The following is a 288,358-nucleotide window of genomic DNA, read 5'->3' as shown; positions in this document are numbered from 1 at the left end:
AACCTCTGCCAAAAGCCCCATAGGCTCCAATACAAATCTGCCGACATATTTCTCACAAAAATCCACAAGGTACACGTTTTGTAAACGGCCATAGGAGCCGTATTTATTACCGGACAGACATAAAACACACATCCACGCGTTCGGTAGAGTCTTGGGTCTCATACAAACGCCGTATTTTTTAGATAGCTGTTATAGTTTTGCGCTGGTTCTCATTTGTGTGAGGTGTGGATTCTGTGTAACTTGCTGCCATGTCTCTGCATTTTGCAGCCGTTAATGAGCACAGGTGCGGCGTTGTCGTGGTTACGAGCACTCACACGCTGCAGGATCTGTCTGTGACTCACAGCTGCTCGCTCCTATGACCTGATTAGTGGAGTCACATGACGCAGCTATGCTTTCTGTCAACAGACCAATATGATAAAGACACTAGCCCCCCCTCCCCCCTCCCCCCTCCACCCTGACCTCTACTTACTGTTAATCACTCTCAGTCAGTCAGTCAGTCTAATTCTCCTCCCCTCTCCCTCTCTTCCTCACCACCATTCCCTTCCTCACCCTCTCACCCTCCCTCCCTCTATCTACACCCCCCCACCCCACCCAATCCAATAATTTCAAAATAAAAGCCCCATGGAGGGAATTTTTACTGTAATGTTTGTGATGAGGCCTATTAATTAAAAACTTCTTAGTTTGAATAACAAACATTCTGTCTCCCAACCCCCCCTCACCCAATTCCATCATTACAAACTAAAAGCCTCAATGATTATCTGTACCTTAACCATGAAGTGGTTTCGTTGAAATACGCATTGCTCTTTCAAATACTACTATAACCACTACGAATATTACTAGTACTTCTAGTAGAACTACAACTGATACTTCTACTACCATACTACTAGTATTTCTACTGCTATTAATACAACTACTACTAATGTTATTAAAAATACTACTATGGCTAATAGTATCAGTATTCCAGCTGTTTCTACTGCTATTGATACTAAACCGACTTCTACTGCTAGTACTAATACCCAAATTACAACTAACATTACTACAAACAATTTTAAACCTCTTTTTATTCATCTCAGCTTTTGTTATTTCTGTACTTTTTAAAATTCATTTAAGCTCCTGCAACTTCTGTTTTGCAATATTTCACATTTATTTCAGCTGTTTTCATTTCTGCTTTTTCAGCAAATCTATTGAAATTCCTTTCAGCTTCTCCCATTTCTGTATTTTCAACTATTTCAAATTAATTTCAGCTTTTCTAATATCTTTTATTTCAGCAAATGTATTCAAATTCCCTTCAACTTTCTGTATTTTCAGCTATTTTTAAATATTCAGCAAATGTACTCAAATTCCCTTCAACTTTCTGTATTTTCAGCTATTTTTAAATATTCATCAAATGTATTCAAATTCCCTTCAACTTTCTGTATTTTCAGCTATTTTTAAATATTCAGTGCAGCTTTCAGCTTTTTGCATTCCAACGCATTTTCAGCAGGAAATGCTTTTTCTAGTTCTCTATGGTAGTGCTAAACCACTACGGGTGTAATATATCTTTGGCCACCGGTGGCGCTGCTGTGCGGACCGAGCGTTTGCCCGGATGTAAAGCGTTTCTCCGGACATTCTCCGTCAGTCTACCCGGGAAAGAGCACCGAAGCGACGGTGCACCTTCGTCGGACCTCGCGCTACGAGGAAGTCACTACACAGTAAGTCAATGACATATAATGTGTAATAATTATTCAGATAAATATGCAGCATGTCTATAAATGTAATTTATGTTGGTGTCACGCCACATGTTAGTTTATAGTTGTGTTCACGTGTGTTTGACTGCATTAATTACTAGTTGCACATCACAGATGTTACTCAACTAATAAATGAGGATCTTGTAATAGATTAAACCACCAGAATTGTTTAAAGTCAGTCAAATGTAAACACATTAATGCCTCAATGATTAGGATACTATATGAAATATTTGGCATCACGACTAGTTTTAATCTTACTTTAAAAAAAGTTAATTTAACTTAAAGTTAATTTAAGTCCCTGAAGCCCATGTACTGGGGACTGGCACAGCGCTGCAGCGCTGCAGGCATAGAAAAGGCACAATAACAGTGGGTAGACAGGTAAATTATATCAATATTTTTGACCATCATTGGTGACACAAACAGCTCATAGTCACAACTTAGATTACTTTTCATTGTTTTCAGTTTCATTAAAGAAAAGCCCTTTGCATTCAATTTTATTTTGATGACCATATCCACTGGAGCACACATGGTGGTCTATATGACTGCTGTCACATTGATGGCTTTCCTTTCCTTTTTTCTTTCAGGGATTGCTGTGTTGCACTGAAGGTGGCAGAGCCGTCTGCAGGAGAACATCTGAAATGGGATTCTTGGAGAACAACAGATTGCCAATGTCACGTCTGGCAACCATCACATTTTAATGCAAACATTAATATCAAGCTGGACTTGTTTCACTGCATGAGGCGGTTCCTCCGTGAGTGTGTGTCGGTGGCATCCCGCCCAGTACGGTTCCTTTGCTCAGTTCCTCTGGACTGGGACAAGCACAACAGCAAGACAGATCACACCCAGACCCCGAATCCACCTCCTCAAAGTGATCCACTCGCTACCCAGTCGGAGGTTCAGGGTTGTTCCATACATGTTGTCTCCATACATTTGTGTCACTTATCCATTTTTTTACAAGATGTGAAAATATATTTAGGGTGTTATTAAGTAAACATTCACATACAAATACCAGTCTTTCATGAGCTTTTAATGAAAGTTTATATTTATTATACAAGTATTTGATTCTATAGGTCAGAATGACTTATAATACTCTGTCTTTTGTTCCTGTAGAAACTCTACGTCCGCCGTCGCTGGCAGTTATCGACCTGCTGCTCAACAAACACCGTGAGCAGAAGGACATGCTGAAGCTTGTGGACCAGGACTACGCTGCTCTAGTTCACAACTCCTGCACAGACCCCAACAGCATGCTCCACCCGACAACAAAACTACATGTTCTACAATATGTAAAGCACCTCAGCAAATTGTTGAACACCAGTTCCTCTTTAAACGTCAGTCCAGAAAAACTGCAAGAGAGGCAGAAACTCTGTCACTCTCTGACAGAGGCGAGTGAGACTACTAGTGTGCAGGTTGTTACGATGTCTGTTGCATTTGTTCACCCACCTCCACCTGTTCAGATGCTGACACAAGCTTCTATTTAGAAGATTGTACCCAACATCATGGAAAAGCAGCAGCAACATAAACAGGAACAACAACAACAACCGGGGCAAAAGAAGGGCTGCACGAAAGACAAAGTTCTTTCAGCTAGAACTGGATGCCACACAGAAAAGTTCCATCTAGCATTTTAAGTCCAATTATTTGTAATATTCATGTTGTAATTAGTTTATATATTGGTTTCTTGCATTTGTGACTTTGTACATTGAAATATTATCATTTTATTCTTTATATTTGGTTTTAATATTCATTAGTTTAATTATTTAGATGTCTTTATTTCTGTAACATTTTTGTTTGTATAGGACTATACAAATCGGTTGATGTGTCTGTGTTCAACATTTACTGTCCAAGTTAATACATATATTTCAATTACTAATGTCTACATGTGTCATCAATAAGTGAATCACTGTAGTGAACAGTAAAATAAGTTGGTCTGTAAGTACAATCTAGTGATAACCAGTAGACAGCAGATTGGGGTAAACATTTCCTTTATTTGTTATTTGAGATGGATAAGGTAGGATGGAGTGGGAGGTGAAGGAAGGTGTTCTTCCACGTGTCCAGTCTCAGGCACAATATTTACTTAAATGTACATGAAATAAAAATAAGGCAGAAATGAGGTAAGGGGAAATGTGCAAAACTGAGCAGATTGTAAAAATGAAAAGATGAAATGAAATGTGTGCAATATAAATTAACAGTACAGTTAATTAAAGCCGACCAATTAAAAAAAAAAAAAAAACATTTAAATAAATGTACATGAAATAAAAATAAGGCAGAAATGAGGTAAGGGGAAATGTGCAAAACTGAGCAGATTGTAAAAATGAAAAGATGAAATGAAATGTGTGCAATATAAATTAACAGTACAGTTAATTAAAGCCGACCAATTAAAAAAAAAAAAAAAACATTTAAATAAATGTACATGAAATAAAAATAAGGCAGAAATGAGGTAAGGGGAAATGTGCAAAACTGAGCAGATTGTAAAAATGAAAAGATGAAATGAAATGTGTGCAATATAAATTAACAGTACAATTAATTAAAGCCGACCAATTAAAAAAAAAAAAAACATATTTAAATAAATGTACATGAAATAAAAATAAGGCAGAAATGACTTAAGGGAAATGTGCAAAACTGAGAAGGTTGTAAAAAAATTAAATGAAATCTGTAATATAAATCAACAGTACAGTACAAGTGAAATCCTGACAAGCGAGTTAGGTTTTAAAGCAGCCAGAGTATCCCTGTTTTTTTTGTTTTGTTTTTTAGATCTTTTTTTTTTCAGAATATTTTTTTCAGGGTAGATGGATGAGGTAGGATGGAGTGGGAGGTGAAGGAAGGTGTTCTTACAGATGTCTAGTCTCAGGCACGTTGATGTTGACGTCCTGGATAGTCTCCTTTTTCTTCTCTTCTCTCTCCTATGTCTTTGTCTCCTTGTCCTGGAGCTTGTGCCTCATTTCGTCCATCTCCGTTTTTTTTTTTTTCAGAATATTTTTTTCAGGGTAGATGGATGAGGTAGGATGGAGTGGGAGGTGAAGGAAGGTGTTCTTACAGGTGTCTAGTCTCAGGCACGTTGATGTTGACGTCCTGGATAGTCTCCTTTTTCTTCTCTTCTCTCTCCTATGTCTTTGTCTCCTTGTCCTGGAGCTTGTGCCTCATTTCGTCCATCTCCGTCTGCCGGTCCTTTTTTTTTTTTTTTTCAGAATATTTTTTTCAGGGTAGATGGATGAGGTAGGATGGAGTGGGAGGTGAAGGAAGGTGTTCTTACAGGTGTCTAGTCTCAGGCACGTTGATGTTGACGTCCTGGATAGTCTCCTTTTTCTTCTCTTCTCTCTCCTATGTCTTTGTCTCCTTGTCCTGGAGCTTGTGCCTCATTTCGTCCATCTCCGTCTGCCGGTCTTTTTTTTTTTTTTTTTTTTCAGAATATTTTTTTCAGGGTAGATGGATGAGGTAGGATGGAGTGGGAGGTGAAGGAAGGTGTTCTTACAGGTGTCTAGTCTCAGGCACGTTGATGTTGACGTCCTGGATAGTCTCCTTTTTCTTCTCTTCTCTCTCCTATGTCTTTGTCTCCTTGTCCTGGAGCTTGTGCCTCATTTCGTCCATCTCCGTCTGCCGGTCCTTTTTTTTTTTTTTTTCAGAATATTTTTTTCAGGGTAGATGGATGAGGTAGGATGGAGTGGGAGGTGAAGGAAGGTGTTCTTACAGGTGTCTAGTCTCAGGCACGTTGATGTTGACGTCCTGGATAGTCTCCTTTTTCTTCTCTTCTCTCTCCTATGTCTTTGTCTCCTTGTCCTGGAGCTTGTGCCTCATTTCGTCCATCTCCGTCTGCCGGTCTTTTTTTTTTTTTTTTCAGAATTTCTTTTTTTTCAGGGTAGATGGATGAGGTAGGATGGAGTGGGAGGTGAAGGAAGGTGTTCTTACAGGTGTCTAGTCTCAGGCACGTTGATGTTGACGTCCTGGATTATCTCCTTTTTCTTCTCTCTCCTATTTCTTTGTCTCCTTGTCCTGCATCTTGCGCCTCATTTCGTCCATCTCTGTCTGCCGGTCTTTTTTTTTTTTTTTTTTTAAGTACAGGCAGATGTTTTCAAGGACTGTTTTGTTGTCCTCTAATTCTGGGATCCTGGTGATACGGATCTAATGTTCTTTGGGGATGGTATCCTCTGTTTGTTGGATCTTAGAGATCAGGCACAATACAGTGAACCCACTGCTTGTGACCATCTCGTTGTGGATATCCTCTTGGCTCTTTTTCAAATTCAAAGATTTTATTGTCAAATATACCCCCCTTGTGTATTGAAATTCTTATGCTTGCCTTTTCTGGACAGCCGACCAATTTTAAAATAAAAAAAAAAATAAAAAATGATTTACATAAATGTACATGAAATAAAAATGAGGCAAAAATGAGGTAAGGGGAAATGTGCAAAACTGAGCAAGTTGTAAAAAAAAAATGAAAATGAAATGAGTGCAATATAAATTAACAGTACAGTTAATTAAAGCCCACCAATAAAAATAAAAAATATATATATATGTTTAAATAAATGTACATGAAATAAAAATAAGGCAGAAAAGAGGTAAGTGAAAATGTGCAAAACTGAGCAGGTTGTAAAAAAAAATGAAATGAAATGGGTGAAATATAAATTAACAGTACAGTTAATTAAAGCCGAGCAATTAAAAAAAAAAAAGATTTTTTTTTTTTAAATAAATGTACTTGAAATAAAAATAAGGCAGAAATGACGTAAGGGAAATGTGCAAAACTGAGCAGTTTGTAAAAAAATGAAATGAAATGTGAAATATAAATCAACAGTACAGTAAAAGTGAAATAACAAGCTGAAGTTCAGACCAGTTGTGAGTTAGGTTCTGAAGCAGCCAGAGAATCCCTCTGTCATTTTTTTTTTTTTTTTAGATCGTTCTTATTTAGATCTTTTTTTTTTTTTTTTAGATCTGTCTTACTTGGATCTTTTTTTTTTTTTTTTGATCTTTCTTATTTAGATCTTTTTTTTTTTTTTCTGTCTTACTTGGATCTTTTTTTTTTTTTTGATCTTTCTTATTTAGATCTTTTTTTCAGATCTTTTTTTTTTTAAGTACAGGCAGATGTTTTCAAGGACTGTTTTGTTGTCCTCTAATTCTGGGATCCTGGTGATAAGGATCTAATGTTCTTTGGGGATGGTATCCTCTGTTTGTTGGATCTTAGAGATCAGGCACAATACAGTGAACCCACTGCTTGTGACCATCTCGTTGTGGATATCCTCTTGGCTCTTTTTCAAATTCAAAGATTTTATTGTCAAATATACCCCCCTTGTGTATTGAAATTCTTATGCTTGCCTTTTCTGGACAGCCGACCAATTTTAAAATAAAATAAAAATAAAATAAAATGATTTACATAAATGTACATGAAATAAAAATGAGGCAAAAATGAGGTAAGGGAAAATGTGCAAAACTGAGCAGGTTGTAAAAAAAAAATGAAATGAAATGAGTGCAATATAAATTAACAGTACAGTTAATTAAAGCCCACCAATAAAAAAAATATATATATATATGTTTAAATAAATGTACAAGAAATAAAAATAAGGCAGAAAAGAGGTAAGTGAAAATCTGCAAAACTGAGCAGGTTGTAAAAAAAAATGAAATGAAATGTGTGCAATATAAATTAACAGTACAGTTAATTAAAGCCAACCAATTAAAAAAAAAAAGATTTTTTTTTTTTAAACAAATGTACTTGAAATAAAAATAAGGCAGAAATGACGTAAGGGAAATGTGCAAAACTGAGCAGTTTGTAAAAAAATGAAATGAAATGTGTAATATAAATCAACAGTACAGTAAAAGTGAAATAACAAGCTGAAGTTCAGACCAATTGTGAGTTAGGTTCTGAAGCAGCCAGAGAATCCCTCTGTCATTTTTTTTTTTTTTTTAGATCGTTCTTATTTAGATCTTTTTTTTTTTATTTTAGATCTGTCTTACTTGGATCTTTTTTTTTTTTTTTTAGATCCTTCTTATTTAGATCTTTTTTTTTTTTTTTTTTTAGATCTGTCTTACTTGGATCTTTTTTTCAGATCTTTTTTTTTTTTTAAGTACAGGCAGATGTTTTCAAGGACTGTTTTGTTGTCCTCTAATTCTGGGATCCTGGTGATAAGGATCTAATGTTCTTTGGGGATGGTATCCTCTGTTTGTTGGATCTTAGAGATCAGGCACAATACAGTGAACCCACTGCTAGTGACCATCTCTTGGTGGATATCCTCTTGGCTCTTTTTCAAATTCAAAGATTTTATTGTCAAATATACCCCCCTTGTGTATTGAAATTCTTATGCTTGCCTTTTCTGGACAGCCGACCAATTTTAAAATAAAATAAATAAATAAAATGATTTACATAAATGTACATGAAATAAAAATGAGGCAAAAATGAGGTAAGGGGAAATGTGCAAAACTGAGCAGGTTGTAAAAAAAAAATGAAATAAAATGAGTGCAATATAAATTAACAGTACAGTTAATTAAAGCCCACCAATAAAAAAAAAATATATATATATATATATATGTTTAAATAAATGTACATGAAATAAAAATAAGGCAGAAAAGAGGTAAGTGAAAATGTGCAAAACTGAGCAGGTTGTAAAAAAAATGAAATGAAATGGGTGAAATATAAATTAACAGTACAGTTAATTAAAGCCGACCAATTAAAAAAAAAATATATATATATATATGTTTAAATAAATGTACTTGAAATAAAAATAAGGCAGAAATGACGTAAGGGAAATGTGCAAAACTGAGCAGTTTGTAAAAAAAAGAAATGAAATGTGTAATATAAATCAACAGTACAGTAAAAGTGAAATAACAAGCTGAAGTTCAGACCAGTTGTGAGTTAGGTTCTGAAGCAGCCAGAGAATCCCTCTGTAATTTTTTTTTTTTTTTAGTTCTTCTTATTTAGATCTTTTTTTTTTTTTTTTTAGATCTGTCTTACTTGGATCTTTTTTTTTTTTTTTTTAGATCTTTCTTATTTAGATCTTTTTTTCAGATCTTTTTTTTTTTTAGATCTTTTTTTAGTTTTTTACAGAATTTTTTTTTTCAGGGTAGATGGATGAGGTAGGATGGAGTGGGAGGTGAAGGAAGGTGTTCTTACAGGTGTCTAGTCTCAGGCACGTTGATGTTGATGTCCTGGATGGTCTCCTATTTCTTCTCTTCTCTCTCCTATTTCTTTGTCTCCTTGTCCGCAATCTTGTGCCTCATCTTGTCCATCTCCGTCTGCCGTTTTTTTCTTTTTCAGAATATTTTTTTTTCAGGGTAGATGGATGAGGTAGGATGGAGTGGGAGGTGAAGGAAGGTGTTCTTACAGGTGTCTAGTCTCAGGCACGATGATGTTGACGTCCTGGATTATCTCCTTTTCTTCTCTCTCCTATTTCTTTGTCTCCTTGTCCTGCATCTTGCGCCTCATTTCGTCCATCTCCGTCTGCCGGTCTTTTTTTTTTTTTTTTTAAGTATAGGCAGATGTTTTCAAGGACTGTTTTGTTGTCCTCTAATTCTGGGATCCTGGTGATAAGGATCTAATGTTCTTTGGGGATGGTATCCTCTGTTTTTTGGATCTTAGAGATCAGGCACAATACAGTGAACCCACTGCTTGTGACCATCTCGTTGTGGATATCCTCTTAGCTCTTTTTCAAATTCAAAGATTTTATTGTCAAATATACCCCCCTTGTGTATTGAAATTCTTATGCTTGCCTTTTCTGGAAAGCCAACCAATTTTAAAATAACAAAACAATAAATGAAAAAAAAAAATGAAATAAAATGTGAAAAACTCAGTGAAACCACTGTTTGTGACCATCTCATGGTGGGTATCCTCTTGGCTCTTTTTTAAGCGGCCAGAGAAATCCCCCTATGTCTTCAGCAGTTTGTGTTGTTTCCAACTGCTGCCAGTTTTTTGTTTTTTTTGATAGGGGGGGCGATTTGCTCTTTTTTTTAATGGGGGGAAAATGCCCACCCCCGCCCCCGCATCCCCCCACCCCCGTAACTTTTTGCCATTTGAGGACCAGACGCGCGCCGTTTGCGGGGAGGGGCGATTTGCGTTTTTCAATGGGGGGGCAATTGTCTTTATATAACGCCCCCCCCCCCCCCCCCCCCCCCCCCACCCATTTGAGGACCACACTCCTCATTCAATGGGTATTTTTTATTCCCTGTGCTGTGTTCTTTTCCAACTTCATTGACTGGAAGGTAGCACAGCGGCTGAGGAATGAGGAATCTTTTACATCTCATCCATTTCTTTCTTTGGCGAATGCAAGACCGCAAATGAAGATGAGGGGATTTCTGTATCTGCGCACATACCCTGAACCCGGCCATCTGTCCGATGTTCGGATAACCTCACACAGCCGGTTTGACAAATCAATAGTAACAACTTGTGAAGGTAGTCCAACAGTTTCATTCGGTCGTCATTGGAAACTGGGTTCTCGGTTCAATTTCTCAAGTTATACATTATGCAAGGTAGACACACATGACCCCTCTATACTTTGTATTAAAGGCATGGCTAGCGGTAAAATTAGCATCTGTTAAATTCTATTTATGATATTGTAATAACATATTACGTCATATATTGAAATATAATGCTATATTTACGATATTAGTTCTATATTATGTTAAATGGTATTAGAAATATGGAATACGATGCTATTTTATGATATTATTTCTATGATATTAAGTTAAATTATATTAGAAATATGGAATACGATGCTATTTTATGATATTAGTTCTACGGTATTAAGTTAGTTATATTAGACATATGGAATACGAGGCTATTTTATTTTAGTTCTACGATATGAAGTTAAATTGTATTAGAAATAAGGAATACGATGCTATTTTATGATATTAGTTCTACGGTATTAAGTTAGTTATATTAGACATATGGAATACGAGGCTATTTTATTTTAGTTCTACGATATGAAGTTAAATTGTATTAGAAATAAGGAATACGATGCTATTTTATGATATTAGTTCTACGGTATTAAGTTAGTTATATTAGACATATGGAATACGAGGCTATTTTATTTTAGTTCTACGATATTAAGTTAAATTGTATTAGAAATAAGAAATACGATGCTATTTTATGATATTAGTTCTACGGTATTAAGTTAGTTATATTAGACATATGGAAAACGAGGCTATTTTATTTTAGTTCTACGATATTAAGTTAAATTATATTAGAAATAAGGAATACGATGCTATTTTATGATATTCGTTCTACGATATTATGTTCTAAGTAAGTATAAAGCCATGTCTCCTATATTAGTTCTACTATATTATGTTATATCAGTGTTTCCCCTATGTTCCCAACTATGGGGGCGGACGTATCGGAGGGGGGCGTGGGTGTTGGGGCGCGCTGGGGGATACAATGGTAGGGAAAACACTGTATATGAAATTATGTTATATAATATTAGAAATAAAGGTGTAATGCCATGTCTCCTATATTGGTTCTACTATATTATGTCATATCAGTGTTTCCCCTATGTTCCCAACTATGGGGGCGGACGTATCGGAGGGGGGCGTGGGTGTTGGGGCGCGCTGGGGGATACAATGGTAGGGAAAACACTGTATATGAAATTATGTTATATAATATTAGAAATAAAGGTGTAATGCCATGTCTCCTATATTGGTTCTACTATATTATGTCATATCAGTGTTTCCCCTATGTTCCCAACTATGGGGCGGACGTATCGGAGGGGGGCGTGGGTGTTGGGGCGCGCTGGGGGATACAATGGTAGGGAAAACACTGTATATGATTTTAAGTTAAATAATATTAGAAATATTAAGTATGATGACATGTTTGTTATATTACTCCTACATAATGCTATATGATATTAGTCCTATATTATTTTGTTATTATCTATGATATTACAAATACGAAGTAACATAATATGTTATGTATATTGCCATGGCATTACTGCAATATTGGCATGGCATCATTGAAACTATAAAGGAGGACATGTGTGTCTACCTTTCCTAATGCATAACTTGAAAAATCAAACCGAGATCCCAATTTCCAACGACGGACGAATGAAACTATTGGTCTACCGTCACAAGTTGTCACTGTTGATTCTGTCAACCCAGCCGTGGGAGTTCATCTAAACACCAGCCTAATGGCCAGGTCCAGGGCATGTGCACAGATACAGAAATCCCGTCATCTTCATCTGCAGCCTTGCATTAGCCAAAGAAGGAAATGGATGAGATGAAAAAGATCCCTCATTCCTCAGAGGCCCTGCCGTGCTACTGTCCAGTCCATGAAGTTGGAAAAAAACACTTCCTAGAGCACAGGGAATGTTACTCACCAATGAATGAGGAGCCGGTCCATGCCTGTTGGGGGGTATTTAGTGCTGTGTTGGGGGCGGCGCCGTTGGCGGGGCTATGTTGGGGGGGCGATTTGCGTTTTTTTTTCAATGGGGGGGGGGGCGATTGTTTTTTTTCAATGGGGGAAAATGGTCCCCCCCCCCACCCCCCCATTTGAAGACCACACTCCTCATTCAATGGGTATTTTTTATTCCCTGTGCTGTGTTCTTTTCCAACTTCATTGACTGGAAGGTAGCACAGCGGCTGAGGAATGAGGAATCTTTTACATCTCATCCATTTCTTTCTTTGGCGAATGCAAGACCGCAAATGAAGATGAGGGGATTTCTGTATCTGCGCACATACCCTGAACCCGGCCATCTGTCCGATGTTCGGATAACCTCACACAGCCGGTTTGACAAATCAATAGTAACAACTTGTGAAGGTAGTCCAACAGTTTCATTCGGTCGTCATTGGAAACTGGGTTCTCGGTTCAATTTCTCAAGTTATACATTATGCAAGGTAGACACACATGACCCCTCTATACTTTGTATTAAAGTCATGGCTAGCGGTAAAATTAGCATCTGTTAAATTCTATTTATGATATTGTAATAACATATTACGTCATATATTGAAATATAATGCTATATTTACGATATTAGTTCTATATTATGTTAAATGGTATTAGAAATATGGAATACGATGCTATTTTATGATATTATTTCTATGATATTAAGTTAAATTATATTAGAAATATGGAATACGATGCTATTTTATGATATTAGTTCTACGGTATTAAGTTAGTTGTATTAGACATATGGAATACGAGGCTATTTTATTTTAGTTCTACGATATGAAGTTAAATTGTATTAGAAATAAGGAATATGATGCTATTTTATGATATTAGTTCTACGGTATTAAGTTAGTTATATTAGACATATGGAATACGAGGCTATTTTATTTTAGTTCTACGATATCAAGTTAAACTATATTAGAAATAAGGAATATGATGCTATTTTATGATATTCGTTCTACGATATTATGTTCTAAGTAAGTATAAAGCCATGTCTCCTATATTGGTTCTACTATATTATGTCATATCAGTGTTTCCCCTATGTTCCCAACTATGGGGGCGGACGTATCGGAGGGGGGCGTGGGTGTTGGGGCGCGCTGGGGGATACAATGGTAGGGAAAACACTGTATATGATATTAAGTTATATAATATTAGAAATAAAGGTGTAATGCCATGTCTCCTATATTGGTTCCACTATATTATGTCACATCAGTGTTTCCCCTATGTTCCCAACTATGGGGGCGGACGTATCGGAGGGGGGCGTGGGTGTTGGGGCGCGCTGGGGGATACAATGGTAGGGAAAACACTGTATGTGAAATTATGTTATATAATATTAGAAATAAAGGTGTAATGCCATGTCTCCTATATTGGTTCTACTATATTATGTCATATCAGTGTTTCCCCTATGTTCCCAACTATGGGGGCGGACGTATCGGAGGGGGGCGTGGGTGTTGGGGCGCGCTGGGGGATACAATGGTAGGGAAAACACTGTATATGATATTAAGTTAAATAATATTAGAAATATTAAGTATGATGACATGTTTGTTATATTACTCCTACATAATGCTATATGATATTAGTCCTATGTTATTTTGTTATTATCTATGATATTACAAATACGAAGTAACATAATATGTTATGTATATTGGCATGGCATTACTGCAATATTGGCATGGCATCATTGAAACTATAAAGGAGGACATGTGTGTCTACCTTTCCTAATGCATAACTTGAAAAATCAAACCGAGATCCCAATTTCCAACGACGGACGAATGAAACTATTGGTCTACCGTCACAAGTTGTCACTGTTGATTCGTCAACCCAGCCGTGGGAGTTCATCTAAACACCAGCCTAATGGCCAGGTCCAGGGCATGTGCACAGATACAGAAATCCCGTCATCTTCATCTGCAGCCTTGCATTAGCCAAAGAAGGAAATGGATGAGATGAAAAAGATCCCTCATTCCTCAGAGGCCCTGCCGTGCTACTGTCCAGTCCATGAAGTTGGAAAAAAACACTTCCTAGAGCACAGGGAATGTTACTCACCAATGAATGAGGAGCCGGTCCATGCCTGTTGGGGGGTATTTAGCGCTGTGTTGGGGGGGGGCGATTTGTGGGGGGTTTTTTCAATGGGGGGGGGGGGGGGCGATTGTTTTTTTTCAATGGGGGAAAATGGTCCCCCCCCCCCTCCCCTGTCCCCCCGCTCCCCCTCCCCCCATTATATAGCCCCCCACATATTTAGAGCTGGTGGAAGGGGCAGGGCGGGGGCAGGGGGGTATTTAGCTGTGATGGGGGCCCTGGCGGTGGGGGCGCGGGGGTTCTTGAGCGCTGTGAAGCGCGGGTGGAAGGGGAGCGGGGGTAGATGGATGAGGTAGGATGGAGTGGGAGGCGAAGGAAGGTGTTCTTACTTGTGTCCAGTCTCAGGCACGTTGATGTTGACGTCCTGGATGGTCTCCTTTTTCTTCTTTTCTCTCTCCTATTTCTTTGTCTCCTTGTCCTGCATCTTGCACCTCATTTTGTCCATCTCCGTCTGCCGGTCCGTTTCTTTAAGTCGAGGCAGATGTTTTCAAGGACTGTTTTGTCCTCCTCTAATTCTTGGATCCTGGTGATAAGGATCTGATATTCTTTGGGAATGGTATCCTCCGTTTGTTGGATCTTAGAGATCAGACACAACTCAGTGAAACCACAAAACCACTGCTTGTGACCATCTCGTGGTGGGTCTCCTCATGGTGGTGGCTCTTTTTTAAAGCAGCCAGAGAATCCCTCTGGGTCTTCAGCAGTTTGTTTTCTGCTTCCAACTGCTGCCAGGTCTCGTTGTTGACCCTGAGATCAGCACTTATGACAGAAAGTTTTTTTTTGGTCTCGGTGAGCTTCAGAGATAAACCCTCGTTCTCCCTGATAGTCTCATCCAGAGCCTCTGTCTTGATCTTTAGCAGTTTGTGTTCTTCTACCAACTGGTGGTTGTTGGCCTGCTCCTTGTGCAGCTCTTCTTGAAGAGAAATGTTGGTGGAGAGTAACCCTGTTACTTACTCCAAGGACTGTTGTTGGTAATCCAGTTCCTTAAATCTGTTTTCCTCCAACTTCTGCTGCCAGGTCTCTTTGTTGACCGTGAGTTCAGCACTTTTGACGAAGAGTTGTCGGCCGTACTCAAAGAGCTTCAGAAGCAAACTCTAGTTTTCCCCGATAACCTCAGCCAGAGCCTCTGTCTTGCTCTTCAGCAGTTTGTGTTCTGCTTTCAACCGTTGGTTGTTGGCCTGCTCCTGGACCGTGGGTTCAGCATTTTTGACAACGAGTTGTTCGGTGGTCTCTGTGGAGCTTCAGAGAAAACCCTTGTTCTCCCTGATGAGGTCTGAAAACTTATTTCTGTTCTTGTCTGCTCATAGGCAAGATCTTTGCCTTTTAACAGGTTGGTCAAACTGCACCTCCCAGTTTCAGTGTGAGCAGTGAGTTCGCTCACCTTCCCTTTCAGGTAGTGCACTTCATCCCGGGCACGAGAAAGTGCCATGTTCACCTTGTATCCGTTGGGAGGAGTCCCGAGACGTGAAGCGCCAAAATAGGCTGGAAGCCTTGAAAAAGGCTGTTTGTTTGCTTGCCGGATAACGACTCCATGTGGTCTTTGAAGAATGGTGATATATCCATCGAAAGGCTCCTTAATTAAGTCTCGTTAAGGACAAACGTCGCTGATTAATTCTCTCACAAAACAATATGCAGTGCTCTGTCCTGTGGCCAGACTCGCAATGAACAGATGAATCTACTTTGTCCTGGAACTTGGCCTTGAAGATTCCATTCCATTTCATTTCATTCCATTCCATTTCATTCCATTCCATTCCGTTCCATTCCATTCCATTCCATTGCGTGTCATAGAGTGGACTCCAAGACAACGGAATAGAAAATACAACAAAACCCACTTTGTGTGGTTTTATATATACACAATATATATATGTATATATATATATATATATATATATATATATATATATATATATATATATATATACTGACGTTCACATCCCATTTGTAATGTTTGTTGATTTTTCGTTTCAATCTTTATTTATTATGTTAAATAAAGAACATTGTCTCTTGAAACAGCCCAGTGAGCACAAGACGTAATTCAACGTTGAAATATGGTTGAAATCGGGTTGAAATGAGGTCTGAACGTCTAAGACCTCATTTCAACGTCTTTTCAACCGGCTAAAAATGGGATGAAACATCAACGTGCCAGAAAACGTCAATTTGTTGACAAATGTGTCATGATGTAACGTAAGGTTGAAAGATAGACGATATTAACGTTAAGATTTTCAGAATAATTAATGAACTGGTCGGCGAAATTTCGTCTACGCGAAGACGTAATTTCAACGTATTTAATATTTCACTTAAAACGTCATAATTATGAAACTACGGACTGCATGCTGTTAATAAGATGCGTTTAAGACATAATAATGCGGGCAGGTTCAAACATTACTTGTAAACACGTGACTCCGCTCACATCTGTAACGCGCATGCACGACTACCGGCTCCAATGCTCTGTAAGTACGGGAGTGTTTGGATGAAGCACACATGGAACTATAACCGGGTGTTTTACTTGTGCTGCCCACCCGATACGGGAAAGACGGCCCTTTTTGTTAAGCTAGTTAGCGTTAGCGCAGGTAGTTTGCTAGTTAGCATGCTAGCTTGGAGCATGCTAGCGTTCAGCATGATGACCTGGCCCAGTGAGCATTTTTTGGTTGAAAAGACGTTTAAAAGACGTCTATGCCCGACGTTGAAAAGACGTTGCAAAATGGTTTAAAAGTGAAAGTTGTTTCAACGTCTATTCGTAGACGTTGAAAAGACGTCTATGTTTAGACCACATTTCAACGTGATTTTTTAATACGGTAATATTTCGTCTTCTCTTGTATGCTATATCATTATTTTAGAGGTTTAAAAAGAAACTACGTCCACATTTGTAAGTTTACCACCGATATTATAAATCACGTTGAAAACGGGTCTATACGCGAACGTCTTTTCAACGTCTACGAATAGACGTTGAAACAACTTTCACTTTTAAACCATTTTGCAACGTCTTTTCAACGTCGGGGCACAGACGTCTTTTAAGCGTCTTTTCAACGTTGAAATGCTCGCTGGTTGAAATGTGGTCTAAACGTAAACGTCTTTTCAACGTCTATGAATAGACATTGAAACAACTTTCACTTTTGAACCAATTTGCAACGTCTTTTCAACGTCGGGCCATAGACGTCTTTTCAACGTTGTTTCAACGGATAAATTGCTCGCTGGAAACGTACAAGTTACATACTTAGTCACAGTTGTCATGTTAACAGCCCTTAACAAGGACAAACACATTATTTTATTGATTTGCATTTATTATAAATATAACACTATACATATAACACTTTTCCTAATTAAAAACAATACAAAAATAAAATATATATTTCAGGGAAATAAACAATGGATTTAAAAGTGCAGAAACAACATTTCTGTGTTCAACAACAACAATTCTGTGTTTGTAGACCATTTTTCTGAATCATTTGAACTTCATTTTTAGATTCTGTAACAAGATGTGGCTGTGAGTGACTTGAGTTGGGATAGTATACCTGAAATCAGCTGCATCTCCCTCATCCTCACTTGATGATTCTTTGTGTAAAGGGAGTCAGAGTGCAGAGAACAGCCCTCAATTGCAGATTTCTCTGGTCAACGTGTTTATTCAATTCAAATGATTTTATTTTGTTCAGCTTTGCAATCTGTAAACATGCAACATCCTGTCCCAAAACCCCCAAAATGTAAAAAACCTTCAACCGGGAGAAACCTGAGGAGAAAACAGCAAGGCAGTAGGTGTGTAGAGTATGAACAATTTAAAGATGTACAGTACATCCAATTCCTACGACAGAAATGATTCTAATATTGTGGATTACTAAGCCAGGGGTAAGGCAGGACCAGTGCAGGGACAACCATCATCAGACGTAACCTCCATCAGATGCAACCACCACCCGCAGAAACCTGTGAGGTGGGAAAGCACAAAGGCAAAGTTGGTCATTTGGGTTTATGATGACAGTAGGAAACTAGTAATAATAACAGCAGCAGGTGTGTTAGAACCCTAATTTATAGATTGTTTACTTATTACATTATCAACAAGATAACAATTAATCTGCAACTTATGGTATTTCTGGAGTAACATGTCCAGGTATATTACACAGTATCATGCTTTAATGCAGCAGTAACTTACAATGTGTTGGCCCTCTTGTTTACAGAGCACAACTTGTTGAATTCAGCCCTTCACCCTTGCAATCTGTATTTAGCCCCCATTGCTTTAAAAACGTATTTTCAATGTGAAATGCAATAACATTTATGGGTACAGCAACAACCTAACGCATTAGCAACAACAAAGACACGAAAAATATTCTGGGATGTTTACTTTTGGTCCAGGTCATCATGCTGCACGCTAGCATGCCGCAAGCTAGCATGCTAACTAGCAAACTACCTGCGCTAACGCTAACTAGCTTAACAAAAAGGGCCGTCTTTCCTGTATCGAGTCGGCAGCACAAGTAAAACACCCGGTTATAGTTCCAGGTGTTCTTCATTCAAACACTCGCGTACTTACAGAGCAGTGGAGCCGGTACTCGTGGTTCTATCAGCCCGTTCATGTCGCTCTGCTGCCGTAACTTCGCTTCGTGCTGCGTCCGCTCGGAGCTCTGCAGGCGTCTAAGAACTCGCGCATGCGCGTTACAGATGTGAGCGGAGTTACGTGTTTACAAGTAATGTTTGAACCTGCCCGCATTATTATGTCTTAAACGCATCTTATTAACAGCATGCAGTCCGTAGTTTCATATTTATGACGTTTTAAGCGAAATAGTAAATACGTTGAAATTACGTCTTCGCGTAGACCAAATTTCGCCGACCAGTTCATTAATTATTCTGAAAATCTTAACGTTAATATCGTCTATCTTTCAACCTTACGTTACATCATGACACATTGATCAACAAATTGACGTTTTCTGGCACGTTGATGTTTCATCCCATTTTTAGCCGGTTGAAAAGACGTTGAAATGAGGTCTTAGACGTTCAGACCTCATTTCAACGCGATTTCAACCATATTTCAACGTTGAAATTACGTCTTGTGCTCACTGGGGGACCAAAAGTAAACATCCCAGAATATTTTTCGTGTGTTTGGTGTTACTAATGCGTTAGGTTGTTGCTGTACCCATAAATGTTATTGCATTTCACATTGAAAATACGTTTTTAAAGCAATGGGGGCTAAATACAGATTGCAAGGGTGAAGGGCTGAATTCAACAAGTTGTGCTCTGTAAACAAGAGGGCCAACACATTGTAAGTTACTGCTGCTTAAAGCACGATACTGTGTAATATACCTGGAAATGTTACTCCAGAAATACCATAAGTTGCAGATGAATTGTTATCTTGTTGATAATGTAATAAGTAAACCATCTATAAATTAGGGTTCTAACACACCTGCTGCTGTTATTATTATTATTAGTTTATTACTGTCATCATAAACCCAAATGACCAACTTTGCCTTTGTGCTTTCCCTCCTCACAGGTTTCTGCGGGTGGTGGTTGCATCTGATGGAGGTTACGTCTGATGATGGTTGTCCCTGCACTGGTCCTGCCTTACCCCTGGCTTAGTAATCCACAATATTAGAATCATTTCTGTCGTAGGAATTGGATGTACTGTACATCTTTAAATTGTTCATACTCTACACACCTTCGGCCTTGCTGTTTTCTCCTCAGGTTTCTCCCGGTTGAAGGTTTTTTACATTTTGGGGGTTTTGGGGTTTAGGATGTTGCATGTTTACAGATTGCAAAGATGAACAAAATAAAATGATTTGAATTGAATAAACACGTTGACCAGAGAAATCTGCAATTCAGGGCTGTTCTCTGCACTCTGACTCCCTTTACACAAAGAATCATCAAGTGAGGATGAGGGAGATGCAGCTGATTTCAGGTATACTATCCCAACTCAAGTGACTCAGATCCACATCTTGTTACAGAATCTAAAAATGAAGTTCAAATGATTCAGAAAAATGGTCTACAAACACAGAATTGTTGTTGTTGAACACAGAAATGTTGTTTCTGCACTTTTAAATCCATAGTTAATTTCCCTGAAATATATATTTTATTTTTGTATTGTTTTTAATTAGGAAAAGTGTTATATGTATAGTGTTATATTTATAATAAATGCAAATGAACAAAATAATGTGTTTGTCCTTGTTAAGGGCTGTTAACATGACAACTGTGACTAAGTATGTAACTTGTAAGTTTCCAGCGAGCAATTTATCCGTTGAAACAACGTTTAAAAGACGTCTATGGCCCGACGTTGAAAAGAGGTTGCAAATTGGTTCAAAAGTGAAAGTTGTTTCAACGTCTATTCGTAGACGTTGAAAAGACGTTCGCGTATAGACCCGTTTTCAACGTGATATATAATATCGGTGGTAAACTTACAAATGTGGACGTAGTTTCTTTTTAAACCTCTAAAATAATGATATAGCACACAAGAGAGGACGAAATATTACCGTATTAAAAAATCACGTTGAAATGTGGTCTAAACATAGACGTCTTTTCAACGTCTACGAATAGACGTTGAAACAACTTTCACTTTTAAACCATTTTGCAACGTGTTTTCAACGTCGGGCATAGAGGTCTTTTAAACGTCTTTTCAACCAAAAAATGCTCACTGGGGTGTATGACGCAGACACAATTTTAAACAGTTTATTAATTTGGAATTTTCGGATAACCTGCGGCTGGCTACCGCGAGTCCCTGTTTCAAAGCCCCTTCAGCTGACGGCGACGCCACCTTTTTTTAACTCTTGTTCGTAGTAGAAAACAAGACGCCGACTGTTACAGGAAGAACCGCTAAAAGACGGAGGACCAATTCAGCCAATGGGACAGCCGACATCGCACGCTAAACCCGCCTTCACGCAAAACCGACCAATCGCCGCCAGGTACGGGAACTTCCGCCACGGAGACGGAGCCTGTCCATTGTACGAGCCGTTCTGAAAGAGTGCCGCGATTGTTGAGTCGCAGTCTGATAAATCTGTGGTTTCTACCGAAGTTTTTTTCCCGTTTGACGTAACCGGTTGCCGTGTTCGAGTTCGTGACTGCATGCGATCGTTGTGGTATGTGAATTTTAGCGGGTCGTTTACAAGGGGGGGGGGACACCGGTGACGGTCTCACCATAGGAATTTGTCGGGTAACAGCCACCTTGCGGTCTTGCTAGCACTCGGGCTAGCCGAGGCTAAACACCGTTGTGCGAATCCGACGGGGGATCCGGGGATCTTCGGGGGTAGCATGTATCTAACCAGAGGGCATCACCTTTAAAAATTAACTCACCGGTGCCCAAATTAGCACGGGGACTATTAGCTCGTGAACTAGCCACTTAGCACAGTCAGCTAGCTAACGCTATCGGATTGTCTTTCACAAAAGGGCAACCCGTCAACAACAGATTTGTTAGCCATACTAAAGCTGTTTTATTTAGTTTTTTTTAGTCCTTTTTCATTTATTTTTCTCCCGCACGAAGATAACGGCAATAGAACAGAATGAATGGATTTAGCACCGAAGAAGACAGCCACGATGGACCGCAGCCTCTGCCGTTTTACGGCCAGAGCTGCTGCCTGATCGAGGACGGGGAGCGTTGCGGCCGGTCAGCTGGAAACGCCTCCTTCAGCAAGAGGATCCAGAAGAGCATCTCACAGAAGAAGCTCAAGCTCGACATCGACAAAAGCGTGAGTGGAATTGTGTGACCGCGTCATTCTGTTCACCAACTTAACGTGAATTTGTCTGTTTGTGTGTGTGTGTGGGTACCAGACGATAGCTCAAAGTTAGCTAGCTGTCAGCTGTCAGCTAATTAACCGGCGAGCGCCCGTTGACGAAAAAAAAGGAAAAAAAAACCAAAGAAACGATGTTTATTGTTTACTCGGTGATGTGGTTTGGGTTCCGTGACTCACACCGAGGCGCTGTTTACCGTGACTGCGTCGGGCTAGCGTTAGCTTTGCTAGCTACCGGGGACTACGTGCAGGACGGCGGCGTCCTTCCCACATCAACTTGCTGCTCATTGTAACCGCTTCCTCAGAACACGCCTCTCTCCTGCCTCCATAAAATGGCTGTCAGGGGGAAGCCGGCTCTGTCCTTCAGCCGCAATCCGGTTAAAGTAAACCCGGCCTCATTCAAAAATAATAAAACTGGAAGGGGGGGACCTCCGGCAGTCCAATGCCGGTTGAGACCCCGCGACACGCGCACACTGTAGCTCCAACTTCCACCGGCACCGCGACACAACGTCGTGTGTCGCTTTTGCTTCAGTTGTCTGTTTGTTTGTGAAGAACATTTTTTACGGCCTTCCAGTCGACGACGAGTGTTTCATCGGCCGCAGCACGGGGAGAGAACCTTGTGGAGCGAAAGACTCATCCAGCAGGCCGCACATCCTGCGGTGGGGGGGTCGTTTATACCGGTGCGTAGGCCGAACTCTAAATGTCCGCGTACGTCCAAAGAAGCACGTGGGCCAGAAGAAACGGCGCTTTCTACTCAAGTCGCCTCCGCCCGGCGGCCCGCGAGCTCCTCCCGCGGCGGGCTGAGCCTCTTTACCCGCAAAGCGCTCTGTGGGTATCGATGCACGGAAGAGAAGCTGCTGATCGGGGTTTTAATTTGGACTGCTAGTGATGATATGGAGTGGGAGCGCTCACTGGCTCCATTTGGAACACTTTGCTAATTTACACAATCCTTATGTGCAGGTGGAGACGATTTGCCAGGTGAGATGACTGGAGAAGGTGTGTGACTGTCACCACGGTGACTCCTCTGCTCCAATGAGCTCTGATACTCGCACCCGGATAGCCATTTACAGTTTGTCAGAGTACAGTATGCTGCATCTGTCACATGGATGGAAACCGTGAATTAATAGTGTCATTTTCACCGCAGCGATGCTACTCACAAAAACCTGAAAATTGAGATTGTAATTGGTGATATTAGACGATCATTGCTGTTCTGCCTTTGTTTAACACTTTGAGATTATTTCACATCAGCTGCTCCAGTGTTGGTTGCCCCCCTCCGCAATCTGGTTGCAGACGTCGCCGATAAATTATTAAGCAAAATTTATGTTGGTTTGTATCTTTTCTAATTTGAAATGTATCAATGGCACAAATAACACTGCCTATTTGACTGTTGGTGACAAAAAAGAACGAGTAAGTACAAATTAGCGTGTGCTAAGCAGTGAAATTGGATGTCATTTTTGCATTGACCCCTTCCGCATGTAATCCCTCAAATCTGGACCTCAATTCACCACCTCGCCGGTTGCGTCGCCAGTTCCCCTGCGTCTCAAACTGTTGCCACCTATCGATCAATACTCCCGTCGAGTTTGTTTCCGTAGACCACGTTTGCGTTCGCCGCTGCGGTGTCACGTTGACCCTGTTGTTTGTTTCTTTGTTTAAACTCAACGCTGATCTTGATCAACAGGAGAATACCATAAGAACAAAACAATGGCTCCGCCAACGCCGCGACCAAGCCGGTGCCTGGATGTAGCTTTCATATACTCATGTACCCGTCTTCCAGCTGGTACTAACACTGTTTCAGATGAGTAAGTAAAGCGAATGTGTGTTCCTTCCCTTTTCCGCCTGCTTTTGAGCTTCGTAGAAAATGACTCGGGGCTCAAGCAGCGCAACCAGAGGGGAAAAAGCTCCGGGTGCCTTTTGCGAACGCGGCGGGATTTCATGTCACAAATCGCACGTTGTGGCCCAGACGAATCGGACCGACGGGCCTCATCCGCTGAGGCGGCGCACGGCGCATCAAAGAAAGCTCCTCTCCCTCGGTTATCGACGTTGCCACCAAGCTGCAGGTGGAGCTGGGCGTCGAACCGAAATGCGTCTGTCGAGTCAAGCGACATCGCACGACTAGATACTTTTAAGCTTTGGTCCAAGATAATACCGCCAAGGAGACGATGAATGGGTCTTGGCTCACGGAGGGAGGCATCGTTGGGATGTCATGAAACACGGGTGTGTTTATCGGGGCTGGTAGTGTTCTGGTCGCGCTGATGCCGCGCGGCTGCCTCTTCCCAAGCGGCTCAGCGCGTGGCAGACTGCCCCTCTTTACTACTCGTTGATGTCGTTGTAGGTGAGACACCTCTATATCTGCGACTTCCACAAGAACTTCATCCAGAGCGTCCGCAACAAGAGGAAGCGGAAGACCAGCGACGACGGAGGAGATTCCCCGGATCATGACGTGGAGGTGCCCGAGGTAACGAGTACATTATTATCACCCTGTACCCGGAGGTTGTAGTGTTGGTGACCTGTTCTTCATGGAGATCAGTAAAGATTCATCTCCTTTTTGAAAAGCTGAACAGGAGGCCCGAAACCTCGACGGGAATCATCCCAAAATGTGACGTTGCCGCGACTACCAAGTCCCCGCTCTCTGTTGTGTTTCCCAGGTTGACCTCTTCCAGCTGCAGGTGAACACGTTGAGACGCTACAAGCGACACTACAAGCTGCAGACCAGACCCGGACTCAACAAGGCCCAGCTGGCAGAGGTAAACCCGGCACCAGAACCTCCGCGTGCTCCGCCCCCTTTACGGCCTCAATGGCGTTAATCGCTGATCCGGCCCGGCGATCGTTTTCCTGTGGTCGTTGCTGGGAGCAAATTGTCCAAAAGTAACAATTTCGTAATCGGACACTTGGCGCAGTGCGGCTTAAAGCGCGTACAGATGACTCCTCATGCGCAACGGTTAATGCTCAATCTCATCTAAGAAAATGTAGTTTTTGGGCCACACGTAAACTAGTCAAATTTCCTCCTCTGACTATTTCATATTGCCTCGAAAAACATCTCCCACACTGACTTTATTCAACTTTCTAGCAACCTGTAATGAATGAAGGCGGCCTGCAGGCTCAATGTTTCCCCACACTTTTAATATTTCATTGAATTAACGAAGCAGCAGTTACAGCTGCTCAGGGACGCCGGCAACAGGACATTTGTTTTCTGCTCAATGAATCCAGACAACCGGTAGGAAGTCTGCATCACGTGTCTCCCTCTGGAAGCATCGTGACCGATTCCAGCGGCTCTCAAACAGACGTTCAGCCTGCGATGTTTTAAAGGTTAACTGTAAGCTGTGATTTCTCTATGAGATGTTCCCTCTGCAGTGTGAATATTTGATTTGACCTGGAGGCAGGTGAGGCTGAGGGATATCTTTTTGATATGGTTCTATGCAAATAGAGTACCGATGCCCCCAAAAAGGTTGTGCTTCATCTTGTACAGCGTTTGCAGCCGTACAGTACGTGTGTGTGCATTTATACATACTTACAAATGCACTGTAAAACACGCTAACCTTCGTCCGTCCGTCCCCCCCTCTCGTCTCCGCAGACTGTGAGTCGTCACTTTAGGAACATCCCGGTGAACGAGAAGGAGACGCTGACCTACTTTATTTACATGGTGAAGAGCAGCAAGAGCCGCTTGGACCAGAAAGGCGACGGCGGCAAACCGCTGGACTGAACTCCTCAGCAGCCGCAACCAACACCCCCCCCCCCATGAAAAGCCTGTGGAGGACCAGGACTCACTCCGTGATGTAAACTGTCGATATATACAAAGAGAACAGCGTCGGATAACTTTCGTAAGTTGGTTGAATGCGATGTACGATAAAGCTGCCTTAAAAGCGAAAAGAAACTTGGTAATTTGGAGTAATTATTCTTTGCATTTTTTTTTTTTTTTTTCTTCCGTCAAAGGAATGCTTGTGCCAAACAAGTGTGGAGTTGAATGATGAGAGTGGGATTGTCTTTTGTCGTTGGTTATTCTGAATGTTTGAGTTGTTGGAAAGGGGCGTGGCCTTTTCGCCAAAGTTGCGTTCTGAATATCGGAGCTCCAAGTCGCTTCAAATGCCACCCAACTCTCGTAAAAACCTCCATTTTCACTAATCGAATAAAGGCAGACCTCGGTCCTGATATTTAACCCTTTTCCACTGGACGCGGTGCGTTGGAGGACCCATGGGGGGGGACCCATGGGTCCTCCAACGGGGGGGGAAAACATTGCATTTTGCTTTGAGTCCCCTCTTCTGTATGTTTGAACACACTTTCATTTCATTTATTCTCCCCCCACCTTCACTTTATAGTTTGGAAATTGATTTTAAATTCATTTTCTGAAGGGGAGCTTCTGTGTCTGATCAGGCTGTGAGATTATTAGCATCATTTTAACATTTACGAGCTGTGTTTATAATGGACAACGTCTTGATTTAATTTTCACACCTGGATTGTGTTTTTTCTGTTTGTAGCTTTTGAATCATTTAAATTTTAGACAATTATGAATATCTGCCTGCAGAAATCTCAATGTCATCACCAAGAAGATGGCGGAGTTGTTAAAAACAAGTGTTTACCTGCTGTTGAGATAATCGGCTCCCTCCTTCTGACACACCTGCATGTTGACCTTGAAGCGCTCTGACTGCACTTTGGCAATTGTCTTAAAGAATGTGTCCAAGCAACCGATGGAATTAGTGAGTGAAATGAATGAGAACTGAATGGGGGAGGAAATGGGTCTTATGTTTCCACGATTTAAGCCCTGATGGGGAAAGTAGCACTTTGGCCTTTTGGATAGAGTAAAGCATTGATGATGATGATGATGATGATACCAACGCCGCTGAAATCCTACATGTTTATTTCACCTCTTTAAGCACTGCTGGAACATCCAGGCAATGAACAACTTACGGCTCTTCAACGCGTATTGAATTGTTAGTTTTTGTTTTCCTTCATTGTGGTGACTACCCAGTCTATCCTCTTGTCACGTCTTATTTAAGTTTGCCCACCATTCGATGCTCTCTACTTTCAGCAGGGAACTCTCCTTTTTTAGTTTTGTTTTTTTTAAGTGTATGATGTATTTTCAGTTTTGCTTGTAGGTTTTATTTTTAGCGTCCTGTAGATAACACCCATCTTTAACATATAGGCCACACCACCTTAACGTAATTGTATTAGAAGAAGAAAAACTATTTAAATATGGCTGCTTATTGCTCCTGATGATGTTCATAATAAATGTATTGTACAGAAAGAAGCAAAGTGTCGTTTCTGTTTTTTCACAGCTCAAACTGTCACGAGCGGTTTTCAACTGTTACAAATATTAAAACAATCTGAAAATGAGGATGAATAAAAACAAGAATTGTCTTGCCAGGTTGGGTGTAGTTTCAGGAACCGCCGTCGGCCGCCAGGTGTCGCTGTAGCTCCTTTGATATGAGGGCGCGCTTTGCGGAGGCGGGTTTAAACACCTGGACTCTTTTAGAGGAATATGAAACCAACAAACATGAGCAGCATGTATTTTCAGCATGAAGGACTCTCCCTTTTTCATAACGGGCTGAAATATAGTTTAGAACCGAGTTTCTCTTTTCCTTTCGGATGAATAAAACCTCATTGTGAACTCGTGTAAAAGGCCTAAAAAAGTGTGAGGAGTTGGTCACTAACGGAACAGTGCTGCAGCCTCAGGTCAGTTCTACAACGCGGTGGATTTTTCCAATTTATACACATGATTATAGAATGAAATCATTTGTATTTTTGACTGTTTGGAACATGTTTTATTCTGCCTTCGGTGAACCGCATCGGAAAATGGCCCTAAAACCGTCCGAGGGCAATTTCATATTTTACTTCAGTAACGGAAATGTGTATAGAAAATTAGGAAGGTATAAATTCCGAACCGTAATCCTGTGTAAATTCTTAAAAGGTAATCTGGTTTCTGACTGGGGTCTTATAAATGAGGAAGAGGAAATAACTTCACACCTGACTTGACATAAAATAATTCATTTATTTACGGAACTAAATATAACTTCACATCCAATGTACATTTCCTTCACCATTTGGCACACACAAAAAAACAAACTTAATTCCTTTAAATTGTTTATTACGTCGGAGTGAAATCTTGGCCTTTATGGAAATGGGTCTCAGAACGGACACTGACGTTCATTTCGAGGTAGATTCAGTAAATTCAATCATTTCCTACACAGAAACTTCAACAGCAGCCGCTATATAATTAACAGGCAGGACTAGATTTGACTTAACTTTTTTTTAAAATTTTCTTTTACATATCTCAGCGGGAGTACTGGATTAATAATAATTAAATATTAAACGGTGACAAAAAAGTTTCCCCTGAAAAAAGCGTTTCATGGGAGATGAGCTTTCCAATGAGGACAGGCATTATTTCTAGGTTAGTTTGTTATTTCTTATTTCACTTAATTTCCATTTTTATTATGTCCACACATGACAAAGTATTTTTAATTGATTTAATTCACAAATATTTAAGAATTAATATATCTCTTTCAAACATTTTATTCTGTCTCATATGACGTCTGGTTTGTAATACTTTTGCACCCAAATCTTAAAACGGTAAACGGTGATACTTGCAAATTATAAATATCAATTCATGCAAAAACCACATGATTTAATTTCCATGGGGCGCTAAACCAACTTATAACACGCGTTATACTACATTTGAGTGTCGATCATTAATTGGCTCCTGTAATATTTGGGGAACTCACTATAATAAAAATCCATTTCGCATTGTGCGGCTCGTCAACTGTGATTTGTAATAAATTACAGCCCCCAGAAGAAAAACTAAAATATAAAATAAAAAGAACCATACTTGCAGTCCTGCAACATTTACACCACGGGGCATTTGTTATAATGTATTTATTTTCTGATCCAGCCCCATCAGACGTTGAAAACACCACCGCACGACGAAAAGCCATTTTTATGGAGGGGGGGGGGGGGGGGGGGGGCAGATGTTGCTTTACTTTTTTCTTTTTTTGACACCGTGGCCACATCTGGTCTACAGCACTGGAAGGGTGGAAACATCAAAAAGCAGAAATACCACAAATATCATACAGTCACGTGCGTGTGCGCGTGTTGATTTAGAAGCTGCACAAGGAGAGAAGAAGACCAACAGTTGGTCCATCGTGTCACCTTGATGTATCTCTCGTTGTCCTTTAATTCTCTCTCTCTTTGTCGCGCGCGTCATTGCGCGCGCACAGCAGTGTGTTTGGGTTCAGTTACTCAGTGGTTGGTGTTTGTTTTTCTTCTCCTTTTCTTTTTCCATTTCAATCCAGAGTCCGAGGAGTTTTGCTTCTCCCGAAAGGTGGAGGACGAGGAAGAGGAGGTGTGGGGAGGGTGGGGGAGGAGGACGGGAGGGGGGGGGGTCACTGGTTGAGCTCCAGAGCCCAGACCTGCTGCGGCCACCCGGTCCGGCCCTTCGCCTTCTTCTCGGCTCCTAAAGACTCCTGCAGGCCGTCGGTCTGTGACACCGGGAAACACCACATGGTCAGCGGGGAGGGAAGTAGGGGGGGGGGGGGTCTGGAGCCTGTGATCTGGAAAGGCTCTACACGGCCACATGCTGCTTTTCGTCACAATGTAACGAACTCGGTGATTTGGGGGCCTTTAGTGACGCAATCGGGGTCGTGACATCACATGCGGGCTTTCATGTGAACCCTCGATCAAGACTAAACCCAAAATGATTTATCACGTACGTCAAATTAAGATGAATATGTATACTATAATATTAAAATTAATTCAAATGATATAATATTCAGAAAGTATGCATATTTTTAAATGAATAGGGCTGATATAATACTGTAAAAACACCTAGTGTTCCTTTATTATAATAAACACAGACGGTAACAATATACACACATTGTAAAGAAATGCTTTTTGAATGTTGGCTCTAAATTTAACTTTATGAGGATATAAGAGTTCGGCCGTAGTGATCAGCAATACAAATACATTTCGTGATGTACCTGTAATATATTTACCTCATTGCATCATTACAGTATGCATGTGTGTATTAAAGGGTCCAAACGGACTTTAATGAGGTGAAGTGTTGATTGTTTGAGGCGAAACCCAAATTGTGAGTAGCCTCCATTAGCCTCGCCTTGTTATTATGGATCACATATCAGGCTATTAAAGAAATACCATTACATTAAAAGGTTTCGTTTCATACCACAGTCTTAAGGATATTTTTTTTTACAACTCTGATAATAACCCGACTGAGGATAAAACTATAAAAAAAAATAAAAGTCAGATTAAACTTTGGGCCTCGCTTTAATTCCACCTTCAAATATAAGGTTTCCCTTTTGGAACCGAACTAACAGCTGAACTCTTTTGGTTTGCGTTTATTTGTGATCAAGCAGGCTTCTACTCACCGGCTCCCGTTTTCTTTTCATATCCCGGTTTTCGAATTTCTTAATTTCGGCCTTGAAGCCCTCCGTCTCCCCGGTGTCCTTGGCCAGGACGTCCATCAGGTAGGCGATGTAACTGGTCGCCAGGCGCAACGTTTTGATTTTAGACAGTTTCGTGTCCGCCGGCACGTTGGGGATACACTCCCTGAGCTCGGCGAAGGCCGTGTTGATGCTCTCCGTCCGCCGGCGCTCCTTCTTCGGCCCCGACGTCCTCCTCTTCCCCATCCCCGCCTGGAGCCCCTCCAGCCGGCCGTCGTGCGCCGCCCCGGGCGCCCCGTGCTCCGCGGCCGGGTACGGCGCCTGGATCTGGAAGTCCGGAGGCACCTCGCCGTGGTTCACCACCCAGCTCTGGAAGTACGGCGCATCCTGGTGACACCGCTGGACGAACGGGAAGGGCTCGTGCATCAGGTGGTGGTGATGCTGGTAGCCCCCGATGAGGTTCATGGCGAGCGGGAGGAGAACTGTGCTCGGCGGCGTCTCGTCCGTCGCCCTCGGTCTCTCTCCGGTGCTGCTCCAAGACGTGCGCTGCGCGCGGGGTTCGGCTCATTCAGTGCTTCGACGCGTATTCCTTCGGATGCATTAACGAGTCAGACCGAACGCAGCCGCCGACTCGCGCATCTTCGTCATCCCGGAAGCGACCGAAACGAAAGAGCCCGGGGAAGAAAAAAAAAAAAATGCCAAAACAACTTTATAATTCCAGACGGACGAGAGCGGCACGACGTGCCGTGCCGGCCGGGATCCGCTCGGGCTTTTCTTTTCCTCGGCGACGGTTCCCTCCCCCCGAAGAGGCTGCTGCTCTGATTTGCCCGAAGAAATGTGACCCTGAGGAAGGTGTGAGGCCCCCAGGTTTATATGATTTGGAGGTCAGCGCGGAGAGGAAGGCAGCCAATGGAGGAAAGCGCCCCGGATGGGAGGAGAGTCGAGAGACGTTTGCAACAACAACAACAACAACACGCACCGCGGGGCCGCAATCTCACGGCAACACACAAGCAGCAAGTCTATCCGCGCGTTGTTGGGAGTTGGTTTTCTGGCTACGCAGATGTGCACGCATGAGGGGGGGGGGGGGGGGGGGGGGGCTGTCTTCAAGTATGTTGGGGGGGAAAAAGGCGTTTGTTGTCAGCTCGAGTGGTTGGAGAGGTTTTACGCGCATAATTTACGCGGCCTATGTTTGGCTAAGCATGTTTATTGGGTGTGATTTCGGTCATTCAGTGGTGAAAATAATTCCTTTGTGTACTTTTATTTGTCAACTGGTGGTCAATCGCGCAGGCGGGGGAATTAAACACGGCGGTGGCTCCGAGTTTACCTCTGATTTGTGGTCGCGCACATACAAGTAAATAAAAAAAAAGAAGCCTCTGCTTTGTCTGACAGTGGGAATAATTTTAATCCGCATTCAACTTTTTGATGAACAGATTGTTACATTTATAATATAAATTGCATTTCAAATATTTAATTAACACAGAATGAAAGCACTTCCCTTAAATAATATTTTTGTATCGAACAACATCTCCGTCGCCTTCCACTTCGATATGTTAAATTAACTCTGAAATATTTGGTTGTTTGTGTATTTGCGTTCCATGGTCATTCACCGTCTTCCAATAAAAACACAATTCTCCATATTTTTTTTAATTCGTCATTTTTATTTTGCGCGTTGTTAGTGAATTATCTCCTTTGCAGCAATAACACGATTTAATAGTTCCTTGTCAGAACTTTCTGGGAAGTGTAAAAGAAACAGTTTGATTAATAATTTGATGTCTTTTCTGCAGGGACAACAGCGCCGGGCTGTTGTCATCATACCTCAGCAATAGCGGCTTTATCTCCGCATTAATCCCCCCCAGCTCCTTACGCACTAAACACATCATTCTGTCTCCATCGCCTGAAAAACATTATCCCATTACATTACATGACCTTGGCGCTATTTGGAAACCATTTACTGGCCGCGTCTTATCTAAATACAGCCATAAATCAGGAGGTGCCACCGTGCAGCGGGGTTACATGTATTCCATAAAAGCTCTCATGGCCTGCTCACTGTTTACATGTTGGTCTGCAGCGTGTTGGTCTGCAGCATGTTGGTCTGCAGCGTGTTGGTCTGTAGCGTGTTGGTCTGCAGCATGTTGGTCTGCAGCGTGTTGGTCTGCAGCGTGTTGGTCTGCAGCGTGTTGGTCTGCAGCGTGTTGGTCTGCAGCATGTTGGTCTGCAGCATGTTGGTCTGCAGCGTGTTGGTCTGCAGCATGTTGGTCTGCAGCGTGTCGGTCTGCAGCGTGTCGGTCTGCAGCGTGTTGGTCTGCAGCATGTTGGTCTGCAGCAGGTTCCACGGCGCACCGCTGCAGCCACGTCGTGTCGCGCGTTGCGCGCACGCACGCACGCACAACACCGCACGGAAACATTCACATGGTATTTTTTACGAAATGAGAAACATTCGAAATCTTACGTTGTTGCAGTTTTCCTGTTGAATTCTCTTGTATTCTTAGAGCATGTTCACAATGTTCCCAAATACATCTCAACTACTAAAAAATTAAAATAAAACATGTGTCATCTCCTGCACAATAGCACATACTTTCTCTGATATTATTATAAATTAAGCTCGGATTTGTTCAATATTTTTTAGACCGTGGAATGCAGGTTATTAAATATTGTGCAGCTTTACATTTTCTTGAATACTGACTGCGTGGATTTATGAGCATTTTTTGGCTGTCAAAACATGTGACGAACTCATAAAGTGCATGTAGTAAAATGCTGCACTCACTTTAATGCATCATTAATTTAACACCCCGGAGGAAGCCATTCCCAAGAAACACTTGTGTACAGTGCTTGACTTTTACTTAGTATTTTATTACATTCTAATCCTTTAATAAATCACCTTTATTTGTCAATTCACTTTCAGTATACAGTAGAGGAGCAGACAAATCAACAGAAATTATTTGTTAACAAAAAGACCGACAAATTAATAAGGATTTAAAAAAAAAACAATCTGTATTAACACATTTATTTCAACTTTTCCTCAAATTATTGAAAAAATCCAATTCTGAAAAATAAATATCTGAGGATTTGAAATGAACTGTATTTCTACCATAAAAGCACGTGTGGTGTCCCACAGGTGCTTTATTACCTTTTATAGTTTATTTCTGTGTCTGACCTGGAAACTAAAACCTCACCACAGAAGCATTTAATGCTTTAATGCTGATATAATCCAAAAAGCAACTTCCAAACTTTTGTTTCATTTAGTAACAGAGTACATGCATCGTTATTATTATTATTATTATTATTATTATCATTTTCCTCGATGCGGGCTGCTTCTGCTCCGGTGCAGAATGAAGGCACATCCTCCTCTCCGTCCAGTCGGCCTCTCCGCTGTCACGCTGAAGAACACCATGCGGCCTCCTGAAAGAAAACCTGACAGTGTTGATTAAGACGTCCACTACGCAGAGATGAAATACAACCCTGGTCATACTCCCATCCCCCTCTCCGCGCTTTCTCTGCATCACTTTCTCCTCCGCGTCTCCCTCCGCTCTGCCTCTCAGGGCCTCACAATTTAACCAGAACCGTCCCTCTTCTTCCATCTCCTCCTTCTCCTCTTTTCTGCCTTTACTTGCTATCGCTGGAGGTGCTGAAAGACCTGCAATAGTCTCTTCATATTTTGCTTTCAACCCAGTCATCTCTCTCTCTCTCCCCCCCTGTCTCCCCCCACCCCCACCCCTCTGGCTGCTTCGCCATGAGGGAAACATCCAAAATAGGTCACGGGGAGACATCTTGGCCGTGTTACGGGTTCTCCTCATAATTGTTTGTGTCATCATGTAGATTTTTCAATAGACACTGCTTCCCTTCCTCTTCAGAGTGCTTATACCCTCAACTCTACACGTCCAAACAAATATTCGCCCTGATTCAAAGCCCAGCACGGAAACCGCAGCGGAGCGCGCTGCGGCCCCTGAGTGTTTATCACACGGGGGCCCGTACAGTACATAAGTATATGTATATATATATATATGTATATGTGTACATGTCCACCTCTGGCGCGCGCACCGGACGCCGACACGCAAAGAAAGTGAAGGCCACCGGGTACAATTAGACAGGGCAGGGCAATGCATTCTGGGGGGAACTGGGTCACGCCACGGGCGGTCTGGGCGTCCCTCAGGGGCCCGGTGCCTGCTGGGAGAAGAAACGCAGCTTCCACCTCACGTAGCACAAGGTGCTAAAATGTCTCGTAGGTTTTTCATCGGATTAATACGCGTCCTGCTGCCTTCTGGTCAAGGTCGTTCTGAGGTCAGATCTCCTCTCATCAAGCCAACAGAACATGGTTTTGAAAATCAAATCAAAAATTGGGATAACAAGATTAAATCCTCCGAAAAGCAACAGCTGCTTATTGTCACTGGATTCGGCTTTCAAGATGTTCTTGGAGGTACACATCCCACATGTTCTGTGGACCCTTCTTTTTAGAAATTATTTTTACATTTAGAAATGTCAAATCCCAGTTAAAGCGCTGTTCTTTTGCATTTGATTTGCATAAACAAACTCAAATTATTATAAAAACTCTTTTTTGTTACTTGTATTTAACAAATTAAATAATAATAATTCATTCATTTTTTAAGTGATGCTTTTCTTGTTATCTTCATATATTTGCAAACCTTTAGAAATTGCATTCTTCTCATTTTCTATTGTGTTTTTCTGCAGGTAAACACGAGCTCACACGGGCCTGAGTGAACTGCTCCTCCATCGATCCGATCATTAATAACAAACTATTGTGTCCGCTCTTTCACATGCGTGTTTTGGTCAAATCTGAGCCCACATCCAATCAGCAGCTTATTTGACAATGTTGCACGTCTGAGCCAGCGCGGCACACTCAACCTGATTCCACCCGTCAGGCGAAGCCTTTTGTCACTACACAGATAAATGCTATCTGAGATACTGAGAGCTGGATTCATCCTTAATGTCCCGAGTACCGACAGAGCAACGGCCTTTATTTGTGTAAACGTTCTGTGAGCGGACTCCTCTCGACTCGAGTAGAGACTTTTAAGACGAGGCGGTTTATTGTTTGTCATTTGGGGAGCTTTAACAGACCGTTTACTTTTACTACGAGCTATTTCCCCCCCCCAGTTATTCTCTCACTTTCCACTCTCATTATCTGAAAGTTCTCCACCCTATCAGGGGCGTCTTTCTTCTGTCCCTCGCGTATATTTCATCCTCTCCTGTCATGTGGCCATTGATAAGTGGTCGTCGTCTCTGGTCTCCGTGGACATCTGTGTCTCGAAAGCTGCAGAAACGGTCCCTCTAACTGCTGTAATTCTGCCCGTCCTCAGCCAATAAAGATAAGAGCGGGACGGCTGGAATGTGCAGCCGAGAGGTGACAGTGACGGGATGAAGGGACGTAAACGGACATAAACTCCGGCGTTTTCTGTAGCAGCCCTTTTAACTTTTTTTTTTTTTGCTGTTTTTTTGTTATCTGGACTCTGTATTCGACAGTGACGATCGGGGGACGTTTTGGGATAAATGAGTGTCGGTGGTGCAAACTCAACCTGTGAGCAGTTTGTGATGGTCTTTGACAAACCTTAGGAAGTAAGCATCACTCGCCCAAATGCACAGAGTGTTTTATTTTTCAGCAGCTTTGCCAATTATTTAGAACTAAAGACGAGAATCAGAAGCCCAAAAGTCATCGGCAGATAATCTGAAAGGAAAAGAGAAAACATTTAATGCACAATTTAATGAAAAAACAAGTCAACATGAACTAAATATTTTCACTATCAATGACTGATGATAGATTCATGATGGGTGTCTTCACATTGGAGAGACTAGGACCAGAAAAGGTTTGGTGTTTTTGCCTTAATATAAAAAAATGCTGTGTCAATTTTTTTAATGGTATTTTTTTTCTGAATTCAATTATAGAAAAATACTTTTCTTGAGAATACACAAGACACGGTAATAAATATGAAATATGATTTTATTTATTTTTTACAAATATCGGAAATCTAGATATCATCATTTGGATAAATAGCAAGTTTGTGCATTTATATTTTAATTAATTGCATTTTGTTTTGTGTCAACACAAGCTTTTACTTGAATATTGCACAAGCCCTTACTCATAAGAAAATATTCTCATAGAGGCATTCAGCTTGTTAACCCGGTACCGAAAAGCCCAGTTATCTGTTAGCGAGACTTAGAGTCAGTGGATCTCCGCAAATGTGGTGACACAACAGATTATTGGTCAAAGCTCATAGACAGTCATCATCAACTTCCACTCATTCTGTCTCACGTGTGAGGATTGCCTCGCTTGTTTTCCGTTTTGTTTCAAAGTTTAAAATCTTAAGAAAGTTTGAAATTGAGGAAACACATTCACATCTACTTCCAGCTAACGAAGAAAACACACACACACACACACACACACACACACACACACAGAGGCGCGGTGCCGAGTCGCGGGCTCTGGGCTCTGGACCACCGGCAGGTCGGGGCTCTAATGATTTCACAGCAGCAGATTTAACAGAGGGTGGCTGCTCTGTGTCAGACGACCCAGGAGGGTTTAGAGAGGCTGACAGTCAAAACATGGACATAAAGGTTTGACCCTGAGAAATCTGGAGGTGCAGACGGTTCAGGGACCGACTTCTCTAAAAGCATTTTAACACCACAGAGAATGCAGCGCTGCGTCCAATGTTTTACACTGTGAGCTACGCTGGTTTCAAAGGGAGCGACGTGGGCCAGCAAACGCAGCCAGATGATCTCATACAGGCTTTTTATTTATAGGCCGTGTTTGTTGTTACAAATGAACACGTTTTTACCCGTAAAGTTCCATTTATCATTCGTGACCTCACTGGTGTTTTAGTCTTGCTCCATTTTTGTGTTCCAGGTTTTAATTCTCCTTTTTCAGTTACGTTGTTCCCTAACAAACTCCTTTTAATCAATTTCCCCAGAGCAATCTTTTAAATAAATGATCATTTTAAATTGTGTTTTTTCTCTGTTAAAAGGAGATAAACAAAAGCGGAACGTGCCGACCGCACACAAAAAGTCACACAAAACAAATATAAAATCAACAAATGTAGAAAAAAAGGTAAAGTAAACAACACAGTGAGCATCCGTCTCTTAAATAAACTACAAAATCTACATTACATCACATTCAACTGACGCTTTTATCCAAATGGACTCAAAATAAGTGCATTTCACCCAGAATATATAGATACACACACACAGGGAGATAAGAATGTACCATTATTATATTACATTATAATAAGAATTCTGCACTTGGTTTATTCCTATTTTATAAAATCAGGTCTGAACTGTCACACGTGTTGAAGATGATTTTACCGAGTCGGTTCAAAGCGTTGCGCTTTATTAACATTAATAAAGTCCTCATTGTAAATGTGACTCCATTGTGTATGAGTTGTAAAGTAACAACACCCTGAAATAGTGTCCAAGCTCTGCTGGCTGCAGGTTCAATATTTTATCATCAAATACATTTTCATCCCAACAAACTTCCTCGTGGACACTGGAAACTTTCCCAAAAGTTGAGAGGCCGGACGGCCCGAGATGACGTGACGGCGACATCTTCTAACATCTTGAATCATCTCATTCAATCATCAGTATTCGATAACGGAAGGACGAAGCATGTTTACGTGAATTGAAAAGTTCTCTGGGTAAACATGCCCACGTTTTAAATGACTTCACATTAAATGTGTTATTAACCCTTATTAGCTGTTGCTACAGCGACATTAAATCAATAGCGCTGCTCCGTTTGCATCTGTGGCTTATGTGTCAAACGTGTTGACTGGTTAAATCATTGTCATTAACATCAGACTATTCTTTTATAACTCTTCATCCATTTTTTGGTGTTCTCTCAAAATCAATTAAAAAGGAGCCTCACGAGGTCATCATTCTTGCAGACGTTGATTCAATCCCACGTCCATCTCTGCTCGTGTGAAATCATGCACAAAGAAGTGCGTCAGATGCATCTGTGTGGAAGCTGTTGTGTACAGCAACACTTTGAAATGGTGTTGAGGTCATTGTGTTGGCTAACATAATTGCCCTACAGGCTCTTAATGGCGGAGGCAGCTAGTTAAAGTCCCCGCTTGTCCATTCATACTCGGCTCTCTCTCCACCTCTCTGTCCCGCTCATTAAAAAACAAACAGTGAATGGGCCACAGATGTGGAGCCGGCCATTAGTTCTACCTGCGAGGAGCTCTGGGAGAGGTGAGGCTAGGAAGCAAAGTCAAACACCCGGGTGAGGGGGCTGTCGCTCCCCCCCCCTCCCCCCCGCCGTCGGTGGGGCCACCCAGGCTAAAAAGGGTGTTCACCCACGGTGCCGCGGGGAGACGCGTCCGGTCCTCCCGACAGATGTTACCTGCCGCAGGTCGGCGAGCTGCAGACGTCCTGAGCGAGGAGGGCTTTGGCGAAGTCTCGCATCAATCTTTGTCCGACAAGCAGATCCTCTACTCCTGGATCTGCTTACAGGATCAATCGTCTCCGGCGCATCGTCTCGACTCCTAATCGCCAGCTGAGGTCATTCGGGGTTTTCACTTGGGTTTCTTGTTTTTGGGGAAGAAGAAGCGCACATGATTGCAGGCGTTAATTGTCGGATGGCGGTGAAGGCGTTTGAGCCCCGGGCTTCACGCTACAACGCGCAATGATACCGCGTGGCGGTAGAGCAGCGTTGTTCCAGGTTTGTTGTGAGGGAGAACTTCACCTCACGGGGCCGGACTCTTGGTCAGTGGCCCACGGCGCTCCACGCGGCGGCTAAGGAGACCTGCAGTCATCGGACACGACCATGACTCCAAATGAGTGCCAATGTGATGCCGTCATCGACCGGTTTCAGCGCCAAATAACACTAAAATTGAGTTTCTCTGATGCAAAAGTAGCACTTTCCACTTTCTCAAAAGTGCACATCTCCAGAAATGAGTCTAAAAATAACCCACGATGAAGTAAGGAGGGAGGTGACTATTGATTTTTGACCAATGACTGTATCTATAGAATTAGAATTTGATAACTTGTTAAAGTGTAAGAAAGTAACTGTGCAAAAAGCGACACGGAATTGGTTTACGGAGGAAACAGATCTGGCGGTCGAAGCCAATTAGCCCCTTGCTAACATTTAAGGGAGCACGAGTTTTAACACGTGATGAAAACACATTTTGCGTTCGCGTCACCTCCCGTGCGTTACCACAGTCGCAGTGTGGAGAAATGCCACCGCTTTGCACGGGTTACAAGCCTGGAACGGGTCACCAACCAACCGGGCCAGAAAGTCCACGAGTGTCCCGCTCACACGTCTGGAGTGCCGCGGCGGCTTGTCTCAGCTGCGTCGAAATTCCCTCCTATCGGCAGGGGGACCTCAAAATAGCCTCGCGGCTCCGCGTCCCGGCCCGACATCGGGCCCCGTGATAGCGTCGGATCAGCTTGAGGAATGCAGCGACGAGCTCTCAGGCTCAGATTGGATGCTTATCATGAGCGTATCCTGTTGCCAGCCGATGGAGTGACCTTTGCGGTATCAGCGCGGGATGCCATCGCGGGGCGAGGCGGCAGCGGCAGCGGCAGCGGCTGGACCCTCCCCGCAGGCTCTTTTCACACCTCTTGGCTCCTTCTTCAAACCGTGGTGCCAAAATAGCACTTTACAGCCGCGGCGTGTCAGGGAGGCTGATGAAGGAAGTTAAACTTCAAAAAAACAAACAGGATTCAAAATGCGGATGTGGTCTTACGTCATCTTGGATTAGTGAATAAATCATGAGCTTGCGTGGACGTTTTACAGTGTCAAGGAGAAAGTGTCTTTTCGCAATTTTACATCCAGGCTCCTGCATGGGAACGCTAGCGATTTACAGGTGTATAAATTATAGATATTAGGTATAGATTTCCTGATCGTGGTCACAGCAAAATGAAGTGCGAGTGTTGCTTTGCACTGAGAATAACCATCTGTGTGATGGTCGTTGGAGCTGTTTGAGATCTATTGCGTGGAAACATTTGTGACTTACAATCAAACTGCATCCCAAGAACCCCGACCCGTGAAGGCCAAAAGGTCTGATGTAAAACAACAACACAAGCATGATATATAACCAGCAGATGATGTCGTCGTTGTATTAGATAGCCGGCTGCGGTAACTGCAAATGCCCCCGAAAGAAATGGAGGTCTCGCTGCTGAAAGAGCGATCGTGTGTGAAGGAACATCTGTTGGCTGCGGTTAGCTAAGTTTTTTTTTAATCTTCCGCCGGGAGCATTTGAAGTTAGAAATTGAATCTGAGAGATTTCTGACCTCCGAGTTCTTTGGAAAAGCGGCGTTAATCTGTGACATAACTTCTCACAGGAAACAGGAAATTAATGAAATATTAAACTGCAGCGGAATGAAGCAGAATAAAACCTTTTTCTCTTACTAAATAAGATATCTTTCCAGCTAATAGCCAGCTCCTTCTGTTCCACACCCTTCACTATGTCACCAGGCACACCAGGGAGGTGTGGAGTCGCTCTTTTGTTATCACTCTTTGGGCCGAATTCTGATCATTTCTAACAAACCCGTCTGGCGCGGAGAGGAACATCCAAGCCGAATGTTTTACGCCGTTGATTTAAACGTTGAAAGATAATGACGACTACTTTGAGTTACACCTCGGACCCGGTGTCACCTCGCTGCAGAAGCGTAGGGTTTAATTCTGAGGCCCGGGACATAAATCTGATCATGAGTGCTTTGTGGCTACCCAGGTCAGTCCTCCTGTGGGAAAAGAGAGATGAGAGGCTCGGGGTCAATCTAGGCTAAGCCCTGCTGGTGCCAGTGGACCCTTTGGTTCCCCCGACAGACCTTGAGACGGTGTTGACATCAGACCCAGGTCAAATACTCTCAAAGTGAGGTGATGGTCTAACAGAAGAGGGAAGGGATTCAGGTGAGTTCTCAAATCACTGGAAACTCCAACCAATTATCCGTCGGGTAGTTCTTGAAATTGGAAAATAAATCTTTACTCTAAAGAGCTCATTTCACTCAGCAGAAAAAAAAAACTTCTTCTTTATAGTTTTTCTTTTTAATGACACAAAAATTAAAAACGCACAAAAACAATATATCAATGAAGAATGTTCCACTTCACTCAAAAACATGCTGTTGATTCATCTTATAAAACAGAGTAAAAGCGACCTGTCACATGATTGATGTTTGATTTCTTTTTTTCTGTAACAAAAGGGAATGTAACAACTAACCAATGTTTCAGAGATCTAAAATGTCAAATTTAAACCCCTCTGAAAGAAAAATGTCATTTTCAAGCCTCCATTTTCAAGCCATTACAAAAAGCACTATTTTAATACCGCGATTGAAATATTTCTCAGAATTTTTCAGAAGAGTTTCCAACAATGATTGTGGTATTATTGAATGAAGGAAATGATAGCTGCAGCCCTGCGTCATTACGTGCACCTACAGGAACTGGAAATAGAGAAGTCGCCATGGGGGCTTTATTGCTCCAGTCTGGGAGTTTCCTACATTTCCTCCAGCGACCTTTGATCCGTTCAATCTCGCAGTTTGCTTCAGCAGACAATTCAACAAAGTTGCATTTAGTCGCAACACATCACTTAATCTCAATCAAAGTTAATTGACTTTAGATTAGTTGCATGTTTACTTTCTTTAGGACCACGGCCGGCTTCGTGTGACGACCACTATTGAGTGCTCATGCTCTTTTTATGAAATTACTCTTTGCCCCCCCAAAAAAAAAAAAAAAACTTGTTACGTGGATAGAAACTTAACTTTACGGCGGTGAGTCTAGTAAAACCGGGTTCCGGGTTTGGGAGCTCGGCTCAGGCGCGATCACGCCATCGTCTGCACCATTTTCCCATTCCCCGGCTTTTCCACGTCCGCTTCGCTCTGCAGCTTCGTTCCTGAGAAAAAACAGACGCCTCCTCTGCTGCCGCCCTCCCCCCTCCTCCGCCCAGCCGGCTCCTCCAACCCCCCCCCCCACCCCGCCCACCCAATGCCCCTTGGGCTTTTTTATGGCGGGGCCTTCTAACAGATGACCTCTGCCATGCATTAGATGGCATGTCCACGTCCGTAGACAACAGAATGAAAGAAGATGTGAATTTGTGTTTGAGTTTCTGGGCATCCACATTGAAACTTTCTGTGCGGCGGGTTGAGCTCCTCCGAAATCCTCCGCTCTGCAAAAATCACCACTTTGATTTACGCCCCCGCAGAGCACAATTGCGCCGTAATCCAATCACGCAGCAGCCTCTGAGAGTTAGAAATCACATTGAGCCCAAAGTGGAGATTTTCAGCCGCTCTCTCTCCTCGTTCCTCTCGTGCCGCCTCGTCCGTCCGATGGCTCCTGCGAAGCGTCCGGCCCGTCGGCGCTATGGAGGACGACAAGCTGTAATTTGATGTACACACTTACCTCATTTGCATGAGAAGCATCTGTGCCGCCGAGCTGAACGAATTACGCCGGCGGTTATTCTCAGTCTAAATAGCGGGGGCCAAATTATGGGCCATGCTGGGAAGTGAGGGAGTCGCTCGTTACAACAGAGCAGCTTTTTGTTAAGTCGTGGCCGCCGCCGTCTTTCTCCCCGTGACCTGCAGATGAGTGACGTCAACGTTCTGTTGATGCTGCAATTTTGGACATCTGAACTATTCCGTCATGGAGACCCGAGAACCCAAGACGAGCAACTCTGAGGGAGGAGAAGTTTCACGCCACCGATTGAAGCCCCGAGACGTGGGAATACTCAGACTTCCAATTGGGATGAGAAGGTTACATGTGTCATCACACCAACACAAAGTCGATACATTTGCAGATAATCTTTGACTTATTTGGATGTTTATATTTTTTATTTTGCATGACGTCATTCTATTGTTTTGCTGTTCGTGCATGTGTTGCCTGCTTGGCAATGACCTGATTCTGATTCAGGTCATAAAATGACTACAATGAAAGAGCAGCAAAGCAGCGACATGCAGTAGATTTAACTAAAAAGGTTTAAGATCTCGTCCAAAAGTAAGATTCTGTTGAGTTTATGACGTGTTGCTTCTACGTTCCACCTCCCTTGTAGTCGAGACAGAAGTCTGGCAAGACCTCTGTTTGAAAAGGAAGGGAAACGATTCTTCTCGTTCGCTTTTTGTTGGATGCAAACAACCTTCCTGAGGCATCATTTTATTGTTTGAACTTCTGTAACAACGGCCGGCAGTGTCTCCGGCTCATTTCTAACCAACTTTTACACTTGAATTTCTCCAGACCTCCTCCAGCCTGACAAGACGGAGGACTGCACGCAACATTACATCTCCAAATGAAACCCTTCCTCCGTGCGGTCCCTGCATGTGACAGGTAGCTTATTTGGCACCCACTTAGTACAGTGTGTTTTCAATGAAATATCGGCTTCTGCCATCCAGGAAAATACACAATTGTGTTGTTTGGTCTCAAAAGGGAAAATAGAAACACAATCTGCACAGTTCTTTTGGGGAATCAGCCCTTCATCGGGGTCCAAACCCCCGATACCTCCCATGGCAAAGGTGAAGATCTGGTTGTAAAATGTGGATTATATTTGATGGATGCTCAAGTCTTGACATTTTTGAGCCAAAAACATGCGTGTGCCTGTGCACTTTAAAATCCAAACTCAACTTTGCCCCCTGTCAGTTTGGTCTACCATTTGTTTTTCACTGCCAGTCTCTCTGGGCTGTAATAGGCAAAAGCTGTTTGGGGAATATTTGCACATTTTTTCTTTGCTGTTTGTAAGTTATTAGTAATTCTAAGAGCTTTGACTTAAAACAAATCTAGAAAAAACGGCATGTGTGTTTTGCTGCTGAGGACACAGAGGTCATGTTCTCTTGTCACTTAATATTTGTAGGTTTGCGGGGCTTTAATGAAGAGTTTACATTCCATGAACAAACTTTTTCAGGGTTCAATCTCACGTATTGGGAGTCAGTATTATAAAATTGGAACGCTTTCACGCAAAAGAAAAACTAATATATAAAACAAGTGTTTCCTCCATCAGGGCTCCATACCTGGCAGTGGAGAAAATACTTTTGAAACCATATTTAGACAATAAAGCTTTGTTTATACCAGCGCCAGGCACCGCGGCGTGAGCCTCCGCAGATGGCGAGCGTGCACAAAGGTGCTTGTGCTCAACCCGCTTCTCCACACACAAAACGTGGTGTGAAGGAGCCATCAGGAGTAGCCCGATGAAACGCCGTTAAACCACCTACACAACGCCGAGGACGGGTTATAATTAACGTGAATTATTATTAACGCCTTTCCTTCCCTTAAAGGACAGAAGTCAAGTAAATGCAAATCATAGGTAAACAATTTGAGTGAAAAGCACGCGGCGTGATTCAGGTGTTCGGGTGGTGGCGTGTGACCCAAACCTTCCTACCGCGTGGTGGTTTGTCGTTACGTTAGTCGCTCAGTCTGCTCCAAACGCCGTCTTTACATTTGACGCCGGTCTCGTCTACCTTTTTTGCAAACCTCTTGTTGGGGCCTTTGAATGAGATTGACTGTGATTGCAGAATGCTGATGGATGTGAAAGCGGTAAAGCTGGGCTGCTTCCTCGCATCACGCCGTTAATATTTCTCCCCCCTGCGTTCACAAGGGCCTTATTTCACTCTGGATTATGATTCGCTCCCTCGGCTAACAGGTGGTGGGTTTTTTTTTTTCCACTTACTCAGATTTAGTGCAGAGCCCCCCCCACCTCCCCACCTCCCTTCTGCACTTGCGTGTACGTGCCTGCTTGCGTGTGCAGACGTGAAAGCGAGCGTGTGTTTACCTGCCTGCATGTGAAAGTGTCTCCTCCCTGACGAGAGTCGTACGTTATGTATGGTTTATTTTTTAGGAGGATTACGGCATTCTGGAGCCCGTAATCCATCCTCAGCTTTAAACACGCCTCCTCGTCCTCCTCCTCCTTCAAATCTATGGCCCGTCGCCAAATCCCCAACGCTGAACCTGCGGGCTTCCCTTAGCTTGTGAGAACCGACCAACAATCCGACCCCTTCCCCAAAAAACAGCTCGACGCGCCCCCGCCAGGCCGCGGCGGAGACGGGGGGGGTGGTGGGCGCGTCGTCGTCGTTTTTTTTTTTACGGCGCGATCTGTCTTGTACGTCTCGGGCCAAATCCTATTTTTACAGCTTGCTTATACATTCCTGCTGCAAATGGTTTACATACCGAGGCAGGGAGCCGTCCTAAATCAGCTGGCAGCTCCACGCAGCTGGAACAAGGTGGAAACCTTGTCATCGGCCCGCTTCGCCGGGCGATTAATGAACCTCAAATTAAGATAATAACATCTCAGTCTGACCCGGGCCAGCGGATTACATCACTTCCACGGAAATTCAATTTTGACTCTTGTCGCTTTCGGTCGACCACTGGGACCGGCGGTGTTCACCCACCTTGTTTTCTTCTTCCCTCCCATTTGTTTTGAGAGAGGGGTAGGGGTGGGGGGTTGGGGGGGGGTCCCGGTGCCCATTCATGAAATTGGTGGCGTGGTCCCTCATTCCCGTATGGGTCCTTCAGGCGCTGCTCAACAACGAGGCCGCGCGGCGAGCGGAGGAGTTAGAGGGTGACGACTCCGCCATTCAGAGCCCGAGCACAATCTGCGGCAGTGTTCCCGTCCCGGAGGCCCTCGAGCGCGGCTCACACAAATCCTCTGTTACCTACTCCGTTCTAAAACCTTGTTTCATTCATGTTAGCAGCTCATAAATGGCCGCCCACCGCCTCGGCGAAAAAACAAGCAGAGGCCCTTCGGGTTTTATAGGATGCGATCTGCCGCGGGGCCCCGAACCGGCGCTCTGGACGTTCTTTTTTTTTTTTTAATAGTGGAGGGCTTTGATTTGATAAAGGGGAGACCGAGGGCGATGTTTATCCATCCAACGTGCGAGTGGAACGCGGCCAATGGTCGTTGTTGTAGCTTCCTGTCAGTCACCTTGCCTCTCGTTTTAGACGCCGCCCTCTGCGGTTGCAAGCCCCGCCCTCATTGTTTCCACCTGTGTCTCTTATTGTTCATGAGCGTACCAGCGATGTGCTTAAAACATCTATTTATTGTTGTCCTGCTCATCGAAATAATGGAAGAAACGTTATCACCCAGCGTGTTGTCGGGTAGCATGATTTTCTTTCCTTCCTCTACATTTGATTCGTTATCGTTTTCAACACATTTGTCTATTTTGTCTGCATGGAGTTGAAAATATACCGATTCAGAATTTTCCCACAAACTGCAGAGATGGAATCTGCAAATCATTCATGTACGCCCATAAGATGTAGTGGATCCTATTGAGCTGTTCGTGTTGCATTTTAAAGTATTACACAGTTTTCACGTCCTCCCACTCACTCCCCTTCGGCAGCTGCTGTTTTCTACGACGTAAGAACAAACAGTCAAATTTCACATTTTCTCCCCCCTGCGTCCTCAACCTGCGTCCAGACGAATGACTTTTTCTTGCACGTGGGAGAAAAAACAACAACAAAAAACCCCCCCCAAAGTTCTGAAAAGTCTTATGAGAGAAAAGGATGTTACCTCATTAAAGAAGAGGCCATAAATCTGTCTGCCTCCTCAGCAGCACGGCTCCACATCTGGCCGTTTGCTCCGGCTCCACTCACTGCTGCTCCTTCTCCATGAGCCCCGGGTGGGATTTATGGCCCATTCTGCTCGTGTCCCATGTTGCCCCTCCTGGTACCGTCCCGTCGGGGGACTCTCCTGTATCCAGGTAGTCCAGGCGACTTCTGAAATGGGCTGACGGTGTTAACTGCGGCTGTCTTGGATGCTTCTACAGCTCTCAGCTTTGTACATTCTGTAAACCCTGGATGCATCTAATCTAGTCATCTATGGACCAGAAATATATTAATATCAACGTTTCTACATTCGTGGACAGATCTTTTGATGTAGATTGTGGTTCCCGATCACAAAGCAGGTATATTCTTTTAGGGCGAAGCCACTTTGCTACCGACAGGTGCCTCCATTCACTGTGGGTTTTATTATATAAATGTGGTAAACTTGCTAAACGCTTGCTAAAAAAACAAGATGGCCACGACCAAAAAACCAAGAGGCGCGTGTTTGAAAAGCGGCAGCGCACGAACCAATAGGAGGCGTCCTCTCCTCTAAATGACCCAGCGAGGTGCAGACAAATAACGTGCCTTCCAGTTAGAAAAAGCTTGCACGTGTTATTCTGGAGAGAAATAACCAACATATTTGCTGCTTTATCAGGCACAGTAATAAAATAATCCACCTTTCAGTCAATATTCATTCCATCAAATCCTCTCGCACGTTGTTTGTCACACAAATAGGAACACTTCTACACAAACGCCGGCAGAAGCGTTTTCTTCTCCTCGACTCCGGAATCGACCCAATTTTGTCTCTCTCTCTCTCCCTCCTTCATATGAAATGTGGATGAGGCTTGTGGGCAGGCCGGCCTTCTCCCACGGTCTCTCACAGCCAATAGATCAGTGTACATGTGACGTGTGGGTCGTGATATACTGTGACTTGACTTTAAGTGTGTGTACAGGTCGGAATCTCTCTGTACGTGTAGACAGAAGCACTGAGGTCGTAGGCCGACACACAACGCCAGACGCTTCCAATTACAGCTGTGTATCTGTCGGGGGGCCTCCGAGCTTTGCCCTTTGTGAAAACAACGAGCGGCACGGGATCACGCGAGGCCGCCGCCGCCATCGCGGTTGCGGTCGGGGCGGCGCTGGTCCGCTCGGCCATCTTTTTTTCTCCCTTTTTGAGAAAAACATACGGAATTATTACGAAGCAGGAATGAATGTGTGATTCAGGTCCGACTGGAGGAGGGTATCTGTTTTTTCCGAGGGCGAGTTTGCTTCAGTCGGTGCTCACATAATTAACACATTAACTCAACAACCGCTGAAAAGATTGTGTCAGTCTCTTGGTATTTGGGGCTTTTAATGACCCAAGGAGGTACTTTAGGCCTCAATCTAAACCAATAAGTGTAAATAAAGTGATTGTTTGTCTACATAGTGTTTTCTGCATTGCTATGAAGAGGGCTTTAGGCAGGGAAATGCATCTTTAAAAGGTATAAAACAGCTAAATGATTGAAATATGGAAGACGTTCGTTGACCCTTCGGCCTCCTTTGAGATGAACAATAATCAGACACACATTTGTTGATTAGGTCGCACAGCTGATTAGGGGGATTAGGATCAGGAGGCTTTTGGTGAATACGACAATCGACGAAATGACCATAGCCACTCTTATTTCAATTCTACTTTTACTTTACTTACTGTTTTTAATCGTTTTTTAAAATTAATTTTGTATTCAAAATATTCAAAATACAGATAGATATTTTACGTGTTTCTGAAAAGCTTTTATGTTTCTGCAGAAAACAGGCACCAATTTGGCCAAATGAATGTTCATGTTTCTTCAGATTCAAATTGTCCTCTAATCTAGTTGAGCATTCAGTTTGATTCAATGCATTTAAATCCAGGCAGAAGATAATTACATTTTATAACCCCAGCGAATCTATTTCTCTTTCACGAGCAGACTTTAAGAAGCAGGTGTTTTTTTTGTCTGAACACTGTACACAGATGCATTCTGGTCACTTTATTAACAAAGTAATTACAGATTTCATCTGGTCTACATGACTTTTGCTTTTAATATTTTGATCCAGATTTAAATACATCCTTCCACATTGGCGCGACGTTCTGCACAGACGCGCTATATTTGGTCCCCATAACAGTTTCTGCCTGACCTCCACTCAGATGCTGACAGGAATACCTCGGTTTTACTTTGTTACCATGGTAACTGGCGCGCTCCTGTGTCCGCGGGATGTGAGGCGCCGACCGCGAGCCCAAAGCTCCTCGCTTCGAGCCCAGAATATTGCTACGTGTTTGATGCCAATCTCTCTCCCACAATGTGAAACGTAAAATAGAAGCATATAATCCCCCCGAATGATGCAAACTGAATTAATAAATAAATACGCCAACCGCTAAAGCTAAAATGCTTAATGCTCGGCAACATAGTGAGGATGCTACTTGCAAGTTAGCATGCTAGCATGAAAATAAATCAGGATACTGTAACAAGCCCGTTTTTATTTATTCACTTGCAAGGGGCAAAGATTGAACATGAGCAAAGTTCTCAAGTTATTCCGGCAATTGTTTTCACTGAGTAAAATACATGCACAACCTTTAACCCCTATCGGAGATGCAGCTGTAACGGCGTCACGTGGCGAGCGGCGCCTGCGGTTGAAGCGGCTCTCGACGTCAGCCGGGGCCTCGGGCCAAGCGAACTTCAAAGCCGCGCCGCGCGTCTGCCTCACGCCAAACCCAGTTACGGTGGTGGAGAGCAGATCGCCGTCACACAAAAGGAAGCTTTGCCTTAATGTTATCAGGGGAGCTGATCCGCGTCTGCAGCGGGGCTGCGTTTCCCTGCCGGCCATGACGGTGGCCTCATGGCTTTTATAAACGGGCCCTAATACGACTGCACACCATTAGAGAGCCACTTTTATTACGTTTCCAGCCCCGGAGAAGACCATTCATCTCCGGAGAGATGGATGAGGTTATGTTTCCCTCTGTCATTGGAAGGTGGGGTATGGAGGGAGGGGGGGCTCTATCTCATAGCAGAATAAAAACAGTGTGCATTTGATCTGTTTAAAAAAAAAACGCAATTATGCTTAATTTTTATCGTCTTTTGTTTCTGGTCAAATCCGATCCTGGAGTTTCTTTATGGCAGACACACACTGCGGCCTCCTGGGAGAACGTTTCTGTTCCACCCATGCGAGTGAACCCCCCCGACCCCACACAGGCTTTCACCCGCTCATTGAAACTCATTTATGATGAAGGAAATGCAATCCTTGATGTTTTATGGCGACGACGTATTTGGGATCCGGAGCTGCTGGGTCCCGCTCTGCTGCTTAAAGAGGGTGAAGCGTGTGCGCATGAAACGGGTGCTGCATTAAAATACAGAGAATCAAACTAAAATATCAGCACACGGCAGTAAAAACACTGTTCACCATTCCAATGCTACGGAAGTTTGTCAAACAAATATGATTACATCAAATGGAGATATTGTACTGTATTTAGGATTCAACTTGACATGTGCTACCTCTGCATTTTATGCTGCGTTAAGCCATAATAATATAGCCATAAGCCAACAAGATCAAAACCAGATGTAACAAACACACAGTTGCGCCCTGATTAGACACATAAGCTGAAATTATGCAGCCATTAAAAACTATATTAGATCCTGACGATACTTTAATTAGACTAGGAGATCATGATAAAAAAATAAGATAATTGTAAATCCAGTAGAATTCCATATCTGATCCAATATATGATTGTTATATAATAATACAAGTTACGCTGCCATTAGCCTTCACAGAACAACCAAATTCCTTATATTCTTCATAAAGACGTGCAGTCCCCGTCTTTGCTTCGCGCCTCGATGGGGAAAGTGTTTCCGGTGCGCGTCCCGCTGCCTCACGCTGACAGCTGTGGCATCGGCCTCTTTATCCGCGGCCATAAAGCCTTTTTATCAGGAGCCGCCATGGACGTCTCTGGGTTTCCGTCTCTGGGTTTCCGTCTCTGCGTGTTGTTTATTTGAAAAAGAGTTGTAAAAGATGTTCCTAAAACCGCTCTGGTGCGGGGTCAGACTGCTGCCGGGGCTTTGATGAACCACTGTAGCTGCAGAGCACCCGGGCAACCCCCCCACCCCACCCCGTCGGGGCAGCCCCTCAAATCTAAATGGGGGGCTTTGATGTGGCTGGACGGTGCCTGTTGTTATTATTTGCATCAGGGCTTATCACTGCCGACCCCCCCCCCCCCCTCCACCGTACCCCCATCCCGACTCCCGACCACCACCACACACACACGCAGCATCATAACTTGTAAAGGTAAAGGTCGGGGGGGTCACTTCATGTTCTGTGCTCATTGAGCTTATTTCATCTACAATAACTACCTTTGCTTTTAATTCCAAAGCGGCTCTTTTCGTTCCGTTTTCTTCTCCTCACTCGGCTCGGTTCAGCCAGACTCTCCCTGATAAGGGTGATGGATGGGGCAGAACTCTGGCTCCAGCCGAGCCCGGCAGCTTCCTGGGAGCTGAGAGATACTGAGGGGGCGGCGGTGTGTGTTGGGGTGGTGGGGGGGGGGGTTATTGGTGGGGGGGGGGTGGGGTCCGTAGCCCTGCCAAATAAAATAATACTAAACAGGCCGCGTCGCTCCACTTGCTCCACATCAGAGGTACAAAGCCACCAGGAGGAGTTGCCTAATTTCCAGTTTTTGATCCAGAGGGTTTCTGTGAGCCGGCGGGTGGCAGGATGCTCTCAACCAACGGGGGGGGGGCTTTTTTTTGTTTTTTTGAGAATCTCCAGGCATTAAAAAAAAAAAAAAAGCCAGATGGCTTCACACAACAAATTTGATGCTCTCTACATAAATCGTACGTATGTAAACAGTGTCAGATAAAGGGTTTTATACAGCTTAAAACAACTGGTTTTATTTTCCTTGAACTTTGTGACCGTCGACTCTCCTCTCGGTGCTGCTGGTAAATCACTTTCAAATCCACCATCAAATCCATTTTCCTTAATTCTCTCTTCATACCTGCAAATATAAGATCACATATCTGGTTATATAGCATGAATTCAAATGAAGTTTATTCTAATCTAAAAATGTGCTCATTGGTGATCTTTTTTGCTGATGTTTTGTTAAATAGTAACCCGGAAAGGTTCTTCTGGGGGGACGTTAAGTGCTTCTTTTGGCCCTTTTACCCAGTTTGAATAAATTGCTCAAAGCCGTTTTTTCTTATTTAGTCAAATCAAATATCCACACCTGTGGACACACACGGAATGTTTTTTAATAAGCTCTTTTCAAATGCAGCATTTAGCTGCCCCATCAGTCGTGATGGTGGGCTTCAACGTGTGTGCAATTTAATTAGTTGTGTCTTCCCTAAATGTCCATCTAAAAAAAAATAATGATGTTTTTTTTTGAGTGACCTGCCGAGGCTCCGCTTGTTTGTGCAAACTGCGGCGGCGCGCCGTCTCTTACTGTAACCCGCGGCGCGTGACCTCTCGGCCAAATAGACGCCGCGATTACATTAATGATTTGTTTGTGCTTCAGGAAGACGGAGGGGTAAAAAGCCGAGCAAGTATACGGTTACACGAAAGGCCTAATCCGTGTTTACATGGCGAGCAAAGACAGGCGTTTGGTGTCATTATGAATCCCACACGCCAACGTTTCCCCACAGGGCTTGAACAGAAAGACAATTAGGCCAATTCAAAGCGTGCAACGTCCCCGGGGACGAAAGACGCTGGCGCGTCCCGGCACCGGCAGATACGTCGATGGGGCTGGCGGGCCGGAAGCTGGCAACTGTAACCGTCAAAGAAAATGATGCCTTAATACCGGGACTTCAACCCCCCCCCCCACCGTATACACCTCAGCTCTGTCACACTTGTGATCCACCCAGAGATCCAGCCAGGGGACAAGTTTCATTCCCCAGAACCCGTCCATTCCCCCATAAGGTGTGCGCTCGGAGCCCCGCGGCGGTGATTTAGGGCTGTTTATCCCTCGCTCGCTTAAACATTTACTTTTGAGCAGGTGAAGCTGAGGAGAAAAATGTCTTCAGAGGCTCAACCTCTGGAGGATTTAACGCCGTCTCTTCCCCCCCCCCCCCCCGATACACCTCCACACTGCTGACATTTACAAGACGAGCAACTCGGGATGACATCCAAAGAAACACGGGGTGCGTAGCGGGGTGCGTAGCGGCGCCCGTGGCGGCGTGCCTGTGTACTTTGGAAGGTCACTCCCGGGAAGTAGGCCGCGCCCCCCCCCCCCCCCGTTTCGAAGGCATCGGAGGCATCTGCGTTTCTCATCGCAACACGTTGTTTTGAGCCGGTTCCTCTTTTTAATGGCCCGTAATCCTTTACTGTAACGGGGCTGGAAGGAGATCCAAAGGGCCGAGCCGGGTGACTTATGGTCAGTTTACGCTCGGGGGCGGAGAGTAAATAAATGAACATGAACCTTCACCTTTTGAGGTTCTCCTTCGGAGATTCTTCACTCCTTCTTGGCCGTTTTATTGCTTGTTTTGCCCCTATTTCAAATTGTTTTGTTTAACTGACCCTGGCCAAACCCCCCCCCCCCCCCCCCCCGTCTCTGTCTACCTCTCGTTTTGTTCTGCTCTTATGCTTTGATAACATGCAACATGACTTTTTAAGAGCTGCAGATTCAGAGGAACGACGGAGTCGAGGACACGGGGGTCGCTGGGGGGGGGGCTAGGGTCTTGGAAGTTAAAAGTACGGTTTGAGGCTTTTTTCACTCACAGAAGTAAGCTTGAGTTGTTGTTCGTGTTACGGGTGTGTGTGTGTGTGTGTGTGTGTGTGTGTAGCGGGGGCCCCACTAATGGGGAGGGGGTTGTTGAGATACATTAAGACATGCGGAGGAAAAAGGTTGATTGGTGAGCCCTTTAATGGTTATAGTCTGTGTGTGTGTGTGTGTGTGTGTGTGTGTGTGTGTGTGTGTGTGTGCGCCCTGGGGGAATACCTGGACAATAACTTGTGTGCATCTAAATGACCAGCCACAAACTTACTATCTTAATAGTAATTGTCAGGACTTTATTTAAAAAGCACCTCATGCTACTGTTGCCACGGCTGTTAAGTAAAGGTTTATTTCTGGGTCGTCTGACTTATGTTTCATTCAAAGAAAAAGACATTTTAAGACGAAGTGGTGCCGATTCCAAGGACGGTTGTCTCCAATGGAGAGACTATTTCTGAGGTTTACCATTAGTCGGGTTAAAGAAAGAGAAAAGCCAGGGATGAGGATGATATCAGAAACACAAATGATCAATGATTTTCAGTGACATTTGTAACCATGAACTTTTCCCAACCGCATTGGAATATTCTTCACCTTTTAGGTGGATGTTCAATCAACTGCATCAACGCTGACAAAGTAACATTTAACGAAAAAGGCCTTTTGTGTGCCTTAATTGGTCTTCCCTCAAAGTGCATTTGGCAAATAAGTCCTATGAAATCACCCTTTCTCAACTTCTCGTGTATCTACTATCAAGTAAAACCCTGGGAGAGGCCGTGCTCTCGCTGCCCCCTCGTTGGATGAACCGGACTTTCACATTTACGGTTTGCAGCTGATACGGTTAAGAGTGGTTCAGACAATCCGACTGCAGTCCTTTCTAAGTGCATCTTGAGGGCAAATCCAGCCAGACCGCAAATATATATATCGAATTACGCTCCAATCACGAGGACAATAGTGGATCCATAATTGATGAACTGACTCCAGCCTTCAACTGGCAGGGCCATGTTTTCTCTGTGTGTGTGTGTGTGTGTGTGTGTGTGTGTGTGTGTGTGTGTCTCAGCAGTGACAGACGTGGCGTCCGCTGACAGCCCGACTCGGTCTTATCTGCACCGCAGGAGTGACGTTAGGGAACCGTGGGGGGACGAGGGGGGCAGGTAGAGGTAGAGCAGTGTGTGTGTGTGTGTGTTTCTCTTTTAAACACACTTGTTTCAGAGTCGCTCACCTCCCCCCCCCCCCCCGCCGTTGCCTTCTGTCGACACACAACCTTCTATTCAAGGCAGGAAACTTAACGCTCGACGCCGTACGTTCGAAAATCATCCAACCAAGTTCCTCCTGCAAAGCGGGTCAAAGCGAAGACGACGGCGCAGACGGTGAACGCCATGCGGGTTAGAGGAGGTGATTGGAGACGGAGGGATGACAGCTCGGAGGAGGAGGAGGAGGAGGAGGAGATGTGGGAAGAGAGTCGTGGGAAAGAGATGAGAGGCAGCGAGAGAGGCCGAGTGCTGAAACAGGGAGAGGAACTTTACCGGTCTGTACATCTGTGACCTCCGCGAGCCTCTGCAGGTGAACCAGGAGGAAGCACAGCGACAACATCTCATGCCTCTTTTCCCTTCTGCAGGTGCTCCTGGGTGACGCTAGATGAACGACTGGTTCTTCACGGGTCGCATCGTCGTGGTGACCTTCCTTTTCCCGTGGCGGCTTACAGATGTGCATTTCAGTTTGCTCTTTTTTGACCAAATACCTGGAAAAAAACTGGTGCTAATTGGTGCTAAATAGCTGTTAGCTGGCTGGCGAACCTGGCGGAAGTTTGTTTCTGTTAAACATCATTTCCTTCCTCTGTTTCCTCTCGCCATCATCTTTGATGCACGATGATAGCGCGTGTTTGTTTTAGAGGAGACGATTGGAAATAAAGCAAACCGTTGTGAAAGAATAAGAAATACAGCCAAGTCAAGAAAGAGATAGATAAAAAAAAAAACTCGGTAGATAAAACAACCGCTGGAAAATGGCTCTGAGCCATGACAGCAAAGTCAATGGTCAGATGAGTGGAAAAAAAAAACACCCCAAACCGCTTTTTCTTGGGAAGCAAAAACATGAATTGGGAAATCCGCAAAACCGAGATAACCGCAAAGGGAGAATGTGAAATAAACTTCCGATTCTATCACGGCGAGTTAATCCGAGCTCATATCTTCATGCCGAGCGGAGCTCACGAAAAGAGGGGGAGAGCGTTCGCAGAGCCCAACCCGAGCGCAGAGCCACTTGTTTCTGTTTATTTCACATTCGCGCTGTTTGTCCGATGGGACGGACATCAAAGACGAGACGGACATCAGAGACAGATTGTTCTTCGTTTTTCTTTCATTTTTCATTTTTCTTTTGGGGGGGGGGGGACATGGAAGCCGCGTGACCCCGGATGATTTATCAGGATTTCTCTCTCTCTCTCTCTCTCTCTCTCTCTCTCTCTCTCTCCTCTTAAAGTAAATGACTGGTATGCAGAGAGAGAGTCCCCCCCCCCCCCCTCTTGCAAGCTATTAGGCCTCCCTCCGCCTCCCCCTGTGGAGAGAGGGAGATAAGGGAAAATTGAAAATGAAGAGGAGAGAGAGAGAGAGACTGCATCCCCATGTTCTCCTCCACTATCTCTCTTTTCTCCCTCCTTTGAGCTTGATTAGCCGCCAAGCTTAAGAGGCTTGTTATCAACCTTGGAGACGATGGAAGTTCATCGGCTACAGGACTTGACTGATGGAGATGTGGATGGAGGCCTTTTTTTGCTTAGCGTTGTGTGTGTGTGTGTGTGTGTGTGTGTGCGTGCGTGTGGAGGAAGCAGCGTATATCTGTTTGACTGATGTGGAGTCCCGGTAGAATTCGTATCCGGGGGACTCCGCCATGTCTGCCGGCTGCTTCTCATTCGGGGCCCCGCGACGCCAACCCATTCTTTCGCCGTGACACACAATGAGTCAGCTTCACTTCTGCTTCACAGGCCCCTGAAACACCGCCGCCGGCCTCGCCTCAAAATGTGTTATTCGCTCGGTCAAAGGCCACTGGTGGTTCCTCCCTCGCTGCTCTCAAACGGGCCCCCCGGTCCACGGAGGCCTCTAGGAATAACTCTAGTGCTGCTCTGCGGGTACGGAAGAAAGCTTGCGGACTTTTTATCGCGTGGGTCGGTGTGTTTGGCTAATGGCTAACGGCTAACGGAATCACCGGCATACAAATATACGACTTTGGGCCAATGGGTTGCATTCGTCTCAAAGCCCTTTGTGGCCCATTGTGAATTTATGATTTCAAATACGATTTTTTTTTTCTTTCCTTTTGTCGTTAAGACAATTGGGAGCGGTTGCTCGTCGTCCCTTATCAGACGCGGTATGACTTGATGAACACAGCCTCCCCAGTGTTGCTCTGCTCTCTCCGGAGGAGGCCTCAGAGGGCGACAGGACCGTGTAAACATTCCCAGCCCTCAGAATCCGTCTGTCGGCCGGGAGTGATGCATCTGTCCGGCCCGTGTGTTTACCGGCCGAAGAATGTTAAGAATATATGCTTCAGTCTGTGTGTGTGTGTGTGTGTGTGTGTGTGTGTGTGTGACCGTCCATGTGACCGCGTGCACTTAAAATAGAGAGTGTGAGGAGGCCGGGGGGACGAATGGGCGGGGTCACGACTTTTGTTGCCTCTTTGTATCGACTTAATGTTTGTAATGATCCAATGGGATGTGGATCTGGTGAATATTGCCCGTTGTTTAGTCTACCAATCACCACGGTGACAACGAGTCTAGGTTTGGGGGGGCTGGAGGAGGAGGAGGGGGGGGGTCAGAGTAGTTAGTGGTGTTGTGGTTCAGGGAGAAAAAAAATACACCCAATAAGCTGCAACAGGGACAAGCTCTCTTTGTAGCGCTGTAGCTTTTGCCTCGTTAGCTTTGGCGTCTCCGCCCACAGGAAGTGACGCAATTAAAGAAAAATAGAGACGTATGATATAAACTTTATTAATCCTGAAGGATTGACCAGAGAATACAACGGAGGATTAAGAAGAAACTACAATTTGAATTATGATTATGAAGGTAGAAGAATACCACAAATCAAAAGGCGTTTGACAATGACACAAACCCGAGTATGACATCATTTACTCGTATGACAGATTCGACGCGGAATCTCTTTGCGATGTTTAAAACTCTCTGTGCTGTCGTCGGTTTGAGTCCACTGACGACACCTTTTTTGCATCGTATTGTTAGTTTGACATCTTGAGCATCAGAAACGTGCGACAAATAACAGCAGCTGGGATTTAAAAAATAAGCGAACGAACCCTTTAAGTGGTCGTTTTAGGCCACTTCACGTCCGTGAGGTCGCCGTCGGGTCCGACGACATCCACTCAAGAGTTATAGATCTTATTCACCCTTTCAATGAACCTTGAGATGCACTCAGGGGTTGGTTTCCAGCGGCCGTATATCACGCCTAACAACGTGGAGATCCTCTTCACAGGAAGCCTGGCGTGAGCTTCAGTCCCAGTGCTGCCCACCGGTGGACGAGGAGGTCAGTGAAACCAGGCCAGAGGCCAACGGCAACGTTGCACATTTACACTTATTACAGTGGTGTTTAGCAATAATATATATATATTATATATAAAGTATATATATATGAAGATATTTGACAGTGTTAATTCATTTATAAAACAGCAGAAAATTGCACAACAATCTTCATGAGTTTTAATTTATTAATATTAACTTGGGTCTAATGAGACTGAAGCATGTGACGTGGCGGCGGGACGGCCCGCGGGGGGGTGGATGTGGGGACGCCGTCGTTGCCGCACGCCGAGCGCCCCAGCCTTCTGCTATCTGAATGACAAGGTTCAGCAATCAAAGAATTTGTTGACCCTGCCTCCCCCTTGCTCACCTCTCCTCCGCTGCCACCCTCCCCCCCCTCACCCCCTCCATCCCTCTTGTTAAGGTTTCGGAAGCTCTCGAGGGAGGACTCAATCCTCTGTTCTCGTCCCGGCCGGAAACGAGGACACGAATGAGTCAATTCGTTTAAATTCAAAAATCAAAAGTTATTTAATAACTGAACAACGTAATAGGGATTACAATTACAAAGTGAAATACTAAGCGAACAGTGGAATATTTCGCGAAATAGAGAATCCTCTGAGCAAGTCTGAAGTGACTTATCAACGCGGCTGCAGGAGAAGTTCTAACAGTCTTTTCCCCGCCATGGTCCTTTGAAAACTCTTGAGGTGTGTCTTCTTTGGTGCATTTGAATGTCATTGGCCTCTTCTCCAAAGGGTCACCTCCTCCATTGTCCCTTCCACGTCGAGGTGTGAAGCTGCAGCTGTAACCTGAAACCTCACTGTACTAGCTGTCCCTCACATTCCAATGCACTCAATGTAGATACAGTGGCTTTATGCCCCAATGAGTGAATTTAACAAAGCATACATCGTTTAAGTCTTCATCTTATAAATAGTACACTTTCATTACAACAACCCATCATTAATGATCACCGTTCATCACACTTCATCATAAGATCTAAAACAGTTCATGTGGTTCAATTCTCAAGACATTTGCCTCAGTCGGCTGCCTTGAAATAAGTTGTTCATTTATTACCTGACAGGAGAAAAAACTCCCAAAAAACCCTTTTTGGGGATAAAATTGGGAGAAATCCATAAAGAACGGCAATTGGCATCCGTCCCCAGGTTTTAACATCACATTATGACAGAATGTTAATGTGTACAGTGGTTATATGATTTAAATGACTATGAATTGTGTTTGATTGTAATTGCATTCACTTCATCTAACATGTTAATGTAATAACTAATATCTAACATCACACAAACTATAATTCTAACACTAAACATTATTACACGTACTATAATTCCCTGACTAGGGGTGCACTTCTGGCTTAAATCCCTAACACTCTCCTCTCTCATCTGTCTGTGTGTGTCACGGCACAAACCGCTACGCACACGTTTGTGTCGTTTCGTGCATCTTCGCTTGCAGTGTCACATACAAATGATGGGAATTTGCCATCATGTTTCCTCACTCGTCCTTCACCACCTGAGCAGTGATTCGACTCTCTGTTACTGTCATAAACTCCTGGATGAATCTACAATAATGGATGGATGTGACAAAATGTCTCCGTCCTCCACAGGGACCTTTCAGAGCACAAAAAGTCTCCACTGACTGAAACCAGGGATGAAATCATTTTAGGTCCCACATCTCTTAAAAGACACAAACTAAAGTAAACTACTACTCCCCTACATACACATGCACACACACACACGCACACACAACACGGGAGGGATCAGATAATTCTTGCCCCGCATGCCCTTTTGCCCCGGCCCTCTGCCTCCCCTGCACACACACACACACACGTGCGCGGGCGCTGCAACATCAGCGACCTCCACCTATCCGTCTCCCGCTATCAGCTGCTCCCTGCTGCCGTTGTTTTGAGAGGTCGGAGCTGTTTGTTTGCTCGGAGGCCTCGGGGCGTCTGATAGCGCGCGTCGGACTACGCCTTCCCGCCTCATCTCGACCCGAGGCTTTATCAGCCCGCTCCCCGGGCAGCTCCGGGCCGTGTCCTTCTAAAAGGAACACTTCCCCCTGGAAATTATGGACAGATAGACGGCGTCTCCATCCGTCATTGGGGCGGAGACCTCGGGACAGACGGGGTGACAGGCTGATTGCACGTACGCCAGGTTCAAATCCATCGCGTGACCCCTGAAGTGCATCTCAGGAGTCACTCGCTGAGATAATCAAGGTTCATCCTTTTTCACTTTTCGACAATCTCACGTGGATTATTTCTGAAAGGTGCAGGTTTAAGATGATTTACTTGAGATACAATCGATGCATTTTCCCCAATAAATTCCAGAAGTCCTTTCAAAATTAACCATCCGTCTTCACAGGACGCAATTTTGTTTACCAAGGTTGTGGCTTGGGTTGATTATAACTATGAAAGTGATCTACTAGACATTGGTTTACCCCCCCGGACCCCATCCAGACAGAGCTCCCCGTCCCGGGACGGTGGAAGTCGTCATCAACTTTGGAACTGAAGATGCTGCTATACGTTAGCAGTCAGGCAAGACTACTGAAATCCAACAGTAAGCCTTGATGAATTGATTAATCAGACGTGTGTACGACATGTGGATACCAAAACAATAGAAATGGCTTTCTTCTGTGTCCAAACAATAAATAAAACCACACTAATCCCATTTGGGCTGTCAAAGAAAGTCCCTGAGCACCGAGTCATCTGGCTGCACGTGTAAAAACAAAAAGAACCTGATAAAATTACTCCCCCAACACTGGATCAAGCCCAGCGGGGGGTGTCAACCACCTGATTAAGCAACACGGAGGTAATGAGAGAAGCAAAGGGGTCCATTTTCCTCAGGAGAGGGAAGGGTAACCTGGGAAAGAATGGGGAGGGGGGGGTGTTCAGGGTGTATAAGTAAGGTACATATGTGTGCGTGGGGGATGTCGCAGGGTTAAAGTCACAGATTTTAAATCAGTTCTTTGGCCTTTAACGGGCGCAACAGAAGCCCACTATGAGCGAGCAGAACAAAGAAGGGCAGCAGCGGCCTCGACCAATTAACATTCCTGCAGGCTTTATGAGCCGCCTGGCCCCGCCCCCTCACTCACACCTCGTTAAAGTCACAAACATCAATTCTTGCAAACTATAACTGTCATTATAATCCTATTTAAAACAACCCACTGAGCAATTTACAGTGAACACCGGGCCGAGTGTGCCAGCAGAGGGGAGGGATCGCCCCCGCCGGAACGCAAGCCGCACTAATGGGAAAGTTTATTGGGAGTAATTTGACAAAATATGACATGATAGTGACTCCAGCAGGTTTTTTTTACGGCAACTTGCTAACTTTGTCGATATTTCTATTTGGTGGCTGAAGTTCTCATGCTAATTTTAAAACCAAACCAAATAGGCAAAAAAAAAAAAAAAAAAGAGTTGGAAAATGATCATGTGATTGCAAATTCGAATATTAGCATTAGCAGTTATGGCGACGCTGGCAGTGTGATGCCGGGAAGGAAAAGAACATTAGATAAAAACGTCTTATAGAAATTATGAGAAAAAAATAAGTAAATCAATATTTTTAAATACTCTTTTAAAAAAGTATATTAAATTCAAAATATTGATTTAGAAAGTAGTATTTTTAAAATTAACTTTGTCCCGGCGTGTTCTTCTTGCATCAAGTCTAGCATTTAGCCATCATACACACGGTGGACAAATGAACAGAAACACCTAATGAATCTAATTCAACAGCCCCGCAGAGAAGTATCCTGTTGTTTTTGGTTAAGACGCGGTTCAACTCTTTCCTCGACACTCAGCTAATGATTGACAGGTTGGACGAAATAATTATGGCATCAAAACAATCAAAATGTGTGAAAAGGGAATTAACTGGCACAGATTTGTTTACAGGAAATAAGTAATAACGCAATCTCATGTGTCATCAATTGTAGATAAAACTGTGTCATTCACTCATGAATGAGTCATTCACTGGAAATCTATTTTTCTCTGTGGAAATTGCATCGTTCCTTCCAGGAAACCGCGTCAGCACTAAATCATAACCCGCACGCAGCCGCTGAGTGCCACTTAGGAGGGAGTGTCACCTCGAATGGAAGCGAGGGTCCCTCACCGCCGCGAGGGGACCTTTCGAAGACCCCAAACGCACCGCGTGCAGAAAAGCGCCCCTAGCTGAAAGGTGTTGTGTGTTGTGTTGTCCTCCTGCCTGGTTGACAGGGACCAGAGAGGTGGGACACGTCGCTCAAGATGCTGCGCATCAGGGGCCCGGATGCGCTGCGACCGCACACGGCCTCATCGGGGAGGTGTGGCGCCCTCTGCGGGCTGAGTGAGGCATTACATCGGTGCGAGAAGTGATCGGATAAATGGATTTATTTTCATTTCATACATTTCGGTTAATAATTGTACCCCAATAACTAGCTGAGTACAAAACAGTTACTATTTAACATGCTTTTCCTGATTTTTATTCTCAGTTGGAAGGACGTAATAACAGAGGCTGGGAGGTAATTAGGACGTCATCAGAGAGTAACACATTTGCGCACATACTGTTCAGTCTCTTTTAGCTTTTGTTGACCATTATTCTCCCCCAAAGGTCTTCAGTCCAGAGGTATGAAGAGCTACAGTCAAAGCAGGTGGCAGTGTATTCATTTAAGCGGCAGCCTCGGTTGCGATTAGGAGACAGGAGACAGCTCATGTGGTCTTTGAGCTGATCAGCACGATGGGGATTTTTCTTCTCCTCATCTCTCTGGACATCTGACACCAGCTGCAGGGAACACAGAAGGTGGAGTACACACAGTCTCTGCAGATGGTATCCTGCAGGAAGAATGCGAAAGGCAGACAGTTAGTCAAATTCTATGATATTTTTATTCCAGTGAAGCGTTCTTTCCTTTGTAACCCTTTAAGGTGGGTCGGGGCCCCTGGAAACACTCCGTTATTGGACCCCATGTATTCAATATGCATTTCAAACATTTATGGGGTCACATTTCCCGACCTTGATGCCGTAGCGCTCCCGCATGGAGACCCTCATGGACATGGTGACCGGAGAGATGAGGCCGCTGAAGACGTCCAGCAGGGGGAGACAGAGGCACTGCCCGTATTTCTTGCTGGTTGAACAGGCGAAGCAGGGAAGGCACCAGAAAGCAAAACAACCTGAGGATGAATGGAACTCAGGTGAATGAGGAAGCCAATGGATCAGCTGATGTCAGCGGTGAGTCAGAGAGTGACGGAGTGACTTTTGTTGTTACAGGTTACAGATTGAATCCGCTTGATGCGATATGTTCACGAAGACAAGATCCTATCTAGGGATGTTCTTGAGTTTGATCAAAGATATGAGCAGAAGAAAAACAATAGAATAACAACAACTATATAAGCAACAAGTATGGTAATTAATTAACCTAAAATAGGAAAAAACTATTACTCATACATTATAAGAGTAAAAAAGTGTATTAGAAGTGATACTATCAGTGCATAATAGAGAAAAAAATCAAAAGGCTTTATGAGATCACCATCCAGCATCTGTGTGATCATGAAACTTACACTCTGACATGTCTTGAGTGCAGTCGCATATCCCGGATCCCCACTCATCAGAGTCCTGGGTGACCATCACAGGCTGAGGCTGCCGGATCACCATCTTGGAAGCCATCGCTGCTACTAAAAAGGGGCAAACCAGCATGTAGTTTACTGACGTCGAATGTATAAGCAACAAGCAAAGTGGCAATTCATGCCGTCACCGAAACCGACAGAAGAGGAATTTAATATTTTGACCTTGTTTTGGTTTTTACAGATTTAGGAGGTTCTTCTAGGAGGAAGTCCAATGACAACTAATTCTTGGAGAAATTAGGAGGATAACTCTTGAAATCAAATGCTAAACTCTGGACACAATATTAAGTATCAAGTAAACATCAGACACTGGTACGGACCGGTAGTTGTCTAGTGTGATGAAGGTGCGGTCATAGAAAGCTGAGTTAACACCTCACCTGTTTCGTTAGAAAGCTCCGAGTCCGACGTCCTGTCACGGCTGAGACGTTCACTGTGGTGCCGTCTTCCCTCCGCCGGCTCTCAAATACCTGCAGACAACAGAAACCGGGAGAACAAACCGGACGGACCGGTCCGTCCTGCGCTGCCTCAACTTCTCTATTATTTATTTAAACAAGCAGAGCGGGTGTGGCGCTGACATCAGCTTGCTGTGATTACAGGAGGTCAGCCTGCCAATCAAAGGACAACAAGCTATTAAAATATAATTAGACAGCGCTCACTGAAGTCAGGCAGGAGAGCAATCCCCACCTGGCAGGTTCTCTCTGTATTTCCTGCTCATAATTGGGGTCAGGAGGCGTTCTTTTGCCTCTGCTGATGATGCGGAGGCATTAGCCAAATGAGATGAATAGCTATGTAGCTATGTAGATGTGAACCTAGCAGATGATGAGTCACATTGTTCGCCGCTTCAGTTTTAATTTGACCTGATTTTCGGCATCGGTGGAGTCGCCATCTTGGTCTTGGGGTGTTTGCGTGATCCCGGAGTTACCGCTGACATTGTGGCGTTCCTCACTTGCGACGACGTGCCTGTTCGCGTCCAAAACAAAAAAGGTGTGAAGAAGAGATTGATTCTTGTGTTTTCTTTTTGGTTTAGTTTAATCGACCCAGACATTTCCCGGTTAAGGTCTCGGGATTCAAATTCACCCCAGGCCCCCGTCCTAGATATCATACGACAAACTACTTTTGTATTTTGTGTCTAAGCATAAAGATTCATGAACTTGGAGTCGGGGAGCAACTATTTGTCTTTTATTCCACCGTCATGTGAGTAATGTCGCAGGTGAAAGTCACAACCTGGGGTTTTTGGCCCGGATGATTTCCTGTTTGTTCTCCTCTATGAGGAGCGTGCGGGAATAAACAAAAATAAAAATAACCTCCCATGTCTGAACAGTTACCGTGAAAAAAAAAAAAAAAACTTCTTAAAGAGGCTGAACAGCAGACGTCATGGAAAGGACGTCATGTGGAGCCAAGTGAGATCTGTGAGATTGTTGCCTCATTCCTTCCCCCGGAAAATGAAACGTGACAAAGAAAAAAAAAGACCATGAAGTCATGAAGCAAAAACTCTGAGAACGCACGCCACACCCTGCGTTCTTGTTCCGATGAGAAAGAGCGCCGGCGGCCTCGGTGTAAGTCAAAGGTCACCTGGAACCACAGAATACAATGTCATTCGCCGCAGCGCGGTGACCATTGACCTACGGGAGGTGTGGAAACCGAAACAGGGGTGGCGAGGGACAACTTTGTCCAGTGACCAGTGCAGCATTGAGGCACCACTAGCCAGGTGACACTCGCTCCTTCTCGTCTCGGTGTGCGTGCTGCCGAGGCGCGGCGGCGTCACCCGCTGGTCACTGGACTTCCCTTTTAACCCTCAGACCTCGGCATCCAGACAGATGCCATCTTGTCTTTGGAATGTTTTCATAGTCGTCTGAAGCTTTTCACCTTTTGTTTGCGGTTTCCGATGTGCATCCATTAGGACGCGTGTCACTGATCCCCGGACCGGGTTCAGGTGGAGTCCAGCGGGGGCCACCGCGGCGAGCGGGACAACGTGGTCGGATCGCCAGACGGCCTCTGTGCACACGCGCTTCAAAGAGGGGCTCCGGTGCGGATATCGAACGACGCGGGAGGCGACGACTTGAACCAGCCAGCTGATAGAGTGTTACACTGTTTTGGTGATAAGAGTTTGCATTCAGCAGCTTCCCCTCCACCTTTGATCCAGATCGATGGCCCCCGAGGAGGCAGCGTGAGGCCGAGTGAACGGCCCCCGACTTTAACGCGATTCCCTCCACGTGCCCCTGCACACGTTTTATTCAGGAAGCTCTATTGATGGAGCAGCTTGTCAACACGTGAACAGAAGCTTTTGGAAGCTGAGGATCACGCGTTTTAACAGAATGATACAACAGTTAATGGGAGACGGAACACTTTTTTAATATTATAAGGACTATCGTTATTTAATACACCTTCAAACAAGGGCTTAGACCAAAAGACTATAACTGGAAAAACAGTAAGAACAACAGGTGTGTAGCAGTGATATTAAACGTAATAATAACAGTGATAGGTCAAATTAAATTCTATATATATATATTTAACAGCCCTATTTATTATAACTTCAAATAAGGTTTTTTGTAAACCGCAGCGATGCTGCAGAGGCCGAAATCCTGCATTTGTCATGTTAGCAGACTAAGCTTAGCACAGTTTGCAGGGTCAGATGTTAACGGATCCAGAACAAGTGGAAAACTTTACCGGTGTCATAAACGCACCATCGGGGAGCAAAATGATTAATAAGGGAGACTTTTGAGATCTTCTTTCGTCACTGAGGGAAACTTTTAGTTACAAGAATATAAATCGTGACAAGTTGGTGACATGATGCCCAGTGCATATATATATTGGACCACACATACAGGCGAGGATCTCTGGCTGTTGAACACGTGGCCACAGCACAGAGCGATCCTGCTTTGTCCACAGCACATGAACCAGCTGAACTCAGGAGGTGACGACCAAAGAGCGAAATGTCCGATCAGAGCAAACAGACAGCAGAGCAGCAGCCACGAAGACACAGGTCACAGTCCATCCACGGTCAATATCATCTTAATCTTTTGTCCAAAAAAAACACAACAGGTTTTTTTTTTCCCCCCCCGGGGTCGGACGAGTTCAGCAAAAAGCCGGATGAGTGCAGATGAAACAGGAACGCTGCGCGGGTCATTTCATGGAGCGATGCGAGCGGCCGCTGCAGCAACCCTGCTGCAAATGTGCAGCTTATTAACTGCGACAAATTATTAAAGCACCGCTGCTTTTTTCTTTTTTTTTCAAAACACGAGGGACCGTTTTCACTGGCAACTAATTATGCTTCTGCTTAAACTAAATTTGAATTTTTTTTGTTCCTCTAGAAGAAGCTCAAAGCTAAAAAGGTCTTCACTGAAAACATTTAGATGGTCAGTATTCCATTTGCACAATGACAGGACATTGTAAAGGCGGAAATGTTGGCTAAATGTGCCACTTTCTTCACCACGTAGTCTAAATGTGTGCGTCCGTGCTGGCCGGTGGATCAGTGTGAAATGCATAAAAAGAAGAGGTTTCCACTGTTACATAACCCGTTTCTCTTCATTTCATTTCATTACCGACCTCCACCGAAAAGGTCGACACTAACAACTACTGAACTTTGCCCCAGTAAGTGTCCTCTTAAATGGAGAGAGAGAGGGGGGAGAGAGACACAGAGCAGTGGTGAGTCAGAGAGGACAGAAGAAGACCACTGGAACAAGGATCTCCCACTCAAATCCGGTACGGCTTGAATTTGCAGTTAGATGATATTTGTGTGAATAATGAAATGTAGATATGCAGATAGAACGAGGCTATTTGCCTGTTTGATGTGTGCATTTAGAGAAATCTTTGCATGTACACGGACGGACGAGTTAAACATGATGGGTAGCATCATCTCTGACTGCAATGTCCTGTTTCACTTGCTTGGCTGAGCTTATAATCGGGACTTGATGGTGAGACTCCGTTTCAAGGAGTTACTAAAAGCTTTAATCAGTTAAAGGTCAGAAATATTTCCTCCACTGTCTGAAAATACTGCATAGAAAATATTGTGAATATATGATTTTATCTCCGAGGGAATAATTCAAACACGATTATTTTTCTTTTTTTTCCTCCCTTAAATCGCAGGCGAATAAGTGTAGGTTTTGGAAATGACGGCACGCTACAGAATTTGAATAATCTTCTTTCAGCTCCTCTGCAGAAGGCACCTGAAGTTCGTCTCCACAACTGAAGGATTCTTGTCTACATTTCGAGCCCAGGCCCGTTTGGCCCCGGTTGGTTCATTTAGTCCAAACGCAGATTTAAAAAGGAGGAAAAAGCCCTTTCCCGGCATTGGTGCTTAAATGCTGAACGTTTTGGTTTGTTTTGAAGGATTCTTTAACGGGACCTCGGTCTCCCCCTACTGGAGAACTGATGAAACCACAGGGACCGTCCCGGCTGCAGCGTTCACGTCCCACAGAATGAACCGGGACGGACTCCGACACTCTCCTGATCTCCTTTAACCTTCTCTAATGTAATGCGTTGACTTGCAGGTGCCTTAGTGCCACCAGGCGTCGCGGGGACTCGGGACATCGAGGGGGGGGGGGGGGGGGGGGGATGGAAGGCAGCGGCGGGTCAGAGCCTGCGCCTCCCGGCCCCGGGGGGACATCGGCCGCGCCGGGGCATCTGCTCTCCTCGGGCCCCCTGGACAAGTGGCACCACCAGGCGGACTCCGTCCTCACGGCGGCCCGGCTCGCTCGCAGAGGATGGACGGAGGAGGGGACGAAGATGGCATGGGGGCCGGACCCCTCGCGTCGACCCCCCGCCTCCGGGTCAGATGGGAATCGGGCCTCGGAACGTGGCGCCGTTGGCCCGAAGGAACCCGGGGGCGGACGGGTTCGGGACGCGGAGACGGAAGCCTCGTTCTCGGCGGACAGACGGGCCGAGGGACAGACGGGCCTCCGCGTCGTGGTGTCCGTCCGCCGCGCCGCATGCAGACAGCCGAGGAGGTTCAAGGCGCCGAGACTACCGGTCATCGCTGAGATGTAGACCGACGCCGCCGTCTCCTCCAGAGGGGACACAAATGTCTTCCTTATGATAAGAGTACTAGAATCTGTAGAACTTATTTAAACTGACTTTTATGTAAAGCGACCTCACAAATATAACCGCATGCTTGTGTGTTCCTGTGAAAACTAAAACATGTGTATTTACTAGTTAAATGTTCAGGCAGTAAGTGTTGCCATTCTTCATGTCAGGTAAATAAATATTACATTTGGTCTCAACTGTTCTCAAAGTTAATGAGTAACTCCTTTGAGGCTGTATTTTCCGACTGGTCTTAGTGGATCCACGTATCAAGTCCATGTTGACCCGCTGCTGGCAGAGATCACAGAAGTCAAAAACGAGTCAACTCCAGCTCTTCCTCGCTGAGCCGTCCATCTCGCGCCGGCGTTCCCCACAAATATGTTTCAGAATCAGGAATCCTGTTCCCCCCTCTCCCCCCTGTGGAAGGCGAACGTACACCGTGTTGTGATTTTAACCCGTGACACGCCTCTGATCTTCCTTTCAGCTCCATCCCTTTTTAATGTGGAGCAATTAGTCTCAAGGGGATGTGAGGTGGCACAGTGGAAGGAGCCGGGCCTGGTTACCCAATCCCATCACTCCCATCACTCCCATTACTCCCATTACTACCATCACTGCATCGCAAGCCAGACATAGAGAGTTTCCTCAGGGTCTTTAAAATAAATTGGAAAGGAAGAGCCTGAAGGGACTGGCTTTCCATGGGAGCTTTCGTCTCCAGAGAAAATAGAAAGTTTCACGTTTTAAAAAGGGGATTTCAGGGCGAACTGCAGACTTCTTTCAGTAGACAGTTTTTCCAAAAATGTGAAGTACGGTATGATTTTGTTAACGTGCATGTCTCCCTTTGATGTCAAAGGACGGACAGCCAAATTAACCGTTTGATTTGTTACATTTTTGGTTGCTTTCTTATCCAACAGCAGGAAGGACACGGGGTCTTTCATGTCCTCGTCCAATTCTTTTCCCATTCTCTTTTAAATTTCACGTCATGATTGTATGTTAGGTTGCTGATAAATTGAATATAGAAGCAAAGAAAACATCGTTGGAAGAACAAAGTGGGGATGAGGTACAAGGAAATGCAATTTTGGCGAATTTGTATCATCTAAAAGGTCACGCGCTATGTGTGTGTGTGTGTGTGTGTGTTGTCGAGGCCCAGAGCTTTGGTCTCTGCTGTTCCTAATTGGCCTTTAGTTTCCTGGTGGGGATGTGAGGGATTCAGCTCGTCCCCCCCAAAGCTCTTTGGACTTTACTTTGAGTGTATTTTCAAATAAAATGTCATTCTAGCAGACAGGTGCCCCCAATCTCCAGCCGGAGGCCGACTGGGTCCGTCAGCACAAAGCAGCCTGGTCTTCTGAACAAGAGAAGAGGGTTTCATCTTCTTCCCGTTTCCCTTTTTCCTACCAGACCACCTGTCGCTCTTTACTGCAAATATTCCTCCGCCTCTCTGATACAAACAAACACACCAACACAACAAATCCTGCCAGTGTTGGAAGAACAGAAGGGAAAAGAATTTAAAATAAAAACAGCATTTACTCATTTGACTTAAAGACTGTACATTTTGAATCTTTTACAGGTTCTTATATTTCCCAGGTTGTGTTTTGTCTGAATATGAATGTCATGGTTTATTTAACCTTTTGCAGACCAGCTTCTTTTTTGGCCTCTTCTCTGAAAACGGCATAACAAGTGTAATAACACTGTAACTACTACCAATTTCTGATTTTTGTGGGGGGGGAGGGGGCTGTAAGTGCTGTAATGTGTGACAATCAGTTTATATGTTACTACTGAAAAATATGTAAATATTATGGCACTGGTTCTAACCTGGTTCTGGCTTGTTTGTTCCCCATTTAGGATCTGCTAGTCACCAAAGCGAAACATGTGTAAACTTTACAGGGTTTACTGGTCATGGGATTAGTCGATGAAGCAGGACATACATTTATATATATCACAACACGACGACGTACTCATGTTAAATGATCTTTCTTAATGAATAGACGTGTGTGTCACACCCCCCTCTCTCTCTCTCTTTCCTGCTCGCCAATTCAAACTCATCCTTCATTGCATCACGACCACGTAAGAACCAACGGGTCGCACGGAATCCAAACATCTGGTCAGGAGTCACGCGTCTGGTGAGCCGTCAACTTTCCTCATTGTGGCTTTTCGGGGGGGGGGGAGTAAGATTAATTATTGATGGAGAAATGAGAAAGTAAGCTCCCGTCCGCTGAGGTTGCCCTTGACTACCCCTCCGGCGGGAAGGCGGGAGAGAGCGCCAAGTGAATTATGCATCGCCTCATTGCCAGCGACGTCCCATCAGGCAACGGGACAAGGAGACGTGTTTACAGAGCTGGGAATCAACTGCAGGGAGGATTCAACAAGTCGAGGCGGTGTTATTCATGACGGGTGAAATGGTGCTCTGATAACACACACACACACACACAGACGAATGTCGTGATGTTTCCTGCCATTTGTTTTTAATGTCAGTTGTCGGTCAATGTGCCGGCACGGCTCAGATGGAGAAACGAGTAGAAATCAAAAAAAGCCAGTTGTGCGCAGAGCGCCTCGGGCGTTATTCATTTCCTTTTAACTTTCCCATTGTTTTTTTCTCTCCTACCTTCCCCCGTCGCTCTCCGGCGGCGGCATAATGGTGTTCGCTCCCAAATGAAATCTTAGGCACCGGCACCACAGAGCTGGCAGCGGCCCGACGCTTTGCCCTTGAGAAACAAATGCAGACACAAAACACTTTGTTAGCTCTCTGGACAGCTTCCAATAAAGCCGCATCCACCTCTATTTCCCCCGGAAATAAAGCCCGCAGTCTTTACCACTGACAGAGACGCATCTGTTTTTAAAAGAAACGAACGGGGAGAAAGTAGCAGAAGCAAAAGAACTTGAGCGCTCGGCGTTATTTTGTTGCAGGTCCATATTTCATTGGATTTGTTTTTGTGAGGGTCTTTTTCTTCCCTCATTTCACACGGTTCCACACGCGTTCAGAGCTCCCGGCCTGTGACTGTAAAACAGATCCCCTGTTGTTTAAATGGAGTGTGCTCACCTTCACAGTGTCGGCTACAACGTGTTCCCAGCAGCTTTCACTGCAGCACCTCCCTCTCCGCCCGCCATCAATCCAGCCGTTTTCTGACATTTTTCATGGTTTTGCAAGTTGGCAAAAAGGATTAAATACCCGTCGTGCGCGACCAACAGACCAACGACCAACAGGCCCGAAAAGCCTTCTTTCGGGGAATGGAGCGAAACATAACGAATCGCGGGCAGCCTTGTCCGGCTCCCTGCTGGGGAAATTGAACCTGGCTCATTCTTTTCACACATAAGCTCCAGCGTCTCAATATATACAAACCGCTTCAAACGATACTCTTCTTCTCCTTATTAGTAAAACAAAAGATAACGCCGTTTCCCTTAAACCGGGTGCCTTCTAACCCTCAGGCCTCCGTGGCCGTGCTTTGAGATGAGCCGCCTCAGCGACGCAAAGCGCGGGGGAGCATTATGCATTTCAGCTGCACCGGGTGTCGCTGTTGCACCGCATGTGAACACACATCTGTCTGTGGACAAGTCTGCAGACTCCCCCCCCCCCAACGCATCACACCCCACACGAAGCAGCGTGGCACCACCCGGCAGGGGCCGCGTGCGACTTCAATCTAAAGGCCTGATTGCAGCTGTGCAATAGGTAACCCGACGCACGGGCGCACAGCCCTGACTGACGAGCATCGTCATAGAAGCTCTCCACGCACTTCCAGCTACAACTGAATTAAAGTAAAAGGTGTTACAACACAACAAAACGCAGTTCGTTCCCCAGTAAGCTGAAGGCCGAAGGCGGCGTGCTCGCTCAGCGTTCACTACATGGGGAATTCTTGGGCTACACAGCGTGGCAGATGGCGAAATAGTGGCGTGCTACTTGTCTTTTATGCTCGTGCGTTCGTGATTAGCGTTCGCGATTAGTTTTATATTGCAGGTTGCAATTATTTGAATCCACTAGATAAAAAAGGACAATTGGATCACATCCAGTTGGATGTCTTTTACCTCCTTTTTATTAGTTTTAGTTATTCTGTGAAGGAGCAGAGTATGAAACTAAATCAACTTTAGTAATTGTGTAGAAGTGACAGCTGGGATTTGAAAGGTACAATCTGCAAAAAAAAAGAACAAGTAACTTTTAATCACAAGCTGATGAGTCACATGGTTTGTTAAAAATGACGGCCCTGATTTATGAATGTTGGGGGGAAATTTCTTGTGATTTCTCACAAGGATTTAATCCACACATTTTCACCACAATGAACAGTGTGAATATTTAACACAGATCAGCCAATCAGTCAATCAGAGTTAAATATTCATCACAAGTCATAGTTTTAAAATCTGCCACTTTCCTAGATTCTAATCCTCTCTTGAAATATGATCCCTGAGTTCCACCTGTGAGATGATTCTACCTTGAACTTCACTCATATTGTTTATTTACGCCCTCGCTGTAACGTTACTTCTCGCTGTTGTCGCCGGCAAAGTCACCTGAAGCCCATCGATGCTGGAGATATCCGGCCCATAGACACATAAAAACCAAGGCAGCGCCAGGCATTCCTGTGTGTGTGTGTGTGTGTTTGTTTAGAGAACACACTGAATGTTTGTCGGCGCATGTGAAGGCCAGGTGGAATATAATTGCCCCCCCCACCTTAAATCCTCCGCCTGAAATTCACAAAAGCTAAACGTTAACTCCGCTGTGAGCCAAACCTCCTTTATTAACAAAGAACATTGCACCTCTATCCAGTTAATGAAATATTGATTTGGAAATTGTATTGTAAGCCGAAGGAAGGGTTTTTAAAGTACGTTGTGCCTTTCTCACAGCCAACTTCATCAATTATTATTTTTTTGAAAATGCTCCTTAAGAAGAGAGCTTTGTTTCCCCGAGCTCGACATGCGCTGTGTCCACGATCAACGTCACGCTTCTGCGCCGAGGGACCTCGTGGCCACGATCGGCCGCATGTATTTTTAATGAAAGACGTTGGCATCAAACTGGGTTTGATAGGAACGCCCGACAGTGGGATATGAGCCGATTTAATGATGTGTTTGTTCCTATTTCAGTCGAGCTGTTAAAAAGCGGGGAAAAAAAACAACAAAAAGAAGGAGGGGAATTAGTCACATTTCCAAATGTAGTTCGCAATCTGCGATTCGGTATAATGGGATTCTGCGTCTCTGGTGTCCGAGCCAGGCCAATTTCGACAGCCTCATAAATAAAATAAAAAAAAGTGCAAAAATCGCGTGTCAGCGCTGTTGTATCCGTCTGTACAGTACAGATAAGAAACTAATCCAAACCATAATAGAAACCACTCGATCCGTGAATTTGGTTACTTTAGTATCAGCGTTCAACAGCAGACTTCGGAGGACCTCGTGACAAAGACTGTTAGATAAAACCACCCATCGCGTCTGCGGATAAAAAGCTCAAATTTGCAGCAAACATAAAAAGGACAACAACGGCATGCAGTGGTTCAGTGCTGCACAAAACAACAACCCCTGTCCATTCTAGTCCCGCCACACCGTCCCCTCGATGGACTCTCCCGCTCTGCTTAACATCCGTGAAGGCTGGTTCACATCGGCGTGACCTCAAAGATGACCAATCGTTGGGAGTGAAACTGAAAACATGGCCATCCAAACGCATCATGTACACCTGTAATCACTCGTTTCCTTTCGTTTTCAGTCATCGGCACCTTTTTGGTAAGATGTAGCTGCGCCCTGCGCTCGATGTGCCCGGCGCCCAAGTCACGGGCTGTCATTTGGGCCGCAGCGTGTGGATTAGCGAGGGGGGGTCATCATGGTTTATTACGCACAGTCCATCCAGAGCCGTTTCCTATTCTGCTGAGCCGTGACACGCGCCCCGGACTAATCAGCACCGCGGACAGCGCATCTCGCACTTCACTCAGCTCGAGCGCCGCTTCTCCAGATTAGGATGCGCGGCGCCGTTCACGGCCCGGTGCACTTAGTCCGGGCCTTTGTTTTCCCTTCATGCCCCGGCAGCCACCATTTATTTGCTCTTACGATGCAAGCTGCTCTCGAGTCGTGTGTACACGGAGCAATTGTATGACGTGCAGGAACAAACAACACGCTAAAGGCTGAAAACGTACAAAATTGCTCCAGTGTTCATCTTTAAAACACCCTGCACTCGTGTGGGTCGCCGAACTTTCCACTTGACATACGATCCCTCACATGAACCTTGCACATTGTTATGCAGACCAACGTGCATGGATTGATTCACTGCAGGATTCATGCGATTACGTATCGCAATAACAGCTAGTTTGAATAGTTTCTGCTGTGCTTCAGTGTCTAAGAACATAATGTGCGTTAGCAAAGCATTAGCCTGTATTATGAGCCACTTTGTACCCATCATGTCTCCGCTAGACGCAACCTTGTTTTAATTATGTCTGCATGCTTTTAATTCTAACTATTGGCATGTGTTAATTATCCGTTTGTCTGAGCTGTGGATTGATTGAGGTGTTTGTTATTGCAGATGAGCTTTTATTAGTTGGCTGTCTAGTGGTGGCAGATTTGTTCTCCGAGGACTTTAAACTAGTGATGTCGAGATGAAGCTTGGTGAAGCGTTGAGGTTTTCCATCCAAACGGTTCACGCGTGAAGCTTCTTCGGCCTTCATTCGCTCTACTGGGCCATCTAGTGGCCTATAAATGTGAAACAGGCAGAGTGATGGATTCTTTAGTTGTGTCTGGCACACACACACACACACACACACACACACACACACACATACAACCTCGCTGTAGGACATTTTGGTTCTATCCATGGGAAATGAAACACGCACAAAAGGACTCTCCACTCCAATTTCTCCTCCCATCCCGACAACTTCCTCCATCACCGCGGGGATGCGTGCGCTCACCTACGGGACCCCGCTGAGCCACCGGATGCACGTGAGGAACCGGCGCACCACCAGATGTTGTTGTTGTTGTTGTTGTTGTCGTTGTCGTTGTCGTGTTGCGTCGCCCACGTTTCCATGAATCATTATCTCAACCCCTCTCCTCCGCTCCTCTCCAACGAGAGGAACATATGGGCCGCCTCGGCTGCCACCGCGCCCGCGGGCAAAACGCAGCTTCCCGGCCCGAGGTTCATCGAGGTCCCGCGTGACGGAGCAGCTCCAGTCGCTGATCTCCCTCTAATTTAATGATAACTATCACCTGTTCTTCGGGCGGCGGCGCCGCGCTCTGGGTGGCGTGTGAGTAATTGGCCTGTGCCTTTTGCGTGATTAATTTGATTGCTGCATTTTTCACTGTCCCCTCTCTGGTGATTGCTCTGGCGCTACAGGTGCTGGGTTTCATTAATTATGTCCCTAATTGGTTTGGAAATGTTGCAGGCAAGTTGGTTTTGGGGGAAGGTTGAGGTTTGTTTGGAGCGGAAAAACACCTCTGCGTGTTTTCACCACTTAAAAAGACAAATGAACCTCATCTCTTGGCAGATTGTGGCGAGGATTACAGGAGGCCTCGGAACTCAAGGACGAGGAGTCTGGAAACGAATATACTTTATTGTGCTGTGTGCTGCGTTTGACGTCTGAATCATGATGTCTGAAGACCACAGACGTTAACTATCCCAGTGAGGACGCGTTAATGGTGATCGATTGCAACGCAGATGGAAAGTCTAAAAAGGTCAAAGCGCGGAGCGCGAAATCGTTCCTTTGCACACGTTGAGGATGCTCGTCTGCTTTCTCTCGCGTTTTGAAGTAGCAGCGGTGAAACAAAACACTTCATGTTTGATTCTCAGATTCTAGTTGGACCAGACGGACACGTGCTTTGAGGGAGATTCTGGAGCGCTATCTGGTTTCAAGCATGTTCGTATAGAAGGAAATGATTTCTCAAACGATGCCGATTCTTCCTGGTGGACGTTCCAGTTTTGAATGGAAACATGGATGTAGAATGCTGTGGTCCAGGCATCCTTAATAAGAAATGAGAGGATCTTTCAGCCCCAAGACTAAGCCAATTAGTCGTCTGATGTAAGAGATAAGCAGCATCACAGCGGTAAACACATTCTGCAGCTGGCGGTTCAGTTTTGCTTCCTTTTACTCAAAAGCTTCAGTGACAGAGAAATCCGTAGCTTTCTTGCATCGTGACAATGATGCATATTTATAATAAAGGCAATTCAGGAGGAGGAAAATGAAACTAAAAAAAGTCTGCCTCCTCAGGGGTTTTGATTTAATGTTTAGTGTTGCGCTTTGGAACCTTAGCGCTGAAAATAACTTAGCATCCTCTCTGTGCTGCTGTTTGGTTCCTGTGAGGGAGCCCTGGCGAGGTTCAGTGTTCATACTGTTCACCACCGTCCTCTGGGCTGAACGTGAAGAAACGTCCAAAAGTAAAAAGGCCTCACAAACGTTTCTTGTTTTCTCTAACAATGAGGACATTTATTTGCCCTTTAGCATCATGTTCTGACTCCGATGCAGCTGTGGAGATTAACCGTCCAGAAAAGCGCTGCTGCAGCTGAGCATCCATCGATTTCTGCTGGTTTTGTCCGTCCTTCTGCAACGCGGCTCCCGCCGCACTCCGTCTAAGCGGCGGCGGCGGCGGCACCTTCAGTCCCCTGCAGGAGCGTCGGTGGAGCCCGCCGGCCTGCAGCCTGTCAGCAGCTGTTTGAGGAGGCGGCGGACGACGCCGGCCTTTAATCAGCTTCGGGGGTCTCCACCGTGCCGCCGACACACTGATACAGACAATCCAATCACCCACAATGCCCGTCAAGTCCGGTGCCGCCGCTTTTCTGGTCATTCTCTTTTAACATCCCCCCCCCCCCCGGGAATAAAGCAATGAATGTAAAGAAAACGGAACGGTGTGCTGTATGTCATACATCGTTTGCCTGGAAGCTACAATTATTAGTAATCCTAATTAATGAGGATTAAAAGCACCATGGTTCTGCCATTTAGATTGCAGAGTTCAGCCTATTGTGGCTCATTCGATTGTGATGGACCGTAATTTGCTCAGCACGTCGGAGAACATGCACACATATTCCCAAAATAAAAGAAAACCCTTTTTTTAAACACATGACAATCAAAGGATGTTGAAGGTAACAAGTGTCCATGTTCCAATAGTCAGCTTGAGCTTCAGTTTCAGTTTCAAACGATATTTTAAAGGTTGAGTTTGTTTTTTTTCCCCGCTTGACTATTGAGACATTGCAAAGCAGTGATACTTACACCAAAGAAGTTAAAGCCCCAAACAAAATGAAATAAACCGTATTGCATCTCCACAAGGTTCCAATGGAGAGCGGGAGGGGGATCCAAGCAGGGCCCTGCTCATAGTTCTGTGTCGTTAAGGAAAGACCAAACCAAAGGACCACTTCTACTTTGACGTCCGCTGCCTGAACAAGCATGATATTATTTATTTTCACCAGAGAAGCCTTTTTTTCCTCCGAATGAAAGAAAAGTCTGACAGGATAATTTATTGGTTGCTTTAATACAGATATTAACCTTAAACGTGTCAGGCACACTCAGTTGGACTCGGTGAAGATGGCTCAACTCTCTTATACATACTTGTTTGGGCAATAAAAATACAAATAATGGAGTGTTCGTCGCAGAGAGAGAGTGAGTCAGAAAGATTAAAAGCAAAGATGGACTTAAATCAGAAGGAACGAGAGAAAGAAATAAAGGAATGAAAAAAGAGGAGGAGGAAGACAAGTAGCTGACTATCAAATCCTCCATTATTTCATGCAGCTAATCCTCTGATTGAAATAATACATTTGGAGAGTCAGTATCACCGCCCTAAGTGCTGCTGGAGGAGTGGGGAGAATTAATTGCCTCCCTCACTCGATCTCAGCCAATCACATTACCCAGTGATTTATGAAACAACGCCACCGCGACCTTGAGACCAGGAGGTTGTGACTGAAACTGGATATCTGGGAAATTCCCATACGAACAAAAAATGTTGATGAAATGACTTTTCGTCCGGGACGAAACCTCCTGTGTTTGTCTTTAAGGATCGTGTTTGAAATTCTGACACTTACGGTTCGCTTGTCATCGCCTCTCAACGACACGGAACATGAAATGACACAGACGGACGGAACGATGCTGACTGCCACACCGCGTCGCTTTCTGCTTCATCAACCTGTGCTAATCCTTCACAGGATGTTTCACCTACTTGAAATCACTGTTTCAGTCTTGGATTAAAAGAAATGTATGTCAAGTAAGCGGCGCTTTTTTAGAAACCTGCACAGGTGGAGGAGGAGGAGACGACAGATGTTTAATAAAAATAAAAATGAATTAGAATTAATGAGACTCGGTCTGGGTTTGTTCCTCGCCTTTCCAGATGTTGGCTGTGTTTTGTTGTTTCGTCTAAAAAGAGGACGTTAGAGGAATTAGGCGGAATCCTACAATTCTGTGTTTTTTTTTTAGAATAATACCGAAAACACCATCATTTTATAAAGTATATAAAACAGGCAAAGTGACTTCATGTTTACATTTACTGGGGTGTCCTTGTGCATATTTGACCAAATTGTACTCAACCGCCCCCCTGAGTGGATTTCTTTACTCCTTCCTTCTAATGTATTTGGTCCTTCAAGTATTCAGTGATTTCTAAACCAGGATTCTTGTTTACTGCATTTACTCGGCTCCTTGTGAGAGGATAGATCATCAAATCATTTCCATCTCCATGAATCAATAAATGACATTTTGTGAATATTTCATGAATGTTTGTCTCATGCAGAAAGCACCGGAGGCCCCAGAGACGTATTCATGCACAATATAATATCCATATTTAATTGATCGCACAGCCTGCTGTAAACATAGTTAGAGGTAGTTAGGATAAAGTAAATAAAATCCTCACAATCTCTCTCTTCCTCCCTTCTTCCTCTTACTTGCTCTCTCGCTCCCCCTCTGCAAATTGTGGTTCCCCATGGCTCTCCGCTTGAATTAAGCAATTCAACTGATTGCAATTACACACTGTCAAGGGCTCTTATATCACTTTGATGGAATAACACTTTTAATTCAATACCACCCCTCAACAAATTCCATCCGTTTTATACAATATGGCGGGAGTCAATTGCAATTTTCCTCACCAATTTAGTTATTATCCTACTTATCATTTTAGTTATTCTTCCCCCCGTTGACACCAAGCTTCTTTATTTTTTTCTCCCGGCAGGAAGTCGAGTCAACAGGAGGATTGCTTTTGCCAGAGTTTTGCCAGGGCCGGTAATAATAAAGCTTAGCTATTATTCATCGTGAAAGGGCAACGTTCCCACGCGGGACACACTATTATCTGAGTGACATTTGCGCCCTCATGCTCCCAGTTTGCTTCCAGGTTCCAGCCCTCATTCACAATTATCGTTATGGTCATCCATTTGGAGAAGTCTTCAGGGGTAGGAAATTGAATTTGGCTCCCGGTTCTTGCTTTCTGTTGCTTACAGCCGGACCAGTCAGATGCCCCTTTTCAGACGTTACATTTACTTTACATTACACTTTCCTATTCAAGAGTCACAAAAGCAAAAATACAAAACAGATTATCACGAAACCACCCGGAGTGTAGTTACTTTTAACTCGTCCCTGTCACGATGCGAAGAAAAGAAGAATTACAACCATGAACCGTCTGACCTTTGTTAGAATAACGGCCCTGTTAAATCGCGCTGGGCTGCCTAGATTTTGTCCCACGTGTCACGGGTGGAGCAGCACAACCGAGACGCTCAGAAAGAGGCACGAACTCTTCCTCCTTCTGTCACCGACAAACGGGTTAAGAGTCCAGGTGGGACCACACTGACCTTTTCCCCTGGAGGCTCATCCAGTGCAGCTCTCCCACCATCGCCGCTGATATTCAAACAGATAAGACAGGCAGAGTTATTCAGCCCACACGGTACAACAGTGTTGGATGGACGGAAAAACTGATCATTCTTTGTGTTGTTTTAGTTCGGTGTTGATATTAAAAAGAAAACAACGTCCTGCAAACAACTCATTTTTAAATAAAGCTGTAGCCTGATGCTGGTTTCCGATGGAAAAGAGCTTTTATTTCGTCCACCTCCACGTAGCGGACGACTGGAACGTGCTCAAAACGACAAGGACGTCGCCTCAGTCACGAGCCGAGTGAGACACTTTCATACCTGCAGACGTTGTGCGCGAGAGGCGGCGTGACCTCGGCGTCTTCCAGAGTCCACCGTCTTCATCGGCAGTCAGGTAAATGCGCCACCGTGGCCCAAGGCAGCTGCTCACTTCCACAGCACGGCACGGGGAACGGGTTACAGCCAAAGCAACTGGGTTTTTTTTGGTATTTTGTGTTTGTTTTTGTCAGCTGGGGGTCCTGAAGGATTTCATTGTGTTTGCACTCCGGTGGTCTTCTGTCCGACTTCTCCTTCACTTTAATGTTGCTTTCTCATTCTCTTGTATTTAATCAAGTGCTTCTTCTCTCACTACATGGAGGAAGGTCTGATTATGTTATCCTGCCAATAAATAGCAATAAATAGCCAATGGTGTTCGTTTATAGGATAGTTTGTATTTGGCCCTTTGGAACAGTCGCCATTTGTTTTGGCTTTTAACGAGCAGGCGGACGAATGGAGCGGGACGTGTGACATGTTTTCGACCATGAATAACGGGATAGGACAGTCATTTTTAAAAAGCCACTGCAAACCCTGGAGCCACGGGCCTACTGCATATCCCACAATGCACCAGCCCGGCCAATGTGCTCCTCGGATCTCTTCGACCTCAACATAATTGGCTCGACTCTCCTGACTGTCACACGACTATCAGCGACCTTTGTGCCCCTTGATGACATACCAATCCGGAACGACAGGAAAATGGACATTTTCCATTTTTGCGGCGGGAAGTCGTGAATTTCATTCAGTGGCGGGTTTGGACCTCTGCTCTCCTGTTCGAGTCTCACACACGAGAAAATAATGGGGAATAGGTGCACGTCTAAGGGTCTCACTGGTTCCCGGATGGTATTAAGACACACGTATTTGTACACCTCTACCTCCGTACTCTCTGCCGTCCCGTCACACTCGTATTGGTAAAAGAAGCTTCAGATGCGACGTTTCTTTCAATCAATCCACAGGTGATTATTTGACTTCCCCGCGCGAATAATCAACCTTTTATTTTTCTCCTTTCTGCTCAGGCGCCGTGTGTTGTGTGTTGTTGTGTGTGTGTGTGTGTGTGTGTGTGTTTAGGAGGACTAAAGATTGAGCAGGTTTTCTGGTGTCCTTGGTGTGAACTTTACACCGGCCTCATGAATCAATCTCCACTCCAGGGTTATCTGCCAGTGGGGACGGCAGCCGTTTGCATGTGTGTGTCTGTGTGTGTCTGTGTGTGTGTCAGGTTGAGAGCGGTTTTAACCTCTGATTGATTCATTTGGCTCTAATCCACCTAACATCTAAAAGGTGTGGCCCGCCCTCCTCCCCAAACATCATTTAGTGGATATTTTCACACACCTCATCGATGGATGGAACTTTGCTCCAAAATGCAGCTGTAGCTTATTTTTTCCTTTCATGAGTCCAGTTTGAGTCCTAAATATCAAACTCTTTAACTCCAGTCACGGTTCCTGAAACAAATACGACCCACCTGCGGTAAAGAGGCTGTTCTTAGACGTAGTGATTCATTTATTCAATGATATAAAATATTTGACAAAGTAGTTCTACTTGTTTGATTGGTGCTCCTAAGCTTAAATAACTAACTTTGGGTATTTGACCGAGCACCAAGTGAGACGTGCCGACATGAAGCAGATGAGAGAATTTGAGAGGCGAATAAATGGAAGTAAACAAAGTGTTTTGCCAGAGTCAGGCAATTCACACCGATGGAACGGAAAATGCAGGTTGCACTTTTGTCATCTTGACTTACTGAAAGCGATTAACAAGAGAGTTGGAGAGAAAAAGACAACCTGAATTGAGATTAATTAGGTGCTGTTTAACTGTGTGTGTGTTTGATATCTGCTAGATTTAATTGGAGCAGTTGCCTCCACCAGTCACTCTGGTGATGTGTGTGTGCACGTTAAGTCTCACCAGTAAGGTTGAACATCCATACATCCTCCCCGTCACCCAGAACAGAGAAAGTCGATCACTATTTTTCAATAAATACATCAAGCGGAAAACCTTCCTTCAGTTTTGATGTAGAAATGTGGCAGCATTTCCTATTTTCAAGGTCTTCAATCAGTGTTTTTGTCCTCTAAACGCTCTGAACATTTGATTTACTGAGCGAAAAAGCAACAAATTGTCATATTTGATAATTTCTCCAGAGACATTTGAAGTCATTGTTCCTTAGCAGAAGACAGAGCACAGATTTTTATATATTTATTGCGTCAGTCTTCCTTTAGTTTAACCTTCAACCATCCGAACCCCCCCCCTCGTACCAACACCACCCTTCCCGCCTTTGAGCAGTCGCCTCCAAAGTTCCGTAGCATGAGACACATTTACGCGCACCATCGAGCACTTTCTGGAAGGTCATGAGAAGCATTAATAATCCATTTATACACATACTTTCATCATCTCCTGCGTGAACAAGAGAATCAACACTACAAATTTAATTTGTTGATTTGAAGCAGCCACATGCAGTCGGGATCAAATCTAATAAAGCGGTATTTCCCTTTGGATTTGAGTGATTGATAATTTAACCCGGCGATAATAAGAGGCGGGGTAGCCGCGCTGGGGCACAGCGTCGCTGTAAAAACCCTCCCGTCCCTTGATCCTCGTGGGTAACGCGAGGCGAAATGGATCGGGCTCAAAAGCGGCTAACTGCGGCAGCTCGAGCGCCACGTTGGAAGGTTTCCGCATTTTGTCGAGCCGGCAGGACGAAAGGAGACGGGCGAGAGGACGGGCGAGAGGACGGGCGAGAGGACGGGAGGAGGTCTGGCAGAGTCGGCGCCGAAGAGCAAATCTGGCTCAAGGCCTCGGCGCCGGGTAATGGAATTATCATACTTTACCCCGACGGCCGTGACGTCAACCGCTCGGCCTCAAGCGGGCTGCAAACGCAGCACCCGGGTGCCCCCCCTCCCTCGCTGGGGACTTTAATCAGGCCCGTCCTTCCCTCTGCCCTCGGTGCGTTGCACCACAGACACACACATGCAAAACTGAAAGATATTCTTTCATTTCTTCATAAATGTGGCGCACAAATTTAATGCAATTTATTAATATCAATGATCTGTGTCACCCACTTTGTGTTTTAATCACCATTTGTTTTGTCCAGAGTCCTTAGTGTGGCGCAGAAAGCTTCAGCCTTATCGCTTTAATTGTTGACGTTTTTCACGTTTCTATCACGGCTGCAGTCGAGATGTTTAATTTGCTGCAAACTGCAACCAGCTGTGCAAAAAAGTCGGGGATGCACCAATGTGTGTGTGTGTGTGTGTCTGTGCGTGTGCGAATGCGTGTGCGTCCGTTCACATGGACAGATGATTATAACTCAATCCCATTTGAATGTGCAGCTCGAGTCGGCTGAGGGAAAAGACGATGCAGAGCATCCGGCTGAGAGGCAGGAAAGGTGGAGGTGGGAGAAGAGGGGGTAATAAAGTTTCCCACTGACAACTTCATCTCCGTGGAGGGAGGGAGGGGAGGGAGGGAGAAAGAGTGATGTTAATGAACAGAGTGAGCGGGGGAGTCTCGCAGAGAGAGCCGGGCGTGATTTGTTTGACTGACAGGTGTGGACCCGGATGGCGTGCGGTCCAGAGGAAGGCTGTGGCACGGACGACCTCCAAAAGTAATGAGAGGATGACTCCATAAAAAGGGTGAGAGGGGGTGAGAAACAGGCGGGAGCAGAACACGGCTGCAGAAGGACCTTAGTGGGGACGGACCTGTTCCTAAATACGAGGAATAACACATTTTTATACATTGTCTGCAGAAGTCTCCCTGAGGGTGTGTATGAAATGGACGTAGTCCCCTGTAATTTTGAAGCCCTGAGTTTGGCATTTTGCTTTGTTACAGCCAGAAGTGACATGCAACGATGTCGCTAAGTAGGCAGAACTCATTAAACTCAAACATTTTTTTGGTCACCAAAAGGTTGAACAGAAAATATTATCCTCTCAATGGGACCATGATTTCTAAATTAACGTCATGCTGTGTTGAAGAATGTATAAAACTAGTGAGTGAGACTGTAAACTCATCTTTGCAAAACTTAACTGAGGTGATAAATCATTAAAGAAGTAGCTTTAGTAGAATTAGGGTCCTTTTCTCAAATATTTTACCTTTTTCCCCCCTTAAGTCCTCTTAAGTTAGGCCCCCCACTTTAATATTTGACCTCTACCTTCAGTTTGTACACAGTATTTTAAATTCAAACATTACCATATTTTAACAGATGACACTTACTAATTGGTAAACAGTTTGCAACATTCCCAAGATTAATGAGGGCTAATCACTCTGAAAGGCTACAATTCGTTACATTCATAAATTTCTGGTTTTCCACAGGATTAGTTTCATTTGCATGTAGCATATATCTTCTCCTTCAATGGTCACCCAATTAATTTCCTCCGTTCCCGTAATTTGAATGAAATGGGATCTTCTCTCATTTTTTTCCCGACAAAAGTCAGTAATTATTCATTAACTTCCCGATAAGTGTTTCTGAATGTGCGTCATTAACATTTCCCCAGTTATTTTCCAGCTTGACTGGAGGTATTACATCAAAAATACCCCAGTTGCTCCTCTCCAGGATGCGAGGCAATTAAAGAACAGTACGTCTCCCTCTCATGAAGTAGGTCGCGGCTAATTACGTTCGACAATAACGAGCGGGTACACGCTGCTGCGGAAATGACTTGTCACCACATCTGCATTAACAAACTCAAAGACAAGAAAAAGCTTGTGGAGTTTGTCTTTGGATTCCTTTTGAAATGCACATCAGCATATGTGGCTTTTAAAGTAAAGCAAAAAGGACTCATCGGTTTGCAGCCTTTATTTGCACCTCCTATTAACTCCTTGGTTTCTCTAAAACATTTGGCAGATTTTGTCTTAAGATGTTACGGTTCGTTCTGTGTCTCACTGATGTAAAACTCTTTTACAGTCTGTTTAATAGGTCGCAACAAAGACGGCTGTCGGCTCACGTTTTTAACGAGGCAGAAAGTGAGAGTGGGAGGGCCGAGATCAACACAACGGTCCTGTAATGTTTTCCATCCTCACATCAAACATTGTACATGCAGCCACACAAACATGCATCTGCAGGCTCCGCCTTCTCTGCACGCACACACACACATGCTCACGTTAATTATAGGTGCGAACGACGTCACCCTGATTACCTGTGAAACATGATTGAGTTGCAGACGTCTTCCAGGCGGGGCGTCAGGGTGCCCACTCCATCCCCCACGTCTCTCCTTTGCAATTTAATTTGACAAAAGCGTTTTCCTTCCCGTAGCATCCGTCTTGTTTTCTGTATTCTTTTTTTCAATTATTCATTTTTTTGTCCTGTGCTGTGACCTGCAAGCGTGGCTCGAATAACTCGTGCACATGCGTGTGTCGGCTTTTATTTTGTGCGAGCGGCCCGGCGCGTGCTTGCAGATGTGATGTCACAGCCAGAGGCGCAGGTGGAGGGTTAGAGGTCAGATGCAGCTGGCTTTTTCCAGCCAGAGGAACAACAAGGACCTCCAACAACCCCCCCCCCCGCCTGGCAGGCGTTTCCACCTCAAGCCTCCTGTCCTGGCAGCGCCGAGCGCTCAGGGATCGCCGGGCTTCCGCCAAGACACACACGTGAACAACACACACATACGCGTCTCCTCGAGCAGCAGCTCAGGGAAGCACCAGGACAACACAAACACCTTGAACCGGAGAGAAGGGGAATTCGTGGGTGGAGAGAATCTACACCTCCAGCTGCCACATTTGAGGTCTTGAGCTCTTGAGGAATCACAGCGTGAAGACAGGATATGATCTATGGTTTGCATATTTCTCTAATGGGTGCAGGGTGAGCGATAATTCAATGTTATAAAGGTATTTTATTACCGATAATCTCTTTTATTTTGCATTCAGTCTCTGTTGACCGATCGCCAGTATGAGATTAGATTTATTATCTTTAAAATGAACTACAGCAACAGGGAGAGTTTCCATGCAGGCAAGTATAAGACGTTCATAGATAAGTGTGTAAATAATCTTCACCGGTGTACAAACACAGTGGTCCACTCTGGAGGGAGTAAGTGTCCGTGCCTGCAGAGAACAACCCACACATCATGGGTATGACGTGCTCCATCACGATGCAACCTGGCTGAGTGGAGACAGCCACCAGAGGCCTCCTCCCAGGCCTCCTCCTGCGTCCTGTTCCACGTGTTCCTCTTCGTGGAATGTCATTTCTGCTCCAGTTGCTACACTGTGCGTGCACACAGGATTTTAGGAATGTTCAAAAGCAGCTTGCAGCTCCTGGGGTCCCATCGGGGGTCCCATCTAGTCCACCACAATTAGAGATGCAGATATGAAGAAGGTGGCAAGTGTTATTTTACACATAGAGGAAATTGTTCTCTGCAGTGGTAAAGGCGCCCGGGGAGCAGTTAGGGGTTAGATGTCTTGCTCGGGGACACTTTGACATGGGACCTGTTTACTCCGTGCGCCACGGTGGCCCTGAACCTCCGTCTCCAGCCAGGAGCCCATTTTGCATGATGACACACAGACTCACACGGGGGAAATTAGGCCGGCGCCGCTAAGCTGGTGACGAGAAATCACGGAGATTACATCCGTCCTGCCCACATTCAGACATCATCATCTCTGGACTGCCTCTATTTTAAAAGCACACCTTTAACTTCGGTTATGATTTGGTTCCATATAATTAGATCTAAATTTGACGGAGAAGCGAGTGAGCGACGCAGCAAAGGAAACAACAAGAAATGTGGAAGAAGTGCGCAGCTGAAAGATACCACGGGGGAGAAAAATAGATTCAAATCCCTGCACACATTCTCTCTCTCCCTCCCCCTCCCCCTCCTCTCAGCTCATTGCGGGGAGCTGACACCCTGCTCCACCCCCCTGGGATCAGCTGGCGGGCATTTCTAACAACCTAACCAGCAGAGAATTGAGAGCAGAGGACTGTTGCATGCTGGCAATGACAGCAGGGTCTTTACCCTCCGGCCGCAGAGCCACTCAGCCTCGCCGGTCGGGGAAGTCACTTAGAAAACCATAAATAAAGAAGATATGGTGGAGCGAGTTAAAAATAGCGTTAGCAACACAAATATACTCCGTGCAGTCAGACTCCGGGTTTTACTGCATGATAGTTGTGCTGCTGCACACAGTTACTTCATTCTCCAAAGATGCACAGAGCAGTTGGTGTTAATAAGCTTTTGTGGTAAAAGTATCATCTACTACATCTAAAAAAAACCAAAAAAACAAACATACTACTCTATTTTGGCATCCTGCAATCAAACATTTACACTCTGAGGCATTTAGAGATGATCTGAGCCGGAACGGACGCAAACAGGTTCAGGTCAGTAAGACCGTCTTCAGTGGGACCTCAACTCAACAGCCTTAAAAGACAACAGCACAACAGCAGGACCTGCACACAGCATTACATAGTGCCGGTGTAATTCATGTCTGTCGGGGGAGGGGGGGGGGGGGGGGCAGCAGACCCCGGTGGGGAGATGTTGGAGGTAGAGTCAGAGCCGAGGTGGAAGATGAAGACTTTTCAGCCTGAAATGGAAAATGAGATCATCTCACCGCTGCAGTGTCGGGGAGGAGGAGGCGCATCATGAGCAGTGAAAGGAAGAGACGGTTAAACTTCTGCAACCTTTCCTGCTTGTTTGAACGTTAGAACTACAATAAAATTGTCTTTCTTCATGCCGTCGTCCTACGTTTCGCTTCCTCGCAGTCTGCACTTTTTGTTAAACATAAAGTTCTTTCTTCTCATCTAAATAGTCACTAGAATTCTCAACCCCAGAACAATGTGTGTGTGTAACACACTTTGACGCTTAAGTATCGATGAAATAAATAACATTAACGTCGTAGAAATGTTTTAGAAAAGTGTATTTATTCACTCGTGGAACAAGTCAGCGAGACGTGTGAAGCCCCTGCAGCCAGAGTGTGTGGAGACATTCACTTTACCAGATAAAAGAAAAGTGATGTTGGACATAGAAATGAAAAAAGGGAGAGAAAGGGAGAGAAAGGGAGAGAGAGAGAGAGAGAGAGAGAGAGAGAGAGAGAGAGAGATCACACTGTGACAGCGCAGAGGAACGACAAGTCGTCCGGGAAGACAAACGATCGTGACAGAGGTAGAAAGAGAGAGAAAGAGACGGGACAGGGGGAGGCGAGTGGAGACAAATGTGAGCAGATAAACTACAGGGAGAATAGAATGAAGGGACGGGTAAAAAACTGCACAGAGAGGAAACCTAATAATAGGAAGAGGAGGAGGTGATGGGAACTGAAAGGGAGGATGAAAAAGCCGAACGAGCGGGGAAGCGAAATTGAGTTTGAATTTATTTTTGAAACTTTTCCATTGTTTTGTAAAAAACTATTAAAGCAACAGAAAAGAGGACGTGAGTGTGTGTGTGTGTTGATGCATTGGGCCGACGAGCAGCAGCTCAGATATTACATGGGGCCATCAAAAGACCCTCTGAACAAAATGTCTCTGCAGCAGCTGCAAATAGGAGCCCAACACGTGGATTAAACCCACCAGCTGGCTGTGGTGCTCGCATGAGCCACAGGGGGCTTAATTAACCAACGTTCCTCCAACCGTCTTTTATATCGCGCTTGTACTTTGTTCCCTTCAAACACCCGTCCACAGTGCGAACACAGCGTGCACGGCACACGGCCCCCTTATTGTCCACAGACCAGCGAATGGACAGCTGCCTTCCACAAGGCCTCGGCCTCACTTGATCAGTGCCGGCCTCGTCCTTTACTGACTCTTTAATAACTTTAAATTACAGAGTGTGTTTGCCCAAAAGAAGTAAATCAACTTTAGCAACTATATAATGTTCATCTACTTTAACTGGTGCATTTAGACACAATAATTAAGAATATAAAAAGAGAGTGATGTTTCATGGGAACAGTGCTAGTTGAACTGTTAGGAAGGGGTGCAGCATTTGATGCAACTTCTTCACACGTTGGGTAGATAAATCCATCAAATGCATCATATTCTGTGAGGTTTTCAGTGTCTTAAAAGGTCTGTCTGCTGTTAGTCAGTTGCATTAATGTTCTGAAATATCACGTATAGTAAAATATAAATAAAGTGACCCAGAATTCCATAATTACAGAGCTGCAGTACTTTTCTTGTCTCAAGGCCACGTTTAAATTGAGGAGTCTGTTCTGAGTTCATGTCCCAATGGTACCGTCTCGCTCTGCAGCCGGCCACGAGAGAGGGAGGGAAGGAGACGCTCCACTGGTCCGACGTTGGCTTTAACAGCCTTTTAGGGCAACGCCGCATTGATCCGTCGGCAGGGCAAACACTTAGAAAGACAATTGTTTGCTTTCTCATCTTGCACAGATCTCCGTCGGAGGCGAGGAGGATCTCAAACGGCCACCGATTCTTGTCATTTATGCTTTTTTCAAACACGTGTTCAAAACCTTCCCGACGTGTCGGTTCCAATCGCAGCGTTCCACTTTCTATACTTCCCACCGAGTCCGAAGGCCTCCCTCGTCGTGAGGCCTGAAGGCGGCGAGAGGAGGGTTCGCAGACGGACCTTGTCCGCTCCGCTGCGCAGGGTGGAGGTTAGCGAAGGGCCACCGACTGGAAAGAGGGCCGACACCGAGCACCTTTTTTATAGAGAGCAGACATCGATCCGGGCGAGCGGCTCAGCTGAAGCGCGTCTGTGCTGCGACACACACACACACACGCTAGTCTCGTTCATTCATCAGGATTCATTCATGCAGCGCGTTCTTCTCCGTGACACAGGTTCAGATGGAGGCATTGGATGAGTCCAACGCACTGCGGGACCCTTCCTGTGAAACCATCAGTTTTTTTTAATGGTTTAACCTTTGAGTGGTGTTCTCGCAGAAGCAACTGCCAATTATAAATGCTGTGGCATAAAAGAAATCAATGGGAGCCTGCGAGTCTTACGTTTGCTGCAGGTGGGGTGAAGTCAGGCGAAGACACGTCTGCACGAGTTGAAAATGCATCAACAGCAAAAAAAAATAAAAATGAATGCGCTTATCCCAGGGCTCTATTAATATAATTCCATCAACCGCTCACGCTCCGTTTTAAAACACGTCGAGATAAAATCGATAACACACAGCCATAAATGTTTAAAGACAGCAGCTACAAAAGAAGGAAACACTATTTATTGGGACTGTTTCAACTTCAATGAACAGATGCCAATTACAAACTGTAAAAAATGTGATTTACTTTAGTAACGATGATTAATGGCTGTTTGCATTGACTTTCGTGGCGTTCTGTGGCTTCCTCGCTCAGACACTCGACCCCTCAATCCTTCGCTCGCCAAACCTCCGTAAGTGAAGCTCCTGAGACAAGCCAAGCAGCGATGTAACCATGCTTGTTCCTCCTATATGTCCTCCGTCCCCCCCCCAGCGACTGACTCGATGCAGCGTTAAAGCCGCTTTGATCTGCAGCGCGCCACACAAAAATGTCAGCGTTTCATCAGCTGCATCGCTCGCGTCAGAGCCGCTCCCCTGCTCTCATCCCAAGGACGCGTCCCAAAAAAAACACATCAACAAAGGGCGACGGGGAAATTGTCAAAGTGTTGCAACAGGATTGCAGCAAACGTTTCCCCCGAGGAGACTTTTCCTTCCCCCGGATGAATCCAGTGACCAACTATTGATGAGAGTGGATTAAGCTTAACGCGTAGCGGCCTTTGCACGCCTGAGAGAAGTTGACCTTTAGATACTGGAGGTTTATGAGATAAAGCTCCTATAGAGCTGCCCGTCAGGGTTCTCCAGTCTATGCCGCTGTGTGTCGTGTATGAGGTGATTTAAGGTAGAAGAAGAGTAATTGCCACGCAGAGACGTGTAGCATTGTAATTCATTTTTTTCCTCATGAAAAACTATTTGAAAAAGGGAAATCGGGAGCTTGTGAGAGCAGCATTTCTGAATTTGCTGAATACCTCTGTTAAAAAAAGGAATTCCTTCATTCATATTTCAACATAACCAACAGTAGGACATTTATTTGCTTTGGATTACTTCCTGGTTCGGAAATTAAATGAAAACCTAATCCAGCGAGACTTCTCACCAAGGGCAATATTTAAAAAAACAGATGGCAGTCTTATTCAATCTGTTAAGTGATAAGGAAAAAAGTCTTAATCGATTCTCTGCTCTACACCTTTTACTTGACTCTGCTACTGAACTGCAGAGCTGCTGCTGGCCACTGAACTCTCCTCCTCTTCCTCCTCTTCCTCTCCTTCCTTCCTTCCTTCCTTCCTTCCTTCCTCGCGATGCGTTCCTTCACTGAAAAGTCACCAGTTTTGACATTGGTTATGCAAGTGTTCGCTTGACCCAATGAAGGCACGATGTGCAGAATAACGTGCATCCCGTACGTGCATTAACTCGGCGCAGGCCGATCCGTGTGGGCGAACCGGCCCCTTTCTTCCTTTTAATGGCCGCAACAAGGAGCGTTGCGGATTATCCGCGGAGGCACCGGTGCTGCCGCGGTGACTCGGCCTCACGCTCGTCACCCCTGATATCTCCTCAGCTGAGCGCGGAGTCACAACATAACAAGCCCTGTGCATAAAATAGTGGAGTAATTCCTTTGCCACCAGGAGAGGATTACGTTGAGACACTGACGTCGGCTTGGAGCAGAGACGTCGTGGGAGTTTGGGATTACCGGTTTCATTTCCAACCACAGGGGAAAAATGATATATAAATGCTCCACTGCCACTATGTTTAAGATTGGTTGGGTCTGGATTAAAAAAAAGGATTCCAACTCTGTTGTTAGCATTTATATGCACCTGAGCCTGAATGCTGCGCCGAAGCTCAAATAAATGCGTGTGGTCGTCGTTTAAACAGTAAGTACAATCATCAAGAGAATGTGAAGAGGGGACGGGGTTGACATCGGGCTGTTGTTCTGCAGCGGTGCCTCCCGGCATGAGCGAGGTTACCAGTGAGGACGAACCACGCTGTTGAACCTGCGGAGGAACAGTCCCTGAAAGGCTGCAGCTGCAGCACTCCGATAGAGACCGCGACTTCCAGGGTTGAATTTCTGGCATTTTGAGGTTACCCGTAAACACGAACGAGTGTGGCAGTTTAATATTACTGCATCCCTCCCCCCAAAAAAAGGGTTGTTGTGAAGTTTGAACTGGATGGATTTAGACACATTTATTGAAAATGTGACTGTAACGTTGGACTGGATTACGGCAGCCGAGCAGACTTTAATAACTCGGAAGGGACGCTGGGACTCTGGCGGTAATTACAGCAGGTTGGAATGTAGATGGAGAGAAAAAGAGGGAATGATAAAACGAACGGGTAATGACGGAGGAAGGGCGACAAACGGAGGGGCCGACATGGCGCGCGCTTACACGGCTTTCAGAGGCCTCGGCGGTCACGCTCCATTTATCCGACGCGGCTCGAGCTTTCCTCTCAATTTCGTTCTCTTGTCTCTCTCCTCCCCCTGCCATTACGTTGTGGGCATGCGATTCCCCCCCCGGAGCTGCGTGTCGCAAATTGCGAGGCGGAAACCACGAATTTTGAGGTTAAGCAGAGAAGAGCTGGAGGACCAACTCGGGTGTCCTCCACAGACGAAGCTCTTCGGAGGCGGAGAGGAGGCCGAACCGGGCGAGAAGCGCCGATGTCGAGACGCGCGAATGGAAAAAGGAGGACGAGGAGACAGGACATCAAACAGCAAACAGCGGTCACGCTTCCCTCGAGGAGACTGGGACCCGCCAAAGTGAGGATGACGAGCAAGCGGAATCCAAAAGCCGTTTAAATCACAGCCGCAGGTGTCGTCGCGTATCAGTGGCATTCGTCATCTCCCTCCGTGTTCTTTTGCAGATAAACGCAACAATACAGCGAGTCATTACGCAGGTGTCGAGATAAATCTCCCAACAGATTCCCGTTGCTCCCTCATAAGCCCGACGCCGCCGCAGTCATTTAGATTGAGCACGATCTCGCTGGTAGGGATTTCTGGAGTTGTGAGGGATTGGTGTTTAAAGAACACTGTGGATTCTGAGGAGAAACAGGACGCGCCCCCACACCCACCACCACCGACAACCCCCCCGGGCACAAACAGAGGGGAAAAGTTGCGCCGGGTGATTGTGAGGAAATAAAGACCCCAAAAAGTTGCGGCGTGTTTGCATCCCTTTCTCTTCCGTTCTCCTTGCTATCGCTCGGGGAGGTAAATGGCCTCGCTTTGAAAAGGTTGGAGTCGAGGCTGTTTGACCTTGATAGCGAACCTGCAGTCCTAAATAAATATTCAGCAGCTCGGGAGCGATATGGCCTTTTCTCCCCGCCAGATAACCGGCTATGTGTGAGGCAGATGCCTTGGTTTTTGGACCCGGCCAGCACCGCCGGAGGTCCACAGGAGGGAGCTTTTTCAGGAAGCAGCGACGTTGCAGCGACTCACAACAGCCCTTTTCCACTGAAGACATTTGGACTTGGCACAGAAGGAAAGGCACCGGGTGTAAAATATGAGTGATTTCCATTCAGCCGTGTAGAAATAGGAGAACAACACATGAAGCATGACGACAGGCTCGATGGCTGGAGCGAGATCAGAGAGCGTGGGGAGGGAGGGGGGTGATTGATTGGTTTCACCGAGGAGTCCTCAGGGAGGAGCTTATTTTATGTGTGGACTTCTAAATGGGAGGAGTCACAAACCGATCAATCGACAAATCGTGACAAATCGGAGGGGCCGAATCAAAGCTTCTCTACTCAGAAGCTCAGCCCAGCCGTTATTTGTCATGTGTTAAAACATCGGGGGAGTTGGGGGGGGGGTCTCACTGATAAAGGTATCGGAAACAGCTGTGACTGATGGCGGGGCCCCTGAGAGACGAGGAGCCTATCGGGAACCTAATTAACGGCGGCTCCACACCTCCCAGGTGAACGATTAAGACTGAGACGACGTATAAACCCTCCCGGTCATTTGTCGCCTGCAATAACAGAGTATTGCGTATCTGCGGGAAGTAAACCGTTTGCCGATCAATACTTTTGACTCAACCATTAACTCAGCGGAGAGTTGGAACTTTAGGAACCTGGTTTTGCTGCTTGGAGGGAGGTTCTTGCCGACGTTGAATCCCGGGTTGTGTGAAGGAGTCTCTGGGTAAAGGATAAAAGACACGACGTCATCGCTCCCCACATGTGAGGCCACGAGAAAACCCATCGACCCTCCTTCCCAGTGCGGATCCGCTGACACGCCGTTGGGGTCCCGGGCCCCTTTGCAGACGCACCAGTCGCCGCGGCCATGTTGCCACCGGCTGGAGCGACATCTCAGGACCACGCTTTCGGTCAGTCTCCGTCGATGCAAATGTCCCGCTTCTATTTCCCAGTTCATTATACATCCAATACGCCTCGTCGCGGCCGCATCCCGATGAAACACCTCCAGGTTTCCCATCAGACGGTGCTTCCCGCGTGCAGCCGACCCCATCAAACACAACGTCAGAGCCACAATCACACGGAGGCGAGAAGTGCCCGCCGACCGGCGGGAGGTGTTGAATGAAGCGAGTGAAAAAGCCAAAAACACAACGAGACGAAAGAGCAGGAGGCGTCACACCGTCGGCCCGCGTTGTGCCACCTGCAACCAAACACAAGCACACCTCGGAATGTGTAAACTCTTATTTCCAATAACGGAGGTCAGGGGGGAGGACAGGTGAGAGGGATTGGACATTCCCTGAGGAAATTTGTCACCGGCGCATCCAGCCGGTGAATTAGTATGAACGCAGAGGCCTTTTATTGCTCAGCGGCGCAAGTTCGTCACCGCGATAACTTCACTCAGAGGGAAATGTTTGGTTTTCTCGAAGCAGCCAGGATACAAAAGAAATAATCATAAAACCAGGAAACAAAACAACAGTTATCATCACTTTGAGTCAGGTCTCCTCCAGTGTTAAACTCCAGTACACGTTAATCACAGGTGACTCCTAGTAGGGACATTAACGGAAGTTGAGTTGTTTTTCACTGTCGGGACTCTTAAGTTCAGTTCCTGCTCTCACCAAGTAATTAAAGATTTGGCGCCGCAATCAATAAAAGAAAGGATCAGTAGGTCCATTTGTCCCCTCTGTGGACACCTGACTGTACGTTTAGCTGTCCATTCTCTCCCTCCACACACGCACACACACAGCCGTTCTGCATGGATCCTCCACCCGGCATCCTGACCCACTGCTGACCTTGTGTGTTTTATATGCAGGCGACACACAAGTGGACTCGGTGGTCAGTGAGCGCAATCGTCTCCTCAGCTCGAGGTTAAAGCGGTTAGGAAACACGCGGCGAGGCCGGTTTACTGGTTTCATTAACGATGTAGAACATGAGATTCATCTCTTTATCGGCGCCGTTTGGTGAGATGAAATAAGACATTGTTTTTTAGATACGGATGATGCAACAAAAGAAAAGAAACAGCTCTTCACCGTGATAATCGCTAGATTATGGATTTATTATGACTCAGCTCTTTGGGATTTTCTTTTCTTTTTCTTCACACACTTTGAAATATGCAAGAATGGAATCAGTGTGTAAAATAGCCGTATTATTATCCGACCTGGGATTGTTCGGCAGGGCATAAAAAAAGAAGATATAATCAATTCATCACCTTTCAACAACAGAGCAACGCAGAGGGATTTACATAAAATATACGCACGCAGAGACACTCAATCTCCATTACAACCCGCCGTTCAAGAAATGTCCTCTTTGTCCTTCACGGGTGACGTCTGAGTCGTGCAGGTTCACCCTCTTCTTGAATACTATCATTATAACACACACACACACACACCTTGTGCCTGGAGTTGAAGTTTTTCCTTGAAGTGTTTCACTGGGAACCTTTGAGTAAGCTCTTCATTTCTATCTGTGGTCCTGCCTCCGACCATCTGGGTCCCGTTTCTTCTAAAGTTGTGTTTTCTTGGTGAGAGAGGCCTCAGCTCAAGTTGCTGTTCTATTTAAACTTTCAGTAAGGATGCACCACTTTTTTTGAATATGAAAAGAGCATCAAATTAGTTTGAAAAGGTTTCATATTCACCATTGAGAGGAGGAGCAATAGTAACTATCTGTGTATGTGTTTTATGTTCACCCTGGTTATTAGCGCAATTAATGACTCGTGAAGAAGAACTGAAGACTTCAAAATGTCCCCTGAGCGCGGCGATTACATTTGAGCTAATGAAGCAGATGCTGCACCCGCAGCTAACTATGTTTGTTTTATGTGTGTCCTGATAACAATACAGCTAAAACATATTAATTCACTTCCATCGCAAGGATCTGCGGTTAATTACGTACTAAACTCTTATTCAAAAATGAAGAGAGTTTCTTTAGATTTAAATGTTTTCCTTTAAAATATAGAAACAGTCAATGAATTGTTTTATGAAAAGTTAAATAATGATGAGTTATCCTCCTCACAAAGTGCATGTGAATATTGTAAAATCCTGAACCTAAATTGGTAAACTGTAATTTTGAGAAATTAAATTATTTTTTAAATGTTAATCATGAAAAAGAACAAATATTTTCTGTATTGCATCATACATTTATTTCAGAGTTCAAAGTACAATCCTGCAGTTGTACATCGGAAATGATGTTAAAAGCTCTTATAAAATAAAACGTTGCTCCGGTTGCTCTGCCCTCATCGAGTTAATAACAGTGCTCATAATAAAAAGGAGCGGATCCGTCACACTGTAATTCATCCAATCAGCACATCACAATGATAAATCAAAGGCCAATCAGGTACAATCAGGGTGGGATGTGCAGTAAGTGAAGAGACTGTCATTAACACTGGAACAACCAGAAGGGTTAATCACTCACGAATCGTGGCAGTGATGAAGCAAAGTCGATACCGCGGCCCCTCACTCGCCCGATGGTGGCGACGCCGACCCCAAACTGGGGCTTTGGGGGATGTCGATGATGATGATGAATTAGTGATTTCAATGGAATTTCAGTGGAAATACCTAATTTCACCCGAATATTTTTCTATTATGGTTTCAACTGCAAAAGAATAACTTTTGCAAAAGAATAACCTGTGTTTACATTAAAAAAAAACATGCATCTTTAACTCGCTGAGCTGTACATCAGCAGACGGGTGTATTTATGGATAAACTGTGTTTTCTTGCACAGCGTTTTTCTCTTTTGCCGTTAATGTAAGTGAAGGATCACAGCAGGGCTTCCTTCTGGGCCTCGCAGCGCGTTGACGTGTGTGTGTGTGGGGGGGGCCGGAGGTCTCGCAGACGACACTAATCACCAGCCTCTTACATTCCAACTGGCACAGGTGAACGATGAATCAACGCCTTTATGCATCATTTCCTCCAGCCGATACCCGCCAAAGAGTGTCGGGAGTTTCGGTTGGAGCTTTTCTCCAGGTTTTGTGTCTGGCTCACACTCTGGGTCTGTTTTCCCTTTTTCTCCTCAGCAACAATCTACCTGCTCGAGGGGGATTGTGGCTGTTGTTGTGGCTGTTTGCAGTTGAAACCATAATAGAAAAATATTCGGGTGAAATTAGGTATTTCCACTGAAACAAAATGCTGAGTGATTCAGTTTGACAGGAACTTCAATAAAAGCACAAAGTGTTTGTTCTACATTTGATATTCTCTTTTATGAATTTCAGACAAACCCTCGTTGTGCACGCCTCCACCTCCACCTCCACAAATCTCCCTCTTCATCATCACGAACTCAACTCACTGTGTTTGTTAAAAAATGGATTTGACCTTCTGTTGGAGCAATTAACCTCATCACCTCCCATTCGACCTGCATCGACCGTTTAAAAAACAAACGTAGCCGCCGCCTCCCGTCATCTGCGGAGCTGTGTCTCTTTTCTCGGTATCTTTTCGTGCATTGATTCGCTACAGGCTCCCAGTGACAACCAGAGCTGAATTCAAAAGGTTGATTAATACGACAGGGTTTTGGAACATGCGAGTATGTAATGATGCATGAAAGGCTGACTGCGTCGCACCCCCCCTCGCACCCCCGCCCTCCATCACGCTGAATCCTACGCTCGTACCCAGAAGTGCTGATTCCTTTTTCCGCTCAAGAGGAAACACGTTGCCCCAATTAGATGCACAATTTAATCTCATGTGAGGTGAGAACGTCGGCACTTCCTGCAGAGATTGAACACTTTATCTTTTGCGGAGCGCCACCTCTCTCTACTGAGGCAGAGAAACGGGACACGCAGAACATTATACGCCACCTCGGTTTAATTTCAGCATACAGCATTTAGGCTGTGTAAGTGTGATTGCTGCTGTCAATCACCCCTGAGCCGGTTGCAATTTTCAAATTGTGAAACAACCACATCCAATCGTGTATTGGTTTTTCTCTGTGCACATATTGCTACGCAGGGCGTTGGACTTTATCCCAGAAAGCACTGTGCAAAAAGCCGTGAAATGTTAACGCCATATTAACTTACTAACTCCCACCTCGTGTCTCTGACTGACCAGCAAATATAAGAGATAAAACACTACAACAGCAATAACAACCTACTGACGGGATCATGGAAAATATGCATTACTGAGACTCTTGATGACTTAATATGCTTTTTTGGAATCATTCACACTGACTGGAGGAAAACATTGTTGTTTTTCATACTTTCTATATTTTAAATCAAACCCAGAACTAAGATTCTCACTCATTGGTGCACTGTGATGCCGATGGAAGCCACAGAACTCCGTTCCGCTGTCGCTTTCCCTTTGCATTTATGTGCGAGTCGGAGGACATGAAAGTGCGGGATGGAAAGAAGATTCACACAGAAGAGAAGCAGAATAAAAGAGGCGGTGCTAAAATCCATCACTTGAAAGGAAGAACTACGTCGCATCTTTTGCTCTGAGAGAAGGAGACACTCGACTCACATTGGGAACAAATGTAAGAATAAAATAAATAAGCGCTTTAAATTAACAGATGCAACAAATTAACTTTACAATATTACATTATTACAGTTACACCCCCAAATGTTCTGCAGTGTTCTGATACCACGACGTACATAGTTTTTATTCATTACATTTATGAACAGGCCTGCTGTTTAATAGATTGATGACATGTCTCTGCTTATGTATATTTAAATGATGTGTCTTTAATATATTACAGCCCTTCAGTCCAATGTCTGCATGCAAGAATGAACTGGGAGCCTCAGACGAGTGGCTGGAAGATACAGGTGGCGTTTACAGGGTTTGTTTTACGTTACCGGGGCATCGTTTGCGGTCGGATTGGCCAAACCCTCCCCTGCCAGACTCCCTACATGGGAGTATTTGGGGAAGAAACAGCAGGGAGGAAGATCCTCAGTGGCGTCTGGCCTCCGACGGCGCCGGTGGCCCCTCGCCGCGGCGCTAACGGGTAAACAGACGTGACAGCTCTGTGCGAAACGCGGCCGTAGTCGCAGATCTTAATCTCCCCCGGGCGAGCTGCGGGCCGCCGGGGTTCACGCTCGCTGTACTTGCTCCGCCAAGAGCCGCGTTGGCTCGACGTGACCCCAAAGGAAAGCTTGATATAATTCCTCCATTTTGAAAGGTTCCATCCTTTTTGAATCTCTGCTAAGAGGTCGAGGAGGACGAGGTGCTAGCGGGGACGGAGACACACGCAGGAGAAGAGACGGCAGGAAGCAGCTCACTTGATGTTCTCACTGTCGTTAACCTCGGAACCGAAGGTCAGCTTGTCGAGGAGGTTCGGGCGAGTTCGTCTTTGGGGCTCGTTTAAAATCTGCCATGATGTCGAGCTGCAGGCAAGTTTCAGGTGAAAGACAAGATATATATGAGCTGCATGTTCCTTTCCAGTACTTGATGAAAGACATCATACTGATTGTCCTTGTCGGTAGAGTTGAGAACCATTAAAAGGATTAAAGAACAAGTTAAGCTGGACTTTTACAGTTATCAGACTCAGATCAGATTCAATGAGGAAGTGTTTCCAAACCTTTGACTGGTGCCGTATGTTTTCTTTTGGGAGCTGTAACGTTTCCTCTTTAGCTCATTAGAGGAAACATATTTGAACCGAATCAGTGAAGTTGTTGCACTTCGGTTTCAGTTTAATATTCATGAAGCGTCGGAGTTTTCCCAGTTGACAGAAGTAAATGTGCTCATCTTTGATGTCGCGTCAACTTGCAGCTTATTTAAAACCCTTTTTTTCCCCTTTAAAATATGAGCAAGCAGACGACGTGATCATGTCGGAGTCAATAAAACATTTCCAATCAGCTCGGAGGAATGTTTGATTACAGTTTATATGTTAAGCAGTATTAGAGGATGTTGCATAGAACGTGGTAAGGTTCAAGTTTACTCAACACCTGAATTGAGATGTACAGTAAGAATTACCAAAGCTAAATGTAATTTATTATTAAAATAATAAACAGTCATCAAACAGCCGCTCGCTTAAAGGCTCCTGAGGAACGATGTAGGTTTTGTTCCTTTGGTTCCGTGTGGTGATGATGCTTAGGATGCAGCTCTCCTCCGTCGGTGGGACACGCCGGGTATTTAGGTTCAAATAGTTGGTGCCAAAATCACAGAAAGACCCAAAGAGCCCCGAAGCTGGAAAACAAAACCACACGAAACATCATCACAGTTTACGTTTATTAGTCAGACGCTTCCTAAAGATCAACAGAGGGAGTTTAATTAATCTTAGTTTTTGTTGCCTTCTATCCGGGTATCTGGTGGAAAGGCGTTGCAGATAAATGAAGAAAAACTAATTAGAAGCTGGAAGCTGGAGGCAAAGCTTAATGTTGTAAAAATGTAAACTGTTTCTGTTTCTCCATTTAACACAATAAATCATACAAGACAAAAACCCTACATGTCCGCTTTATAACCTTTAAATAAAGAATCCAAATGTCTTTTATTCCCCTGTATCATTAATTCTAAGGTAGAAGTCCTGTCAACAAAGGAGACTGAAGTGTTCCCCGCTGCAGTTTACTTTAAATGTTGCATCCACTGGGTCTCAGCGCCTGTTATGAAGGAAGTGTTTTTATCGTGTGGGTCAAACGAAATTCCTATTCCCAGTATAGACCACACTGCTGATTTGGAATGACTGACGACTATAACGTGTGTCCCTCGTCCCTCCATCACAGAGAACATGTTCCGAGAAGTAAACCCGGAACACAACAGCAAACGGGAAGGAAAAGTCAACGTTAAAATTTGAATAATAGATATATTTTTCAAATGACTTTGTGATACGGAACTCGTGGGAAAACTATAAAAGTGCAAAAAGGAAACCAAAAGCCTGAAGGATGAATCATTATTTATAAAATGGCTCCGTGTCTTATGTGCATTAGTGTCGAATACAAAGTGCGGCGCTCTCTTTGTCCTCGGGCGCAGGGGCTGAATATAAATGTCGGCATTTCACTCAAAAAGGAGAATCCAGACACCAACAGCACACGCGTAGCAGGCTACATACACGTCCGTGTAGTGCACATCTGCACATGTGTACATGTGTATCACGCACAAACAACACACAATGCAAACAAAAGAAACACGACGAGCACAGTACACGTGTGTGTGTGTGTGCGTGTGCGTGTGTGAAAACCATGTGCAGGACTACTGATAAGGATTATCCTGAGCTGCCATTGGTCATCCCAGCGTGTGTGTGTGTGTGTGTGTGTGTGTGTGTGTGTGTGTGTGTGTGTGTGTGTGTGCGCTATCCGGTGCCACAGTCTTCACTCAAACAAAAGGTGAAGGAATGACCTTCGGAGGCCGACGCTGGTGACGACATCGTCCCTGTTCGGTCCTTCTTGTTTTGGTCTTCTGAGTTCCTTCTGCCCGTCTCAGTCAACACGTTCTCATCAAACACCGGCCGGGTCGCTGGTTTATGTAACAAAACCTCGATGACAGATTTACCAAAAAGAAGAAAAAAAGTCCTAAAATGAGTGACTGTAAATTCACATTGCTTTTCTGCTGACTTGAATTTGTTTTAATTATTCATCTCTACCTGTGTGTTCATCTATATTCACATCACTCTCCGGTATGATTCAACATATATTTTGAATGTAGAATAAATCGACTCCTTTTTCTTGCTTTCTTTCTCTCATCTGAGTCTTTCTCTCTGGCTCGCTCGCCCTCTTTCTCTCCCAGGACAGTTGCTCAGACAGAAGAGTCACAGACCACATTAACCTTTAAGAGCTAAAAATCAATGTCCTGTTGTTAATTTGTGCTAATTTGCTTCCACTTAGTTTTTGGAGCAGTTCTTCTGTTTTTTTTCCTCAATAAAGTATTTCAAAATGTCTCCTTGCACCACATGAGAACATCTGGTGGGTCTTTTGCTTCCAGATGATTAACAGTTTAGCAGCTTAGCAACAGGAAGAAAAAAAAACATCAGAGGTAAAATTAAGATCTTTCTTAAATGGGTGACGATGTTAAATCCAAAAGAATCAGCCAGTAGAACTCGAAAATAAAATATTTCACCACGAGTGAGTTCAACCAAGAGTCCACAGCGGTTTGTACAACGAATCGGTCCAACAGAGAGAACGAGAATGCTTTAAATAACAGCATTAACAGACGGACAACAATACATTTTTTGAAATGAATTGTTGAATTGTACAACAAATCGCACAAACAAGTGAGAGTCTGATGTTGGATGTTTGTTTCTATGCTGGAGCACCGTGTCCGTCTGGCGTCGCCTGCTGACCTCAGCGATACGTGGCCCCCCATAAACAAGTCAGGCAACCCCGTCTGAGGGCAAATTGCATGTGTGGCCGCATGATTATCATCTCTCACACCTATTGGTCAGCCGTGCCGGCACAGTGTGTGCGTGTGTGTGTGTGTATTTGTGCCTACTTGACATTCCGCTGCAGTTTGTGCTCCCGCTGTAGCGTCTCGCTGTGTTCACAGTCCTGGACCCAAAATCCATAATTGCTCTGAAGTGCAGAGGTTTCTGGGACTGCGTGCGTGTCAATGGACTATCTTTAAGTCCTCGCTTCGTTTAAGTGAGAAATGCAATGCGGGAGGCATCGGGCCTCTGGCTGTTTAGATCCACACCCTGGTTCACAGGGTGTAAGAGAAGAACGGGTGGTGGAACGGGTGAAGAGATGGACGGATGCGTAAGAGGGGTGCGGATCAAATTCTCCCAATGATTTGGAGTAAACAGGAGAGTCGACATGTGATGAGTATAACAATGTATTTAACCGTTAGTTTAACTATACGCCTCGTAGTTGTGGCTGCAAACTGGGAACTCTTGCATCACCCTGTAGTCAGGTCAGGTAGTATGGGGGAGTAAAAAATGATGCTATTATTATCACAATATTCCAATTCCAGCGACGTGGTAAAACCACTGAAACAACTGTTTGCGGGAGATCAGAATGGAGGGATTGAGTCTCCATCGAGTGGCAGATCTGTTCCACAGTGAAGCCGCTACTTTTGTAGAATTTAAATTGATCTCTAACTTCATTTTAATGGTTTTATATTTCCCCTTTACATTTTTTCCACTGGCTGAACACATGAATCCGTTCACTTGGTAACTGTGACAACCGTTGTAGGAACCTTTTGCACCTTTTCCTTCCTTCAACTTGCTCTGATCCTATCCTGACGTGTCGGTAGGGAATGGAGCGTGGACAGAAGTCTCCCGTGTCACAGTTTGTCCCGACACATGACCTCTTTGACCCGTCAGCGTGACATTTTTCATCATCTTTTTTTCTCAATTTCTTTCTGATTATTGTATTTTTTTTCCCTCTCATTTCTTTCTTCCCCTTCACCCGTCCGGCGTCCCTGTTTCCCAATAAGCTTTCTGTCTCCTCTCGGCTAATAGTGGAGTGTCTGCCTGCGACGCTGATGAGGCCCATTAGCGAGAGAGAGAGAGAGAGAGAGCCGGCAACAAAAGGAGGATCACAGCTCTGCAGTGTAATGTGATGAGCTTCCTCCCTCTTATCAATTCCCGGGAACATTAAAGAAGTACGGGAGGAAAACTCTCATTTCATACACCCATAATTAAATGACACCGACGGGTTGATGGTCCCTGGACCATTGTGAATCCAAATTACGCCAAGTAATGACAGAAAGCCATTTGGAGCTGCAGGTAGAAAGCCAGAGAAGCGTCGAAAGCATCTCTGTGGCTCTGCCGCATGTTTTTACCTGAAAAAAAAAAAAAATGAAGAACCCGCCCTGTTTTGTTTTCAATTATTAACCTGTTTTGATTTTTTTTTTTTACAAATCCATATCATGTAATTCCACAGCCTTGCAGAGGGCCTGGAGTGTGACGCATAAGTGAGACTAAAACGTGAAATTACTACCCTGCCAAAAGTGTCGTATCACAAATTCATACAATGCAAATTAGCCGCCGTTGCAGCATTTTTCTGCACAGCCGGAGAACAACTACGGGGACGTGATGCCCAGAGCATCAGTCTGCCTCCGAGAACTTACAGTAAATTATTGTAAGCTATTTCATTGAGTTTCTTTGAGCTAAATGCTCCGAGGGAATTTGCCCCTGGTAAACAGTTCAGCAGTATATACGTCTAGAGTCAATATTTATTATGTTATCTGCACCGTCCCGCTTCCCAGGGTGAGATGAATGTAAGCTTCACAATGCCTCTCGCTTTTGAACATTGAGTTTTTATTGGCGATGTCTAATCTGTGCAGAGGGCAGTTTCAATCTGGGGCTCTGATGGCAAAACGCAGAGGACAATTTGCTCACTTTCTCTGCAGTGTAAACTAAATCATGAATTGCAAATAGCAGCATTGCTGGGTAAGTGGAATTCCAAAAACTCAATTAAATTGACCAAATGAGTGTATTTTCTCTCTTTGCATGAGGCGAGCCAAGACTGTGAGTGCCAGTATTCGTATGAACGATACTATGATAGATGGTAAGCACGTTGGTGTCGTGTTAAAAGAGAACAAGACTAAAGCCGGCTTCAGTTCTGTAACAGATGAACAGAGAAGCCCGACGCTCCCTCGGTGCAAACGCATATCCAGGCGCCAAATCCAACCTCATTAGTTTCCCATGATGAGTTTAAGGAAGACCTTGTTGGGATGGTTTTCATCGGCCCGCGGGCCTTCGGCATCACGAGAGGCCCTCCGGCAGAAACGGCCGGCGGAGCGACGCCCGCCATCAAAGCGAGAAGAGACGACGAGGGAGACGCAGAAACCCGGACAGAGAGCGGAAGGAGAAAAACGAGGAGGAGCGACGGCAGATGGAGTTGAGAGAGGGTCCCCCAGTGGACGGGGGGGACATCTCATGATTAGCGAAGCCACATCCATCATCCTGCAGAAAACGGGAGGAACAGAAAGGAGGACAGGAGAAAAAACGCATTGAATCTCACTTTTGTAGCAGTGCAGAGAATGAGATGAAACTCCTCGCAACCAGCGATGAACACGCGCTCGCCAAATGACACACGCATCCAAACATTTGCTCAAACAGACCATTTAACGTGTACTTTTAGAACCCAGCCTTCCGATGGGAAATGGGAATATATACAACATATGCTGCATTATTGCTTGCTCAAACAATAATGACATACGTATATTTCAGAGCATTGACGTGCTCGAGGACTCCAGGACACTTTGGCACTAGAACAGAACAAGTAAGTCAGTGTTTTCAGGATGAAGGCCTCTATTTATGTTATAACAAGTTGACCAAAGAGTAAAACACTGTTCATCATGCATCTCCTTTTCCAAAAGGCAAATCCTCTCTCAGGAACATACGCATATTCCGCTGTGTCTCTGTTAAACCTTATTGTATGCAGCCCTAACCGACGCACCTCTATGTTTTAGTATTTAAATTGCCTTAAACCATCCCTTGTTGTTCCCTGCTCATAAAGTAATTAAGTATGTGCAGATTCAAGTTTCAATTTAAGAAAGTGCTTGAGATAATTGTGTTTCCACCCTTTAAATTAAGCTATAAAACAGGAGTTGCCACCACCACTTTCTCCAATCTCGCGGGCTGCTTGTGCCTGATAGAGTGAACACACACAAACCATTACAGCCCTGGTGAATCGGCTGGAATTAACAGAGATGTTTGTCCTCATGCATGAAATCAAGCATTTGCTTAGTCGAGTTTACCAGAAGCAACTTTGCCTGTGGCAGAGAACACAAGTAGGATACAAAATAAGGAAATGAATAAATAAATGAAGCAGATGACACACTGATGAAGAAGAGATGAGGAGGGAAGATGTGTGTCAGACCTGCGTGCATATTGTGCCAGCTCAGAAACAAACCTGCAGGTTGGGGGAGGTTATGCAAATGCCCCGAGCGGCCTGTCAAGAAATCCAACTTCCGCCGAAGCTTCCCCTTCTGTGGAGTCCTAACACACTTTATTATTCATTTCCAGGCGTCCCGCGTGGCTCTCAGCCATATTTGCAGAGACGGCGGAGCACCCTTGAGAAGCGGCGGGCAGCGAGAGACAGGCAGCAGCGTTTTGCTCTTGAGCTCACTCCAAAAAAGGCGGCCGGCGGTCCCTGCTGACGAGTGGATGGGACGCAAAAGAGCACATGGCCGCGCGCCATCGATGTAATCGCGGCTACCTGTGAACGAGCGCCTTCCGCACACTGAATCCACCTCGTGCTGCTTATCGCTCAGCACGAGCAGGAGGACTCTCGTGTGCTCAGCGATCAGGCCTCAAGCCGCTACACAGAGGAATATTAGATTACAGGTCATTCAGCTGATGCTTTTATCCAAGGCGACTTACGTTGTATTATCACATTTTTGCCCGGGGAGCCGTTGGGGGTTAGGTGTCTTGCTCAGGGACACCTCGACATGGGGCAGCCGGGGCTCGAATAACAGCAGGGACGGCAAAACAAAGTCACATTGCTGCATTTTGTACACAGATGCAAACTAATCTCACTCAAATGTTGCATAATGCAAAATTTGAATTGAGTAAATTCTTTCTCTAATTTCTGTGTTTTTACTGGGTGGTTTGAGGGCGATTACAATAACGCATTAGAAAAACAATGGCAATATACTTAAAATGCCCCCAAACTTGGTGCCAAATTGTCAAATGTGGATGTTGCTTTGTTCTTCATTGAACACCTGAAACCGTAACATATACGTGTTAACTGTCATGTGTCTGAATAAGCCCGTATCGTATTCATCTTCTATAATCATTATGTCATGAAGTATCCATGATATAATACCTGAAAAAATTTAGAAGGAACACCAAAACAAGAGCGAGTACCAAAATGACTGGAGGCACCCAAATGGTGACCTCCACGCTCGTGTTTCCAGTCTCTGATTTAAATATCATTTAATTTGTTTAATAGTAGCACCCATATTTCGGAGAATCAGCACGTTCAGCAAGTCAACAGGAGCCAACGTGTTAAAACTGGCGGTTTCCTGGAGAATCAAGGTCTGTCAAAAGAAAGAACAGTGGCGTATGACAACAAGTCCACGTGCGCGGTGCGTCTCAGGGTGTGTGGCCGTGTTGGTCCGTCCCGGAAGACGCCTGGTTGTGTCCCGCCAAAAAGGTGCGACGCTTCTGTGCATTTCTAGTGTGCATTTATGTTCACGTGAGTGTTTATCATGCGCTGATCATTAAGTGTGTCGACCACCTCGCGCTGATGCCTCTTACAGTTCCGAAGTGGACGAAGTTGACGGGTCCATGGGCGTTTATTAGGAACATCTAATGGTAATGACCGTTGACATCCGCTGTCATATATGGTCTGCATCTACACCGCTGGCAATAACCGGAGCAAATGACATTAAAGTGTGACATTGAAGTACAAACTGAGGCTGTAAAACCACCGACTAAATGTCAGCACAACTGTATTTATTTGGGATTAAGTAACCCCAGTTATTACGGCTTTACAGACATTTTGTCTTCATATTAGCAGCTCTTTCCATCCAAGCTCAGCTGTCTGAATCCAACAAGTTTTTTCTTCATTACAATCTTATTATTGTATTATTTCACGCTACACCATCCTTGGAGGACTATCATACGTTTTCTAACTCTACACAAGAGTACATGAATAATTGGTTCGCTTTTTTGCTCAAATAAACAGCTGAATTTGAATTGTTTTGCTGTTCACCATCAAAGATTTCAGAAAAGTTAAATAATAATAAAAAAAAATCAAATAAACTCACGGTTAATCAAATTTAGCGTCAAAATTAAGATAAGCCGTTTGCAATCATTCTTTCCTCTTATTAGTCTCATGTGATCTGGCCTCCCACATGTCAAGCTTATTTGTGTTTATTTTTAGCTTTCAGTGTGCAATCCTGTGTCAGGAGGCCTGCAGGCAAGACCTCCACCGGAAACCATGATACAAATTAAACAGAGCTTTTCAGAAGTCCCCTGCTTGGATGCTGATGGCTGCCCGAGGGCTCCGGTGCCAAACTGAGACATGATCAAGTGAACTGGAGGTTCCTTCCTGGAGAAACACTTCATATGTCACAGAATGCAAAACAAAAAGTTAAAAAGCAAAAACATCTGCAACAAAGACTACTTGAAAATCCCTTAAAACTTTCTAGATTCGGGTTGCAAATTAACTGTGAAGCTGCTTCGACGGCTGAGAGTCTGGGAGGAAAAAGACCCAGCAAGCTGTGATTCTGTTTCATGCACCGTGAACCCACCGTTGTGTGAGTGTGTTTTGCGCGTGTCCCTACGTGTCAGTTCTCCTTTGACAAAACTTGTTGATTTTTGACTCCCACTCTGCCCTATAATTAATAATTCACGGCGAGCTTCTGCTCGTTTGCAGCGACGGAGTCAAGAGTCAAGAATGGAAATCAAAAATAACAGGGGAGGTTTGAGCAGGAAATATATGATCGGAAAGCTCACACGGAATAGAGAGAGAAAAGACAGGAAAACAGTCTGGTAAAGCCCTTCATGACGATGCACACATTCATTATTTAGAGCACAGAATGCACTAATTGACAAGGACTACGACTACTTCTTGTCTGTGCTCTTTGCTTTAATTTGCTTTCTCTATCCAGCATGTAGCAGATGGGGAAGACGTGGGAAAGTATCTGGACGTGTGCATCAGTCCAGTCTGCATCACTTTGGTTTGTTCATTAGGAGCTGTTGGCAGTCAGATGTCAGCGTCTGTCTCCTTTTACTGGCAAATCCTTGTGTTTTGACATTGCTTCCTCATTATATGCTCCCTGTTGACAAACCCCACCAGAGGAGGACTAAGACCTCACTTTTCAGGAGTATTTACAAGCTTTTCCCCTTACGTGGGTTTGACCCCCCGCTGAGAAATCACTGACGTGACGCAGCCACATCGGAGTCCCTTCTGAGACAAACGGCTCGGATGGTGTAGAAAAGACAGCAGGTCGTTGGTTTCATATCAGTTGCTGGAAGATTGTGAAGGGCCACGAAGGTCCTTCACATTGAGATTTCACCCACAAACCCGATTCCATGAAAGGCTCAGCGTTTTTGGATTTCACACAACATAATTTATGTAATGAGACGGTAGGAAACGCCAAAAAAAGAACACCGGGAGAGCTCAGCGAACAAATAGAGCGCAGCCGTTCGATCACAAAAAGTACAATGTGCAAAGTCTGCGTTCGTTAGACAGATGGGGAAATTCAATGAGGGGGGTTTGGGACGACAGGGAGACCCACAACGATTAACTGTGTACTATATTTAATATTATAAATAATATTATTATATATAACTGCGAACGGGACAATTGACTTGTTGTAGACATTTTTGGTGCCGCGCATCCTTCCTGAGGAAAGCGATTAAGATTACCGGAACGCTGGATGGGACGGATCGCTTGTTATGTCAAGAGCTTTCCTTCTGCACGCCGCTTGATCGCATTTGTGGTTTCCTCATAAATTTACTGTGCTTGTCAATCAAGTCCTGACGTGTCCATACTAGGAGACCACGTTAAAGGGGAACATGCTGTGCACCAGACTTTAGAACTACAGGTAGACTTCCTGATTAAAATGGATATGACCATTTCAAATGGTTTTATTAATGGTTGTCTCAGTAGTAAAAGCTATATATTAATATCAGAGCTGTCAATAGATTAAAAGAAATTAAGAAAAATAGGAGCTAGTTAAGATTAGCAGTGTGTAAAGTGGTTCAGCCCCCTTCTGTTTGAGGCATGATGGAATTCCTCTGCAGTTCTCCGCTGTATGTTGCACCAAAAACTGCGTTTTCCTTTTGTTTTTCTTAACAAACGCCCGCATTATCCAAATCAAGCAGAGACTGTGAACAAAATGGACTAAAGTGTTAGTGGCTCTTTCTATTTTAAATGCCAACATATTTTACAATGAAAACGAAAACCTTTCGGTGTTTTAACAGATCAGATTAGGACTCTCACTTCCTCTCACCAACCCTTAACAATAAAAGCCCCATGGAGCAGCAGTATCAGTAGCAAGATTTTCAAAATAAAAGCCGCCCCAACTCTCACTTAAAACCGAGGCCCGACCTTTGTTATTTAAAAAAATAGAGGCCCAAGAAAATCCCTTGCTCAGTAGGCCACTTGTTATGTGCATTAAATAAGCAGCATTTCTTCCAATCGTCTTGTTTTCAAACTATGCAGTTCACTAGATGGCTGTTTTGTAACTACTCTTGAACTCTAAGCGGGTTTCCACTAATTTATTCTGCCTCGTTTCATGCAGCATTTTTATACAGACCGTCTTTGATCTCCAAGGCCTTGAGTTGGCCATCAGTAGATGCGTCCCTCACTGCAAATGATTTAAAAATGTACCCGTTCAAGCTGCGTCCCCTCTTTGAGCTGGGCTTCATTTACTGAAAACACGTTAGCCAATACCAGCGCACCTGAGTGTTTACCACTTTCTTCCAGGTCCACCACAGGTGTCCAGATCAATGTGAGACGTTTAATTGTCGTTGTGACAAATGGCAGAGGCGTTGAGAAGGGTTTGCCGAGTAAATGATCTCGGTGACGGCAGCATGGGAGTGTGCCGCGATTCTCAATGACAAGCCATGAATTATTAGGTCGCCAGAGCTGCCCGATGCCCCGAAGCCACGTTTCTCTGTGAAGACAGAAGCCCAGCGGGGGACAAACAAAAGGGGACACAAAGCTGAGGATTTCAGGCCGGTGTTGAATCTGTCAGTCAGATCAGGAACTGAGCATCTGCACATTTCACCGTCGTAGTTCAGAGAAGTACTGCTAGTTGAATAATACGGGAAGTCACATTTACATTTCAGAGAACAGAGCTGTTTAACTAAATGAATCCACTCAGATATAAATGCAAACACTGTATCTCTGTTGTGATTATTATTGGCCGAGGTTTATTTTGCCATGCTGGAATTGCGTAAACAGCTGCATCATGGACAGTAGCAGCTGTGTTTTCACCCCACAAGAAATCACTCGCAACATGTGAAAAAATATATATATACAGTATATACATATACTCGTCATATATCTATGATTTGCTGTATCATAGATATATATTAAAAAAATAAAACTCTGATCCCTTAAAAGCAATTTACGCAGTAAACCATGCTAATTGTATGGAGTAAATCCAAAACCTGGTGCTAATGAGCACTAAATAGGCTACTAAGAGAAAAGCCACAGTTAATGACTCAACCATTGCTAATATATGACAAGCAATAACCAGCAAATAGGATTTTCTTAATTGAAAGTGTTGTGTGTCGTCGATGTCGTTTTAAAAAGCAGAGATAGCTGCTGAAGAAGCCACGAGCAGTGACGCATTTACCATCCAGCGCCAACCTTTATTTGGTGTAAGAGGCATTTTGCACCAGAAAGTCATGACACAGGATGAGCTCCTTCTCATTTCCTTGACACGCGCTGCCAATTACAAGTCACGGGGGGGATGTGTAGGGGGGGGGGGGTTCACCTGACAGGGACGCTTGGGGCTGTGACTCCCCGGCGGCACGCAACTGCCTCCTCCTGACCCAATTACCGCAAATAATTGCTCGTGATACTGCACCACCAGGACGGCACAGAGAAACACTCAGAAATAGCATCCTCAGCAGTCCCGAAACAACATGTTCCGAGCTCACGGTTGCAAAGATCGTCTTCATTGAAAGAAAAATGAAGGAGACTTTGGGAAAGCTTTGTCAACCAGGTAGATCCAGCTGAAGAAGCTGTGTGACAGATTGCACCAGCATTTCTGGGAGCTCGGCCCACTGGTCACTTTTCCCAATATGCGACAGGGGTATTGGCACTAATGTCATCTGTGTGTTCCGTGCGGTGAGCGTCCCACCCATCTGGCGCTTTAGGTAGGCCAATGCAGATTGAAATACGAGCATTTGGACCCCTGCGGGTTTGGTTATTACGATCAGAATCTATGGGATTTGGTGCCGAATAAGAAAGTTTAGTTTGAAATGACTTTTGGGACGACTTTTCACCCAGTTGTTACTCTGCGCTTGACTCATGACAGCAACACACACACACTGATTGGGTTAAATTGACTTTTCTTTAGCTGCAGATATACCCGTGTTTATTATCGGCCCCCGTGAACGCCTCTGCATGGGCGACCGCCGCCACAACGCCGTTCAGAACACACACACACACACACACGCAGAACCGACAGATTGTTAGTTAGTTAAACAGTCCATTTATTTCCATTATCCAGAGGGAACATGTAGCACACGCGTCCACACTGATGTTAACTACCATGTAATTCCATCACGCAGACAAATGTTCCCACACGCAGACGCGCTGATGAGACGCCACGAATGGCCGCTTCGTTCCGAGGCAGAAGAAGATTCCACACCCGTCACGCTGTCACGCTGGGTTTGCAGCCGGACTCGACCTGCGCTTATTAGCCGACAGTTACGGCAGGAGTGAGTGGATGGAGCGCTGCTCATTTGACCTCACGTTACACGGGAGAATACCACGGCGTTTATTCTGATTCCCTCGCAGTCATCGGTGTTTGTACGTAGACACAGAGGAAGATGCAACTAGCCAGAGAAAATACAAAAGCAGTGGAAGTCAGAAGGTTTTAATTATGGGTACAGTTCACTGAAGCAGTCAAGGAATCCCTGTTTTTGCTTTGGGATTTTGATGTCGGCGCTACAAATTGACCTCCTCATCCAAAATGTCCAAACATCACTGTCCAATTAGAAGACTAGCAAGATGTCCATGAACGTGGAACAGTTTTGCTGCGTATTATTACAACTTTAAAGCTGGCGAATAGAAGATTGGACGTGTTTGGTTGCTTCTCAGCAGCTCTCGACGCGGTGACGCCTGAGACTCATTAGGATATTAATTGTTTCAATAAATCAATCCACTCAGTTTATTTGGTTCATTAGATGAAGCGTCTGCTTTCTGTGTAGCATCAAGGCCTTCTTTGAGATTAGATTAATTATACCTAGAAAGCTCACACTTGGCCCGAGTCCCCCAGAGAGGGAAGCATGTGTGTTCTTTACTGAATCACACTAAAGTACGACGGGTTTTCCCTGTGTACTTTATTCATCTACCCGTGGAGAGTTCAACACCTCCTACCGAGGCTCTCGAGCAAAAACGACAGACCTGTTCTTCTAAACTCAAGCCGAGTGAGAAACACGCGGCGAGACTCATTTTCCTTTCAGCTGTTTCAGAGTGCCGACTGCTGCACGGAGAAAGGAGATGAGATGCGCCATCAAAGCCGACCCTCGCCTTCATTCCTGCGTGAACCTAGCGATGTTAAACCAAACGAGGCCCCGCAGGGGGCCCCCTCGCCCCCCCCCCGGCGGGAGACACCAATCGAGAGGAACCTCCATCCACGCACAGAGCGAAGGTCGGCGTTCCAGCCGAGCGGTTAATTCAATATGAAAATCAGAACGGGGAGCCCACCTCGGCCCGCCGTTTGATTCCTAACACTTGGAAGTGTGGTTCTGAAATTGATGTGAATTGAAAGCTGGGGGCATGAATGATGAATGCCGATTTGTCAAAAGCATGAAGATTATCTGGATGGAGAGATTACTGCAGGTGTTTTCAGTCCTCTTCTGTAAAATCAGTCCACAAGCTCCTTGTCTGTTTATTTTACCATCACTACTTTTGTTCTGCTGGTGTTTCCAACTCAAATACATACATTTATTTTGGTACAATATAGAACTTTTAATGCATATATTGTAACTTTGAGCCGTCAGGTTAATCATTCTGAAGCCACTCTCCATCTCCTCCCCTAAAGTAAACGGCTGATTCCAGCTTTGTTTCTCTTTCCTGTCATTTTGTCAAATGAGGACACTTCCTGCCAGATTGAAAACCCCCACTGACGAGAAACACACATCGTTTGTGTTCCTGTTGCTCCAAAGTCTTGCAGATGGAGCTTCTCTCAAGGAAAAAACATCTTCAATGTCCTTTTTATAAATATATATATATATATATATATATAGAGAGAGAGAGAGAGAGGTCATGCAAAGAGCACCTCTCAGCACAATGCGCTACGTTTAAAAAAAGTAGCGTAGAACAAACCCTCCAATTCACAAAATCACCTTTATCTATAATCAAACTATATTAGATTTTTCTCATTGTTAAATCGGGAATTCTCACCCTAATTAAGTTCTGACGTGTTTTAATATCATTTGTAAAAGCTGAGACTTACTCATGTTTGCTTGTAAGTGTCAAGGTTGAGGGTGGAAGGCAGGACTCAAAAGCAGACTTTTCCAAAACAAAAAGACTTTAATAGTCAAAAGGTCCAAAATCCAAAAGGCCAAGGGGCAAAAACACACAGGCATGAACCTACGGAGGCGAAAGACAAGAACAGGACATGCGTGGCAAAAGACAATGACGCGACAAGTGACACAAGAGACACACGGCTTAAATACACAAGGGAGGTGCAGGTGATTGGACACAGGTGGAAACTATTAGACGAACACAGGGGATGACGAGACAAGGCAGGAAGTGAAGTTACCCGGGGACACGAGTGGCAGAAAACTACAAAATAAGACAGGAAGTGAACCACACCGTGACAGTAAGCCGGCGTTTTTGAGTCTCCCTTTCTCACCGAGCAAAAACTTTTAACGTCACCGCATATAAAGACCTTCCGCCGCGTACGATGCTGAGTGATGAGGCTTGGGTAATAAGCGCGGTCCGAAATGGATTCACAGCGTGGTGCTAAATATTAATCTTCATGTGCTCCATGGCAGTCGTCCTCATGCTTCAGCTGTAATACATTTTACAGTTTGAAATTAATTTGGGGTTTTGGAATTACTTACAGACAACATATTTCCTCATAATAGTGACTGACATGAAGGAAATTTTGCAGCATTAATGACTTGGATTTTTAATCTGCAGTTACATTTTGATTGATCTGAGGCAGCTGCTCACAGGCCACGCACACACACACACACACACACACACGTAGAAATGAGAACTACACTACACACATCATGTGGCGGAAACCGCACATCACGTCCGCTAATGATGTGAGTCTGAGGACCAGGAGGAGGCCCACATACTGATGGCACCGTGGTGCTGATGGAAGCAGGAGCACACGTGAGCTGTCTCCTAATGAAAAGAGAGCAGAGGACTCTGAACTTGTTAAGTGGACTTTTATGACCAGAGCGGAGATGATAAGGAAGGAAACTCTTACGGAGGAGCTGCCGAGATGAAGACCTCTTCACAGAGGGAGATGCATGACTCAGTGTGACATTAACATGCGCGGCGGACCCTGCAGGGGCGAAACACTGGTGGGTCTTCTTATATGCGTCTCTGCAGTTTTGTAAAGTCAGAGGATTTGTGGCCACACATTAAAGTCTACTTCTGAACAACCCGTCACTCCAAAAGAGGCCTTAAATAAAACCTACTTCATGTGAACATGAATACGACCTGGGGTGGCGGTGAATTTGAATTCATGCAAATGTTCCCGCGCTGAATTCTCGCGTCTTGATGGGATCTCGCGAGGAGTCCGTTTCATCTGCTTTTCTGGGACACCGCTCCAGGAAAACTCTGTTGATTGGTTTTTATTCATGGGAACACGGGGAGTCGGGGTGAGGAGACGGGACGTTAAGGGCAACACGGAGCGATAATTAAAAAAGGAGTCTCGTGATGATGACGGGGGGGGGGGGGGGGGGGAAACATGTCTGCCAGTGGACGAGAAGAAGACTGAGGATGGAGCTGTGGAGCTTTAAACTAAAACCAAAGCCACTTCAGAAACAGGTTCCATTATTCGAGATTCGAACACCATCGCTGAATGTTCCTGGTTATCGGCGCTTTCCAAAACAAACACACATTTTCTAAAAGCATCGTCCCGAAGGCGAATCCCTCATGGAGACCCCGTGCGGGACGCGTGGCAGCAGCTGTGGAAAACACACGACCAAATCCTCGTTTTCCTCTCACGGGATTGATCGGACAGGGTCATTGATCGGCGAGAGAGCGGCGCGCTGTGATTGGACGTGAACGCACGCGCCTGCTGCGACGCCTCCTGCATTGATTGTTTGTCCCGTCTCATCGGCAATCCTTTGCGGGAGGTGTGTTTTTGTCTTTAATCCGTCTCTCTGATATGTGATAGCTCCTGCTGTCTCTTCGCTCGCAGTAATCACTTTCCCGTGACAAACTGAATATCTTTAAATGGTTTCCTCTGCACATGGGGGGTGATGGGGCTCAGTGTGGCTTTACTGCAAACCACAGTGGTTCTGTGCTGAGGAGCTGGTGTCCGTGAAGCTTGTGTCTGTGGATGTGAGGGCGAATCCACGGGCAGGTGGAGCAGGTTTGAGCTACTTCGAGCCGGGTTCTTTGAACACAGTTAAATAAATCTCACTTTAGTAAAAAAAAAAAAGGTGAACCTTTGAGCCTATTTCTACCAAATCAGAAACATTTTGCAGTGCTGGTGCTACATTTTCTCCAACGTCATCAATGACTTTGCACTCTGCCACACTGTGGATGCTGATTGATTCATTTGGTCTCACATCACAGTGTCCAGATTGAGAAACAGAGATCATAAAACAATGATCCTAGATATGTTCTAAATGATGTATGCAGTCCAGTCAGACATGATGAATGCCAGCGCAATGAAGCACTGACACTTATTACAACAACGTGCGTCTTTGCTGGCAGCCATGATGAATGCCACCACATGGTAACGCTCATGCACAGTAGCTTGTGCATCAACTTGAGTGCAGGTTCGTTATTGTAAAAAAAACAACAATGCCAACAATTATTGTCTGATGCGGGAGATTTAAATTCATGGTGCAAATATGTCGGGGGGGGAGGTTTCATTTCCAGTCAAAAGGTCCAAATCAACCTGAATTCACTTACGTTGATTCATTAGTTTTTTAACATAAATGATCAATAATAATAACTATTTACTTGATCTGCTGGGCTAATTGCATGACCGTCCGGTCGTAGCTTCATATTTGATGTGCTGACACGAGAGAATCGACCTCATCGGACTCTCAGCAAGAGATTGATCATGTTTGGAGATCATTTGAAAATGAAACCTGAAGCCCACCGAGCAGCACGGAGTTAAACACGGGAAACATTACAAACGACTCGTCACCACCGGTGAATACCGAGCAGGCCGACGCGCTCCTGCTGTCCGCTTGGCAGCGAAAACAAAGGGCAGGGCGGCGGCGGGATGTTCGTGGTTCGATACGAACAGCAGACAAAGCCGGGCCTCTTTGATCAAGGCCAGAAGGTCAACAGCAACAGCTGGTGTGATCCACCGACAGGACGCAAAGCTCTTCTTCTCCGCCCCCCCCCCCCCCCCGGGGGAACGCACACCTCCACCCGCCGGGCAGCAGCTCCCCGTCAGGGTGGATTGTGGGATTTTCTCATGGGGAGGAACGAAATGAGAAGAACACATACACCCTAAAGGCTGTGTAGATTCCCAAACTGCGGATTTTCCTGTACGAGCCAAGTGTTGGTTTTTTTTGCTGTCGTATTCAAACAATTCATTCTTTCTTTTGGAAAAACACGCCCTGCTCCTCAGGAACAAAAGAGCTCCTCAGTGGTCAAACGTGATGGAGGAGGAAGAGAGGCTTCGTATTCACCTTTTCTAAGATCAAAAGGATTCTTCGGGGCCTCTTTTCTATCTCTTCGTCCCTTTGAAGCTTTAGCAACATGCAGCAGTTATAAGGCTTCTAGATTGAGGTGTACCACATTTTTAGTGAAAACCCTACCGGCTTTAGACAAGGGCACACACTGCCTGAATGTCTGATACAAGCACGTCTTTTCACCACAACATTGTAAAGACTTTAAAGGACGTGTTGTGTGTTGGTTCAGAAGGCAAAATCAGTACAAGCACATTTTATTTGCCCTGTCTTCCATTTTTTTGTTAAAGTAAATCTTTTCATTCAATGTATTTCACTTAAAAAAAAACTCTTGATATTTGATCTTTGCTGTGAATGGAAGAGTGGATTCTGCTTTTAAGCCACACGGCCTCCTGCTACCTTTCCACTGCAAATCTCAACCAATCAGGTAACAAAGAGTTGACATTTCAAGGAATGTTTAGCATGTCGAAGGGATTAATCAGAGAATTCGCAGTGCATCTGAACACATGGAGAGGGCTGACCTCCAGCTGTGTGACCGATAAGAAGTGAGGGGAACCTCCATGGAAGTACATGTCATGTCTTTGAATTCCTGGACGTTTTTCATTTAAATAGTTGCTTTTACATAACTAATCGGTTCCCCTGGGGCATAACACTGAATGAATATTCATCAAAGCAAAACCTTTATTTATTATTATTTAACAGTTTTGATTCCATGTCAAATTTGAATCTCTGTATCTATTGTGTGCTGTAAAGATCATTTTCAGTATTATTTCACTAAGGTTGCCCGGTGAATAGAATGAAGCGAATAATTTAATTTATTCTGGTAAATGTTTGTGACGATACATTCACACCCAGTGGAACAAGAATAATTCCCTCAGACCCCGAGGGCGCGTGTATTATATTTCTACATTTTCATATATTTGCGCTTATTTAAAGAATTTATTTTTTTTGCTTCTAACTCCACGTAGTTTGTCAATAAAGGATTTATTAGCTTCAGGCCTCTTTGCTTGTTTGATCATCGAACACACCGAAAAGGTGTTTACCTTCAATGGAGGAGGCACAAATTGTCATTTTTTAAATATTTACCTCACAATATGGTGACGCAAGCTGTTGGCAGGCTGTATTAATGTATGCTCTGAAAAATTGATGATATGTCTGATTTGCTGCCATAGACGGGGACCTTTTTCCATGAGGGGAATAAAAAGGAGCAAGCAAAGCTAAAAAAAAAAAGGTAGAAAGCCGGTATCCAGGAGGAAACAGGGACGTCTGTGACTGAAATTAGGACACGCAGGTACATACATTACATACAAACGCCAGTGTGTTTATTTCTGCTGTAGAGTTGGATCTTTAGTCCCTCGGCGATTCAACGTCGGCTTCATTTTTTTCTGCATCCAGCGGCAAAATCCGTCCTCTGGCAAACGTACAGACGCGTTACTTAGAAAGGCAAAAAGTACAACTACAAAGTACTCTACACTGCTCGTGTGGAGGTTCCCACTGCAGCGGGCCTGGTGAATAGCCGTGAATATGTCCGTTCATGCACACAACGTTTTACAGCAGAAACGTGACAGATTTTACATTCAGGCCGTTCATAAGTTAATAAAGAATGACTCAATAAAAAGGTGAGAGTCATTTTTCCCAATGTACCTGTGCAGTGCATAGTTTTCTTCTTCGCTTTTTACTAGTAAGATAGACCATTACGAATCGCTGAAGCAGGTAATTAACCTAAAACTAATTAGCTGACGAGTCAAGGTCGGCTAGAAATGCATAAACAATGGAGGGTGGGGGTACTTCTTGTCACGAGAGACAACAGCAGGAAAAGCAATTAGATGGAAAATGCATGGCAACCTGGCACGTAAACAACTGAAGGGAGCAGTTTGGGAGGAGATCAGATCTTGAACATAAGACTCCATAATTGCTCAAAAACCTCTCGTGGTTGCGTCAAACTGTACCTGTACATCGACCCGCTGGTGTCCCGACGGAGGGTCGGCCAGTTGTGGGTTGTACTCACACAAAAACTGCTCTCCTCTGAGGGCACCTTTCTAGTTTTCTTATCTTTTCATTGCTCTTATTGCATTTTCTTTATCGTCAGTAGCCCCCAATTACAGCCTGGCGTTATTACTGAAGAGGACCATATCAGACTATTGTACTCATCTTTTATGGACACACACACACACTTCCAAAAAATACAATGCCTTTAATTAACATTCCCCTTCCATTTACCTGCACTCTTAAGCCTCATCATGGGGAACTCTCCATTATGTTTTTCAGTTTATTTTCATCAAGGAATCCTTCGTCCAATAGGAATTTAGTTGTTTAACTGAGACCTTTTCAGTAAAGTGAACTGATTTTCCTACTCGTCTGATGGGAGTCACACTGTCCTCATGAAGCCTTACGCTCTTATATATTCCATTACGTAATACGTTTTAAATATTTATCAAGCATTTCTTGACCAAAAGTATTACATATTTTTTAACTGAATCCTTGACATTTTTCAACCTACACTTTTTTTTTTAATTGACTTTTTTTCCATTTTTTTTTGACCAAATATCTTTTGCCTTAAAAAAAACAAATTGAGCTAAATAATTTGACGTAAATTAAATCATTTTTTGACGTAATTATTTTTCATTGATGACATTTATTTACTCACATATTTTTTTCAAAACCTTTTTTGACCTAATATTTTTTATTGAAACCTCTATTATTTTTTTTTCTTTTTTAAAGTTATAATTATGCCAATATTATATTGAGGTGTTGTTACTTATGTTTATGTATATAAACATCTCGGCCACTTAACATCAACCTGTGACCTTGTGACGAGTTTGACACTCATGCTTCATACAATCTAATCAAACTTAATCTAATCATGATCAATAAGCTGTTGAATATTGTTCAATGTTGTATGGGTAATGAGAGTGACAAATCTCAAAGGCGGATGGAGGTGTCACTCTTCTCTTTTCCCTCGACGGGCCCCGTTTCTGTGTCGCTGTGTTTCTGATGTACGACGCCACGTCACATTTAGTTACGGGGGTCCGCCGGCATCCTCGCGGCCCCGTCAGTTTTCTGAACCTGCCACTTTCGTGTCAACATGCATTCTTTGAGACTTTAGCCGCAACATTAAGCTTCCGGGGCCTGACCGGAGTGACAGACCTACGCCCCGCCCACCCGGATCCTGCCCACCCGGTCAGCCACCCGGCGGCTAGTCGAGTGAATACAGATGATGTCACGCCCGGCTGGTTTGTATTCAGCCACAAATCTGAACGTATATCACAAGCGGCAGGATCTCTCTGAAGCTGTTGTTTCACTCGGCGAGCAGACAGATGTTAAATCCAGTGGGAGGGGAGCTGGTAAAAGATGGATGGGGTGTGGAAGGCTGAAGAGGGGCCGCAAGAGACGTGAGAAGCGGGGATCTCCTCATATTTATTCAGTGTGCCACAACTACATTCTACCATCCAGCCGTATTTTTGTTCATTCTTCTCGAGCTCTTAAGCGACTTCTCCCCTTCTGTCTCGTGTGCACCTCTCCCTCATTTCATCCGTTTGCCCTTAAATCCCGCCAACCCTGCATCATGACACCTCCCCTGCATCGCGCAGTCCCTCCACCATCTGTCTGTTCCTAGCGTTCCTCCTCCTCTTTCCATCCCCTCCACCCCTCCATCCATCCATCCACCCCTCCATCCATCCATCCATCTCTCATCGCTGCATTCCTTCAGCTGACAGTTCTCTGTGTAAATCTCTCGCTCTTTCTCGGTGTATTTATCACCTCACTCTTCCAAACCTCCCCTGTGACAGCAGGACTTCAGCCCGTCCTGTCATCCAATGCCGAGGTCCCTCTGCTCTCCCCTTCTACCCTGTCACTGCTTGTGATGTGTTGATTTTGTGTGTGTGTGTGTGAGATAGAACAGGGTGAGTGGTGATACAGTGGCTCACACGCTCATTATTTTATCATAAAAACATCCGTCTTTCTTTTTTCACGGTCAACAACACACCTTTTTTTTTTCCTCGCGTCTGACTTTGCTTCAGGGCGTCACCTTCACGGAGGTTAGAACGCGCACGTGCACTGCAAGGAGGGCGTGCAGGCGCCCGTGGCGGGCATCTGTGCTGCAGCTCCCCCCTTTTTGCAGGCTGTAATTGCGAAGCGAGGGCTTTATGACACACTGGTTGTGGCAGCGGAGCTGCGGAGGCGAGAGTGAAGACATTTTACAAGTTCCCCAGCAGCTGCGGTGCATTGTGGGTAAACGTTCACTCCGTTAATGACCTACGTGCAGCCATCGTCGTATTAGTGGTCTCAGGAAACCTTGGATTGTTTTTTTCAAATCAGGTGTGGCTGACCTGTGGATTTGTTCAAAACCGGCGTGATTGTCGAATTAAAAAGATACATTTGACAAGCACATGGAACAAGTTTTTCCAAAAATGTGTTGTTATGTGACGTTATGTGACGGTCAACAAAAAGCTTCATAAGTGTTTACCTCAGTAAACCCTGTAAACACGTGTTTATGTGCTTCGTCTGCTTTGGGGCGGTGCTTCTGTGACTGACAGGTCGTTACAACGGCATTGTTGTGTCTGTATTTTAACCCCTTTCCGTTTCCCCTTGTGTTTTGGCAACTCAGTCTCAAAGCAAAACGTGCAATAGCTACGTTGCAAACCAACGTGGTATTCTCACGCTATTGGGGAGAAAGCGTGAGAATACGTTTCGTTTGCAACGAGGGTCACGTGACTATCAACTTTCCCTCAGCTCAAAAAAGAAAATGGCGGACTGTCGCTCTATTATCTGTCAAAAACACAATATTTTAAGAAAGCATCAGCATTTGTATAAGTGACGTAGTTGCAAGGCAATGTAAATGAATGGGCCAAAATAAAAAAAAACGTAGTATTGTCACGATTTAGGGGAGAAAGCGTGAGAACGCCACGTTGCACAACGCAGCTATCACACGTTTTGCGGTGAGACTGGGTTGTTTTTTGGTTGAAACTGTTGAAGTTGCAATGACAACTTCCATTACTTTAGGGATCACATCAGATGCACATATCAGCTACATGCTTGTGCTGCAGGGACGAGTTTTATATGCACGATTACTGTATGCCAGCATAATTACCCAAAGCCGTGCCGGGTATCCGTGCTGGGCACAAAGGAACATCACTACGAAGTTGTTTTTTAATTTGGCAGGCAGAATGAAGTTAGGGGCTCTTTTAGTGGCTTTTAGGTGGGCACAGGGGGTATTGATTACGCTGCAAGGTGTTGTTCAGGCGTGCCGTGTGGAATATCGATGATAATATTTGCATGTCAGCCCAGATGTTGGAGGGAGTTATGAGATTTACGGGCAATAAGAGGATGGCAGTATCACTTCTTCAGCAGTTTAGTCCGTGCGGGGCGCTCGTGGTCGACCGCAGGAAGCAGCTGCAGCAGCATCGTCTCACGTATGGAGTCGAACTTCGGGGATGCAACAGAATGCCGTAAATTGCAAATGGACCGTAAATGTCCACTGAAAGAAACAACCTGCAAAATCCCACTTTTATTTATTTTTTGTTCAGGAAACACGAGCAGTTAATCTCTGACTGTGCTGCATTGAAAAGCACGCTGATAGATGTCAGTTACGATACAACGAACTAAAGTTAAAGGAAACCACAATCGGTTATTTTTTTACATTTAACTAAGGTCTCTATACTTAATTTCCTTCAAAAAAATGTTTAAAATCAACCCGATGTCTCCATAGGGTCACAAGTGAGAGTTATAAGTGAATAAAAAAAAATGAATTTGATATTCATCTATTGTTGCTTCACATTGTATTTATATTTGCTTCATGGTTCAATAAGTGGCCATTCATTGGGCTCAATGTCTTTATTGTCTGTGAATCTGCATGATTCATATTATTTCTGAAGCAGTGCCATTCTTCGACTTCATGATAGTCAATTTATCTGCGATATTCATCAGTGATCGAGACTCATCGAGATGCATCGGGAAATTATTATTTGTTTTGTGTGTATTTGTTGGCTGATCACACTGTCACACACGTCCAGTTAATGAGAAGCACTAGAAGTTTAACTTTACTGCTTTCAAGCTTGTAAAAGCTCATCTGGTCCCTCGTCAACACGCATCCAGTCACAAAGAGTCTGATTTAAAATGCACTCATGTGCTCGGCTCATTGCTATATGGTATTCATTAACTTAAACAAGACACCGGTAGCCGCGCTGCTTGTCTTAACCCCTTCTCATCTCCTATCTCCTATGTCCTATCACCTTGCTTGCTGAAAATGCAGCTTAGCTGCATAATTTAAAGCATTTAAAACACCTCGCACCACAGAGCAGAAACGGTCCAATGCAGTAGAAGAGAAGGTATAGCAGTCAAAAGGAGGACTGAGCGATGGAGAAAAATCTACATTTTAAATAAAATGAAAACTAACCTCGAGCTGGTTGCCTATCTTGGCTCATCCACTGGCTCCTTTTCGCTGTAATTTATGCACTAGCTGCTGAGGCACTGTTTCTGAGGACACACTGCAGACTCCTGGCTGTGGGAATAAATAGTGCTGACATAATGTTATGCACATTACACCAGTAAAAGTAATCTTCAAGCAGTCTGCCTGGCAGCTGGCTTCCAAGGCAAAAACATGCATTGTGTCTGAGGTTGGTCTTTTTTTTTTATTCCTTCTTCTTTGTGATTCATCCTTGGTGAAAGGAAAGAAACTCCTTGGAGGGCTTTGGTTTCCTTATTTCATAATTTTATTCCTCTCAGTTCAAGTTTACAAGCAAATGTGGACTCGAAACAATGTAGACACGGATGCTGCATGAAGCGAGAGACAACGTGGAACGCCGCTCGTCTGCGTCTGCGCACGTTCGTCTCTCACCTTTTGATTCTCTGATCGTTTGGTTTTCATATTCAAGTCAAGCACGACCGGTGTTTATCATCAAATGCATGTCAAAAAACGCTGTATGAATAGTGAGGCACGTGCGTACAGCAGAAGAAAGACCTGTTGAGTAGAAGGAAAATAGACTCAGTTCAGTAGAAAAACCCTGCTGGTTGATATTCAATAGCGGCATCTAGTCTGTCAACAGGAGCCGAGGGCGACAGTATTTTGAAGGAGGCGATTTTGGCATTGAGCAGAGAGAGATTAATGAGCCAGATACCAACCACAGCTTGCTTCCCTGCAGATGGAGACGAGCGAGCGCCACATTCAGAATATGGACGGTGGGCCGGACAGTGGGGGGGTGAGGAAAGGGAGGGTTCACGTCGGGAGCAGCGAGTGAAGCGACGAGGAGAGGAAATGAAAAGAAAGGAGCGCTCAGGTTGCTCAGATGAGGAGGAGCGATGGGAGACGGGGGAGGAAATTGGAGAAGAGGCGATAAGGAGAGAACATGAGCTCCGTTGTGACGGGTGAATTACTCAGTCATGTGCAACATGCATTGCTTTCACTCACACACACACACACACACACACACACACACACACACACACACACACACACACACCACATTGTACATACAGCCAATGTAAAGATGCCGGGAACGGTTTGAACAGGGTGACTGAAGTGGAAGAAGAAGGCCCGACTATCCCTGGTTTTGACAGGCGTCATAGGTCAGCCATCCTCAAGGCCCAGTGATCCATTACAGCCCCGCCTCCGATATGATCGATCCACCGGGAGACGGGGGGGCCGTGGGGGCCGGGGCCGGGGGGGCTGTGGTTGGAGGGCACACTGGGTTTAGACCTCACATGGCATTAGAATGCAGTCCAGTTTTATATTTATGATGCTATCAGCTCACCTTCAATGTTTAGACTGAGAATGAAATGTATTTCGGCCTTTTAGTCACATTGACCCCCGGAGTATTTATCGATTGGTCAGCTCAACAATCACTGGCTGCAGAGTAACGATACCGACGCGTAAATCCGCTGGCGTCTGTTTGAGGTGCTTTGGAGTTTTTGCAATGACAGACCATCCGCGTCAGGGTGGGACAATCGGCAAAGAAGCTTTTATTAGTAATGCACAGATTTCGACTTACATTAATGAATACATTTCCCCAGTATGTCTTCCCTTTGCATGGAACAGAGAACGTTTAGATCGTTAAAAGACTTGAAACGCCAAACAGTGGATTAATTAAATCCAAACTGTTATTTGTTGTAACAAACTCACTGTTTGTGTGCAGCTCAAGCGTCGCAACACACCTCAAAAGCTCCGCGATCCTTCTCACCTCCGTGTTCTTCGGTCTCCCTCGATGTGATCGGTATCGGGTGTCATGGAAGAAGAACAGCTCCGCAACAATAATTTGCGAGGTCTTTTTCATCACCAAACAGATACTTCTGGCTGGGACTCAGATTTAATTGGATGCCCTGCCAGTCTGATGCATCACATCTGAACAGTGTGCGGTGGGAGAAGAGATATCTGAGAAGACGAACATTTCCATCCTCGTCTCCAGACAATCCTCCAGCTGCTCCTTGTTCTTGGGTGTTTTTTTTACTTCTCGGGCCCCCCTCCAACCCCATTTAAGACATTAGAGGTCCTTCAGGGAGGCTTCTGGTGTATTAAGCATCACATTGGGGCTCTCTCTTTTAAGTGGGTGTTGTTTATCTGCTGTCTTTGTAGTCTCAGCACTGCCTGGACTTAATACCGGAGTCTAAATTACGGAATTCATGTCCTGTAGTCTGGAGTTTTGAGGGCTGAAACCCCCGTGGTGGTTTTCATTCTGTCATACGTCTTGAGTGTGTGTGTGTGTCACGTGAACGCCTCGGCTGATGCGGTTCTCGTTTGATTTAAACAGCCCTGACGCCCCCACAGGGGCCACAGTGGGGTCACACATTCTGCTGATTTACCACCATGAAAACAAATCGTCACACGGTTATTTATTTTCATAGACAATCCAATTTCAGGGCCACTGGTCTGTGTGCAATGTGTATAAATGGTGATGTTAAAGATAGTGCATGTAAAGAGCCTCGTAAATGAAAGGATTCGTCTCAGCTCCTTTGACCTATTTAAGGGAAGCGGGAATGAGATGCCGACTCGAGGAGATGAAGAAAAACTGTTTCTAAACGAAGGAAAGCGGTGTGCTTGGAGTCCGCACAGATATCAGCGAGTTATCAATTAGGACTTTTGCCATTTTCTTCTGCTGAGTTTGTAGTTTTTTTTTATTTAACTGGAGTTCACTCTGCTCTTTATGTGCTTCATCATTTCTGTAGTTAAAAACAGAGACAGAATGTAACCATATTTCTGCTGAAATGTCAAATTATTATTAGTCACCAAAATGACCAGGTACCAAAATTCAGTCTTTATGTGTCTAACTACATTTCAATCAGGTCAAACATTACACGCATAAAACTGAAATGTGCAGAATCTTTGGCGATTGGACTCCATCCTAAACCGGGATAATCAGGGGGCCGTGAAGCAGAGTTCTGCTTGACAGAATCCCCCCCTGGAGCCCAGACACTGGTGGTGGTGGTGGTGGAGACGAGTTGATGAAAACCAAGGCCAAGTGAGCTACGCCCGATGGCTGCTGGAGGTGCCTGATGGGCGGAGGAGGGTCGCATTCGGTTTTGCACTGAAATGACACCTGACAGCGACACAGCGAGAACCCCTTAAAAAAGGTTTGACAGCAACCATGTGATTGGTTTAGAGCCACAGCGCCGCCTCTGTTGGTGGCGTACACCTGGGCGCAGCCAATCTCCGCTGATTGGATAATTCTGACCAGAGACCAGCTGAAGAGCATCTACATTACGTGCGACATGACGGGAGTCTTCCTTCTAGAACCACCGCTTAAGCTCCATTGCTCTTCTCCTGATTGTAGGCCGTGTTCCCCAAGAACAGGTAATCATCGCTAAATCCTGGCTTAAGATGCATGAGGAGCGGTTAGTGTTAAACTACATTACAGTGAATGCAGCACTCATTAGTACGCATGTGGGCCCACAGCTTTAACATCTTACTGATGTCCACAGTGTAATCTTATGTTAAGTCTCCATGTGCGCCGTTTACTGGTGCTAAGCAACAGCATCTGGGGTTTATTTGGGGTTTTCCAACAAGGTTTGTGTAAGTGTGCAGAAGGAGCGTTCGATTTGTTCACTGACGTTCTCCAAAAACCTTCCTCTTCGATTCATCATGTTTGCGGCTGTGCGGGTCAGTGTCCCACGGAGCGCATCAGTTCAGACACGAATGGGATAAAACAACCACTTTTTTTGCAGGCTTTTCACATTCAAAGCCCCCGTGTCTAATGGTTAGTTTGATGTTTGCATTGAAAATGATCAAACGTCTCGTAAAAAGCACACTCAGCACCTGAATCACAGACCTTGTTAGCGTAACCGTTGAGCGTCTCCAACACACGTCGGGGTGAATCTAAACGTGATGAAGCGGCAGCCTCGCTATCTCCACACCTTCCTCCACCCTGTTTGCACGGAGGAGCGCATAAAGGGTTTAAATCAACAAAAAGTTTTCCACTCTTAACTTTTCCACTATTGACTTGACAACTTCCCGATCCGACGGGCGCAACGAGTCAGTAGCGGTTCAGCCAAAGACACGTTTGTTTGTCCTGAAGCTCGCTGACACTTTGCCCTCTGAACCCGGAGGGGCATTTTTGGCTCTTGTCACATTTTACGCTCTGTGGCACTTTAACCCCCCCGGGGAACCCCAGAAGCGGCGTCGTGGCTCTTCCTTGCCCGTGTCACATTTGACTTTCTACGTCTGTGTCTTAAGGGGTTTTGGGCGTTTTATCGCTTGTCATTTTATTCTCCGGAGCCTCGTTTTTTAGTGCAAAACATATAATTCCTGCAACTTTCTGTAAAGAGCACAGAGGTCCTTGAAGTTCGGGGCAGTTCTAATGCCTTCCTCCAAAAATAAGTTCCCTTTTCTATATATTAATATTAGGGTTACAGAGGCTGGCCTAAGTGAGCTATCTGTTCTTCAGTGGCAATTCACAGTCAACGATAACTCACAAGATGAAAAGCTGTGGTTAAAAACCCAAAAAGGAGTGCAAGCGGACCCCCTCGGCTCTTTCCTACGCCAGCGAAGCCTGGATGACGTCCAAAAAGAGGCTCCCAGATTAATCATATCTCCTTTCAGAAGGAGGCCCGGTGCTGGGGGAGATACCCGATGCAATCGTGTGTGCGTGTGTGCGTGTGTGTGTGTGTGTGTGTGTGTGTGTGTGTGCGAGTCCACTTTGAAACTCAACGGAGAACTGGCAGAAGCGTAAGGTTTGGAAAGGTGAAATGTTTATCATATCACACACACACACACGCGCTGTCGCACAATGTTACTAACACATTTCCCCTGACAGTCGCGATGAGCCGAGCCGATTCGTGCAGAAAATTGTTCGCCCGCTCCGAGTTTTACTTCAGTTACATCCTCTTCCCACCCCTAACATTTGCCTGCCTCGCTTTCCTCCGGGTCTCCATCCCTTCGGTCCCCCCCCCCGTCCCCCGTCCCCCCGTCCCTCTCTTACCAGAGTAACTGACCGTGCAGTGATGGAGTCGTATCATGGCCAGAGTGCTCTCCAAAAAAGAAAATTGAAAAAATCCCGACAATATCCGTGTCGCTGTGTTTATTTTCAGTTTTTCCTCCATTAAACCACCAAAGCTACAAAGTTGCTAACAATGACGAGTCGCCGTGGTTACCGGAGCCTGAAGGGTTGGAGCTTGTTCCCTCAGAAGATGCTTCACTGTGCTTCGCTGTGTTCAGGGGACCTCGGTTTGCCAGCGTACCGCTCAACGTGTGACCCTTTTACTACGTCATGCTCGCCTCTAAAACTGCACCACAAAAAGAACTTTTTAACAGTTTCTTCACATTTTACGCTGTTTTTATGATTTTGTCACGGTTTGGGTTAATGTCTGGTTTTATTTTGTAGTTTCTTGCCTCCGTTCTCCCTGGGTCACGTCACTTCCTGCCTTGTCCTGTCTTCCCCTGTGATTGTCTGTTATGTGATGATTGTTTCCACCTGTGTCCAATCACCTGCACCTCCCTAGTGTATTTAAGCCATGTGTGTCAGTTGTCGCGTCATTGTTGATTGTCAGAAGCCCATGTGCCCCCTCGCGCTCGCTTCCTGTCCATGTTCCCTGACCTTGTTTGTGCCTTTTTTTGGAGTTTTGAGTTTCTTTTTGTTTTCCAAGAAACTTTGCGATTGAGTCCTGCCTTTTTTCCCCACGCAACTTCCGTGACAGATTTGCTCTCATGGGGGAATATATGTGCGTATTTGTAGAAGCATTTTCTGGTGCCCGGTCTTTAATGTTAGGTCTTTATCGGTGTGTTCTGCTGAGATAAAGCAGCCCTCAGGAATACGGGACGCTCTCTTTCTTCGCTTTGTTTTGCTCCGCTAAGCAGCCGCCATCCATTGCAGAGTTTTCTAGGGCTCTGGATAATTGCTGTTATTCATCATCATTGCTAAGAGAACAACGTTAAAGAAGTCAGCGAGCGGACGGGGAAGCAGGCTGATGTCTGATGGCACTGTTTACTTTCCATATAAAGGAAACAATGCTGAAAGTTCACTTAAATATCACGTCTGTGGTGTCATGTATCGATCAAACTTTCAGGTTTGACTCTGAAGCTTTGGGTGAAAGCTTACAAAGGTCGTGTTGGTGCTGGAAAGTATTTCCACTTGTCACGAAATCCCTGTACACCTTTTTCCCCGCTTGCATGTTCATAGAGGAAAGAGCACCGCAACTGCTGATAACTAGTAAGAGGTCTCAGTAAGTCATGACGTGTGACAGGAAAAAAGGCCAAACCGCTTTGGGTTTGACTTTCTCGTTTCCAACAGCGCTAAAATAAAACTAGACTGAAACTTAGATTAGTTTTACATCCTCTTCTCATTCTTCCTGTCATTTCCGTCTCCTTTTTTGTGGTTCACCTTCCAATAAGATTAAAGGGTTTGAATGAAATCCCTCCTCCTGATGGGCGTTTCCGTTCCGTGTGTCGCAGCCGGACGAGTTCCAGCTTCCAAAGTCATGAACTTTTCAAATCAGACGGCGCCTTTTTTCAGTCATTTATAGGTGTCAAATGTCCACTATCCGTACAATAATAAGTGCAATTATTTTCACTCTGCAAAAGGACAAAGCCGGGAACTGAGGGCATTGGACACAGTTGCGCACCTGTGTCTGATTCCTCGGAGTGCCCCCCGATCCAGAAGGCATGTGACCCCCGCTCGCAGCCAGCGCGAAACAAGGGGGAGTAACAACATAAAATGATGGCGTCCGTTTCTTTCTTGATATTCGTCTGTAATAGAATGAGGGGTCCAATATAATTAAAAAACAGCAGCATGACACCATCAGCATTGAGGCGTCCCGACTTTCACGTTGGGGCAAATGAATCCTGCAAGATGAACAGTTCTATTAGTTCACTCATAAATACATTAAAACAACGCAGAAAAAAAGCTCCAGTCGACCAAACAGCATTTTGAGAAAACACTGACAAATAGGACACTATAAATGTGTGAGATGTGTTCTGATCTCACGAGGCATGTCTGAATGTTCACTAACACTCACGGTTATACATGCATTCAACGTTGGAGTTGAAGAACAAATAGAGTCTGCAGAGTTCACCATTGAAGCACATGAACAGGGACGAATCCCGTGTGCATTGCAGAGGTGGTTGTGGGGTGTGATTGCCTCATCTCCAGCAAATTACATTCATATGCACCTCATTTGCAGCCGTGCATTAAGTTCAAGGGTAATGTTTTCTTTCAGAGCAGTTTGTTATGTGAATGTATTCATACACTGCAGCCAAACAAAGTGCTGTAGGTCAAGGTGAGTGGCTGGGTTAATACAGAGAAATGAGTTAGGCTTCGTGCACCATTTTGTGTTCAAAGTCAGCTTCAACTTTCTCAATTCTTATGGGGCATTTGGTTAAATCAATGGCAGGTATAAAACACTTTGCCTGTAGATCAAAAACTATGACAACATTTGTCTTTTATTCCAAATAGGGTGTGATTTATATTGCTAAAAAGTAAAAACACAAAGTGTGCTATCTGTGCACGACTCCTCCTCCTGGACCCAATTCTGTGACTTTGATGTTTAATTTACCATTTTTATTGGTTGGACTGGATTGGTTTAAAATGATGATGCTCCACAGTAGGGACGAATAAAAAGTACGTGAAGGAAAATTTCTGCTTCTGCCTGTCAATAAGTACACATCATGAGGTCGTAATAGAGATGCAAGGCATTCCCAGTGTTAATATTCCATTTTCCATAAATTAATGATGCAGCAATGACACATTGTACTGGATGTTTCATCTCGTTTTACACCAACATGCACATTCATGTATATAAACACAACCGGTAGTACATGTGGAGTCATTTCCAGGAAGCGTGCAACCACCCAGACGCTGTCTCAGTATTTCAGGGCAGCCGATGGCTCCGTCGACTTTTGGCTCGAAGGAATCTACCAGGAAGATTAGACAAATGAATGACCACACACAGACATGCGCATCATGTAAACACCACAAATGAGACGTCGTCAGAGAGGAAACGCAGCTCGTTTAAGGATCTGTTTTTTACGAAGGCAGCCGGCTTGAGTTATGCAGCAATCTCAGCGAAATGCGAGAGCCGCTTAGAGCTACTGTTGCCCCTCTTAAAAGAATGTAATGTGAGTACACACATCATTTACAGTAACGCTCTCATAGACACACAGGTTCAAATGTGCACTCCACACCGTGCTGTGGGGGAACCGGCGGCATGGCTTTCCTCTGAGCAAATATCAAGCAAAGCTTCTGGGCAAAAGTGATCAAAAGTCATTTAAACTTCATCCATGGGACGATTGTGTCGGCCAATGCAACGTCTAACAATGCAAATACCAGCGATTAGTGAGGCTTACGAAGGAGGTTTACTCAAGACATGAGAGGGTTTAAGCCATAATTGAAAATAAATTGGGTGAAAATGTGCTATTTCCCTTTTTACACCTCCAAAATTGAGAATGAAATACTGTGATGGAGTTTACCTCGCTGACTGCAAATCTGTGGCTGTTATCTGAGCTTCAGCATCCTGCACCCAACCCGGGCCGTCTCAAGCCAATCGGGTTTCATGACGCTGCTGCTGAATATAGCGTGTGTTTGTCTCTGAAGTTTGCTCAGTTCACACACACACACACACACAGATTAGCTCACTGTGCTGTATTATGCAGTACATCCGTGCGCCCTTATCACCATATGGCCATCGTCGTCCCCGGCGACAGCTCTTGTTTTATACGTAACCAGCAGGATATAATCTAATTACTCTCGGACGGAGAGCAGTCAATTCCACAGTTAGCGAGACGCTTCTACTGCATAAAAATTTGGGCCACCCAAATTTGATGTATGAGGCAAAAGTCTGTAATGTAATGAAATCACCTTCAGACCGAGACCCCTTTCATTGAAATAATAAAGAATTATAACAAGTTTAATAGTGTTTGGGTTCGACACGCTGAGGCTCTTTCAATGTCTCTACCCCCCCTCCCCCCCTCCACTCTGTCTTCCTTTCCCTCCCTCCCTTCTGCTTAAAATGGATCTTTTATTTGTTCGATATTGAGGTGACTTTAAAGTCCATGGAGAGCCCTGTCCAATAGGCAGCTTTAAATGAGACATATGCACAGGGTGAAGTGTCAAATACCCCACAAGACTCGTCGTTCAAATTCACTTCAATATCAAACTTGTGAAATAGTGACGTCATCTTTAAGTGATGCGTTCAGGAGCTTTACGTCCAGGCAAACTGCCATCATCACTGACATCTGACTGCATGCGCATCTCCGTTAAATCGCAACGCTTCAAGAACTACGATTTTTTTTTGTCTGGTGCGTTTAGGCTTATTAAGGTTTATAATCTGACGTCATCAATTTTGTTGAAATAATTCCTGTTTCATTAAACTAATGGTTTTATCTGCACAAAATCCGCCTTTTTTTGTTAGCGTTTGAGTGTGAAAATTCTTATTATCTTAAATGGTTTTGGTACCTAATAAAGGAAGAAACTGAAGTGTTTTCAGTGGATGCAGTTTGCAAACCTGATTGTCGTCATCATCCCTCTCATTGTGTGGTTGACAGCATCTTCACTGCTTTGTTGCCTTTTTAAATTAAACTCTGTTTATGCCAAATAGTTCCATAAGAGCCAGACTCCCTTCCCCCTGTGTAATATGGAAAGTTATTAGTTATTTTCAAGCCAAACCAAGATATTGTTTTTACTAAAAACCCCATCATGTGCTATTTGCCTAATCCTAATCTTTACTCATCATTATTAAATGATTGTGGCCGCAGCGCGTAATGTTCTCATGAGATGCTGATCACGGCACGTCGGCCTTTCGAACACGAAGGCGCCGAGCAGGGAAACGGGAATGCAATGACGAAGCAGCATTCAGGTCATGCGGTTTCTAACCCGGCTATGGGGGGGGAACCGATAAGAAGAGCAATTAACAAAAAAACTAATCAAACTGAGCTGCAAAAAGAAAGTACTCTAAAAGGCTTTACACTCTTGGGGATTTATGCATTACACCAGATAATCGCTGAAATTAAACATGAGATGAATTTGCAATCCGCATCCCTCTAGAATAAAAAGAAAAAAAATAACAACTGGCCATTGTTCCAAAAGCCCACAAAGAAACTTCCAAATGTTTTGAACACACTTCCCTTCCATGTAAAGCCTGTTTCACGATGTGCTGACCAAAAGCCAAAGGTCAAGCGCGCTGCTAAAAAGTGAATTGGTCGAACCCAAACCAAAAACAAGACCCGAACCGGTCGGTTTCACTGCCAAATACACGAGCAATAGGATTGCATCATTATTCCCAAAGCCCAAAATAATAAGATAACTGAAAATCTCTCGAGGAAATGAGTCCAGTTCGGACCGAGTGCAGAATTCCTGTGATACTGAAGTGAACAAGGCAATTGAGATTCACCACAGAGGTGGATGGTACAGCAGAGGCAAACGTCCCGTGGAAAATACGTGGAAAATTCTCCCCTACAGTCAGGAGGCCGTCAACCAACCAATGGAATCATGGCGTCTGAAACCGTCTTCCTCAAAAAAAAAAGGAGCAGCGGGGGGCGAATCACCCGCATTAGAACCCAGGCAGGACACACGGACTCCCACAGCCGCTCACACGGAACCCTGCTGAATGCCACTCTGCCGTGACAGTTTAATTCCAACTCATAAGTCAGCACATTCGTGGGTTTGGTGGGTAATTAGTCGGCACCTTCACTGGTACGCGGGGGCCGAGCTGTGATCGTCAACAGAACATTACTCACTTTCCTCGTTGTTTCAATCCAGCGAGGCCCGACTAATATTTATGTATCAAAGCTGTCGACAAAATACTGACAGAAATATGACGACAGTATGACTCCTTTCCAGTAAATATACCACTGATTGCTTAGAAATACAAAATCTAATGTCTCTGTGGTTAATAATGTTGCATGCAGGTTTTATTCTGTGGTAATACACAGTCCTAGCCAATCATATCAGCTGTGCATATGCATATATATTGTTATTTCAATATACGGTTCTGTAGAGGTTCAGGACAGAAATAAGTATAAATATTAAAAGTTGGTCAGAGTAAATTATAAGGGATATTCAGCGGTTACGGTACTCAGTTCTGATGTATCCGTCAGGGTTTAAAGCTAAAAGAGTACGCAGAGACACACGGGGGAATAGAGAGGTGAACTTAAATAATTAATAGAATGTTCTAAACCAAGGTGGCACAGGGAAGGGAGGAGGGAGGGAGGGGGTCAAAGCAGGTAGCAGACAGACAGACACTGGGACGGGAAGTGAAGTAAAGGCAGGACACAAGAGGTGGGGAAATTGTACATGGTAGAATTATTCCAAACACACCGACCAAAGAGACGGAGTAACAAAAAGGGAGAGACGCATGGAACTAAGGAGAAAAACGTTCCCGCAGCGGTGAAGCATCCCTGAACATCGCAGCAAACCCCGCAGAGCTCAGCCGAGGCGCCATTTCTTTTAGTTTAGTTTCAAGAGGTCTCATGATCTCAAGGGACATTCAGTTCTTTCAATGGATGCAAGTGGTGGTCGCCATGACATTCAGCATAAAGTATGGAAATCAGAATGGCTTCAGGGGAAAATTGAGCAGGATATAAATAACCAACTGGCAGCGGTCTATGTGTTTATGGCATTTGATAAATAGAGTTTATCTTCGGAATATAAAAATAAAGTCTTACTTTTTGTAGTTCCTATAAAGCCGAGTGAGGCCGTGGTTATGCTTCTTTATTGGGCATTGACTAAATTATTAGACACATTGAAGGACAAGGGGATCGTCGACTTACTATAGTTTATTCTGAGGGAGCCATAAAATGTATTTATCACGTTTTCTATTCAATCTATTCAATACTTTTTGACTAAATTCAGTCCCTTATTAGTCCTGATGTCTGCCGGCAACAGCATTGGCGTTTCTACACTGCATGAAGTCACCCATCCTGTGCCTGACTTTAATATTTGAATATAATGTAATATAGATGCTGTTTTATAAAGCTTCAACCAAAGTGCAGTCGCCATGAACTTGGATACTAGCTGAAATAATATCATTATCACATTTGTCATAATAATGATTTCACGCCTTTTTGATCAGATCTCCTTAATGAGATTCCAATCACAATGAAATTAAAAATGGGGAAATAAAAAAGGAGAAATGGCATCCATGAGAAGCACCAGCCAATGGCTTATCAGATTAATTCTAAACAAATATGCTATAATACCCCTTTCCCTTCTGACAAAACTCATTATTATAACTCACTTATATTATTAAGTTTGATATGTTCGGCCATAATGATAATTACTGTGAATACTGTCATTGCCTGAAAGCTGAAGCCCAGTTTGCAAACACTGCAGCGTCCATTAATGTTGTAAAAACATGAGCCCGTAATCTGAGAACACAGAGCTGATGCAAACATTCATGAAATAAGATATCTCGTTATTTTCATGTCGCAATTAGATAATAAGAGTTATAATAGGCTGCACGTTATTAACTTTTGAGTCACACCATGATGTAACATTCGTTGGGCACATTTTGGCATCAATTTTCCTTTTCCGATCTGTTCAAACTGCGGAAGAAAACACTCAATCTCAAAGTAATCGTAGCCAAAATGCAGCAAACACTGAGTAAAAAAGTATTTTTTTAAACAATAAAACAACCTCACCGTTTGGTGAATTAAAGTTTTTAAAATATGCATGAATTCAGTATTTTCTTCAGAATAAATTACTGCTGGTTGTTTATTTCTGACAGAATAGTCCAAAACTTTTAGAGTTTAAAAAGTACAAAAATAAATTGCTTTAACCCTACAAACACATACAGCCAAACCGGCTTGACAAGAAAAGTTATATTGTTTGTGATGGAAGCAAGTTGAGAGAGAGAGAATCATGAAAACACAACGTAAATTGGAGGGAAAAGTGAATCCGTTGTGGGCGAAGTGAGCGACTCGCCGGCCACGGAGACGATGATGAAGGATGGGACGGATCAGCTGTTGCCGGCTATGTTCTCTCTGCTCTTCATCTCATCTGCTGTCACTTCCCAATGCTACCCTGTCACTGGGCGGTGTGTGCGATTGTGTACTTGACAGAACTCTAATGGTTGTGTTGGCTTCTGCCAGCACAGGGATGCATTTGATGTCACTTTGGAACATTTCTAAATCAAAAATCTGTCTCATGAAAACGTTTTATAAGACCTTTGTGTGTGTCACACAACGCACAATGCTGTGTGGTCAACGTTATGACACTTCTGTTTTTTTCCCAGCGGGGGAAATTATCCTGATTCACTTTCCGTTGGCTTTGTATGCACGTCCAAATACACAACAACAATAGATTGCATTCCGTTGACTCCTGCAGGTCCTGCCGTCAACACCAGGCTGGAAGGTGAAGGTGGGTTTGGATTCATGCAGCCGTGTTTCCTGATTGTCTGATTAAGTTGCATCAGCAGTCACATCGAGTCTTTCAGATGAGTGAATAATTAAACCAGCAGTGAACATGACACTGAAACTGTTCATTGTTCGTTCCTCTGGTACGGATGCATTATTAATGAAAACCCTCCCGTTTGTAGCCGGGGGGAAAGCAGCAGCAGCGGCCGCATGCAGCAGCACCCCGTCACCTGCTTTCCTTTTTGAATTCAATTACCCTCCTTAAAAAAGTAGAATGTATTTGTTTCCATTGAAAGGGGCGTGGGGGGGGGGGAGGTAATGAAAGGGAGGGAGCCCTCACAAGCACCACCTTCATCATCATCAGCTTCATTACAGTTTCTGATTAGCTGCTAATGGGTTCACACGCCATTATGTTCAATCACCATGGGAGTCGCCATTCGGCTGAGGAGGGCGAAAAGACGAGACAAAACCAAAACCAAGAGCTCAGAGCAGGCTGACACACTTCTATTGTGCCACGGCTGCAATGATGAACTTTGCCAAATGGGGATCAGATTTAAAAGAGAGAAATATGCTGTTATGTTGTACAGAAAGAGCAGGTGAGTGAAAACGGAGTAATCCTACAAAGTGAATCCATTGGATTTCATTCCTGGACTCCCTGACTATTATTCATTAACTACATTTACAATTTGTAATACTTAAATAAAGATTGAACACAGAATATTTTGTATTCAGAATCAGCTGAATGGAGCCGCTTCCCACAATTTCTTTCACAAAAATAATTTGCACCTGAATTAAACCGAAATCATCTCTCTTTGGTTTCCTGCACATTTATTTTATTTTGAAAATACACCACGCCTGTCATTAGTGGAAACGGAGGCGGCGGAGTGGTACCTTGTGTCATCGCATCATGAAGCGTGTGTTGCCCTCCTACAAAAGCCCCCGGGGGCACAAACAATGCTTTGTTGAGACGCTAATGCCTCCGTGTGCACTGAGCAGTTGGCTGCAGCCGAGTGTGTACAGTAGAACCCCCGAAGTGCAGCTGTGGACGCCAGTCAGTGGTTGGTAATGGATGGTAATGCATGAGACTATTCCCGTCACGTGGATGAATGAAAGGAAACAAAATGCAAATGAAAGTCAAACCCGCACATTTTCTTTTTCGTCATTTTGGTTGAGCGGATGAGATGAATTATCCTCAAACTACAGACCAGTGCTCTAATTCGAGTCTACAACAAACCATGATGTAAAAGGTCTAAATGCAGGTACACCGTCTCTACTCACACTACTTGTCTCATCGGCGTTTCCGGCTGAACTGAGCGGTCCCACGTGAGGACAGGACACGTCCCCTCAGACGGAGGACTTTAACTGCTCACACGCCTCTGTGCCTCTGAGCGTCTTCATCTGACTGGGAACCGTGGAAGCCTCCTATGAAGTGCTACAGCGACGCCGCACTTCACATCTCTATTTCCAAGATTTGTGAGCCAGAAAGAGAAGGGGGCGTGATGTATGAATAGAAAGAGCGAGAGACGAGCATACGCAAAGCAGTTTTTAAGAAAACTGCGTGTGTGGCTTGGTAGACAAAGGTGTTGAGAATATGACAGATATCATTTTTAAAGTGATGGCGACACAGTTTATGGTCTGTTGGTCCATCCTCAAAAAAAATCCTCAATCCCCAATGACTTTTTCTGCTATAATAAGCACGCTTAGATGGTCGCTTGTTGTGTGTCCAGGACGTCCTCCTGTGTGGTTTTGTGTCTCTCTCCGTGGTGCTGAAACATGCACAGCTCCCGGGTCTCTCTCTGCAATGAAACATTTAAATCCAGCTACATTTCATTATCTCTTCCCAAACACTGAGCTCAAGGTGTAAGAGAGAAATATGGACGACTGAAGAAAGACAACTGGATTCTTTTTTTCTTTTTGTCCATTAGGCAAATTTATTTCTAAAGCATAGAATATTTGGACTGTGACGAACCGACACTGTTCACTGTTCACGGATTCCCGTCTGAACCAGAACTCCACTTCCTCAGAAGGACGTTCTCAGTCATCCATAGTGACCAATAACAGCGATGGAGGAATTGCGGGACGGCGTCATCTCCTTTTCCCTTTTTGAAGGATGTTCCAGTGTAAGCTCATGGTTTGGTTGTCTCATTGCTTTTGTTGACACACAAACAGTTGTTAGAGGGTAGGCGTAAATTATGATGGATGTCTAAAGATCCCCCCGATCCATCTCTTCTATCTTCCTGTATGATCTTTTCCTAATGATAAAAGCATATTCTGTAGCCATGTATATCTGCATTAAAATAAAGGAATACATAAAATAGCACCTGTTACTCAAATTGGACCTCACTGTCCATTTTTCCTTGTCTCATCAGAGGCAACATGGCCACTGATTCAGCCCATTATGTGGTGGTAATGAGGGCTTTTTGTTTGTTGGTCTCAATGCTCTCTGCCAGCGGCTCTGTGAAGCTCCGTCCACGTGGTTCCCCTCGTAGAAATGACCAACTTCCGTCCTCCGGGTGCAAAACGTACAACACGAATCCGTGCGGGAAGGTTACGAACAACCGTCACAGTGACAATACTGACGCATCTGTATCCTGCTCGCCATCTTGGTTTAGTATGTAGCATTTGCCAATTAACTAAAAAATAAATAAACCAAGACATAGGAATAGAATATAGGGTCTGTTTTGTACTGTGTGTGTGTGTGTGTGTGTGTGTGTGTGTGTGTGTGTGTGTGTGTGTGTGTGTGTGTGTGTGTGTGCCAGGGCTCGTAAGTGTCCGTGTGTTTTCTTTTGGTGCGTGAGCGCGTGCGTCTTTAAATATTCTAATCGATGTTTACGACCCCCGGCAGGAGGGGGGCTGTCACTGTGCCAGCATCACTGCAGCTGGAGACTCTGAGCCCCCAACACACACACACACGCACAGACACACACCACTAATTCCCTTCTCTCTCCCCTTCGGCTGCTGCCACTCCTCCTACAGGTTCCTCTAAACATCATGACTCCATCCTCTTTCTCGCTCTCTTTTTGGGTTTCAAACCATGATCCCTCTCCGCCGCTGCAAGGAAAACTCCACCTACTCAACGCTGTTAATGTAGTCACTGACAGAGCAAGCCGCTCTCGCTCTCTTTCACTGTATCCTTTCCTCTCTCTCTCTCTCTTCCTCTCTTGGGCATCCCCCACCCCCCCAACCTTGATTCTCCTCCTCCTCCCCTCCGAGCTCCCTCCTCTCCTCTCACATCGCTCCCCGTCTCCACTTGCGTTCACAGCCTCCTGCCCGCTCGCTGCTCTCCTCTCTCCGCCTGCCTCTATTGCGCACACACACACACACACACACACACACATGCATGCATGCATGCATACCTTCTCGCCGTCTCCCGCCGCTCAGCCGCACTTTGTCCAGTGAAGACTCGAGGAGACCCAGAGAGGAGATGATGATGCTGCTGCTGAATCTGTTGGAGCTCAAGTGGTGATTGTTTTTTCTTTTGTCTTTGCTCTTTATTAAAAAAAGAAAAGCATCCTGGACACAGAACAATGTTGATGCAACAGAAGCTCTTCCCTCTGCGCCGTGTTGATCTGCCTGACTGCTGCCTAGAATCAGCCCGTTTTGGGGGGATTTGAGCAACAGAGATTGTTCTGCGCCGGGCTGCGCGCTCTGCTGTACTGGTGCGCTGCATCTTCCTCTTCTCCTCCTCCTCCTCCTCCTCTTTATCTCCCCACTGAAGGATGCTCAGTTCTCTCCTCAATCAGGAATATTACTCCCGCAACTACAAATACTCTCGCTGCTGCCGCCGTCCACTTCTCTGCCCCAACCAGATCGCAGTCTGAGGCGCCCCGAAGGGAGCAAGAAGCATGTCAGAGGCGCCCGTGTTGCACATGCAAACGAGCCGTCTGGAGCTGGTTCTGCTGGACTCCGGCCGCTAAGCCGGACTTGAGATTATCCACACATCACAGAAAAGGCACTGATGAAATAGGGGATCCTGAGAGTTGCTTTCTGACCGGCAAAGTATTCCTGTGCCGCTGTGTGTCGACGGGCTCCAGCTGCTTAAACAGCTGTATGGTTTTCTGACTGGTCCAAGCCTGTGATTTTGGCATCTGACTAAGGAGGTAAGGCTGCTTTTACTTTGACTTTGCTGTGTTGCATCTTTGTGGCATCCTCACACATGGCTCAGTCTGTAGGAACACCGATGCTGTACTTTGAAGAGGAATGGCTCATAATATGTGATTTGGCAGATTCTGCTTTGCTGTATTATTCTCTCGGTCTGCGAGAGAGAGAGAGAGAGAAAAAAATAAACTGTGTCCACTGTGGAGCTTGTACCGCATCCCCGAAGCTCTGCCTGATTAGTCATGACTGGCAGTGCGCTTTGCCGTGCATCCTTCAGTGTGCGGAAGGGTGTCCCTCTGCTCTGCAGACGGTCCGAGATGAACGGCACTGCAGCTTAGAAGCCGGAGGTGTTTCAGTGTTGAGTCGATCGTCAGAAGCACGGAGCATCGTTGTGACCGGTGTGCACGGGGCTCCGCGCTGCACCCGTTCATGGAGAACGCAGTTTACGGTCCAGAAGACTCTTTCTCCGTTTAAGTTTGCAGCAGCAAAGGTTTTTCATCTTCTCACACATTCGTCGTTCTTCTGCTCGTTGTCTGCCACAGATCTTCTGTGGTTCACCACAGCATGTCAACGTCTGCTTCGTATCCACACTGTTCATCACGTCTGTTCTACTGTATTTCAGCTGCTGCCTGGGTTGCTCCCCGATATGGATGTGGGGTAATTGCATTCAGGGTTTCCCTGTAGGGTCAGTTCGGTGTCAGAGTCTGTGCCAACAGGCAACTGCCTCTGAATCGAGCGGCGCACACCACTGGGGAGGGATGTCACATCCTGCGTCCGGAGCTACTCGCCCTCCCAAAGGAGATTCAAACTAAAGCATGATTGCATTTCCAGGTCTATCGTAGTTTCTTGATCGCAGCTCTTGTGACTCAGTGGATTAGGAGACTCGATGGAGCAACTTTCGATTAAAAGTAGAAAGTCGTGGAACACACACACACACGTACAGACACGCACATGTGCAGTTGTTCTCCATGTGACATGCTTTAGCACTACATGCAATGGACCAACCAGCTCTTTCCAATTGGCTTATGAATGACATTTTGCACGTCATTGGTTTGGCATTTAGTCGTTTCCGACTACGATGTAAACTCGTCCCTGTGAATATAGTAGCTTTTCAAGTATTGGACAAACATATTTTACTTACACAATTTAACTTGTTTTGTTGCCTCAACATAGCTGCGAAGGTCAATGTTGTTTACTTGAGTTCACACAACCGTAATGGTTCAACAGTCAAACGCTCATATTACAGCCAAAAAGCCTAAACGGTCATAATGACACACTGAAGTGATTCACTACTCCCGCTTTATTTGTGTCAGTAGCTTGAAGTGACACATACTATGAAACAAAATGATGCGTGATAAAAATTATTTTGCATTACTCTTATTGCATAGAAGTCTCGTCCTGCTGTCCTTAGTGAATTCTATGCTGTGCAGAGTAAATGTTGAACTGAACATCAGTAAATTCTCCCCCTCATTTCCTCCGCGGGTTTTACTTTCAGTAAAACGTCATCTGTGCTCCACAACTTATGCAAAAAAGCTTTTTCCAAAAGCGGATTGTCGTTTAGGCACCAACAGAGAATCACGTATTTAGAACAAAATCCTTAATGAGTTGACAAATCAAAAACACACTTTCCCAGCAACAAATAAGGAATTATATTTTGGAAGAATGGTGTTTATGCCTCCAGACTTGGAGCATTTTTGACTGACAACACAAACACTATCTTGTTTAGGGGCTGTAGCTGTAAAGGAAGATATATATAATGCTGTAATTGTTTTTTTGGATGAAATTATGCAAAAGAAAATGAGAGCTGTTAAAGTGGAGGGACGTTTGGGGATTTGCCGCCGCTGTTGGAAGCCGCACAAAAGACAGCGAATTCAACGGTGCTTTCAAATGTTGTAATTACAGGAACCCGTCACTGAGCTCCACTGCCAGCGCTGTCAGCTGCATGACCAGCCACGACTTCAGACAACACTTCCTGTCTGCCGTGTTCCTCCTTATAATGACCTCGCACCAGGATATTTCTCCAGCTAAGGGTCCAACCAGACGTGATCACTCGGGCTGTTCCACGATGGTGTCAACCTGCACACGGGTGCAGTGGATTGTTCCCATCGGAGTTCTGTCAGTTCGATATTGCACCTTTTGAAATAATCACCGTATATTGTTCATGTCGATCATGTAACTCGGTGTGCGAGCCAACAGACAAAGACAAAAGAGAACTACGGCGGTTGAAAATATAAACATTGTCTCATGCAAATTCAATAATTTTTAATGAATCTGACCCCATGATGGAGCTTGCTTTCAACACTCAATACACATGATGGACACTGATGAATAAAACAGTCAGAAAGGCAGAAAGATGGCTGAAGGTTTACGTAACAAAACGCAAACAAAACTGTCGTCTCCGTGAGTGGGAGGGTGTCAGAAAGATGGTAAAAAACAAAAAAACGTACAATAAATGAGAAGTATAAAGAGGGACCGCAGGACTCTCACGGGGAGGGGGGGAGCTTAAGGAAGGAGTCAAATAAGATGGAGGGAGGCGGAGATGAGATCAGGGCAACCGCAGCTGTTGATCGAGTCAAAAAGTAAAGCGAGGCCACTGCGACCGGCCCTTGGACAAGACGACAACCAGTCACCAAAGAGAGAGATGGCTTTTGGGGTGATGTGTAGTGATGGAATAGTGATGGGTGTTTCACCTTCACGACTCCCCCTCAACCCCAGCAAGCACCCGCGCATGACACGGGCTCACAACCAGCCTGTGCACTGCACGCAAACACACACACACACACAACTCCGCCGCCCAAACACACACCACTGTGACCTCCTCATTGGGAATCTTTTTGTGGACTGACTCGTCGCCGCTGATGAACAAACTGAAACTCGGCATGTTTCGCATTCTCCCCGCCTTCTGTTTTTCCCTGTCTGTGTGTTTTTCCTTTCTTTCTTTGTACTCTATATGTATGCATGACTTTATCTGTCGTGATCCGTCTCGTCTCCCGTCCAATTAGCCACGCGAGCAACATCGCGTTCCTTCACAAACAACAAAACAAAGACAACAGCAGCTTCTCTGCACCCACTTTGAATATTCCTTCTCGGTCTTCGTGAGCAGTGAGTCCTTGCGTATGCCTGCGTGGGATTGTGCGTGCGTGTGTGCACGGTGGTCTCGGGAGGGGGTCGGGGGGGGGCCGTGGGAACTGGAGGCTTACTCTCCATCGACTAATCACCCAGCAACAGTCCCCACTAATTGTCAGGGCCACGGGCGCATTTGATACCTTTTCACAATCCAACAGCATGAAGTCACATTAACGGAGCCCGCGAGGTCGGAGAGGTCGGGGAACGAAAGCCGCTCCGTGGATCTGCTTTGAAGTTTTGTACGTGCCGCTGGACGGGGATCCGTCTCCTCAGAGGACCCGCACAGCTATTCAAAGGAAGAAGGCACTAAACTGAACGCATTAAAACATCAACATCACATGAATGTCAAATGATAACTGTTATCAACGTCTAAGCCCTCTGACGGAAAGAGCGCCCATGATGGATAAAATGTAATTGTTTGAACTATTACTTCTCGTTCTTTATTTATTGATATTCCCAAACCCGTTTGACATCATTTTTTCGATTGTTTCTTGGCAAATATTCCTTCAGCACTCTTTTCTGTCTGTGTGGGAAAACGTATTGGCCATTCTAATCATTCATTAATACCATTCAAAGGCTTGAGATAATTATGATTTTATCAAAATAACGTTCGGTTTAAGCAGCCCGATAATGACTGAACGTCTGAACCGGTGAAGAAAAAGGGTCATTTGGCCTTTTGGGAAAGTTGGGACTTTCTGGCTGTGGTGGATTTTGGGTTTGAGTTTCTGGCGGCGTTTAAAGAAAAAATGTCTTAAAAACCACACAATGAATATCTATAGTTGTGGTTTGTACATTATTATTGCTAAAAATCAAATAATGAGATTTTGTTCTTATTAAGTTTATTATTGTTACCTTTAACAATATATTCAGATTTCAGTGTAAAGATCCCACTATGCAGATGCGAATGGACAGTTTTTCCAGCCTTGGACTCGACCAGTCAGCAGAAGAGACAGAACTGACAATAAAATCCATCACACCGCTTTCCAAAAGTAAACCTGCTCAAGTCCTTTTTGTGGACTGTGAAACTATCGGGTTCATCGCAGCACTATGTGTGCAACCGAAGCCATTTCCATGCCGCTCATCAGTAGCATTAACAAGAGGAGGGGCAGCTCTCAGTACACCAGGTTTAAAAGTGTATTGCAACGTCAGACCTAATACACACTATAAATGCGCATCTGCTGCATTATTGCCAAAAACAAAATGCCTAAAGTGGTGATGGAGGTAAGCTGAGGACTGTCAGTGGCCGCTGCCATCAACACTACTAATGCAGGGGAAAGAAATGCATGAAAAAGGACTTTCATTTAATCGGAGAAGATGAATGAAAATGAACTAATCGCAAGAGCAAAAATGGAATTGATTATATGTTGTGTGCTGACAGATGGTTCTTTGAAGGATCTTCCTTTTGCTCTTTAGGTGTGCATCCCCTCAAATCTAGCTTTGAGATTCATGGTCTCGGGATCACAGAGAAGGACGGTCCCTCCCATCTCCCGGCTTCTCCATTAATTGCTTTATCTCCCCTTTACCTCCCAGCGGTGCTGACAGCCAGCATTAGCAACCTGGAACTGATTTCACTTAAGGGTTTGAGTCCTTGTTGGAATTGGTTTGTCTTGCAGGGAGGAACACAAAAGGGCCAAGTGAAGGTTAGAGAACTCCGAGCGAACGGACAGCCGGCCCGGCAGAGGGACGGACAGGCCGACGGGCTCCTGATCACCTAAGCGCAGCAAATGGATTTCCGTAATGAGCGCTGTGACATAAATACACACTGGGGGGAGGTGTGGAGGACACGTGGGGAATCTCTAATGCGTGATCGCTCCATGTAGACTCAAACCGTTAACACGTGTGGTCTAGTGGCTGTAAACCGGGAAGCTCTCACCCCTGAAAAGGTGATACCTGCTATTGGAGCAGTTGGTGGTTTACTGTCTGAAAAGTCCAACCTTTTAGAAACTTCTGTTAATTAATTGATTAATAGAAATTGTAACATATATGAACTTTGGTTAGGACGGTTGCATGATCCTAAACAATCCTTTTAAATCAAAAAATGAAACTACGCGGAGGACTAAAGACACTAGAGCTAAAAAAGACACTGGAGCTGTTGGGAAGAGGCTGTATCTTCAACACCTGTTTGTTTCTAACAGCAGGCCCATTGTTCTCCTAAATAAAGAACGGAAGTGCAGCTTACGAAGAGAACCCTTACGAAGAGAAGTGACCCCTTTTCCACCCACAGAAGGATCCAGAAGTTCTGTTCTCGTTCAGTCGTGCGTAGGCGGCGTGATGAAAGAAGGATCGTAGGTCCTCGTTTACATCCGTGAATTAATATCACGCATGACTGCAAACGCTGCAGCTAATAGGTTTCTGCGTTTGTGTGAACTGGCATCCCGCCGGATCAACACACCTGTACCTGTATTGATAATTCATAAGTACAGCTCCGTGGAGAAGTGTGACAGCTGCTCATGCCGCTAGAAAGTTGACTTCATCCACATTTCATTAGGATCCCTGCAGGATGTGTTTCTTTGTTTTAAGTTTAATGATGCACGATTGTCACGTTGTGTCAACTTCACTCACTTTCACCTCAGGGAAATCTGTTATCTGCAATGCAAAGTCCCTTTGAATACGTCATAAAGGTTCAGTACAAACAAGATAAAAATAAAAGCTGCTCTTTTCTTCACTTTCATAAGTCTCTGCATCTATCTCCTCGTTATTATTGGACTTAACAGAGAAGAAATAACAGGCAGTAGAAGAAAAAAATTCAATGCAAGGATTTTTGTAAATGGATGTAACTCGACGCTGTTTCCGTGCACAAACGGCTGCGGCGCCGCTGGGCTTGTTAGCGCTTCACGTCTTCACTCCGTCATGTAAAGCAATGAACGAAATGTGCGTCCGGGGAGCTGTATTTCAGAACACCAGACCCTTGCAGTACAACGTGGCTAGAAACACGCATCGATTTGTTTGTCAAAGGGGGTGAATAATTCTGATGAGGTATTGATGGACATAAGTCACCCTGGTTAAGGGCAGCAGGGCCGTGCTGATAGATTCCATGAGCTCTGTATGATCGTTGAAGCTTGAAACGAGGCTTTGAAATATGAGCACTTTGCTGACCGGCTCTTTAAACTCATCATTCACTCCGGGATTTTATTGACAAGCTCAAGAGGAACACAATTGCTGAATACTAACAAAAGGGCCTGAGAGTTTTTTCTTTTTCCCAAAAGGCGTCACTCCGTACACGCCCCCTCGGTGGCTTCCAGGCGTTACGGAGAACCGAGCCGGGAGCAATGTGTGATCAGCATGGAGGAGAAGGCTGGGTACGGTTTCATAAAACAAGAGGAGGGAGCAGAAGTCCGAAAAGCTGAAATTGAAAGAGACAGAAACTTGAGGGCGACGATGATTCGCAGCTTCGGAGACCTAAAGAAAGGGAGAAAAACAAAGCCCAGGGCGCGAGTCTGAAGAGAGAGGGAGAATCCCATTAGATTTGTCTTCGCGTGTCGGTCACGGTGGTACTGGTGCTGACTGGGGAATTGGGCGTATTGTACAGAACCCTGCAGCCAGCTGGTGTGCATTGTGAGTTTCGCTCTATGTGACGTGTTTAAATGTTGAATCATGAATGTTAATTGGCTGGTTTGCACTCGGATCCCTACAACAAAACCCCGTTCAGAGGAGGAAGTTGTAGAAACCGCGTGAGCAGACGCTTTGCACACCATTATTTGTGCAGGGATGTGCGTTCGGGCTCGTGTGTGTGTGTGTGTGTGTGTGTGTGTGTGTTTATGCCTGCCTGGCGCTCTGGCGCGTTGACGTCCGGCGGCGAGGACATGAAAGAGGAAAGCGCTGCCAGCTTCAAGACGAGACTTCTTCCCGCTGAGCCGCTGAGGAAACGAAATGAGTCAGGATGTGGAAATGTGTTCATTATTTGATTTCCATCTCCTGACACTGGTCACCAAATCGCACAGGGAAACCGGCTGAGCATCAGGGCCCCTTGGCGCATGTGCAAAAATAAAACGTGGCATATCGTTTAAATCCAGATGTGGCCGCCGGAAGCAGCTATATATATATATATATATATATATATATATATATATATATATATATATATATATATTCTCTAAATTGAGGCTTATATTTATGTTTTTTTCTTTTTCCAATAAGCACTACAGCCACATAATACGTTGTGTTTACCGAACGTGCTGTTGGTTCTGTATGTGCTCGTTGGAAACGTATCTGCGTTTAAACGTTTATTTATATTGACATGAGTGTTTCTCCGTGGGCAGAATCGACCGAAAACCGCTGAGTATGGGAGCTCATATCGACCGCGTGACCGATGGTCATCTTTTGATGGTCGCTGTGAATGATGACCGCCCGATTTATTTATTTTCTTTAACTTCTGATTTGGCTTCCATGGTCGACGCAGATTAGAAGATAAAGACAGGAAGGTGAAAATATCCACAATCCTCGGCTTGTTTCAAGTGTTCAGTTTGACGAGTTCATCAGGTCCAATCCTCTCAGCTTTTGAAGGCGTTGCTTTTGTCGATCGTGAGCAAAGTCAGGACATTTTTTTCCCATCTTCTTTTGGATCCAGCCTCCTAAACCAAAACCAATCCAGAGTCTAAAGAGCAGGATGTTTAATTGTGGTTGGTTTTGTCAGCAGACAGATGCTGCAGGAGAAAAGATTGAATTGATCTAATCAGTTGGAAAGACTCAGTCGGATGCGACTAGCTGGAATGTGTGACTTGGATTGAGGCTCTGAAAGCTCATTCTCGGGAATCGAGAGAATGAGCTCGAGAGATGTTTCATTTTCAGAGTTGATGTTTTTGCTAATGTCCCATCTTAGCACTGTGAGCATTTGGGAAAGTACCCAAGAGAGCACGCAAGCCGCACTCCTGTGTGCCAAGATGGAAATGATATTTACAGTAGCATGTTCCAGAGTGCTGCACTGAATAATACATTTCAAATGAAGGAGTGATAATAAAATATTATAAAAATCCAGATGTCTTCTGCTCCCAATCCAGGTGATGTATTCACACCATCAGGGTTACACGCCAACATCTAGCTTCAGCCCAACTCCCAGCAGCACAATTTGAATTTGTTAGTGGGGTTTTTTTATTTCCCACTATATTCCACTTGCCAGTCTGCCCCTTAGTTTAGCCTCGTGTAGAAATTACATCAACGTTATTTTCTGCTGAGCAATCCAAGAGTTAAAAATTATTGCTTATGCAGAAAATCCTTCAGCTCCCCTTTGTATTCCTCGACAGCTGTTTGCTTTGTTTGCCCCCCGTCACCACGTAGCTGCTCGGCCTCAGCAAAAAATGAAACCACATGTGATTGTACGTCGCTCGCTGACCGAACCGAGCAGATAAATGCTTCAGTTTGAAGAAGAAAGAAAGAAGCCCGCCAAAAATGAAGCGCATTAACAGCAATCCTCCTCCCGCCGCGTTCCTCTGGCATTCAGCTGACGCCCATCGACTCGCATCATCATTGCATATCCGTCTGTGACGAATTACATCTATTTTTCCTCGCACTCGCCGAGTTTGTCTTTCTCCCGGCCGAAGGTGGCTAATGGTTTGTTTGTTAGTCGCTCCGGTACCTGAAGGGGAATACAGTATTTACGTGGTATACCGAACAAAGTGCTAGCTCAGAAATGAAGCCCCCAAGGTCTGACAAATGCTAATGAATAAAAGCGGATGCGTTTGCGTATGATGCGCCGCGGTGAAACAATTACTTGGCAGCACAAATATACCTCGGGATAGTTAGCCGAAGCTTTTTGTGTGTTTAATTCCTGCTGTGCGGCACATGCACGCGTTTGGTATTTGTCGACACTTTTACACTTTAGCATTCCTTCCCACGGTTTTCTATTTGCTTTAAACTATACTGTACAACATAGAAGGCACTTATACTTGATCAAACGCCCCCAGTGGGGTTTTCTTTTCTACGCCAGCATAATTCATACCATGGGGATTTGTGCAGCCAACGCTCTTTATTTTACATTTAGTGCTGCACAACCATCGTCGGGGCTAAAATCCGAACACGACATCCTCACCAAAATCATTTCACATAACGGTTATTAAGTAGAAGACGTATTTGTCACAGCGGTAAAGGTACGGGATGCCTGGGGCAGCCGAAATAGGGCCGTGTTAAAATGTAAACATGATTTCACACAGCGGTCCCAGGCAGGTGGGATACGTCATGTCAGGCTCTCCATTCTGTGAACTGTCTTTACGTCACTCTGGTGGCTTCCCGTCGCATGGCATCAGACACATCGGGGTCCGGGTGAAGGTCCACTTCTCCCCGAAGCCAGCGGGGTTTCTCCATCATTGAGTCGTCGAATCTTTCACTTCTGCACAAGAAGAATGCCCGAAATCCTCGTTTTTGTTGTTGTTTTGGCTAATTGTTTGTCTTCCATTGTGATTAGACAGTTGCCTTCGTTCCATTGAAACCAGAAGAGGACAAAAAGTAATGAGTTCACAAATTGGATCCCATTTTGTGTGTATGAGCATGTTTCTAATAATACGACTTTGAATCCGTTTCACACGTTGCCTTTATTGTGGAGGAATAATATGCATGTGCAGCAATAATGTGCATCATTGCATTTTAGGGTGCAGACGGTTTAAGAGTTACGATCATGATTTTGCAGTAAATCTGTATGTTTGTTTTCTGTCAGCGAAGAATGTAAAAAGCTCTCTGTCTGTTTTATATATTTATATATGGCTGCATGCTGTAGCCATTGTTTTGTCTATTGAAACCCTGAAAAGAGATGCAGGCTGTATAAGTGCCTTATACTTGAGTCTTTCAAATGACACCCAACAATTATCCAACAATCATCTTAATTTATTCAGTACTCGCTGCATAAAACCACAAAAGTTGGAAGCACATGCAGATAACAGCTGTAAAACCAAATAGCGGCATCTTTCTTTTGGTACAGCTAATCACTGAAGGTGCTGCAGTGTTCGAGGGTGCTTTTGTGAGCTTCATCTCACCTTCTCCAGGGGAGGGAATCGCTCCTCCAGATGGGTTGATCCATCCCACCAGTGCTCAAAAGGAGCCCTTATTAAAACACTCCAGTAGTCATTTCCTCCTCTAATGGCCTCTTGCCTGCGGGCGTATAACACCAGCGACTGCATGCCGCCTCTTCTGACCTCCAGTTGTACTCTCCTGCCAAAAAACAAAAGAGGGGGAGCTAATTTTGACTCCGGGCTCTTGCTTTGAATTTTACGACGAGAAATTAAAAGACTGAGGGAGGGAAATAAAGTCTCGGATTCTAATTAAGGGAGTCGTGTGCGTCCCAGGGAGAGATGATTATCGGGAATGAAAGCTTTTAACAAGCATGGCATAAGGTAATCTGCTACCGTCACCCACCACATCCCCCATCTGGAAGACAATGCAGGCGGTAAATGACGCCCCGGGCGTGTCAGATTGATTGGCTGGAATTCAGCAGTGGCACAGATCAAAGCGGGAGCCGGGACTGTCGGGGGGCCACCACGCGGGATCTAATAGACACTTAATGCACTTGGAATAATTGTGTGTGTGTGTGTGTGTGTGTGTGTGTGTGATTCTACGGTCACCGCTGGCTCTCATCTGCCCCTTTCACAACTTTAAAAGTGACTGTTCTGTCTCCTCCGATTCTGCTGGGAGAGGAATGTTTGGTTGTGTAGCTCAACGTTTAGCATCCAGCAGAGAGTGAACTCGCCTTCTTTTTTGCAAGAATTAACGTAATGACAGAATTATTGATTCCAGACATAATTATTATAATTATTAGTTATTTTAAGGTCAAGGCTCAACAGCCCACCTTTGTGGAACAGGGAGTCTGTGTCCACTCCCAGTCAGCTTCAGCCAGTTGATGATATTTGATATTGCTACTAGTTGGTTGTTCACATCTCTGTGAAATGTGCCAATGAACTCTGGTCTTCTTTAACTCGTTACTGCGAATCACAATTTGGCAAATATAAATATCTGTTTCAAAAATAGTTTAATCAAGCCTCTCTTTGACGAGGGAAAAGTTTCACTATGATTAAAAATAGTTTTTTAATTGTGTCCTGGCCATGTGACCATAAAAGAGTGATACTGATTCTGAAAGAACATAAATATGACTTTCTTAGGACATATACTGAATGATTTATGTACATTCATATACATTAGGCACTAAAAAAAGAGGGCACTAAGTGTTGATTTCCAAGCATTGCAGATGTCTGACCATCTTCTTCATTCTCACTGTGGTCTTTTGTGCAACCGGCAGGTACGTGGATTATTGCGCAGCACCGAGACAAGGTTATGAATCATCCATTACTGCGCATTAAATGGTTATATAATACTATTAAAGGCGTGCAGGGTTTTATTTAAAGGCAGGGTTGTCAAACAGAGTGGGATTATGACGTGGGCAACGGACCGCTCTGTTAGCCGCTGTGAGCTGCTTTCAGTCAGCATGTTCCTCCGGTGCTGCGTGTGAACGAGATTTAGACTCTTGATGCTCAGGCTGGACCCCAAAAATAGATTTGCAAAGTTCAATGTGTGCAGAGAACTGACCAAAGGTGAATGAATGTTATCGGTCATTCGCATCCTCTTGCAGTGTCGTTCATGTAAAGATGTACTATAGATGATTTTTGGTATTTCTGGCAGCGGTGCGTTCATGTATGACTTCCGTGTGTTTCTATATCTGTACAGTAAATAGAAGCAGTAAATTCTCTCTTCCCCCGCAGGGCCGATGAAGCATTTCCTTCCCCAATTATGTCATCACATATGAGAGCAGATAGTCCTCCCTTATCCGGCTTAGCCTCTTCCACCTCTATCTTCACCTCTGTCACTCATCTCCCTTTCCCGTCTCCACATCACTGGCTTTAAAAAAAAAAAGAACAGAAAGTGTTAAACCATCTGCAGTGCGTTTAAAGTGACAGAACGCCTCGGAGACACACGCACGAGGCCTCATTGGCTTCGTTTAGTCGTGTTCTCAAGCCGATGAGCTGCCTGCCTTCAAAAGCGCGTCGCCTGCAGCTCGTGTAAGCGTCGACGGGAACCGAAGAGTCGGCGCGAAACACCAAAGCCGTGGGAGCGTCTCTGCATCTGTTTCAAGAAGCTCTCTCTTTTTTTTGATTGGCAGGGTTTTGATGTCTCTTACAGCCACATGTTTTTCAAGCCCAAATGGTAAAAGCTTAAGTGAAAAGGTTTGGAGCCTTCTGGCTGTCGGAAGAAAAAGTGTTTCTCAACCTGCCGTAAAGTTCGGTTTGTGTTTGTCAAGCCGTGGTGATCCTGGATTTGTTGTGGCCGAGTTGACAAAGCAGTAAAACAGTCTCAAATGTCTTAACATCCTCCGGTGGAATACGACCACCTGCTCCAACTCTGTCCAATTGTCTCTGTCTCGGCACACGTTGTTCTTCCTTGTGTCGGTTGATGAATCTCCCCTTCCCCTTGAGGCTTGGCCTGTGTATCATTACAACACTTCTTAATCCTACTTTAGTTCACTTTGAATCCCTCGACGGCAAAATGTCATCCATTAAAGCCTCTGAGAGTCTATTAGCCAGCGTCCTGTCCCTCTTGGGAGGCTTTCTGAAGGCCACGACTTGATCTCCACGAGTGCGCGTGGCAGCGTTTGTCTGCTGCTTTCAGGGCGCGGCTGCCCACCACTAATGTGTTTACAGACTCTCTACAGAGCCAACATGGCCTTCAGAAAACTACTCACCCGTTTGTAAAAAGCTGTCTGCATCGCTCGCTGACATCCGAAACCGACGGGCGAAAGGTGGTGAGACTGTCATGTTCTGTCTTGGCTCCTCTCCTTCCGACAACGCTACCTGGCATGTGCTGCATGCTCGATGTCTCGTTACTTTGACGCTCCATCCTCCTAAACGCCGAATGAAAAAGCAATACTTATCTTTTAATCCAACGCATGTATAAAAAAACGGAAACCCGACAAGATTGATTCGTTTTAAAACGCAAACAGTTGTGGTGCTTCCATCCATTATCGACCCCCCCCCCCCAGGTGACCCCGGTATCGATTGGTTGGAATGCGCCAGACTGGGTTTGGTCGTGCGTGACGTCCGGTCTCCACGGCGCCGCGCTCGCAAATGTTTGGATCGATGATGTTGTTGTTGAATTACATAGGGGAGAGTAATATTTGTGCGCTACCGACCGCTTTGTTTGTCCTTTAAGCGGTTGGCGCTGACTGTGATGCTCACAGCCTGATGGAGGGAGGGACCGGCGTCCCTCCGCTGAACGTTACCGGGTGATGCACCTTATTCAAAGGCGACCATCAGCTGTTTCCCTGTCACCAAAAGTACCGTTCAGGTTTCTTGGGCACATTGGAAATTGCTGAGTGTCGTCATATTGTTCATTTGTACTCAGTACGAACCATGTTCAGCACCTTTTTAAAATGATTTTAGTTACCACAAAAGTTATTGGTTGTTGCAAATGGGGTCTTTATTTAGGTTTACAAGAAACCTAATGTGCCATTTCATTTAGAGGTTATATGTGTTGCTTGATTTTCTGCTGATGTTTGCGCATTGTTCGCACTCAGTCGTCGGTTGGCTGCTGACCTTGGACCACATTTTTACATTTCCACTGTGGGTTACAGCCATGATGGAGTGGAAGCCTTTTTCGTTTCTCTCTGCAGATTTAGTGATCGTACGGTGACCAGATATATATTCACTTTATGGTCATTAGCCAGCGAGAAAAGTGTACCTTTGCTGCTGGTGCTTTGGCACCTCTCCCAATTGTTTTGAAAAAGATAGCATGGCCCTGGCGGTATCATTTGAAACTCCGTAAATGCTCAGTGCTATTAGAGCCTCTATGGAGACATAGAGCTCCGGTGATTATACTACACATCCTATAAATAATCACTGCACAGCTGCGGTTTATATACACGTGTAAATAATTCAATACGTATTAGTCATTACGTATTGTTTCCTTTTCTTCATTTGAGCATTTATTATAGTTATGTTTACTTTTATCCCGCTAAGAATTCATAGCCAACGGAATTCTGCTTGTTGTTGAGGCAAAAAACCGTGAAACTCCGGCTTAATTACTGAGTTCATTTCACCAGGGCATTGTTCCCCTGCACAATGCGGAGGAAAGGCAGATGGCTGGACTTGAAATACACAAACACACACCAGCACAATCATGCACACTTCAAGTCCACCCCGTTCACATCCACACAGAGCCAAACACACACAAACACACACGCGCGCAGTACAGATGCTGCAAACGGGGCAATTAGAAGCCAGTCGTTCTTCTCACACGGCCGGACTCACCTTTTACCGCCTCGTGATCCTTCTGCCTCTTTTTCTGTGAGACACACAGAGCGAAAAGAGCAGCCGAGCAAGTAAGGCCTGAGTTATGTGACACATACGGAGGGATCAGGGAAATGATGAATGAGGACGAAAGGTAAGGAAAGGAGGGAAAAAAGGAATCGCCTTGCGAAACATTTCACTGTCAAAGGTTCCTCAGATTCACCCAGCTTTCCGTCTGCCGCTCTCTTCAGATAATTGGAAGGTAGCGTCTGTGTGCACAGAGCCAGCGGGAGACGGAAAACATATTTTGGCAGGACTTGACAGGTTAGACGATAGTACAAAAGAAAAGGACTAAATGCTGTCAGGTGAAAGAGGAGGGCTGCAGAGCGTGCGTGACGTACGGGCGCCAGGCCCGGTATCCACGGTCAAATACATGCATGTTTTTCTCTGAACATGCACAGTAGTGTGGGAACTTGCGTCATGTCGGTGTGTGTGTGTGTCCCTTGTTTGCACCGCCTCCGTAGCGTCCTTGCAAGAGTGAGACCATCAGACTGTTGTTAAAGGTCACAGTGCAATCATGCACGGTAAGTCGCTCGCCGCTGTCCCCTGTGATCAAGACGCAGTAAGCGTGTGTCCACTTCTAAGAACAGAGGGGGCATTTGTCAGGTGCTCCGTGGCATTCGATGCCGTAGTGGTAAAATCAATGTTGTGTTTACGGGTTTGCAGCAGTGGATCAAAGGTTGGAGGAGCCGTTCGGATTCTCGCTGATTGGGATTCGTGACGATAATTCAAAGCAACGCCCCCAACTTCATCGCCCCGATAAACCATTCCAACAACCCCAAAGTCAGTGTAAAATGTCTAATTCTAAATAATATTGGAAACGTGTGAATCTTTTTATTTCCTGGCATGAGTAGTTTCAATCAAGTTTCATGAGCTGGTTGGATTTAGTGTTAGAAAGATAAACATGTCGTAATATCCTCGCTTTTTGTCTGAACACATTCTGACAACATTCTAATTGTTCATTAGCTGAGCTGAATGCTCCGTTACAAGCAGTACTGCGGAAGGACTCTGTTGCCAGGTGAGTGGTATGCAGCATGCATGGATTGAATGCACGGATGAATCCCATTGTGTCAGTGGGGCGCAGGGTTGCACGCGGTCAGTGCAGTCCACTTTGTATTAATGACATTATTTGACATTGAGTTTGGCTTTAGAACCCCAGCAGAAGGATGTTTTATTCATTTTGTCTGAAATAACCCAACCTGACAATCTTCAGCTCCCCCGCTGGCTCCTCCCGCCTAGTCGCGGCGTCCGGCCTCGAGAGCTCTCCGGGAGGTAATGATTTCGGCGCTCGTGTGGACCCGGATAAAATGAGAATTACGACCTTGTTTAATGGCGGCTCTCTCGCTTAAAGAGAGCCAGAGATATAGCACCGTGCCCCCCCCCGTCCACTCGGTGTTCTCGTGGCTTTCCTCTGGTTGTCAGTGACATGACGATGACACATGCAGTCATCGTCATGCTGGAGGGCCGTATGGGTGAAAGTTTGAATTTTGCTGATTCATGCAATAAAGATGACCTGCGATGATATAAAGTTGCAGAACTTTTTTTCAAACAGGTTTAATCATCAGTTAAAGAAAAAGGATTGAAAATTAAAAATTGATTTTTAATAAGGACCGTGTTGTCAAATTTATGAAAATGTATGCATTAATAATTAATCATACCTGTGAGTCAAACAGGGAAAATGCATCACAGAATTATGCATTTTGTTAAATTACCTGTTTGTTCACCCATTTCTATGGAGGCGCACGCTGCGACCAATTTCTGTTCCTGATGAGCAGCAGCAATCCTCGGCCATCCTCTCCACTTAAGCCACATCATCAGCTACTTCTCCATTCAGCTCAGCGCTCCGTCCCTGATTAAAGAAACAAAGAAAACGCTGCGTGATTTATACACTGCCAGCCCAGCCGTGCCCATCAAGGGCATCTCTGATCTCGCTATAAATAATCTATCATTTGGGCTGATGACCCCACACGATCCCCTTCCCGACGAGGTGGAGCTTCCGCTTGGCAGAAACCCGTCGCCCCCCCCCCCCCCCCCCCCCCGCAGAGTCAACGAGCAAATCCGCCCGTTAGCCGCGCCGACGCCTCCTCCCCAGCCTCCCTGATGGGCCGAAGGACCGGCTCTCCTCTGCTGTGACAGAAAACACTCCGTCTAAACACCCAGCTGTCCGCTCAGCCCCTCCGTCTTCCCAAAAGACCGATCGGCAGAGCTTTCGTTTCAAAGGTGTTGCGCTCGATAACGCGGTGACAATCGGCCCGTCGCGAGTCAAGACATGATTGTCACGCCGTCATGTAGAGACCTCACGAGCAGCTTGGTAGCGCCGCTGGGTCCTCGTGGTGGCCCAGAGTCCTGTCTGCATGGGCATGTGTTTGCATGGAACTTCTAAGTTGGTGTTTCTGCCCCAATCTTGAGTGAACACGCTGAAAATAATAATAAAAAACCTTTTAAAGCACAGGGCCCTGTGGGGAGGAAGGAACCGCCGCAAACGTAGAATATTGTGGTGGGGATGGATGTGTTTTGTCAACTGACTAAACATCAGAAGATGGATCCAGTTGGGTGGAGTCTTTGGATGTTGATTGCAAAGTTTCTCCTGCTCAGAGGTCAATCTCAATGAAGTTTTGAAAATCCTCAGCAGAAAATGTTAGTTTCATGCTCATTCAGGAGTCTGAACTTCAGTTCAGGTCTGTTTTTGGTGTTGACTTTGAGCGAACACAATAAATAAAAGGACCACAGACGCCCTGGTTGGTGTTTTTAGTCAGAAGTTAGTATTTCTGGATGAACAAACTATGTTGGATTCGTCTTTGTAGTTTGGTCTGCCTGGAGATGAAACAAGCAACAGACGCCGTCTGGGCTGACCGTGTGATTTTGTGTTTTTTTTCATCATCGGTACTGGAAAGAAATGATAGTGCAGCGTTGCAGACGCGAAAAAATTATTTCAGATGCAACGCGGCAAAGCGTAGATATGCAGAGCTGCGTCTCTAAGGTTCAAAGGAGGGTTTTTTCCCCCGACAGCTTCAGTTTGCTCTCACCCGTTGGGAATGATAAATGCTTGTTTTACAAAATCCAATAGCCAAATTTGAATACATAATAATGTCTTGCGCTACAAAGCCGTAGATCTGCTCTTGGAGCTAGGGAGGGGTTTGATTGAAACTATATTTTAGAACTTAAAAGAGACACTCACAGCATTATAATTTAGAATCTATATGAATCATCATTTGTAAGAACTGCCGAAGTGAATCACAATGAAAACAAAATAGCACACCAGAATGATTTGATTGGATTTATCTCTTAACCACTTTCGCAATACCGCTTACAAATCAAAAATGTATTTGCTTTGTGATCATCTCCCTTTCTGGAAGACGCACGGCATCAATTTTTTTGCCTCTGGCTTTTTTTTGTTTATTACTTTTTTTTTTGACGGAGAAATGAGAAATAAATCCTAAAAATGGCATCCATCCTCAGCGCAGCGTACCGTCTCGATCAGAAGACCTGTCATGTCCTCTGGCTGACACGGATTTCACACAAAGGGGCGGACATGTTTGTCTAGTTTGAATGCAGTAGGAGAGACCATGCCAGACAGCTTCCTTACCCCTCTTGTTCTGCCCTCCATCTATTTCCCCACTCAGCTCGCTGATGAACTGTATCCTCCGAGTGAACCCAGTTTAATACGTGCACAAGCGCCATTAAAATGAGCCTTCTTCCTAAGCAGGTAAAATGCCACCTCTGCTGCCATCATCCTTGACCGCTTCCTCCAACCTCCTGTCGGGAGACTCGCCTGTTCCGCTCCTTCCCACTGACTCGCTGAGTGCAGATGTGGGGCCCATTTGCTGACGTGTCTTCCAAACAAAATGATTCATATTAGCGTTCGGTAAACACATCGATTTGAACTTGAATTAGTATCCTAATAAATCATTCATGGGCAGAAAATAGTTGTAGGCATTTTACAATTGCCTAAGTTAAAATGTTAAGGGTTATTTTAATATATCAAGACAGTCTGTTTTTGAATTTAATTAATTGCAGGCTTGAATAAAGGAAGGAAGGAAACATTTTAGAGTGTTGTTGGTAAAGTGCCCTCAAAACAAAAATTGGCTGATATATTCATGCAGCAAAGAAGGCAAGGTTGCTTTTTTGTAAAAAAAAAAAAAAAAAAAGTAAATGAGTGTGCAACCAACCCAATTTGTGTTTATCAAAGATGGTTTCGCCTTTAATTTGCGTTTTTGCTAGTTTCTTAGATTTGTCATGCGTTTTGTTTTGTCTAAAACGCTTTTATTCTGAAGGCGGTGCTGCGAGTTAAAACGGAAATAGTAATTTGCGCGCGAAGACGTTGAGAACGAAGCACGAAGAATTATAATGGTTTAGAAAGTAATTGAATGGATACGGTGTCACGAACCCCCCGAAGAGGCACAAGGTTGGTTAATGTTTTAATAATTGTAATAACTACCAGCTGTATTAACTGTGTGTGTGTTTTTAAGTACCATGAGTATCTGCCGGCTATATGCATGTGGGCTACGCTGGTGCTAACGGCTAGGAGATGCTAACGCGAGATGGTTGTTTTGTGCTAACCTTATATACACAGCTCTTACGTTGTCTGTGGGATTTAAAATGAATTCTGGAATCATCAGTCAAGTGTCAGACCATCTGTTCGGAGGGATATGCCACAAATTGATTGGATTACAGGCTTTATAAACGGTTTGTATGCGTTTGCAGTTTCACCTAAGTGTCTTCTAAGTGTCTTCTTTATTCAGGGAATATAACTCCGTGTTCATTTAAATGCCATGATGTTTGCCCTCTATCTCTAAACCAACCCACCAGCAAAGTTAAGTCAAATATCTGAGAAATAGTACATTTAACAGGAGCAAAGTTAATCTGCACAAGGCGCCACTTCATGCTGTCCGTCTTGTGTCTCGGCTACGTAAGATGTGTCACTCCGGGTTTACAACCCCGACATAACAAAGTCAAGTCCAGCAATGGCACAACACAGAAGGGACAGGCAGACAGACGGGCTGATAGAATGACCCTCGGTCATCAGCCCCGCAGTGCCTCTGTTGTCGCCATGGCAACGGAAGCTTGTTTTATACCAAGTAACACAACGACGTGTGCTGGTCCGTTGATGAAAATTAAATTGTGATACAACAGAATAGTACATAATAGAAAGGAAGTATGTCACTAGCATAACGGTCTTAAAAAGCACAATCACAAAACTTGATGCTACTGCAGTTGTTCCACGTCTGTATTTGTTGGTTAGCTGAAACAACCCATGTCAAAGTCCCAAATGGATCTCAGTTAAACTATATTCTACGAGGGCTACTGACTCCTGGTGTTTGGGAATAGACCGTTTAAATCCACTTTTAAGAGGGTGTCTACATGGATTGACAACCTACACGCCGATTTTCATAATCAAGTGTTTTATTCAGACGTTATAGTGTAGATCCTGGACATCCACGGGGGCGTACAGCGGATGTGTGACAACACTATACAGTCCATAAGTGGGACAGCTGGCTGCTCGATGTATTCCACTGCTTTGATGGATTGACTCGTTGAAAAGATCTGGAAGAACATATGTAGTCACTCCACAATGATGTAGCTTCGGTACATTGACTCTACACGGCCGTGACTAGTAATTAAGGTCCCTGCAGGACAGATGAATTATCAAATTACTATTAGTATCGGCCCCGTTGCTCTGCGGCTCCATTTCTTTTCGGCGGCGTTGATAAAGGTGACCTGGAGGAATTACCGTTGAACCCCTCAGCGGCGCCGTACTTTCCGTCTCAAAGCGCTAGACGCCTCTCGGCTGCAAAAGCAGTGAGCGGCGTCAGATTCGGCATCCGTTGCAGCCTGTGCCACCTGTCCCACTCTGTCAGTGTCAGAGCACATGTCATGAGCAGGCCAAAAGCCATCGGCTAGATATAGCCACTGGCACGCAGAAGGGTCCCTTCACGGGTCATTACTTACCAGAATAGAGGACTGTTTACGAAGCCATTACTGCAAGCGCTCTGGGTTTTGTGTGGTTTTTGGTGGTCTGTTTAATACCAGCGCCACCAGAGTGTTGGGTTCTATGTAATTATATCCTCCCCCCAGGGATCATGTAAGGGAACAGTGTCCAGTTGGATGGGGTGAGGGCCGAGGGGCTCTGACCCACCAACGTTAAATGTCCTTCATTCACAATAAGTTACAATGAAGGTCCTAGAAATGTTTTACATTTTGTACATTACTTTTTGTACTTACATTTGTAGGTTGAAATAAAATACGGAAAAAAGGCACGTCATTTTTTGATTTAAATGAAATGAATAATTATTTGATTTGATTTGAATAAAATGAATAATTATTTTAACCGATAACGAGACGAGGTATTTGATCCACTGGTCGTGAACACAATAACCACTAACAATTCTGAACCTCATGCAACTTCTTTTTAAAAATTCCCATTTTGAGTGGGCTTGTATATGACCAGCGGATTAGGACGATTAGTAATTTACATTATTAATTCACAATAATGCCATCAGGGCTGCTAAATTGAAGCCCTATCAGAAATCCAAGAAAAGTCAATCGTATTTTACAGCGTCAGCAGCGGAGATAATGGACCTGCTGGAGCAAAGGAAAGAGAAAAATAACCAGTGCTGTTAAGGCCGCGTCACCCGAGGGTCCTACTGTCACTGACATGAAGAAGAAACTGCTCCCCATGAAAATCCTCTCACCTAAACAAGTTGTTCTTTGTGAACGTGTCAAGTTCTCCCACATCAGTAGAACAAACCATTAGAGACAAATCTCTTTCATCACGGTGGATGAAAACCTCTCAATGGCATCATACATTCCCTTCATTCATGCAATCGCATTTCTTTTCCGAACATGCCCCAGTGTTGATAAAAACATGAAAAGCATCTTGGATTTATTACATTTTGCCCAGAGAATCACTCATCTTGCAGGTCAAGACTGTATCTCAGTGTCAGGAGCAGAGTCCCTCTTCCCAGCATCTTTTTACTAACTCCCACACAGGGTCCCTTAAGACCAGGTCCCTCCAACATCCCTCATCTTCCTCCGAATGAAGACATTCATCTTTTCGCTAATGCATCAATAAAACTGCTCGTATAATTGGACACTCCAGTAAATTTCGATTAAAGATGTCCAACACTACAGCACCCGACGGCCGTCTGAAAGGAAAGCCTATGTCATAAACTCGTTCTACCACCCCTGGGATGAAATAGGAATTCCATTATCCTTGCTTATTCCCGTCCTCAAACTCAGAGGCAGTGTGTAAAATAATAAGTTCTAAAAGGTAAGATAAAGGCTGGGTTCAGTAATTTATCGAAAATGCTAATATTTTCACACGGCAAAGAGAGGGGGAAAAAGGCAGAATAATTTAATACACTTCAACTCTATTACATCCCGGTCTAGCGATAAGGGGGAGTTATCATCTGGGGCAGGCCTTTTGAATGCTAAGCAGTGTCATTTTCTTTATCTTGGGCTTTTCCATTTGAAGCTCTTGCGTAAACACAAAGGTGGTACAGACTTTTTGGACCTTTGTCATTTAAAATGTTTTCATCAAGCTCTAAAGCTCTGCATTGTATCATTTCTTCTCAAAATGCAGTTGGTATTTTCAGCCATATTGTGAATTTCATAATACTGGTGAGAATACGGGTGAGCATTAATTACATGCTGAAATGCCAGTAAATTCAGTAAAGTTGATCTTTAACGATGAAGGATTTATTTGATGATTATCCGCAGAATGTATTTCAAATATATATATATTAAAATATGCCTAATTGAGGGAGTGCATTTATTCTCTAGACATCACTACCTTCTTGCATGTACTGTGATATACTACAGAAAGTATGTTGAGAAGTTGAGACAGTTTTTTTAAACTCCCTTTGCACAGCAAAATATATTCATGACAACTTGTGAGCTTTCATGTCGAACAAGGAGTGAAAGCCTCTTTCTCATTAGAAAGCCTCCTTTTGAATTAGTCACTTTCCTGAGTTCTCTCAGAAATGACTAATGGCGGCATTTCTATGCAGTCTATCAGTCTTTGTCGGCACTGTTTAATCTCGGCTTTCCCTCGGTCCATCTGTGCTCTTCAATCATTATAAAGTAAGAGAAACCTTGAAAAAAAAAAGTTGTGTTTCTTTGTTTAGAGCCACTCGCTGCTTTCACTTGTTCTACTGTCCTTTCATCACATCATCATGAATGAACGTTGTCTTCCTCCTGAGCAGAAGCTTTGGCACTTCCTTCCACTGCAACAAAGAACATTGTTTATTTCTTTGGCAATGGGATGACGCACAACACTGATTGTGTGATCAGGTGATTGTTCAAATAGAGCTCGCTCAACAGGAGGCTCTGAAACCAATCATTAGTTGCCAAATAAAACTGGCTCTATGTGTTTTTCACATATGTTTTTCAAACCGGAATGAAGAAAGCTACGTATGCAAGTGTTGCGAACTATAATATAAACTATATGATGGTTGTAAATGATTAATCACCTTTCTCCATACATTGCCAATATAAAAGGAATATACACCTTGTGTAACTGTAAACGTGAAAGACAAAACGCTTGACGAGCGCACCTGATTAAGAGAGAATCAAACAACTGGGACCATCTTTCCTTAAAATGTGAATTCAAGCCCATAAACGCAGATGCGATGTTCATGACCAGCCCAGATTAGATCCTGTTTCGTAGATAAGATCGTATTATTCACTCAACCGTAACTTTCGGAAAAGAGAACTTGGAACAGAAAATGCTTGCGTTTTCACCGTTGCTACACTGTTGCTCAACTCCCAGGAGCTGATCGAATCTGTTTGTGCTTTTTCCATTGCCGGAAGGGACTGAGGCAATGAACCGGCAACTGGTGGTTTGAAAGACTTGAGTTTTGTGTAACAATATGTCTACCGTGGTCTATTTTGCAGCATTCTGAAAAGTAATAGGTTTCGGTCGCTGCTGCTGCTTTGCTGATGGAGGGCACAGAACGTGCGAGAGGGACTCTATGAAATCTGAGCGGTTTTCACTAATACACAGCTCTGGGCTGCAGACATTCAAAGGTAAATCACGATTTACCTTCAAGATCCTCTGCCTCTGTCTCACATGAAAGATAATCCAATATTCCTCCAAGACAGCCCTCACGAATGGGTCAATATGCAACTCCCCTTTGTTTTCTTTCCATGAATAGAGCAGTTTAAATTATAATAAAGTCTAACTTTACACACAATAACTAGACGTGGGCAGATATGCTCCATGTACTGTGGATTACTTTCTCTCCCCTCCATTATTTTCTGTGGCAGGTTTCATACTGGTACAGGCTACAAACTTTCCATATCTGTAATATGTCACACACACATCTGTCTACCCCCGGAAATTGAAGGTTCTGCATCAGATATCTGCTGTTTGTTCGGATGTTGCAGAATATTGAGTGTGTTGTGGTTCCTAAAGGCTTACTGCTGAGACCTACATAATCTTATTACATTATTCTTTCAGAAAATGCTTCTTTCTCACTGTGCAAATTAAAGATAATTACCTCTGGCTCCTGATAACATAAATGAGCAAAACGTTGTTTCTCCTGTGACCTGAACCAAGTCAAGCACTTGCAGTTTCTCTAATTACCAGTTTCCAAAATAAAGGGTTCATTGTGCCCGTCCTCATTCCCAGAGTGTTAAATCCCGAAGCTTTGTCCCACGCCCAGCGGCGGATACTACAAACAAGGCCCCATTTGGCACCTTTTATCTAACTTGAGTTTGCATATACAAAAAACGCATTGAACCACTTCTGGGTGGGCTCAGTGTTACCTGCAAGAATGAAACCCTCAATCTATTTGGGTTGTCATTTATGTACTTTGGCTGTGTTCATTTTTCTCCGGCTCGCATGCCTGTCGTAGGTGGATCTGCTTTAATCCTCTGTGGAGGCTTGTAATTTTGCTTTCATCTCTTGGGGAATGCTTTGGGCCTTTGGGAGATACGCTTGTAGAAGCAGCAGAAGCAGCAGGTTCTTTGTTCAGTTTTTTTCGGGGGGGAGGGGGGGACATTGTCTGAAATATTGCAGCTCACCTCTCAAGAAGAATGCAACCCCCCCCCCCTTAAGATCACGACATTGCTCCCATCGTGTGTCTTTTTGGGCGTTTCTTTTTCTTGAATCCTGAAACGACACATCGAGTCCGGCCCCCCGTCCCACTCCGCAGCCCTCACGCTGTTTGTTTCTGTTTTGATATCCCGATATAATGGCGCCACTGGATACTCTCTGCCTGGCCGCAGCCGGCACCGAGGCACGTCACCATGCAGAATTAATGACTCGGTGGTGTGGCGAGCGCTTTCTCCCGGGACGTTTTATTTTCTAACACCGAGAACTCTGTGCCACAGTGTGTATTCACGCATCCCCGCGGTCGTTTGTCTCCCAGCCTCAGCTACACTTGAGCTCTGTCACCACACCCCTTTGGCTTCTCACCGCTATGGTTAGAATAAATCCAAACATTCTACTGATTACTCATTTTCACGTTATAGATTGAAGCAGTGGTTATTCCAGCGACTACCTATCAGGAGTGTTTCCCCTCTTCCACTGCGACTGGCCCTTAGCTACAGAAAATGGATAGTTTTGGTTCCTGAGACATTAGTGCTCCTCAGGTTTTTTGGGGGGGGTTTGACATTAATACTGAAGAAGATTGTGCATCGTAAGATCAAAACTAAAATTGCTTGTTGAGCGCTTGTAGTGGGGCTCATGTTCCCAGAGAAAGTGTTGGCACTTTGGTTCTGAAACGTGTCTGCCAGCAGTCATTCTGGCAGTGGGCGGTTAGTACCTTTTATCCCTTACACGGCTTAATCCAATTCTGTCGTATTCCAAGTGAAACGGCATAGACAGAATTGGGCTCTGGCTTATTTGTCATCTGCCCACTCCTCCCTTACCTGCTTTGTTTGATCTGGAGGTGGAAGATGGAAAAGTGGCGAATATGTTCTATGATAATCAACACCTAAATGCTTTTGCATTCATTTATTATGGATACCAAGGTCCAAACGAAACATTAATCATTCTAAAACAGTTGCTCTGCAATGAGTCCCGTCTTTATGCTTTAAATGCAGAAAGATGATCTTAAACACAAATACTCAAAAGCAGATTAATAGATTAAAAGGTTCAGTATAATAAATGAAACCTCGTCGTCGCACACGGGCCTCGTGGAAATGTAAGGCGGTAAACGCCCCTTTTTTTGAGGTGCAGCTTCACCTTGGAAATCATCTGCATCTTCATAAAAATAAAACAATGATTTGTGCACTAGTGAACATATTGACTCTCCATCCTCCTGTTCAGTGATCACGATTGTGGCGACGCTAACAGTTGTGTACATCTGACCAGCTCTCGCCACCGATATCCGCTGATCAATGACAGTGCTTCGTGGGCTTAGGCGCCCTGAGCTCATTTCCCACTGAACTTTACGATTGATGCTCAGTCGTGACAGCGACCCTGCCTCCGCCTGAGAAGCTGCGGGCCTTATAGATTTATCTCTCTTCAGAGAGGGTGAGGCAGGAAGGTTGTGAATAACCCCCAGCAACTGGAGGGGTTTTTACTGCATTTCTTTTGTTTTTGTTTTTTGAAGTCGTGGCGCAGGGTGTGTGTGAAGGAACAAAAGAAGAAGAAAAAAAAAACCTCATCCTGCAGCTATCTTCACTCTTGGCACATTGTGGACTTACTTTTCTATTTTGTAGCCTTCCTAAGATTCGGTGAATTACAAAACGTATTTTTTTAAAAGAAAGTAAAATAGACCGTGATTATGTGTTTTTTTTAAATACGTGCAGAGTACAACCGGGGGTAGACTAAAAGGTTTAAGAGGCACTTTCCGGTCATCTCGACTAAAGGATTGCCTCTTTAAAAATACCTTGTTCTTAAAGCTCTTGACATTAAAATTATCTCCATTCTTTAAGGTAACACAATGTCAACAAAGTGAAGATCGATATTTTCAGGATCTGGGGTTGTTTTTTGTTGTTGACCGGGGGATTAGAAGGCGGCAGGAGTGCAGTTGTTCCTGTTATTTGTGCAATCTTCGCTTGAATGATGACAAATGGTTCCCTGCGTTCACACTGCAGACTATAGTGGAAATTATCTTTTCCCATCGCCTGATGCAGATTTGGTTGTTTTTAAAGCGGGTTACAGTAGAAAAAAACTCCACAAAAGTTAAGATGCAAAATAAAAAAAATGCATTTGGGTTTTTAACACAAGTGAGATCCAAAGTTGGATGGGAGCTCATGAGTTTGCAAAAAAAAGCCTCGGCAAAGGGCGTCCGTCGTGCTTCACTGATTCAAGCAGAGCTTTGAGTCACAGCCCGACACCCTGCTGCAAACTATCCGTGCTAGTTGGACCAAATCCCATTTTAAACCCAATTCTCATGATGAGTCTGTAGTCCATCTGTTAGTGTATTTTTTTTTTATAGTCGAGACAGCAATTTAGCCTTTTTTAATCAAATATATAAAAGATTTTTACTTGGAAATCATAAGTGTAGAGAAATACAGCAGTATTAAAACAATATTTAGCCCTTCCTGGCGACTGACTGTCTCGCGATTGTCAGTAATTGATAGTTGTAGGGTTGTTTGTTATGGCCAAAAAAGGGTCATACAATTATTATTGGTACAAATTGTTTATGTGTCACAAGCTGTTGTGTTGTTGTGTTTTACCCTGTTAAAGAGTGTTTGATGTGGGTTATTCATTGTCGTTATAAAGTTATAACCGTGACTCAATCTCAACACACATAAGACAAGTAGCTCCGACAGCTAAGTGCTACTCTATGACGTGTAAAAATGAATTCTGCGTCATTTTTTTTTTTTAGCACCGGTATTAACGGTACGTACGGAAATCTTATACCGTTTGAAGCGGTATACCGACCAGCCCTAGATAGTTTTGGGCCTTTATCTAACCACAGCAAGGTCATTTTTTTCATAAAAAAAGCAATAACTTCGTACTCTATTTGACCTAAACTCAGGCTTGAACTGTGCTTTACCTGAACAAGTTGTTTTCTAAGACTTGGCGTCAGAGAATGAAGCGTATTTTTGCACTCGAGCTAAACACATTCTGACTTTACCGGTCTTACTTATGTTTTTTTGCACTCAATAATCCATCAAAGTCTTTGTCGCCTGTAGGCATGAAGACGATACATTGTGACCTCCCTTGACTCCTTGTTTCATTACATTTCATGCTTATGCCGCCTGACTGTTTGAGGGCGTTCGGTAGATGAAGAGGTTACGTCGGAAATAGAAAATAAAAATATGACTACATGGGGTTTGAGTTCAGCCTAACGTAAAATTGAGAGAAAACGGCACATTTGTCATGGCTGAAAGATGTGCGAGTCCCAAGCAAAGGTTATTTTTTACGCTATTTTTGGTCTCTTTTTTATTCCTCCGTAGCCAAGCATTTCTCTTCCAATCTGCCAAGGGGCATAATGAATAATTGAATCCCCATAGGCCTGAACCACGCTGAGGACCATATGTTTAGTATCTGATGGATATTAATGTTAATAGTTCTAAGCGTATTTGAATCCAATACCGTTGGTGACAATGCAATCTCCCAGAAATCTATTGCACACACATGCACCACACAAATATGTGCTGTTGTTTTTCTGCCTGAAATCAGCAGCGTGCTCATTCAGTAATCTTCAGCATATTGGTTTTTGACAAATGGCTCACTCTGAGTCAAAAGCGGGATGGAAGGCGTTCGTAAACAGCCAGTAGCATTCTCTGTCATTTATTACTTCGACATTAATCTTGATCTATGTTGGCACAGACATTCTAATTGTTATGTGGTCCTTTTTAAGTTGTTGAGATCCTCACATCAAAGCTATAAATCTGAATGATGTCAGTCTAACTGTGTGTCAGTCAATATGTAGTACATTATTTTGAATATCGTGTCAGCAAATCGGGATTGCCACACACAACTGGCTGAATTGTTTTACCAGTTCATTTAAAAGACTTTACACGCACGCGTTTTAGAAGATTCAGTCATGTTAAACATGTCAAATTAATTGAGCAATTCTGACAACAAAAACGCTGAGTATATCTGGTATTTTACATTGCAGCTGAGTGAAATTGTTGTGAAGTTTGCGTCCCAGTTTATTCCCTTCACGCTGTCTTGGCTGTAGCAGATAGTCATTAGAAAAATATACTGTATTTAAGCCTCAGCATGTCCCGACTTCACCCCGGGCTGTTCTTCGAACTGCACGGCAAAGAATGCTCCGGCATCCAGTTGCTTCTGCGTTTTATTATGGTGAGTTCTTGTCGACGTCTACAGAGATTGTGTCATTTTGAGTTTGGGAATGGAAATGGGAGTCAGAGAGGCTTTGCCTCGGTGGCACGTTGTATGGGGGCTTTTATTTGCTTCCTCACAATGGGTTCACATGGAAAGTAGATTATTGCACCTGGCTGCTGCAGGACCGCCGGTACGCTGGAATCCTATCAGACCAACAGCAAAGAACCTGCTGGGACCCCGACAAATCCACCGGCTTACGCTGCTGCCTTTTGAAGGGATACAAATCACTACATCACCGCTGGGAGGAGGTTATGCAGTGGGAGCCGTGGTACAAGTCCTTGCTAATGCATTCATTCTGCTGCCTCTCGTCGATTACCACTGCACGCCGTTCTTTCTAAAAGCTGCACGGTAGTGTTCATACCGCGAAACAAAACCCTCATATCATCATATAAGAACTCACACCAGTCGGGAGGAATTGCAATTTGGAATGAAAAGGGCAGAGACCTGGGGTGGTTTTATCCCACCTCGGGCCAATTAGGACATGAGATGGAGAGCTCGTTCCTGCCCGTACGGAAACACCGGGTCAGTCAGGGCACAAGATCACATATCACAATGTTTACAAGATACCTCCTAAGCACATTGGTTAACCAACAAGGGTTGACTATTCGTTCCCTTTTTTAATAAGAAATTAACATAGTGTTGTATTTTCTTTATGAATAATAAGCCAGAATAACAGAACAGCTACTCTGGATTTATAGTGAACATACATAAAGCACATAACAGTCATTCTGAAAACAACCAGCCGCCTCTCGTGCATTTCTCCCCTTTCAAAGTGTCCCCCTCATCAAGGACATAATTATTCAAATAGCTAGAAGTTTTGTTCTTTGAGAACAAATATTTGGTAATTAGTTTGGGACAATTTTGCTGCACCTGCAGGGAGTTGGCACAAGTATTGTTATAACCATGCATTCGAGTACTGACAAATGTATCTGCTACCTTTATTGGGCGGGAAAGGTTCTATCTTCCAGAGTTTCTTCTCCGCAGCATATAGGAAGAAATAATCATTTTGAACTTGTATTTGTCCAAAGGAATGATTTGCAGGCAGCTTATTTCCTACCTGCTCCTTGTTTAAGGGAAACGTTCTCACATTTTATTTTTCTAGTTATCCGTGGCCTTTCTTTTCCCACTCTCCTCCCTCTCCCCTTTCACTCCTCTCCCATTCTGAGATTTCTTTTTATTCACCACCTTTTTCATGGACCCACACAGACATTTTTTCCTCATCCTCCATCTTTTTTTGTTTCTGCACAGCTCTTCTTCCTCATTTTTTTTCATTTTTTTCATTCTCCTTCTCTTTTTTTTTTTTTCATTCTCACTTTTTTTTCTAGCACCTACCTCCTTCTTTGCCCATCTACTTTCATTTTCTACCTGCTCCTCCTCTCGTCTTCCCTGTCCTCCCATTCTGTGTCGGCTCGGCCATTTCACTTGAGTATGCGTGAACAGGTTCTTGGAAGGTTGTGGCTGAGGGAGGAAACTTTTTGGCGAGCTGGACGCGGCGTTCCTTTATTAGAAACTTTCAAAGAGTTTCAACATGCCCTGAGCAGACCGGATGGATTATTCCCTTGTCACATTCAGCATTCTGCTGTTCTCTTGTACTTAAATTCCGGGTTTTGCACGTCTCAAAAATTCTTTTTTTTGCATTGGGATTTGGAGTTATTTGGAGCATGCAACGGAGTGTGGATTTATTTTTTGCTATCTGCTGTCTCCACTCATCTAGTACCACACACACCCTCCTCTTTCCCACACCCACACACACAACCACTTAATCTACCACTTTCTCCATCAGCGGGGCCCCTCTATTTCTGTCTAATTTCTATCAAGATTTCCACTCAAGGCTGCTTATCAATTCCCCCTCCTGTACTCCTGTACAAATGAACAAGTCAGCCAGCAAACAAACAAACAAATAAATGAAATAAATTATTTAACAAGATGTAATTCACGGAAACACAATGGGGAGGGCGGGGGGAAAGCGAGCAAAGTCAAACAAAAAGTCAATTTCGGTAAACTACAAGAGAGAAAAAGCTGGGTTGGATGGAAAGAATTGGACAAAGGGAAGTTCCCCCGGCACATTTGCATGAATTATGGGCCTAAAATTGAGCAAGCAGCGATTGTTTGTCTCTATTAGATGGTCTGTCTCCGTCTCTCATCAGCGAGGAGCGACGGGCTGAATAATCATCCGTGTCGAGGACAACACGGCGTCTTTAGTGAGAGCTTTGCCCCCGCCCCACCCCCCCGTGGGCCCGCTCACCCATGGGTGCCGGCATTCATCTCGGTCACTTCTCACAGCACCCAGAGCCCTCTGGCTTAGCACGTGTACCGGAAACCCTTACCAGTCCGCCTGAACCAGGGGCTCCCCAGCCGCGGCCGGTTGGGGGTGAGGCGTTTAATCCTCTTATCACGGGTCTTTTAACTTCTCCTTTCCCCAAACTCCCCCTCCCCCTTCCCGCTCTCTCTGAGCGTAACTTTCAGACAACTTTGAACCACTGTGCGGGGACGGACGCCCTTGGTGCCGGCGGTGTGGCTGCAGAGTGAGGATGCTTATAAAAAGGCGTTGGCGTTTTATTGGGCGGCGGTCAAACTACTCCTGCGGTCAGACCGAGCATGAGGACAGACAGGTGGTGATATTATGTTAGAGCTTCAGGAGACTGTTATTGTGCAAACTCCACACGCGTCCTCAGGACTTTCTCTCCGTGGTCGTCCTTCAGGATGTTTGCGCTGTATTTTCTGTCTGGAGGTTTTAGCGTGTCAGTGATTTTGATGGTGTCATAGTGGCAGAAAGTAAATCAGATGCCAATTCAAATTTATACTGATCAAATTTATTATCTAGATCAGGGAGTCCACACTGTCAATATCAGTTAATGGATGTCCGATCATATCACATCGGAAACTAATAACTTAAAAACAGCGGAAACATAAATAACTGAATATCCATGCACAGAAGCCAGAGCTCTGGCATTGTGTTAAACACAGCAGATATTTTAAATGGTCAATAATACATTTGGTTCCAATTTGACGAATAATTCCAAACTGAAACTGTTTTGTTGTGGCCTAATTATTTGTAGATATTGCAGGATTTTACTGCAGGATTTCACACTAAAATCAATCTGGAAACGTGCCGGTGGGTTCAGGTGTAGCAGCCTGGGACCACTTGGCTCCCAAATGGGCTTCATGTCCACCCAGGAGGCTCTGTGTGTGTGTCTCTGTGTGTGTTATGTAGCCAAGAGGGTGTCCTGTAATATTTTTTTCATAGTATGTTTTGATACAGCTATGGTCCTCATGCAACAAGACTTTGTATAATGTTGAATATCCTTGTAAAAAAATCTCTGGGACAAGCCACTGCTGAGTAACAATACTCGTGTTAACGTTCTACATTTTCATTACTTTGTACGTCAGAGAGAGTAGATAAACAAAATGTGAATTGTTTAATATTTTGTTAAATTTCACCATATCGGAAGTTGTTCCAAATGGCTGTGTACTATTTGAACTGACAGATTAACAGGAACACTTTGCACTAAGCATGAAAGCTGATAGCAGTCACTCTGTTAATGTCACTGAATCACAGGAGATAGCTTGTTGTGTTGATAGCATTGCATTACTAATTAACTTCCTTTTACAGCAGAAACAGCCCTGCAAATGCAGTATTAATGTATTTCAAAGATGTTCCAGCTTATGTTAGCTGAAGTCTAGAGATTCTTTGAGGCCATTTGGCCGTGAACATTTCATCCGGCTAGGTTTTACAAGAACTAAATAGATTTCTGTCTTTCACAAGACATTTTGAATGCAATTTGAAAGGAATAACCAGAGAAACTATTATAATTTAAAAGAATCTTTGTGTTGGAGGTTGAAGCACTGAAGCACTTTCTTTGCTGTTTTGATAAAAGGCGGGGGAAGATGAGGCAGGAGGATAAGGGGAAGTAAGCGGGGAAACATGTCAAATGAAATGTTATTGACTATGATGGAAAAATTATGGAGTCGCGGCCTCATGTCATTATCGTACAAATATGTGCATCCATCAAGCTTGAGCTTTGCCTAATCATGTTCATGCTCTGACGGCATTAACGAAGGCTGCATTCCATGTGCTCGGTCCAGCCTCTATGCCATTTTTACCGTGGCCTTTTTTCTGTAAATGCCGGTATAACATTAATGGCCCAGGTCCTTTTTGGTAGACAAAGGGTCCAGGTGGTGCATGCTGGGTAACTAGATGGCTGGCTGTAACACACTGAATAGAAAAGAACCACTATTCGTTGGGGCATTTACAACTGACGCAATTGTAGTGGTGAAAAGAGCAACTTTGGTTGTGTAGAAGTATGAGAAAGTGCCTCTACTTTGTGGTCCCTGTACCGCTTTAATTCAGCATGGTGTTTGTTTTGAAAAAGGATGGTCCGTGTAGCCAATATTGAACATGGCTCTAAGTAAACCGATGGTTTAGTCTATGGAAAAGATGACACAGGTTAAGTGCCACAGTTTTGAAACCTTAATGGAAACCACACAAACTGAAGCCGTGGAGCCTCTTGTTCGTCTCCTCGACATGTACGTCCTTTCAAGGAGAATGGTCTAAAAAACCTAATTTCCTTCCTCAGAGGTCGGTGGCATATCATGGGTACTGGCCTTTCCGACGGTAACGTACTCTGCTGTGATGGAAGAGTCGTGTCGGCCTTGAGCGCTTAGAGTCAGCGGGGACACAGAGGCTCCTGTGTAACGAGAGAGAGGCCTCCCTGTGCTGTGACTCGGATGAACACAGCAGTTGTCGGGGAAAGGGTCAGTGGATTTTGTTGGTATTCCGCGGCCGTGAGCTTTTTTTTTGGCAGGACACTTGGCGGCGCAGCGGGCACTCGAGCTTGAAATGATGTTGCTTCCCGTGGCCGGGAGGCGACGGCTCCCGTGCCACACAGCGTACGCGGGGCGCTATAAATCCTGCCGTGTAAATAAAGACCCGCCTCGCTCCACCACGTCGCACTCCTTCTGTGTCCTTTTTTCTGAACCCTCAATGTTCCCCTCCCATTTTTCTTATTCTCCCCCCTCGTTATGTCTTCACGTTTTTTACTTTTCCTTCTGTGATGTTGTGGTGAACAAACGCTGTCATTGTATCCTTTTAAAGCTTCACAACCACACGCGTCAATTCCAAAGATTGCTGCTTATTATATCCTCCTTTGTGCCTTTCCTTTGTCAGTCCCATTCAGGGTAGGAAATTGACATATTATTTAGGGGGCAATTTTTGCCCTCACTGACTGAAAACTAGGGGCATTTCATAAGAAATTGGGGCATTTTTTTACTTTTGAAATAACATTTTACTTTTTGTCAAAAATAATAAATATACTTAATTGGGCTTAGTTTAAATGCAATTGTCATCAAATGACAGTAATAAGACTATTACATTACATTACAGTAATTTAGCTGAAGCTTTAATCCAAAGCGACTGGCATTACATAATAGGCCGTAGTCTAGTGGAAGTGTTTTATTTTTTTATTTTTAACCGAAACAAACCGAAAACCTAAATCAGACTCATTCCATTTTATTTGTGTTTCTTTGTAGTTTCTCGTGTTTAGCAATATGTCGAGCAATGTCAAACAGCTGGACCACTCTGCAGAACGCTGTCTTCTGTATCCGACCCACAGGTTCCACAGTTGGCTCTCTGTTGTGGAGCTGATTACTACACGCTTCTGTAAAAACAGAACAAAACATTTTAACCTTGAAACCCCGAGTCAACTGCAGTCTCAACTAATTGTGTTTTACCCAAAGATTGGCTGTTAACCACAAGATGCCAGTAACTTATGAGGAGAGGAAACCGCTCTCACTGGCTGCACTCTTGTCTAGCGTTAGCTAGCTAGCAAGCCTTCGTAGCTAGTTAAATAGCTAAAGTAGCTATTATATATTTAGCTAATAGGAGCTAGCTAACGTTAGCTAACTAAATCCTTTTAAAATAATTATTACTTAACGTTAGTTATCACTCACCGTAGGCGATGGTACATTGTTTAGTGGTCTGGTGACAGAAGGATTTCTTTTTGTTTTCGCTCCCCTTGATAAAGTCAGCAGAAGAATTTGCGGTGCTGATGGACAACGACGTTGACGGTTTGTTGTAGTTCTCTTGTCGTCTTCCTCCACCCCAAGATAAGATAAGATCTTCTCGCGGGCCCTTTTGGACCTGAGGTGGTGACGGAGGCTGGATTTGCTCTCCGCGGAATCACGGGTCTGATTTTAATTTTAAGAACGTTTGCTTCTTCCTGCAAGCGCAACTTCCGTCAACTGGAAACTGGACCAGGTCATAAAGGCTACGATGTTTCTGACAAATTAACAACATTTTAATTATTGTGAGATAAAATGATGGGGGCATTTTTTGCCCCTCTCGCAGTGAAATTGGGAGCAAAATTCCATTTCTTGGGAGCAATTTTGTCCCCGTGTATTTCTAATGCTGGTCTTATTTACCCTCTTCTGCTTCTCTGTGAAGTCTTTTCTTCCAACTTTGTGGAACGCTACCTTCATTTCCGTCTGACTCTGCAGAGCCCGACGAGGCAGTTTTGAATCAGGCTGTTCCGTAAAGGAAAGGGGAAGTAAATCTCATTTAGTCACAGTTTGACTTTATTAACTGCACAGCAGGAGGTGACAGAGGTTTATCTTTTGACAGATGTTTTGAATGCTGCTTGTGGTGTTGGACCACTACCTCCCACCCCCAGTGCTCAACACACACACACACACACGTACTCTCACACAGGCAAACGGCCTTGTGGCTCCCCATCAAACCCACGCAGCAATCAGGCCCAGCACTTTAGAATTGGGTCACTGCAGATGAAACTCGACTGTAAACGTGCCGTATGTCCCAGAAAATGAATACATCATTTATCACTCCTCCTTTTCCATCAAAATTAGGGAGTACATATGGGTTTTCTAAATGCAGAAAACACCGTACGAAAGGAGTATTCCATGTGTTGGGACGCACTTTCTCTTGTTTTGTTCTTTTCTTTTGTCTGCATGTAAAGCAGAATTACTAAACTGTGAAAATGGTGGTTCGCTATTCTCATCTCAGACCAGAGGCTCGCCAACCGTTCAAAAAACAGAGACAAGAGAAATATGATGAGTTTCATTTCTTTTCTGACAAACTTAAATGAAGCATTTTGCCTGACTGGATGCTGATGGCTTTGAGGATATTAGCATATTAATTGTATATTTTGTAAGTAATCAAACCATAACAATTTTCCAAATCCATAATGATACTATTTATTATATATTCACTTCAACCCACGTAGTGTAGAGTGCAGAGTTTCCTCACCACTATTATGAACTAGATTCTAAGCGATTTAAAATCAGATCGCAACCTTGTTAAACAATCACTGTCTGTCTTTGCCAGGCTATCTGCTGTCTACACCAGTTCCCCCAAATTCTGGTCCCTCAACCCTTGAGGCTTATCCGTCCTCAGAGCGATGGCCAACAGAGTTTGAGGTCGCACGGAATTGGTCTCGGTTATGTTGCAAAGCCGTAGTCTTTCTCCAAGTGTGGTAAATCTATTTTGCACATTTTTCTGAAATCTTCATTGGGTAGTGATGCCACATGGCTTAATCCATGTTCTGACTTCACCCCATTTTTGCCAACGAGCCAACGCACTTGAGTTTAGATGCTCTGACAACCAACGTGAGTCCAAATCCCCGGCATTGTTACACTGCTCAGTTCCACGTTTAAGCTTGTTATCGCTTTTTGTGCATCATGTTGAGTTCTGAGAGTAACCTCGATCTCCTCTGAGGAGGAGCTCTGCCCTTGGACTGTTTGCTGTTTGGTGGGGGGAGTGGCCGAGGCAGAGTGCTTGGTCTTCTTCCAGAGGGGAGCAATTTGCATTTATTTGCAACGATTGTTAATCAGGGTTTTTGTTCCAAGTTCCTGTCTCTTAATATAATTTCCATATCTTAACATTTAGCCAACCTTGAGGATGGCATTAACAGCAAAGTGGAACCTTGGTTGATATTTGAGAAGACTCATTACTCATTAAGTTAATCTTTAACAGATTTTGAAATATGCATCATTCAGAATGTGTATAACTTATTATACATTCATTTACAAAGTGAGTTAATAGCCTTGCTTTTTCATTTTTAGTTGTCTACTTTTACAATCAACTCTGAAATCTACAGGAAATATGAAGAATATTTCAATGGGGGAATGCTTTTATTCAATACACCTCACATGCACATATAAGTGCATTTCAATTTATATGGCTGTCGCGCATCAGGACTGCGTAAAAAAACTTGCATAGCCTTAAAGCCGAACTTCCATTACGTGAGTAGCATTCGCCCAATAACTCTACTTAAGAAAGCGCTTTTGAATGAAGTCCAACTGAATTCACTCCTGCAGCCATGTTGGCAGGTTACTGGTTTCATGTGCAGGAAATATATGAGGCGTGCGTTTAGTTCAGATTCAGTTTAGAAAAATAAATGTTAATTGTTGAATTGAGTTCTCCCGTCACTTTGCATGGCAGATTTCCTTTAAATTCAACCTGTCAGGTTCTGAGGCGTCTCCTGCAATTTTTCTTCGTCGACAGCGGAGGATGACGAGCTGAATATTTGCCATCAAGGAATTGTCAGATTCCCTTTGGAGAAAACAGACTTAACTTTAAAAAGCTGGATGTACAAAGACTGAAATATAATATTTTTTGAAAAACTACTCTTTGTGAGTATAGGCGTCTCTTCCATCTTTAACTTACACATTTGCACTGCCAGTAAAGAGGCAGTTACCAATACGGAGAATACAACAGCAAAACGTGAAAAGTGGTAAATTGAGTGTGACAAGACTGAATAAATTGCACCACTTAGCAGCTATTTCAGGAATCCGATGTATGCACTTACTGACTATTAGATTGCACTGCAATTCATTACAGCGGCCAAGCTATTATGTTGAAGTTTGAAGTTCCCATTTTGCATTCCCAACGTCCATTCCAGCATCTTTACATACCCGTTCGGAGGGAGAGGTTTCTGCAGAAGTAGCTGGCTCGATGCAAGTGTGTGTTGGTCTCTGTTTTTACAAGATGGGGAGGGAGGTGTTTGCTTTGAGAGGGAGGTGTTAGCTAAGCTTACGTTCCAATGTGAAGTTTTGCTACTAATTAATCATTTCAACACCAGCTTGGATCTCTTTGCTCTCGAGCTGAAGAGACATAGCTGCACACCTGCACACCTGCTTCACCAGTCAGTGGCATTTCACTTTTACTATTCTGGTGTTTTTATCCATTCAAGCCACACAGTTTTGTTTGGAACTCCTACAGGAAGGACAATTTGGACTCTTTCTTATAGAGCTCATATACTATATATACCTACAAAAGTAGTAATATATCTCGAGTCATTTTTTAAAACTGTATGCATGTAGGTAAATTGATACATTTTGATTAGTACCACGCAGATAAAAATAACAAAAATCATCTAAAAACAGTTCTAAAAAGTGTTTGTTGTTTTGTTTATAATATATTTTTTGACTGAGTGATCTAAACTGATTGAGAGAAAAAGTAAAAAATGTTAGGTTAAAGATTGGAAAAAGTCATGGAAAAAAAAAAATGTTTCGGTCAAAACATGTTTTGAAAATATGTAGCGTGGGATAATGCCATGGGAAAAAGTAAAAGCATTTATATATGAATAAAAAATAAAACAATTGAACATGTTATGTAAAAAAAAACTTTATGCAAAAAATTAAAAAATGATTCAGTCAAATGTTTAAAAAAAAAAAGAATTAAAAATGTTATGTCGAAAAAATGCGAGGGTGAAAAATACAGTATTGCTGTCAGTATTCATCTGCAATCTGAAATGATGCCACCAATGAGCATTTACCCAATTAGATATGATAAATCCAAAGGCTTCATCCTAAATGACCTTGGATGAGTTTATTCAATGTGGACTGAAAAAATCATTTGGACTGGAGTCTGACCACCATCTTTTTTAAAATTTGGGTCAACAACAACAAATGTTCTGCACTCGGTCCTTGGGTAAGTTAAGGTCGTACCTCCTGTCTGTGTCAGCCTGTTTCTCTTCCTCCCACACAGCCTCCCCTTTTCCCTCCCTCATATTCACTAATCACCTCTGTTTTTTTTAAGTAGCTTCATTAATTTTGTATTAACGATGCTGCATTGACCACAGTACCTGACAGTAATTCATAATTAACACAAAACACCACCCCAGCAACGGGAAACTGCCTTCAAATTAATTATGCAGGATTGTGGAAGTAAATATGGGCTTACAGTGACATTGTTTGAATAAAATAACAAGCCAATCCACTATAGTGGAGCGACATGACTCATTAAGGCCACTTTACGTTTCGAGTCTAATCAGCTCAGTGCAGTTTTAAGAGGCTTCAGGTGCAGAAACATGTGTTTTCACTGTTTTAGAATCCCTACACCTGCCAAAATTGCAACCTGTGAAAATAGTTAAGGCTTTGTACGTTTGTATAAATCCATGTGTTTGGATGAATAAAATAGATAACATATTTATGTCTGGTCTGCAATAAGAAACTCATGACATAAGAAAACTGGCCACTTTCAAATTTTAGATTTGGATTATTCCACTAACAAATCAAGATGAGAATAGTTTCAGAGACATTACATGAACAGTTCAAACTATTGTCTCAGCGGCAGACACACGTGTCTTCGTATAAACTACTCTGCTAACACCTCTTTGTTAGGAATCCGTGGTTGTATCTCCTCTCCAGTCTAACTTGCATCGAGGCAAACGCCCCACAATGACCCCTCACAGGTCAGCTGTGGTGAACATTTGGACTGGCAGACACACACAGCATTGGCACTTAAATTTTGCTAATCCCGTGAGTTCTTGAATAGCTGTTTTTCTTGCACGGCCAGCGACCTTTTCAATTCTCTAAACTAAAAATTCCTTCTTTTTTCCATCTTATTTGAAGGCACCAGGAGGATAGAAATGCACACACATGGATGCACGCTGGTGTTATTCAGATGATCACTGGTTCGCGTTATGGGCCCTTCTCTGTCTGAACATTGAACTCTTTGAACAAACTCCTGACAGAGATGGAGGAGAGGAGTAATGGTCTCATTGCTCCATTTGAAGCAGCTCATCGATCAGCGGCCGCTCTTACTACAGCAAACGTGTGCGGACGAGGACGGGTTTCTGAGACGATGGGGATCGTAGCAAAGTCCCTTTGCTTGCGGACGACTAAGAGCCGCGCATCAAGTGTTGCATTAAAGTGCTTTTTTTTTTTTTAGGTGAATTGATGAAAAGGTTGGTACTGGAAATTGGATGTGATTCCAGTTTCCAGACTAAACCTGCAATTTACAATATTGCATATAAACACATCATGATAACATTATAATATATCAGAGATATAAATGATGGTTTTAACCTCAGAATCAGCTTCATTGGCCATACACAGAATTTAACGCACAAACACAGAAAAAGACATAAACAAAACCGCAACAAAGATGTTAAAAAAACAATGTTAAAAAAAAACGCCCCCATCGGATTGTAGGCTGATTCACTAAATAAATCACACATTTTGCCTTCATCAGAGACAGCGCCACGGCTGTACTCTTAGAGTCCGCGGGGTTACTGAAATGAAGTGTGCGTCAAACGGTCAGAGCACAGCAGAGGAGGGGCAGCGTCCTCTTTGCTTTAATGAGAATGATTTGTGCTGCCTACTGCAGGATTTGAGAGTTTGAGATTCATAAAGTTTGCCGTTTTGAACTGTCAGAGTTGTCAGAATTCAGGTTGTTCTCAACAGGGTTTGGACCAGAGCCTGGTGCCCATCTGGTAATTTAAAAGACAGGTTCAGAGGTCAAATAAACAGGCACAGTTGGCAGTGTGCACGCGGTCAGAATCAGCAAATGATCTGACGGAGTCCGGAATGGCCCGGGCTCACTGTTCAGACTCAGTTAGGGCTGTGGACTTTATTGACTGATAGAAAAACAATTTGTGACCCATTGACCTTTCTGCAAACTGGATTAGCATGTCATTATTCCTTGATCAACGCTTGTCAACAGTCCACCCTTCAGTCATTGATAAGCTTATTATTAAGGTGAGAAAGTACATGTCAGACCACGGCGGAGGAAAGTTGGTCGTTACACTTTTCCCTTCAGACAAGGTGTCAGTTTGTGAATGATATCTCGTTATGGCATTTCACAAGGAATGTCATCTTACTTGGTAGATTAGCACGTTTAACAAAAACAGGACATTGTATACCATTCTTACCAGGTAGTGAATTAAATGGGTCCACATTTGTCATTCACCTGCTCGGCCCATTCTAATTCAGTCGTGTCCTCTTTCTAGAGGTGCTCAGTGCGTCGGCATGCCGAGCAGGACGCCAAAGGTCACCGCCGGTCTTTCTGCCTCTTTGTATGAGAAGCTCTCCCTTCCCGCACTAGATTACCCCATAAATCAGGCGCCTGCATTTAAAACCACACACTAATCCAGCCGAGAGGGAGGCTGGATGTGCGTGTGTGTGGAGGGGTGGTGGGGGGGGCTCAGGTTCCATAATGGTGGCTTCGATGCTTCTTGAACATCTGTTGGTATAGAAATGATTAGACTTAAAAATATTTACATTTAACAACCTGAATTATTTTAGGATGCAGCCGATATGACATATACTCCATCATTATGACTCGCTCCAATGCGAGTGACCGCTGTGAAGCAATATGAGTCTCCTGAGTTCACCCCAAATGCTGTGAAAACCTTCATATATACTAATATATATAAGAGAAAACCGCCCATATCCAAGCCAGTATTTTACTCATTAACATGTTTTTTCGTTCCTGCTGTAGAAAACCAAAGGAGAATGAAATTTGTTCGTAGTTCATAAATAAAGTGTTGACCAGCTGGCTTTTATAAGACACAATGTCAGCATATGGTGCCTGTCATGTTTCCCTGATCCTTACATCACTGTTGTCAGTGGCGCCTTGGTGCACGTCAACGTTCCACATCAGCAGCAGTTTTATTTCCATCTCTCCTGGACGCGGCGCATCGGGCAACAGTATTTAAATACAAAGTAGCCAGCTGATCTTGCTCAGTCATTCCATCCATCCCACCAGTCTGTAGAGTGTTACACAGCTGGAGTGTCATAGATAAGAGTGAAAGAAGAAACATACTGAAGAGAAATTCAAAAAGAAAAGTATCTTGAGTGAGATCTTTAAATTGTATTGTACAAAACATAGGTGGACAGAGAATAATAAAGCAGGATGTGTTATGGAGATGTGCAGTGGAGGGCATTAAATATTCACCTTGTGTTCCAGAAAATCATAAAAGTAATATCCGTGATCCAATCAAATCACTCTTTGGAACGAGGACGGCCTCCGTCTGCAGTCAGACTGTCACTCTTCATTTTGCAACCTCAGGAAAGACATCGCTGTAAATTAAAAATCTGCTGCGCTCTACTTTTTTTGTGATTATAATGCAATTACAATAAAACACTGCTTGATGTAATCCATTGACAGAATATTAATAGAGCAATTACTATTCGATTTCCGCAGATGAAATGGCCACGGCCCCTTACAAGTCAGATTAATAACAGTCTTACTTATTAACTGCCTCATTGCATTGATTCAAAAGCGCTCAAGAACAAAAACAATGGCTCTCCGTCATTATGATAAGGACAGAAAGCCTTGCTTAGATTGATCTAAAGTATTCTAGCCATTGTAACTGTAGAATATTCAGCTGATTTTGTGACTGTGAACGTGAAGAAAGGTAACAATTATTATTGTAAATGTTGTCAAATGCTCATTGTACAAATCGCATCCATCAACTTTTGGCTGGAGAACATTGACTGAATTGTTCCGTTTTGAAATGCTTCCCCTGGAGAAATGCAACAATCGAGGGGACATTTATATTTCCTTCTGCGTTATTTCTATTTTTTGAAAGATAATCCAACCCGCTTGGATTGAAACCTCTTCGTGGAGCTCTTATTTCCTCATCGTCAGTGAAGCTGGCGTCGTCATGGCGACGTAAAACACCACAGGTTGACTAAGTCTCTTTTCTTTCCCTCTTGTCTGTTTGTCCTCCCTTCATAATGTCACGTCTTTCTTTCCTCCCTCGTCCTCTTTCTCCATTTTTATTTTTGCACCTAATTGTAGTTCCTCGTCATTCCCGCTCATCAAAGCACTGGTTAGATCACTAATATCTTATGTCCCGGGGACGTCTCGTCCTGATGCCGCTGTAATTGCCTCCAGCTGCCAGCACAAAACTTTCTCTTGTCATCAGAAACATTTGAAGTAACGTAGAGCAGCAATGAGTTTGTATCTCGGATACTTTGCGCTTTGTGACCTTTTCTGTTTCTCTCTGGCAGCTGGCAGGACACATTGTCAGGGGACACGTGGGAGACACGTGTTGGATTCACTGTGATCCTCAAGGAAGTCAAAAAACAAAGACGCAACATTTCGATCCAAAACAAACAACAAGGCACAGAAAAAAAATAAGCCTCAACATTCTCGCAGTAAATGCCATTTTGGTTGTGTGTTTTCATTGAGCTTGTTAGAGGCATTGATTGAAATCAAACCCTAGCGTTAAATGTTCTTTGTCTTTCGTCGAAAATGAGTCCAAATGCAATTTCAATGGGAACACAGATCATTAATCATCCAGTATTTACAGCCAAGGATCTGATGTTTAAGTGTTTTATTACACTTAAATGATTATTATTCGACATGCACTCTCTGCTGTGTGCTTTTACATGATTGTGTATCGCCACACACACATTATTGGTTTGTTGCAAAAGACGTTACACTTGATTGTAGCAGAGAGTGCTGATGTGCACCATTATCATAACCATGTTCAAAGTCGTTCAATTCAAGGAATAAAATAGCAAGGCCCATTCACTGTGGGTGTTATTGGGTTTGATGTCATTGGAACAGTAAAAATAGAATCTCCTGTGGGGGAAAGATGTGATGTGATGTGATGCTGTGGTTCGGTTACAAAAGTTCCCTGGAACTGATTTCCTTTCCTTTTGAGTGGAAAGGGAATCAGTGCCATTTTCTCCTCTGTGCCTTCAGCGAGGCATTTTTCCGCCACTTGGCGTGTCGCCGCCGTGGAAATACGTGTGCGAGCGTGAGGTACCGAAGTGCGGAGCGTTAAAAGTGCCGAAAGAGCGCTCGGATCCCCGCAGAAGGGAAGAGAAAGATATTAAAAGTGAAGTGTTTTTCAGCTGGATAATGGTGCGTTGGTGCTCTGGATCTCATCTTCATATGACTCAAGCTGCTTCGCCACCTCGCTTAGTCCCTCCTCCCCATCTGCTGCGGGGAACTACCTCCTATTAAACATCTTGTGAGGAGGACTGCAGCGAGCATGTGATTACCAGTGGGTCATGATTTAGTTACTTCTTAAGAATATTGCATGTGGTGTTCATAGAAAGACAATGTAGAATAATCCATCGCACATGCGTCCTCTTTGCTCTTTACCTTGCATGCTTTTCCCATCATATTTTTGGTAATCTTGTTCTTCATTTTGTCCTTTTCTCTCTCACACACACACGCAGCACATCAGGCAGACGACACCTCGTGGGAGCGCACACATGCCGCGACACACCGATGGCTTTCTTGGAGATTCACTGTGGCTGTAAACGGTTCTGGTAAAGCTTCATTAACTGACGCACACACACACAGAGAGACCCACACACACACACACACACACACACACACACACACACACACACACACACACACACAGACCCACACACAGGCGTGAAGGGACCCCTGCAAAGGATTCATTCATTTTTACTCCCCTGTCCCCTCGTAGCTTTCTATTTGTTTTTCCGAACCATTAGGTCAGCTGCTCTTCTGGACGGTGGGAGGGTTTCTCTCTGCTTCATCCTCTGCGTCACTATGAAGAACACGAGAGGAGACGGTGAAGCACTGTGAATGTAACGGCCTCACTCCTCCCCCTTCCTCACCGTCTCTCATCGTGCTCACACTCGTTTCATCTGAGTATAGAGTGTGTTTCATTAAAAACGTCAACGGCGGCCCCACATGGGACGGGGTCTCTGTTTCAGGACGCTTGTTCAACAAAATAATCCCTGTAACGGCTACTTGTTACCTTCCTCGCATCCTTTCCTCCTACTACCCACAAGGCCGCGCTCCTCTCTCTCTCTCTCTCTCACTCTCTCTCTCATTCTTCCCTTTGATTTTGTAACATCAAAGAGGGCGACGTGCAAAACAGCGATTTGTATCATCCTAACGTGCTTTATTGCACTCTGCTGTGCATTACGATCCAGAAGAAAGAGAACAACAGAAGGAAAGCGACGGGAAAGAGGAAATTATCTTTTGAAGCTCCCATGCGTGTAATGTTTTAGTAATTATAATATCTTTATTAAAATGATTATAAAGCCAGAGGGACCTTAAACGACTGAGAAGAGACGTGAGACATGTGGAGTTAAATAAGTATGATGTTGATGCTTCTATATAGTCAGCTGGCTGATTATCATCATCAGTCCCAAGGCAGGTGCATAAGCTCTGGATGAGCTCATCGGGCACAAAGTGAATGAATGACATGTGTTTGCCATACAATATGCGCTCTAATTCATCATTGTCTATTTTTATCTGGCGGCTTTTCTTTATCATTTTCTTTCCTTTTTTCAGCCTTACCAAAATAGCTTTTGTTGCATAATCACAATTCATTTCAGGGTAGAATTCTGACCCCTGCCTGCACCCCGACCACTCACCGCCTGCTACCTGCAGCGTCTCTGTGTTTCCTCAAGACACATTTGCCCCAACTTGTTAGTATCTAAATGTGACTCCTGGAAGGCAGGGTCAGGTTATGAAAGTGTTACTTCGTGCTGCAGCTGCCCAGATGTTAGCAGTGTGAATAAGTGACACGTGGCTCGGGTACCTGATTCTTACCCTCGGCGCTCCTGCTGTGCCTCCAATTCTCCTCCAGGTTCACTTCCTGCCGCTTCCTTTCGACCTCGGCTGAGCCTTGATGTTGTTTTCAGACCAGCTGACAGCGTATTGTGATGCATTCACCACACTACACAAATGATCGCGTGAGCGAGGGAGGTTTGCTCTGCCGACCTCGTTTCTCTGGGTTTACGGCCTCATTCTGTGTATTCATGTCAGCATATTCATAGCTCGCAGTGAACCATCTGTGTCCCCGGACTGTGCCAGTGCTGCTTTCTGACACAATGATACCAGCCAACCCCCTCTTTTTTTTTTTTTAAACCAATGTTTTTCAATTTCCATTTCATTTGCAGACTCATATGAAGTAAAAAAAAAAAGAGTTCACATTATGAGTCCTCCGTCAGTGGCTGAATAGAGGTTGGAATAAAACCCTCTGCGGAGCCGATGTAGCCGCGGCCAGCGGACAATGCAGGGATTCAATAAATCAGCAATGTGTCTGCATTAGCGAACGATGAAAGCAAAGTGGAACTGACACTCAAGCTGGGACAGCTTTGTGGAGACATGATGGAGAGAGCGAGGACCGGCGGGTAGTTAAACCCACTTATACTCAATTTAACCAGTGTTTCCAGCTGACCTTAGTCATTCTAATGGATGGAAGCACTCGGCTTCTCCGTCTGAGCGATTTTAAGGTGAATTATTTTTCGGTGGAGCTACATGGTTGTGGCTGAAGGAGCACGAGGCTGACGGGTGACGGAACCATTTCGAAGGATCTTATTTCCTTAACAATGGTGTGTGATGGCACTACTTTGAGTGTAAGGCACTAGCTGGATTTAAACTCAAAACCAAAACAAATACTAAGAAACTCCAATAGGATAGAATAGGATTCACAAGTTGTGATCCAATGTATTTTTTATCTTCTGAACCTTGAAGCAAAATATCCCAATATCTCAAACGCTTCCCCTCATTCATTGATGAAGGAACGATTAAGGGAAAGAGGGGTCGGTTTGACGGAGACAAATTATGAATGCATGAATATGGTGACGTGTAAACTCCTCATGCTCCAGTAAGGACATAATAACGGCATCCAAATAAATCATCAGTTTTAATAATTCAGATTATTGATGAGCAACTATTTTTGTTTTTCTCTCATGTGTATTGGTTGTGGGTTGTATTTTGAAGAATCCTGAAGCTTAAAGTCCAGTTGAATCGAAGCGATTGTCTAAAGACTTGAGATGACCCCCACCCCCACCTCACCCCCACCTCACCCTTTCTACATCTCAATGTAATAAGTCATGTGTTTCTTGGGGACAAGTGAACCATTATACGCTCAGAAGGTTCAGTTATTAGTGAGATTCTCATCGAAACCCATTTGAAATGTTTTGACATCTGTATCTCTCAGTGCGAATGATGAAACAGGGAATCAGTCGACAACATGTTGGAGAAAGACTCTGTTTCATCGTGAGTTGCTTAGTGAAGGACTGATTCTTATTCCGGCGTAATGACGCGAGAACAAAGCCGCTCTTTTGTCTCATTTCTCCGTTCCTTTGTCTTTTGTTCTCGTTCCGCTGCACCACTGATGTTTCATTCTCCTCCGTCTCCTTCTGCTTCTTACCTACTTTGACATTATATCAGCTGGCGCAGTATATAAAGATTCAGACTCGATCCAAATAGATGATTAATGATCTAATCAATGGCCATTGTGCGTTTCTGGCTCCCCTGTGCTGGACCACAAAGGTCTCGGTTCCGTCCAAATCAATTGGTCATGAGCTCCCAATTGTTTGAATCAAACTGTAAACAAACCTTTCATGATTTCTTCAATTCATTCACTTTTGTCACACGGTGAGATTTTCCTGTAGATTATTGAATTCAGAATTTCAAGTAACAAAGAAACTTTGTCTTCATGGTGAGAACACACTTCTTTCAATGACACTGATGAAATCCAAGTCTTCTACGCACACAGCCACTAGTGAATTCATCGCTCACACAAACAGCTCTTTGGAAAACTGCTCATTCTCCCGGGATGAAAAGGGCGTCGCTCCACTCCGTCCCTACCGCCTCAATTGTGATATGTATTCTTTGAATAACCGGTGTTGATCACATTCATCTCTCAAAGTGAAGGCTGTGCGCTTCTTATCTCCATTTGTACTTGTCTTATAATAGAGCCGAACGCTTTCACCGTGTCAGAGATCTACTCCGGAGCATTCCAGTTCAAATAATAACTGTCGCTACTTAACCTCGATTGACTCTCACAGTCTTTTCTGTTTGATCGGGAGCCGATTCCTTTGCTGGGGATATAATTGCACGACCTTTTTCAAAATGCTGTATTGTCGCTTACCCTTCCTCCGAAAAGCCTTCTTGCTCCTCAAGAAGCATTCGAGGGAAGCGGGCTACTCGCAGAGAGGGAGCGCTGATAATCGACTAGCGTGACACAAGCCGGTCGAGCACGAGCAGCGACGGAGTAACAAAATACGAAAGGTGTTGTACACGTGACACTGGTCCTCCCGCTGCCAACCACCTCACGGCACGGCAGCCGGGGCTCGCTGCTCCGCTGTTCCATTAGTCATGCAGGCTGTGGTGCGAGGTGGGGCGGTTTAGGTCATGTTGCCCCCCCCCCCCCCCAGGAGGTGCATCACGCCGCTGTGACCTCACACACCACATTAACATAGTGATGGCCAAGTCGCTGCTGTTTAGCTCCCCGGCTCAGGGATGTAGAACATGTCGAACGATGCCCTGGGTCTGTGGGTTTGACGAAATGGGATTAAATGTGTGCATTTAAATTGGTCCACATGGTGTTAAATTGTTGTTGGAGACGCACACTTTTCAAAAACGTTGTGTATTGTTTTTACTCTGCATGTGAGCTCCAGGCACCGTAGTCGTCTATCCAGTGTTATCTGGAGAATTTCATAAACACACATGCAGAAATACATTTCTATCTATATTGCTTATACTTAATAATCCAGTAACCGCAGGAAAATCTATACTGTATTGATTTAAATTGAATATAAAGCCTGGATGACTCGTTGAAGATTTACATCTTCAATCTTTTGAACATACTTTCTGCCTTCTTCCTCTGGCTCTTCTTCTGCTGCAAGAAAGAAATAGCGAAGGCAGGAAATTTACCAGCTTCCTCTGATCTGTGTGTGACGGTCTCACATTGTCGGTCACACCTGCATAATAACTTGAAAATGCTCATAAATGTGCACACAAAAGCAATTACATCAAATTCACAGCTATATTTTTAGCCGTGAGACACATGTGTTGGTATTTTGGCTTGAACATTTCCCCCAACTTGTTGGTCCTTTCCAGCCAGCACATCAAAACAATACACCTTTAATACTTCATTTGTAAAGACCGGGAGGAAAATTTATAGAAGTGTGTCTGTGTGTGTGTGTGTGTGCGTGGTTGGGCGTGTTCCTTGTCAGGAGGGGAGAGTGTTTAACAAATGACTGCCAGCTCGGGGACACGGGGGCCAGGGACCTCTGCTAGGGAGTCGGCCAACAATAAATCTCAAAAATCAATATGACAGGGCCCCGGGTAATCAGTATCAATGATTTTAAACTGGAATAAGTCCCTCGGGGAGAAGAATGATAAAATCCTTTGAGCTCGGGGTCTGAAAAACATCCCCAGGATGAGGGATGGAGACGAGGATGAAAAAGAGAAGGAGGGGGGGGAAGAGCGAGATTATTGATGTTCCCTTTTCTTTACCCAGAAGCCCTTCCAGCAGGGTTACGGTCTTTGTGCTTCCTCTCTCCTCCTCTTCCTCCTGCCTTCCACTGCTCATTCTGCGTCTCACTCTTCTGGTCTGGTTCTGGTCACCATCAGAACCATCATTTTCTTTACACGTTTTCTCTAGTTTCAAAGTTTCTACTTTAATTCGGTTTTGTACCAGCTTACCAAACAGTACTCCCCTTTAAAAAACCTCTCCTTCCTCCCCTACCCATTGTTTTTTTTCGTTGAAAAAACGGAAAATATGCAGATACATTTTTTATAAACCGTCTCACCCCCACACCCACTGGTCCATGAAATAGAGAGCTGCAGATTTGATTAACCCGTCCATTGGACCCGAGGGTGTGCGTTCCACGTGAACGTTGTAAACCCCTGATTGATGAAGCCGGTTTAGGTTGAAGACGTGCGGTTTCCTCGGTTGAAAAGCAATCGCGGCGGTCTGAGACCGTTGAGGCGGGACTGACGTGCGGCGGGTTGCACGTCTTCCTGCACCAGAGCCAGAAAGACCGAGATGCAAAGATGCAACTGGATCGGTCGACGTGAAGAAATAACAACTCTGTGAACTTGCCTTCAGTGGCAGTGACGCTGGCCTTTGGGTGACTGCTGACTTGGGTTTCCCTGGAACAGCGGTCCGTGCCCCCCACCTCCCTCGCTCCTCGGCACTAGTCAGAATTATACCCCGTCGTGCTTGAAACATCTGGAGCTCTCTGTGGGTAAATGCCAACAAATATCATCCAGTTGGCATTTTAAACATCTATCTGCCCTGGAGTTTCTGTCTTTGCACCCCCCCTCTCTCCCCCCTCTCTCCCCTCAGCTGCCGTGGGTTGGTCCCCCATGGATGCATTTTAAACAAGATAAAACCCTAATACCCTCGCTGCAGTCAGAGCTCCAAAGGCATTCATATCACATTTATTTAGCCTCTTCTTTTTCCCGGGGCAGATAAATGTTGGCCTTCCCAATAACTCACATTCAAAGGAAAGCAAACTTCTGAACGCAGAGCAGACAGGCCTCGTTTTGGCTCCAGTGATACCAAATAGAGAGCGAGCCCGAGGGTGCAGGCTGGACATTATATTTCACCATCACGTAATACTAATAACTGAGTTTAAAAAAAAAAAAACAATGACTGCTTTTGAGTTTCAAGGCTAATGCTGCCGTCAGTGTCTTTGGTGCGGTTTCTGTCTCTCAACGGACCTCTTTGCCCCTCAGCCTCAGATGATTAAGTCATAATGCTCATGGTTCTCCTGATTCATCGGTTCAACCTATTCAACCTATTCAGGGATAGAAATTCTCCTTTTTTTTTCACAAAGAAAATAAACCTTGCACTTCACTCTGAAAATACTTACAGCTTTATTTCCCTTGAATCAAATCCACCTCATGATCTCCACCTGCAACTGACATTTGCTTGCTGTTATTGAATGTTAATTCTGCTAAATTCATGTCACGTATTATTGATAACTGCAAATGCAGTTGAATTTATAGTAGTGCAAAGGTCATTATTAAAGTCATTGTTATGGGTTCATAGAAATGGGCAAAGACAAAAACTGAAAAGTAAGACGTGTTTTGTGAGAAACGTGTGACTTTGTCGTTCTCTAATAAATGGACCAAACATCTCACCAGATAACCATCACTTTGCATCACTACTCAACCTCGTTTCTGTCTCCTGCGTTCAACCTGAGATCTCCAGAATATTCCCTCTCCGGTATAGTGAACAGAAGCCGTCTGATATGAGTAGGTCACCGGAGATCAGAGGAGAACATCTTAAAGGTCACTTAGTACATCTTAAAGGTCACCGGTGGAAGAAGAACAGAACTGGGACTGTTAAATAGTGTCAGCCAAGATGGAAGAGACCCGCTGCTGCTGCTGCTTTTTTTGTGGTAATCTCCTCAGCGAGAAGGTTCTTCATTTCTTTTTCTTCTTCTTTTTCATTTCACTCCTCTCATGTGTCTTTGTAGGCTCAGTCACTTCGCTCTCCAGCCTCCGCTCATTATCTTTCCAGCCCTCAAGTCCTCATTTCGTCATGTCTCCCGTCATATCTCGTTTTCTACAGTCCTTCCTCCTCTCGCTCGGCTTGTCTCTGCCTGTCACCGTCTATTCAGAGCAGATTAGCGGCATCAACCCGCCAGCTGTCGCCGACTCGTGGTCCTGGGAGTCCATGTTTGTGTGCGAGAAGCTTGAACGGCATCAAGGTTAATCTCTAGTCAAATCTTTGTGTTTAACCTTTGCTGTTCCCACTCACCGTTCACTTTTTTTTGCCCCTCTGGTCCCTGTGAGGATCAATGGCGCCACTGATAGGGGTTAAACTGACAGGCAACAATGATGAATTACCCACCTCTCTGCTCGATTTAACCTCCGCAGCTTTAGCTGGAACATTGCGGCCATCGCTCATTAGGTTGATGAATCGGTGATTGGTCAGTGGCAACTCTATGAACACATAAACAAAATGGTGACAGCACACAGCAAAATAAAAATGTATTTATAGCCTTTTCTGAATTAGTTATATTTAAATTGCGTTTTCAGTATTTGTGACCAAGAGCTTTCGTTTGGCTGCCAGCCGTGCAAACAATGTTGGCGACTAACAATTGCCATTCCGCTTCATACAGCGTATATACATGATATAAAAAGCACAGGGTCGTATGTTGATTTAAAAGACACGTTTCTTTTTTATTTTAATGGCTGAGGAGGCTGCATTTGGACGGCACAGTGCTTACTCGGCTTTACATCTGTTGTTACTTTTAATGAATAATCTTTTCTGGTATTGATCACACACTTCCATCAGAAGCCCATCAGGGCACATCTACAGCATGTTATTTAGTAGCTAAATGTTCCCTCAATCTCGCCATTTCCTCCAGTTGTGCGTCTGTGAATCTGTGAGGAACTGAGCATCACATTCAGGCCAAGGTTTCATTCAATGTTGCAAACTATTATTCAGATTGGCATATTAGCGTAATACTTTCATTCTGCTCATGTTACTTTCTTTCAGCCTCAGGACAACCTGTCAACTTTGACCTCAACTCAACCTCAGGACTGTGTGATGAATAAATATGAAGCCTCAAATGGGCAGCTGAAGGGATTTTGGTGTTTTAGTCTTTAGAAAATGAGAACATTAGAAAAACGTACATGGCAACAGTCCACATTGTTGTATCGTAGTTCAGTATGATCAGCCCCAAAATGTTTTTACCTCAAGAAATTCAGCATACATCAAACACATGCTCAGCGTTTACTCAAACACACACAGAGTAATGCTTTACAATGATGATATTTTTAGCTTTACTTTAAATGTGAACATCTATTGAATCAGATGATTTGCTAATAGTATTAAACTTTCTCTTATCTGTAGAAACTCTGATGACTAAGTTCACCATGCGTGGGACGTTTTCCAATTAAGTGTTTTGGTAATATAGTAAAAAAAAAGTTTAATGAAATGACATCCTTGACCAGTGTCTCAGAATCAGTTTGTCATCTGTTGGGATACGTTATAATTCTTTATGGTATTACTAATGGCGATAATGTATAGACTAAAAAGTAGTAGGCCGAGGGTTGAACCCTGTTGGATTCCAGAAATAACTTTAAGGACATCCAGTTCAAAACAGAGCCTGACATTGGTGTCACGGAGAATTGAAATGTCAGTCTTGAGATCTGAGAGTTTGTCAGTATTTGTCTTTAATTTAATCTGCATGTGCATAGGAAGGCTCAGCTACACACAAGCACACACGGTGTGGTCATAAACCCACCCAGGCCTCCTCTCAGCGGAGCCATAGCGCAGTGTTCATCTTTGATACAGCTGGTAATAAGTCATCAGAGCTGTGAGAACTGAAGGACCTGGAAGGTTTATTATTCTCACAGAGGAGCTGCGCTGGCGGATTTACAAGATCACACACATGTAGTGTGTGTCCCTGTGGTGACACACACTCCAGGAGACATGTTGTAGGAATCAGTCACTTTCACTACTTTAGTGTCGTACTGGTGGAGATTTTATCTGCAGACATAATGTCACATAATGCGGTCACACATGCAGGCAACAGAGAAAAAGGAAAGTGAGTTCCAATTGTGTATCATGCAGATAATGGACTAATGAAGCAGGTAGGCGCTGCAGACGGGGAACTTCTAGTCACTTTTTTTTGCATGCCTCATCCAGACAACCACAAACTGTGTTTCCTATTTTTCCTTACCATTTTCATTTCCTTCTCTCCTTTCCTTTCCGCCCCTTCCAGATCTGCTGTCTTGCCTCTCGCCCCTTTATTTACCGTACCTTCCGGTCTCACTTTTCTCTTTCCATTTGAAGTTGATCTTTCGGCTGCCATAAACATTTGGAACAGTGTGTTGTGTAACCAAGCATATTTTATTTCACCCGGTATTCATTAGTTTATGCCTCGTTCAGTATTTACTAAATTCCGTCAACATGAAAACTAAATATCTTTTGATGCTGAGGCTGAGTTTGTGAGCCGTGCAACAGTATCAATCGAGTTTTGATTCTTCTCTGCCAGAGAGAAAAGAAGTCTCAATCTGCGAGGGCAAATCTCCCCGTCCCTTGCACCAGGTGTCCTTCCATGTGTGTCCCGTGGACATGTCCTCCCCCGGTCCTCTTGGGATGCTCAGAGCGTGTTGTTTCTGTGCAGCTTGATTGCTTTGCAGCAGCTCATTTCTCACCCGTGCTCGCGGGATGTTTGCACTGTTCAGATTTCCTTCTGAGCCCCGTGCGCCGTCAGCCGCTGCTTCTGCAGGCTGACTGGGAAATTGAAGCCCTCGTTATCCCCAAAGAGTCGGACTTCTGCCTCTGATTTTTCTTCGGTTAAACCGTCCTCTCTCATTTAGCTGCAGATGCAGAGTCTCCCGCTGGAGACGCTTTCTCTTTCTACGCGTTGGGTTTACCGGTTGGGTTGCTGTTATTCTTATAACTGTTTGTCTGTCAGGACGTGGAGTTTTTTTGCAAAAACTGCTGCAACCAACTTCATTAACATAACTCAAACTTTGTTGTTTTTATATGTAATTTTAGCTGAATTGTTAATCTACGATTGTAAACAAACTTTCTCTGGACACCAGAGGAAAAAGAACACTCAGGTCAAAAAGTAAGTGTTTGTCATTGCTGTTATCTGGTGGAATTGTTTTTAATTATTTGGGCGAAACATGACAAAAAAATAGCTTCCAAAAATGTTCAGGTTGAAGACTACTTTTGACGCTGGAATTGTCTTAAATCAACGTAACGGTGTCTGTGTTAGACAAATGTCTGCAGCAAAGCGTGGGAGCCGTGTCGATGCTTCTGTGGTTGTGTGACGTTTGTGTACTTTAGTAGCAGGTCGCTAACAGCCACATTGCAGCATGAATGTTGGTAATTACCAAGGGATCTGCACACTGAACAGCTACAATATTCAGCAGTGAGAAGGTCGGAATACAGGTTCACTCTCTATGTATAATAACTAATGTCCTGGTTTGCAAGTTCAAAATTGCATCGGCCGTTTCTTTCCCCCATTCCAACTTTTCGTGGTGAAAATAGAATAAAAAGCATCGTAAGGATGGATATCTCTGCATTCTCAGGATATTATATCAACCCGAGGGGTTCATCGTTTCTCACCTAAACTGATATGCATGTATTAGATTACTCAAAAATCCAATAAAGATTTCCAAGAAACGCATTCATAAATTCATTCCAGACATCTCTTGCTCATTTATATCGCGTCTCTTTCTGCTCTCACTGGTTTCATTCGTTTACTTTCCTAGAAACGATTCAAAAAAAGGCTTGAGGGCTGACTAAGGCCTCTAGGATACAACACGCCTGTGGTCGCCTGCACAGCAGCCACGCGGCGCTGCATGACAGTTCAAAGGGTAACAGCACAAATCATAACCATGAGAAGGTTCCTGTTTTAAAGCCATCATCGTCAGGATCTGTATTTAATTACTTTAAGTGAGTGAGGAAACTTTTCTGCCATCAGTCAGAGATTATAAGTGTTGTTTTGTCACTCACAGTTACCGTATGCCTCCCTGTCACCCAAGGTTGAATTAACATTTTGCTAATTGGTTCTCCCTGTAAACGAACCAGTGGAGGGTACCCACAAAGAAGATACTTCACTGTGTTTTGCATTGCCACCACGAGCCGGAAGGCGTAAAGCGCTGCGAATCACACACTGAGTATTCAAACCAGTAATGTGGAAACTGTTTTTAATTTTTGTCAGATTGCTTTGGATATCTAGCGCAGCTTGCTAAAAGCTCCCCATCTGTCTTTGGATGGTGGGTGGCATCGTTTCTGATGACACACTGGAAAATGATGAAATGTGGTCATATTTGGCTTTGCTTTGGGGTTTTATTCCTATTGGAATACAAGTGCAACGAACCCTCTCTGTAACGGCCAGGTGTCGCGTAGTGTAGTGATATGTGCCTATGTAGTTCCCTCACACGTGATGACCAAAAGTATCCGAGCTTCCAAATCAGGGTTATTGTGTATCGCAATAATCCTCTCTGACCATTTCCGGGCCCCAACATTTGAGAGTTTTGCCATGTTCAGCAGTCACATATGGGTGCAGTGGTCATGTGTCCTTTTCTTAACCCAAAAGAGAAAGTGAACCAAATAAGTAGGTCGCCCCCTTGGGAATTCAAAGGAAGTTTAAAATGAGTGCATAGTTTGCATGACTGTTGCGCCAATTGGCTCACAAAGCTGAAATGATAGTGAAAGACTGAGTTTATTCTCCCTCCAAACTCGTAGGGAAGCTTGATCCACTATGAACCTCTAGATCCTGTTAACTTTCATATACTGTAAGAAAGCATTTTTCCATACGGAAACGGAGCATGTGGTCAGGTTGGTCAGGCGGTGATGCACGTGAGAGCCGCTGGGGGTGTGAGTGGTGGGATGGGAAAACAATTGGTTTGCTTGTCTGCTTCAAGACACCCATCGCGTATGCAAATACACACAGCGCATTTCTCCGCTTTTCACCCTCCATAAGAGTCAAAGCGCTTTCACGAGTCGCCGTTAAGCAAAAGCTGCTGATTCGGCCACATTTTAGGAGCTCCATTTGTTGCGTGGCCATTGAGCGTCTGATTCCTCCGGCAGTGTTTCTATTCCCCAACCCAGAGGGAAATCATTAAACACTCGGCCCAGGGGTGTCACTGGTGTCAACAACAGCCCTGAACACTGACACTGGCTTTGCTGATTGGAAAATGCAACTCTCAGCTTCACTGACCCTTCATCCTACTTCAGCGTCACTGTAGTGCCGTTGCTACGCTTCAAACGCACAATTTGTGCCTCACCTGCTGCAAACCACTGTGGTTGTGCTCTGAATGCGTCACTGCAAGTTTGTGCTGTGCTTATGAATCAGCAGTGAGATGATAAAGATCCATTCTTGTTTTGGCTCTTAGCGTCCTCCAGCTCCCATTTTTTGCTACACTCTGGTCTGTGGCAGTATTTATCTTTATCTACTGTTATTAACACATTCAGGACTAACGGGATATGATTAAGAGTTATATTGTAATTTCCAAGGCATTACCAAAGTTGCATTTCAGACGGATTCTTTAGGAGCTCAGCTGATCCGGTCCCTTCGGTTATTCCCCGGTTCTGCCTTCCCTCTCTGCAGCGAAAGCGATGACTGGTGGAGATCTGCGCGCGGATCCCACATCAGCGCTCCCTAATTGGAGGAACTTGGGAAATAACAGCGCGGGCCTGGCGAGCGCTGATCAGCTTAGAGGTGGCCCATCCTTCACATGCCGCTGACCGTATCTTTCTACCCCCTCATCTCAGGTGATTAGAGAACCCCCCCCGGACCCGGTCGGAACCTCCGAATCAGCACACTCATACACTGAGGTGAGTGTGTGTTTCCGTCTATAAGCCGTGCATGCACGGTGTGGGACGTGTGTGTTTGTTGCCATGCTGCACGTCTGTTCGAGTTCTCAGTGCTCCTCCAGTGGTGGAACGGAGTCACGACAAGTAGACCTCCTGCTGGGGACCTAAACTCGAAGCATGATACAATATTTGTCTCTCAGCTGGCCGTAGTGTTCAAACGGGAGGAAACTGCACACGACTATTTTAGAGAACACTTTTCATCTTCAATGCACAAGTGAGTATTTCTGGTAGCGGAACTGTGTATGTGGCGCCGCGGGGAAATAATCCTCAGCGGCTGTGTGATTTTGGGAATGAAGGAACGACAACGTTATGAGTCACTTGTGTTTTTAATCCTTTTAGGACAACAATGTATCTCGGTGGCTAAGTGGAATGAGACATGTCTCTAGATGCAGACACAATACTTGTTATTGGATTCGTTGGCAATGCGATGTGCTGTTTATCCCCCCTCGTTGGCTCGGTTGCATCAACAGTGATTAAAAGCCGGATACATCGTGGTTTAACGTTGCATCATAATGCACCAAGCTGAAAATGAAGAAAAAGGCATTAATAGTAGCATTATCATGTAGTATCAACATTTAACTTACACTTGAGGAGGTCTGACCTTTGCGAGTGCTGCCTTTTTGAGATGGATTGAGCAACATATCGATCTTGTGGAAATGGTGAAGGTACAGACTCTGACCAATTGAGTTCCACGAGGCTGCATCTGATTTCCACTGAAGACTCAGGTGCTGCAGGCACGCTGCGGATTACCCTTTTCCTTACTGCGAAACCATACTTTTTTATCTTCTATTATTTGGTCTTATTGCTCCAATTACTCGGCCAACGAGGTTTCCTCAAAGGAGGAGTGATTAGAGCTTCTCTGCCGAGGCTCCGACAGCCCCCAGATTTATTCATTGATTCAGCTCCATTTCCATTAAACTCAAGGTAGTTTCGGTTAAAACTTTTTGTGGATTGGATTTTCCATTAATAAAATAAAATCAGGATTTACTTGTTTTAAATCCAGGTGTGCTAAACTTGGATTAAATCTAATCTTAGATTAGATTATTGGTGTATGTTGCAACCCAAACAAACCCAAATAAACAGACACTTCCCAGAGCTCTTGTTATTGACTGCAACTTCTTTTCATGTGTCCTGAACCAACGTGCTGCATGTTTAGATTTAGTTCTTCCGGAATAGTCTGCGGGATATTTTTAAACGTAAGAATTTTTGTCAACATTTTGTAAGCGTTCAGGCCTGTGCCGTATTGTCACATTTATTTATAAAACTGCTGTGTGCACCCAGATGAACAAATAGCACATTGCCAATGTTTTACACAGAGTAAATGTTGCTGTGAGAGACATCTAGTAGGTTTCTCTGAACCGTAGTGAAATAGAAGTATATTTGAATACTGAAAGTATCAGCTCGCTATCAAGGAAACGTGTTACTGAGTCCATGGCTGGGAGTGCAGTGTTTTAAAGCGTCTGAATTCAGGCTCTTCACAGCATCTGCATCTGCCCCCCCCCCACAGAGAGCATTCTGCTACATTCTACCACATATTGTCACTATGCCAGGAGAACGCTTAAACCGATTTCGCAGGTGTTTCGTAAGGCAAGAGAAGCATAAATGGCCCCATGAAATCAATTAAGAGCAGAGAGAAGAGCTTTGCCAGGAACACCATCAGATGCTGTCATGGAACATGCATTTGGTTTTGCAGCCACTGGACTGTAAGGAAAAATAACAAAAGCTTTGTTAGCAAGCATCTCAGCTGTAGTGTCAACCTACTCGGCATTTGCAGCCACATATCGGCGTGTTGAATGGTTTGGTTGCTTATGTTTGCTGTGAAAACTGAGAGAGCGGCAGGCTGGTTATTTACAGTCCGAGCGCAAAGACAAAGGTGAAGCTCGGGTCAGCCGAGCGCCCATTTCCTCCCAGGATTCCATTCCGTTTGGAGCCGACTGTGAACGCAGAGTGCAGAGGTCACTTCTTTGTTCAAACATCATTCACGGCAACACAGGCCGATAAAGATCCCCGGAGCCCACTGCATCGCAGGTCAGACGGCGCCTCGGCCAATAACAGGGAGGATGAGAGGAAAATGACGCTGAGTTCAAGTTGGAAGAAAACTAATTCAAACTAACTAATCTTTGTTTAGGACCAAACAACAACTCCAGTTTGGTTGAAAAATTCCCCCGGTTGTATCCACCGAGGAGAAACACCTTTCATGCATAGTAACAAACGATATTTCTTTCACTCAACAGTTGTAGAAAAGGGAAACAAACAGCCTCAGGCAAGTTGAGGAACCGCACTCAAAGTCAGCGTTTGTCCCACATTGGAAACATAAGAGATGAGTTGAAGTTCTACAATTCCTACTTTGAGATGTCCCACAGCGGCCCTGATCGATGTGTCTGTTTTACCACAACACATGAAAACAAGGTCCTCCAGAGATCACCTATAAATCATTCACATTATTTACCCATTTTCATTCTAGGCCAAAGCAGGAAATAACAAGGTTTTGAAAAATGTCCTGAGTGTAATTGAAGTAGTCCCACATCGACGGCCAACCCCCGACCACTGCTGCTTTCTTTTAATCGTGAAGCTGAGCTTTCTTCGTATATTTAAGGGGGCATCTCGATCACCAGTGGAAGGCCAGTGGAGGATCTGCAAGCTCGGCCTCTCGACTCGCGGTCAATGTATTCACGATTTGGATTGGATGGACACAAGTCACTTAGATATCTATATTCCCTTAGTATGTTTCTGCATGAGTGTCCACCTGCACCAGAGCTTTTTTTTTTTTTTTAACCACTCACATTTGTTCTTCCATGAGCACTTCCTGAGCACTTTGGGTTTTTTCTAGAAACTGCTTCCTATTTTGTCTCGTATCCAAGCTTTCTAAAAGCATTCTGCTTGTGATTTTCTTTTTACGGTTGAAGAAAGAGAAATACGCTAAAAGAGTTTGACAAAAAGAAAGAGCTGCAGAAGTGAAAGAAGAACCAGTAAACGCACTGCCGGGCAGCTCGGTTAGAACCAACGCTTACGTCACACCACATTTGAAGTCTTTTGGAACAGATATCGGAAACATATCAACTTCTCAACGGCACAACACATTAGTGATTTCATCTGGATCCACACAGTTTTTGGGTCACATTATTAGTGTTAAGTAGTGTGCACGGCAGGTTGCTTGTTCTAATTGCTAGAAGAAAAAGATTTAAATAGATCCTATAATTACCGAAAGGAAAAACATGTGTTTTCCAAATCCATTCCCACCTTTAATTTGGTAGCCTACATAATTAGGCAAAAAGGGGTGACGGAAAAAAGGTATCGTGGCAGTGTAGTCATTCGATGACTAAAATAGACGTGTTTTATAAGGTCGCCCACACCGGTCGAAGAGATGCAGAAGAGTGAGGAGGGGGAGAAGTGAAGAACGACACGACTGCATGAATGCGGCTGTGGAAGAAAAAGAGGGATTAAAATGAGTGGAGGAGCAGCAGAAGGCGTAGCAGGTTAAGTGGAGAGAGGCACATGGCGTCCTGGCTCTCCTCCAAACCCCCCACCCCCCCGACCCCCACCCCCGTAGGCAAAGGCCTATTGGAAAAGCAGTGCCAACAACACATGGAGGGTAGAAGAAAGCCTGAGAGCAAGAGACAGGAGGGAAGTGAAGGAAAAGACACTGGAAAGGAAAACAAGAAGAGAGAGCAGTGCAAGCCAGGACACGGGACATGGGGACACAGGGACACGGGCAAAGTCCACCAAGGGGACCAAACACATGAGCTGCACACTAGGGCTGGGCGGTATACCGCTTCAAACGCTACAAGATTTCCGTACGCTATGAATTTCTCACGTACCGTTCATACCGGCGTTACGCCGTAACTACGGACGGAAGAATTTATTACTCGTCACCGAGGAGCACTTAGCGGTCGGAGCTACTTGTCTTATGTGTGTTAAGAGATTGAGTCACGGTTATAACTTTATAACGACAATGAATAACCCACAACAAACACTCTTTTAACAGGGTAAAACACCACCACACAACAGCTTGTGACACATAAACAATTTGTAACACTAATAATTGTACATTTATAAAAATGACCCCACCAAACTGCATGCTGAGTACAGCAACATGTTGCTTCATGAAAACATGGAAAGAACAATACAGGAAGAACAACGTGAGACCAGAGATGCACCAACACAACTCGTGCCCAAGAGAAGAGCTGCGTCCGTCTGGAGGGTTTTTGGATTTGGAAAATCCAACGAAAGTTCCATTAGATCAGAAACCGATTTATTGCAAAGTGTGTCGAGCCTCTGGTGGCAACACCAGCAGCCACAACAAGCTAACGAGCTAACAAGCTAACTCGCCGGCCAGTTACGAGCCAGCGGCGAACAGCTGTTCGGGTAGCCGGATGTCCTTATTTGGGGTCAATGAATGAATGTGTTCACTTCACAAAGCCATACCGTCACATACCGGCTTTATTCCGGTTCAGCTGGGACAAGATCAGTTTGCATAGACCTCATTAAATTAAAAGCACCCCTGATGCCTTGTGTTTTGTGTAAATCGCCTGATTCCCCACTGTTTTGATACGGTTCCACAAAGCCTCGACACGGCAGTTTTTTCTCAACTTTGTATGGAAATACTCATTGAAAAGAACCGTGGCCTCCGGAGGAAAATTGGGCCCCAAAACTACTGATTTTACACGGAAAAGCCTTCATCTGACAACCAAAATATGGCAAGACATCTGTGCTGGTGTTTTGACTCCACATCTGGCATATTCTCAGCGGATGCATTCAATAATGATATCCCCAGGAGAAAGGGATTATTTTGGGACTTGATGCACAAGTTAAGGACCTTCCAGTCCGGGGCTTTGTTATAGAGACATAACAAACATGTCAAAAGTGGATCTTCAATGTTACCCGTACCATTAGTATCATGTTGTCCGCTTTACGTCTCCAATCAAAGAGCTGACAGCGTGTCGAGTGTCGCTGTCCACGGTGCTGAAAAGGCTTACGGGAATTTAAGTCCAATGTCATATTGTGGAATTTTCGATTTCATATAAAAGAAAATCTAATCACCAAAAGACCTCCATCTTTTTAATATCAAAACCCAAACATCTTTTCTTCCTGAAGTAAAAATATGTATGCAAGTCTAAAGTTTTTATCACACTTCATTTTACAGCCTCCCACTTTTTAGCATTGTAATTTAAATACAGCAGATCTTAGCTAAATCCATCCTACTGTTTCTGACTTGCTAAAGATGGGTTTAATAAAATGAAAATCTCAAGGATCATAACTTGAGGCTGTTATTTATCCCTTATCTTTTCCCTGAAGGTGAACACAACAAGCGTGTTAATCTGTAAACAGTCTTTGTTTACCAGACTTTGCAAAAACATGCGGTAAAACGAACGAATGAGACGGCTTCAAGTTTATGGAGACACAAAATGCTAATAAAACCACACCTTTATTTTCTGTACCGAATCTGTAAAGCAACAGCGTTGTTAAAAATAACTAACGACCCTCTGTGCTCCTCTCGCTCCCGTATACAGGAGCGAAGGAAAAGCCCGTTGGCATTTAAAATGTTCCTTGTCACTTCCCACAGAATAATGGCTGCAGGAAATATCCCCCCGTGAGGCTCTATGATAATACGCCCACGCGTTCCCGCCGCGCTGACGGTATTTAATTGCCACAGAAAACTCGCGAGGTCGCTCGGCGGCATACAGTGACCTCCAGACATGAGCGCGATGACGCCGCAGGCAGTTTACAGAGCGGCGACGTGGGACGGCGGAGAGAAAGGGGGGGGTTAGCGATTAGTTAGCGATTCAACCTTTCTCGCGTGGCACCAGCACAATCGCTTCAGTCCTAAACAAGATGAGAGAATATAGGACGGGAATTTACAGGTTCTGCCCCCGACTGACTCCTCTCTGCGGTCGTGCCACCACCTGCAAAAAGGGCCCAGTATCGGCGGGGGAGAAGAGTGAGGAGACAGGGGAGATAAGAAGGGGAAGAAGGCAAAAGAAACTGAGAGACAAGGACAGATAGAAGCAGGCTAAGAGCTGAGGTTGGAGGGGGTGAAGGACAAAGAGAGGGAGACAATCAGTCGACGGACGGGGGTGACAACAAGAGGGGAGATCAGGAGAGAGAGAGTGTGATGGGACAGTTGAGGAAAAGAGCAGACTGTATAGGCAGTGGGAAAGAGTCGAGTGGGCACTATTGATGTCGGATAGGTGGAAAAGAAGCCAAAAGGGAGGGAAAAAACAACTGTGAGGGAGAGCTTAGTGAACCACATTCAGACGAACAGAAGAGAGGACGAGGTGGTGAATAATTAACGGCGCGGCTGTGCTCGAGTCGACAAAGAAGAAGTAATGAACCAGCTTGAATCTTAAAAAGACAAATGAAGAAATAATTGATCGAGTTGCGTGAGGGGTTCTGTTTTCTCCAGTTCTGAAGCCCCTGATTATCCTGCATCATCATCATCATCATCGAGGTTGCCCATAGACTCGCATGGGGAAAGTGTCCCAGGCCCAACACTTGGATAACCCTCATTCCAACTGTAACGTCCCATCTGCACCATCGAGCACCTTTCAGGACCTCACGCTGCCCAGTTGTACCAATGTACCGGACCAATGAGCAAATGTTGCTGAGTGTTCAAATGATGACATGCTGTCGCTGCCTCTCTGAACTTGGGTTTATTCGAACTTGAGGTTTAATTCTGAGCCCTGGTGAACATGTCAGCTATAATAACATCGCACTCTTCAAAGCAATTGTTAAGATCTGGGAACTCAATAGTGAGAAATACTTCACACAGCAATGACGATCCAACGAAACCAACATAGTGATCCCTCAAACAACTATCAGAATAAATGTCATTTTATTCATGTTCAGTCACGTAGAAGTCGTGCTTCATTTTGTAAAAACGTTTGCACAAACAGGTGGTCCGGTCAGGCGGACACTGTTTTCCTGTTGGGATGTTAGGATTGGGAAACGATACTGTTTTATTCATCACGGATGCACTGGAATAATACCGGGCTCCAGCGTTACAAGCCTCGCAACTGTGGATTCCAGTTTTGCTTGAGCATGAGCAGGTTGAACCAGGACGCTCGGATGTGCTTGAAATGGATTTATCGGAGTGTGATCTTCCATTTGCTCAGTCAGGAAAAACAACACTGTTTTGCTGCGGGGTGCCAATCTGTTGGCACGGCAACCCACTTGTTTTTGAACATGTCTTGATCCCTTGAGACTGAATGAAGAGTGGAGGCCTCAAAGGATTTTTTTTTTTAACACCGAGTGAGTCAGGAGTTTCCCAAAAAGTCTGAATAAGCTCGGCCCCTGGCAGTGCTGGATGAACAGGGACTAAAGTATCACTGCAGTGCAGGTCGGAAGGGTTGTGACTGGAAGTAGAAGACGTTAGACTTGTCATCGGGTTATAAAAGGGGCATGAAGGGTCCAGATAAAGACGCTATTGAGTTGCATAACGGAACGCATAGTATTGAGTTTGATACACATCTGAAATGTGTAGCATGAAAAAATGATGATTGTAGAGCCGAATTGTTACACACAACCAGCAGCCAGTATCAAACCAGCTCCTGGGCATGTAAATGACGTCATCATGAGCGGTTGTCAGGGGAGTTCTCATCTTTCATCCCCAGCCTGGGGATATATTAATATATATAAATACCATAACTCTACAAGCAGTGCAAGATCCTACTTGTCTTTAATTCGTTTTGAAAATAATGATCAGATGAATATGCAAGCAGATAAGAACAGCAGGACTCATACTCGTTCTGTGGCTTGGATCTTCAAAGTTAAAACTCAACATGTCAGGAACATGTTTATTTCATCCAAGGTAAAAAAAGGCATATGCCACATTATTAGGTCACGGATTGTAACAGAAGTGAAGTGTTGAAGGGAGCCGTGTGTCTCTTAAACCCTCAAACGCCACCTGATGAGAGGAGGCCTCCTTCAGCTGCACGGCGCTCTGACTGTCCACCAGACATCAGTTAGTGCTTGATTACCATGGCGATGAGAGAATGCTCTTGAATGGGAAACACGGTTACTGCACATCCTTTGTCAGGTTTTCGTTCAGATTGGATGAGAGTCAAGGTTTGTCAGCCAAAAGCAACTCGGAATAACAGAAATAAACATATTTAACACTTCATTTTTACTTAAACTTGTGCTGGTAAAGCAGTCGGATCAGGTACATACAGCCGATATTGATCAGCCGCTGATCATTTCTTCATTTTTTTGTTTGCATTGAGAGAATGACAACAATAAAAGGCATGGGAATTTATCTCTGGCAATGTGTTCACTCCCCTGGTGACCACTGATGAATTCATCCAATTCATCCAACGCTATTACCGACACACAAACACCGGCGCACTAACAACGTCCCCCAGACTCGCCTTCGGCAGCAGCCGTCTGAAGGGGGAGAGAATCTACAGTTGAATTATTGAACAAATCAAGGTCCCTGGCTCTGTATTTACGTGGTTGTTAATGATGCCTCTGGAGATCGGGACTTAAGTTGCAGAGAGAAATAAGATCTTCCCGTGAAGATGCAGCTGGACCTTTGCACAGATCGTGACTTATCTGACCACGCCATGCTGCTCCCCCCGGGACCGGCAGCCTGATCACTACTTGTGCTGCCGGCTATACGGATGGTTAGTCTCGCACGGAGGAAGCTCAGCGTCTGTTTGCACCAGTTGGCCAAACCGCGTAACAGAATGTGGCCCAGTTATTAAACGTCTTCCATCTTCTACGCTGCTGTTAACCATGAGACCATCAACTCACTGTGGATGTTAAACCTTCCGTGATTCCGAGCAGCATCTTTTTTTACTAAGTCAAGAATCAACTTTGATCTCTAGATTTATTCTGAGGTCAAAATTTATCAGCTTTTAAATGATTGTGATTTTAAACGGTTTTACTAATCATCATTAAAAAGGGGAAAACAACCCAAAGATATTTTGTTCAGACAGGTGGTAGTTGCATGATTGCATCAATGCACAAAGTCAATGGGTTCAATAATATATAAAAAAAACTCATGATTGTCGAGCTCAGGATTCATTTTTAGTTTCTGGGAACAATTTGCATCATCAAACAGGTTCTCTCTACATTTTACTTAAAAGACGGAGAACCCTGAAGCGATTAAACCATCCAGCTTGAAGGCAGAACGGCAACACGACGACCTTTGGAGAGTTCAGAGGGGCCAGCTGTGGATTCTGTTGGACGTGGTGGTTTCTGAGTGTTTGCAGAGCGAAACAAGCCTCTGCAGTCCTTTTAAAGTGTGTCCTCTACCACACTCTCCTCCGCAGGAAACAACCGCTAAATTGGAGAGAAAATGCGTGATTAAACGTGCACTCTCTCTCTCTCTCTGACACACGCTCCCCTCGCTAAAGGTGAGTGGTTGGACGTGAAGCGACTCACCTCCGTGCTCCATCGTCTCGCCTGGTTGTCCATAAAAGACCCGTTTCATTTCCGTTTAAGGTTCCACCCCTGATCATTTTCTGCTGAAAGGCATCGGCTCACTTATCAGATCCCGATTCCCCCTCACCCCCGGCCCTCATCTATCAGCCCGCGTTACATTATTTAAACTGCCGTTTAAAATGCTAAATGATAGCCAGTGTCTTTGCTCCGCTGGGGGAGAAGTGCAGAGTGTAATGTCTGTTGAGTATTTAAGGAAATGTCTGCGCTAAACCACAGCTGAGCATGCAGCATTATTATTCCATGACGGAGCAGAGCGCCTCGTCAGAGTCAGAGTTCTATTTGATCACAAGGCCGGCGGAGGCTTGTTTTGCTTGAATCGCATGTGTGTGTATCCATCCTTCCCTCCCTCACCCTTTGCACTGATCCCGGGCCGGGCGATGTGACAACGGGTCATGTTACATCATAAGATACTTTAGCCATATGCTTTCTTTTGTCAGAATTTAGAGCACTTCATGCATAGCTTTTTGCTTTTTGTTGTTAACTTCTTCATAAATGAGTTTTTCCTTCCTGAAATAAATGCATTCCAGATTTATTTCATTTCTACTATTAGCTTGCCGGCCCTTCTGCACCAGCTGCAAGTGAACAGGTCATCTCACAGCTGGATGTTGTTCAGCTGTGCTGATGGGTAGTGGAGTCTGCTTGTCATAGTGAACGTTTCTTAATCAGTGCAGATTCGTAATCGATGGCGAGTGGGGCTGCTAGGAGATTCGTGACGTGACACCAAAGCTTTTATCAACACGCATTGTTTGTTTTAGAAAACCATTGCACCCGTTCTTCCTCCGTGTTCACGTCATTCCAACGGGTGAGAAATCCTGGGACACTCAGGTGCAAGTAAGATCCGCTTGATTTCTTTTCACCTAAATGACTCGATTTCAATGCACTTGGACGCATGAGCGTCTCAGCGTCTAAGCAATTATTCCGGAAATGTAGTTTTGTGATTGCGGCCAGAACGGCAGTCTGTTTGATAAAAGTAATCTGATCTCGGATCTCCTCTCACAGGCGAGGTTTTTAATCTATACTGTAGTACCTTTTAATCCTACGTGGAAACCTGAAGTGAAGTGCATGCTGATAATGTTCAAAAGAGGTCTAAATGTAAAGGCAGCAAAACCTCAAAGAAATTCCCACATTTGCATTTCAATGGATGTCATTTCATCACGTTCGCACAGATAAAACGGAAAAGGGATTTGTCCCAAAAGCACTTGATAAGCGCTTTAAACCGTTAATGTTCCTTGTGCCTTTGGTCACAGGACCGGCCTGAGATAAAAGTACTACTCCTCCACAACAAGACCTCCTCCTGAGGAATTGCCTCGCATTTTGCACCCCAGCCCGAAGGTCAGTACTAATCCAGGAGAGAGAGAGAAAGTGGGAGGTCGAGGCAGCACATCTGTAATTTCATGCAGGAGACTGGATTTAGCGTCACACCACAATCCTGCAATTATATATATATGAATACAAAATCTCTATCCATTGCCTAGGGAACTCTGCTATCCAGATGCCTTTTAAAAGGGTCCAAATGTGTTAGAAGTCCTTTTTGTTTGCGCAGAGGACTCTCATATCTCCTACGAGGCAGACGAGATGTGGCGTCGCTTTCTCGAGGAATCCTCCGTGCTTCAGAATCTTCTTCCTGCAAGGCGAGAAGTTGGAGCATCGCGGCCTCGTCCGGGGCTTCTGCAACGCACGTTTTCTTTTCCTCCTGCAGGGAACCAGCGGGAGGCACCGGCCTCCAGGTTCAATGAGCCGTCTGTAAAACAAGGATTTCTATTTGCATTCGGAAGCAAAAAAGGGCTTTGCTTTTCAAAGAAGAATTAAGAAGAGGGCAGAGGGGATTCAAAGCTGTGTGTGTGTGTGTTGGCGCAGCCTTGAAGGCATTGTGTTTCTCCATCTGCAGCACCCACCCTGCTCTCTGTGTTAATAAGCCGTGGGCTTATGTGAGGAGAAGGCCAGAACTTTCTACAGGGCCACTGCCGGCGTTTGGAACACGACGAAGAGTCGTTCAGATGGTTTGATTTGTTGTTCATTGCTCGCTGAGAGTTCTGTTGCCGGGCAGGTTAGATGAGCGTCTCCACCGTTTGTGTCCTCCTTTCACAGAACTCTCCCTCCTTAGACACACACGCTTCATATTTTTAGGTCGGAGGATGAAGAGTAGTTCGGAAAGCGAAGTAGGTCGTTCTTGGTGTGTGGAAAAAAGAAAAAAAGCACATGAGGTCCTTTAAAAGGAACTCATTTCCTGTCAAGCCGAGATAAGAACCATGTGTTGATGCTCACTGTCCTTGTCGACTGAGAGGGTAATGAATCATTAGTTGTCAATAGCTAATTCTTCATAATTCATTAAGTGGTCCTGCAGTCACACAGAGAGAACCGGTCTAGTTTGGGGTCAGAACCCTGACCGTGGTGGAGCCGGATCAGTTATGAGATCAACAAACACTCGGTGGAATACAAAGGAAGCAACAATAGAGGACGAAGCCGGAGTGCTATTTTCAGATTTGGGGACAGAATTTTAGAAGACTTTAATTTCCGTTATGAGTGATTGTTTGGACATTGGCCAGAAACAAGGACAGATCCAGTACCAATACCTTATGGAAATTTCATCAAAATGAACAGAATTTCAAATAGTTTTTAAGCCTATTTAGTTAGTTTATATAAGTTTAGTTGAATCCAATGGGTTTGTCACAAATACCGATTCATGTATTTCAGTCAACATCAACATTCATCGATGACTTCTGCTCCACAACACGGACCTCACTGGTGTTAGAATGTGATCCTTTTTCTGCAACGCTTTCAACACGGTCGTGTACGTATAGAGGTGTGTTCACCTGGCAGAGCAAAAGACTCCTGACGTCGTGTCCTTTCAAAGGTTTACATATTCAACCTTTCCTTTCTAGGATCAACGCCGCACTCGACTAGCTCGGCCCTTTTGCAGCTGTATCGTGGAACAGCGTGTTTTATAATGAGGAAAGGGGGCGACGCATTGGACTGTTTGCTCGTCCTCAGTGTCTAATTTAGTGTCTAGTTCCATTTCTTCTCTGTCGTCTCAAAGCTTTCCACTAATGCATTCTTTTAGTGCGCCGCTAGATTTATGTGACCCAGCCGTGAATCGAAGGGGGGAAGCACTCCTACACAAACTGCGACGATTGTCTGCGTCACTTTGCATCACCGCTGTAGAATCCACAGCAACTCCTTTTCATGTTGTGGTCGGAGGAGAGCACACAAGTCTTCTCATCCTTGTTTGCTTTAAGCAGAAGTCTCCATATAAGCTTTGCACTTATTTACCCAGTGTGTACGAAAGGCACACACACACACACGTCTGTTCCTATATGTGCATCCAGTGAGAATGCTGTTGTGCTATTTTGCTCTATGCGTGACATTGTCATGGAAAGCAGCAATCACTAGATTCTGATCAACTTCTATCAAGCAGCGATTTGCTGCTTTAAAAAGAAGAAAACTTGCATATTAACAATGGGTCACATGACTACATGTAGAATGAAAGTGGTGTCTCATAGTGACAAAACAGGTCACAATATACATCACTAAGCTCACAGCGCCGTCCCGTCTCTTCTGACTGCTGCACAACGGACATCTGGAGCTCCTCTACAACAGCTGGCCGCGTGACTCACCATCGCTTTGACATTCGGCTCAACTGACAAATCGCCCTGCGGAGGACGAGACAATGAGGCGATCGCATAACGTCCCGATGTGAGGGAACGCTGTGTGTGGAAATCAGTCCACGACCAGCAGCGGCGTCGGGCGCCAAAAATGCCGTCTGTTTACTGATCAACGCAGCCTTTAACACACAATGAGCCGCGTGGATGTACAGCGATTCCTGGCTGAACATCTCACATCAACCTGGCGGTGTTGGGAGTTTGGGAGACTTTTATTTCATAACCATTATCCCACCTTCTTTGCTAGACGCTCCGGAATCATTGAACCCACGGCCGCGGTGCCGAGCGCCGCTAGACGCCGCACCATCTTTCACGCCTGCCAGAGTCGTCATCGTCATCGCCGCGCTCCAACGGGAAGACAATCCCTGCGTTCTATGGAGAACCAAACAGCCGGACATGATGGCAGCGATATGTTTCTCCTCCGTGTCCGTTCTAACCACGTGGGCGGAGCGGCCAGCGAGGGACGGCGGGTGAGAGACTGAAAGTTAGTGGACCAAACGGACCGAGATTGACGTTCTGCTGCCACAGCTCAATAAATTGAGCCTTTGGATCAAGATTTTAACTTCAGCGACTGCAGGTATATGCCAGGAATGAAAGCTCAGTTGTTACTGTAATAGAATAAATGCTATTATTCCCATTCAAATCAGCATAGGAGAGCATTTCCCCCCGTTTCACTTCCACATAAACTACCCCTCTGAAGGAGTCACAGGTTCCACTAAAAGTCTAAAATGAGAAGTGGAGTCGTAACCATACAGAGCTTTGGGATTTAATTGGTAAAATGATGCAGCTTCAAGCTTTATCCGCACTTTTTTTGTCCCAGCTGGAGAAAAGCATTTTGTCATCCGTTCATTGTGACAGAAGATGCAGCACGCAGGAGGACGAGGAGGAGGTGAACATACAGCATCACGCGGCGCCCGAATCCACGCGCTTTCATCACAACTCATCTGCTTTTGGGACGTTCCAAAAGGGGACCTTTTGCGTGTCGGTAATTGCGATGTAAGAACTGGCTGCCAATCACCCTGGCAGGCAGAGATGCCACTCTCCGTGTTCACGTCGTTGTCACCTGCCGCTCGTGCCTTAATTACTTGGAAACAAGTGCAGCCCTGTACCTCACACCGGCTCTCGCGTCTAATCAGCATTCTCCACCCGATTCCCACCACCTTGGAAGCAAATTACCTCGTACCTCCTGTGAAGCTTTGTATGCGCTGAGCGGGAACAGCCTCTGGAACAAGCTAAACAGATGGCTGGAGCCCGGCGGTGGCACGGGGATCGTTAACCTGCCGGGCTCGCCTCCGTGTGCACCTCGTCCCGTGTAATTCCACCGTGCACTCCCGACACCCGAATGTCAGAACTTCCCCAGGACTCGCAGAGTGCTGAGAGCCGTCTTAGAAGGTCAGTTAGGTCACGAGGCTCGTCTGCTCCAGGTGAACTTCTGTATGGACTCGACGCGTTTTAGCTTCACTGCAGGTGACAGGTATCAAAGAGCTGCCCGAAAAGAAACAATGATCCCCCACAGACGTATTAAAAATGCCAGTTTAATCCTAATCCCAGTGTTATTTCTTTATTTATCACCTATTTTAAATATGTTGCTTGTAAAGCTCAGATCCTGCAGCAGGAAAATATCTCTCTGCTCATTTAGTCACTAATCCAAATGTAATAGTCCCATATTTACGTTGAGTGCACATTCGGTGCAGCGGAATGAAGCCCAAGCTGTGCTTTAAAGATGGTCCCCAACTCACTGAATGTTTAAAACAGTCTGTTACTTTAATGGTAGTGGTATCTTCATCCCAGTTTGACCCTTTAGAAAACCTCATTCCCTTCTTGTCAGCGTATGTCAGTGTTTTGCTATTATGATGAAGTGTTTGTGCTCCAGCAGAAAGGCAATTGAAACGGATTAAAAATGCAGTGTAGAAACTTGCAACACGGTGGGGCTGTTTGTGTGATACCGTGAGAATCCCCTCTAAGCCACATAAATGACTGTAACTGGTGTGGAAACAAATGGAGGGCGAATCGCAGGGTGGGAACACAGCTGGAGCGGCGTGCTTTTCATCGGCCGGTGGTGACTGACAGCTTCATCCATCGCCTGTGATTTCAGATCCGTGCACTTCATCCGATCCGGAAAAATAAAGAGGGAGGCCAGAAGGAAGAGACACGTGAAATAAGTGTTGTGTTAACACGGGAACATTAGTAGATATTAAGAATATAAAATAGTCAGTCACACATCACCGTTTCCTTCTCGCTTATCAGCAGCCATACAAAAGGGTATAATATATTATACAAATAACCTCATCACTGTCATCACCTCCATGTGAGCTGTGGCCCCTGTGGACATTTGACCAACTGGAGGCACTGAGAGGAAAAGGGAATAGAAGAATGGAGCTTTAGAGCCGTGGAAGAAAGGAAAGAAGTATTTGGTGGAAGGCCACTGAAAGGGATTTTCATCCCCGATGGAAACGCTTTCGGAAGAAACCGACACAAAGATGGTAACGGTAAAACTAAACGGCGCCGCAAGAGACGCTCGATTGACTTCCACATGACGTTCGCGTCTGATTACGACGATCTGTCGCCGTAAGGAAGAGGTAGTCGTGACCATCACCACCTCCTCACTGCTACCTTGCATATACAGTTTAAAGAAGAGAATGTCGCCTTTTTAGAGAACATGAGCTGACGTTTGAGAGATGTAAAGCAGAAGAAGGAATCGGGCTGCATTGGGACCCAGTGGGAGAACCTGTGATTGGCTGATCCTCCTGCGGGGTCTCTCATCCATTCAGATGGACGTTAATTTCTACGCACCAGGCAGAAGATGAAATATTGACACAATTGTATTGTCGGAGGCCGGCAGGAGCTAATTGGATGAGCCACGTTTTAAAAGGAGGCGCTTTGGGGGGCAAACGGATGGATGCAGAGAGAAAGCTGCTCAGAAACTTTGCTGGCAAAGAAAGGAGACGCTCAGAGAGGCTCTGATGAATTAAGGAAAGTGCATCTTGTAATGGAACTTAAATGTTTCATTTATCGTAAACCTGTTATCTTTCACGGTTTAAACGGGACCGTCAGCGTCTTCAGCCACAGTTGACGGCTCGCTTAGTTTTGAGTATTGGAGAAATTTGAATTTTCCGCCCGGTGAAAAAGTCAGTGGATTATAAAAGTAAACCGTAATGTAATTCATGCAACAGTAACAGAGACACCGGTGTGCGCTCCGTCTATTCCTGATAACCATACAATAGCAATACAATTAGAACACACAATAAAGGAAAAATAACAGTATCCATATTTTATGCCGTCCATGTGCTTCAACGGTTGATGTCACTTTGTGAGATGGAATAGAAAAAGTTTTTTTTGAGTCCTTTTCAGAAAGTCTTTTTCCCACATGAGCCTTGTTCTCCAACTCCATCTCCTATTAAACTCGCGTTTGTGCCCCCCCACGGATACACACACACCACATCTCCATTATGAGACGCCGCCTTGATGCTCCTCCATATAGCAGAGGCCTGTTAGGGATTTCCCCCCTTTAGTTATTGATTAATGCCTCATCGTCATCCCTTCGCCCCGCCTGCTAGACAATTGTTGCTATTATCCTTTTCAACAATCTCACCATGAGTTGTGTGTGTGTGTGTGTGTGTGTGTGTGTGTGTGTGTGTGTGTGGGGGCTGAAATCACAAGCCTCCAAAAAACAAGCACCAATGGATTCGGTCCGCGGACAAACCTGCAACTTGTTTTCATCCTCTTCAAGAAATGTGACATCAAAGTGTGAAGTATTCGCCTGACCTACACAAACAGGCAGGCGGGGAGAATGAGATCAGTGTGACTGTGTGTGAGGGGAGGGGGGCGGGGGGATGCGTGGGAGGGGGGAGAAAGTGGAGCTTTGTGGGAGAAGCGGCGTTCTTCCTCCCTCGCTGTCGGGCCGCAGACCGTCGCAGCGGAGGAGAAGCCTTTGCATTCTCTAAATCGTGTCTTTCTCTCTCCTCAGCTCACACGTGCACTCACACGTGCACTGACACGTGCACTGACACGTGCGCGCTCTCGCATAGTTCAGTGAGTGAACCAAACGAAGTGTAACACGAACATGCGTTTGACTCTGTTAAAGCAGCAGCATCGAAACTTCATTTCAGAAAGTTGAGCCTCTTTCAATAGAAACAAAGTACTATGAACATCATAAAAACACGGTTTACACGTGGAACCCAATCAACTAAAAGTAAAAAGTACACTGAATACCACACAACTCTCTGCCTGGTGACCTCGAATGGGTCAATGTCGAGTAAAAGAACCTGAATCGAAGAAATCCACAGACTTGAAGACTCCTCTTCACTTGGAAGGATATACCCTTCGCAGACCCCCGCCCCCCCCCCCCCGTCCGTATAGCTGGGGCTCATAAAAAGGAGGAGGGGCCATCGACTGCTGGAGAGGGAGGGGTCGTCCTGACAACACAGCACTCCAAAGTCCCGCCTCCTTAAACCACAAACCAGAAGCCCACGTGTCTTTCTAAATGTGTCCGGCGGGCTGCGACTCCGGGGGACAGAAGGCCGGAGCTGCTCACAGCAGAGCCTTCACAGACAGAAAGGTCGACAGCCGGGGGTCACAGGAGTCCACCGCGCGTCCAGGAAACAGCTCGCCGCTCCGGGGAAACTCGGCCAAAAGAGGCGGGGGAGGCGCTTTGTTATTGGAAAAGCTGACAGGAGAGCGAGGCGGCGGCGAAGGGAAGAGGTGGCTGCCTGACTTTGACTTTGACTTCAGCGAAGGCCTCATGCCGTTTCTCTATCCGACTTCTATCCGCCCGACGCACGCCGACTGAGCCCGGGACTCCGTACAGAGGCCAACATGGTGAGTCTGGTCTTCTTTGGAGCGCTCATTAAGTGTGGCTGTGGCGGACGGGGGGGGCTGCTGCAACATTATTCCCTCAGAGAGTTTTCCAAATTAAAGCTCCAACGACTTATTTTGTAGTTTGCAATTTTCTTGTTTCTCCGAGAAAATATGTTTTTTTTCTCTCCCTTTCCCACTTGGTGCTCACCAGCCCGGGGAGAAAAATAACATTATAACCACTTTACAAATCCACAGCCCCCCCGAGACTTGAGGCAGTTAATTTATTTGTCGTGAACCGAGAAGTTGGAAAGAAATGAAGATCAGGAAATTTCTATTCTTTTCCTTTCAGAAATGAAATTGCGAGAAAAGTGATTTCCAAAGGTGCTTGTTCTAAACCTCCCCCCCTTTATTGCAATTGTTGGGGAGGGAGAAAGGGGGAGAGAGAGAGAGAGAGCGAGAGAGAGAGAGAGCGAGAGACTACAATTTGAGTGGGTGGGCCGCCCGACTTCCCCATATCAGTCCCGGCAACACATTTGGTTTCAATTACTTTGCTCCTCTGGGGAACAAGCTGCTATAAATAAGTAACAGGAAGTGTGGCAGACTGCAGCCTACTGTCAGGGTGCCACTGTGGAGGGGGAGGCGCCTCAGCGAGGGAGGGGGGGAGGGAGGGAGGAGTGGCTGCCTCAGTCGTGGTGGAGGCGGCGTGTGTGTGTGTGTGTGTGTGTGTGTGTGTGTGTTGGTATTTTTAGGCCCTGGTCTCCGTGCAGCTCAGTGAGCAAAATGATGTCTCAAGTTAGTTGGAGCTTGAATTGTAGTACAACCTCAAACACGTGTTTCAACAACAATATGAAACTTTAACTTTTTTACAATCAACATAAGAGGCGGTACTTCTTAAAAGTTACATTTGTTCAGCTTGGATCACAACCCGACTACAACTCAACTGAAACTCAAACATTTCCATCTCTGCCACAACGATTTAATGATGAAAAGATCTGCAGAGGTCAGCGTGCTTTAGTTTGTGCACAATCAAGCCATCACGCTGCCTCAGGTTCCTGCAAAGGTCTCATTATCTCAACGCTCTGCAGACCTCCGGCCGTGTAACGAGAAGTTCATGTTAAAAAAAACTGTATGCAATGACTCTCGCTGCTGGCTTTTGTGGGAAAAAAGCATGACAATAATTTCATGATCATTTCTACAGAGGATTCCCCCATTTGAAGTGATTTAATCCATTTGGAGCTCACATAAAAAGAAAAGCACTTTACTGTTCCGTCATCAACTTTCCCTGCAAGTCGTTTTTTTTTTAGTAGGAAATTGCGTCGGCCAGGAAGCGATGAAGGGAATTATCAGCAGCCCCTCTTTCATCCTGACAGCCGCTCTGATTGGTGGATTCCGTGGGTCCGAGGACTCACGGTGACTCCGGCTTGTAACGCAGCCCACACAGCAGCTGTCGCTCCACAGTTATATCGGCAACCCAGTCAGAGCTCCAAATGTCTGCAGACCTCCCGGGCCGGCAGCTTCCAACCAGGCGGCATTCCATAGATTACAAGGCTCATTAGTGCAATTTTGACAAAATCTTTTATTTTTAAGCAAGTGGATCGGTGAAAAAGGATTTAAAATCCAATCCGTAAAGTATGCAAGGATAAAAAGATCAGATCAGTTGCAGATATTCGTCAGAAAACACAGCGTCATCCCACTGATAGTTACGCATAATGTTGTTTAAATAAATGCTACAAAAATATCATCTGTACACACATCAGTGTGTAGAGTTTGTGGGGGAGACAAAGGATTACCAAAGAAAATACTGATTAAGCCGGTTGTCATGCAGCCATCAGCATCAAGTCATTTCTATTAACTCGGATACTGTTCAAACCGAGTCTCTTGCATTATGCAAGAGGCAGCTGTGATGACTGAATGCATCGCTCCTCTGGTGATGTTTTCACCCAGCGGGTCGCGTCAGAGGAGGGTCCTCTGGCTCTGTAGACCTCGCTGCGTTTCCACGGAGCGACAAAAAACACACCGGGAGCAGTCAGCTGTTCGCCGAGTGTCTGAAGGATTTATTACTGTCCAACGAGTTTTGGCACATTAGAGACGCACTTTTTCTGAGCCATCGTTGCCGATCTCTTCGCTGCTCCGCTGAACGGGACGGGGGGCGGAGACGGGCGTTCTCGTGCGGGTCGGCGAGTTCAGCGCTTGCAATGTACTTGTACTGCGTCACTATCTCAGTTGCTCAGACTTAGATTTTTGTAGGCACAATCCGTTGGAGGGGAATAAAAAATGACTTACAGTTTTTTTTTTCTTCCAATAAACGTCTGCAAAGTTCACCGCAGTACCTCTGGCTGTGCGACAACCCCCGTGTGGTTGTGATCAAGGACACCGTTCATCTTCAGAACACCTTTTAGCGCCGTAGAAAGCACTCCATTTAACAGATGGCAACTTGCCTTGAGGGCTCATACTTGAGTTTTCAGCGGCCATAAAACAACCCGGGTCTTGGAAATTGACAAGCGTGACTCATCAGAGCTGTTTGTTTCGGTGCTACTCAGAAGGGGCCGGACATCTTTGCTTGTTGACGGGGGGGGGGCAAACAAAGCGTGCAAACAACGCACGCGTTGGCACAGAGACCGGCCGTGTCCAACTGTCCTGAGGTGTGGATTCAGCTTCTCATTTGCAAGTTAACGCAGCGGTCCTATTTTGGGGGACATTTGTTCTGTTGGTGGGCTGAGATGATGGTGAACATGAATCTGCCCCGAGTACTGCAATACTGCTTTAATGTGAATCTGCTGTAGTTTGTGCTTGTGGTTATAAAACTACGACGCTCTGGAGGCTCCTTCGTCCAGGCCAGATCGCCCCTTCATTTCTTACCTTTCACAATAAAAGCCCTGCGTATTGTGGGCACCCAGTCAGGGGCTCTGCCGGAGTCTCCCTGGGGCGAGAGAGAGAGAGATCAATCCTCTGAGCGATACATGGGCACGCCGCGGGCCTCTTACCCGGCGTCTGATCGCTCCCCTCTTTGTCCTCCGGTTGAGTTTACGCCAGTTAAATGTGATGCAACACCCAAATATGTTCAGTACTGCAGCAATTCGACCTTCTTTTGTTGTGCTCATTATCCAGAGTCTCTCGTTCGCCATCTTAAGATACGGTTGCATTTTTTTTTCTTGTCTTTCAAATTGGCAAATTGTTCAATGGCGGAGACGGGTCCGTATATTTGAGTCATAGGGGGAGGGATTGATTCCCTTTCTGCGCCGTTTAATGAGCAGCGTCTGAAAAACCCACGGGACACCTGGGGGTCCGTCCATTAGCGTCCTCTTAGCATTTCATTTAATTAAAGCGGAATGTTGTCACCGTGACGACTGGCGGAGATGTCATTTCAAAAGAATACAGATACAGACCTCAGATCAGGGCTTGTGCTTTTAAACGTACAGTGAGCCTCCGAAAATAAATATGTTAAAACATAAAAGTAATATTTGCATATGTGAGTCTTTGTTATATGTGAGGCAAAGGCGAATTTAATCCGGACTCCGTTGTTCCAGCTGTCCTGGTGTCTTTGTGTCCCCACTTCTCTCTATTTCTATCTGTATTTATTCCTCTTTATCTCGTGGTCTTTCCTCTAAAGTGACCCCCCCCCTCTGTCCTCCCCCCTCCATCCCCTTTTCTGTATATTCCTGTTTTCTCTCCCTCTGTCTCTTCCACTTGTGCCGCTCATTTCTCTGTTTCCCTCTCTGCATGCTTATCCATCCTTTTCCATCACGTCTTCAATAGAGTGCAGCATGACTGATTGGCACTTACTGACACAATTTGTTGTTCTAAATGGTCCTAGAAGCCCTAAGAACTCAGTGCTCTGCACACCGATGGAGAGAAGACGGACAGCCGATAAATGACGCAGGAAAACCACACCAACGATTATTTGTGTTCCTACTCGCCAACGGCCACGTCCTCCCTTGGACGTAACCAGAATACGCGGCGATGTCACCACGAGCACCACGCGCCCCGCTGAGACATACAAGCGTCTTCCCGGGCGTCAATATGGACAATCAGCATGATAGTTTGGCTCGAAGGTGAAATGAGCCCCTCACACAAGCTTCACGTCTTTAGTTTGAAAGAAGGTACACAAGTCGTCCGGCTAACAATCCCGTGTCAAAATGTCGGCATGTTCAACCTCGTGAAAGCTGACAGGTAAAACTAAGCTGAGACCTCAAACGATGGAGGTAGAATCTCACCATCGATACCCTGGGATCCCTCCTCACGCCTCTTTCCGTGCTTTTTTTAGGCCATTAAAGCCCCAAACTGTGCTCTTGCTCTTTTATTCCTAGATGTGAAATGTGTACATTTAAAAATAAGATTTGTCTTTGATGCTGTAAAAGTAAATGATTCGTACTCGCCGAGTGACGATGTCTTCCCTTTGCCCCCCCCCCCCCCGCTTCTGTTCTGCACTGGACTCGTTTCAGTCTGAGGCACTTCGACAAAAAGGGCTCTTCAGCGCACTCGAAAAATGAATTAAATTTCCTTTTAGGCCGCAGTTAGTGAAAGTATGAAGTATCAACCGATTGATATTGAGGATACGTTGAGAGTTTCACCTCAGACACTCTCTCAACTTCATGCCTGCCTGTAATTATACGAGTGTAACCTTGCACGTGGACGCTGTATCGGTGGCGTGCTGTGCTGCACGGCGTCCTGTGGCTCCTCCCCTGGTTTACTGCTTCATATAGACACTATTCCATGTGCGAGACCCTCTCAGCTCAGCTCTTGGTTGGAGATACGCACTGGGCCAAAGGGGAGGGCTGATCGGTCATCAGATTTTAAACGTGAGCATCCAGTCCGGGCCAACGATGTCTACTTGTTTTCATTTGGTCTGAACTTGCTACTTGATGGAGTCCTCTTTGGGCGATGACGTTGGAGCCGGTGCAGCAGCAGGCGGACCCGGCTGCGCACAGTTGCGCCTTGCTAGCACCAAAGGATTCTCTGGGCAGCAGATGCCTCGTCTGTGAGGTCCGTCGGGCTGGATTCATTGTTCCGACAGAAGTGGGGTGTTATGCTGATTAGCTAATTAAACTGGTTGTTGTTCAGGGTGGTCAGTGAGGAATAACAGAATGCTTATCCACCATCTGGAGACTCTGTGACAAGCAGTGTGATGGATGTATTTAACCAACTCAATAAGCATCCCAAACGCTGGAAGGAACGCTTTGATTTCCGTGTATTAATTAGCTTGTGATTGTTTTATTCAACATAACTTGCGGGAGTCAAAGTGTCCAAGACATTTTGAATTCATCCACTACTGAACCAGCTGTGACTGCTGGGGCTCCTTTTGCATCTGGAGCTCATACGGACAGCAGGTCAGTCACCACTGGACCGGCCACTGAACGCATGTTGGTCCATGTTTGTAGCCTGAATGCTTTTCATCAAATCCTGGAAGAAAAATGACATTTTAGCATTTCTTTCTTAGAAAGTACCCCAAATAGTAATGATGATGATGATGATCGAAAAGCGTCATTTGCTAGTATGTTCTCCTCTGAGGGATTGTGGGTATACAAACACTCATTTAAACCCGGACGCTTGTGCTCAGTTTAACAGGAAACACCGCTGACGTGTTTCCACAGAGCTGCTTTTGGCCGTGGGATTAATGTGCATTTACTGTGGTTCTGGAAAATGAAGTCGCGTGCCATCTGCTTGAGTCACAGAAAATCCACGAGCTCCCTGTGAAATGTCCCCCACAGACCTGTCCAACAGGCAGAGAGGAAAGACGTCCAGGCCAGTAGAAGGTGTCTGATCCTTTCTGGATCACCATCAATCCCTCTGTGACACCGGACCGCAGACCAGGCGCCGGACAAACTACTTCTTAGTACATTAGTCCAGTAGTTCTGCTACAGCGGCGTCTGGACCACTTACATGATTGTTAAAGACTCTTTGAGCAAAGGACCTACATGAGGGATAAAGAAAACATGAACCAGGACAAAGCACAGTGTATAAATCAATAAACATAGAAGTTGTCAATGTTTACACATTGTGAGTGATTCTTTCTCATATTGTGGTTCATATGAAAATGATCAGGACTAATACTAGAACTACCTTAGATGTTGTTCTTCGCCATGTCCTTAAATATTATAGTGTCTTGTGCTGAATTTGTATCTTTTTTTGAAAGCTAGACGGCAAAACAAAACATCTGTATGGAGGAACTACTCTGTTTTTGGAGCATGCAGTTAAAGCAAAAGTTTTGTGCGTTCATTTGTAGGACTGTTGCATTCTTTATAATTAATCTTGACTCTCGCGGTTGGATTACAAGTGGGGCATTAGCTCAGCTTCCACGTCCTGGACCTCCCCCGTCCATCGTCTCCCTCCCTGGAGAAACTCGGACGAGCTTCAGACTCTCTAGTCTCTGTTCTGACTCTCGGTAGCATCATCTAAACGCCCCGCTGGTTCCATGAAGTGCAGCACCCATGAATTTCTCTTGAAATATTGAGGAGTCTCCGTGTGTGATGTTCTCTAATGTGACATTTAAGACGGCGACAGTAAATCACCATGAAAACAAGTGCTCATGTAACATGAGACGTAAGCTAAAAATAGTCCATGCTCAGTTAAGCGTTTACTTATTCTTTTTTTTTTTAAATGCTCTCTTTAAAATGTGATTTGTTATTGCACTTGAAGTGCTTCCTTGTTCTTCATCGCATGCATGCATATTATATTAAATCATCCCCGTCACGTGCTGGACGACGCTGACGAGCATGCTGAAGCCGATGACCGAGCGTCGGCTCGGCTCCGGGCCCCCGTGGGCCCCCACGTCTCCGCGGCAGAACCTACCAGTGAAATTGGATGTTCTCTTATTCATGTTTCTTCTTTTTGTTTTGCTCTGAAAAGGGGCCTTTGTTCAAATCCCGGGCAGGGCGGAGCGCCCACTAAATAATGCACTGTTATCCTCTGACCTTTTCAGCGGCCGAACATATTGGCCACTCTTGACTCATCTGTAATGGCTCAGTAGGCAGCTGCAGCACAGCAGTGACGGCGTGTGCTGAGAATGTCTCCTCAGTGAGCTTTCCACTGCACTCAGGAGGAGGGTCAGAGAAGCCTTTATTTACTGCGCGCAATACATTCGCAAGCATTTATCCCAGTGACGAACGTTAAAGGGCAAGTCCTGCTGCTTCTGACTGTTGTACTGCTGGTGAATGATTCCTACAGGCGATTAATCCCTAAAGTCTGGGAGCAAGGCGACTTCGCCATCGGTGGTAGTAACGGCACAATAGCAGTCACAGTATTATGGTTGCGATTTCTGTTGCAAGTAAAATTGTGTATTTCTGTTAAGCTTAATTAAATGTCTGCAGTCAAATAAATTGGATGTGCAAATGAGCCAAATGAGCAAAGGAAGAAGAAGGAGAAGCCAGTGTTTGTTAGACGAGGAGGCTAATGTCGTCTATTCGGCTCTCTGCGCTGCTTCAATGCCTCCGTTGGTAATAGGAGGAGGAGAAAATGTAGAATAAAATAAATACAGGGCGGCACGGTGGCGTGGTGGTTAGCACTGTCGCCTCACAGCAAGAAGGCCCTGGGTTCGATTCCGCCCAGTGGCCTTTCTGTGTGGAGTCTGCATGTTCTCCCCGTGTCTGCGTGGGTTCTCTCCGGGTTCTCCGGCTTCCTCCCACAGTCCAAAGACATGCTCTGGGGATTAGGTTAATTGGGGACTTTAAATTGCCCGTAGTTGTGTGAATGTGAGTGTGAATGGTTGTGTGTTTCTGTGTTGCCCTGCGATTGGCTGGCGACCAATCCAGGGTGTACCCTGTCTATCGCCCGAAGTTGGCTGGGATGGACTCCAGCCCCCCCGCGACCCTGTGTGCAGGATAAGCGGTTTGACAATGGATGGATGGATGGAAAATAAATACAATAATAAGATGCTTCTGGGTAAGGAGGAGTGCTGGGGAGCAGTTCAGAGGAGGAACCACTGGATCTGCCCAGTCCTGGTTAGTAGAAGGGAGAAAACCAACACATCTAAAAACACGCGTGAAGAAAAAGCGCCGTAAACATGTGGCTCCTATTGGAAGTTCCGTTCAGCATGAAGGGAAATCTATAACAACTCCCCATTCAGCCTCTCACACTCCTCCAGCAGCCTGTTTGCCCGCACATGGCGACGGCCAATAAATAGTACATTTTGTATCTTCACACATTGGGAGGCTTGAGAGCCCCAGTAATGGCGTTTCCATTGGCGACAGCCGTCGGGTCTTGGTACTGATCCACATGTTGTCTATAAAGGTCCTGATGGGGAGCTGTCTGGCTATTTGGCTGCATAATAATCCAATAACATTTTGTAAAACCTCATTTCTCTCTCTAATCAGAGACAGACTTTGCTTTTGGACCGTTGGCTTTCTAAATGAGTAGTTGGCCTGACTAGAGGCACCATTGGATGCACGGGGGGGGGGTAGTCAAAAGACCAATGATTGAAGATGAAGATTTGATTTGATTCTTATTGTCTTTCTTTTCGGCTTTCTTAGCACACACCTTTATGAGAGTGGCCATTACTTAAATGTAACCCGGCCCTATTTTCTTTTCTTAATAAACCTCATTAGAAAGCTCTCAGTACTCTGTGTGCTCAGAGGTTTTTTGTCTGTACGGGGCTCATGATGCAGCCTAGATTTCCTTACTCCGGTGCATTTATTTGATACATCATAAAACTTTAATACTGGCATTGTATTTTCATGGTGTTTAAATGTTGCATCAGTTGGTTAAGTGGCGTATGTGAATTGAAATGAAAGTTGTACTTTCAAATGCTCATGTCGCTATGCTATAAGCTTTAGATATAGTTTCTATAATTAGCGCTGACGTAGAATTTAATGAAGGATTTCTGAACACCCCAAATAACAATGAGCATCTCATGGGAATAAAGCTGCAATGTGCACTTTGGGCTGAGCTGCTCTGTTTTTCTTTTCCCGTATTGTTGCAATCTGCAGACGCCAATCACAGTTCACCATCTTCTACGGATCCAAAACAGGTTCTAGCAGCCGACCACACAGTGTGATGTCATCTGAGTGGGACTTTAGCGCGGTGTCTCCTTTATCTCCTTCATCATCCAGCTCATACTACTATTCATCCGACCTCGTCATTCCAAACCTGAAAAAAGGGCTGTTGGTCTTTTGAATCTTGGGTGTGTTTCAAAATAAAATATTTTTCACCACAACACTCCTGGGTGTAATCAAACGGCTGAACGCGGTGTGTCTGCCGCCACTTGCAGCCATAATTCTCGTCTCTTTGCGGACGGAGAGCAGGCGAGCCTCGTTATGCAGGATAATCCCCCACTCACAGGCTGTGGCTCTTTTGGGGGATTTCACCGATGAGCTAATCAAACAGCATTGGTTACTCAGCTCACACAGCTGTTTGTGTTGTATCCATGTTTTTACTTAAAGCCCGAACCAAAGGATCAGATACCTCTGTTTAACTCTGAGAGCCGCGTTGCTTCTGTTGATGTTGACTCCCAATCGGTTTAATATCGGAGATGCTTTTTTTTTTCTTACTTGGGTCAATTTGGTGATAAACTCTACAGACAGAATTGGCTTTACACATGCATGTTCCACATGGGATCGCCTCACAGTTCACCACGACTCAGCCGAGGCCTAAACGTTCCTTAAGCGCCACACCAGGTCGCTGACAGACGGCGAGCATCATCCCAAAGCGTCCACCTTGTCCACTTTGATGGAAGAAGAAGCCAAACCGATCAGAGCATCGGAAAGCAACACTGGGAACCAAATCCTGGTCAGAAACGTCACCACTTGTTTGGACATCGGTGTAAACGCGCCTGGCAAAGGGATGTAACTGTGAGCCGCTCGTTCTGGTTTGATTTTAGCATAGTTTATATCAGATTGCATTACTCCTTTTCCTTCTTTCTGTCACCACAGATCTGCTTCTTCGTCTCGCTGCATCGCACGTCAAACAGGAAAAGAAAATGTGACGGTGCACAACGAGATTTCCCTTTTTCTTTTTCGCTGACATGGCGCTTTAGGATCCCCTCTGTTGCCTTCAGCACTTCCTCACCCAGCCGCTGTCTTGTGCCATTTGTTTCAGTTAGCGCGCAATGTGTGCAGTTGTCAAAAACAATTGGCGTTGGTGGTCTGAGACGCGCACGCCGGAGCACGCCGGAGCACGCCGGGCAGTAAATTGTGTTTTTCCACCGAGTCATCAGGCCGTTATGATGGTGCTTGAAGTGAACAATGCGTCCTCGTCTTCACAGACGGACTGAATTGGAATCATCATTAATCGGCACATGGACGGGTTATAATTGAGTTATAGAGCACTTATGGAGCCATTTATCAACGCCACGGACAACTCAACTGTCCGAACTGAGTGGCTGGTCTGTGTTTGGAGCGGATTGCGTGAGGGGAATTTTATTTGTGTTCCACATCGCTTATCAAATAACTTATTAAGTTACTTTCTACGCAGTCGCTGCAAGCGTCTCTCAAATCTCCAGGCAATCACGGGTAGCTCCGCCGCTCTCAATGGGAGCAGAATACATAGCAGCCGGACAAAAGCAAGTGGGGACGTTTAGCAGCTAGAAACAAATCATTTCAAACAACGCAGCTCAGCTTCCTACAAATCATTTAAGATACCAAACCAAAGAATAGTTGTTGTTTGGATCAGTTCCCCCGGGGATGAAAGCGCTTCCTCTGCCATAACCGTGTCTTCCTTTTGTCTCCTTGTGTCTCCTCTCAGATGACCCAAGAACAGTGCACTCATAGGAACAATGTCCAGAGTTCAGAGAAACCACAAGTGTACAAAGTGGGGATATACGGCTGGAGGAAGCGCTGCCTTTACTTCTTCGTCCTGCTGCTGATGATCCTGATCCTGATCAACTTGGCGCTAACTATCTGGATCCTCAAGGTCATGAACTTCACCATCGTAAGTCACCCGTTTACGGTGGATTGGGTCTCGTATGTGTGTGTGTCAACGCTGATGTCTCTGTGTCCCTCCGCGGCAGCAAACGGCGTATTTTAGGTGGCTATATTTTTTGCTGGCGGAGCTCCCGAGGTCGAGGAGAGTCGCTCTTTATCAAAACACAGCTGATGGTGCCGGGTTTTTTTTACCGCCATCGACTCCTCACACTATTCTTCACTCCAAAAAACAGGTGCTCAGGATATCTATAGGAGAGGTCATTTTGCCAGACGTGTGTGTGTGTGTGTGTGTGTGTGTGTGTGTGTGTGTGTGTGTGTGTGTGTGTGTAGGCCTATGTGTCATCTAATCTGCCGGAGTACTGGACTGTTGTTTGTGCTCATTAATAGATGAAGCACTTCTTGTGGTTGCGCTCGTAGCTTCATACCGTCCCTAGCTGAGGATTGTGTTCTGATAGTCACATGTTCAAAACCGTCACACCCAGTGGCCGACCCAAAAGTGTCACTCGCCGTTCTAAATCCACGTGCGCGGCGCCCTCTTCGCATTCGCACGTCTTTCTATTTTGAAACTGTCCCGTTCCGTGTTGGAAACGACCAAACGGCTCTTTGTTCTTCGTTGTCTTCTGTTCGTCGGGTCCCAGAAGTTTATGGTTTCACAAAGTCCGTTTAATCAGTCAATAAATGGGGAATAAAAAAGCAACATAAGTACCACGGGTCATTGGCTCGTGTGAACAATAATGCAGATTTTGGTGATGATTAAATTCGCCCCCCCCCACCTCCCTCACCAGAACGCGGTGAGAGGATCTCTGTCCGCCTCCCCGTCAGATCTACTTTGTGTCAGCCTCCCTCTCCGCCTCACCCGGTCCTGGTCTCTCTCTCCCTGTTTAGTAATCCTCTGTGCCTGTGATGAGTCAGAGTACGCCAGACGCACACAAACACACACACACACACACACACACACACACACACACACACACACACACACACGTGGCCGCTGCTGTGAATAATGCATGAGGTCTGCTGCACAGTGGGGCTTTAATATGAGATCTGCATAAATCACAGAGCGGTTTCTCAGATTACGAGCGTCGTAACAGAGCGCTGCGCCGTGTCATAATGTTTTTAATGCGCCCGCCTCCCGATCACCAGATTAGAACAACATTTTGACACGAGGTGGATCCGTCCGAAGGGGGGAGCCTGTCGATCCATCCGCCCCCCAGGTGACCGGGGTTGTTGTGATTGACAGGACACGTCTTCAAGCTGTTTTTTTTTTTTGTCCTCTTTCCATTCAGTTTCAAATCAGATGTTGCTGCTGTTTCTCAGGTTCTGACTTCATTGGATACAAACTGGACTCAAGAAGAGAAAAAAACACTGAATAAAGAACCTCTGCCCTTCTTCTCCCGTCTCGTCTTGTGCCTGTTGTGTATTCGCAGTAAACCAGTAGAAATACGCACAGTAATATCAGAGGTCCAACCTGTCCACTCAGTCGGTGCAAATAAGCAGTTGAGCGCGGTGTGACTCATGGAGGGCGGATCAGCTGACAATATTCCTAATGAGCCCATAGAAAGCCGCGAGCGTACACGGAGCCAGCGACCTTCAGTCCCAAGGAGCTGCAGAGTCGGAGACGGGGGGGACGTTGGCGGTACAAAGGATGAAATATCTGTGTGTGCTTAATAAATATGGACAAGCGGCAGACATCGGGGGGGGGGGTGCGGTGTTGGTGTTTGTGGGACAATGCGAGTCCTCTTGCATGAATTGTACGATGCAGGAGTGCATGTGATGTGTGTTACGACATATCTGCATGTTCTCGGGTCTCAGTAGTTTTTTTTTAAATAAGAGCACAGCTCACTTGAATACAATCATAACTTTTATTCACTTTTATTGGACCCATATCTTTTATTTTTTTGAGATCGGCCTCCCCAAACAATCCATCTAGTAAAACAAACGTGTAGTTTTTATTCGATCCTCTTTACTTAGTGAAACGTAATCCATTTTGCTGAAATAAGCTTAAACATTCGGATCCGTGCAGCTGCAGATCGACACAAGAGGAAACACGCGTGTTCACACACTGCGTAGCGTTTTGTCGATGCGCGGCCGTGCTCTCCACTTGACGTGTGTCAAGTCCAACTCCAGAGCTCCGCGGTCGACAAAAGGCTCTTTAGAAGCCCGCGTTAGCATGGGTCAACAGCCCAGTGGTGGATGGAGCGGTGAGTCTTTGCAGCACACACCACCGGTACAACCACTGGCACCTCTGGACAGATGCTTTCTCTGTTCCGACTGTGCCGAACACACCCGTAGAAGCATGTAAATGTTTAACACAGTAGTTTTTTGTATGTTTAAGTTCCTCTCAGTAGGTCATTTTAATTTCCCTTTGCTCTATTGAAACACCATTTGGAATGAATCATCACAGTGGATTTATTTCGTTGAAAAGTGGCATCTGACTTTTCTTGAAGCTTTCACCCTTGCACACTATCTAAAGCAACACTATCTAATGTAGCAAAATGCTAAAGAAACTTTCAGGGCTGAAGCAATAGTGAGCTGGAGAGCTCGCAGTTGGCCTTTCAGAGTCAGGGTCAGAAACAGGGAGAGCTCAAAGCTGAAACATGACTGTTTAGTCATAAAAAGTTAATGGAACTCCCATAAATTAAAAATGATCGTTTGAAATGCTCCCAATCGGTGTTTAATTAGGAGCAGCCGCTCTCATTTCTCCCTCCCACATTTCTTTATTCAGCTGTCAAACATAGCAGTGTCCCCCAGTGGACCACAGGCGGACTTCCAGCGTGGTTTTAGTGACCTTTTCTTTGTAAATGCGACCTCAAGGCAATCCATTAATCAGGCCTTCACCCAAATACAACACTGTGGATATTAGGGGGAAAGATTCTTTATGAGGAAGTGAACGTATGGGAGCGCCCGTGCGTTACGATGGTCGTCATCTTTCAGCCTTGACTTCCAAAGAAACGGTCGCCCCCCCCCCCATCATGTTTATTAGGCTGGTTGCGACGATTGAGACGGGCTGAAGTGGCTGCAGCTCATGTGCACGGCGGCCCTGACTGGTAGTCAGTGGTAATGAGAGAAAAAGTGGGGCAGGTGATGTATCGACTGCTGTCCCTGCCGGTCCTTCCCCTCCAGTGAACCGGGCCTTTTCTCCGGGCCTGCAGAGAACACGGAGCTCTTTGAGTGTCTGCTCTTCTCTCCATCAAAACGTAAAGACCCGAGGCTAGTTCCCCCAATCTGATCAATTTAAAATACAGTCACAAAGCCAATCAAAGTAATGTGGAAAATACCTCAATATGAGGTTATATAACATTAGACGTTTGCATGAGAATCAGACGGCGAAAATAGCAGAATTGGCCGTGGAACAGAAACATTTTCTTCTCCATAAATCCTTCAACAAAACCTAAATCTTTCATGATCGAGAACCGAAATGCAGGCGTCAGAACCAAAGATTTAAGTGCATGCATTTAAAGTCACAGGTGGCTCAATTAACTTCTGGGTGAAAAAAAAAGAATGGACGCACTGAACAAACAGCCGATTGACTCCTGGAGGACCAGACGAGGCGGGTCGATCTATAATCATCAAACGCTGCCGCTGAGACCGCCGCGGCTTTCGCCCCAAGCAACGCCACGTCGAGTTGTTGTTTGTTCTCCTCCTGCAGCGTCTCTGGCGGGAGACGGGGAGGAAAAGGGGGACTCAGAAGATGGATGCTTGGGGTGTCAACAAATATGGACAATGCTGGACTGAGACATATTTGCGTATGAATGGAAAGCGGACAATTTTCTCTCGCCGTTAGAATAGATCCAAATAAAATGTTGATCGTTGACTGGTGGCTTCTCCTGAGCAGCAGGTAGTGAGGCGGCCATGATTAGCTATTGTAGCCTGCTAGCCTGCTACCTAACTAGCCAGGGGTGCGCTAAGAGCAAACGTTAAGCTCTGATTCCACAATGCTCACCCAATCCGGACCATCAATCAAATCCAGGCCAGAAATCCACGCAATCTATTGTTGTGTCGGTTGGGCAAAGGACGAGCTACAGAGACCTTTGTTCCCTCTGCAGATAAACGCACGTGGAGACCCTCAGTAGATAAACATCTCTGGCACAGCTCCGGACCGCTGGTGATGGTGGAAGCAGAAAGAGCAGTAATTGTCCCTCTGATTGCAGCCCGTCTTCCTCTGAGACGTTGATAAGCTTTTTCACGGGTCTCACTCAGGGAAAAGAGGGGCGGGAAGTCAAACAAAGAAGACGAAGAAGGAGTAGGAGGAGCAGAGGCAGTGGATGATAACTGCTTTTTAAAGAAACTTTTTCTTACTTGTTGCCAGACTTTCATTTTAATCGGATCTTACTGACTTAAGATATTCATGATACTCATCATGATTCATTATAAATTAGTTTTTTGGGGCGCTATACCTTCCTTTTGGCGGTTTTCGGTATGGTTCTTTTACAGTCCTTTGCCATAGTTAATTTATGTTTCTAACTTTCTACTGAATTAAATTCTGACCTTGTTTAAGTGTTCATACCAGTCAAAAGTTTGAACACACCTTCGTACTTGTCTACACTTTGAGATCGATTAGCAACCAGCAAATTTGAAAGACTTGACTTGGGCAGCTCTTCATCATCTTCATCTAAAGTGTTACAAATAAATAGGATTTAGCTCCTCTTGGAGTTTTTATATAATTGTAAATTGAATGTAATCTATTACACATACTAACATACAATATTCAAAATGCAATTCAAAAGATGTTAATAGCTAAATGTCCTCTTGGGAAGGATAACCAAAACAACAACGAAAGGTTTTAAGGTTACTTGAGTGGAACTTTTTCTATCAGAAAAAAAATTGTCCAGTCAACCAAAAAAAAATCCAACAATTTGTATCATTCAGGTCCAGGCTCTTTCCCCGGTGAATTAGTGCAAAGCTGCATCACAAAAGCCCATTCTTGCCTCTTGCAAAGAACGCAGCATCGGCTGCTGGCGGCACTAAATCGCAGGCCGCCGATGAGATTGGAGTTACCGGTTCTCGTTGGGGACAATTACACCTCGGTACCTCCAGCGGCCTCCGCTGAAAGGTCAGCAGAGAGAGGGATGGAGGAAAGAGCCACGAGGGAGACAGAGGGGGGGTAAGATCCGCCAGCCAGCTGCCTTCACGGCTCACGTACAATTCATTGCTGCAAAATGAAAGGAATAATGAGAGCGGGACAATGAGCGCGCGGCGCATTTTGGAGGTGTGAAATGGAGTTGCAGGCGACGACACTAATTACATTCCAGGCAGAGTCTGTTAACTGTGTGAATTCAGCGCTCAGGAGATAACTAATAAAGCTCGACTTTATAGTCCCTATTGGGGAGATGAGCTTCCCACAAGGCGTTCACGAAATGTATAATCACAAAACACGAAAAGGTAGAAAAAAAAAAACGAAAGTAAAAAATAGGCTGGAAACTCGCTGGCTCAGATAGAATATAGTGTGAAGATGTGTACTGTTGGTCCTGATGTTTGATAACCTGGGATGAACAATTAAGGGATTTTAATAAGACAAATTGAAGTACTCAATGACGATAGCTGCGTTTCCTACTGCTGTGATTTAATTAAGTTGATGGGCAACTTTACTTTAATTACAAACAAAGTATTTGGGGTAAGAGCCTGTCGATGATTGTGTCGAAAGTTGGAGTTTCGGTCCGACTCAAATCCCAAATAAAATGACAATGATTAAGCCATAATTCAGGCTCCATATGTTACACACAAATTTATAAATGAGCAAGAAGCAATTTCCAAGCAAGACATTAAAACACAGAAGATACGCATTAACATTTAAATTGGATCCAACATGCAGCAAAAGGCGATACCTATCTCCAATATTTCAAGCATGGAAAGATACATTTTTCCGGGCAGTAAAATAAAGTAAGGGAAATCAATCTGGTCTTGTGTCCTGATAAGATGACTTGCATGGACAATCAAGAGTCTTCAGGACTGAGACGATGCACTCGAATGACTCCATCGCTGATTAGCACGCCGTCAAGCAGTCGAGTGGGACTCATCAGGGAAATCACCTCGCGATGTGATTGGTTGGAGTGACTCCCCGCGGACAGTGAACCCTCTGGCACACGCTAACTCACACCTGCAGGACACGGAAATGCCAAACTAAGAAATGCCTGGGGGTCTAATTATCTCTGCCACCATGACAACCCATCCCTGTCACACGAGAGTACTGAGAGTATGTACCGTATCCAGGAAGCAAGTATTACTTTTACCTGCTTATTCTTTACCTGCTTAGAGGATTTTGTCTACCGAACTGAAATGATTTGTGATCAAAGTCCTGAAGTTGAGCATTCCACAAGCATCTCCAGTAATGATCCATCCATCACACCGTCCCAATGTTATCACTGGCTGACGAAAGAAAAACAGCTTGTGTCATGGATGTGGTGTGGAAAAAAAAAGTACTTTAAAGTTCTTCTCCACAAGCTACTCTGTGTTGTATCAGCGCGGCCTGGAGCCTGGTCCTTCTCACCAACCCATGAGGTGATGATGATTCGATGTGTGGTCACTTCCTGTGCTCTCCACCCGCCGTCCTGTAACCGGACCCCTGGTCTCCTGAGAGGAAGAGGCCCGAGCTCCTTTGGTGTCGGCCGAGATTGGCATCGATCAGTATGTCAATTCCTGCTGATCCGTCAAAGCCAAACGGTTACAGGAGCACTGTAGTGCTCAAGGCTGAAGGCGGATGTGAAAACGTTGACTTTCCCAAATGCATCAAAGTCAGCTCCCCAAACTCTAGAGACGCGTCTCATCTCCTGAGCTCTTTGACTTTGTCTCCTCTCTTTACACTTCAAAAGGTACCTCCTGCTCCACGGTGCTCCACGCTCCTGTTTGGTTGAATGCTTCACCAGTAATGGTCACTGTGTCGTCAGCCTTCCTTTGTGTTTCCAGAAATGAGCTTTGCGTATCACTTTTAATTGGTCCTCTTTGTGGATGAGATATGGCTCAGCAGTGACACCGGACAAGTTCCTCAAGCCTTCTGCTGCTTATTGCCTCACACTTGTAACCTGACTCAGGCTCCAATCAGCCTGTTGGCACCTTAAAGAGGAAGAAAGAGCAGCAGTGGAGAGGGGAGGTTTCTTTGAGGCTCCCGGAGGACTACGAAGCGGTGCAGTTGTGCACTTAATGGGGTGATTGTTCCACTGCAGGTTCTCGTTTGGCTTTGTTTTTTGTTTGTTTTTTAGACTATTTTTTTTAAGTGTCTTAAAAATGTGTGCAAACAACTCAGAATTCATAAAGATCAAACCAAAAAACAGCTGTTCTCCATATTTGACTATTTAACAATGTAAAACAAAAATAAAAGTGCACAATTTATATCTGAAACGTAAAACGAGAGAACCTGTATATTCAAGAAGACGTCTCAGATTAGCGGATTTTTCTGCTACCAGTGTTGCAAAGATGGATAGTTGGATCTTAAGGGACTGGAGAAGGGTTGCTTACCCCTGGATCCACAGTGCTAGAGAGCCTTTTAGCCTCTTTTAGCCGATATTTTGGCAAGGCTTACAAAAGATTTAAAAAAACAAACATAAAATGAACCTGAAGAGAATAAGATGTATGTATATTTACATGATAACAGAATTAAGTTATCTGCTTTCTAACTGAGTGTTTTGGGACATCAGGAATCGTTTGCAACCTCATAGTCACTCACTTCTCCCACAGTTGCCACGGATTTTAGACAAACTTCATCGCACAGATCTAGTGGTCTAGAAGTAGAGTGAGTTGGACATTCGTGGCCGTTTGATGTCCTCCTGTCAGTGTCGGGATCATGTGTCATGCAGATAAACACCGTCTGTCTTGTGTAGATCGATATCGGCATCGACTCATCTGGCTGCTATTGTGTCCAGCCTGGCAGGGAGGTGTGCGAGGTGTTTGTGCTTCACGCTCTAGGTGGTCCCGTCAAAAATCACGTCTCCGAGGCACAACAGAAGTGCCAAGGATGAGGCAGATGTGTATTTGAGATGGAATCAGTCCAGCGTATTTGTGCCCCTGCAGAAGAAAAGCTGGATCGCTTTCAAAGTTTCTTTCAAAAATCTCTTTCAAATGCCGAATAGTGTCTGTTCACGAAACCTGCCGATTTTCTCTTTCCCATCGTCCTTGTCTCACTCTCAGAGCGTTAAATACTGCCAAGGCCCTCGGCCACCTTTAGCGTCTGAATGAGCTGCACCGAGCTTCTAACTCCAATCTCACTGCGTCTTACGGCAAACAACCACATCTGGTTTTGACACCTGAACTACTTTGTTTGGTTCATAATGAGTGTAAACCCACAATTATTAAAGAATGCAAGATATGTGACTAATAAATCTATGTTGAATAAAAGTCCCCTGGGTGTAGACCCAGTACAGAAGATTAAAAGCAAACTTATTTAAAACCTGATTCATTTAAAATGGTCGTACTGCCTAAATCTAACTGCTGTGTTTCTGGACCTTTTGTTGGTGCCATGTTAACCGCCTCACCTTCAGTCAAAGAACACACTTCAAATGTCATCAAAAAACAGAAGCTTGTCCCCTATCTCTCTTCTTCTTTCTCTTTTTATTTCTTTGCGTACATAGTAGAAAACAAAGTACAAAAGGGGAAATCCAATGTTTTCGCTTCCATCTCCCATAACTCTGAGGCCACATTAGCGCAGTGATTTAACTATCACAGATCATGTATTTCACAGCAAGAGGTTTATCTCCTATTTACAGGCCGTGGGGGTGTGTGCATCTGTGGGCTTTGTGCGAGTACGCGTTGCAGAGTGTGTGTCTTTATCGTCGGAAGAGAGAGTGCATCTCTTTGTCTGTTGTGCAGCGTGGTGTTTATGCATGACTCCCATACGGCAAACATACAACGCACCACACAGCATGGCGGACTAAACTGAAGGGAAAGTAGCTGCCAAGAATATTCTCCATGCATAGCCGACACATTTCAAACGGAGAACAATAGGCCTATTATATAAAATCCATGAAGAAAGTTGAGAATAAAAGGGAAGAAAATGGAACCAAAGTCTTTGCACTCTAAAGCAGAATATGAGGCATATTGTCCATCTGTGAATATATATATATAGATATATATATATATATATATATATATATATATATATATATATTATATAGCACTGCTGCTACATGGAAATACATAAGGATGACAGATATAAATATATGAACTGACTGACTGATTATGTGAATAATAGCAAAAAAGAGATGCCCTCCCTGCACAAGGCTGAACAAACGCGATGACTAATTTCACACTATTTTTTGACATCAGTTTAGCATTTTTTTTATTCTGGTAGTTTCTCAGTGATTCTTTTCAAGTGTCCATGAAATAATCTATCGACTGTTCTTTGCGTAGGGATTTTCTTACAGTCCAACAGAGATTGTCTTGTGCAACCTCACCCAAATAAAATACCCTCCCTCCCCTCACAATACCTTTCATTCCTTAATATATATTCCACTCGAGTCCACTCCAAAGCTCACTTCAGCCAGTCCGTATTAAAGTGAGATAAGGTGAAACCAATCAATTAAAGGTTATCTGTTGGAAAGGCAGAATGTGCGCTGGTGTTTCGCTCGTCATTGTTAAAACCCGCGTCAAATATCACACATCTTAAATATAGTTTATTGTAACAACCAGTGTATTTCATTTTGAATAATCTAATTAAGATACATGCAATCTGTACATATTACAATTTTGGATACAAACATACTTTTAGGTATAATTACATACAAGTGCAGACGGTCAGAAAGGATTCATTTTAATTGTAATTTTATAAAATAACATAAAGCAGGGCGGTAAAATGTGTTTCAGCGATTATGTCACTGACGAAAACCTCATTTAAAATTTGTCTTCCAAAGAAAGAAACCCGTAAAGAGGTTGAAAGGGAAAAAGGAATCAAGGACCGCTTTGGATATTAGTGCTCGCATACTGGGACAAAAACTCCGGCACGGCCGTGTGGTGCCCAGGAAATAACTCCCCACGTCAGCAGGGGGCGCTCGTCTACACGCACCAGAAAGAGGAAGTACCGAAGTACTACGATGCAAATGTACATGAAACAAGGCACCACTTTCACACATCGCTCGGCTTCATTGCTGATGCTAATGTTGTTTTGAAGATACTCGTTTATTGGGGTGATCGCAGGTGGTAAAGATGATGAATGAGAAGAGCCTTCTCTGCTTTGTTTGCTTGCATTCCTCATTTCAGATTTCAGTTTATTCTCTTGTGCGCTGATGTAGCTTCAACACTGCAGCCAATCGTAGGGTTTCTCTCACGGAAGCATTTCTGTGCTTTATCCCACCAAAAGTGATAAAAGCGTGAGCCATTCAGCTGAAGCTTTTATCCCAAGCGACTTACGATGAGTAAAAACAAGAATCAAGGAAGCATAATTTCCTCCAGAAAGCCAAACTACAAAGTGCTTCAAGTAAAGTGCCACCTAGTCGACGTACCAACAGCACGACGCCGGCCTTCAAGCAAAGTGTTTGAGAACTCCCAACAAGCGACGCACTTTATTTTTGTAGTCATGGCAGCAGCGCCGCGGCAGCTCATAGATTGGACTAAATGGCGGCGTGGACGGACGTGGCTGTGACAGTGACCGAACCTTGTTTCAGCCTCTGATAACACTCCATCACAAAGCCGCTCCGAGAACCATAAAAACAATAACCGCTTCCAATTAGCCCACGGTAATTACTTCATAATCAGGAGATAATAGCACCACTTTGACTACCGTCACAATTCATTCATTGCAGTGTGTGTGTGTGTGTGTGTGTGTGTGTTGTTGGGACGAAGTGTCCCCACAACGTTTGAAGGTGAAGCTTTCAACCTCGCAAGTGATTCTCAGACTGACATCCAAACATCCCCAATAACAATAGCATTGAATAAATCTATTCATAAGTCCATTCATCGAAAAGGGAATTTATAGCTCATGGTGTCGTTCAACGTTGCCAATACAAACCAAAGACACATGATGAAAACTCATCCAGACGTCCTCGCTGTGTCTCTTGTCCGGCACGCTGAGACCCGCAGGCTTCTGCATTCACGCGTCAATCAGCGGCGGAGTGAAGGCCGCGATGCGTCCCAAGGCCTCGCCGGGCCGTCCCAGATGGAGATGCAGCTAATGGGAAATCCACCCGCCTGCGACGCCGACGCGCGCCCTGAAAAGACTGCGTTCGGAGCCCTCGTGGGCCATCAACACGTTGGCATGCTTTTGGTTGTTTGCGAGGAGGAGATACGGCGGGTTTCGCTAAATGCAACGCAGACAAAGTCACGACTCGGATCGGACGGACTCGCGTGTCACCTTTTGGAATCGGAGCGCATACATCCGTATGAAAATGCCTTCACACGAGAACCGAACGCTGCTCTTTTGAGGCCGTGTTTTATAGACGATAATTGTATAACGCTCTGTCCTCTTTTCCCCCCGCGCTGCAATGTGAGGCCACTCTCTTCAGAAATGACGCCGCCGGAGAGCTTTTTGGAACGGCTCAGGCTTCCAAAGCGGTGGCTGAAAGTGGACGCAATAACCAAACAGAGATGGCTTATAAAAGCCATCCACATTAGTGCGGACGTGAAATCTCTCTCTTGGCCTCTAATTCCGTCTCCCTCACTTGTTTCTCCTCCAGCCCTCTAATGTTTTCATCAGTCTCCTTCCTCTACTCCTCCCTCCATTTTCCGCCCACCCCGTTCTCCCGACTCCCCTCGCAGTCAGCATCTTTCGCCTCATTTACACCCCAACGCGCCGTCCGTCTCATTTTCTCTTGGCCCTTATCTTGCTCTCTGTGTTTATCTATCTATTTCACCCAGTCTTATCTCTCCCTGCCTTTATCAATGCTCCCTCCCGCTCTCCCTTCTTTCATCTTTCATTCTCGGGCCCTTCCCCTCTTCCCCCCCCCCCCCCCCCCCCCCCCACATCTGCTTTCCCATCCCGTTGATGGATGATGTGGCGCCGTGTCGAGGGGCCTCAATCAGAGGAGCGGGGGTTTCACTGTGGAGAGCAATCTCAAAGCCAATTCCACTGATAGCCATCGCAGGGTGTTGCAGCATGACGTCGCACCTGTTGAACAGGAGCCAGAGCGAGCGAGCGAGCGCAGACAGTACGGAAGAGGGGAAAACTTTCTTTACTCCTGGTGTTATCGAGGGGGATCAATGGAAAAATGTATCAGTCTGGAGTTTGGCCACGTTGGCGCCCGCGTAACGTGCTCGGTGTGCAGGAAACGCACCGTCGAGCCTCGGTGGTCGTGTGTCCACTCGCTCACGCAGATTCTGCTGGCGAATGAAGGAATAAACCAGCGACAGCTCGGGTGTGATTCCCTGAGCCCCTCGTCATTGTCTGGCGACGTGTGCTGGAGGAGAAGCCTTCAAGCTGCCCGCGGGGCGAGATTTACAAAGGCTGTGATTTGCTAATCTGAAACCGTTGAATTATTCACAACTCTCCCATTTCATCATCATGATGTTGTCAGTGTATCTGACTCCCTGCATTGGAGGTACGAGTGTGAAACAAAGTCCGGAAAGCCTTTGTTTGGTCTCTTGCTTTGCGCCAGTTGATGGGCTGTCAAGCCATGAAGTGCAGGCCGACTCGCCATGACCCTTTCCCGCCTTCACGGTCCAATTAAAATATTCTGGGTCAGTCGATTTGTGTGTGGGAGTGGATGTAAGTACTTCATTGTGTTGTTGGTAGAATAAAGAGGAAATACGGTTCAGAAAGTGGTGGAGTTTCAGCATGTTCATCTGCAAAAAAATATAAGTCTAAATGAGTTGTTTTCAACATGCAACGATTGGTATTGATAAGGTTAAAGGAGCACAGTGTACAAGCTGTCATTAAGGTTCCAGTAGGGTAATCAATCAGTTTTGCTGTGGGTGTATCTGGACTTCAAACAGTATGAATCCTTGTGATATTTCTCAATACTTGTATTTGCTTTAGCCTCGGTTGGTGGCTGGATGCACATCGATTCAGACGCTCAATAGTGGGCTGCGAGCCGCCAGCGCTTCATTATTGAGAGCAGAGACTCTCTGCGGACGTCAGCTTCAGGAGGGAAGATGCAAGAGACAACAGACGGGCAGACTGTAAAGACTTAAATAAAACGAAACCAGGACGGACGCACACACCTTATGTTTGAGCCCCCCCCTCCCCTCTACTGCAGCACAGACAGCAGAGCCCCATAAATCTGCAGAATAACAGAAGGAACTGAAGGCACGATTGTTATTTACAAGACAGATGTTTTCTCCTGCACTCAGGTAAACAGTCCCCGGCACACAACACACACACACACACACACACACACGTTGAGAGAGAAGCCCAAATACACACACACAGACGCAACACATTCTGAATAACTATCCGGCTAACAGAGTGGTGACAGTGAAGCGAGGCCGGGATGAGTGTGGATCAATTGGGTGGGAGAGAAACGTACGCAGGGGGACAAAATGTACAGCCCGAGACGAGCAGATGGAGAAACGGATCCCGCTGCTGAGGTGTTCCTCACAGGGCCGTACTTCAAACACGCGTCCCCGTCCTCTTCAGGTGTTTGTGGAGACGTGGGCTTTGACTGATTTTGAAAGCGAAACGGGTCTGTGGTTTGTTACGCCTTTTAAAACCATCGGCGCGTTTCCACTTGCTCTACTTACTTGGAGCACATCTAAGAAGTGGGGGCCATTGAGAACAAAGTGTGTCCACTCGGTGGAAGGGATTTGATGGAGCAGGATGCCCGACTTAATAAAACAGCTTTTGTGACTAAATGAAAAAATATCAGTCTGTCGCCAAACTATGTTTTATTTGTCTAAGTGAGAAGTATTACGGAAGTCCAGTGACAGCTGTAGCTCTCACTTCGCTCTGACAGCAAGGCTCTTTTTTATTTTGAGGAGAAACACCTTCCAGCCACGATAAAGGGCCAGAGGAGGGACTGGAATGAGGGATGGAGGTGGAAGAAATAGATCAAAAGCAAAAACACGTGGCAGCCGAGGGAGAGAGAGAGACGCGCCAGGGTGGAAATTGAAGGAGGGCAAACGTAAAGGGAGACGATTAAAGAAGAGGAACGTGAAACTGACAAACAGGATCATCAGCGCCCAACAATGGAGTGGGTTATGAGAAGATGAAAGGCAGCAGGTAAAGAAACGGGAAGCAGGCTAAGGAGGCACGCTGAGTGTTCAGAGGCCTCTGTCCTGCTCGGAGCGCTCCTGAATTATTCATGGCTGCACCGCAGAGAGTGAAAAGACGAGACTTCCAACTTCGAATCTGCAAACGGTGCAGCCGCGTTCAGTCAGAAGAATCCCAGATCCCCAAAGCACATGACATCAAAAAAAACAATAAATGTTACGCTTGAAACAATATGGCTCCTCTCGGTCCTCCTGTCGGTGCTGCACGTGGTGGCCGGGAGGCGACGGAGGCGAGAGCAGACATGGACAGGTCGTGCTTGGCGAGCTGATCACTTTGTCGGAAAACGTGGTCTAACGTTGCTGTCTCTCTCGTGGCTCTAACAACCAGGCCAGTCACTTATTGTGTCTCTGAATGTCCTTGAAGAAGTCAAACCAGGGCTGTGTCTAGAATCGCCTCCCTTGTCCTTCTTTACACCACTCAGCAGCAAATTGACATTTTGCCCACTCACAAATGATCATAATCTGACTTATTACCCTAAAGGTATAATGGCGCACCCTTAATGTGGTGCATTGTGGTATTGGTCAAAGAAAGCAGTCAATTTGTATCCGTTGCAGGGATTGTTGAGGGCAGCATATCATTGAAAGCAGTGTTGGTAGACTAGTGCACAATGTAGTAAACGGGGGCTCTGATCGACTGGCAGCTCCCTGCAAAGTACTCTGCACAGACGTGTGAAGGAAACAAGTCAGAGCACAGCAGGGAGCGGCTCTTTATCACTTCCACAGGAGCAGCTTCCGCAGATATTTGAGCGACCAAAGTAACGCACCGAGGTGAGGACTGACCCCATGAAGGAATGGAGGGAAGATGAATGAACATCACTGAAGCGGCGGCACGCAGCTCTGCTTTGTGTCTTTGTGTCTCTCTCCGTGGTGCTGAAGCAGCAAAAAAAAACCTTTGTAATTCCAATTAGTTAATTTGTACATGTTGACATTTTACAGTATTTCTCTGTAATAGTAACATATTCCCAGTCCCTCCATTGCAGCTGAGCGGGGGGGACTCTACCTTTATTATTGAAGCTTTTATGAGCATTTCTATCCTGACTGCCTATTTATTTATGTTCACTAGATTCATCGCTCTACTCTTCTGGCCTCCTTCCTCTTTCCTAAACAGCTGCTGTGCATCCACACTGATAAAATGCTCTCCACAGAACAGTGTGCCAATTGAGTCTGTTAGGAGAAGCTTTTTCAAGGGAAAGAAACCCCCGGAATGTCTGCCGGGTAATACTCTATTACTATCCAAGTCATTTGTTGACTAAATACAGTCAACTTAGTGGCGTGTTTGAGGACTTAAAGGGGATGTGTGAAACGGAGATTAAGAGATACAAAGTGAAGCAGAACATTACTTTTCAGCCAGCGATTATCCAGATATGAAATAGCTAGTGGGAGAATCCACATTGTACATATCAGTAAAGAGGACATGAAGCCGATTTAAAAGAAATCAACATGTCCGCGGGGAACTGGATCCGAAATGTCTTTTTTTGACACCTTCCAAGTAGGGAAAATATCCGTCTCCTTTCTTACAGTAGACTTTCGTCATCAAAGTGTCAGGGAATGGAGGTTAAATGGCGTCTGCAGGCCTCCCCTGACAGGCCTGCTCGTTTCCACCTGGTAATAATTCAAAATCATCACACGTCCAGGAACCCCCCCCCGTTGCCAAAACGGAGCCAGAATTTTAATATGTTTTACACAGTTGGGGGTGGGGGGGGATTAGATGAAGGAGGCTTGAAAGCAGTCCTCGGTTACTTTGGGATTTCAAGGGGTCTTGATCTCCATTTGCTCATCAGAACCTGAGGGATCAAAAGGCGGCAGGGAAACAAAAAAAAAAACGATCCCATTGGAGGATAGACATCGTTTCTCTGTCTCTTTCTCACTCTGCTACCGGACTGCGTCTCCTATCTTTGGAACAAACCATGTGATACAAACAAAGACTGGCTGAAAAGTGACGGGTCAGCCCTGCTAATGCCCTATTGGAAGCACCTGTAACACGGCCCTGATACTCCGGACTGACCGGCAAGCTCTAACTTAGACTCAAGTTATGGTTGTTGTTTTTGAAGTGAATGAATTTTGCAAAAGATCCCGATTCGCTCGATTGGATACTCACACGGTACATGTGTGATTATGCAGGACAACATATTCTCTTGTACTTGATATGTAAGTATGATGCGCTGTTTCTGTGTGCACTCCGTGCCCCGTGTCTGGCAAACGATCCGTTCGCAAAGGTACTGCTGAAGTGAAACATCAACCACTGCCTCTGCGCTGAAGGAGATTAGAAGAGATTAGGACGGCCGATCAACCAGGGAGACGGTTTAATGAGTCTAATGCACTCTGTGTACAGTCTTCACAGTCTGAACCCTGATAATCTCTGATTGTGCGCCACCATAGTTCACCTTTCCACTAAACATCAGGCGTGTGGGATATTAAAGTAAATCTCACCACACCGAGGAAAAAGCAGGTTTGATGGCAGAGTCGTTTCTCCTTGAACACAAAATAGAACACCAATTGAGAAAAACCTCATTTACTTCACTTAACTTCAAGTCAAGACTGCTCATCCTAAACCTTCCTGGGGATTAAGGAGTCAATGACGTGTTCAAATGTGTTCTTCTGAAATCTATTTGATTTGTATTTGACAAAATATGTTGTGAGATAGATACGGGTTTGTGTGCTATTCACGATCCAGCTGATGTGTACTCCAGAGGAGAATATGAACCAACTGTCACTGTGTCTTTGTTCTCCGCAGGACGGAATGGGCAACCTGAGAATAACAGAGAAGGGCCTGAAACTGGAAGGGGACTCTGAGTTCCTCCAACCCCTCTATGCCAAAGAAATCCAGTCCAAACCAGTAAGTCACTCACAGAAAGAAACCCACCCACATTTTTCATTTTTTGTGCCGTGCGAAGGCTAAGCTACGAGGCTCGGCTGACACCTATGGGACTCAACGGCACGGACAACGTTCACGTGTTCACATATAAACACAAAACCGCCTGTGTTGCCTCAACGGAAGAAGTCCAATTGGGTAAATGACGGCACAGCCTGTGTGCAGAGATGGTGTGAGGACATGGGTGTCTAATGTGTGCATTCGAGACCCGGGAGCTTCCATCGCCGTGGAAACAGCATGTGAGACAGTCCTGTTGGGACTGATACTGGAAGCAGCAAACTACAAGTGTCCCCTCGCCGCCCGCATTTACAACCCGTATTGAGTTCATTGATTTGTGTCTAAATGTGGCTTTAACAAACAGGGAGACAAGGACATGCACCACACTAGATGTTCTCCCAAAGGTTCCTCAAAGCCTTCGTCCCCGCTTTCGCTATGAAATCCTGTTTACGGTATCAGCAGAAGGACACGGCGAGATCTGCCATGTGACCCGTCATGTTTCGGCGGGGATGTGGCGTGATGCTCATGCCCAGCGGAGACAGGACGAGGTGATTCAAGACATAACGAGTTCTCTCATGACTTAAATAGACCGTTAATAAGGTAACTACACGCATAACGGAACGTTTCACCCCATAATAAGAGAGGTTATGTCATGTACCCCCATGTCACGTATCACCATAAGACACATCATGAAAAGCCTCATCCATGCTGTCCTCGTTGCAACTGCAAGAAGAGAATCTGGGACAGGAGATGTCAGAGACATGGACAGATGTGGCAGATAAGGTGATGTGCACTCTCTCCGTGTCTCTTAACAGTCGTGTGCGCGTGGTGGACGGATGTCTTGATAATGCAAGAGAGCGGCTTCATCACGGCTGTCTAGGACCTCACCGCACGTTGAGAGGGAGGATGAGCGATGGAGCACAATGCAGAGAGGTAGCAGAGGAGAGCCGAGTGAAGACGGGGGAGGAGAGGAGGTGGTAATGGAGACAGAAGCAGGGTGACGGATTGGACGAGGGCTGAATTGGAAGCTATGGGAAGCCACGCCGCGGATATTTTGACAGGCAGCGGCGCGCGGGAGAAGCGGCCTAGTTCAACAGCGACTCAAACAAGCACAACATGCTCGCGGCGCGAGGCCATCGGCAGGTAAAATATTCATATTGAATTAAAGCGCCGACTTCAGCCGGCAGCACGAGAAGCAGCTTTGAATGTCTGCAGATTTCCAGCAAATCAAATCGTAGCTCTTCTTCTGTGGAACCAGGACAGACGCCACAGTCCGGCTAACGCAGCGGCGGCGCGATGCTTTCCAGAAACAGACACGGTGGTTTTAGTCATTTCAAGCTGACCTAAACTCCGCCGGTGGCGACTCGCAGGGCGCTTTTTGTTGGAGACAAAGCTATTTCTGGACGCCTCGCAAGGTGTGTTTCTGTGTGGTTTTACTCGCTCCCCTCTCGTAACACGGCTCCATCCAGCTGCCTCGCACGGCAACATGCACACTGCTGTTTTAAATTAGGCTTTGGCTACAAATACTGGATGGCCATACTACCAGTAGGGATGAGAGCGGCTTGAACAGAGGAGACCCTGGATTAAGGTACTGTAGCTTAACAAGAGGACAGTGAGAGGAATATTAATACCAAGGAGGAGGTGAAAACAAAACGCAACGGTTCTGCTGTTTATTTATTTATGAAACCTCTGATAATATGATTGCAGTTTTTTCTCAATGCATAGCTCAATACATCCTGCACAGTCTCTTCTCTGTTTAGTCTTCTAACCAAGTCTGTTTTCATTTGCCCTCTTTCTTCTTCCTATTTTAACTTTGTTCAGGTCAGACTTTGCGCACTAAAATCACAAAGCACATGGAAACAAACCTTTTTTCAGTGATGTTAACTAAACTAAAGTTCATTAGAAAATAATGTGAGGATCAGCTTCCACCCGGATTCAGTTGGTCTGCGCACGTGAACAGACAAACCATGTGCTGAATGTTTCAGTCAGTATTGGTGCTTTTGCATCATTGTGTTTTTTAACTAAATGCATGTAGAACGTTGAGCTTTTCTTACAACAACAGTTGGGGGTTGGATTTTGAAATATGGAGGAAACATTGTGCTTTTGAACGCTGCACAAAGAACTCTCAGTATAGAAGTTTGAACACAACCAGCGTACTACTGAATAAAAACAGAACCAGATCAACTGGGCTTCATCTCCACTTTAAAAGGCCAAGTGCGTTTTAGTCACACACACCTCAACCTTGAAATACAAAGTTGGACGATACTCCGATACTATTTTGCCACCTGGTTGGTTTTACATTCAGGTCTCACCGCTTAGCTGTTGTCCTGCTGTCTCGCTCACTCTCCATACATTCAGTGTATTTACTGTGAGAACTTCAATAACTTTGGCGAGAGTTCTAATGTTATCAGTATTAAACACACCAGGCGGTTCCCCTCCTGGGCCGCGAGCGCAGCACAACGGTCCGGCCGTTATCTCTAATTAGGAAGTTGAGCGAGGCGTGAAGATTAGTCGGTGCGCAGAGAGAGAGCCAAGTGTCCGACGTGATCGGCATTACGGCCTGCTGCAGTGCACTCTGGGAAATGCAAGTTATGGTGTGAACTTCACACTCAAATGGTCGAAGTTTCTAATGGGTCACAAACAAAGAACGGACCCATTTGGTTGATTGTGTCCCAATAAAGAAAAAAAACTGTGAGGTCTCCTTTTTTTCTCACACTTTTCCCTGAAAAATACACGAATCATTTAATAACCTTTGCACCACAAACTAAATGAATAAAGACGTCCGTTATTGTTGCAGGGCCGCCCGCTGTTCCTGCAGTCGTCCAAAAACATCTCGGTCAACATCGTCAACAGCAACAACCAGCTGCTCACGCAACTTGTAACAGGTGAGGCGCAGCGTGCTTTCATGCCGTTTTATTGATGTTTTCTTTTTGATGTCAGACCTATTTTCATCGTTCAAAGACCCGACAATGGTGACGACATCGGCTGCAACCGACGCCGGTCCGGACTCGCCGGTCAGGAGCCACGGCCTCATTCTGAATTTAACAATTGGATCAGTTCTTCCTCTGATAACCTTAACTGTGGCAGTAGAGGCCTCAGTTGCCCCCCCCCCCTCACACTACCGTGTGATTACCCCCCTCGTGTATGCGGAGGAACTTCTCGCCCCAGATGGAGAGCGGCAGAATCAATTGTGCGCGCGTCAATCAGTCACCGCCAGCGGCGAGTGCTTTCTGCCGCCGCGTGAGATGAAGCCGTTTGAGTTGGACGGAGTCGTCTGCGTTTCCTGTCGGTTGTGGCACCAGTTACAGTTTTGGCAGCCTGGAACTACAACATGTATTTTTTTCAAAGGTTCCTGAAATGTCGTCGTGGAAATCTCTCTCAGCAGCAGGTCAAATCTGTTTCGAAATATTTCCTCCAAATTCTTCGTTCTATATGTTTTTGTTACAAAAGTTTTCGTAGATTCAGAAGTGCTGACCTGACATACTTCAGTTCTTATCTGTTGAATTCCAAAGTTTCAATGGATCAAATGAAAGCAGGTATGCAAATATGCTGACATTTTGTAAAAGGTTGACCAATCAGCCGGCATAACGCTGATCTGGTTGATAAAAATCCCATAAGTCAATCGATCCGTTCTTGCAATTATTGGGACCTCGATATCTGAAGAACGCCTTGTAGAAGTTTATTCCACCTTTTCTTTGCTTACGTCAGCAAGTCCCACGGGACAACTCGAATATCCTCCACCATTTTAAATGATGATTCAGTAAAAAAAATTCTCTTTTTGTCGGTCTTTGCTTCAGGATCCAGTGGATTTAAAGCACGAGGCAAGATGTTTGAAGTCAAGTCCACCTCCGGGAAGCTCCTGTTCTCCGCCGACGAGCAGGAGGTCGTGGTGGGCGCCGAGAGGCTGCGGGTGATGGGTGAGTGGCCATTTATCTCTTTCATTGAATCTGTTTCGTCGGCCCTATTTGTTTCTCGTTGCTGGTTGATTGGTACCGTTTGTAAAAGTGGGAGGAGCCAAAGGTTAAAGCGTAGAAGCACCGACCGAGCTGCGATATTTAACGTGTTGGTCTCAGAGCAGTGAGATCGAACAGCTTGATTATGTTTGCTTGAGATAGAAAATGAAATCTCAGTGAGCAGAAAGACGTTTCCATGTTGGGACAGGGAGGAGAAGTGGACATTGGACATATGAGCTCATATTTGCCAAACCTGAAGGTATCACACAAATCTGCTGTGACTTCAGGGGCCAGCTGGACCGTCAACGTGGGCATTGTGATGCTCGATTACCTGTGAGAGCATAGAGGCGTAATAATGGACGAAATGAGTCGACTATGAAAGCAAACTGCACGCAGGGAGGCATCTTGTGTGTGAATCCATCGTTTTTAACACTCAATAATCCCAACGTCTCTGCAATATTTTTTAGGTGCAACTCCTGCGCATTCTGAACCGAGTGTCTCGCCCAAAAGTGAATATAAGAGTTTAACAACGATTTCATGAATTCAGAATGTTTTCTGTAGCAGCCCGACGATGAAAAGATTTTGTCATTCATATAATTCACTTTGATGGAATACCAGGGAGCTAGAAGACACAAAGGGAAACACAAGGGAGAGACAGGGACCCGGCGTGACATTTATAGTAGCTAAATATATTTACTCTGTGAATAAATGTGTTTGCAGCGAGCGATCCTAGAAAATATGAACCTGAAATGTATCTCAATGCGCCTCAACAACCGGCCTCCAAACACCAAACAACTACCATGAAAGACTGCTTTTACATATTTAAAACTGTATTAATTAGTTTTAAAGAAAGCAGCCTCCCACGCTGAGGACATCAAATCATGGTTTATTTCTCATACTTTGTACACTCACCAGCAAGATAATTGGGAGATAACTTAAATAACTTTCAGAGGGATTAGGGAATCTTCTGGGTGTTGAGTCACACACACACAGACAGACGCATGTTTTTGTTGTGATGTCTTTAATTCTCCCTTCGTCCTCACTCTTAATTCCTTTGATTTCTTCCTTTCCTCACCCCTACTTAAAAAAAGACTTTTCTCCCCCCCGGTTTGCTCTCTAGCACCGTTCCCCATTAAGCTTCCATCTGCCATTTGTCAGCGGCACTCATCCATCCGCCCACCCGTTCATCACTCCAGCCATTCAATCTCATTAATAGATAAACAGATATTTGAAGTGTCTCCCTCTTGACTGGGCCGTGCATTCCCACTCAAGGGCTCCTATGGGTGCTCTCCCTCTCGCTCTGTCTCACACGCGTGCAAAACACGCAGCCCTCATCGCGAGCAATTACTCCTCGTCCTCATCTACATTCATTCACGTCCTCTCTGGCCTCCCCGAGTCAGAGTTCGTTACTGTCACCCACCCCGGCAAAGTGCTCCTCTTAACAGAGGGAGACACAGATGGAGGTCGGGGACGGACGAGTGAGGACAGGTAGGGGGGGGGGGGTTTAACAGAAGGGACTTGTTTTTGACGCAGTTTTTCTTTCAAAGTCAAATCTACTGGAATAAAGTTTCAAACAGACGTCAGTAAACACGATACGCCGGGGTTGACTGAATCCACGGCTGCGATCCGTGTGATGATCATGCAATCATCATGGAATAGTTCTTTTAGAAGGCTTATGGCTGCAGAATTCATTCGTTTCATTTTTTGAATATCTCACTTACCCATTATTGCCAACTATTCCTCGACGTTGCAACAATAAAAGAGATATTTCTGGGAATGATTGAAGCGCCCTCTCACCAACGTGCCGCTAAGTCACCTCTTTCACAGACATTTATGCCAGTTCAATAAAGACGAGCCCTGCCCTCCGATTGGCTAGTCCTCGTCCAATAAGTTCTCACTCCCAAAGAGTCAAATTCTGATGTTTGAGGAGCTCAAGAGGTTTTCAGAAAACATGGCTATTGAGTTGGGCGGTAGCGCTAAGAATCCCTTTTGAGCAGGTGTTGGGAGGGAGTCGGGGGAGTGCAAATAGTGCCAATGATTTGCCAATTACTCCATTTATCTCCACAGCCGCCTGAAGGCTGCGGGCTAATCAAACACAACCGCTGCCTCAGCAGAAAGAGACGTCGCCTCGAGTTCCCAACGGGCGACTCGTGAGTGTGCACTCAGGGCTCTGATTGTTGCGTTATATTGTGTCTTTGTTTCGGGAACGATGGCAATTGTCTAATTTCTAAATTACTGCTGTAGTCCTTTAATTCAAAGGTTTGTTTTAATACATGCGCTTTTCTTTTTTGATCTCAAGCGTCTTAACCTTGTTCTTAAAAGCAATCGATTGGACAGACATTCATAATTGGCTCATTTATAAACTACATTTTAGTGTGTCTTTTAGCATTTGATAAAGCAGTATAGTCTTACCAAACATTTAGTGTCATTTATGAATTCTCCCCCCATATTGGACTCTACAGATATGAATTGGCCAGCTCTCAGAATGCTTGTGTCTGCAGTAGGGATATATTTGTAGTAGGCATTGATATGTGACGTGATCCTGTCCATCACACAGGAGTAAATAGCAGCTGTGAGTGGGCCGATAAGGCCTTCGGACAAGCTGTTCTTCAATCCCTTAGACGATGAAGAGACTATTGAGGCTTATAAAGCTGCCGCGTATCAATCCCAAGGCCATCCTTCCACATCAATAAAATGCATAATTATAGCCATGCATACATATTTAACTGGCCAGGCTGAGGTTATTGGAATTCCATGATACTGCTCTCATTGGCTTCATTATGGCTGCTGCTTCTTCTTCTGTTTACGGTCCAATCAGACACAGTGACCGGCTCCCAGCAGACAGGCAGCGAATGAGAACACAATCAGGGGGATTAATATGATATAGTTAAAGTACTTTTTTATCGTTTGTTTTAACTACGATGTGACTCGGATAATTACCGAATCGTTAAATTTAGTTGAGTGTCTTCTTTTTAAATAACAACTTCTTTAGGACCAGAAATGATTGAACGAGTTGATCTTTCAGAAACATGTATCATAAGCAGTGCCATCGCAGCCCTTCAGAGGGACTGAGGTCATCAGTTCATTATTTGTCCCACGAGCAGCCGACTGGACGGATAAATACAGGATTCAGCTTAATAACGTGAAGACTGGACGAGGCCAGAGGCGTTTAAATCGTCCCGGGCTGAGAGCCCAGAGGGAGAAACCCAGGAGTCCCCTCAGGATAAGAGTCGTGTAACCGCCTTTAGTTACGGCCAGCTGGAGGAAGGACTAATGTCATGTGTGGGGTCCGGCCTTATTATCTCACCACCACTAAAACTAAATCCACCAAAAATAAACCCATTTCAACAAAAAACTCACTGAAATAAAGTCTGCTCTGTAATCCCAGGCTTTAAACTCTGCATCACATACTCGCACCAGCGTTCTGATGTACACTAGTTACTCGTGAAAAGGACTCATGTAAGTGACTTGTGTAAATGACCCGTGTAAAGGACTCGTGTAAATGACCTGTGTAAAGGACTTGTGTAAATTACCTGTGTAAAGGACTTGTGTAAATGACCTGTGTAAAGAACTCGTGTAAATGACCCGTGTAAAGCACTTGTGTAAATGACCTGTGTAAAGGACTCAGGTAAGTGACCTGTGTAAATGACTTGTGTAAAGGACTCAGGTAAATGACTTGTGTAAATGACTCGTGTAAAGGACTTGTGTAAGTGACCCGTGTAAATGACTCGTTTAAATGACCTGTGTAAATTACTCGTGTAAATGACTTGTGTAAGTGACCTGTGTAAAGGACTCAGGTAACTGACTTGTGTAAATGACTCAGGTAAGTGACTCGTGTAAATGACTCGTTTAAATGACCTGTGTAAATGACTCGTGTGAAGGACTCGTGTAAATGACCTGTGTAAATGACTCGTGTAAATGACCTGTGTAAATGACCTGTGTAAATGACTCGTGTAAATGACTCGTCTAAATGACTCAGGTAAGTGACTCGTGTAAATGACCTGTGTAAATGACCTGTGTAAATGACTCAGGTAAGTGACTCGTCTAAATGACCTGTGTAAATGACTCGTGTGAAGGACTCGTGTAAATGACCTGTGTAAATGACTCGTGTAAATGACTCGTGTAAATGACCTGTGTAAATGACTCGTGTAAATGACTCGTCTAAATGACCTGTGTAAATGACTCGTGTAAATGACTCAGGTAAGTGACTCGTGTAAATGACCTGTGTAAATGACCTGTGTAAATGACCTGTGTAAATGACCTGTGTAAATGACTCGTCTAAATGACTCGTGTAAATGACTCGTGTAAATGACTCAGGTAAGTGACTCGTGTGAAGGACTCGTGTAAATGACCTGTGTAAATGACTCGTGTGAAGGACTCGTGTAAATGACCTGTGTAAAGGACTCAGGTAAGTGACCTGTGTAAATGACCTGTGTAAAGGACTCAGGTAAGTGACCTGTGTAAATGACTCAGGTAAGTGACTCGTGTAAATGACTCGTGTAAAGGACTTGAATGTAATTCAAAGACACGGGTCAGAGATGTGTCCGTCTGACCAACTGAAGCAGAGATAGTAATTACAAACCTTTTGGAAAGAAACTAATTGGCCTGAGATGGTGACGGTAAATTGGGTCTGGGGTCAAAGTGCGTTTGTGCGAGTGAGTTCATGTAAATCGTCTGTGTTTGGAAGGTCCGTCACTTCCCGCCTCTTACTGTTTGCTGTGTGTCAAATGTGTTTTCATACTCACTGTTTCTTTCCTTCCCACGTACACCGTGCATTGCCTTTAAAGAAGAATCACGAGCCCAGCGACATGATGACATCACCTACTGATGGTGTTTTGCTCGTCTTCTAGTGTCCCAGCCTACGATCCGTGTTATCAGCAGTGAGGCTGCACTCACTGAGTAATTACCACTCTGCATTATGGTCCTCGGCCTCTTTCATATTCTGTGCAGACTAAACAAGGGATGGCTGGATGATTACAGAAAAGCTTTGTGAGGGAAAGAAAAGCAATGCGTAGCGTCGTGCTGCATCTCGGCTGGTAGTTTACGATGAGTCAGACAGCTCTTTGGGGAAAATGGGGGTCAATAATTTATCCTGCTTTAGATTTGGCCACATTTACAACCCCTAAACACATTCATTAACATGATCACACACACACCAGGAGGTCGGGATCAATTCAGAAAACCTTTTGAGAGGATAAACATCAAAGCTTTCAAAGGTTTTGTGCTTGGAGGTGAAGTAAAATATATTAACGTCTTTTGAGTAAAATCACATACAAATAAATGTTGTGCAAAGAAAAGCCAAACCTTTGATATTTAAGAAGTGTTTCTACTACTTCTAAAGACTAAACCTCCACCCCTCTCCAAAAATCCACGACGTCTTTGCCAAGATCTCATCGGCGGCAATGACAGGTGGGACTGAGGCAACATCTGCATCTCCCCCTCTGGTCCTGAGGAGGATCTGCTGAGAGCAGGATCAGAACTTCAGGCGGCAGACTCTCTAACAGCCTTTGTATAATGCAACACAAACAAAGAGAGAGAGGGTAATGCGTGTTGCCTGTTCCACAGTGCAGAGAACCCCTGGTTGCACTCTGCTGGATTAATCTGATCGCAAAGCCTCCCCTTAACTCCCATTTCTGGCTGAATTATGACTGCCGAGCAACAGCAGCTCGCTTGTTCCCATTTAAAGCCATCTTCAGAAGACATTAGCCTGGAGAGAAAATATTACATGAATCACTTCATTAATACTGCAGAACATGCTTTTTCTTACATGGGATTAAAGGGACGGGTGCTCTTCATATTCTCTAAAAGAAAAAGTCATAAGACGCTCTGAGCCAATCTGTGCGCTAGAAGCAGCTTTAAATATGTAAGTTATGATAAAGAATTTAAGGCCACAGGGTCAAAGTGATGCACAGTCTGTAAGCGATTTATACGTCACACCCAGCAACCTTTGCCATTACGCTCTCACAACGAAAGGGCCGCGGCGTTCATCCTGTACTGGAAAACCTGAGGTCGAGTTCTCAAACTCTGGGGTCAAACTCTGAGGGGAAATACGTTTTTAGCTCACCTCATTAAAGTGTAAGATTCACTGGATCCGAACATCTCCTGATGGAGCCCTGAAACGGAGCAGGTGGAATCACTGTGGTCCTGACCTGCCAAGCTCCATCTAACAAGAATTCCCAGGGAAAAATAAATCTACCAAACCTACAAACGAAACTCTCTCTCTCTCTGTTCCTCTACAGTTGAGTTCCAGGATTGTTTAACAGCAACTTTATTCTCCTTCGAGCTGTGATTTATTCCGTCTTTACGGAATCAGCTGTGATTAACTCTCTCGCTGGCACCAGACCATCGTCCACCGGGTCAAGGCCGAAAAGGGACCCGCGGGTCAGCCGCCCTCTCCGGTCTCCCTGCGGGAGGTTCTGACCCGCTCGCCCCCCCCCCCCCCCCCCCGGCTGGTTTGTGATGAGGGATTCTCCGCTAACGTTTTTCCTTCCAGAAGGAGCTGGTATTATTCTACGCCTGCCTCCGTAGCCTGAAGCTAACCTTGCATCAGCCCTTCCGCGCCGGGGTTGGCTCAGATGTCACGTGGCCTCCGTCGATCCCCCTCCCCCCCCCGGGAGAGAGCCTTCTCTCGGGGGTTGACTGTGTTGACTTTTAATGCTCTTTGTGTTCAGTGAAGACCAACGTGGAAGACGGGAGCAAAACCGAGGGGTCTAATAGCATTGGCTAGAGTTGATTGACAGATGGTTTATCTGTTTTTTTTTAGTCTTCCAAACAGTTGCCCGTGATTTCTTCTGTTACAGAACACGAGGCCGGTCAGGTCGTGGCAGCTCTAGAGACGTGTGGGACCTCGGGGACATTATCCTGTGGTCCCACTGACAGCAGCCCCCCAACACAATGTCAGAAAAACTTGATACACAAAACAGACGGAAGGTTTATTATGACCTTAACCAGCAGACGTTTCACACTTCAGAGGCTATTTTTTAACTTAATGTAATAAATTGCTTTATTCTGTTAAGGCTTCCATTATCATATATCTATCCATTAATATATATATATATATATATGTTAATATATTAATATAAATATATAGACCTATATATTTTAGAGGCCAGTTTCAACTTGAGTGCAGCAGAAAAAGGACACGTACTGCCCTGTGGTAAACCTCAACTTTCAGCTGTGCTCTTGAGAAAATATCTCCCCTCTCGTGAAACTACCTGGCTGATCTTCATCTTTATGTTCCATCAAACTGCTTGCAGTCATATACCCCCCCCCCCCCCACTGCCCAAAGGCTTCAGTCTTAGACTTTTATTTCCTGCTCTCCTTGCCTCAGAGTGGACGCCGTTAAGCCGTAATAAGACCATAAAAGACACCTCCGAGTTACTGCGCAGGGGGACGTCACGGCCCCGGAGGATTTATTCAAGGCGAGACAGAGGCCGCCTACGTTTCCTGGTTTTATCCCGTGTGCGTGGGAAATGTGTTGAGTGCGTGACGCCATTGGATTCCTGTCAGCTGGCCACGTTAAGGACATGATAAAGAATCCGTTAAAGTCGCTTCAGCCACCAATGATCTGTGTGTGTGTGTTACAAGTGTTCAGAAGAGAGGCCCGCTGAAGAGGCTCTCCTCAAGTCCATGTGAGGTGTCCATTCGGAGACGTATGTCTGCTTGTTGAATGCACTTCCCTGCGTTACCGTAGACGCTTCGGAGCGCGAGAGTTTGCCCGGGTGGAGGAGGCGTGCGCTCGCCAGCGCAAACAAACTCATGACATCTAGTCTTTGAGCGCGATGGCGGAGTCGGCTCCGAGGTGACTTTGACGGTTCGTGTACGAGCCCACACGGTGCGACCGGCGACCCCTCTAGAGCCCCCTGCATTGTTCGTTTTTAAGACTCTAGTTCTGTGGTCTCTGAGATTCTATCCTGAGCGTTTCAAGCAAAAGCCAAAGAAATTAATATTGAAACATGACCAGCCATCTACTCTGGAAGACCTAGTGAATATTCACTGGATCTCCGCCCCGAGGTGGAGGAGCCCAGATGGAGGCCCTCACACGTCCTTCACCTCCAACAGCTGCAGAGATGCCGATTAATGCGAAAGCAAACGCGAAAGGAGACAATGCGCGCCGTCCCACCTACACATCGGGACCTAATTATCGGGATGTTTTTGTTGTTGTTGTTCTCATGTAACTACTCGCTGCCCTCGTTTGTGTCTGCCATATGGCTCGCTCATTATCATTTTAACATGCGCTGACTTAATGGGAGGGATACACAGCGAGGATTGGGGAATCAGCAAAATATGCTAATTCCGATTGGACAGGGGACGTGGTTTTCTTGTGTCCATTTTTTGCCGTATATTGTTCTATATTCATTTAAGAATGTTTGTATTCGTTTATTACAATTAAAAAGACAGAGACAAAAATAAATTCACGACTAGACCAAAGGACAATGAAGGACGAGTTGAGCATTAAGTCCATTGAGTCGCGCATTTGTCATTCACACTACGTGCAGAAACTATAAATATGAACACATAGAACAACACAAGCATTGATTCAAACCGAAGCAGCTCAAAATGACTTTCATCTTCACAGAGGCCAATAGGTCAATATGTCCGGATTTGGGACAGACAAAGACAATCATTGCCACCAGCAAAGGGTCCTTCGTTCCCCATAAAGTCGAGGCCCACCGCTTCGTTAGCGCGACAGTGATAAAAAGCCATTTCAATTGCTCTCATTACCGCGATGGAGGCCTCCAGCCCGATGTGTTGTCTCACATTTGGGTGAGCGGAACACGCGTGTTTGCTGGAGCTTCATGCGCTCAAACCCGAGCGAAGCCTCACGGCTTTGGAAAGGGCCAGTGAATTAGCACGTCGCGTCCCACGTTTGACTGAAGTTGAGAGCGGAGCATCAGAAGCGTCCGTCGGCGCCGCCGGCTCCTCGTTAAACGGCTCGTTTAGCTCGGCACAGATCCTCCTCCGGCTCTCTCTGACCCGCCGTAATGAGGCGGAGCAGGAGAGCGGAATACATCTCATGCTAATGTGCCTCCTCACTGTCCCCTGGTGAGACCAAAGCCCGTGGCCCCGTCCTGTCCCTGACCCCCATCAGCACACACCGTCATCCTGCTCTTCCTCGTCCAGCCCGGAGTTGTTGAGAAGAAATAACTAGCAAGACACACAAGAAAGGAAAGGAACAGTGGGATGGGGAGTGATGGAGGCGGTGGGTGTTTTACCTACATAAAATCCTGAAATTGCTGTTATTCTCCCGCTGTCCCACAAAATGTCTGCTGGAAAAAGATGTAATTAATGGGGGGGAAATAAGTATTTGGTATAACAGGAATAAGTAACTCCAATCTGCTCAAAGTCAATGCTGTGTTTGTTTTTCATACGAAAACAACTCAGTTGTTAAACGTCTAAATTATACAAAACAGCGACAAGCCACACATTTTACAATGTGCGATCAGATGGTCTCTGTTGCAGACAATGTTTGTGGTGTTAAACACGCATACTTATTATTACAGCTCAGAATAATGGACCATTTAACCGAGATTCTTGTTAGTGACATTTCTTCCTGTCCTTCATCTTGTTTGACAATCAACTTGGTTGATGGTGTTTGAATTGCTCTGACAAAGTGTCAGTGCGGACATGCAAATCCTAATTTCGATCAGTGTGTGTGTGTGTGTGTGTGTGGGGGGTGAAGCGCTGTTTAAGGTGGCTGGTAGCCACTCAATGCTCCTAACGGTCTCTCACAGGAAGCTTTTTGGAACAGATGGTTGGTTGTGTTATCGACCTAATTAAAATATACATCAGAGCTTCCGCAGCGGCTCGAGCCTCCGCCAGCAGCTCGGCAGTCACGTGACCCGACATGACACTGTTTGCACACAGCATGAATGGCTCGTACCGTGACTTACGCTTAAGTTACTGTGTGTGAGGCTCAACTCCCCTGCTGCACTTGTTGGTGAACAAATACCTTTGACGGTTGAATATATTTTTAGCCAATGAAAGAATCCAGCAGTGTGCAGGTTTAACTCATTTTTTGATATTATGTAAATAATGTAAATTTTTTGATGCAGCGTGCGTTGTTGGCTTTTTGTCTCCTGTTATTGTGTTGTTGTGTTGTGTCGAGGTTTGTTCTGCTCTGGCTGCGTTCGATCAAACAGGATTCTTCTTCTCCCTCTCGATGTGGCGGCCGCGCATGAGTCACCACGGCGTCTCCCCGGGGGGGGGGGGGGCGCGGCTACGTAAATCTCCGCTGTATCCAAAACCTGGTGACATCCGCTCTGAAGGCATTTCATGAACTTCTGCACGCGTTTGTTCTCCACCACCTTGTGAGCAATAAAGGAGTTGATCTAGCGGCGTAATCCGCAGCAGCAGCAGCTCACCGCCGTCTGTTGCTGCGTGTTCGTGCACCTGCGGGCCTCTTCGCAGTGTCAGCGGCTCCCTCTGCGTGTACGTGCACACGCAACACGTTGTCACAGCCGACTTGTCAAACTGGTCGCGGTCCAACGGCTGACGAAGGGACACTGAAGGTCACCGGGACGCTGGGTCCGTGCATCAGGGGTGGGGGGCTGCCGCTTGTTTCCTCTCCTCCTCCCCCCCCATTTTTCTCTCACTCTGCGAGGCCGCTGTTCCTTTATCAGCAACACTCGCTCGCCGACATGAAATAGCATTAAGCGAATCTTCACGAGGTCTCCAAACACCACTGATTTATCCCGCCGCATGCTTCATGGCTTCCTGACGGATCCCAGCCGCCGACTGCAAAAACCTCCGAGGGAGGAACCAGAGAGAACGCGGAGAGAGGGAAGGGATGGAGGAGGAGAAACGAGGAGCACATGAGGAGTGAAGGGTGGGAAATAGAGATGATTATTAGGGAACCAAAGCAAGAAATGGATGCATATGAAAGATGAGAGCGTGAAAGAAGTAGGGATGGAACCTTAAAAAGGAAGCAAGCAAGGAAAAGTGGAAAAGAAGCAGAAAGGGAAACGTGCAGAATAGAAAGAGAACAAACTAACCAAAAGAAAAGAGTGAGGAGTAAAATGAATGAAGGGAGGCACAAAGTAATGGGAGGATTATAAAGGTGAGAAAGAACATTAGAGGAAGAAAATGCAAAGGCAAGTAGGGGAGGCGGTGGAGGGAACACGGCTCTCTGGGGAGGGAGCGTAAAGGAAAGAGTGGAGGCAAACGAGATTAGGTCATAAACGTAAGGAAATTGGGAACGAACCAACAAGCGAAAGACGACACAAAGAAAGAATATAGAGGAAGACGGCAACATCGCCACAAGGTCAAATGTGCAAAACGTACTGATGAAATCATTTGAGAGGAGGAGGCGTTATATTTTGGCTGAAGGAAGTGGAAATAAACCCCCCAGGATGGGTTTTATCGATCCCCCGTGCAGTCTGTTTGCACATGTTTACGAGGCGAATAGAGAGAGAGAGGCGGAGGGAGGGAGGAGCGCGGGAACGCGGGCGGGCCGGATCGATCCATCGACTGGCCAGCAGATGAGGACGGATCGCAGCGCCGTTGAGAGGCACATGAAAAGAAACGCCAGTAACGACCCGACAGCGTCCCTCCACCTCCTCCGTCACCATTACGGCCGGGGAATGTGGCCGCGGATGACAAGTGGACAAGTCGCACGCATCGGAGACCGTAGTGGCGGCGTAGTTCCGTGTGTCTCGTGTCCTGATGAAACCCAACAAGCGCTTTCATACGCTGACCTTTGACCACACGGCGAAGAATCGATCAGAGCAGAACAGGAGGCGCCGTTGGATCGAACAGTCCGGGTCTCTGTGTGTGTGTGTGTGTGTGTGTGTGTGTGTGTGTGTGTGTGTGTGTGTGTGCGCGTCCTGCAGCATCAGTACCAGATGTATGTTCCTTGTATGTAAACTTAGTATGTAGGAGGTCAATGTGGAGTCAAACGCAGATGTTAACCCAGGAGACAACTGTCCATGTCCAAGTCCCAGTTAGTCGAAGACACTTTTTGTCAGATAGATACAATATATATATATATATATATATATATATATATATATATATATATATATATATATATATGCAGTCAACTTTGAATTGCATTTATTGTATTTTTTAACAATTCACATGGACACAAGGAGACACCAGCATGTGATGGTTAAACGAGTAATTCTGTAATGAAGGACATTGATCTGCCGTTCTTTTGAGTAATCGTTTACATGGAAGGATTAACTATGCTTAAATACTTTATTTGCAGAGATATGAGCTTGTCGGGGCTGATGCTGGATGGTGCAGTGGCCGATGTGACGCAGATCACGCTGATCTGATCTGAAAAAGTAATTATATCTCAGTGTATGCAAACCGTGGTGTGTTTTTAATACGCTGTTGCTAAATTAGATTTGGAAAGATCAAAATGAATCTCATTGCTTACAGTAGCACAATATATTAAATTGTTCCCTGAATCGTGATACGTATATTCAGGATTGTCCATGTTTAAAAAGCAGTCGATAGTTTATTCCTTTCATTCCGTCCTTGTTATTTTGCTGATGCAGAATGTGCAAATGAACTATTTAAAATAAGTTTTAAAACACACACACTCTCTCTGTGCCTTGCTAACCAGCCCGGCCCGACGCTCTTCAGGTCCACGCGCCGCTGGGTCCACTCGCCGAGGAATAGCAAGCGTCCTGCTCGCCGTGGTCCCGTCCCATCAGAGGCTCTTTCACAATCTCCACCATTATTAATCTCGCCATCTTAGTTTAGCGCTCAGCATGCTGACATGAAATAGTGCTAATTAGAAATTACACGACGGGGAGGTCATTAGATTTCAAGCCGGCGAAAGTCGGAGCGCTACCAAAGTTGCCTCAGTGTCCCCTGTGGGCTCCGCCAATGTCTGTGGAATTCTATTAGAATCCATCCGCCAGTTAATGAGGCTTTTCAGCTTGGACCAAAGTCCTGAACCAACTGACGTCGCCATTCCAGGAGCCACTAATGCCTTCACGTGAATGACATTGACCCGTCACAGACTTGCACGGGGGGTCTGATACAAACGGCCTGCATGTTTTTCTCTGTACGTGACTTTGATACGTGGGGGAAAACAAACTTTTGGATTTTAGCTGATTTGAGTGTCGTCTCTGTGGCAACGTGAGGGACAAAAGTCTAAATCTGGACTCATTTCCCTGCAGTGAGGCATCTCTCTTTTTCCTCCTGTCTTTCTTTTGTTCATGGTGGTGGGGGGGGTTGGAGGTGGCACTCGATTTAATCACCTCTGTCCCTGAATGAATAGCGTGTGTGCGCTCATCTCCAACAGGTCTCAGGTGCTCTTCCAAGCCCCCCCCCACTGGCGGTGCTGCCCCCCCCCACCCCCCCCTAAAAAAAATGCACACGCACCCGGTTGTAATGGCTGCCGGCTCGTCCCTCGGTGCATTCTGGGACGGGCGTTTGCAGCTGTCGGCGTTGTTGGAGCGTCTCCCGCTGTGTCACCGATCGTTGTTGAGCTCGCTTGTCACTCAGCGCCCTGTCAGCATATTCAGGCAGGGGGGGGGGGGGGGGGGGGGGGCAGGCGTTGTGGAGCGATACGACCCGAGTGTGAATGAATGATTGATATTCACCTGTGTGGGGGGTAGTGGAGGGGGGGGGGGACTCGTCGGTGTCTTGTCCCGTCCCTCCTGCAGAGAGCTCCCTCTCGTGTTCTCTCCGTCCCCTCCCCCTGTCCCCCCCCCCCCCCCCATTTCGCTCTTAATTCAGCAGCGACTTTGATCTGTCGTGCTCTTCTCTCTTTACTGCCGGCTGCGTATTATGTTTGACAGCCTAAACTTACTGTTGAGGTGGAGAATTGCCCCCCCCACACCCCCACCCCCACCCCCACTCCCTGTACGTGAAAGCTGCTGTTTTGCTCGTACCATTGAAAGGAGAAAGCGTGAAGCGTCTCAGCAGGGGGGGGGGCTGGCTATTTATTACAAGGAGCTGCCGGCTTCACCTCCAGTCTCCCGACTTCAACTCCAAAGGGGGAGATTATTAAATACGCCGCAGCAGAGAAAACGAGGGCAGGCAAATGACGGAATGAGAGAGAAAGATAATGTGGAGCCAAAGAGGAAAATACTAAACGGATGAATGTGGAACGGCTGGATTCACCTGCAGGAGTTCTCAGTTCGTTCTGCTGTTACACCAAGAGCCCCCACTTTTAAAACCAACAAACAACAACCTTGTTCACTCTGACTAATGTAGGCAAGCATCGGTTACAGTATAAGTGGTTGAGGCAGAGGGGGAAGTGGCTTCAGCATGATGGTAAAACACTTCATCACCCGACCAAAGAGCACTCGGAACATCGCTAATGGACTCAGAGAGGGATATCCTCAGGCGGGATGAGCGTACCTTCCAGGCAGCCATGCGTCCGGTCGCCGACCACACCTTCCACGGTTGGACATCCAGTCCCTTGTGTCCGTGGTCCAGTCCTCATTTACTGTGAATTAGATGTGATTTCATTGAGTCATGTCCCTGGTGGTTAATTACATCCAGCAGCATTTCTTGTCCGTGCATTCATGGCATATACACACCCGGGTGGGGCGCTGCAAAGAGCTGCGTGACTGCGCATGCTAATCCAGCTCTCATGGGTTATTATATTAATATAATGTAATTATTTATGTATGATCCAGCTAGCTGTGTGTGCCGCTGTAGAAGAGTCGGTGTGCAGCATCATGCATCACGATGAGCGCAGGGATTCGTTGTTTGGTTTGCAGGACCACCACCAATCATTGAAGTTCTTCCTGCAGGGAGTTCCCTCTGTGCCTCGCGCATCGTAGTATTTCATCACCTCCGAGGTACTTCAGGACACAACTGATGATATCCAGCCCGCAGTCTGACACACATTCACACATACACAGATGCACACGGACACACAGCTGCTCTCATAGACACATTCATCTTTAATGGCATCATCTACCCCCCTACCAGCGGTCCATGAACATGTCAGAGGCGGGACGTATTGCTGCTCCGTATTTGCATGTAGCCGGTGATCACAAAATCATATTTATCCCCGGAAGGTGCTGCTGGGTACAAATAGAGACGACAGGTCATGATGAAGAAGATCTGCAGCGTTACGACGTCAACACATGTTGCATCTGTGTGAATAATCGGCAGGTAAATAGTTGCAGGGTCGTGCGTATTTTCCTCGTGTTTCTGCATTGAGTGCAATCCTAAACATTTGAAACGATTAAGTCATTATTTGAACTTAGGAGGCAATAAAAACGAAATAAATGACATTGCTTTAACTTTTAAACAAACGATTTAAAGCAGAGCGACACCCAGAAGCAAACTAGAGAGCTTTTTGTTCCTTTTCATTTTTGATATTTCCAAAGTGAGGCTTCCGTTTTATCTTCGCTCACTTTACTGCAGGAAAGAGGCAGTGACACTTCACTTTAAGTCCTCCTCTTTGTACTCAAACTGACTGAACAGGCATTTAAATGTCACGTGAGCTTTCATGAGTTGGAGGGCAGACGTTTTGTTTAACTTATTACATAAAAGTAGTCATCTGATTCTCTTTGGCTTCGCTTAGTGGTGAAATGAAATACATTAAAACGTTGATTTCATCTTAGTTAATGTTTGACTTGGTAAAAAAAAACAAAAAGAGAGAACAGAAGCGAGGCGGTGGTGGTGGTTAAGAATATATCCGTCCCACATCGTTGCATAACGCCAGAGACTCTTTTGACAGATGGAGCTGTTATAAAGATCTCCCGGCGGGAGCGAAAGTGTTAATTATCTCAGGGAACGACGCGCCCATTAAAACGCTTCTTTAACTCTGAGAGGTGTGAAACATGTCGAAGTCGTCCTGACGCTTCAACAGAGATGACTTTAAAAGTCTAGGCGATAAGGCCGAATCCACACATGATGCCATAGAACCGTGAGATTATAAATATGTCCATAAGTCAATAAGTTTAAAGTCATGATGAGCTCAGGGATTTCCTCTCATCATCGCTTTGCCTTGATGAAGGATCATTTCATTTACACTTTCAGAATGAAATAAAAGATGACGGAATTTCCTCCCTTTAATGGTTGTTTTGATACGTTATCCATTAGTGGTATAGAAGAATCATGGGAATGTTCTTTCATTGTTTCATGCAGAGGAAGCATGATCACATTTTTCAAGAAAATGCAACAAGATAAGAAGAAAGTACAGAAAATGATTTCATGACTAATTTAGAGCCCTAAAATGGACCACTCATTATATATTATTAAACAGCTTTCCTAGAAAGCAAAAGTCTTGAAACCATAGCGTGATAGCCAAAGCGAGGGCAGAGAAGGTGTGGGAGACCATTGCTCCTCGTATCCTACCCTGCTGGAAGGGGGTTGCTTCTATGCATTCACCCCACGAAACGTCATGTTATTCTCGGTTGTTCTCATCTGGCATGTAGGGTCCCAGTATCTGTGATATGATGCACACACATAGTATCTGTGATATGATGCACACACATAGTATCTGTGATAAGATGCACATACATAGTATCTGTGATATGATGCACGCGCACATAGTATCTGTGATATGATGCACACAGACATAGTATCTGTGATATGATGCACACACACATAGTATCTGTGATATGATGCACATACACATAGTATCTGTAATATGATGCACGCACACATAGTATCTGTGATATGATGCACGCACATAGTATCTGTGATATGATGCACACACATAGTATCTGTGATATGATGCACACGCACATAGTATCTGTGATATGATGCACATACATAGTATCTGTGATAAGATGCACGCACACATAGTATCTGTGATATGATGCACATACATAGTATCTGTGATAAGATGCACGCACACATAGTATCTGTGATATGATGCACATACATAGTATCTGTGATATGATGCATACACACATAGTATCTGTGATAAGATGCACAGACACATAGTATCTGTGATATGATGCACGCACACATAGTATCTGTGATATGACGCACACACACATAGTATCTGTGATAAGATGCACAACACATAGTATCTGTGATATGATGCACGCACACATAGTATCTGTGATATGATGCACACACACATAGTATCTGTGATATGATGCACACGCACATAGTATCTGTGATATGATGCACACGCACATAGTATCTGTGATAAGATGCACACACACATAGTATCTGTGATAAGATGCACACACACACATAGCATCTGTGATAAGATGCACACACACATAGTATCTGTGATATGATGCACACACACATAGTATCTGTTATAAGATGCACACACACATAGTATCTGTGATAAGATCCACACACACATAGTATCTGTGATAAGATGCACACACACATAGTATCTGTGATAAGATGCACACACACATAGTATCTGTGATATGATGCCCACACACATAGTATCTGTGATATGATGCACATAGTATCTGTAATATGATGCACATACACATAGTATCTGTGATAAGATGCACACACACATAGTATCTGTGATATGATGCACACACACATAGCATCTGTGATAAGATGCACACACACATAGTATCTGTGATAAGATGCATACACACATAGTATCTGTGATAAGATGCACACACACTTAGTATCTGTGATAAGATGCACACACACTTAGTATCTGTGATAAGATGCACACACACTTAGTATCTGTGATATGATGCACACACACATAGCATCTGTGATAAGATGCACACACACATAGTATCTGTGATATGATGCACACACACATAGCATCTGTGATAAGATGCACACACACTTAGTATCTGTGATATGATGCACACACACATAGCATCTGTGATAAGATGCACACACACATAGCATCTGTGATAAGATGCACACACACATAGTATCTGTGATAAGATGCATACACACATAGTATCTGTGATAAGATGCACACACACTTAGTATCTGTGATAAGATGCACACACACTTAGTATCTGTGATAAGATGCACACACACTTAGTATCTGTGATAAGATGCACACACACTTAGTATCTGTGATAAGATGCACACACACTTAGTATCTGTGATATGATGCACACACACATAGCATCTGTGATAAGATGCACACACACTTAGTATCTGTGATATGATGCACACACACATAGCATCTGTGATAAGATGCACACACACATAGCATCTGTGATAAGATGCACACACACATAGTATCTGTGATAAGATGCATACACACATAGTATCTGTGATAAGATGCACACACACTTAGTATCTGTGATAAGATGCACACACACATAGTATCTGTGATAAGATGCACACACACTTAGTATCTGTGATAAGATGCACACACACTTAGTATCTGTGATATGATGCACACACACATAGCATCTGTGATAAGATGCACACACACATAGTATCTGTGATAAGATGCATACACACATAGTATCTGTGATAAGATGCACACACACATAGTATCTGTGATATGATGCCCACACACATAGTATCTGTGATATGATGCACATAGTATCTGTAATATGATGCACATACACATAGTATCTGTGATAAGATGCACACACACATAGTATCTGTGATATGATGCACACACACATAGCATCTGTGATAAGATGCACACACACATAGTATCTGTGATAAGATGCATACACACATAGTATCTGTGATAAGATGCACACACACTTAGTATCTGTGATAAGATGCACACACACTTAGTATCTGTGATAAGATGCACACACACTTAGTATCTGTGATATGATGCACACACACATAGCATCTGTGATAAGATGCACACACACATAGTATCTGTGATATGATGCACACACACATAGCATCTGTGATAAGATGCACACACACTTAGTATCTGTGATATGATGCACACACACATAGCATCTGTGATAAGATGCACACACACATAGCATCTGTGATAAGATGCACACACACATAGTATCTGTGATAAGATGCATACACACATAGTATCTGTGATAAGATGCACACACACTTAGTATCTGTGATAAGATGCACACACACTTAGTATCTGTGATAAGATGCACACACACTTAGTATCTGTGATATGATGCACACACACATAGCATCCGTGATAAGATGCACACACACTTAGTATCTGTGATATGATGCACACACACATAGCATCTGTGATAAGATGCACACACACATAGCATCTGTGATAAGATGCACACACACACATAGTATCTGTGATAAGATGCATACACACATAGTATCTGTGATAAGATGCACACACACTTAGTATCTGTGATAAGATGCACACACACATAGTATCTGTGATAAGATGCACACACACTTAGTATCTGTGATAAGATGCACACACACTTAGTATCTGTAAGCATGTGTCATTAAAACTATGAGCTGGGTGAGTCGGACTTTACGAGGGGACATGCAGCGAGTTATTCTGTGAACATGGGCCATAATTCCACTCAGCATGTTAGAGGACTTGCACTCTACGCCCACCCACCCCGAGCCCAAGGGCCCAAGAGCGAGCGCATTGGCTCGACTACATTCCGTATATTTACTTCCCCGGTTTGTGAAGCTCTGAGCAGCTTTGAATCGATTATTTCCTTTTCCCTCCTGATTCTTAGTATAAAAATACATGAAAGTGTTCTTCCGTGTTGCATGTGTGTGAGTCCGTGTTATCAGCGGGCCGAAGGGGGAGCGAGGGCCGCCCGGCGAGCCGACCACAGAGACGCATGGATCGGCCGGCTCGGAGATTATGTTGATTGATCGGACAGGAAGCTTTTCTCCCTGACGTCGTGTTCTTTGATTTCAGGGGCCGAAGGCGCCGTGTTCAGCAAATCAGTGGAGACGCCACACGTCAGGGCCGAGCCCTTCAAAGAGCTCAGGTGAGTCGCCATCCGATGTCTATGCTTTACAATAAATACATGCGCATGTGAGGGCGGTCATGAGTACACAGACACCATTAATCAGTCTTCATAACTAAGTCATTAATTAGCTTGTGTTGGAGCTAAACTCCAATAAAATCATTCAAAATGATACATGTTAACAGCGCACACCAATATTCCAGGACTAATCACCGAAATGCAATACTGCAAATACTGCCAGTATTTGAATCCATCATGCATGGCTAATTGTGTTTACTGGCCCCTTTTTCCCTATATTGTGTCTTAAGAATGATGCATTAAAGGATTTCTAATCCATGAGCCTATTTCAACTAAGACATTTATACATTTAATCAAACCGTGCAAATTGTATTTGTATGTGTTGGAGCCCTGGGGTCACAATACCTCCGTAACGCACTCAAGTGTATAAAAGATCTTGCCCCCTTTCTATTTCCTTGGAGGCGGGGCGGAGGACCCAGTAAAGAGGGAGGATTTAATTGTAAATGTCTATGAAGTGAGGGAAAAAGCGCTCATCCACAGGCAATTAGCTCCCCTGTCAAGTAAAGTCTGTCCGTAGGAGCCGTAATCCCTGCTTTGTTCTGTGGCAGCCGATGCCTCAGCGGTTCCCCTTTTTGTATCAGCGCCTCTTCGTTTTCAAATCAACATCAATTGTGGATTGAAATCGACACAATCCAAAGCAATGTACCCTGAAACGAAAGGACAATAAGCAGCGAGTGTGAAGATGAGAGAGAGAGAGAAGACAAGCAGAAAGCAGCTGTAGACCTTCTTGCGCCGGGTTCACACCACCTGCAGTTTGCACCGTCGGGTCTGTTAGCGCCTTAAGCTACAGGCCGACAGGTGCAGGTTAAATGTTCCTTTTTACCTAAAGCTCATTTAAGCTTATGGAAGGAGAGTTTGTACGTTAAAAACAAAGCAAACTTGACATTTGTCCGCGTGAGTCTTCAGTAATTGTTCTTGAACTCTAGCAAGTGAAATCACAATGTGTGACAGGCATCCGTCAGATTGACCTCTGACGGAGCGTGTGCGTGTTGCTCTGTGTGGACAGCGGACGATGTCTCCTCCATGTAAGCGCCTGGTTTGCGTGACGATTAGGGAGTCAGGAGAAAAAAATACAATCTGTAAAATGGAAACACGCCACCCGAATATGTCAGCCGGCTTCTTAGGAAATAAATGTTGACTTTGTCACCTGTCGGGTCTGATGGGCTGCAGCGTCTGGCCGTGATTGACATCTCCCTCACACCCCTGTCACACGTTTTGGTTCAATTCCCAGCCCACTTTGCTGAGGGTTAATTCACCAGAACGACGGGAAGCTCCTGTGAGGGTGTTCAGAACCTTCAGCGGGCCTGTTCAGAACCGCTCCGCCTGTCTGCTTCTGGCCGCTCTCTGCAGTAAAAACACACCAAACTGAAATATAATGATAAAATCATTTCTCCAGCGACTTGTGCACTTCAGCAGTCATAGAGGTTTGTCCTCTAAACCTCTACCCCCCCCCGTCCCCCCGTCCCCCTAGTCCAATACAAGCACAAAACAGACCTAAATGTGCTCTGAGAAACATGATTTTGATCTGAAGTCAAAGCGAGGCGGAGCGGCAAAGTGTCTGTGGGGTGAAAATAAGAAATTCTGGAAATAGGGGAAAGAAGAGAAGACTAAAGTTTTAACGTGTGAAGATTAAAGAATGAGACGAAGTGAGGGGGAAGAAAAAGGCCGCGATCAGGAAAGAAAAGAGCTTGAAAAGTATTGAAGACGCGCAGAAACAGAACAGAGCAAAAATAGAACAGAGGACGTGTTCTCGTCGGATACAGATTACGGGCGAGATAGACGGGAAGTTGGGCGCTGAAGGAAGAAGGAGACTTTGAGGAGGGATTGAGGCAGTAAATGGAGCAGTGACGGGAACTCCGGGTTGGACGAAGAAGGACTTTGATGACAAATATCCAATAACAGTATTTCAGTGGTGTGTTTCATCCGTCACTTCTGCTTCCCCTTCAAATAACGAGACGCCGCTACCATGTGATCGTCTGCACGACTTGACTGACACAATCTACGGCGATGTGGCTTGTCTTTACCCGCCCCCCCCCCCTCGTGCGTGAGCATCTTTAGTGACAAGCAGTCAATCGAGACGGAGATCCGGCCCAAGATGACCCCTCTGCTGGGTACAAATGGAGGATCTAAACCAGCCTTTTTCAGGATATCGCATTAACCCCCCAACACGCACTCACCGACGCGCACGTAGAGAGCAACCGTCGTGTAGCCGCCGGGGGGGGTGATGCCTCGTCGGCACCTGACAGACACCTTTGTGGAAGTTCATCCTGGTTCGTGAGCCGAATACAAACGAGGCGACGAGAAGGACGCCGATTGTGCGTCTGTAGCGGACCAGAAAAAAAAGGCGACGGGAGCCGCAGGGAGGAGGATTGTGAGGAGTGCAGCTGGTGGTATACTTATATTACTAATCTAGTACTTCTGTGTACTTGCTGTGTACTTACGGCTGCTTTACTGCCTCCTGGGTCCTGAAACGTTCTAAGCAAAAAGGACTGCTGACTGTTAATAGTCTGTTACAGACCTCGACATCACAGGACCGTGTGTCCACGAGAGAGAAAGACATCGTCCTGCAATCCAACCTGACCTCTTCCTCCTCGTCCTCCTCGCCTCTCCAGCTCAGCTCTTTGTTTCGCCTCCAATCTCCCCGCCTCCTTATCGGGGCTCGCTCCCCTCTCACGCTCACTCCTCATCCTCACCCTGCCCCCACTTACCCTCCAGCCTCCTCTTCTCCTCGCTTCAATTACCTTCACCCCTCCCGGACCGCTCTCCTGGTCCTCCTCCTCCTCCTCTCATCCCTCTTCCCCTTGTCTTCCCTCGTTCGCCCTTCATTCTCCTCACGTGCTGACGCCCTTTTTGTTTTATTGTGCCCACTTTGCTTTCCAGTATTTAACTCTAAACTCTTGTCATAGTCTGTAGTGTAACCTTGCCGGCGCATTTATCACAGCATTAAGCTGTTAACAGAATAAAGCCACACATTCCTGATACTTCTGCTGGGAATTTCTTTATTATTCATGTAAAAAGATCACCGTGAGCACATGATGCACATTATCATTGGAAAAGGTTAAAGCTCCTTCATCAACCCTCCTTCTCTCCTCACTCCCCCCCTTCCCTTTCTGCCCTGTCTAATTTCACAGTCGCACCCTCCCTCCGCCCGCCCCTCCACCCTGGTCATCCTCCACACCTTCGTCTCGCACCGATCTCCGTAATGGAGCGGATGGCGTGTTCGCCCTGCCGAGTGTCCCGTCTGTCCGCGGAGCCACTGTGAAGCAATCAGCTGCACGCGCGTCGGCCCCAGATTGCCATTTAACCTGCGATTCGCCGCGTGGCCCATTTGAGGCTCAGAGCGGCTTGTGTATTTAGAACGGCGAACCGTGCCGGAGGAACGGCGGCGGATGATTTGAAGAAGGCGCCGTAGGCCCGAGGACAAAGGGGTCGGGCTGGTGGAGCAATATTAACCGCTGATCCCAGGTGTAAATACAGAGAACGTGTACGACGAGAAGCGGAACAGAAAAGACCACGGTGAAGAAAACGTTAGGCTAGATGGCTCGGAAGAAAGTAGTCTGTGGCCACCGCAGAAGTCAGAGGTGACCACAGGGAAATAAGATTAAAGAACTGGAAGCAAAGACAGATTCAGGCTGCGGGAAGTGGAAGCGAGTAAATACGTCTCGGAATGGGTTTGTTGTGGCATCTTGACGTTGTTTTGTACCCGTTTAGCTTCCAGTTTCATAGTTAGATCCACATTTATTATGAAAAGAGAAAAAACTGTTCACATGAGAAGGAAACAGAAATAAGAGACAACAAAGTGGTTGAATTATTCACTGCGACTGTGTAGCAGAAATAAAAATCAACGTAACCGTGGGACAGATAAACCCTCGACGAGCAACCCGAGAGAAGGAGGGAGGGGGAGGGAGGAGGAGAGAGGAGACAGGAGGAAGAAAGAGGAGGGAGGATGGGAGGAGGAGGAAGGAGGAAGATGGAGGGAGGAGGAGACAGGAGCAAGAGAGAGGAGGGAGGAGGAGAAGAGAGAAGGGAGGAGGAAGAGAGAGGGGGGAGGAGGAAGAGAGAGGATGGAGGAGGATAGAGGACACAGGGGAAGAGAGAGGAGGGAGGAGGAGAGATGAGGGAGGAGGAAGAGAGAGGACGGAGGAGGAGAGAGAGGAGGAGAGAGAAGGGAGGAAGAGAGAGGAGGAGGGAGGAGAAGAGAGAGGAGAGAGGAGGAAGGAGGAGAGAGAAGGGAGGAGGAAGAGAGGAGGGAGGAGAGAGGAGACAGGAGACAGGAGGAGGAGAGAGGAGACAGGAGGAGGAGAGAGGAGACAGGAGGAGGAGAGAGGAGGGAGGAGGAGAGAGAAGGGAGGAGGAAGAGAGAGGATGGAGGAGGATAGAGGAGACAGGGGAAGAGAGAGGAGGGAGGAGGAGAGATGAGGGAGGAGGAAGAGAGAGGACGGAGGAGGAGAGAGAGGAGACAAGAAGAAGAGAGAGGAGGAGGAGAGAGGAGACAGGAGGAGAGAGAAGGGAGGAAGAGAGAGGAGGTGAGAGGAGGGAGGAGGAGAGAGAAGAGGGAGGAGGAGGGAGGAGGAAGGAGGAGAGAGAAGGGAGGAGGAGAGAGAGGAGGGAGGCCTTCACATCAAGCATTGACATCTCCTCTGTTTGTTGGGGCGAACCTCCAACCACAGAATGATATTAACGTCTCACCCGTGTGTCCAGTTGCAACACATTTAAGTTGCGGCTCTAATTTGTTTTTTATTCGCCCTGCGGCGGCGTCGCTTAACGAGAATCCTGATGCGTTGTGTCGGCGCCGTTGACGCAGGATGAGGAACTGAAACGAAACAAGCTGGTCAGGTGAGGACCGGTTGTAGCCCGTTTTATACGTTGTCTTATCGGGACAAGTGAACACAACTGAAAACACAACAACGAGGCCGAGGCGTTACGCGATGCAATTAATGTGTGTTTGGGCTCAGAGAGCAAAGCAGAATCCACTTTTAATTTGCAAAACAAAAAAAATGTCCGGACATTTAGAACGTTTCACAGACCTAAAACATTTGACACAATGTAATCGACATTCACAATATTAACGACACTCGATGTTACTAAACCTTAGCTGCAACAACCAGGATGGAGTGATGATATCGTTTATATAACTGTGTATTTGCATATAAAACCTGCTACCCGCACAGATCTAAAGCTCACAATCCCTCAGCTGAATAGTACAGTGTGTGTAGAGGTGTGTGTGGTATCAATAAAAACCTTCCCCACGCAGCGAACATCACGCAGCATGCAGGCGGGCCTCGGTGCCGCTCCGCCTCTACTCCATCCGTGGCGGCGGCGGCTGAAGGAGGTTCTCGCTGCGGTTTTGAGTTTTAATCCTGTGACCGTTCCCAGGCTGGAGTCTCCCACTCGCTCCCTGCTGATGGAGGCCCCTAAAGGCATCCAGATCCTGGCTGAGGCCGGAGACATCCAGGCCATCTGCAGGAACGAGCTGCGCCTGGAGTCCAAGGACGGAGAGGTGAGTCCACCAACTTCTAGTGATGAGAAACCAAACGACCAAACCACAAACTAAAGCTCATCCCATAAAAAACAATCAGAGAATCCGCGTGTCTCTAAAGCCCAGTTGAAGAATCCATCGTGATGCGTGTGAGTGACCTTTCCTTTAGTTACTTAATTGGGGACAAATCTGGGAAGCTAAAACGACTCGACTTGTTCTTGGAACACAACAACAAAACCTCCCAGTCCGCCGAGTTGAGGAATGAACTTCTTAACTTATTCTGTCCTGCGGCCACAGCGGCTGATTGGGCTCCATCTCCATTTGCCATTTCTCCCGTCCAAGCGTATTTTTAGCAAACAGCGATCCAAACAATAGTCAGCGCCCTCGGCCAACATGGAACAGGCATTTAGCTTATTGGCTGGTGGCGGCTTCCCACGCGCTGGCCGTGCACCAGAATCCCTCACCGCCACGGAGGAGCTTCTCCTCCTCCATTCAATCACCGGGGAAGTTTTCACATGTTGACTTTGTGGAGTCGTGTCCACTTGCTTTGTCCTTTTTTTTTTTTTTCTGCCTTCAACTCTCCTCCTCCTGCGACCGCTTTCATCCTTTTCCTTCCTGCTTCTGAATTCCTCCAACCGTCCCCCGATTCGTTACACACACCCGTCCTCACATTCAGCACAGCCGGCTGTGCCGATAAAAGGATTTCCCACCTTAGGTTGCACCAGTCATGTCATGTCAGATCTGTTTAAATCAGTGAAGGAGGATTAGGGAGAAGAAAGTGTTTAAAAGTTTCCCACAAAAAACATTTCCACACGTTGAGACGAGCTTCCGATACCAGACGGGCGGGGAGAGAGAGACGGATTCCGCAAGGTGCCCTTGGCTTTGGATCGCCTTAATTAAAAGCAACCCGCAGGAGCCACGCCCACCCCCCCATCTCCCCGCAGGCCTCACTGCCGCGCGTTGGAAAAGGAGGCTGGTGAACTCGTATAATTAGAATCACGTCCTCACACTCCATCAGTGCTGCACATGTTCACTCGCCAAACCTCCAACACACAGTTTTCTACCAATGCGTTGGGGGGGGGGGGGGTTGTTTGTGATTTGGTCTTAATTATTTCACAGTGTGTTTATAAGTCGGGGAGGTTATTTATACAGACGTTGTGTAGACATGGAGATATCTCCCCAAGAGATGCGGAGGCGACGTGCAATGAGAGAGAACAACAATAGAAAATATGTAAAACCAAAACCCACCAGTCTGACCTTTGCACGGCTCATCTACACACACACACACACGCACGCAGCGTGTTCGCTCGCTCTGCCCCTCGTGTTGATAGATTTGTTCAGCAGCAGCCGTCTGAGGCAGTCAGCTGAGGCTCGGGTCATTTGATGGCGATGCCTCCCGGAGGCGCCCTGTGACGGCTCCTCTACCTTCTTTCCATGGCTGGAGAGCTGCTCCTCGACGGCGGTCGTGCACGAGGCCCCGGAGGCCGCTGTGGAGGAGGAGGGGGGGGGGGGTAGATGAACGGGATTCGTGCAGCGGTGCTTTGTGTCCCTGCAGAGGGACAGAGGCAGTTTGTTCCAATCAATGTGGGGTTGTGGGGAGTGAAATTAGTGCACGAGTAGCTTGTGAGTTTGTGGCAGAATGGATTCTTCTTCTGGGAGACGTTTCTCATGGACGTTACTCTGCTGCTTCAAGCACAACCTTCACCCAGCTGTTGTGTTGCTGGTAGGAGGCTGTGGCTTTGTGATGTCATCAGGTGGAGGCAGGATTCACAGGCGTTTACTGAGGTGATTTCATGTTACATATTCTACACGTGGAGAGAACCAAACGCCTTCATTCACCCTCAGCAAACAAGAAGCTGCTTCACTTTGTTGTGTCCTTTTATCAGCGAGTGGAAAACACGTCCAAAGCCACAATTATTCATCCCTGGAGTAAAAACTTCAACCTTTCATATCAGCCTTTCCAAAGCCATTATATGTGAACTTCAGGATGTGCTACTGGGGAAAGAAGATAACGATTTTCATGATGACTCTCGGTTGCTGCGAGGGGGCTTGTAAAGTATTTCCTGGTGTTCATACGGAGGATTGGCTCTCATCCCGCCTGCTTCTCAATCACGGAGCCGCATAATATGCAAAGAGCAGAGGTGCAGTTCTGTGCCCCCCCCCCCCAACCTCCATCCTGATGTGTCAGCAAATTTCCTATTTTCCTCACAGGTGATCCGTTTATTTTGTCACTTCGCACAGATCTCTCTGGACGCTCGGAGGATTCGCCTGATGCGGTTGCCTGAGGGGAAGGCCTCCTCCACCAGCTCCTCGTCCCCTGGAACCAGGCAGACGGTCTACGAGGTTTGCGTGTGTCCCAACGGGAGGCTCTTCCTGTCCCAGGCCGGCACCGGATCCACCTGCCAGATCAGCAACAATGTCTGCCTCTAGGACTGACGCATACAAGTATAGATGAATACAGCGATATCCTGAAGAGAACAGGGCAAAAACAGACAGACGTACGCACATTGCCTGGTTCCAGGATCAGTTCACAGCAAACGGTAAATACAGAGACTGCCTAAGCCGAAACCAACAATCTGTACCTGTACAGACACACACACGTACACACATTCAAATTACACTATCAGACCGATGTTTAGGCTGAATGGATGTTTTAACTGGCCAGTACTGAAAATGTTGGATTCAAGCTGCTGACAGCTGGTCTTTTGTGCCAATATTTCAATGCTAAAAGATATTTTCTCCTTTTAATTTTCTACGTCTGAGAGTGGAAAACCTTTGAAATCAACATTTAAATCATCACGGGACACTAAAACTATCCACTGTGTGTCATACACATCTCTCTGAGCTCTTTATAAGTACAGCACTTCAGGAGTTATTGGGCTTTTAAACTGAAATACATGAATAAAAGAACAAAAGGAAGAAAAAAATTGCCGGTTTTCCCAACGTTTTTTTATACAACGAAGGTCACACTTCGAATAAACATCCGATTCTGACCCGCTGCATCATAAAGGAGCGGCAACGGTAATATATTGGTCCAACCCGACACACGTGACACTAAGAGGCAAACTAAATCAGATGCACACACAAGCCACACGGTGGACATGTGGACACACACACACACACACACAGACACACACACACACACACAGACAAGGACTCACTCTCACTCTCTGGAAGGAAAATCTCCAGAGATTTACTAGAAGAGACACGGATCTGTTCCCTTTCTCCCTCAAGCGCATTTCACCACTGGGATCACCCATGGCAACAGGCCCCGCCCCCTTTATTCTGCTCCTCCCTGATGGTCGCCCAGCTGAGATGAGTGAAGCGTCTTTACTTTTGCTGGTGCTCATTTGGCATTTTGAAGCTCCAAAGCTCAGTATGAGCACGTAATATGACACTACATGTGGGATGAAGGTTCAATGAACGTGAAGACGAGTCTAGAAGGAACTAGATACCTGAATTGCACCGTTCAGGCTTTGCTTTGGGATTATTTCACTGATGTTTACCTCCTCGGGTGACACTGTTTCTAGCTCTCGCCATTCATCCACTGATACAAATGCCAGATCCAGAAGTGTGTGTGTGAGCATTGCGTTCTGTCAGCGTGGGAATACAGAAACCACGTAAGGATAACATTAAAAAAAAAGAACAGAAAACACAACAGAGGGGGATTTTTCCTAAACGATCAACAATGCAGCACATCAGCACTCAAAGAAATCCGCCCACTCGCTCTTTGTTTGGATGTGTTCAAAGTGTGTCTTGACAGACTGTGAGTGTTCACATCGTATCACACTCACCGCCGTGTTATTTTGACATTTGAGTGTCACTGAATGCTTCTGCTCTCAACCACCATTTTATGTATATTTTATTTGATGTAATCTCTTCTTGATTTGAATCTGAATACAAAGCTTTTCTTTGCTTCTTTCTTGCACGGAACGTATGTCACAAATGTTCAGCGTGAGCTGCTTTTCCGGGGCCTTTTTACAACGCGTGGCGCTCTGTGTAGAAGAGGGGAGCCGTGGCGACATGTGCCTTATGTCCGTGCACTTGTGGCGAGAAGAAGCACGTCGCACAGACCGTCTTTGGCTTCCCCCGAGTGACGTCGTCCGTCGAGGATCTTCTCCCGTGGAGCGAATGCAAAGACCTTCAGCCAGACGCGACTGCAGCCGACTCGGCGACTTTGCTTTTCATCATCACGTGTGTGTGTTTCCGTTGATTTAAGAGACAAACTTGGGATCCTGTGGAGTTTGAAAGACGGACACCAGAACAGAACATCTGCTTTCTCGTTAAGATCTTCGTTTGTTGTTGTGTGGTACATATGGTTGGTGTGTAAAGATCTTTGGTGACAACACACACACACACAGGAGAAAGCAGACCTGAGCACCTCGCAGAAGGCCGCTGCATTCATTCACATCTAATGTTTAAAGTGTCCCGTTCTTTTTGAGAGTCTCCCGGCTTTGTTGCTGCGTATTAAAGGACTTGAGCATATCTGACGTGTTTGTTTTGTTGAGTACATTTCGTACGCTTGTACTTGTAGATTAACGCACACATGATGGAGAGGGAAGCCTTCTGATGACGCACTTCTCCTTCCTGCTGAGCTCAGACGCTTCACACAAGCCGACTCTTTGTGTTGTTGCTGTTGTTGTTGTTGTTGTTCTGTTGGGCCCAAGGTCTTTGCATTCGCTCGCGGTGTGTGTGTGTGTGCGTGTAAATTTGTGTCACTACGAGTGAGCTTGTGTTGAATGACTCTCAGAGAAGCAAAACACAAGAAACCGAGCAAAAGGAAGCAGAGAAGGGAGCCGTGCACAGGGTTCCACATGAGCTCCACCAGGGGATTCATGCAGAAACTAAGCTACAAAACTAAAGGATCAGGTCATAAGACAATGTCATAGGACATGCACAAGCCCCAAAGTGTAGATGATACGATGAAGACTCTGATCAGACTGGGATTCTAGACCAAAACAAGCTGTGAGGCAGCTCTGTGTGGTCGAGTGCTCCTCACTTGCTCCCTAACGACCGTTCTTCAGTCCAACGCTGCCGTTCATGGAGTAGTTTGCAAAGATGCCACGATAAAAAGGCGCCGGTCCAACTGACTGCAGTCATTAGATGAAATTCTACCCAGTGAACAGAGAACTTCATGTAGTAAACATCCAGCTTTATTGAAGCATTGAGAATGCTGAAGCGTTAAACAACACAAAACACGTTTCCAGATTATTCATTATTAAATGAAGTCAATATTCCTCCAACTTCTCCATGAAGTCAGTGGCACCTCAGAAGCTGCAGAGTGAGAACAAGTGGGAGAAGCTGATGGTTCTGATTCTCAGGATTATCGCGCTTCCTTTCTGTCATTGATCTTTTCTTCAGCTGCTCCTCCAGAAACTGTGATGCTGTCAGAACAGAGCAGGACGTCATACGATGAGAAAGTGCAAAACCAACTGCAGAGGAACTGCAGATGCTGGTTTCAGGCCACCTGAGAAAGGAGCGACTTGACAGCATCTCATCCTCAACGAAACAGGAAGGCCAAATCATTTTCCATCCGCAGTGCAAATATTTCCCCTTTCAGGGCGAACAGAGGACGCTGATGAACGCCGTCGTGTCTAATTGCATCAGCGTTTTATTTCTAATCAATATACGACACAGAGCCGTAGTCCATCGTTCTGATGATGATGGTGATGATGATGGTGATGATGATGGGTTCCCATTCTCGTGGGCGAATTTACGACTTTAATGCTGAACACGATGCACCGTAACGGTTGAAACATTCACAATGTCCTCGTACCGTTGATGACCCTCACAGAAACATAGACATTGAAGGGCGGGGCACAAGTAATCCACCCGAAAACGTCATATAACGTCTCTTATCTGGGTTTTTATCTTCTGCTGGTTCCACATCTAACTGATGTCTGCATCGTCTGCATCGCTCCGGCGCCACGTGGGCGGCGTCTGAGAGAAATCGGTTCCCTGAGAGTTCTGATTCCTTCCTATTGTCTCTCGAGCGTAAATACAGCTGACGTGCGAACGAGAACCAGACGCCCCCCCGAGCTGTTTGTCCGGTGCTAATGAAGCTTTTTTATTCCACAGAAAACAGCAGCAACTGTCTCTTTATATTTTATTTAAGGAGGGGAAATACAAAAGGTTATTTAAGTCCAAGCCTTCTATTCAATTCATTGTGCCTGAGATGGCAACATTTTTATGTTTTAAAGTCAAATATTCAGTCCCTTTAACGAGATAACGGTGACCTCGGTTATCGGTTTTCACCTGTTTTTTATTCACTTGCTTGTCGTTTCAGCGACACGGGCGGCGTTTCAGAGTCAAGCGTCCGTCACATGATTTCATGCCAATTTCGTCCTTTAGAAAATAAAAAAAGCTTCGAACAAAGAGCCACTTGTGTAGAGATAACTAATCCTTATTGCAATAAGACGCCTGTGAAGATGAGGGGGGGTTGACTCGTTATAGAATGAAGCCACTGCAGCTTCACTGCGGCTACGAATGAGCTAAATCATGAAGTTTAGGAGAATGTTTGCTGTTGTTGGATCAAGTGATGGAGACGTTCCTCTGTGTTTCATTTGCTTGTTTTGGTGGATTTTCTTCTGCCTGAAGATGCTGAGTGCCGTGTCGTTGACTTCTGTTTCATTTGCAGTGATTGTGAAACCTTTAACTTGTATTTTGTGTTTGAGCGGTTTCCTCATCAGCAGGTACTGAACCAAAGGTGTTAATACGTCTGATTTAACCTGCCGGAGGTTAAATGTGGACATTCTGTGGACAATACAAATGCTAACCAATTTGAAGTGTTGTTTTGACAAAGCGTAGTCATTTTTACTTTATTTTAGCATTTTCTGTGTCATGTGACCTTTTGAAAATGAAATGTACAATTTCAGCGTAGAAAACTGAGCAGATCAAGGACTCTGAAACTAAACAATCCTTAAATAGTGTAAATACAGAACAACGGAATGCTGTGTTTGTACTTTTCACCCTTCAAAAAGTGATTCTGAGATTTGTGAGATTGAGAATTTAATTTGCCATTTTGTGTTTTGAGGGATGTTTTTTTTTCTGGGACGCGAATGACATCATCGCACATTCTATGCAAACAAAGTGACACAGAACACGTGGTGACATTGCAATGAATTATGTCAGTAAATGCTCTCAAATCAACACACTTGCATTCAGTTAGTATTTATGAGTCTAAACTGTACCAATAAACATTTTACAACGACCCCCTGACGCACTGACAGACAGCACATTGTAAAGCACAAGGGTTCAAACGAGTAACGTCTACTTCACCTCCAGCTCGGACCCCAACGAGGTTTCATGTGACGTCTGAGGCGCGATCCAGAACAAGAACAAGAACCGCCTGTAAGGATCTGATCAAGAACCACGTGTTCACTGACAGATGAACACATTGAGGAAGGAGGATTTGAACGACGTGTCCGAGGCCGTCAGCGGGGTTAACGGGTCAAAGGGAAAAGGTTTGAGCCATTTCCTCAGATTGGTTATTGTGTCGGTCAGTGACCGTGGGGATTATAGGGAAGATGTCACGGTTTGGGTTTGTTTCCTGTCTTATTTTGTAGTTTTCTGCCTCTTGTCTCCCCGGGTAACTTCACTTCCTGCCTTGTCCACTCATCCCCTGTGATTGTCTGATTGTTTCCACCTGTGTCCAAGCACCTGCACCTCCCCAGTGTATTAAAGCCGCGTGTGCCGCTTGTCACTTGTGTTGTCATTGTTGAATGTCCGTAAGGTCTCGTCAGAGTGGTCCTGGCGCTTGTCTGTGTTTTTGCCCCTTGGCATTTTTCGCTTTTGGAAATTTTGACTATTAAAGTCTTTTTGTTTTTTTGAACTCTGCGTTTGAGTCCTGCCTTCCCCGCTTCCCTGACAGAAGAAAGGAATAAAACAAACAGAAGGAGCTGGCTGACGGTGGACAAGTTTGATTTGAAAAAGGTAGCAAGACAACAAGCAGAAGATCCAGCACGAAGCCCTCAAACATCAGAACGGTTCCCAAGGAAGAACCAGCCAAAGTTCTGCTTGTTTCTTTTTCCGTCAAACCGTCGCGGTTCAGAGATTTTGTTTGTTGTGACACAAAGTGCCCCGAGGTGCCGACGCGTTCGGTCTTCTTCCTCCTGGAACCGTTCAGTAAATCCACACGCTTGATAGTTTCACCACTTTTGACTCTTTTTACCTTCCAGCGTAAATGTGCCTTATTCCATCGCCTGTCAATCTGACCCCCTCCAGTTCCAGGCGCACGTCCGGGCCGGCGCTCTGAGCTTTTTGGACGTGATGAATAGTTTAGTGAAACAGCGTCTGGTTTAAAGTTCACGCTGTGGACGGTGTGACAGCCGGTGTAGTTCTCCTGTCTAGAATCACGCCGCAACAAAACCGCGGATGTGGGCGCGTGAGCGAGTTTGAACCCTCTCAAGGCTCATTTCATCGGCTGCACTGGGACGTTTAGGGAGAAAGGATCCACAGAACGGCACCAGGCTCATTCAGTATTTTACTCAAGCTCGACAAATAACATGAAAATGACAAAAAAAAACTGTCCGTGTTTGAGGCAGCAGCCTGTAAGTGGGATGAAGCCATTAGACCAGGGGTCTCAAACTCGCGGCCCGCGGGCCAATTGCGGCCCTCGGGACGATATTTTGTGGCCCCCGCCTTCATATGAAAGTGTAATGTTAGTGCTGCCCGCGAGTTCTATATTGTAGCGACCTCGCTGTTAGCAGCCACTTACAACCTCCACCCCAGCGCCGACCGTTCCGTTCGCCGGTCGGACCGTCAGTGTCATCCCCCCCGTCGGCCATAATGGTCTGGCCCGCGTTCGGTCGAGGTGGGCTGCATCTGGCCCGCACCTGACTTGAGTTTGAGACCCCTGCATTAGACGTTGTCTAAGGAAGGTGATCGGAGGAGATAAAAGGCTGTTTGTTTGTATAAGATACTGCGTGTTGGAAGCAAAATACGTTGCTGGCTTTTGTTTTCTCATAGTTCCGATTCTCAGATCATTCAAATCATTCAGCGTTCCCTTTTCCCTGAAATACACATCAAACCCGCTTTCTCTTGAACGAGGCTCCGTCCCCATTAGCTCTAGAAATGAGGCCCCGGCCGTCCTTCAGAGGAGAGAACGCAGACTTAATGAGGACTGAAAACTTTGTGTCTGATAATCAGGAAGCTTTGCTTCTCTGTCGGGCCGTAAAGAGAAACACAAGATATAAAGGCAGAAAAAGTGGGAATGTTTGGCTTGTGGGACTCTGATGATGTCGGGGCCTCCTGCCTCGTTGGGATGTAGAGAACCGACAAAAGAGCCTTTTAATACCAACTGACATCAACATGTGAATCGTATCAACGCCGTGTGCTGCCATTGAAACACGTCTCCAGGAAACAACGTGAAATTGGATTATTCATTCCCTCATAAAATGTCCCTTTGCTTCATGGCACATGTATCATTTGAAATTGACAGCAATAATATGAATATTATCCCGATTCCTCGAGCGCGCTGGATGAATCCGGTGTGGGATTGTGGCCGGTTATGCAAGATGTCCTTTCAATAAAGAAACCAAATAAATGTCGTTTAGGGCTGAGAACAGAATTAAAAAGCCATTAGTCAGAACAATGTAACACATCGGCATCTCTTCAGCCTTTAGTCGGAATATCATTTTGTGTATTGTTTTTCATAAAGCAATATCTTTTTCTAATATCGCTCCTCACTTAGATCGCTGTGCGTATTTGAAACATAAATGTCATTTTATAGTGTGTAGAATCATTTTCCGGCCCAGGAACCATGCCTCACCTTTAGTGCAGCGCTAACCTCTGACCCCTGACCCCTGACCCTGTAGGCCGACTCAGACATGAACGCGTCCATTTTCATAAGAAATCTCTGTGGTTGAGTTTGTCAGCGGAATAATGTGATAACTTGAACAGATGTAACGACGGCCTGTATGTTTCCAACAAACCCAAAGTCGTCCTCGTTAATCACATTTATCACCGCTTTGCTATTTTACTTTTACAACACGAGCTCGATCGGTTCTCACAGTTGTGGGAAAAAGTTTTAACGATCTCTTAAAAAACTTTGCAATTAGACTTCGTCATCAGTTTTCTGCAAAGTTGCAGTGAAACTGACAACGAGTCGCCTCGGAAACCAAATCGCCGGCTTTACTTTATTACGCTGATTGAAGATGACATTTGGGAAAAACACTGATTGCTTTCATATGTTTAGTTGATGAAGTGTAGCTCAGAACAAACCTGTACAGGTGAATCATTCTTACCTGTGGGGATTGTCGGCTGGCAGCTGAATATCTCTTACTGTCGACCTCCACGTTATCATACTTAGAATAAAAACACAGAGAAAAGCTTCTCAGACGCTTTTCTGTGAAGTTTTCATGGATTTTGAGGCGTTTCTCGGGTCCGACCGCTCGTTAGAGCGGAGCGGTAATCGGGTGGAGCAGCAACATCGCTGACGCCAACCGCCACGCGGTGGGAACGAGCAGAACAAGTGAAGGTGTGTGTGCGCCCGCTCCCCTCTGTGAAGTCCATATCTGAAAGTGTGTGTGTGTGTGTGTGTGTGTTGTCAGCGCCTCAAACTGACAGCTGAACTATCCACCCGCCATTAATTGAGTTACACACACACACACACACACACATTATTTTGCTCTGGGGATGGAAACAAATAACAGTAAAAAAAAGGGAAAAGAAAACGCACTCCACTTGGTGATTAGTGTCCCTGCGCCTCCCGACCGCATGCAGGCAGAATATTAGAGGGAGATTACGTCTAGTTTTGCTCGGACTGACAAGACGAGGACGAGCCGGCCGAGTGTCTATCAGCGCCCAGGGAAGGATCCTTGGGAGGGGGGAAGGAAAGGAGACCATCCGCTGCTGAAATCAGACGTTGTGCTTTGTGTGTGTGTGTGTGTGTGTGTGTGTGTGTGTGTGTGTGTGTGTGTGAGGAAAACGTAGTTGTTGGTGGCGATGGATTCGCTTCAGGACGTGAAACCGTTTATTAGTCCTGAAAGATTCACAATGACTGTGAGTGACATTCCTTCCCGCCAAAAAACAAACATGATTGTGCCCCCCCCCCACCCCCCCGCTCCATGTGTTCTCCTGCCACACCATAATTACAAACAGACTAAATCATTTTCTTCGCGGGACGGATTCAATTTTTAAAGCAGGACACGTAAGATTGTAATATTCTTCATTTAATTACAGCATTTTGGTCAAAGCAGTGAATTGGTTTTATTTGCTGCTATTATAGGTTTTATTTTGGCGGGGAACCTAAAAAGTGTTAATCTGGAGATTCCAAAAGGACCCCATGTTATATCATTTCTATATAAATAATCATGATAAGATGTCGATGGACCAAGGAACTGACTTCAAAAGCTACTCAGTTTACTGTCATTTAGTCATTGACTAAAACCAAAAAGGTGTTACGTTCTTCATTAGCTTTAGCTGATTAGCTTCCCCAAATCCACTTTCTGATTACGATCATGACACCGATGCAGCGAGAGAACAAAGAACTCAGCGTGTCGCGTTTAGCAGAGCTTCTGCTGCCGGATTCCAGTCTGAATAACGTTGTGTTTTTAAAAACACACACACACACACACACGCGCGCGCTGCAGGCCCAGAGAGCAGTCAGACGATGTGTAATCAAGACAGAGGTTGCCATTACAGCTCAATTAGCAGGCGTAATTAAAACGCTCGCTCACGGAGCGATAGCGCGGATCTCTTTCTCTTCCCTCTCGCTAAGAATCGAACCGTAGCACAAGGGGGGCGTTTGTGTAGAACGGCAGGAATATTCTGCTGACATTATTCCTGCGCGCACACACACACACACACACGGGGAGAACAGTGGGCTCTGCCATGTGTTCAGTAATGATGGAATCCAGGGGAAAAGATGCTCATGCATGTCATTATTAATCAGGCACCACCAGCGAGTGACTGCGTCAGCTTTTGTTCCGCTGCAGCCCGGAGGATTCTCCCTGCGACCCCAAACACGTGTCCTGTGTCCTGTCGCTGCTATCAGTGTGAGGGGGGGGGGTGAGAGGGGGTGAGGGGGGGGGGTCCTTCTGTCCGCGGCCTCGCTGCTCGTTTCGTGGGTGCAGAGCGACGGTGACTTTAACACCCGAGGCCTCGTTTGGGCGCGACAGCGGGTTTTTTCTCCCGCTGCTCGTTTTGGGGGCCCGAGGCGGTGCGTTCAAGTGCATCGGCTGAAGGAATCAGTGAGTACGTCTTTTCTCGCGTGGCCTTTTTTCCAATTCACGATATCAGTCACGCTTGGAAAGACGAGTCACCTCGTGGTCTCTGTGAGGGTTGAACGCCCCAAAACGCATCAGACCGTTCAGCGCCGGCGACGTGGAGGAAGAAGAGCTGGCCGTTGACAATTTGCGTCGTATTTTCCCATAAATTAATTTGACTATTTCATGTGTCACCATCAGAGGTGTGAATGAGTCACAAAACCTGTGATTTCATTTCTGCCAAAATAACTCTTTTTACAGCTGGTCCCGTCCCACACGCAACGACAATAAATGTGATAAACAAGAATTTGGGAGCACAAACTTTTTTATTTCTCTTGTCATTTTTTACTGGATCTTTTTTATGTCTTTTGCCAAAATATTCATGTTCCATCGTCCAACGCGGTGCCGTTTTGTATCATCATGATTTGTTGCTCCGGCTGCTTTTATATCTATTTATTTTTCTTGTTTCTGAAACACATTTCGTGTGATGTTTCTTACTTTTTCTCCTAAAATAAATCTTCCCCGAGTGAGTCTGAGGATGCTGACGTAAAGAAACGCTTCAAATTAACAAGCCAGCGATAACAAGCAGAAGGACGATGGGGGGGAGAAGAGGTGAAGCTGGTTCCAATAAGCTGCTGCTCAGTCACATCGTGCTGGAAGATGGATAATCAGCTGTGACCTAATTGAGAAGTCTCATTGTCTTAAACTAGGACACGAGAGGACACAAGAGGACACAAGAAGAGCAGTTTCCTGTTTCCATCAGTCATCATTCATCTTTTCCTCCACGTGGGAGTTTGAAACAGACTCTGTCGGTTCAAAGGGGGATGAACTCTTCGTTATTTAAAAGCCAGAAACGCGATCTCTCTCTCCGAGGGCTGAACGCCGCCGCGTGAGGAATACGGCGGATTTGATTGGTTGACTTGTGCGTCTCTGAATAAACGCCGCTGCCGATTTCCGCCTCGCATTTACAATCCAAATACGAGCAAAGTTTACTGAGATGGAAACGTTTTATTTTGCCGGATTGGTTTTGTTTGGATTCACACGGCACAAACAGAGAACTTTACAGAAAGTAAAGTTCCCTCTCCAGCAGTTTGAGGTAACCTGATCTCTAATGGATCACATGTACGCAGGCATCCCATAAACTCGTCTTTTGGATCCATTTCCTGTTGTTAGTTTGAAGCGTGTCCGGACTGAAAGAGCCACGTTGATTGAACATGGCGCCCACTTTCACACAACAAAGTCAACTATGGAAAACCTTCCAATATGTGAGAACAACACCCTCAGAAAAACACAGCTGGTCGACTCGTTTGGACTTTATGTCAAAAGGTTACTGCCAGAAAAGGAAATAAGAAGGCGAGTTTTCGCATTGGACCCATTTGCAGGAGAAGGCCTCAAAGTTTAGGAGGAACTGGTTGGACTGTGAAGTGCATCTGTGCACATCTGTGCACATCTGCTTCTCTGCGCTTTGGAACGGGAGGCAGAAACTGTTCATAATCGCTTGTCCTCCTGGTTCAGTAGTTATAGGAGTTATAGGAGTAGGATTTTACCTGGTTAAATAAAGGTCAAATTAAAGTAAATAAAATCATCTGCTGCCACGTTCTTTCTGACAAAAGAGAGTTTTTGTTCATCTGTTTTACATGAAGATGTTTTCATCTCTTCCGGGAGTTTTGGGGTCCAACCAAGAACACAAATGTGTTTGTGTTCAGAACGCATCATTCCGTAAAAATAGCATTCTGCAGAAAAGCTGCACTCGTGACGGCGTTGATGTCGCTTTAACGATGTTTTCTCCTCCCCGTCCTCCCATGTTTTATTTTTTATTTTAGCTCTGATCCTAAACTCCACGATGCTCCTGTGGAGGGGAAGGAGCTGCTCAGCATCCAGCCAGCGGAGAACCTGAGAACTCAAGTCGCTGCTCTGGTGTTTTTCTGCTGAATCTGAAGCTCTGGTTCCGTCCAGCAGCTAAATCTGTTTAAACACAGAGAACCGCGTGCGGTACTTCGGTATTGTTCATTTATTCAGATTTGCTGTCGGCTGCTCTCTTGCCTCGACCGTCCACCGTTTGAACTGTCTGTCAGACTTGTGACGGGCGGGATCGGCCGCCCCCCGGGGGTCCACAGGGATGCAACTACACACCATTTAAACATTCACAGATCCGGTTTCTATCGCTTCAAGTGTTTCATCTGCT

At 45.0% G+C, this 288,358-nt stretch overlaps 4 protein-coding genes and 3 long non-coding RNA genes across 16 annotated transcripts; 4 read left to right on the top strand and 3 right to left on the bottom strand.

The window, feature by feature from the left end:
• The first annotated feature begins 1,454 nt into the window (after positions 1–1,454).
• LOC120823132 (uncharacterized) lies at positions 1,455–3,590 on the top strand. 2 transcript variants are annotated; one of them, XR_005712797.2, is made up of 3 exons: positions 1,455–1,691; positions 2,312–2,628; positions 2,838–3,590. It is a non-coding gene; the product is annotated as an uncharacterized LOC120823132 (long non-coding RNA). The 2 variants fall into 2 exon arrangements; XR_013468405.1 differs by having other exon boundaries at positions 1,500–1,691; positions 2,312–2,621.
• Positions 3,591–17,404: 13,814 nt separating this feature from the next.
• LOC144410374 (uncharacterized) lies at positions 17,405–18,763 on the bottom strand. The gene is made up of 2 exons (XR_013468404.1): positions 18,662–18,763; positions 17,405–18,060 (listed from the first exon to the last, which is right to left on the bottom strand). It is a non-coding gene; the product is annotated as an uncharacterized LOC144410374 (long non-coding RNA).
• A 1,888-nt stretch (positions 18,764–20,651) lies between these two features.
• Positions 20,652–27,078, top strand: sap30l (sap30-like). Of its 5 annotated transcripts, none has more exons than XM_040181504.2 (6): positions 20,652–21,017; positions 21,593–21,797; positions 22,800–22,817; positions 24,172–24,294; positions 24,485–24,583; positions 25,411–27,078. In XM_040181504.2, the coding sequence occupies exons 2-6, from the start codon at positions 21,612–21,614 to the stop codon at positions 25,537–25,539; spliced, it is 555 nt and encodes a 184-aa protein (XP_040037438.1). In that variant the 5' UTR covers positions 20,652–21,017; positions 21,593–21,611; the 3' UTR covers positions 25,540–27,078. The 5 variants fall into 5 exon arrangements, with proteins under 5 accessions (XP_040037438.1, XP_077963026.1, XP_040037440.1 ...); XM_040181503.2 differs by lacking the exon at positions 20,652–21,017 and adding an exon at positions 21,018–21,191; XM_078106900.1 differs by lacking the exon at positions 22,800–22,817.
• A 724-nt stretch (positions 27,079–27,802) lies between these two features.
• Positions 27,803–31,357, bottom strand: LOC120822116 (heart- and neural crest derivatives-expressed protein 1). The gene is made up of 2 exons (XM_040181502.2): positions 30,209–31,357; positions 27,803–29,305 (listed from the first exon to the last, which is right to left on the bottom strand). Exons 1-2 carry the CDS (start codon positions 30,686–30,688, stop codon positions 29,210–29,212), a joined length of 576 nt encoding a protein of 191 aa, XP_040037436.1. The 5' UTR covers positions 30,689–31,357; the 3' UTR covers positions 27,803–29,209.
• A 30,862-nt stretch (positions 31,358–62,219) lies between these two features.
• Positions 62,220–65,549, bottom strand: ponzr2 (plac8 onzin related protein 2). 2 transcript variants are annotated; one of them, XM_040182954.2, is made up of 4 exons: positions 63,842–65,549; positions 63,402–63,515; positions 62,857–63,014; positions 62,220–62,678 (listed from the first exon to the last, which is right to left on the bottom strand). In XM_040182954.2, the coding sequence occupies exons 2-4, from the start codon at positions 63,505–63,507 to the stop codon at positions 62,556–62,558; spliced, it is 387 nt and encodes a 128-aa protein (XP_040038888.1). In that variant the 5' UTR covers positions 63,508–63,515; positions 63,842–65,549; the 3' UTR covers positions 62,220–62,555. The 2 variants fall into 2 exon arrangements, with proteins under 2 accessions (XP_040038888.1, XP_040038889.1); XM_040182955.2 differs by having other exon boundaries at positions 63,402–63,512; positions 63,842–64,424.
• Positions 65,550–67,222: 1,673 nt separating this feature from the next.
• Positions 67,223–68,683, top strand: LOC144410373 (uncharacterized). Its single transcript, XR_013468403.1, has 2 exons — positions 67,223–67,696; positions 67,794–68,683. It is a non-coding gene; the product is annotated as an uncharacterized LOC144410373 (long non-coding RNA).
• Positions 68,684–141,668: 72,985 nt separating this feature from the next.
• On the top strand, positions 141,669–276,894 carry sgcd (sarcoglycan, delta (dystrophin-associated glycoprotein)). 4 transcript variants are annotated; one of them, XM_078106895.1, is made up of 10 exons: positions 160,624–160,741; positions 175,171–175,348; positions 198,838–198,900; positions 227,511–227,696; positions 244,551–244,652; positions 247,483–247,570; positions 248,483–248,602; positions 268,359–268,431; positions 273,865–273,988; positions 276,209–276,894. In XM_078106895.1, the coding sequence occupies exons 2-10, from the start codon at positions 175,322–175,324 to the stop codon at positions 276,395–276,397; spliced, it is 972 nt and encodes a 323-aa protein (XP_077963021.1). In that variant the 5' UTR covers positions 160,624–160,741; positions 175,171–175,321; the 3' UTR covers positions 276,398–276,894. The 4 variants fall into 4 exon arrangements, with proteins under 4 accessions (XP_040037821.1, XP_077963021.1, XP_077963022.1 ...); XM_040181887.2 differs by lacking the exons at positions 160,624–160,741; positions 175,171–175,348 and adding an exon at positions 141,669–141,954; XM_078106896.1 differs by lacking the exon at positions 175,171–175,348 and having other exon boundaries at positions 160,629–160,741.
• The last annotated feature ends 11,464 nt before the right edge of the window (positions 276,895–288,358 follow it).

The sequence above is a fragment of the Gasterosteus aculeatus genome, chromosome 7 (genome assembly GCF_964276395.1).
Source record: "Gasterosteus aculeatus chromosome 7, fGasAcu3.hap1.1, whole genome shotgun sequence".
NCBI classification, from domain to species: domain Eukaryota; kingdom Metazoa; phylum Chordata; class Actinopteri; order Perciformes; family Gasterosteidae; genus Gasterosteus; species Gasterosteus aculeatus.
The sequence above is the reverse complement of the archived record's forward strand: the minus strand, read 5'-3'. Positions and strand labels throughout refer to the sequence as shown.

What these genes read in the sequence shown, in the direction of transcription:
- sap30l (XM_040181504.2), top strand. Translation starts at nt 21,612, where the DNA reads ATGAATGGATTTAGCACCGAAGAAGACAGCCACGATGGACCGCAGCCT. An exon ending in ATGACGTGGAGGTGCCCGAG is followed by an intron (nt 24,295 to 24,484) that starts GTAACGAGTACA and finishes TGTGTTTCCCAG; the next exon opens with GTTGACCTCTTCCAGCTGCA. An exon ending in ACAAGGCCCAGCTGGCAGAG is followed by an intron (nt 24,584 to 25,410) that starts GTAAACCCGGCA and finishes TCGTCTCCGCAG; the next exon opens with ACTGTGAGTCGTCACTTTAG.
- LOC120822116 (XM_040181502.2), bottom strand. Translation starts at nt 30,688, where the DNA reads ATGAACCTCATCGGGGGCTACCAGCATCACCACCACCTGATGCACGAG. An exon ending in TGAAAAGAAAACGGGAGCCG is followed by an intron (nt 29,306 to 30,208) that starts GTGAGTAGAAGC and finishes CCGGTGTCACAG; the next exon opens with ACCGACGGCCTGCAGGAGTC.
- ponzr2 (XM_040182954.2), bottom strand. Translation starts at nt 63,507, where the DNA reads ATGGCTTCCAAGATGGTGATCCGGCAGCCTCAGCCTGTGATGGTCACC. An exon ending in CACTCAAGACATGTCAGAGT is followed by an intron (nt 63,015 to 63,401) that starts GTAAGTTTCATG and finishes ATTCATCCTCAG; the next exon opens with GTTGTTTTGCTTTCTGGTGC. An exon ending in GGGAGCGCTACGGCATCAAG is followed by an intron (nt 62,679 to 62,856) that starts GTCGGGAAATGT and finishes TTCTTCCTGCAG; the next exon opens with GATACCATCTGCAGAGACTG.
- sgcd (XM_078106895.1), top strand. Translation starts at nt 175,322, where the DNA reads ATGAACACAGCAGTTGTCGGGGAAAGG. An exon ending in GCTCACGCAACTTGTAACAG is followed by an intron (nt 247,571 to 248,482) that starts GTGAGGCGCAGC and finishes TCTTTGCTTCAG; the next exon opens with GATCCAGTGGATTTAAAGCA. An exon ending in TGGAGTCCAAGGACGGAGAG is followed by an intron (nt 273,989 to 276,208) that starts GTGAGTCCACCA and finishes CACTTCGCACAG; the next exon opens with ATCTCTCTGGACGCTCGGAG.